This window comes from Antechinus flavipes, chromosome 1, assembly GCF_016432865.1.
Source record: "Antechinus flavipes isolate AdamAnt ecotype Samford, QLD, Australia chromosome 1, AdamAnt_v2, whole genome shotgun sequence".
Classification (NCBI taxonomy): domain Eukaryota; kingdom Metazoa; phylum Chordata; class Mammalia; order Dasyuromorphia; family Dasyuridae; genus Antechinus; species Antechinus flavipes.
The window spans coordinates 129,287,458-129,575,815 of record NC_067398.1 but is presented as its reverse complement, the minus strand read 5'-3'; the positions used below and the strand labels follow the sequence as shown (position 1 = coordinate 129,575,815).

Sequence of the window (288,358 nt, the reverse complement as noted above, 5' to 3'; positions counted from 1 at the left end):
ATGGGGTGTGAGATGTATTTCTATGCCAAATTTCTGATATTATTTTCCAGGTTTTCCAAAATTTTGTCAAATAGCAAGGTCTTACCCCAGAAGCTGAAATTTGAGGGTTTATCAAATATTAGATTACTATAGGCCTTGATTATTGTGTCATGTGTATCTAATCTATTCCATTGATATGCCACTCTATTTTTTAACCAGTACCAAATGGTATTGATGACTGCTACTTTATAATATAGTTTAAGATTTGGAACTACTAAGCCTCCATCCTTTGTATTTTTTTTCATTAATTCCCTTGATATTCTTGACCTTTTGTTCTTCCAGATGAATACTGCTATTATTTTTTCAGTTCCATAAAATAATTTTTGACAGTTTATTGGTATAGCACTGAACAAGAAGACCAATTTAGGCAGAATTGTCATTTTTAATATATGAGCTCAGCTTACCCATGAGCAATTGATATTTTTCCACTTGTTTAGATCTGACTTTATTTATATGATAATTGTTTTACAATTGTATTTATATAGTTCTTGAATTTGTTTTATCATTTAGACCCCTAAATATTTTATTTTATCTATAGTAATTTTACATGGAATTTGTCTTTCTATCTCTTATTGATGAACTCCATTGATAATATATAGAAATGTTGATGATTTGTGTGAGTTTATTTTATATTCTGCAACTTTGCTAAAGCTGTGAATTGTTTCCAGTAAATTTTTGTATGATTTTCTAGGATTCTCTAACTATATATCATATCATCTACAAAGAGTGACAAGATATTTCTTTATCATCTATTCTAATTCCTTTAATTTCTTTTTCTTTTCTTATTGCTAAAGTCAACATTTGTAGTAGAGTGCTGAATAATAGTAGCGATAATGAACATCCTTGTTTCACTCCTGATCTTATTGGGAATGTATCCACCTTCTCTCCATTACAAACAATACTTGCAGTTCATTTTAGACAGATATTTTAAGGAAAGCTTCCTTTATTCCTATTTTTTCTACTTTTTTCTAATAGGAATGGTAACTATATTTTGTGAAAAGCTTTTTCTACATCTTTTGAGATTATCATATGATTTCTGTTGGTTTTATTATCTATATGGTCGATGATGGTAATAGTTTTCTTGATATTGCACCAGCTCTGCATTTCTGGTATAAATCTCACTTGCTCATAGTGTTTTATCATGCTGATTATTCACTGTAATTTCTTTGTTAATATTTTATTTTAAATTTTTGCATCAATATTCATCAGAGAAATTGGTACGTAATTTTCTTTGTCTGTTTTGGCTCTTTCTGATTTAGGTAGTACTATATTTGTGCAATAGAAAGAATTGGTAGTACTCCTTCTTTACTTATTTTTCCAAATAGTTTACATAGTATTGGAATTATTTGTTCTTTAAATGTTTGGTAAAATTCACTTGTAAATCCACCTGACCCCAGGGATTTTTTTCTTAAGGAGTTAATTAATGGCTTGTTCAGTTTATTTTTTCCTCTAAAATGGGACTATTTAAATAATTTGTTTCCTCTTCTGTTAATCTGGGCATTTCATATTTTTGTAAATATTCATCTATTTAAGTTTTATCGTCTGACTTACTGTCATGCAGTTGGGCAAAATAACTCCTAATTATTGCTTTAATTTTTTTTGTCATTGGTGGTAAGTTCACCCTTTTCTCTCAGTGCTGGAAATTTGGTTTTGTTCTTTCCTTTTTCTAATCAAATTAAGCAACCATTTATTTTATTGTTTTTTTTTTTATAAAATCAATTGATTTTATTTACAAGTTCGATAGTTTTCTTCATTACATTTTTATTAATTTCCCCTTTGAGTTTCAGAATTTCAAATTTGGTATTTAATTGGGGGGGTTAATTTGGTCTTTTTCTAGCTTTTTTAGGTGCATGCCCAATTCATTCATCTCCTCATTCTCCATTTTATTCATGTAGCCATTTAGAAATATGAAATTTTTCCTGAGAATTGTTTTGGCTGCATCATACAGGTTTTAGTATGTTGTCTCATTATTGTTATTCTTTTGGATAGAATTATGAATTGTTTCTGTGATTTGATCCACTCATTTTTCTTAAAATGGATTATTTAATTTCCAATTGGTTTTTAGTCTATTTTTTCCTGCCCCTTTATTGAATATAATTTTTATTGCATTGTGGTCTGATAAGAAAGCATTTACTATTTCTGCCTTTCTTTATTTGATTGTGAGTTTTTATGCCCTAATACATGGTCAATTTTTTTGTATAAATATGAATGATTTATCTTAAAAAGATAAATCTTTGGGGCAGCTAGGTGATGCAGTGGAGAGAGCACCAGCCCTGAAGTCAGGAGGACCTGAGTTTAAATCTGACCTCAGACACTTAACACTTCCTAGACTCTGGGCAAGTCATTTGATCCCAATTGCCTCAGGAAAAAAAAAACATAAATCTTTTCATTCAACATTTCCACTGGTCTTGTAGCACACTAGATGATTTCTGCTTCATGCCTATTTTAAAAAAAATATTTTATGCTAATTCAAACTTTTGCTTTTCATACAATTTCATATCTATAAGTATATTTTCTAAGTTCACCTATCTTGAACTATTGAGAGTAGAGCCATGATAACAATGTAAAGGAAGTGCTCAGCCAAACCTTCCCAAAATTCCCCACCAAACAACTTTAAAATAATGTCTTAGATACAAATCTGGAATGGCAGAGTCATCAGAAGTCACAGTAAGACATTTTCCCTGCCCAATTCATCTTAGAAGGTTGGAAGGAGAGATGTGTGACATAGAAGTAGATATTGGCTTAAAACCTATGTGAGTGCTACAATAGTGATAGGACTAGCTGAAGGCAAAGGAAGTAGCAGCAGCTTCAGGAGCTCTCACATAGAGATAGAAAGTGAATCTGGTAACTAGTCAGAAGCAGATTAATGGGATTGATGTACTAGCACTAAATGTTGGATTAGTATATCCACTTGTGAGTCCAGTTCAAAAACAGAGAGAAGTACTTTCAGTCAAGAAGGAATAGGGGTTCTGAGAATTTTGTTTTTAGGGACCTTGAGTAACATTATCACATCGGGTATTAAGAGGTTAGTGACATTGATATGCAGTATCTATTGCAATCCCAAGAAATAATGGGCATTTCCTGGGGAAGGACTAGGACTCAGTCTAGGAGAGCAGAAACTACATGTTTTTTTTGTTTTTTTTTAAGAACATACCACATCAAAAATACCAAAACTTATAGACCTCTAGAACTTGCTATGAAAACAACAGTGAAAAAAGCCTGAAGCTTGTTAGAAAGGCCACATGTCCATGCCAGGAACAGAGCTCCTCTTTAACAATTGGGATAGAAAAAATAATCAAACAAGAAAAAAAAAAAGAACCTGATAACAAAAATCTACTATATTGGCAGGAAGATTAAAATACAGATTTCGAAGAAGACAGTAGAGTCAAAACATCTACAAGGAAAGCTTCAAGAAAAACTATGAAATTAGAAAATGTTTGCACAAACAAAACTAATGTAGCTGTAATTAAAATAAAAACAAGAGACTGGGGGAAAGCATTTTTTCAAGTTTCTCTGAAAAAGATTTTATTTCTGAAATATGTAGGGAACTGAGCCAAATTTATAACTCTGAAATACCACTCACACCTAATTGCTTATATGACATACTAGTAAATTGTGGTGAGCTTTTTCTTCTCAAAACGCAGCCAGGTGATAAAAGTTCAGATCTTTTATTATCTCCAATATAGCCCGGTTAGCTTAGAGGCCTATCTCTCTGCTTGGTTCCAAGAGCTCTCTCTGAATGTCACCAAATCCAAAGGTCTGGTCCTTCAGCCTCTGTCTCTGCTTTCTTCTGCCGCCAGCCAGCTCCACTCTTCAATGTCATTCCGATGAAATCTCAACTTGTAGCTTCTTCCTCTGAAGAACTTCGTCCGCCACCAGCCAGCCAAGTGGAAAAAATGTATTCTGCCATAGATCCCTCATCACTGGCCTTTTATCTGCCTCTTCTGAGAGAATGGGATTATGGGTTTTCTCCCATAGTGCTCTCTGGCCCAATGAGCTTTAAGGGAGGTGTGGACTCCCTGAAAGTAGAAAGTCTACTTTGTGAAGCTAGCATACTTGTGGACTCCAATGAGTAAAGGTGGGAACACAAGCCTTGTCTTGATTAGTTCTACTTAGTACCTTGTTTCAGGTTCTGGCCAAAACATCTTCTTGTAAGATTAGATCAACTCTAATTAGTTAGCAGTTAGTAAGGATTCCAACAGTAAATGACAAGTGCTGGAGAGTATTTAGGGGGAAAAATTGGCGCACTAATGCACTGTACCCAGTCTGATACAGTATGATTCTCTCCCATTTCAAGAAGCAAAAAATGATGGAGACATCCTATCAAATTTTTTATCATCTTTTGCTCTATTTGTTTTTGTTAACTGTAAGATTAACAATTAAATTTTTAATGTAACAGACATCATACAACCAGCAAATATTACAGTTAAACCTTAAGTATTCTCTATTTCTTATCATGGTTGGAGTTAATGCCTCTTTACACAGAATGTTCCCTGTCTGATTTGCATGATTGTTGCCAGCTTTTCCTCTTTGTGTCAATAAAATGAATACTAATCACATTCAGATTTTTAGGAAATTCTGTGCAATATAATTATACACTCCCAATCCCTGACATAAAAAGAATAGTCTTTCATTTGGGCTGAGTAGTGTTTTCAGCAACATCACAGGCCCATCTCAGAATTACATCTATATGACTCTTATTTACAAAAAACAGAATGGGTTCTGAAATGAAATAATAGATTCTAGTAATTTAATACTAGTCAATATTGTGACATCATCTCTAAAAGGGAGTTAATTTCCACTTGCAGGAAGGTGATGGCTCTGGTTGTTTATGGCTTGGAGCATGTTCTGTGCTAGGCTAGTTTCTCAGCCTCAGAAGAAAAATTCCTTATTGATTTAAATGCTCTGTTCCTTCCCATACTTGGGACTAGTATTATATTTTTCTTTTCTATGAACAACAATTAGTTTAAAATATTCTTGTTTTATCCCTAGTTTTTCATGTATGAATGTCTTATTATTTGAGGATTATAATCTCCTGATATTCCCTTAATGGAGGCAGTCAGGTAGAACACTGGAGTACTAGACCTGGAATGAAGAAAATCTGAGTATGAAGTTGGCTTCAGATAACTGGTAACTTTGTCACCCTTGGCAAACCATTTAACTCCCCCTCTACTTCAGTTTCCTCATCTGTGAATGGGGGAAATAATAACAGTAGCTATCTGCCAGTCATCATGAGAATAAAAATGAGATAATGTTTATAAAGTATTTTGCAACCTTCAAATCAATATAAATATTGTTCTTATTAAGTTTTGGAACTTTAGTTAAAAATTCCCACAAAGGCTATCCCATATTATATTTTTTCTACTTTATAATTATTGACAAACTGATTCACTTGGGAGGACAGAATAAACTTACTTTACTCCTCCTCTGCATATATGCTTCCCCTGTTGTCATGGTCTAAGTTTGCCAAGGCATTGATTCTTTAAGATCCTGGAAGAGTGGGCAGCTACTCCACCATTACAATGGATCCAAAGGTCTCTGCTCACACATATGATTTCCAATAGCCTCCTTTCTACTGCTATGATCATGCTTTCTGCTAATATAAAGTTAGCTCAGGTCTTTGCATAAGATGATTCATGGGAAATATTTCTCAAGAATCAATGGAGCAAATTGTGGAATACTAATCAATTTTCAATCAATTACCTTCTTATAACCACATTCTTTAAGCACATTTATCACATATGTAGTTTTATGCTCAAAAACACATTAGATTAAGATTCTATTCAGCATTAGCTCAACCAACTAGTCCATTACTTCCCTATGGTTACATAAGCTAAGTTCCCTATTTCTAGTAAAAGCCTCTGACAAGTTTAGTTCCCCATTTCTACTAAAACAAAAGCTGCAGCTTAAAGGTCATAGTAACCTCTAGATTACCCAGGATGGGAAAATTTCCATCCTCTGAGTATTGTTTCTCATTCCTGTGAAAGTTCCAGGTTCTTGACATGACAGCTTTCCATAACAACAATGGAAAGATCCAAAACACTCCAATCAGAAATTGTCAATATTCATGAAAAATCATGTTCCTTAATTTAGGATCAATGCTCCTCACTTCTTGTTTATATTCCTCATTCTAATGTTCATCACTTATATTTATAAAAATGCTCTGAAAATTCAGTTCAGGGTCTTTTTACCAACTGAGTTGGTCTTGGAGTTTTTTTTTTTAATAACTGCTAGCCAGTAATAATAAACTGATTGTTCTTGAAACATTTTGCTGCAGTTTCCCTTATTTGTGGATTTCACTTGCAGTAGGATTTTATGATGTATATTCTATATGAAAAATGAAATATCCTTTACAAAAATATGCCTCTTTGTCTTATGCTTTGTTCACAAAGAAAGATTGTATTAGTTTTGTCATTCACCAAATTATTGTAAAGTTGTTTTTTAATTCCAGTACTTCTGTTGTACTCTTATAGTTGTACTTCTATAAGAAACTCTTGTAGTACTCATCTTCTCTTTTCTTTTCCCATAAAATTTGGCAAATTAATTTATCTTCTAAACAAGAATTTCCTTATCTCTCTAGCTGAAAAGGATTGTCAAGTGATTGCTCATTAATAATATTTCTAGGCTCATTTAATGTCATAATTGTGACAATTACTTTTCACCAATTATCATTGCTTAGGAAATAGTGATAAGCTTTGTCAATATCTGTTCCTTTTTCTATTTTTTTTTTGGACATTGGACATTTTGAACATGGATTATTTAAAAAGTCAGATGGATGAACCTCAGCTGAGTGATATAATATTTATTTTAATTTCATGTTAATTTTGATAAGTTTTTTTAACCTAAAGATCTGAATATCTAGACAGATGATTCAGAAATGGCATGAAGAATCCATCCTAAAAGGCCAATGTATAAAAGAAATTTATTTATGAATAGTTTCAGAGCTTCTTTGTTGCAAAAAAATTGAACCATGACTAAAAAATTGTCTCCTTCACAATTGTCTCATCTTTATGGTTTCTGTTAAAGTATTTGAACAAGCTATGGCATTATTCAAATTAATAATCCAATTATTCATGATAAAATCTCAACTCTTCCATTTATTATCTATGTGACTTTGGGCAAATCATTTAGCCTTCCAAAAACTCACATTTCATCATTTATAAAATTATTTCTTTATAAATTTTTATATTTCTATTTATTTGTAAAATAAATGGGTTGGCTGAAGTAGGCAACTTGTAAGGTGCTTTCCCACTCTACATTTATGATCCTATTCTTTTATAAACTTGATTATTTCCAAACAATGCCTCCTCAAAAACCAAAGATTTGTTCTCAAATCTTGAGATTTTTACAAAAGGTAAAGCAGTCAAGACTCCCTGTATATTTAAATTCTAGTGTGTTTGTCAAAAATAAAATCTCACAAAACTTTATAGTTATATTCCTTGTAATCTTATATATATATGTGCATATATATATATACATATATACATATATATATATATATATATAACAGTTTTGTCCAAGGTCTTAATTAAAATATATGTGTGTGCGTGTATATGTGTACATATACATATGGGTATGAATGTCTAAAAGAACAGATTTTGCTATGAAATAAAGATTTAACTGAAAGGGGACTTTGTGCTAATAATATGACTTTATCTAATATCATCATAAGAAAGAATCTTAGAAATCACCTAGCCCAACTTCCTTATTTATTGTACAACAGAAAACAGATTAAAATGTAATTAAGAAATATTTAATATAGATAATATGCTAAAGTGTTTTAAAGTCAATATGTGGTTTTCAACAAGTCTTATAAATGGCTTAATGGCCCACGTTTTATATGAATTTATGTGATTTTCATCACTATTATTTTATAGCACTTACTAATCAAAGGAGTAAAATTTCAAGACTTGACTTAATGTCTTCTATCTAGACATAGGTGTAGATATATAAGAAAAACAAGAAAGCATTTTCCATTTTCTTGTATATATATCTTCTCTTGTCTCTTAAGAGTTAGTCTTTGCTAGGAGTCATAGAATCTAGATCAGGTTAAATTCTAGACTGTAAGTGACATAAGGTCTATGTCATTTGAGGTCATAGTTAGAGAACATAAAACAATGGAAAATCATGTTGATTATTTATGAAAGGGTGGCTTGGCAACATTGAAACAATTAAAAATTTCCTTCTGGCATTGATAATTTTGGCTATGGCCCATTTGGAATTACCATAGCTACAAGATGAAGGAAACATTCTTCTTTTGTCACTACTACTAATGAATCTGAGTCATCTCATGTCATCTACTATAATATCACTGTCAACCTTTTAAAATCAAGTACTTTGTGTAGGTTTTAAAAATAAAGTTGTATACTCATTGATACCTCCTTAGTCTATAAAAATCCATATTCAAAAAAATCCTGTTATAATTAGTAGACATTGTGCTTTGAAGTAGAGTGCTTGAAATATATAGGGTTAAAATGCCATTGTGAGGATGCTTTGACCCCCCGCACCATTCCTAATGGCCAGCAGAGAGCAGTAATGCCCTAGCCAACCCACAGCAATATCAAGCTGGCTTAGATGCTGATGGGAGAAGGCCACTTACAGCTGGAGAATATTGGTTTAAGAGCATAGGAACAGGAGTTCATAAAGATATGTTTTACTAAAGAGACTGATGGAAATGGGGGTGTGGTGCAAATGAGTCTCCATTCCAGAAAGGCAGGCGGGAATGTCTTCAGAAGTCATGATATCAAGGAAGAGATCAAGAGCCAAGGCAAACATCATGAGCAAGGATGTGGTCCAGAAGTCAAAAGGTCCATGCAAAAAGACATTACAAGAGGAAAGATAGACAACTTAGAGCAACAGCAATGACTGAAACAAATTTTCCCCTCACATAGCTTCTGTGTGAACAGAGACCTTTGGATCCATTGTAATGGTGGAGTAGTTGTACACCCTTCAGGATCTTAAAGAACCAGTGCCTTGGCAAACTTAGACCATGACAACAGGGGAAGCATATATGAAGAGGAGGAGCAAAGCAAGTACATTCTGTCCTTCCAAGTGAATCAGTTTGTCAATAATTGTAAAGTAGAAAATAAATAATATGGGATAGCCTTTGTGGGAATTTTTAACTAAAGCTCCAAAACATAAGTAATAAGAAGAATAATATTTATATTAAATTGAAGGTTGCAAAGTACTTTATAAACACTATCTCATTTTTATTCTCACAATGACTCTGGCAGATAGCTTCTATTATTATTTCCCCTCTTCACAGATGAGGAAACTGAAGTAGAGGGGGAATTAAATGGTTTGCCAAAGGTGACACAACTACCAGTTATCTGATGCCAACTTCATACTCAGATTTTCTTCATTCCAGGTTCAGTATTCCAGTGTGCTACCTGACTGCCTCCATTAAGGGAATGTCAGGAGATTATAATCCTCAAATAATAAGACATTCATACATGACAAACTAGGGATAAAACAAGAATATTTTAAATTAATTGTTGTTCATAGAAAAGAAAAAGTGCTGAAAGTCAGCAGTAAATCAACCGTAATCCTTATCTGAGTTTTTTATATGACTTTGGGGATTTTCTCCTTTGAATTCATATGTGTCAACACTTGAATGTACTTGTAATATTTTGTTTAAACTAAGATAATTTGTTTATAAGTCAGAGGGGAGAAAATCATTCCTTAGTCAAATATATGAGGTACCTTTCCCTAGACCTGATATAGATATTGATCTAAGAAGCACCTAAAGGAAGAAGGAACATCAAAGTCTTGAGTGTTATATAAATTCATAAAACTTTTTTCTCCAAGGTAATTCATAGATCCCTTTGCTCCCCTATAGTTTGAGTGGACAACACTCACTCTGGTTCAAAAATATATTCTAATATACCCTTAAGGTATATGAAAAAATCTACCTAACAGCAAAGGTCCTTGTTGTTCTACATGCTATGATGATTACTTGGTTGCCATTAACAAAAATTAAAAGTTTCAAAGGCTCTATAATACACCAAAGGCCTTTTTTGTTGTCCACTGCATCACAAATGATGAAACAGATTATGCAAAGTAAGAAAAATGTTTGTGGACACAAGGAATCTCCCAAATGAAAATGTGTGAAGCAAGATGCCATATTAATAGTTCCTCAAATGCTTTCATCATAGGGAGAAAATCCATCTATATTCATTTAGAAACTGGCAAGAGCATAGATTTCATCAAATATGAGAGTGGTAACCTGTGTATGATGACTGGTATTATCAACAACAAGAACAAAATTTTCCTTTCTTTTGCAATCCTTGTGAAGAACACCAGGGACAAAAGCTTTGCCATTAACTTTTTGAATCAGCAAGGCTTGAATTGTTTGCTCTGAGGAAAGAGTATACATTTTCTATTGCTGAAAAAAAAACTATCAGTTGACAGAGAAGTGGAGAAATGATTGTAGATCAGAACAACATTTCTATGTTCAAATTAAAATGTCACAGTCATGTTATAGCTTTTCTAAGAAGCCCTGAAAAAGTGACTTTTTTCTGCAAACTATTTTCTTCAATCATGTAGAAATAATATCACAATCTATATTTCTACCTCCTCTCAATAGTTCTTTCAAATAATGATTTTAAAGCATGACCCATTCCCAGATAAGAATAGCATTAAAAAGGAAGGGAATAGTTCTAGAATCTTATATACCTCCTATCACTTTGAAAGCAAAACTAGTGAATAATAAAAAGTAAAGCACACATTTCATAATGTATTTTCATGACTATTCTGAGGATTTGTTGCAGTTATCAATATTTCCAAAAGGTACAGTAATGTGTTTTTTTCTCTCCATAAAATGATTCCTCATGTTCCAATTTCAATAGACAGTTAGGTCTGGATTGTTATTAATATCTTTTTTGAGAAAGTCATAATGGTTATGGGGTTGACTTTAAATCAACTTTTTGAGGGTTCGATTCCTTCCTTTCTTGTTTTAAGATTTAATGAATATGGGTTGTTCAAATATATTCAGCAACGAAAATCACATGTATAATTTATTGTATTTAAATGTTTTCATTTTTAAATATATTTAAACTATTGCTGTTAACATGTAACTTTTTAAAAGAAAATAAGTTCCAAAGTACTTCCTCTTCCATTATCACCTTACTTTGGATCAATACATAAATATTTTAACTGATTGTGATTCATGAGTTGTTTTTCTTTTATAGTATCTCCTTACATAGATAAACTTTCTACCTGTTCCCAGGATACCAGAGACAGATGCATAGCCATTAACAAAGTAATGCTGAAAAGATACACTATTCTGGATTTAACATTTATTTCCTGAGAAGAATTATTCATAAGTTTCAGGGTGGGACTATCAGTTCAAATAGATTGGTGTTATTTAGATAAAGGCTGCCATATATATTATGTAATTTCTCTTTAAAGTCTAAAGAATCAGATTAAAATATATTATTTTAACCTATCAACATTCTGAACATCCCAAATCACAAGGCAAACACTTAAAAAAGAAAAACATGCAGTTTCTTTCCAACTCAAAATAAGAAAAACACAATAATACATAATGAAACTACTTCATTTCCAAATTTTATAACTACATAAATAATATTTGCATAAATAAAATCATATCTGGAGATTAGGATTTAGATTTCTGGGCCCTGGATTAAAATATATAACTGATATATGTATGTGTATATATGCATATACATATATTAAGAATATATTTGCACATAGTTTTGCAAATATAAACAAAAGGGCTTTTAGATAAAAAAGAAGCAGTGGGACAAAATTGACAATGTATATTCACTAAGTCTGTAATCATAAAGAGAAGCTACAATATAAGAAGAATATCACTTAAAATACCTAGAAGTAAATGGGAGGCTAAATCTAAGACATGAAATGGAAATAAAACTTAAGACTCAGATATCTGAGGCCACAATAGTCAAGTTTGCAAAGTTTGGCTGAGAAAAGGAAGATGAATGGAAGATCTTAATAAAAGAAGAGGAGAAAGGGACATGATATCAATGAGACCATAAATTGAATATTTCTGGAGAAGGTTAAAATTTATTTAAAAGGAGTAGGGAGATGATAAAAAAGCAATATAGTTGAGTGAAGAAATTTGAGGACCAGATAGGGAAAACAAGGTAGAAATCATTTGTTAAAGATTAATGGAGGTTAAAGTGGGGTAACTCATATTTATAAGATACGTGTCTCTTGCAACTACAAAACTTTATCATCATTTGACACAATAATTCTTAATTGTGAATATATAGAATAATACCTGAGTCAATCGTGAACTTTAGAAGATAATAATGATACTTTACATTTGCAAGCTTCACGATGCCAAAAGGTCTTTTATATGTCAATTAGTAAGACATATAGTAAATGTGTAGAATTCCAAACTTGGAGTCAGGAAGACTGAATTCAAGAATCACCTTTGAGACATGCTGGCTTTTTGTTTTATTTTGCCTACCAATTGATGTAATTATAAGCTGAGCTACAGACACTAGACTGAGAAATTAAACCAGTATGATATTTTAAAAAGTTTCTCTCATAATTCCCAGAAAGAATTACTTAATAAGCTGCTTTCATACAAAGGACTAGCATCTCCTACAGGTCACTTGTCTCTATATTTCCTTAGCCATGATATGAAACCTATAGCTCTTATACTTTCAAATATTAGAAAGTGGTTTTGGCCTTTCGTTGGACATGCTTCCTGGTGACTGAACATCAGTACCATACAAGAAAACTATGATGGTTAACAGCAGGGCCACAACTTAATGTCTAACCCAATGTACAGTACCTCCAATTGTTGGTGATAGCCAAATGCTGTTCATTATAAAATAGTGTCAAGGATGTGTAAGAGTCACTGAGCAAAGAGTTGATTATAATACCAGTAAAAGACAAAAGATGGCAGCTGAACTTTGGATTTGTCAAACAACTCAAACTATTTTTCAAACCTTTTGGACTCAGTCAAACAAAAAAATTCATTTTGCAAAGCACTTTTTTCCCCTTTAATTTCTAAACCCATGTGTATTTTAAGAGAAATTTCATCCATATGTTTCTGATTCATTTACACTTAAATCATCAAAATGTTGTTTTGTAAGAGCTATTTGATGTCCAAGGTTTTTGGAGCCTTTGTAAACCTCTTTTCTTAGAAACAGAATGTCATGTTTTGCCAAGAGTAAATAACAAACACCAAAAGGTTTGAGTCCACTATAAAATGCCAAACCCATGAGATTTTATTGAATTCCAGTTTGATACAGGAACCTTCACCTTCTCATCATACCAACAGAACCCCAAATGTTTTGGTGACTCAATTCCCATTTTATTATTAAATTTATTTTAAATGCAGCTTTCTCTGTGAGAGCTTTCTGATTCCTATTTGAGCTTGAGTTTCCTTTTTTCATTTTTTTCTTCATACAAAGTCTCTGGAACTATGGGGGTTGCTCACTTAAAGCTTTTTAATTACAATGCAAAGCCAAAAAAAAGCACTTTTATGAAATTCAATACACACAAAGAGGCAATTTATATTCAAGAAAGCAGTGCATTTCTTAAAAAAAACTTTTGTAATTTTCCATTTTTTTCCATTTTAATTCATGGATAAGGAGTATAGAAAATAAAGGGTTAGCCTTGGAATAGGGGAACCTGAGTGCTATACCTACTCTAATGAATATTGACTGCATACTATGAGCAAGTCACTTAACCTCTTTGTGCCTACAGCAGCTGTCTATGACTAAGACTAAGCTACAAATGATATAGATGAGTTTCAGGAAAGATACTGAAATTGTAAATGGAGGACAAAATATTTTTTTTTAATTTGCAATAACAGAAGCATCACTAATTTTAAGAGTGATACAATTTTTTTTTTATTTTTCCTTTTGTTTTCCTCTTCTAGAAATGATGAGAAAAATTTTTACCTGAAGAATGCTATGGATCCTTTACTAACAATAGATACAACTAACTTATATGTCTAAAAGATCATTGTTATCTTGCAATAGTGTGTCAAATAGAAAACTGAGTAAAGAATTGAGTGATTGGGGTAGATATACATTGTTTAATATATTTAGAAGATATATAATTTTTTAAAAAATTATAATTTATTCATTCCAAGAATACTTCTTTTGGTTAAAGAACATTAAAAGATACATGAATACAACTGGATAAATACATCTTAAAACAGTTAAGAAATAGAATTTTTTACTAGATGTTATACCAATAATTAGCAAAATGTTTATAAATGTTACCATAATATGTTACCCAGTTTTCAGACGTTTGTGTTTATAGAACATCCTGCTTCTTCATTTTGATATATTTAAAACCCAAGGTCACTTAATTGGCAGCTTGAAAACCTGTAGGTTTTAGATTTTCCCTTCTAGTTGGCTGAACTTCATAGTAAAACTGAGACATTTTTGGATTGTGAAACCTGCATGGGTTTTATTCCTGCCTCTTATATTTTAATTATGTTTCTATCCTTGACCTTGAAGTTGCTCCATAGCCAGATTCAGATTTTTCAAATGATTTTAATAAGTGCTTGATTTTATGATTTGTATTTAATTGCTTATGTAAACTGAACCCTTTAACTGTTGTCTAAAAGTTTTACTAATGACATAATACTTGCTACTTTGACAAATATAAACCAGGTTATTATTCTGTCCTGAATTATGTTTAAAATTGAAATGTTGATTATCTCTCACTGGATGAATTTAATAAAAAAAAATCCTAAGTGTTTGTTTTCATCATTTCTAAGATATATTTCTTAAAAGAAGCATCCAAACATAAAGCTTTCTTTGGGGTTTCTCTCTGTTTGTCTTTTGAACTTTTGTTTGTTGCTTGATTTAACTCAATATGCTTTCCTTCATGGAGAAACTTAATCTAAGAGATTAGGTCCAAGGAGTGCATTATAACAAGGTTCATAACAATGGAATTAGCTTGGAGGTTCCATTCTAGACAACATTCTATGAAGACTTCAAATAATCCCAAAGGTTTTTTCCTTAACCTATCCAAATAACAGAATTACATTCTGATAATCAGGATAATTGTAATTCTACCTCTTATTATATGTATGTTGAACACCCAGATATGTTATTCTTAATAGGGAAGAATGACTACATATAAAATATTTATATGTATGTATATACATATGTGTAAGTGCATATATGTATATATAATGTATATGTATGCAAATACACACAAATATAAATACACACTCATGTGTATATCCACATACACACAGAGACAGAGACAAAACTGTTCAGACTGATTTTCTTGGGTAGGCCCTATTAGTCAATTGGCTAATCATCAATTCTACATTTATTAAGCACTTAATAGATGCTTAAGCATTATACTAAAGTATCTGTAAGTAATGTCAGAAGAAGAGTTCTAAAAATGGATTGAACAATGAAAGCATTATTATCATTATAACTGCAACTCCCAGAGTTGAAGAGGACTTCTGACATCATCTAGGTGAAAATTTACCTGAAATATGAATTCTACAATATTCCTGACAAGTTGCTATTTAGTATCTGAGAATTCTGTATTTTTATAGCTATTGTTACCCAAATCAATATCAGGATTTCTGTCTCTATGCTGAAAGATCTGCGTTCTCCATGTCATCTTCCTTAAAGCCTTCTGGTAAAAATGGTCCTTCTTTCCAAGAATTTATGAGGTTGCTTTTTGACCTTTGCTATGTAATCATATTCCAATGTCTTTGTAGTTATTTATGCATACAAATACCGCACTGGAAGATCCAGAGGAGAGAAACTGTGTTACTTTTCATCCTTGAATTTTCAGTGCCTTGTGAAAATTTTTTCAAAAAAATTTCAAAAAATTGAAATGTATCATCTTTGCTTAAACGTACCTAACTAGGTCTTAATGTTATTTTTTTTTTCTGTACCATCGTAATTGTTAAGAAACTTTTCTTGATATTGAGCCAAAATCTGCCTACTACTTGTTTCAAATCTCAAGTCCCAGAGGAAAAAATCTAATCCCATCATTATTTTAAAATAAATATTTTCCAATTTTTATTTATTTTACTATCTGAAAGATAATACTCATATCTCTTGACATTGAAGAGATATTAATGAATAACAAAGGCTATACATAAGTTATACCTCACTGCCTCTACATGACTGATTCACTTTCTTGTCCTTCATAGTAGATTTTATAACTATTGCATAGCTCTTCACTGATAATATGTTGAATCTTACTCTCATCCGCTGTTGCTTTCTTCTTTTCTTCTTGGATGACCTGCAACTTTAGTTCATTAGAAATTGTGGTATGATATGCTTTGAAATGGCACAGACTTATAGCAAAAATATTGTTATTACAAATATATGCTTTTCTCAAAAATGGGGGAGATACTAAAGGAGTTTTGTAACTTTTGTTTAATTTTGACCCAAGTAATTGTCACTTTGTGCTGTCTGTTCTAGACAGTATCATGAACAAATTCTTCTATTTGTCCATCTTAGTACATATAAATTGGGCAATAAAAATATTTCAACCACTTAGATTCTCCCATGTAGATGCTTAGAACAAACTTTTTAAAGCTATTAGGTTCATGAAAATTTACATCTATTGACATATACTTTAAAACTATTATCATCAGTCACCCCTAGCTTTATCATCACCAATCATACCAATCTTGTGATATTATCTATAGGTTTAGGGGTGACCAAAAACAAAAAGTGATTACAGAAAGCTACAGATTTTCCCAAACAAGTTCAGGTGTATATGAAAAAGCAATGCAGTATATTACATTATTCTCTGTGTTATAACTGTTAAGAATTTCTTCTATCATATGATCATCTGATATATGATTCATTTATTTTATCTTTCACCTTCTAATCTCAGGTTAATCTGAGTTTTAAAAAAAAAAACTATCTCATGTCTAAGCAATATACAGAATTATTATAGAGCCAGATATTCCCCAAAATCCAGACTTGAAGAATAGAGTAACTCTACAATACCTTAAAGAAGAGATTCAAAGAGGAGAAAATGTATTTCCAAAAGGATTATATGAATACCTAGAGGAAATGAAGCAAAAGATTTAAAAAATAATGCAAAATTCAAGATGAAAGACTTGGAAGGAGGAAAAAAAAACTTATATAGAAAACTTTACTCAAGTAATGAACACCCTAAAAATGAGACTAAGTTAATGACCTTGTGGGGGAAAATCAGGAAAAAACCAAAAGATTGAACTATAGAAGAAAATATAAGTTTTCTGTTATCAAAAAAAGCTGACCTAAAACAAGATCAGAGATACCAGTTAGCAAACATTAGACTTTTTGAAAACTATGACTAAAAATGTTTAGACATTTTTTCTTTTTTCTTTTTAATGTATTTTGTTTTTATATTATGAACTTTCATAGACTTTTATCTCTTGATAATAATACAGTGACCTTCTCTAAAAATAAATGCAATAATTCACATCTATAATATTCTCACTTCTTTTAAATAATATATTTATTTTCACACCACCTCATTAAAAACAAAAACAAATTTCTTGTAACATATTCATAATAAAGCAAAACAAATTCCTTCAGAGATAGATACAAATGAATATATATACATGCCTTTATTTCTGTGTATGTATTCATTCTACACGCTAAAATATATAAGGGATATAGTATATATGTGTATATATATATATATATATATATATATATATATATATATATATATATATATTTGGATAATATATTTTCTATAAGGGATATATATTTTTCTATAAAGGATAATATAATCTCATGATCAGTCCTTTGGAAACATGAATGATCAAGAAACATTGGTCATAGTTCATATAGCTTTTACTATTGATTAGTTTTACAGTAATATTACATAAATTGTTTTCTAGGTTTTCCTGATTTCCTTTATCAGAATTATTCATTTTTACAATATTCATATTGTCATACAAATTTCTCTGATGTTGCTTACTTTATTCTGGATTAATTAATTTAAGTCCATGTTAAAATCATTTATTGAGCAATGACTGAATAAATTGAGCACTATATTTGAAGAAATCACAAATTAAAACTCCTGAATCTATAAGAACAAGAGAACAAAGAGAAAATACAAAGACTCTACCAATATCTGGAGAATGCAAGACTGAAAAGATGGCAGGAAAAAAAAAAACTCAATTACCTAGGAAAATATATTTAGGATCCTATAAGATCTGGCAGTTTCTATAATAAATGATAGTAGATTTTGGAATAAAATTGAAATGTATTCTCTTGATTTATTTGTTCTTCAGTATTATTTTTCCTCTTAACCTACCCCCTAACTTGTTTGTTTCTCTTTTGAATGTTATATATTACTAAACTAATTCTCTCCATCTTTCTCTCCCTCCCTCTCTCCTTTCTTGCTTATCTTCCTCTCTCTCTCTACCCTCCCTTATACACACAGGCAGGAAAAAAAAAAAAAACTCAATTACCTAGGAAAATATATTTAGGATCCTATAAGATCTGGCAGTTTCTATAATAAATGATAGTAGATTTTGGAATAAAATTGAAATGCATTCTCTTGATTTATTTGTTCTTCAGTATTATTTTTCCTCTTAACTTCTCTCTCTCTCTCTCTCACACACACACACACACACACACACACACACTCACATACACACACAGACATACACACACAGAGGAGGGGAAGGGATGGAGGAAGGGAAGGAAGGAGAAGAGAGACACACAGATAGAAACAGAAACAGAGGAAAAATAATGCTGGAGAAGAAATAAATGAAAAGTAACAAATTTCAACTTTAGGTGTAAAACTTGAAGGGAGATTTAAAAAAATAAAAATAAAAAGCAAACAATTGAATAATAATTAAGGACCCATCAATATGTCCTGGAATGTTATTGTAATATTAAAAAACTTAAATGATAGATGATTTCAGTGAACTCAGTGAAAACATATATGACTTGATAGGAGTAAATGAGCAAAATTAGTATAACAAAAATGTAAAGAAAATCATCTTTGAGAAAATAAAGTTTGTCTGATCAAAACAATGATTACTCATGACTCTAAGTGACTTATTATAAAGCATGTTACCCATCTCCTGATAGAGTTGGTAGACACAAATGAAAAAAGTACATTTTCAGACATGGCCAATATGTGGATTTGTTTTCCCTGGCTATGCATATTTATTACAATGTGCTTTTTTCCTCTTTAAAACGGGGGTAGCAATAGTAATAAAAAGGGACAAGGGAGAGAGAGAATCCTTAATTTTTTTTTAAATGCACACACAAAAACCAAAGCAGATTTATAAGGAAGCATTACAAGTAGTACAGCTTAGAAATTTGTTAAAAACTTTTTTTTTTTATAAAACAAGTTGTATGGGGGACTTCCGGTCAAGATGGCGGAGAGGAGGCACACAGCTGTGTAGCTCTGCATTTTACTCTCACTATCCATTTCATTACAAGCCTCTGAATTGATGCTTGACTGAAAAAAACCCCACAAATAGTTACCAAGAGAAGCCATCCTTGAGATTTGCCAAGAAAGTCTGTCTTTGACTCTTTGACATAATGAGCAAAAAACTGAAGAGGACTTTAACCCTTGACAGCTTCTATACAGAAAGAGACCAGACTCCAAATCCTGAGGAGACTAAAAACAGACAGTCCCCAGGTGAATTCCCAAAGGAGGAGATCATCTGTTCCTCAGCACAGATGAACCTCATAGAAGTAATTAAAAAGGCTCTCACAAGGGAGCTAGAAGAAAAATGGGAAAAGGAGAGGGAGGCTTGGCAAGAGAGTCTGGAAGTCATCCCACTCAGTTAAAGAGAGACTGGATAAAGAAATAAAATCCTTGAAAAATAGGATTAGTGAACTGGAAACAGAAAACAGCTCTCTAAAAAACAAAATTGGTGAAATGGAAAAAAATTCCACAGAACAAAAGAACTCAATGGGACAATTAGAAAAAGATTTTAAAAGAGTGAGTGAAGAAAACACTTCATTAAAAATCAGAATCAAACAATTGGAATTGAATGACTCAAGGAGACAAGAAGAATCAGTCAAGCAAATCCAAAAAAATCAAACAATGGAAAAGAATGTGAAATACCTTCTGGGAAGACAACAGACCTGGAAAACAGATCCAGGAGAGACAATATGAAAATCATTGGACTTCCAGAAAAGCATGATGAAAAAAAGAGCCTGGACACTATTTTCCAGGAAATTATCAAAGAGAACTGCTCAGAAGTCATAGGAACAGAGGATAAAATAGACATTGAAAGAATTCATCGATCACCTACTGAAAGAGATCCTAAAATCAAAACACCAAGGAATATAGTGGCCAAATGCCAGAACCCTCAGATGAAGGAAAAAATATTGCGAGCGGCTAGAAAAACCCAGTTCAAGTATCGAGGAGCCACAATAAGGATCACCCAGGATCTAGCAGCATCCACATTAAAGGATCGAAGGGCCTGGAATATGATATTCCAAAAGGCTAAAGAACTTGGTATGCAATCAAAAATAACTTACCCAGCTAGAATGAGCATCTTTTTCCAGGGAAGAAGATGGACATTCAACAAAGTAAGCGAATTTCACCTATTTTTGATGAAAAAGCCAGAACTTAACAAAAAGTTTGATCTACAAATATAGAACTCAAGAGAAATCTAAAAAGGTAAAGATTAATCTTGGGAACTATATTTCTGATATAAAGAGGTATAAAGAATACATGTATAACTTGTTCTAGAAAGTAGATGTGGAAAGGACATTGTACCAGAAAAAGGGTAAAGTGGGAGTACTACATCTCATGAAGAGGCAAAGGAAACCTATTATATCTGAGAGAAAGAATGGAGGGGGATGAATATAGTGGGTATTTTACTGCCTTCAGAATTGGCTTTAAGTGAAAAATCTTAGACATATTCAATCTATGGTGAAACTTCTCCCACCTCATTGAGAAGTGAGAAGGGAAAAGTGAAAAGGGAAGGAATAAGCTAAGCAGAAGGGAATATGGAAACAGGGAGGGAAAGAGGTAAGATAGGGGAAGGAAATCTAAGGTGGGGGGGGGAGAGATACTAAAAAAGGAGGGGTATGAGAAGCAAGTGGGGCTCACAAGCTTAATACTGGGAAGGGGGGTAAGGGAGTAAGAAGGGAGAAAAGCATAAACAGGGGTTAACAAGATGGTGAGTAATACAGAATTGGTCATTTTAACCATAAATGTGAACGGGGTAAACTCCCCCATAAAGAGGAAGCGGTTAGCAGAATGAATTAAAAGCCAGAATCCTACAATATGTTGTTTACAGGAAACACACCTGAAGCAGGGAGATACATGCAGGTTAAAGGTAAAAGGTTGGAGCAAAATCTACTATGCTTCAGGTGAAGTCAAAAAAACAGGTATAGCCATACTGATCTCAGATCAAGGTAAAGCAAAAATTGATCTAATTAAAAGAGATAAGGAAGGGCACTATATCTTGCTAAAGGGTAGCATGTATAATGAAGCAATATCACTATTAAACATATATGCACCAAGTGGTGTAGCATCTAATTTCTTAAAAGAAAAATTAAGAGAGCTGCAAGAAGAAATAGACAGCAAAACTATAATAGTGGGAGATCTCAACCTTGCACTCTCAGAATTAGATAAATCAAACCACAAAATAAATAAGAAAGAAGTCAAAGAGGTAAATAGAATACTAGAAAAGTTAGATATGATAGATCTCTGGAGAAAATGTAATGGAGACAGAAAGGAGTACACTTTCTTTTCAGCAGTTCATGGAACCTATACAAAAATTGACCATATCTTAGGACATAAAAACCTCAAACTCAAATGCAGTAAGGCAGAAATAGTAAATGCATCCTTTTCAGACCACAATGCAATGAAAATTACATTCAACAAAAAGTCAGGGGAAAGTAGACCAAAAAATAATTGGAAACTAAATAATCTCATACTAAAGAATGATTGGGTGAAACAGCAAATCATAGACATAATTAATAACTTCACCCAAGAAAATGATAATAATGAGATGTCCTACCAAAATGTATGGGATGCAGCCAAAGCGGTATTAAGGGGTAATTTCATATCTCTAGAGGCTTATTTGCATAAAATAGAGACAGGGAAGGTCAATGAATTGGGCTTGCAACTAAAAATGCTAGAAAAGGAACAAATTAAAAACCCCCAGTCAAATATTAAACTTGAAATTCTAAAAATAAAAGGAGAGATCAATAAAATTGAAAGTAAAAAAACTACTGAATTAATTAATAAAACTAAGAGTTGGTTCTATGAAAAAATCAACAAAATAAACAAACCCTTAGTAAATCTTTTTTAAAAAAGGAAAGAGGAAAATCAAATTGTTAGTCTTAAAAATAAAAAGGAAGAACTCGCCACTAACGAAGAGGAAATTAGAGCAATAATTAGGAGTTACTTTGCCCAACTTTATGCCAATAAATTTGACAACTTAAATGAAATAGAAGAATACCTCCAAAAATATAGCTTGCCCAAACTAACAGAGGAAGAAGTAAATATCCTAAACAAGTCCCATCTCAGAAAAAGAAATAGAACAAACTATCAATCAACTCCCTAAGAAAAAATCCCCAGGACCAGATGGATTTACATGTGAATTCTACCAAACATTTAAAGAACAATTAACTCCGATGCTAAATAAACTATTTGAAAAAATAGGGATTGAAGGAGTCCTACCAAACTCCTTTTATGACACAGACATGGTACTGATACCTAAACCAGGTAGGTTGAAAACAGAGAAAGAAAATTATAGACCAATCTCCCTAATGAATATTGATGCTAAAATCTTAAATAAAATATTAGCAAAAAGATTACAGAAAATCATCCCCAGGATAATACATTATGACCAAGTAGGATTTGTACCAGGAATGCAGGGCTGGTTCAATATTAGGAAAACTATTAGCATAATTGACTATGTCAATAACCAGACAAAAACCATATGATCATCTCAATAGATGCAGAAAAAGCAATTGATAAAATTCAACATCCATTCCTAATAAAAACACTTGAGAGCATAGGAATAAATGGACTTTTCCTTAAAATAGTCAGGAGCATAGATTTAAAACCATCAGTAAGCATCATCTGCAATGGGGAAAAACTGGAATCCTTCACAGTAAGATCTGGAGTGAAGCAAGGTTGCCCACTATCACCATTATTATTCAATATCGTATTAGAAACACTAGCCCCTGCAATAAGAGTTGAGAAAGATATTAAAGGAATTAGAGTAGGCAATGAGGAAACCAAACTATCACTCTTTGCAGATGATATGATGGTATACCTAGAGAACCCCAGAGATTCTACTAAAAAGCTATTAGAAATAATTCACAATTTTAGCAAAGTAGCTGGATACAAAATAAATCCCCATAAATCCTCAACATTTTTATACATCACCAACAAAATCCAACAGCAAGAGATACAAAGAGAAATTCCATTCAGAATAACTGTTGATAGCATAAAATATTTGGGAATCTATCTACCAAAGGAAAGTCAGGAATTATATGAGCAAAATTACAAAAAAAGTTTCCACACAAATAAAGTCAGACTTAAATAATTGGAAAAATATTAAGTGCTCTTGGATAGGCCGAGCGAATATAATAAAGATGACAATACTCCCTAAACTAATCTATTTATTTAGTGCTATACCAATCAGACTTCCAAGAAAATATTTTAATGATCTAGAAAAAATAACAACAAAATTCATATGGAACAATAAAAAGTCGAGACTCTCAAGGGAATTAATGAAAAAAAAATCAAATGAAGGTGGCCTAGCTGTACCTGATCTAAAATTATATTATAAAGCAGCAGTCATCAAAACCATTTGGTATTGGCTAAGAAATAGATTAGTTGATCAGTGGAAAAGGTTAAGTTCACAAGACAGAATAGTCAACTATAGCTATCTAGTATTTGACAAACCCAAAGATCCTAACTTTTGGGATAAGAATTCATTATTCGATAAAAACTGCTGGGATAACTGGAAATTAATATGGCAGAAATTAGGCATGGACCCACACTTAACACTGTATACCAAGATAAGAACAAAATGGGTCCATGACTTAGGCATAAAGAACGAGATTATAAATAAATTGGAGGAACATAGGATAGTTTATCTCTCAGACTTGTGGAGGAGAAAGAAATTTGTGACCAAAGATGAACTAGAGACTATTACTGATCACAAAATAGAAAATTTTGATTATATCAAATTAAAAAGCCTTTGTACAAACAAAACTAATGCAAACAAGATTAGAAGGGAAGCAACAAACTGGGAAAACATCTTCACAGTTAAAGGTTCTGATAAAGGCCTCATTTCCAAAATATATAGAGAACTGACTCAAATTTATAAGAAATCAAGCCATTCTCCAATTGATGAATGGTCGAAGGATATGAACAGACAATTTTCAGAGGATGAAATTGAAACTATTACCATTCATATGAAAGAGTGTTCCAAATCATTATTGATCAGAGAAATGCAAATTAAGACAACTGAGATACCACTACACACCTGTCAGATTGGCTAAGATGACAGGAAAAAATAATGATGAATGTTGGAGGGGATGCAAGAAAACTGGGACACTGATGCATTGTTGGTGGAACTGTGAACGAATCCAACCATTCTGGAGAGCAATCTGGAATTATGCCCAAAAAGTTACCAAATTGTGCATACCCTTTGATCCAGCAGTATTTCTATTGGGCTTATATCCCAAAGAAATACTAAAGGAGGGAAAGGGACCTATATATGCTAACATGTTTGTGGCAGCCCTGTTTGTAGTGGCTAGAAACTGGAAATTGAATGGATGCCCATCAATTGGAGAATGGCTGGGTAAATTGTGGTATATGAATGTTATGGAATATTATTGCTCTGTAAGGAATGACCAGCAGGATGAATACAGAGAGGCTTGGAGAGACTTACATGAACTGATGCTAAGTGAAATGAGCAGAACCAGGAGATCATTATACACTTCAACAACGATATTATATGAGGATGTTTTCTGATGGAAGTGTATTTCTTTGACAAAGACTCAATTTCAATTGATAAATGATGAACAGAAGCAGCTACACCCAAAGAAAGAACGCTGGGAAATGAATGTGAACTATTTGCATTTTTGTTTTTCTTTCTGAGTTGTTTTTTACCTTCTGAATCCAATTCTCCCTGTGCAACAAGAGAATGGCTCGGTTCTGCACACATATATTGTATCTAGGATATACTGCAACATATTTAACATATATAGGATTGCTTGCCAACTAGGGGAGGGGGTGGAGGGAGGGAGGGGAAAAATCGAAACAGAAGCGAGTGCAAGGGATAATGTTGTAAAAAAAAAAATTACCCGGGCATGGATTCTCTCAATATAAAGTTATTATAAAATAAAATAAAATATTAAAAAAAATAAATAAATAAAACAAGTTGTATTTAAAAAATGTTGTTTCACACATATTATTTTTATTTTTATTTCCTAAATTTATTTTTAATACACAATGCTTAATGAATCATGTTGGGAGAGAAAAATCAGAACAAGAGGGAAAAACCATGAGAATTTTTTTTAAAAGAAAAAAAAAAGAAGTAATCATAGTACTTTTTCTGGATGAAGATGGCATTTTCTGTTCAAAATCTATTGGAATTGCTTTGGATCACTGAACTACAGAGAATAGCCAAAGTCTTTCATAGTTGGTCATTGCACATTCTTGCTGTTATTGTTTATAATGTATTCCTGGTTCTGCTTGTTTTGCTCAGCATCAGTTCGTGTGAATCTTTCCAGCCCTTTCTATAATCAGTTTTTTCATCATTTTTTATAGAACAACATATTCCATTATCTTTATATACCACAACTTGTTTACCCAATTCCCCAATGGGCATCTACTCATTTTCTAATTATTTGTTTTCACATAGAAGAGCTGCTACAAATATTTTTTGCAAATATGGGTCCTTTCCCTTCTTTTATGATTTCTTTGGGATACAGACTCAGTAATGGGTCAAAGGGTAGGAACAGTTTTATAGCCCTTTGAGCATAATTCCAAATTGCTGCCCCGAACCATTTCACAGTTCCACCAATAATGCATCAGTGTCCCAGTTTTCCCACATTCCCTCAAACATTTATCATTATCTTTTCCTATAGTCTTAGCCAAAATGAAAGATGTGAGGTGATACCTCAGAGTTGCTTCAATTTGCATTTCTCTACTCAATACTGATTTATAGCATTTTTTCATTATAATTATAAATTGTTTTAATTTCATCATCTGGAAATTCTCTTTTCATATCCTTTGACCATTTGTAAATTGGAGAATGACTTTTAGTCTTATAAATTTGATATAATTCTTTATATATTTTAGAAATATTTCCTTTATCAGAAACACTGGCCATAAAGATTTTCCCCTAGCTTTGTACCTCCCTTTTAATTTTGGTTCTGTTGGCTTTGTTTGTACAAAAATTTTAATTTAATATGATCAAAATTGTCCATTTTGCTTTTGATAATGTTCTCTAATTTTACTTTGGTTATAAATTATTCCCTTTTCCAAATATCTGATAGTTGATTTATCACTTGCTCTCCTCAGTTGTTTAATGGTATCACCTTTTATGGACAAATTCCCATTTTCATGTTATTTTGGTAAGAGTTGTGAGATGTAGGTCTATGCCAAGTTTCTGACATATTGTTTTCTAGGTTTCTCAGCAATTTTTTGTCATATGGTGAGTGAGTTCTTATTCCAGAAGATGAAATTTGGGCATTTATCAAATACTAGATTACTATAGGCCTTGATTATTATGTCATTTGTATCTATTCTATTCCACTGATCCATTACTCTATTTCTTAGCCAGTACCAAATGGTTTTAATGACTACTCTTTATAAAATAGTTTTAGATTTGGAACTGCCAAGCCACCATCCTTTGGATTTTTTTTTATTAATTCCCTTGATATCCTTGACCTTTTGTTCTTCCAGATGAATATTGTCATTATTTTTTAGTTCTATAAAATAATTTTTTGGCATTTTGATTGGTAAAGCACTGAACAGGTAAACCAATTTAGGCAGAATTGTCATTTTTTATTAGCTTGACTACCTATGAACAATTGATATTTTACCATTTGTTTAGCTTTGATTTTATTTGTGTAAGAAGTGTTTTGTGATTATGCTCATATAGTTCTTGGGTTTATCTTGGCAGGTAGACCCCCCCCCCCCACACGTATTTTATTTTATGTACAGTAATTTTAAATTGAATTTATGTATTTCTGATGGACTTTGTCAGTAAGTAATATCTAGAAATATTAACGATTTTGTGGGTTTATTTATATCCTGTGACTTTGCTAAAGCTATTAATTATTTTCAGTAGGTTTTTGATTTTCTAGGATTTTCTAAATATATCATCATATCATCTGCAAAGAGTTACAGTTTTATTTCCTCATTATCTATTCTAAATCCTTTAATTTCTTTTTCATTTCTTATTGTTAAAGTGAACATTTCTAGTACAATACTGAATAATAGTGGTGATAATGGGCATCCTTGTTCACCCCTTATCTTATTGGGGATGTATCCAACTTCTCACCATTACAAATAATGCTAGCTGTTCATTTTAGATAGATACTGCTAATTTTTTAAAGAAAAGCTCCCTTTATCCCTGTGTTGGGTATTATCTTGCTGATAAGTTGCTGTAATCTCTTTGCTAACATTTTATTTAAATTTTGTGCATCAATATTCTCTAGTGAGATTGCTCTGTAATTTTCTTCCTCTGTTTTAAATCTTCCTGGTTTAGGTATCAGTAACATATTTATGTCATAAAAGGAATTTGGCAATACTTCTTTATTTTTCCAAATAATCTACATAGTATTAAAATTAATTGTTATTTAAATGTTTGGTAGAATTCACTTGTGAATCCATTTGTGTTATAGGAGCCACTTGCTAGTGGCTGCTGGGGATTTAATTCTGACCAGTAGAAGGGATCCCTTCATGTTACAGGATGATAATGATACAAGGAGACTGAGAGGCAGTTTCATTCTCTGACCTCTCTCCTCTTCCCTCTTGCCCCCAATTTATTTCATTCCAAATTCACAAGCAACATTTGAGTCAGTGAAGTCTGCTTTGCAAGTCTTTCAAGTGTGTTATGATTCATAGCTGGGGGACTTTCAGAGAACTGACCTGCCCCTTCAAATTTCAGCATGGTCCTTAACAATTGTCAATTTTTTTTGTTTTATGGAAATGCGATTATTTTCCCCCCACAGCATTGTCAATAAGTGTATGCATTGGCTATTATCTAAGTCCACATGTTAAGGTATTTGAGTCTGCATGCTAGGGAATGCAAATAGCACTATCAAAGTTTTTTCTCTCCTGGGAGGAGCCTACTCATGAACAACTCTCAAGCACTGCTGCCTCTTTATTTCTTGTATTTCTTGTGTCCATGTTCAGATGCCATTTGTTATGGGAGCCACCTGCTAGTAGTTGTTGGGGATCTACTTCTGACCAGTAGAATGGATCCCTTCATGTTAGAGATGATAATGACACAAGGAGAGTAAGAGGCACTTGCATTCCCTGACCCTTCTCCTCTTCCCTCCAATTTATTTTATTCCCAATTCACAAGCAACATCTGAATCAGTAAAGGCTGCTTTGCAATTCTTTCAAGTGTGTTATGATTCACAGCTGTGGGGACTTTTGGGGAAATGACCTACCCCTTCACCCTTCAGCATGGTCCTTAACATATCTGGTCCTAGATATGTTTTTCTTGGGGAATTTATTAATGGTTTGTTTAATTTCTTTTTCTAAAATGGGACTTTTAAACTAATTTATTTCCTCTTCTTTTAAACTGGACAATTTATGTTTTTTATAAATATTCATTCATTTAGGTTAGATTGTCAGACTTGCTGGCATACAGTTGGACAAAATCACACCTAATTATTGTTTTAATGTCTTTGTCATAGTAAATTCACTCTTTTGTTTTTTTTAGTGCTGGTGATTTGGTTTTTCTTTCCTTTTCCTATTTAAATTAAACAAAAGTTTATCTATTTTGTTGCTTTTTTCATAAAACCAATTCTTAATTTGATTGATCAGTTCAATATTTTTATTAGTTCCAATTTTATTAATCTCTCCTTTAAGTTTCAGAATTTATTTGTTATTTAATTGGGAGGTTTTAATTTGTTCTTTTTCTAGATTTTTTAATTGCAAGCCTAATTAATTGATCATCTCTTTCTTTATAATATTCATGTAACTATTTAGAAATATAAACTTTCACCTAAGAACTGCTTTGTATCACAAAGGTTTGGGTATGTTGTCTCATTATTGTCATTCTCTTGGATGAAATTATGGATTGTTTGTGTGACCTGTTGTTTAACTCACTCATTTTTAAAAATTAGATTATTCAATTTACAATAGATTTTTAGTTTATCATTCCCTGGTCCTTTATTGAATATAATTCTTATTGCATTGTGGTCATAAAAGGAAGCAATTACTATTTATGCTTTTCTGCATTTGATTGTGAGGTTTTTATGCCCTAATACATAGTACATTTTTGTGTAGGTGCCATGTACTGCCAAGAAAAGGGTGCAGTCCTTTTTGTCCTTATTCAATTTTCTCCAGAGGTCTATGATATCTAGGTTTTCTAGGATTCTATTAACCTCCATAGTTTCTTTTTTGTGTATTTTGTGATTATATTTGTCTATTTATGAGAGGGGAAGATTGAGATCCCCTACTAGTATACTTTTGCTGTCTATTTCTTCCTATAAAAGGCTTATAGTCAGTAGCAAGTTGGATGTTCTACCACCTGTGCAAACACATTTAGTATTTTCACTACTTCATTGTTTGTGTTACCCTTTGTTAAGATTTATTTTCTTTTCTTATCTCTTTTAATTAGATCTATTTTTACTTTTGGTTTATCTGAGATCAGAATTGCTATCCCTGCTTTTTTTTTACTTCAGTTGAAGCACAATAAATTATATTCTAGTCTTTTACCTTTACTCTGCATGTATCTCTTGTTTGTCAAATGTGTTTCGTATAAATAATAAATTGTAGAATTCTGTTTTTAATCCACTCTGCTATTCTCTTCAATTTTATGGAAGAGTTCATCCCATTCACATTCACAGTTATGATTACCAGCCCAGTATTTCCCTCCATCCTATTTTCTACCCTGTATATGCTTTTTTCTCTCTTTTCATCCTGTCCTTAGTAGTGTTTTTCACCCATTACCTTATCTTCTATCACCCCTTCCCTCCTTCTCTTACCTTTTTTCTCCAGTATTTCTGCCCTCCTTTCTATACTGCCCCTCACTTTTTCTCCCATTCTTCTCCTACTTCCTTATAAGGTTAGATAAATTTCTATACCCAACTGAATGATTGTTATTTCCATTTTGAGCCCATCTGATGAAATTAAGCTTCAGACAATGCTCATTCCCTTCCTTTTTTCCCCTCTATTGAAACAGGTGATTTGTTCCTCTTTTGTCCTCTAATTGCCCCATTATACTTCTTCTTTCCTCATTTCCCAGTACAGATCTTTCCCTAAAATATTTAATGTAGTTTTCTTTGGTATCACATCAGAGTCATTCATAACCACACCCTCTGTCTGGCTATGTGATACCCTACTCTGTATGCCCCTATGACAAATAGTTCTCAAAAGCTACAGATATCATTTTCTCATCTAGGAATATAAACAGTTTAACCTTTAAATAATATAGCTTTTCCCCTGTTTACCTTTCTATGGTCCTTTTGAGTCCTATGTTTTTACATTAAATTTTCAGTTTAGATCTGTTTTTTTTTCAAGAGGAATGATTGAAAGTCTCTTACTTCATTGAAGATTTCTCCTGAAAGATTATGCTCACTTTTGCTGGGTAATTAATTCTTGGTTGAAACCTCAAATCCTTTGCCTTCCAGAATATTTTATTCCAGGTCCTCTGATTCTTTACTGCAGAAGCTGCCAGATACTGGGTAATCCTGATTGTTGCTCCTTCATATTTGGATTACTTTCATCTGGCAGCTTGCAGGAATTTTTTTCTTGAGACTGTAGTTGTGGAGTTTTGCAACAATGTTTCTTTGGGTTTCCCTTGTAGGATATCTTTCCAGAGATGAGTGATGGCTTCATTAAATAACTACTCCCTCCTCTGTTTCTAGAATATCAGGGCAATTTTCCTTGATGAGCTATTGACAAATGCTATCCAAGTTCTTCTTTTGGTCATGGATTTCAGGTAGGCCAGTAATTTTTAAGTTATCTCTTCTAGATAAAAAAATATGAAATACCTCATTGGAAAAATAGCTGACCTGGAGTTTGCCTTCTGAGCTAGGACTGGAAGCTGCCCCACTAATTTGCTCCTCTACTGAGCCAGGACTAAAGATATTAGTTCATGACTTGTTGTGATTAAGATCCCTCTCAGTGCTTTTCCCAGAGTCTATATCAACTTAGCTAAACACCTTTCAAAGTTTTTCCAGTCTATCTTGAGTTGGAGAGTGGTTTCATTTTGTCACTCTTTTCAGAGGCTTGGTTTCTTGCGGTTTTTGAGGGAAATTGGGAGAATTCAAGCAACTGCCAGGATTTACTCTGCTATTTCTGACTCTACCCCCAGAAGTCTGAGATCTAGAGTTTTCATATCTATGGAAATTTTCATCTGTGGCATTTGTTATCAATAATTTGTTATGGCTTCTAGTGTCATGGTAAAAATATAGATGCTAAAATTTTGAAATTATTTATCATTCCAAAGGAGAGACACTAGAACTTATCAATTACATAGCAAGATTTTTTTTTTCATGTTAAACATTTTTTTTAAATAGCTTTTTATTTACAAGATATATGAATGGGTAATTTTTCAGCACTGACAATTGCAAAACCTTTTATTCCAATTTTTCCCCTCCTTCCCCTTCTCCCCTCCCCCAGATGGCAGGTAGACCAATACATGTTAAATATGTTAAAGTATATGTTAAATACAATATATGTATACATATCTATATAGCTATTTTGCTGCACAAGAAGAATTGGACTTTGAAATAATATACAATTAACCTATGAAGGAAATCAAAAATGCAGGCAGACAAAAATAGAGGAATTGGGAATTCTATGTAGTGGTTCACACTTGTTTCCCAGAGTTCTTTCTCTGGGTGTAGCTGGTTCAATTCATTACTGTTAATTAGCCAGGAAGCAACCTGATAGGAGAAAGGGATTACAATTGGAGAAAATAGAATTGTATGCAGCTGGGACTACTGAGATACCCCCTGGAGAAGTGAAATCTGTTTCCAGTCTATGGATGCCTTGCCTCCAGGTACAATAGGAGGGACCATTTCAACTCTTGAGAGTACTTACAAAATAGTGTTCATCCATACACTGATGTGGGAAACTGGGGAATGTGTAGATAACATCCCAATCACTAAAACAGGTAGACAATGTGTGACATATCAACCAGGAGAAGGAGTAGCATCAGTAAACCTGATAATAAGCAATCTGGTGATAGTTGCTCAGATTCTGATTCCAAGCAACAAAATCCAGGAATATTCTGGAAAGCAGCTGTAACAGATAACTGTCCTATGTTCATTATCTACACAAATGGCATACCATTAGAAGGATTGGTAGACACAGGTGCAGATTGTACAGTCATTAAAGGTGCCAACTGGCCCAGTCACTGGCCAAAGATTAAGGCAGAAATCTACATGTCAGGCATAAGAGGATCAATAGCAGCTAAAGTTAGTGCTACCCCTTTGAGATGGACTTTTGAAGGCAAAACAAGGATTTTTATTCCTTTTATAGTTGAAAAAATCCCCATCAATTTGTGGGGAAGAGACATTTTACAACAATTAGGATTACAAATGAGTAGTTTGTTTTTTTAGGCAGAGCTACTGTTGAAGGCCTGCAAGAACTCTCACCGTGCCCATTCAATGGAAAACTGATACATCAGTGTGGATAGAACAGTGGCCCTTAGCCAAAGATAAAATTCAGGCCTTAATAGATAAAGTACAGGAGCAACTTGAGCAAGGACACTTACAACCTTCTCTAAGTCCTTTGAATTCCCCAGTATTTGTTGTAAGAAAGAAATCTGGAAAATGGAAGTTGTTGACTGACTTAAGAAAAGCAAAGGAACAGATGGAAACTATGGGAACTCTTCAGCCTGGACTTCCATCTCCTACTCAATTGCCTAGAGAATGGCCTCTTTGGGTTATTGACATTAAGGATTGTTTCTATTCTATCCCTTTAGATAAGGAGGATATGAAAAAATTTGCCTTTTCAGTGCCCAGTGTTAACTTGGCTGAGCCTTATAAAAGATACGAATGGACAGTTTTGCCACAGGGAATGAAAAACAGCCCTACTGTGTGCCAAATGTATGTTGCTGCTGCTCTCACTCCAGTAAGAAAAGCATTTCCAAAACTAATGTTATTACATTACATGGATGATATATTGGGATGTGCACCTGAGGAACAAATGTTAGAAGCATGTCTACAAAAGACCATAGAAACACTAAGATACTACAAATTGCACATAGCTCCAGAAAAAATTCAAAGACATGCTTCTTTTCAATATTTAGGATATGAAGTATGTCCTAAGGTGCTTACAATACAAAAACTTTCCTTAAGAACAGAGAAGCTAAACACCTTAAATGACTTTCAGAAATTGATAGGAGATACCCAATGGGTGTATACAGTGTTAGTCTTGACTACCTATCAATTGCAACCATTATATGACATTTTAAGGAGAGACAGTGCTTTAAATTCACCACTCCAGCTTACAAAAGAAGCTCAAGAAGCTTTGAGAAAAGTTGAACTGGCTTTATCCAATGTGGTTGAAAGGGTCAAAAACCCTTGGAAATATCAGTTTTTGCTACAAAAGAGGGACCCATAGCAGTCCTTCATCAAGGAGACAGTGTGATAGAGTGGGTGAACTTCCCAGCACAACCAGAACAAAGTCTTACTCTTTACACAGTGCTTGTGGCTAGAATTTTATTAAAGGACATTAAGCGAGCAGTACAATTATCTGGGACAAAACCTAACAAGATATACACTTTTTATACTAATGCACAAATTAATGTATGCTGTGAAACCATCCCAAAGTGGCAAATTTTATTGACCATGGCTCCAAATTTTACACACGTGTCCATTAAAGATAACCAGAATATTATATAATTGGTGATGGATTCCTGAAGGAAAGGTTTCTAAAATTCCTCTTAAAGCAACTATCTTTACAGATGCATCAAAACATAATATTTGTGCTGTATACTCTTGTGACTTAACTATAAAGAGAGGAGTCAGAACTCCTTTTCAGTCCACTCAACAGAATGAATTGTATGCAATCATTCTAGTTCTTACTTATTATTCAGGAGATATAAATATAATATCTGATTCAGCCTATTCAGTAAGTATGGTACAAAGAATTGCCACAACCCAAATAAAATTTGTAGCTTCCAATATATATCATCTCTTTAAGGAACTTCAAGAGCAAGTGAGAAAGCATCCAGATAAAATTTATATCTTACATGTCCACTCTCATAGTATACTTCCAGGTCTTATTTTTGATGGTAATTCAAAGGCAGATAGTCTTCTAACTATGTTGGCCAATATTCCTTTATTTCAGGAAGCCCAAGAATTTCATTCTAAATATCATCAGGCTGCTCGAGCTTTACGTTTACAATTTGGAACAACAAGAGAGGAAGCTAGGAGCATAGTAAAAGCCTGTATAGCTTGTCTTCCTTTCCACTTCTTTTCCTATGCTCTCTCCAGAGAAGAACCCTCATGGTTTGAGACCCAGTGAAATTTGGCAAATGGATGTGATCCATTATAAATCTTTTGGTCATTTGTCTTTTATCCATGTTGTAGTAGACACCTTTTCAGGATTCACTTTTGCAATCCCAGCAGCAAAAGAGATAGCCCGAATGGTCACTGAATTCCTTATACAAGGATTTGTAATTATGTGTGTGCCACAAACAATAAAAACAGATAATGGGCCTGCATATACTTCTAAACATTTTGCACACTTTTGTGCACAGTATAAGATTTTACACACCACTGGCATACCCTTTAATCCTCAAGGTCAGGCAATAGTAGAGAGGAGAAACAGACATTAAACTCCTACAAAAACAGAAGAAAGGGGGAGCCACAGGTAACCCTAGAAAACTTCTAAATTTAGCTCTTTATACTATAAACTTCTTGATTTTTGACAAAGATGCACTGGCTCCAGCAGACAGGTTTTACAACCCATTTGAAGGGCAGTGTCCAATGCGAGCAGCTCCACTATCTTTAGATGATTGCCAGGTGATGTGGAGAGATCCAGAAAGTGGTGAATGGAAGGGACGAGATAGGTTAAGTGCTTGGGGGAGAGGATTTGTATCTCTACAGATGGAGAAGGAATTAGATGGGTGCCAATGAGCTGTATTTGCCTTGTCCATTAGAAAGAGACAGAGCAGACCCTTGAAATGAATGAGAAGACCCAAGAAACATTGGTTGGTTCTATCGCTGATGGTCCCCACCATTGAAAGAGCATGGCAGTTATGGCAATTGACTCATGAACATCAAAAATTGTTAATGAGACTGATGCAGGACTTCAAAACTCTCAGGAATCATTGGATTCTCTGAGACATGATAAAACTGTTGCAAGACATCAAAATCTGCAGGAGTCATTGGATTCCCTAACACATAAAAAGACTGTTGTAGGACTTCAAAAACTTGCGGGGATGATTGGATTCCCTGATACATGAAGTAATGAACATTAGATTGGTTTTGGACTATCTCTTGGCTGTTAAAGGAGGTGCATGTGTGATTGTTATTTATATATATCCTCCTTCTAGGACTTCTGGAAATCTTTTACAATACCATGTTGATTCATATTCTTGGTTATATTACTATTTGCTTGTACAATTCATTGCATCAGCTGTGGGGAGAGTCATCACTGCTAGCTTGTGCTTTATTGCTATGAGCTTGTGTATCCCATGCTGATGCGTTTGTGCATACCTGTTTCTATTAAGATCCTGCTAACAATATTTGGCTTGACTTCCTACTTCCCTTTGGTGTTTTTCATCTTTCTTCCTGAGAAGTCAGGGGGGCGTGATCACCGCCTTTTGGGGTTCTCACCTCACTGAGAAATCAGGGATGTTGTGACCACCTGTGTTCTAAAACAAAAGAAAGTGGGAGATGTAAAGGGCTGAAACTCTTACAAGGTGCACTTGAAGCAGACAACTGGAGCACTTAAGACTATTTACTTATTGGACAATGTTTGGAATTGCTCACAGTTAATGCTGGCTCAGTGTTTGTGGTTAACAGAATTGTAGGCAAGAATTAGAGGGTGGGGTGAAAGAAGCCAGACCTCACTTTTCAGCAGAAGTAGGAGGAGAGAGGTTGGTGGCAAACTTGTGGCAGTTTGTCTTTCTTCTTCACTTCTCCCTCTAAAGACCAAGGACTTTTACTTATCCTGACTCCGGCTGTTCCTGAGGCCTCCAGGGAGTTAGTCTGGACCTTACAAAAGGTAATGCCTGTAGGGATATATGTTCTATTTATTCACATTTTATGTACAATAATTGAAATTATATGAATGATTAAGATTACAATGGAAAACATAGAAAATGGAGAGCAAAAGATCAAGATTTGAACTGTGAGGAAAAACTGTCATGTAGTGTGGCTATTCTTTCTGTTTTGTATCAATTGAAAATTTAATCACTATGCCTTTTATGTTTTTATCCAAGATAATGATTAGATCAGGATCAAAAACAACAACTTGGGCAGTCCACTAGAGATTTTTTTCATTGATATTGAATGATTAATAATTTTGTTCTTTTTGTGTGACCAGTAATCAAATTTATTATTAGAAGTTATTTAGTCCAACCCCATTATTTTATAGCTGAGGAAATTGAGGCACAGTAAGCTAGTTAAGTGACTTGTTGGTGATCACTTAGGTAAGACATAGCAGAGCAAGGATTTTCAAGCCAGCACTTCTGACTCCAAAGTAAGCATTTTTCCCTTTACAAATATACCACTCAGTAGTTTAGAGGAGGAATAACACAATATTAGGGAAAGCCTAATGAGGGAAGTAGAATTTGAGCCGTGTCAGTAAGGATTTTTATTTCATACCCAGTGAGATAGGAGAGAAACTGTGGTCATAGTCACCATAGGACTAATTGATAAATAAGGACTCATGTAGCAGCCACTTTAGGTTTAATATTATACTCCTTTAGCCTAGAAGTTTTTAATCTCAGGTCCCTAAGACTGCTTAAATTAAATAGACTTCAGATGATCCATGAACTTGTTTGAGAGAAAGATTATATTTTTATTTCTAACAGAAATTTACCCTTTCCTACAATTATTTGAAAACATGACTAAGGAGTCCATAGTCTTCACCAGACTGTCAAAAAGTTCCATGATAACACTGATACATTGTTGGTGGAATTGTGAACACATCCAGTTATTCTGGAGAGCGATTTGGAACTATGCTCAAAAAGTTATCAAACTGTGCATAGCCTTTGAGCCAACAGTGTTACTACTAGGCTTATATCCCAAAGAGATCTTAAAGAAGAGAAAGGGACCTATATGTGTAAGAATGTTTGTGGCAGCCCTCTTTGTAGAGGCCAGAAACTGGAAACTGAGTGAATGTCCCTCAATTGGATAATGGCTGAATAAATTGTGGTATATGAATATTATGAAATATTATTGTTCTGTAAGAAACCAGCAGGATGATTTCAGAAAGGCCTGGAGAGATGTACATGAACTGATGTTTAGTGAAATGAGCAGGACCAAGAGATCATTATATACTTCAACAATAATACTATATGATGACGTGGCCCTCTTCAACAATGAGATGAAACAAATCACTTCCAATAGAACAGTAGTGAATTGAACCAGCTACACCCAATGAAAGAATTCAGGGAAATGAATGTGAACCACTACATAGAATTCCCAATCCCTCTATTTTTGTCTGCCTGCATTTTTTTATTTCCTTCACAGGTTAATTGTACACTATTTGAAAGTTCAATTCTTCTTGTGCAGCAAAATAATCATATGGACATGTATATATATATTGTATTTAATATATACTTTAACATATTTAACATATGTCTACCTGCCATCAGGGAGAGGGGTAGGGGGAAGGAGGGAGAAAGGGGGAACAAAAGGTTTTGCAGTGCTGAAAAATTACCCATGCATATATCTTGTAAATAAAAAAGCTATAATAAAAAAAAAAGAAAAAGGAAAAAAAGAAAAAAAAACTCTATAATGATTTTGTTACTGTCTTGCTTGAATAATATAACTTTATACATACTTGACTGCTTTCATAATAAAATCCAAAATTTTCAAATAAAAAAAAAAAGGTTTGGAACCATTGGCTTAGCATCAATGTCCTTTTTGTCCTTAGCATCAATTTCTCTTCCATTATAAATGGCCCAACTACACTCCTCCATGGAAGTTCCAGTAACTTTATATTCATTGCTTCCATAATGAAATGAAATGAAGAGGTTGTTTCACTCAGTGTTAAAATGCAGATAGTTCTGAAATGAAATGCAACATCCACACAGTGGCTTGCACAACATTTTCAAAAAAAAAAAAAGTTAAGACTAGGTGAAGTTTCAAAGAAAAGTTCATTCATTATAATGTAATGACTTGATCTTATGGCAAGCTAAGATCATCTCACTGACTTGACAGCTCTTTCAGCAAGTAGTACTTATAATATATAATTAATAATAAAAATTGATATGGATGCTTCTGCTAATAGTTGGTGAAAAGAGCACTGGTAAGTTACAAATACATTTGTCTTGGATTGCTATATTCTCAGGTGGAAGACAGGAAATTCAAAACATTGACTTTGTCATTTATGTGAACTAAAAAAAAAAGAAGGAAGAAGGGAAAGAAGGAAGGAAAAAAGAAAAATGGAAGAAAGGGAGGGAATGAAGGAGAAAGGAAAGAGAAAAGCACTTAAGTAATTACTATTAAGCAGGTCCTGTGGTAAGTGCTTTAAAAATCATTTGACTTTTTAATGGCGTCAATAATATAAAACATTATTGTTTTAATCATATGAGCTTTGTTTTCTGCCTCATTACAAAATAATTGTTTCTTTTTCATAGAATACCAAATCCTGAGACAAGGTTCCAACCCATTCCTCTTTTGTTGCACATGAAAAAGCTAAGGCCTAGAGAGGTGGTGATTTGCCCAACATAGCACAAATATGAAGAGATCCAACTGATATTCAAATTCAGGTTCTGCTATATTATGCTGTACTATGATTCTTCATATTTAGTGTTCCATTAGCATATAATACAGCCATGACACTACAAGAAAAAACTTTTATTAAAAAAAGCTTCCTCCTATAAGAAGGAAATAAAAGACTAACCAGTAGCTAAAAGGAACATGATTTTCTTAAGAACTTTTTATACCCCATACCATTTCCCCCATCCCTATTTCTTTGCCAGTATCATATGTTTCTCCAAAGTATAAACTATCTAAACTCAAAACTTCTACGATTGTATAGAACAAAAATTGTCCAAAATGCAGAGATAATTCAGAGGATAGTGAACTCTATACCTCTATGTCTTGTCTGCACATGTACATGATGCTTTCTGTGATTTTATATGAAATGATTTTACATTCTTATGACTTTTTTCAATTACAAAAACAGTTTAATCCATCTGTGATGTATTTCATATAACATTAATTATAAAAGCAGGACTATAGCTCTCCCACCCTCCCCTCCATAAAAGAGCCCATTCTTTCAGCTGAACTGATCAATTCTCTATGGCTTGACTATTCCTTGTGAATTACTCCTTTACACCTTTACTCATAGTGTTCTACCTCCTTGTAATGCCTTCTTCTTTAGTTATCTGAATCCAATCTTCACAGTTCAGTTCATCATCCTTAAAGATTTGTAGCATAAGAGAATATGGTTTTAAAGGCCCTTGTTACTTTTCCAAGTTCAGTGTGGCTACATTGAAGTAATAAAGTATTCTTTGCCTGATTCAGCACAACTTATTATCATTAAAGCACAAAAGAGATATGTATGTAGCAACTTCTGACAACAGTTTATCTGGCCCGAAACCAAAAACAAATAGCCTGGCATTTATAGCAGTTTCCATTTGAGAAGATGGTTAATGCAAGATCAGTCCTCAAAGAAGAGAAAAGAGGTTTTCATGGAAAAACTACCGCAGGCGACTTTAGGGGAAGAACATGTAGTGAAGGGAGAGGTGGTAACTGTCCAATGGAGGTAATACAACCATGATAGCAACCTTTTTTGTACTACATGTATGTAGTTCCCCTCTTTAAGACCATGAGAGATGCCATATAAATGTACAAATGTACAAAGTCAGGAAGTATATCACTATACCTCATCATCCATAACCCCAAATTCCTAGGAGTTTATTTCAGTAGCAGAAGCTAAATGAGTCATTCTTTATAAATCTGTTGGTGTTACACATAAATCCAATAAAAACAAAAAAAGATTTAATTATAATATGAAGGAAATGTAGGTAAACAAGACAGAAGTAGAGACATTCTTTGCCCCACATATAAATGGGTACAATCTCTTGATACATGCCCAAACTGAAAGAATAGGATAGAAAATCCCTTGAGAAAATGTATGAGGTAGTGAAGAAATTATCCTTCTGTGTATGGGCAGATGGGGTAAGGAAATTCTTCATTAGTCCTCAGTTTCTTTTTAGCATACCCTCAGTATTCAACACAGAAATTAGCTAATTTTCAGTCTTCTAAGTTTTGTGAACAGCTTATTTCTACCTATTTTCTTATCCCAGAACCAAGATTTAGAAAAATTTCCACAAGAGTTCAAGTTTAGTGTCTTTCTTCAACAGTCTTCTCTTATCAACTGGAGGAAGGTATAGGAAAGAAGAAAATGGTGATTCTATTCATTTCACTTAGCATCAATTCATCTAAGTCTTTCCAAGCATCTCTGAAATCACCCTGCTGATCATTTCTTGTAGAACAACAGTTTTGATGACTGCTGCTTTGTAATATAGTTTTAGATCAGGCACAGGTAGGCCACCTTCATTTGCATTTTTTTTTCACTAATTCCCTTGAAATTCTTTACTTTTGTTCTTCCAGAGGAACTTTGTTGGGAATGTTGTTATTATTTTTCTAGATCTGTAAATTAATTCCTTGGAAGTCTGGTTGCTATGGCTCTAAATAAGTTGGTTAATTTAGGTAATTAATTAATTGTGCTGAATCATAATTATTTTATTTGCTTGGCCTACACATGAACACATGATATTTTATTAGATATGACTTTATTTGTATGGAAAGTGTTTTGTAGTTGTGTTCATATAGTTCCTGACTTTGTCTTGACAGGGAGATTCCTAAATATTTTATATTACTGACAGTTATTTTAAATGGAATTTAATTTGTATCTTTTGCTATTGGACTTTGTTGGTTCTTTAAGTGTTTGGTAGAAATCAATATAAATTCATCTGGTCCTAAAGATTTTTTTTTTCTTAGGGAGTTGATTAATAGCTCATTCCATTTTTTTTTCTAAATTTTTGCTACGGGAGCCACCTGCCAGGGGCTGCTATAGGTCTTACTCACTGTAGAATGAAACTCTTCCTGTGAGAGGATAATGATTAGACAAGGAGACTGAGAGGCAGTTGAGTTGTCTGACCACTCTCCTCTTCCCTCGACCTCCAATTTATTTTATTCCCAGTCCAAAAGCAACACGTGTGCCAGTAAAGGCTGCCTTGCAACTCCCTCGAGTGTCACAATACACAGCTGTGGAGTCTCTCAGAGAATTGACCTGCCCTTTCACCCAAGTATGGTCCTTAACATAAAACAAATTCTTAGTTTTATTTATTAATTCAATAGTTTTATTACTTTCAATTTAATTTTTTTTATTTTTCAGAATTTCAAATTTACTATTTAATTGGGGTTCTTTAATTTGTTCTTTTTCTAGCTTTTTTAGTTGTAAGCCCAACTCATTTAGCTTCTCTTTATTTTATGCAAGTAAGCATCTAGAGATGTAAAATTTCCTCTAATAAGTGCTTTGGCTGCATCCCACAAATTTTGGTATGTTGTCTCAATATTGTCATTCTGTTGGATAAAGTTATCGATTGTGTCTATGATTTGTTTCTTCACTCACTCATTCTTTAGGATTAGATTATTTAGTTTCCAATTATTTTTTGGTCTATTTTTTCTTTTTATTATTTGTCCTTTTATTGCATGTAATTTTTATTGCATCATGATCTGACAAAAATGTTTTTATTATATCTTCCTTTCTGCATTTAATTTTGAGGTTTTAATGCCCTAATACATAGTCAATTTTTGTATATGTTCAATTTATCTAGTTCTGAGAGAGCAAAGTTGAGATCCCTCAGTAGTATAGTTTTGTTTTCTAATTCTTCTTGCAACTCTCTTAACTTCTCTAGGAATCTGGATGCTATATCAAGAGGTGTATTTGTATTTAGTGTTGATATTTATTCATTATCTATGGACCTTTAAGTAGCATAGAATTTCCTTCCTTTTCTCTTCTAATTAAGTCTATATTTGTTTTCATTCGATCTGTGATCAGGATTGCTATCCCTGTTTGTTTTTTTTTTTTTTTTTTTACTTCAGATGAAGCATAATAGATTTTTGCACCAGCCTTTTACCTTTACTCTAAATTTATTACTTTGCTTTAAATGAGTTTCTTGTAAACAAAAAATTGTAGGATTCTGGATTTTGATCCAGTCTACTATTTTCTTCTGTTTTATGGGAGAGTTCATCCTATTCACATTCAAAGATAAATTAATATCTCTGTATTTCCTACCATCTTGTTTACCCCCAGTTATATTTTGCTCCTCCCTTTCCCCCCTTCCTTCCTCCCAATTAGGTTGTCACTGATGACGTCCTCCTTTTGCAGCTTTACCTTTTTTAAATCTTTCTCCTTTCTATTAGCCATTCCCCTTCCTTTCCCCCTTCCCCTCCTACTTCCCTATATGGTAAAACAAGCTTCTCTGTGAAGCTAAATGTGTTTGATATTCTATCTTTGAGTAAAATCTGATGAGAGTAAGATTCAAACTATGCTCTTTCCCCTCCCCTCTCTCCCTCAATTGCAACAGGTTTTTTTTTTTTTTTGCCTTCTCATGAAATGTAATTTTCACCATTTAATCTCCATTTTCTTCTCCTTCCAGTACACTAGCTATTCCTTCTCTAATTTCTTTTTTTAATCATCATAATAAAATCAAATTATACATATACCCCTAACAAAGATACAGATCCCAAGAATTAAATATATCATCTTTTCATATAGGGATGTAAGCTTTTAAACTTTTTTTTTTTAAAAAAAGCCATTTTTTCTTTCCTTTTTTACCATTTTATGCTTCTCTTGAGTTCTCTTGAGTTTGGAGATCAAGTTTTCTATTCAGCTCTGGTCTTTTCATCAGAAATAGATGAAATTCACCTGTTTCATTGAATGTCCATCGTTTACCATGAAAGATCATGTTCAATTTTGCTGGATAACTGATTCTTGGCTGCAATACAAATTCTTTTGCCTTTCAAAATATCAGATTCCATGCCCTTTGATCTTTTAAAATGGAAGCTGCTAAGTTTTGAGTAATCCTGATTATGCTCCTTAATATTTGAATTGTTTCCCTCTGGTCACTTACAATATTTTTTCCTTGACTTGATAATTCTGAAATAAACATCTATGATGTTCCTTAAAGTTTTCATTTTGGGGTCTCTTTCAGGAGGTATTTGAATTCTTTCAATGGCTATGTTATCCTCTGGTTCTAGGACATCCAGGCAGTTTTCCTTTGATGATTTTCTGAAAGATGATGGCTCTTTTTCATCATGGTTGACAGGAAGTCCAGTAATTCTTAGATTGCTTCTCCTAGATCTATTTTCCACGTCAGTGGTTTTTCCAGTGAGGTATTTTACATTTTCTTCATTTTTTTTTTCATTTTGGGGTTTTGTTTGACTGATTCTTGAAGTCTTGTTGATTCATTCACTCCCATTTCTTCAATTCTAATTTTTAGTGAATTATTTCCTTTAGTGAACTTTTTAATCTTCTTTTGCATTTGACCAATTGAATTTTATATGAAGTGTTTTGTCCATTGATTTTCTTTCCATTTCATAGATTTTGTTTTTTAATGAATTGATTTCTTTTTCATATCTATTTTGTAAGGAGTTATATGCTTTTTCTTCGAGTATATTTTTAAGGAGTTCAGCTAATTTCTGGTTTTCTTTTTCCATACCCTCTTGCAAAGATCTCATTTCCTTTCCCCATTTTTCTTCTAACTCTCTTTTAAGATCTTTTTTTGAATTCTTCCAAGAGAGCTTTGTGAAATGGGGACTAATTCATATCACCCTTTGGGGCTTCATGTTGATTTGCCTTCAGGATCCTCAGGGTTTGAGGTCTATTCTCTTTCTCCACAAAAACTGTCTATGATCAGAATTATCTTTCCTTTTTTACTCATTTTTTTTTTAAAGTTTGAGGTCTGCTCTTAAGGCAAAGTAGTGACACCCATTGTAGTTTGTCCTGGGGCATTCTGTTGATTTATTTCCAGGTTTGGGTAAGAGTGGTCAAGTCTTGCATTCTTCCAAGGCTCAGTAGCTCACAATTTCCCTTTTGCATTTGCTTTGGGGTGTCTTAAAGCAAATCTGCTTTACCACCAGCCTGTAACCATGACAGAGTAACCCAAAAGCCTCCCTGTAGATTTCTGGATGGGCAGACACAGCAAAGCCCTCACTCTTTACTCTGGGCTCCCTGGGCTGCAGTTTAGGCTCAGCGGCCTCTCTCCCAATTGAAGCAGACCTTTTCTGAAGTTCTTCCAAAGTATTTTCTTCTGGAAATTTGTTGTATTCCAAATATTTGTGAGTTTTGCCATTCCAAAAGCAGTTCAGAGCTTAATATGCTGTTAATTTGAGGGAAACTCAGAGGAGGTCACACAGATACTTCTCTGTTCTACAACATCTTGTGTTTTTTTTTTTTTTGAGATTTTTCTTGCAAAGATTTCAGAGTCATCTTCTTTTACATTTCTGTCTTTAGCATTCTTGATACTATAATAGTCTTTTTATAATGGATTTTTTTTTGTTTGGTTGATTGTTTATTCATTCTTTCTACCTTACTTCCTGAATAGGAATTTTGGGTCAGATCTAGGCTCTGTGCATTTCTGGAGGGAAAGTCTGGGCCTTTCTTGGTCCTGATTCTTGTCTTCTTGGGTTCTATTTCTGCTTTCCCTGATTACTGAGTGCTATGTTCTTAAGGATCTTGGGGAAGCCCAGGAATGCCCAAGTGGTCTGATCTAGGGCAAAGTCTGATTGCTGAACTCCTGTTTTAAGCCTCATAAGTTTAGACCAAGAGAACACAGATATTGGCTTGCCTCTATTTAAAGCACCCCAAGACTACTCTCAGATGTCAACTGAAAGGTCTGAGATCTCTGCCCTGATTTTTTTGTTGCAGGTCTCAGAATGGACTGAAGCTTGAATTCAAGATTCTGCTGTATTGTAAGAGTTACACAGCTATTACTAGTAATTAACTTAATATTTCTAAAGTTTTTAACTCAATATCTTACACATAGTAAGCACTATAGAAATGCAGCTATTATTACTTTTATTATTTATTACTAAACTTTACATTTTGTTCAATTCACCTATGAAAAATATCACATTCATTTTTCCTTTCCCAGTACAGATTTAGTAACTTAAGGACAGGGATTGTGTCATTTTTTCATATCCATATCTGTAATGGGCTGAGGCTCGAGTTGATGCACTGAGGTCCCAAGCACATGAGGCTAAGAAAAAATAAAATCTCTAAGAACAGCCAAATGCAGAAGTCTGAGATAAAGGAGAAAGATAATGAACAGATCAATGACCTTATCCCCACAGGGCATGGAGACTTAAGGGAGGCACAAGGGTGGGGTGAATCTGAGGTAGCTTCAGCCCCACCTAAGGAGCAGGTAATTGACTCTCCTCCATCAACTCCACCCTCCGGGATGGAGGGAGGAGGAGTAGTGGGGGGAGATGGAAGGTAGTGACAGCATCAGCACCTCCCCACCAGCATCCAGCCACTCTTATGACTAGATTGCAAAAGGGACTAATTAAGGCCAAAGCAGAAGGGAGAAATGTATTGGAATTTCAACACCACATTTTTCCTGTAATTCAACAGTTTAATTCTTCAGGTCAAGAAAGTAGAAAATATGCTCCTTTTGATATAGAAATCCTCAAAGACCTGAAAAAGGCTTGCATTCTTTATGGGGCTACATCAGCTTATGTTAAGGTGTTACTACAGAATTTGGTTTTTGAAATTTTGACCCCCAATGACTGGAAATCTATAGCAAAGGTATGCCTAGAACCTGGACAAAACTACTTGTGGCTTTCTGAATATAGTGAGCTTTGTAGGATACAAGCCCAGCAAAACAGTCAAAGTGGAGTTCATGCTGCAATCACCTATGACCTACTAACAGGTGTAGGTTCCTATGCAGACATTGCAGTACAGATTAATTATTCCATAGCAGCATATGAGCAAATTGCTGCTAATGCTATCAAAGCATGGGCTTCTTTCCACAATAAAGACAAGTGTGAGGCATTCAAAAAAATAACACAAGGGCCAAATGAACCCTTTGCTGACTTTGTGGGATGTTTGCAGACAGCTATCACAAGAACTAATGGAGAAAATGCAGTAACAGACATTTTGATAAGGCAACTTGCTAAGGAAAATGCTATGAGGTTTGCAGAAGAATTATACTAGGACTTCACAAGGATGCTCCTTTAGAGGAGCTCATAAGACGCTGTGCCACAGTGGGCACAAATGCCTTTTATAGCCAGGCTATGATGCAGTCTTCCCAAGATCCCAACATAGGAAGACAGGGTCCTTCTTGGCAAAGGAATTCTAGAGAAACTCGTAGATGCTTTCAGTGTGGAAAAGTTGGACATTTGAGAGCTCATTGTAGATATGGAGATAGAATGAGAAAACAGGGTTGGAGAACAAGACCAATACCCCACGTCCAAAATGCAACAGAGGCTTCCATTGGGCCTCAGAATGTAGATAGATTCAGGGAAATGGGATGAGGGGCCCAGCCCCAGGGCTCAAAGCAAAAAAAAAACTTGGCGTGATGGCAGCCAATGGTATACCCAGAGAGTGCCTACAAGTCCAGTACCCAGACTTGACCAATCAGCCAGAAAGCCATATGATAGGAGAAGGGGATTACACAATCAACCAGCCAGGAAGCAACCTGATGGGAGAAAGGAATTACAATTGAGGCGAATAGAGCTGTATGCAGCTGGGACAAATGAGATACCCCCCAGAGAGGTGAAATCTGTTCCTTTCCAGCCTATGGATCCCTTTCCTCCAGGCACAGTAGGCTTGACCATTTCACCTCCTTTTTGTACGTACAAAACAGTGTCCATCCACACACTGATGTGGGAAACTGGGGAATGTGTAGATAATATCCCAGTCACTAATACAGGTAGACAATGTGTGACTTATCACCCACGAGAAGTAGTAGCATCAGGTTTACTCATACAGAATCCTAATAAGCAACCTGGTGATAGTCATCCAGATTCTGACTCCAGACCACAAAATCCAGGAATATACTGGACAGCAGCTGTAACAGCTGACTGACCTATGCTCACGATCTATATAAATGGCCTATCATTAGAAGGATTGGTAGACACAGGTGCAGATTATACAGTCATTAGAGGTGCCAATTGGCCCAGTCACTGGCCAAAGATTAAAGCAGACACCTACATGTCTAGCGTAGGAGGATCAATAGCAGCTGAAGTTAGTGCTGCCCCTATGAGATGGATTTTTGAAGGCAAAACAAGAGTTTTTACTCCTTTTATAGTTGAAAAATACCCATCAATCTGTGGGGAAAAGACATTTTACAGCAATTAGGGTTAAAAATGAGTACTTCAGTTTTTTTAAGCAGGGTTGCTGTTGAAGGCCTGCCAACACTTTCACCTGTTCCTATCCAATGGAAAACTGATACACCAGTGTGGATAGAATAGTGGCCCTTAGGTAACGATAAAATTCAGGCCTTATTAAATATAGTATAGGAGCAGCTTGAACGAGGGCACTTACAACCTTCTCTAAGTCCTTGGAATTCCCCAGGGTTCTTTGTAAAAAAGAAATCTGGAAAATGGAGGTTGCTGACTGACTTAAGAAAAGCAAAGGAACAGATGGAAACTATGGGAACTCTTCAGCTTGGACTTCCATCTCCTACTCAATTGCCTAGAGAATGGCCTCTTTGGGTTATAGACATTAAGGATTGTTTCTATTCTATCCCTCTGGATAATGAGGATATGAAAAGATTTGCCTTTTCAGTGCCCAGCATTAACTTAGCTGAGCCTTATAAAAGATATGAATGGACAGTTTTATCACAGGGAATGAAAAACAGTCCCACTATGTGTCAAATGTATGTTGCTGCTACTGTTGCTCCAGTAGGAAAAATATTTCCAAAAGTTATGCTATTATATTATACGGATGATATATTGGGATGTGCACCTGAGGAACAAATGTTAGAAGCATGTCTACAAAAGACACTAAGAAACACTAAGGAATTATAAATTGTACATAGCTGAAGAAAAAATTCAAAGACATGTTCCTTTTTAATATTTAGGATATGAAGTATACCCTTAGGTGCTTACAGTACAAAAACTTTCCTTAAGAACAGAGAAGCTAAACACCTTAAATGATTTTCAGAAATTGATAGATATCCAATAGATGCTTCCAGTGTTAGGCTTGATTGCCTATCAGTTACAACCATTATATGACATTTTAAGAGGAGACAGTACTTTAAATTCACCACATCAGCTTACAAAAGAAGCTCAAGAGGATTTGAGAAAAGTTGAACTGGCTTGATCCAATGTGGTTGAAAGAGTCACTCAAAAACCCTTGGGAATATCAGTTTTTGCCACACAAGAGGCACCCACAACAGTCCTTCATCAAAGAGACAGTCTGATAGGGTGGGTGAACCTCCCAGTGCAACCAGAACAAAGCCTTACTCCTTACCCAGTGCTTGTGGCTAGAATTTTATTAAAGGCCATTAAGTGAGCAGTATAATTATCTGGGACAAGACCTGACAAGATATATACCTTTTACACCAATACACAAATTAATGTGTGCTGTGAGACCATCCCAGAGTAGCAAATTTTATTAGCCATGGCTCCAAATTTTACACATGGTTCTCCATTAAAGATAACCAGACTTTTACATAATTGGCGATGGATTCTTGAAGAAAAAGTTTCTAAAATTCCTCTTAAAGGACCAACTATCTTTACAGATGCATCAAAACATAATATTTGTGCTGTATACTCTCATGACTTAACTATAAAGAAAGTAATCAGAAATTCTTTTCAATCCACTCAGTAGAATGAATTGTATGCGATGATTCTAGCTCTTACTTATTATCCAGGAGACATAAATATAATATCAGATTTGGCCTATTCAGTAGGTGTGATACAAAGAATTGCCACAGCCCAAATAAAATTCGCATCCTCTAATATATATCAGCTCTTTAAGAAACTTCAAGAGCAAGTGAGAAAGCATCCAGGTAAAATTTATATTTTGCATATCCACTCTCATAGTGGACTTCCAGGTCCCATTTTTGATGGTAATTCAAAGGCAGATAGCCTTCTAACTATGTTGGTCAATACTCCTTTATTCCAAGAAGCCCAGGCATCTCATTATAAATATCATCAGGCTGCTCGAGCTTTATGTTTACAATTTGGAATAACAAGAGAGGAAGCTAGGAGCACAGTAAAAGCCTGTATGGCTTGCCTTCCTTTCCACACTCCTACACTGCCTCAGGGAAGAACCCTCGTGGTTTGAGACCCAGTGAAATCTGGCAAATGGATGTGATCCATTATAAATCTTTTGGTCATCTTTCTTTTATCCACGTTGTGGTAGACATCTTTTCAGGATTCACTTTTGCAATAACAGCAGCAAAAAAGACAGCCTGAGTGGTCACTGAATTCCTCACACAAGCATTTGCCATTATGGGTATGCCACAAGCCATAAAAACAGACAATGGTCCTGCATATACTTCTAAACATTTTGCACACTTTTGTGCACAGTATAAGATTTTACACACCACTGGCATACCTTTTAATCTTCAAGGACAGGCAATAGTAGAGAGGAGAAACAGAGACATTAAGACGCTGCTCTAAAAACAAAAGAAAGGGGGAGCCACAGGTAATCCTAGAGAACTTCTAAATCTACTATGAACTTCTTGATTTTTGACAAAGATGCACTGGCTCTGGCAGACAGGTTTTATAACCCACCAGAAGGGCAGTGTCCAGTGCGAGCAGCACCACTATCTTTAGATAATCGCCAGATGATGTGGAGAGACCCAGAAAGTGGTGAATGGAAGGGACCAGATAGGCTAACTGCTTGGGGGAGAGGTTTGCTTGTATCTCTACAGATGGAGAAGGAATCAGATGGGTGCCAACGAGCCATATTCGCCTTGTCCATTGCAAAGAGATGGACCAGATCCTTGAAACGAAGAAGACCCAAGAAATACCACGTGGTTCTGTTGCTGATTGTGCTCACCATTGAAAGAGTGTGGCAGTTATGGCGTTTGACTCATGGACATAGAAAATTGTTGGACTTCAAAACCCTCAGGAATCATTGGATTCTCTGAGACATGATGATTGTTGTAGAACTTGAAAACCCTCAGGAAGCTTTAGACTCTCTGAGACATAAGATTGTTGTAGGACTTGAAAACCCTCAGGAATCATTGGATTCTTTGAGACATAAGACTTGAAAGCCTCAGGAATCATTGGATTTTCTGAGAAATGATAACACTGTTATAGGACTTCAAAATCTGCTGGAATCATTGGATTCCCTAACACATAAAAGGACTTTTGCAGGACTTCAAAAACTTGGGGGGATCATTGGATTCCCTGACATGTGAAGCAATAGACAATAGATTGGTTTTGGACTATCTCTTGGCTGCTGAAGAAGGCGTATGTATGACTATTGTTTACCTACCCTCCTTCCAGGACTTCTGGCAATCTTTTACAACACCATGTTGATTTATATTGTTTGTTATACCATTACTTATGTGTACAATTCATGTTTGTTACATCACATCAAGCCTGCACTGACTATGGGGAGCGTCATCACTAATAGCCTCTGCATTATTGCTATGTGCTTGTGTAATACTTCCCATGCTTATGGGTTTGTGCATAATACCCTTCAGCCCAGAAACATGCTAGCAACCCCCACTTCCCTTTGGTGCTTTTCATCTCCCTTCCTGAGATGTCAGGGAGGGCGTGATTATCTCCTTTTTAGTGCTTTCACCTCCTTTGCTGAGAAGTCTGGGAGGGTGTGATCACCTCCCCTTGGGGGCTCTGACCTCCCTGAGGAGTCAGGGATGGCATGACCTCCTGTGTTCTAAAAGACATATCTCCAATATAAATCATGGGTTGTTTGCATATGCAATAGTAGGTGCCTAATAATTTTTGTTTAACTACATAAATTACATCTTCAAATTTTATATGGGTAATCAGTCAACTAGCATTTATTTAGCATCTACTGTGTGCTAAGCACTGTGCTTAGTGCTGAGAATAAACAGAAAGACCAAAAAAAAGTCCCTATTTCCTGTTCTCAAAGAACTATCGTTTAATAGAGAGAACATTCAAACAACTATTCATACATAAGATATATACATGACAGATTGTATGTAATCTTTGTAGGAATGCACTAAAATTAGTAAAGATTGGGAAGATTTCCTGACATTGGTAGGGAAGTTTGGAAGATGTAAATGTTTGGGGGAAAATGATAAATATGCAGCTAGTACAAGAAGAAAAGCTTTCAACTGGCATAATATCTCTAATTTCAACTGTCAGATATCTCTAATAAAATTATGATAGTCAAAGATATATAGTAAATTACTACAACTATATTTTAATAACTATTCCCCAAATGGATAAGTAATTAAATGACATAAAAAGATACTTCACAAAAGAAAACTTGCAAACTATTAAACTATATGAAAGTTCCATCTCTCTTCTATCTATGAAGATAAAATTTGAGTTCTCAGAATTTTGCAAGTGAAAGCATTATTCTTCTTCCCCCTAAAGGATGCAAATGAATTAATATTCCTTGCTAAAGAAAATATATATGTTCACATATATAGATAGATAGATAGATATAGATATAAATATAGATATATATATATATATACAGAAATACCTGCATACATAACTATATTAATACATAATCTTTGTATATTTGAATTTTATTTCTGCCCTATATTCAATTATACTATATGAATGAAATCTTAGCATTTCACAGATAGAATCCAAAAGACAGTACAACATTTCAAAAAATAATATAAATATCTGTATGAGACCTTATATTTCCCACTTCAGGAACCACCCATTGTCATTCTTCTGACACTAGGCAGATAGTTGGATTATATCCCAATAAATACTGTCCCTTGCTTTTTAGCTTTAGTTTTTAAAAAGGCAGGGATAGAACCCTCCATTGATAAGATTTTCTCTCCCTTTAATTGCTTCAAAGATAAAGTAGTCATCTATTTAGAGGCAAACTAAAAACATCTGACATCATAGATAATACTTTCTCTATGCCTCTTCTCAGTAAATCTTCAATACACATTGCACTAATTCTCATTTGCCTCAAGCAGTTACTAAATTCAGTGATCCCAAAGCATACATCTGGAAGGAGAATATCATATGCTATAATAATAATAGTCTACCAATTATGATCACTTTCCCCCAAAAAAGAGGGAACATCTTTAATATATCAGAGATGAGGATTCTAATAGAAAAAGGGAAAGCTACAAAATCATCTTCAAAATTGACAAATTACAATAATCTGGGAAAACATCATACTACTGCACTAATATGAATTTAGTTTTCTGTGGCCAACAGCATCCCACAGTTATCCCTGGCCAACTCTAAGGAATATTTTTTTTATTAATCTCCTTTGGATATGTGTCTTATATATGGGTTTCCTTTTACCTTTCCAAGTCTGGTTGAAAAGTTATCACAAAACTATCAATTCGGAGAGACTTTTGATGTTAAACTAATTCATTGATATGGGGAGGAGAAATGAATGAAATCTTCTCTTTGTTTTAAAATTCCTCTATTATTCCAATTATTCATGTCCTTATTCTACTTACTACAGTAAGAAACACTCTATAACTATTAACTACAATTCAAAGGCATTTGTGGAATGTCATGCTAAGTGCTGAAGGTACAAAGACAAAAAAATAAAAACAGCCTCTGACATCAAGAAGATAACTTTTTTTTTCTTTTTTTATATATATATTTTATTTTATTTTATAATAACTTTATATTGACAGAATCCATGCCAGGGTAATTTTTTTTACAACATTATCCCTTGCACTCTCTTCTGTTCTAATTTTTCCCCTCCCTCCCTCCACCCCCTCCCCTAGATGGCAAGCAGTCCTATATATGTTAGATATGTTGCAGTATATCCTAGATACAATATATGTTTGCAGAACCGAACAGTTCTCTTGTTGCACAGGGAGAATTGGATTCAAAAGGTAAAAATAATATGGGAAGAAAAACAAAAATGTAAATAGTTCACATTCATTTCCCCGTGTTCTTTCTTTGGATGTAGCTGCTTCTGTCCATCATTTATCAATTGAAACTGAATTAGGTCTCTTTGTCAAAGAAATCCACTTCCATCAGAAAACATCCTCATACAATATCGTTGTTGAAGTATATAATGATCTCCTGGTTCTGCTCATTTCACTTAGCATCAGTTCATGTAAGTCTCTCCAAGCCTCTCTGTATTCATCCTGCTGGTCATTTCTTACAGAACAATAATATTCCATAACATTCATATACCACAACTTACCCAGCCATTCTCCAATTGATGGGCATCCATTCAATTTCCAGTTTCTAGCCACTACAAACAAGGCTGCCACAAACATGTTAGCACATACAGGTCCCTTTCCCTTCTTTAGTATTTCTTGGGGATATAAGCCCAATAGAAACACTGCTGGATCAAAGGGTATGCACAATTTGGTAACTTTTTGGGCATAATTCCAGATTGCTCTCCAGAATGGTTGGATTTGTTCACAGTTCCACCAACAATGCATCAGTGTCCCAGTTTTCTTGCATCCCCTCCAACATTCATCATTATTTTTTCCTGTCATTTTAGCCAATCTGACAGGTGTGTAGTGGTATCTCAGAGTTGTCTTAATTTGCATTTCTCTGATCAATAATGATTTGGAACACTCTTTCATATGAGTGGTAATAGTTTCAATTTCATCATCTGAAAATTGTCTGTTCATATCCTTTGACCATTTATCAATTGGAGAATGGCTTGATTTCTTATAAATTTGAGTCAGTTCTCTATATATTTTGGAAATGAGGCCTTTATCAGCACCTTTAACTGTAAAGATGTTTTCCCAGTTTGTTGCTTCCCTTCTAATCTTGTTTGCATTAGTTTTGTTTGTACAAAGGCTTTTTAATTTGATATAATCAAAATTTTCTATTTTGTGATCAGTAATGGTCTCTAGTTCATCTTTGGTCACAAATTTCTTTCTCCTCCACAAGTCTGAAAGATAAACTATCCTATGTTCCTCTAATTTATTTATAATCTCATTCTTTATGCCTAGGTCATGGACCCATTTTGATCTTATCTTGGTATACGGTGTTAAGTGTGGGTCCATGCCTAATTTCTGCCATATTAATTTCCAGTTATCCCAGCAGTTTTTATCAAATAATGAATTCTTATCCCAAAAGTTAGGATCTTTGGGTTTGTCAGACACTAGATTGCTATAGTTGACTATTCTGTCTTGTGAACCTAACCTTTTCCACTGATCAACTAATCTATTTCTTAGCCAATACCAAATGATTTTGGGGAATGTTGCTTTATAATATAATTTTAGATTAGGTACATTTGATTTTTTTTTCATTAATTCCCTTGAGATTCTCAACTTTTTATTGTTCCATATGAATTTTGTTGTTATTTTTTCTAGATCATTAAAATATTTTCTTAGAAATCTGATTGGTACAGCACTAAATAAATAGATTAGTTTATGGGGTATTGTCATCTTTATTATATTCGCTCGGCTTATCCAAGAGGCCTTATTATTTTTCCAATTATTTAAGTCTGACTTAATTTGTGTGGAAAGTTTTTTTGTAATTTTGCTCATATAATTCCTGACTTTCCTTTGTAGATAGATTCCCAAATATTTTATGCTATCAACACTTATTTTGAATGGAATTTCTCTTTGTATCTCTTGCTGTTGGATTTTGTTGGTGATGTATAAAAATGCTGAGGATTTATGGGGATTTATTTTGTATTCTGCTACTTTGCTAAAATTATGAATTATTTCTAATAGCTTTTTAGTAAAATCTCTGGGGTTATCTAGGTATACCATCATATCATCTGCAAAGAATGATAGTTTGGTTTCCTCATTGCCTACTATAATTCCTTTAATCTCTTTCTCAACTCTTATTGCAGAGGCTAATGTTTTTAATACGATATTGAATAATAATGGTGATAGTGGGCAACCTTGCTTCACTCCAGATCTTACTGGGAAAGGTTCCAGTTTTTCCCCATTGCATATGATGCTTACTGACAGTTTTAAATATATGTTCCTGACTATTTTAAGGAAAAGTCCATTTATTCCTATGCTCTCAAGTGTTTTTATTAGGAATGGATGTTGGATTTTATCAAATGCTTTTTCTGCATCTATTGAGATGATCATATGGTTTTTTTTTCTGGTTATTGACATAGTCAATTATGCTAATAGTTTTCCTAATATTGAATCAGTCCTGCATTCCTGGTATAAATCCTACTTGGTCATAGTGTATTATCCTGGGGATGATTTTCTGTAATCTTTTTGCTAATATTTTATTTAAGATTTTAGCACCAATATTCATTAGAGAGATTGGTCTAAAATTTTCTTTCTCTGTTTTCAACCTACCTGGTTTAGGTATCAGTACCATGTCTGTGTCATAAAAGGAGTTTGGTAGGATTCCTTCAAACCCTATTTTTTCAAATAGTTTATTTAGCATTGGAGTTAATTGTTCTTTAAATGTTTGGTAGAATTCACATGTAAATCCATCTGGTCCTGGGGATTTTTTCTTAGGGAGTTGATTGATAGTTTGTTCTATTTCTTTTTCTGAGATGGGACTTGTTTAGGATATTTACTTCTTCCTCTGTTAGTTTGGGCAAGCTATATTTTTGGAGGTATTCTTCTATTTCATTTAAGTTGTTGAATTTATTGGCATAAAGTTGGGCAAAGTAACTCCTAATTATTGCTCTAATTTCCTCTTCATTAGTGGCGAGTTCTCCCTTTTCAATTTTAAGACTAACAATTTGATTTTCCTCTTTCCTTTTTTAAAAAAGATTTACTAAGGGTTTGTCTATTTTGTTGATTTTTTCATAGAACCAACTCTTAGTTTTATTAATTAATTCAGTAGTTTTTTTTTTTTTTTACTTTCAATTTTATTGATCTCTCCTTTTATTTTTTGAATTTCAAGTTTAGTATTTGACTGGGGGTTTTTAATTTGTTCCTTTTCTAGCATTTTTAGTTGCAAGCCCAATTCATTGACCTTCTCTGTCTCTATTTTATGCAAATAGGCCTCTAGAGATATGAAATTTCCCCTTATTACCACTTTGGCTGCATCCCATACATTTTGGTAGGACATCTCATTATTATAATTTTCTTGGGTGAAGTTATTGATTATGTCTGTGATTTGCTGTTTCACCCAATCATTCTTTAGTATGAGATTATTTAGTTTCCAATTATTTTTTGGTCTGCTTTCCCCTGGCTTTTTGTTGAATGTAATTTTCATTGCATCGTGGTCTGAAAAGGATGCATTTACTATTTCTGCCTTACTGCATTTGAGTTTGAGGTTTTTATGTCCTAAGATATGGTCAATTATTGTATAGGTTCCATGAACTGCTGAGAAGAAAGTATACTCCATTCTGTCTCCATTACATTTTCTCCAGAGATCTATCATATTTAATTTTTCTAGTATTCTATTTACCTCTTTGACTTCTTTCTTATTTATTTTGTGGTTTGATTTATCTTATTCTGAGAGTGCAAGGTTGAGATCTTCTACTATTATAGTTTTGCTGTCTATTTCTTCTTGCAGCTCTCTTAATTTCTCTTTTAAGAATTTAGATGCTACACCACTTGGTGCATATATGTTTAATATTGATATTGCTTCATTATCCATGCTACCCTTTAGCAAGATATAGTGCCCTTCCTTATCTCTTTTAATTAGATCAATTTTTGCTTTAGCTTGATCTGAGATCGGGATGGCTACTCCTGCTTTTTTGACTTCACCTGAAGCATAGTTGATTTTGCTCCAACCTTTTACCTTTAACCTGCATGTATCTCCCTGCTTCAGATATGTTTCCTGTAAACAACATATTGTAGGATTCTGGCTTTTAATCCATTCTGCTAACCGCTTCCTCTTTATGGGGGAGTTTACCCCGTTCACATTTATGGTTAATATGACCAATTCTGTATTACTTGCCATCTTGTTAACCCCTGTTTATGCTTTTCTCTCTTCTTACCCCCTTCCCCCCCTTCCCAGTATTGAGCTTGTGAGCACCACTTACTTCTCACAGTCCTCCCTTTTTAGTATCTCTCCCCCCCCGCCTTAGATTTCCTCCCCCCATCTTACTCCTTTCCCTCCCTGTTTCCATATTCCCTTCCGCTTAGCTTATTCCTTCCCTTTTCACTTTTCCCTTCTCACTTTTCAATGAGGTGGGAGAAGTTTCACAATAAATTGAAATGTCTAAAATTTTTCTCTTAAAGCCAATTCTGAAGGCAGTAAGATACCCACTATATTTCTTCCATTCTTTCTCTCAGATATAATAAGTTTCCTTTGCCTCTTCATGAGATGTAGTAACCCTACTTTACCCTTTTTCTGGTACAATGTCTTTTCCACATCTAGTTTCTATAACAAGGTATACATGTATTCTTAATACCTCTTTATATCAGAAATATAGTTCCCAAGATTAATCTTTAACTTTTTAGATTTCTCTTGAGTTCTATATTTGTAGATCAAACTTTTTGTTAAGTTCTGGCTTTTTCATCAAAAATAGGTGAAATTTGCTTACTTCGTTGAATGTCCATCTTCTTCCCTGGAAAAAGATGCTCATTCTAGCTGGGTAAGTTATTTTTGGTTGCATACCAAGTTCCTTAGCCTTTCGGAATATCATGTTCCAGGTCCTTCGATCCTTTAATGTGGATGCTGCCAGATCCTGGGTGATCCTTATTGTGGCTCCTTGATACTTGAATTGGGTTTTTCTAGCCTCTCGCAATATTTTTTCCTTCATCTGAGGGTTCTGGCATTTGGCCACTATATTTCTTAGTGTTTTGATTTTAGTATCCCTTTCAGTAGGTGATCGATGAATTCTTTCAATGTCTATTTTACTGTCTGTTTCTATGACTTCTGGGCAGTTCTCTTTGATAATTTCCTGGAAAATAGTGTCCAGGCTCTTTTTTTCATCATACTTTTCTGGGAGTCCAATGATTTTCAGATTGTCTCTCCTGGATCTGTTTTCCAGGTCTGTTGTTTTCCCAAGAAGGTATTTCACATTCTTTTCCATTGTTTGATTTTTTTGGATTTGCTTGACTGATTCTTCTTGTCCCCTCGAGTCATTCAATTCCATTTGTTCGACCCTGATTTTCAGTCAAGTATTTTCTTCACTCACTTTTGAAAAATCTTTTTCTAATTGTCCAATTGAGTTTTTTTGTTCTATGGAATTTTTTTCTATTTCACCAATTTTGTTTTTTAGAGTGCTATTTTCTGTTTCCAGTTCACTAATCCTATTTTTCTAGGATTTTATTTCTTTATCCATTCTGTCTTTAAATGAGTGGGATGACTTCTCCAGACTCTCTTGCTAAGCCTCCCTCTCCTTTTCCCATTTTTCTTCTAGCTCCCTTGTGAGAGCCTTTTTAATTGCTTCTATGAGGTTCATCTGTGCTGAGGAACAAATGATCTCTTTTGGGGATTCACCTGGAGACAGTCTGTTTTTAGTCTCCTCAGGGTTTAGAGTCTGCTCTCTATCCGTATAGAAGCTGTCAAGGGTTAAGGTCCTTTTTAATTTTTTGTTCATTTTGTCAGAGAAGAATCAAAGACAAACTAACAAAAAGAAGAAAAATAAAAAACCCCTAACTGGAGTCTGCTTTTTTGGGGGGAAGGGCTGGGTGGTATTACGGAGCTTCCTCTACAGACTGCGGGGGCAGCAGCGAGGCACTAACAGGCCTGTGCTGCGCCTGTGCTCTGAGACTCTGAGAGCATGCTAAGACACTGTGGGGGAGGGGTGGCCCGTCCCAAGAGACTCCAGCTGTTCGGGGTTATATTCTTCACCCCCGGTGTTTTTAGCTTCTCTACTGGGCTGCTGACTTGCTGCCAGGGCAAAGTATCCAATCCTGTAGCAAAGCTCTGCCCGCAGAGACTACTGAGATCACACCCACCCCCACTCCGGTCTGCTCGGCTGTGAGCTGCTCCCGTGCTCTCGCTGCCACTGCCTGCCTTCAGCCTGTGCCCATTCTAAAACCGTCCCCACCTTCGAGCAAAAACAGACCTTTCCTGGCGAATTTCAAGGATGTCTTCTCTTGGTAACTATTTGTGGGTTTTTTTTTTCAGTCAAGCATTAATTCTAAGGCTTGTAATGAAATGGATTTTGAGAGAAAACGCAGAGCTTACACAGTTGTGTGCCTCCTCTCCGCCATCTAGAAGCTAACTTTTAAAATATAGATTTGGCTTTTGCTGGTTAGTAGAAAGAGAGCTTAAAGAAGGCTATTTAATCCAACTAAGATTAGTTGTGATAATTAAAGTACAACCCATGATTCAGAGTCACAATGTCTTACTTACATAGACTGTATTAAAACATGGGGGGACTTTCCCAAAATTTATTTCCCTTTGAATCATTTTGTGCTCATACAAGTTTCCCTGGAAACTTCATAGTTTAATTTATGTTTAGGTTTTCATTGATTTGGATGAACAAGTTCTTTTCCTGGTGAAAACATTCAAGGTAATAATCATCAGATTATTATCAGATATTGGCATACTTCCCAGATTATAATATAAAGTCATCTATATGTGCATTGCTGCCTTTTTACTGCTCCATTTTGGGAAAATGATGTGAGGACAAATTCCCACTGCCCTCCAGCACAAATTTGTCGGGAACTCTCAGCTAATGTAATGGTCAAGCCAGAAAAACGATAAGAATATTAACATTTGCTTAAGTCAATGGTGCCCAAGTCAAATAGAAATTGAAGCCACTTATCCACCCATAAAGTCCTATATGGGTCACATAATAGAATTACTTTAAAATGATCTACCAGCTATTTCTCTTTTATTGCATTTTTATTTATTTTGTTGAATATTTTCCAATTACATTTGAACTTCATTCAGACCACTGCATGTGGCCTTCCTGTTGACATCTTTTTCTTAAGTCACTGAGTTAACTTTATTATTTTCACATAGAAAATACTGTACAATAGTGAGCTAAATTCAGTAATTAGAAGAAATATGCATATAGAATCCACATTGCTTCAAAATACTTTTTATCTTTGTGTATCATAATCATATTTGCTACCTATCTAACTCTGGGAACATTAGAGAAATTACTAGAGAAATTCTAAAACTCTGGGATTAAGGATTCTGTCAGCAGTCTGAAGAAATTTATGGAGTATTCAGAGGAATGTTTTTAATTCACAAAATAAAATACAAAGCATAATGAATGAGGCCAATTACATTTAAATATCTTTCTACATATAGATACATAATATACATATATATATAATACATATATACATGATGTAATTATGAATATATGTATATGTATATATAATATAATATTCATTATGAACACATATGTATGTATACATATACACACATTTCCTATCTAACTTTACAGATACTAGGAAATTATCCATACATTCCCTGTTGATCCATGGACTCAAGATTAAGAATCCTTGGCCTAATATATTAGTGGCTAGTAAAAGTTTCTCATGTGGAAAGAATGTCATTGTTAATGATACCACGTTGTGGAATAATCTTGTGAAAAGAAAGTCAAGGGAAATTTTAAGGAGACTTCTATACTTGAAAAATGTTTACTTAAAATTACAAATAATTTTCTCAATATAAGAACTGTGATTAGCAAAAGCTTTGAGGAAACATTTATATTTCGTTGAGTTTCTCTTTGGAAATATGTGCTTAGTTATTTTTTTCTCTTGGTTTCTTTTGTATGGGATTGTTTTGTTTTGTTTTTCCTGCTTCAGAACAGAATTGTGGTTTGATATATTTTAGTCATTTCCTGGTATAGAAAATCCCTCTGCTGATGCTCTCTGCCAATTTGTCTATAATGTATAATCTTAAAGAAATGCTTGAAGACAAGGAGAAGGTTAAGAGACTTCTACATTGTCTCATAGATATAATGTGTGAGACATTTAAATCTGTTTTCTTAATTGTGGTTTGCAACCCCATAATGGGTCTCATAACTAAATGTGGGGATCATGAAATTATGATTTATTATCAGTGTTTGATTCATATAGCTTTTTTATATTTCTATACACCCAGTGTCATAGAACAATTTTGTTGGCAAAAAGGAGTTGCGAATAGAAAATATTTAAGAAGCCCTGCATTATAATATAAGGCCTCTCAAAAAACAAAACAAAAACAAAAGTAAAAACAAACACATTTGCTAATAAGAGAGCCCTATTGGTTGCACAGGGGAGTTAAGTAGGGAAGTTAATAAAGTGTGAGATCTAAAGTTAAGAAGTCTCATCTTCCTGAGTTCAAATCTGATCTCATGCATTAGTTGTGTGATCCTGGGCAACTACTTTAACTCTATTAGCCTCAATTTCCTCATCTGTAAAATTAGCTGGGGAAAGAAAAACTTCAGTATTTTTGTCATCAAAAAAAAAAAAAAAACCCTCACCAAATGGAGTCACAAAGAGCTAGAGACAATTGAAAAGTGATTGAATTGATTACATATCAGAATAATACAGTAGAATATTCATAGGCTTCCATGAACATTCTTTAGGAGTCCTTTAGCTAATTATCTCTATCATCTGCTCATTGCTTACAGTTAAGTAAACCTCTGTGATGGCATAATGTTCCTTGAGTAGTCTATTCCCTGAGTACTCTAAGGACCACTGAAAATATTAGCCTGGAGTAGTAGAAAGAATATAAGACATGAGCTCAAAAGATCAATTTCTAAATCCTAGTTTTCTACCACTTAAAAGTTACATAATATTGTATGGTTACATAAAACTGTATAATATATACAAAATACATAGCGAATCAATTTATCTTTCTAAGTAAAATGGAGATGATCTTTGCATGTCCTTTATAATAGGGCTGTTGTGAGAATCAAATGAGAAACTAAAAAGAAAAAAAAGTAAAAAAGAACTTTATCAAGTGTAAATTATGATGATAATGACAACAATGACAAGGACAGGGATGGTGATGGCTATACAAAGGAGACAAGAAAAACACAAAAGTGGTTATTACAAGAAGATTGTGTGTGTGTGTGTGTTAGTTTTTAACTAATTTTTTTTTTTTACTATTTTTGTTACATTATAAGTTCTGATCTTTCTCCTTCATTCCTTAACCTGTACTAGATAAAATTACCAGTTAACACAGATATACTCACATATGTAAAACCATACTATGTAGATTTCTATTAATTCTTTATCTGGAGATTTATAACATCTTCAAGAAAGTCATGTATGCTGGCTTATGTCATACAGTTAGTGACAATTGTAGAAAGCTCATTTGCTCTTGGGTCAGAGGACCTGGGTTTAAATCTCACCTCTGATATTTTTATATACATGTGACCTTGAGCAAGTCAGTTAACTTTTTTTTGCAGTAGTCTCTTCTTCAGCAAAATGAGAAGTTCTATACTAAGTGATCTCTAAAATCCTTTCACCTCTAAATATATGGTAATATGATATTGAGATGATATCTTCTAATTATAAACACTGTGGGAGTTCATAGGAGAAAAGGGTAGATCATTAAGAGCTGGCATAGGCAAAGAGAACTCATGTAGTTGGGATTGTAATGGATCCCTTGAAAGATGGATAGAATTTAGATAGCCATAACCAACAAGAAGGTTATTCTATTCCTACATAACATTCCATCATTTCCTAGCTACTCTCCACTTTCCTCTCTGCCAAAGCAATTTTTCTTTCCATAGAACTTAACTCCTTCTATAGTTTCACCAAACTTCATCCTTCTGGTCTCTATTTTTACTACTCATTCCCATGTCATTTATGATTAGACATCAATACGTACTACCATTAGCTGTTCATTTTTCTGCCATTTTTGATTTCATAAATTTATCATTTTAATCCTGTCATCCCTTTACAATACTCAACAAATTATGTTTAGGATGTTGATACATTCTATGCATTTAGTTTAAAATTTTCCCCAAAAAGGGTTATGAGAGAGCTCCTAGGCAAAAAAAAAAAAAAAAAAAAAGGTTAGGAAAATGAAAAGTAGTACAATTCATTGTTTTGTATATTTGGTTTTGAAATAGAAATGTAATTTCCAAACTGGAAAGCAAAATATTGTAATTGAAAAATCACTGACTTTGACATCAGAAGAGACTTAGGTTTAAATCCTGCCTCTGACATTTATGAAATGTATGATCATGACTAAATCAACTTAATCTATTTTGTTTTGCCTTAGTTTACTCATCATCATTTGGATGATTGTCACAATTTCCTAGTTGCTTTAATTGCCTGCCATTCTCTCTCTCTCTCTCTCTCTCTCTCTCTCTCTCTCTCTCTCTCTCTCTCTCACACACACACACACACACACACATACACACAATCTATCTTTCCCACTACTGCCAAACTGACACTCTTAAGACGCAAAGCTGATTATATCATACCCTTCCACAAAAACCATTAATTTTTGAAGTAGCATCCTCTCATCTATGTAAAAATACAAAATATGATGACAAGTAAGGCTTCCAACTATCTTTCCAATTTTTAAAAACATTATTTTACTTTTTCGCTTTGTGCAAATTTTTCTATTCTCCCAACTACCCCCATCCTATCAAAAGGGCAAGAAAAACAAAATCATTTTAACAATATTTATAGTTAAAACAAGTTCCTCCATCGACTCTATCTTTCAAGTTTCTTTTAAAATCCCTTACTTACCCTATCTCTTCATTTCACTTAAACTGCTCTGCTAAGCTGCTTTCTGACATTCTGTCTCCTATCTCTGTGACTTTACACAACTGATCCTCCTGTTCTGGAAATTATCCCTTCTTTACTTCTCCACTTTCATTGCCAGTTATTTCTTGTCTTTCCTGATGCTTATTGGCCTTCTTTCCTAGTTGAAATTATTTTGTATTTACTGCCTATGTACACATTTATATCATTTATGCCTCTATAGTGCAATGCTAATTCTTTGAGGCCAAAGCATATTTGATTTTTGTTTCCCCATTGTCACATTACGTTACACATGTCAGCTTAATAATTGTTGATTCTTGACCAAGAGATTCCATTTCAAGGTGTATACTTCAAGGAGGTCATTAAGAGATTTTCTTATATACCAAAATATTTAAAGTAGAATTTTTTATGATGGTAAAGAACTGAAAACAAATTAGATATTCATCAACTGGAGAATAAACAAATCATGGCATATGAATATAATATAATATTACTGTACTCTAAGAAAAAGCAAATATAAGAAATATAAGAAATCATGGAAAATCTTATTTGAATAGATGTGAAGTAAATTACACAAAAAGAAAACAATAAACTGCATTGACTGTAACAATGTAATCAAAAAGAACAATCAATAAAATATAAGTAAAATAAATAAATTACACAATCACTTTTGGATTAAGGATAAAAAAAAAAAAAGTGGCATAGCAAAACTGAAAAAAAGGAGATAAAGCCTGATCTTAATTCTTCCCACTAAACAGTTGTGTGACCCTATCCAATTTAAGCAATTGAATTCATTATTTTCATCTATAAATCTTGAATTTGGTTTTTTTTTTTTTTTGTTTGGGTGAGTCTTACCAAGTTTTTCATAGAAGAATATTTCTGCCTCTTCATGTTCTACAATATATGTTGCAATTATTATCATTTTTTGCATTTTGCTTTTCATAAGTATAATCCCTGTCCCAACGCTCATTGGTAAAAAACTCTTTCCCCCTTTTTGTGAAAAGGAATGACCTGCCCCACATAAGAAGCAGGGCAGAGATGGCAAGAGTAGAGAAGATCTTCAGTGCTTAGCCAGTTCCCTTTGGGATTATTCCAGTGCTAATTCTTTTCAGATTTGTTTAAGTTTAAGTCTTTGAAATTTGAATGTTTTTGGGTGCTTCTTACTTCCAACTTTGAGAGGAAAGATGGAAGAAATCAACTTCATTTCAAGTTGCTGAAAGAAAAGGGAAGAAATAAGAAAAGCTGGCAATCTCCATCATGCCCTTATCCCTGGTAGTAACAGTAGAGATTTCTTGTTCACCTTGTTCTTGCTCACTTACCTTGTTCACAGATACAAAACATTCTCTTCTGGTTGAGCTGAATTATCTAGATCCCAATTAGAGAGCATCTTCACTCTGTATTGTCTGCTACATATTTATTGTCCCATGTATATCTTCACTTATTTCTGTTTTGCTATTATTTGAATAAATGGATTTCTTCGCTATTCTCTATGTATTATTATAGAACTTATATTTGTTAGGAAAAGAATCAAACCTTAGATATAGAGCTTGGAGTATTCATTTTTCCTTCCCCATGATAACACCATGACCAGAAGTAGATTGAACTCAATTATGTTTGCTACACTAACAATATTTAAGGGAGCAAATAGATATAATTCTATAGTACTTTCTCTCTGAGGAGAACAAACAGCCTCCAATACAAATTTCTTATTTCCCTTCCTGGAAGAAATGAAGGACTCCTTGAAGAAGGGGGTGAGGAATAAGAGGATAGAGATGTGTATTCTTACTCCCTTCAAGCCACAAAATGATAGCTACTTCAACATAGGAGGACCCCTTTTTACCCTTAAGATTTCTACTACATAAGACTATATTCAAAGTTCTTCTTCATAAGGGTGCTAAAGTTTCCCTTCTTCTTCTCTCTAGCCCTTCTCTACCACACACACACACACACACACACACACACACACACACACACACACACACACACACTGCATATTCTTCAGTTTTTTTCCAAGATCTAAAGACTACTTTTGGCAAAATTCTGTATAAAGCTTTTTATTAGATATCTCTTTTTTTCCTGAAATCATTGAAGGAAACACATATTATAAAGGTGAAAAAGTCACCTGGGGTACTAATTCATTACAGCCTACTCAAAAACATTATTGAAACATGATTCCATTAGTGCATGGACAGATATAGAAAACCCCTTAATAATGCTATCAATTTTGAAGTTTATTTGTGTGCAGTCTCTAAGAAGGGCCTGAAGAACTGAAAGATTAAAAGATTTATCCAAGATCACAATGATAGTACATGTCAGAGTCTAAAACCATCTTCACAAATCAATTGACTTCTAAGATTTGATCCATCTCTCAAATTCTTGAATTATATTTTAAAGACTTATCTAGAAAAACACATATTTTAGCCAATTTTAAAACCAGTTATTAGTTGTTTTATTTTTTGTTAGGGGTCACGGCCCCAACTCCCGAGTGGAGCAGGTCTTATGTGACCAGCACTGCTTGTCCACCTGAAATGGCAAAGACTGTGAGTAATGAGGGGCCAGAACCAGGGTGGTGTGAGACTCCATTTATTACAAAGACTGCAGGTCCTTTTATCATGTTGGTGCTTGTTTCTAGTTACTATTTCATACATAATTACATTCTAGCCTATAGTAGATACATGATTCTCTACAGGAAGCTACACATAGATATGATGTGTGCATTTCTTTCCTAATAAGGATATTCAAGGTACTTCCCTCTAAGGTCTGGCATGCCTGTTCTGGGAACTGCCACGTTGCTCCTTTGTGTGGGACCCCCTTCCTCCCAGCGCCATCTTATTCATCCTTACAAGGCTACCCTCAGATTACCTGAGCCATGCCCTGTGTGATGTCCAAGGCTGGTGGGGGGTTGGCAGGCCCTCTTATAATTTTTACTAATAAATAAAAACTGTCCTCTATATATGCATCTGAATAATGCCTATCAGTGTCCCTTTGACAACATATGATGAGACTGATCATTTTCATTTTATTGATGAGAAAATATTGCTCAAAACTGAATAACTCAGTAACATTAAATCATGGAAATGATAACTCCTTCAATGTTGTCACAACCTCAAAGCAAACAAAATACTGTAAAAATGTAGACTCAAATATTAGCCATCATTTATGCTCAGTGAGCTTACCAAACAGAGAAAAGGATAGAATTTCCTATGACTCACAAGTTTAACTCTCTATTCCTTACAAAGCTAATTTTAAGAACATAAATTGACTACATACATAGTCTCTCTTCATGAAATATCACCCAGGTTAAGTGAAATGTAAACAAATATGAACGTGTAATTCTATGATGCATAGTTCCCTACATGTAAAAAAAATTGTATTAAAAGCCAATGAAGAGTCTTCAGAAGAAGCATTCAGTATACATATATGTATATATACACTTATATGTACACATGCAAATATCTTTATAAATATATATATATATATACATATATATAATTTGAATAAATAATGAATGAATGAATTATCAAAATAGCTATACACAGCATCATTATCCCCATAGTCATTTTCCCCATTTTATACCTGAAGAGACAGGAGCTTTGTCATATTCTAAGTCATAAAGAAATAAAACTCTATACCTTTGATTCTCCGTCTCTATACTTGTTTATTATTTTGAAATGACTTAAGAACATTTTCCTAGTATTTGCAAATCTCTTACTTTAAGAGTAATTGGAAAGAGCAGAATAATTACCTTTCCTTTAATATGGTGTGAGAGACAGCATGAAGTGGTACAAAGAACAATGGAACTGGGTTCAAGTATTTGAGTCCTAAATCTTCCATTAATTGACCATGTGATCATAAGTAAGTCACTTCAACTATCTCCATCTCATCTGTGAAATGAAGACAAATTTACACAAGCTACTTGACAGGTCTCTTATAAATAAATTGCTTTGTAAATACCAAATAATTTATGTTGTTTTATCTATCTAGACATGACTGGAAGCAGGAAATGAAAATTCAGAAAAAAAAACATCTATTCCAAAATAATTTTCTCTTTAACCTGGATATTAGGGGTAAACATAAATATAATATGATGCCATTTATTTTTTCCACTCATTTATGATCATTTAAAAAAAATCGGTTGAAATTTATTGTTCCATAATAAGTCTTTGTACAAGTTAAGAATAAACAAGAATGTTGGAGGAAGGAGTGCCTTATTGGTTTATATAGAGGAAAGAAACAGCCTGCTTTGGAAGTATTATCAAGCCTTTTGAAACACTGACATAGAAATAATTAATATGCCATTGACATAGAAATAATTAATATGCTAAAGATGCCACCATTTTTGTTACATTCTGTTTTAGTAGACTTCACAGGATTCATAGTAGCCATCCCACCTGGTTAATGGTGACTGTTGACGTACAATAGTCACAAGGTGGGGCGTATCATAGAAGGAAATATTCATTCAGGACTTAAACTAAAAGGTAGAGTTTTTTCACCTGGTTCTAGTAGTGATGTGTATTTTGAAGTAATAAAAGTATGTGTCTCCAAAAACATTTTCACAAAATTCACTGATTCAGAATGGCCTCTTTTCCAATTAGTACAAGAGGCTGCACTTGTATTCTGCTAGCTGATTGATGGGAATTAAGCTAGTAATCAGTCTAAAGAGCCTCGTTAGTTGAAAACTCCAGAGGCTGGACTATCATTATTTCTTTTAAAGCAAAGATTTCTTCCCTGAACTCTGCTTAATAGAAATAAAAAAGGTTTGCCACAACTAAAGCAGAGAGGGTATCTAGAACACTAATTACTGGATTTTTCTGCTTTGTAAAATTTTTAATTTATATATTTTTTTTTTGTTTTGTGCTCTGAAAAGATAATCTATTTCCAGCAATAATAGAATTATGAATTATGACAAATACACCCCCCTCTCTATTCAATGAACTATATCTTACTTGGACTTAACTAAAATATATACATAGATAGAGTGGGGATGATGTTGAGCTTTTTTAGTTCAATAAATAATTTTTGCTATTTAGGGAAGGAAAAAAATACTTTTCAGCATGAAAAAATATTTTGCCTGTTTTGTTTTGTGAGTAATTTTTACAATGCAGCTATTAGGTATGCATCCATGATCCTGTTTTTTTTTTTAAGCATCCCCAAAATATCTGTGCTTCTGTTTTTGTCAATATCAAATTTACTTAGGTTTCTTACATAAGAAACAAAATGAGAGTGGTTTGTCAGGACGATATAATTCAATTATATCTGAAAGCCTGCTTTGAGTGTCTGGACAAGTTACTCATGCTCTTTGATAGGTAACTCTCTTAGATGATCACAGATCTACAGAGTGTCATCTTCCTATGAAACCATAGATTAAAAAAAAATTCTAGAAAATCCTATCCAGTTCATTTTTATATTGTACCTTAAAGATCTAGCGATTAACAAAATATCTCTTGCATTTTTTTTCTGATGTGTCCTTTTCACTTGAAATATAAGGAGGCGGACTAGGTTACAAAAGCAGTACTCAATATGGTTCAGATAACAAATAAGATTCCAGAGAAAAAGGATAGTAAAAAAGCTCATCCGAGCTGCTCTTCAGGTTCCGTTTTATTTAGGGTCTCTTTGGGAAGGCAGGTTATGAGCGAGAGGAGGGGCTCCCAAATGATATTCTTTACCCTTTGAGTTCCCTTGCAGACATCAAACAGCTGCATGGAATTGTGGTCCTAACACGATCCCATTTGTCCCACTCTTCTGCGGGTGGAGACATTTTTTCCCCTTCCATTAACCCCCAGGGGTTTATTTAGCTGCAGAAAGTTTGGTGAACTTCAGTTCATTTTAAGGCCTGTTAACAGCAGGAAGAGTCCAGCTTACTGCCACAGAGGATTCAGTGCAACTTGGTGACATTAATGAGATCCAGATCCCCAGGCGAGACAACTGTGATCTTCTTTAACCTCAGTCCCACAGGGTGAGTATGCTAAAGCTTTTCATCCCCTAGCAGGGGCCTTCCCCTCCCCCACACCAGGCTCACAACAAGGGAAAAGGGTGGGGGAGGGGAAAGAATTGTAGAAGCTGGCAAAATTACTGTTCTAATTTAGCATTAGCAAGAATTTGTAAACCACCACTGAGCAGATAAAGCTAAGAGCTACTAACTGCAAACATAACCAAACAATAACCCCAGTGACTGTTTAATGGATACCGTGATTAGAAACACAGAAGCCAGAAGCTGGAGCAGGGAGTAATAATGTGTTCAGAGAAAGCTTGACAGGATTCTTACAAAATAATCACCCAGGGAAGAAAAAGAGGGAAGCGGTGTAAAGGAAGGAAGCCCGAATGTAGATTATCTTCCCCTGTCTAGAATATGTTGAAAACTGAACTGCATTTCTTATATTAACAAATCAGGACAACAGAAATAAGAATTGGAACTTAAAGAAAAATATCCCATGTTTTCTATTTCTGTTCAGCTGCACCCAAAATTAAGGAGAGATCAGTTTTTCAAATGACACTTTTCATGTATTACTGACTCATCTTGCTATGTTACATTTCCTGTAGTAGATTCTACTTGCTATTGTCTACTTGCATAATCCATCAAATGTTTGTATTTCCCTGTGGACACTGTCATCACCTGAGATATCCTGCCATGAAAATTTCCAAAAACAAGTTAAACTGCACCTGCTAAAAACTATAGAGAAAAAAAAAAAATCCTCACAAGCACAGTTAGTATCTACTGCCTTTTTTTTTTTTTTTTAAGGAATTAATCCATAATGGATGGCTAAAAATACTCATTTTCTCTTAAGATGCTCAGGGGGTAGTAGTAGTCTTCTTTACTAATAAAACTTTTTAAGAGAATAATATTGTTGCTTTTGGTTTTGTTTTGTTTATAAATGCCAGGATTGAACAAATAAGGAAATTAAAAGTAGGTACGATATTATATTAATAAAATTCAAATAAACTAAATATTCCTGACTATGTGATATCAAAAAGACAGAACATTCAGCTCTATATATTCAAAGAAAACAATTACTGGGTTCAATATGCAACTACAAATTAAAATCAACCTGTGGAACCAATTTCAGATAGATAGGAAAAAACAAACAAATACTTTCAGCTCTTTAATTCACTATTTTCAGAAAATTTCAATCCATGTCTAGTGTAATAAATGTATTCCTCATATTAAAATGGTTTCTTTTTAATCCATTTATTATCTTACTTTTCTGTTTAATTTTAGATCAATATGTAATTAGGACAACATTTTGAGTAATCTCTTCATGTAAAAATGTAATTTAGTAAAAGTGTGAAATTACATTTAAAATTGCAGCATATTTCAAAACAGAAGTACCCCCTCCCAACTTAGTAAATGTAATGTTTTCAAAACAAACAGGAGATTAAATAAAAGTAGTTTGAAATATTCAGTAGGCATGATTTCAAATAGAAACAGCTGTTTTTCATCACGTGGTTGCTATTTGGTTAAAACCTTATTGGAAAGCTAAATATTTACAAAATAATTGGTTAGGGTATTTTAATGTCATTTACGTTTCTTAAATGTTGGTACTAAATTAGGATCAAGTGTTCTTAAAATATTGATTCTTATAATAGCATTTTTCTTAGCGGTAATACTAATGGCTAAAAATTGACCAAATAATAGATTGATTTCTAAGAATCAAGAGCCTTTCTAGTGAGCAGTGTGCCTGTGTTGATAAGTCGGCCTGGTTCTCTGTGGCAGTATGCCAGCTGGGCACAAAGTAGGATTTGTCAGCAATTCTGTTTGTCATTAAAATCTGGATATAGTAAGGAAATATATATTATTATAGTATTCTCAAACACTTTTCAAAGTAAATAACTTTACTTTAAACATTTATGTTAAGGTATCAGATAAAACTTAGTCTAAATGTATGAAAAGTTCATTTGATTCCTGTAATTTAACACCTTTGTAGTGTTGCAATATATGGAACAGATAGTTTAGTGATTTCAGATGTTAGCTTTTAATGAGCCAGGATGGTTTCCTTTATAATGACATCAGTTTACCTAATTTACCAGCTTTGTACTTCATTGTTTTGTAACTAATGAAAGAGGTATCTTGATTTTTTTCCCTTCCTTTTTTTTTTTTGACCTTATTGGTCTTCTTTTAGGGAAGATAGGCCCCTCCAGTTGTACATTACATACACACACACACACACACACACACACACACACACTGCCCTACTTTCTGTGATACAATCTATGTAAAATGGATTTTTTAATGAAGTTATAAGAATTAGCCTCATGTTTTGTAAGCATCTGTCAAAGTGCATTAGAAAGCTCTGAGATAGTTAAAAGAACCAGTGAATGCTTTATAGTATTCAAATAATGAAAATAGCTAAGAAAAGTACACTATTGAATTCAAATGACCATATCAGGAAACTAGATCATCTTTTATAATATGAATTTTCACTGATCATTTAAACGAATAACATTCCCAAAAATTGTGAACTGAGTGTACTTTGTGGTACAGTTGCATTTTAAAAATACAGAGTATTTTTTTCTGGATTCTGATCATTAAGATCAAGTCACTGAATGAATTACCATTCTCATTGATTATACATTTACTTAAGTCAAGCTGAAGAAAATTTCTTAGAAACTAAGAAGTAAAGTAAAATCCTAGTATAAGAGCTGAATGAGAGTTTGGACACTAAAATGGGACTATAATTAAAGTCCAAATCTTTCTAGATAGTGGTATAGTAGATGGAGTACTGATGTTGGATTCTGGAAAACCTGAATTAGAATTCTGCCTCAAATACTTGGTAGAACTGTTACACTTAAATATTTTTAACCTCAATTTCCTCATCTATAAAAATGTGTCAGAATCAAATGAGATATTTCTAAAATATTTTGCAAACTTTAAAGTGCCATTTGTGTGATAGCTATTATTATTTGCTTGTTTTATTGATTTTTTCTTCTTTTTTTGTCACATTTACTTCCAAATATATCTTTTGCCTCTCCTCTATTGAATAAATCTTCCTTTTAAACAAACATTATAAAAATAAAGATGCATAACAAAGCCAAAGTATCTATCACATCTGACAGCATATGGAACATTCCATACCTATAAATCCTCCACTTTACATATATTGTAAAATCAGAGAGTTTGAGAGCTGGCCCTTATCTAGTCCAATATACAAAAATTTCACTCTACCCTAGGCTCCACTTTCTGTGATGCAATCTGTGTGAAATGAACTTATTTGATATTCCTGGTTTTTACTTACTTAACTTAATATCAGTTCACTTCACTTTTCTCATACTTTTATGAATTATATATATATATATGTAAATATATATATATACTGCATAATATACAGTAATACTCTTCTCAGTTTACATCCATTTTATTTCCAGTTCTGTATTGCTATGAATATTTCAGAATGTATTTGATCCTTATTTCTTTCTTTGACTTCCTTTGTATCTCTGGATCAATAGGGTTTGAACACATTAAACATTTGTAAAATTAATTACAACTTGATTTCCATAATGGTTGAACCAATCTTCAACTTGAATAACCTTATGGTATCATGGCATTCTTTCCACATTTCTGCTAATATCAACTTTTTTTCCTCTTCTTTCTTCTATCATCCTTGCCAATTTAGTGAACTTGAAGTGAAACCTCAGAGTTGTTTTGGGTTTTGTTTCTCTTATTGATTTAGTGCAAGATTTCATTTGGCTATTGATAGTTTACAATTATTTTAAAAGCTGTTTGCTTATGTCCTTTGATCATATCTATTGGGAAACAAAACCTCCTTATTTTAAAGAAACTATTTCTATTATTCAGTTGTTTCAGTTATATCCAACTCTTTGTGACTCCATCTGGATTTTTCTTTGAAAAGATATTGGAATGATTTGTTATTTCCTTCTACAGCTCATTTTACAGATGAAGAAATGAAGGCAAACAAGGTTAAGTTCCCTAAGTTACACAGTTAGTAAGTGTTTGAGGTCAAATTTGAACTTGGATCATCCTGACTCCAGACCCAGTACTCTCTATTCACTGTATCACCTAGCTGCCCTTAAAGAAACTGAGGCCCAAATGATTTTTTTTTTGAAGCAATGAAAATAATATTGAATTCAAAATCAGAAGATTTGGATTCTAATCCAAGTTTCACCACAAATTTTTTATAAATGCAAATTAACTTATTTCTCTGGGCCTGTTTCCTCATCTATAATATGAGAGGGATTGGACTATATGACCTTCAAGGTCCTTTCCTACTCTAACACCATGATTTTTTTTATTCCATAACTAATAGAATGCTAATTTTATGGACTAATTCACAGACTGATTTTCCCTTTTGAGTTAAGAAAGACATTTTGGCAGATATAAAACTTAACGGTGGCACCCACTAATACTTCAGAGAAATTACAGTTTTCTTTTCTGCATGTTTTCTCATTTCCTTTTAATTACATTAGTTATAGGAATTACTGTATAACAAAGTCTAGCTCTGCCTACGGTCCTAACAATTTTACATGATAAGCATCTATAATCAAAATGACCATCTCATAATAGAAGTTGCATGAAAAAATGTGAACTCCCACTAGTGAGTCTTAAACCGCATCTGGACAACTGAATTATTGTTGTTTTCTTAACCCCCAGCTGTCTTTGGCAACATTATCCACTTAGTTATTTTTTGCCTGCAGTAAATGTCCTCTAGATCAGAACATAAAGAACACAGGGAAAGCCCAGTGATCAACACAGCTTAGTACAACAGTTGTGTGTAGGATCACAGAATTTCAGAATTAAAAGGGATTTTAGAAGTCATCCAGTACAACTGGTACCTGACCAAGAAGTTCTCCAAAATTTCCTACTTGTGGTCAATCATCTAGTCTTTACTTGAATACCAATAAGTCGTTATAAGCCTCCTAATTTGTAACTCTTTCCTCTGCTGGATAGCTCTCATTGTTAGGCAGTTTGCCCATCTATCAAATCAAAATCTGCCTCTCCTTGGAGTCTATCAATTTATTCTAGCTATACTTTTGAGACTAAGCAGACCAAATCTCATTTTACTTTCATATGAGCTGTTTTATCAACAGAACTTGGAGTATCTACTTTTACTACTTTTATGAGCATAACAAATATCATGTATATTTGTGATTTGTAATCTATGTAAATATTATCATGATTATTGGAAGTAATTTGGATGGTGCATATAGTGCTGGTCTTGAAGTCAGGAAGATTTGGGTTCTTATCCTGTCTCTGATCTATATAAGCTGGGTAACCTTGGATGAGCCATTTGTCTTCATGTACTTGAGGCAACTCTCCAGGATTTATCTGCTAAATTATAAGTGGATTGCTCCACTGGTGGAACTTGTTTCATTATACAAATTCTTCAGAACTCACTTGTCACTCCCTTTATTCCTCAGTATATAACTTTTTTTTTTTTGTTATTGTGACTTGCAGTCCTTTGCCACAGTGGGAGAGTGGAGCAGAAAGTGATTTTGTAGTCCTCTTGGGTTTTTCACCCCAATAAAATGGTTGAACTCTTCACCTTGACACACCTTACAAAACAGTAAGGATGTTAGATAAAAATAATTCTCACACTTTCATAATGAGTTTGAGATCTGGTTCAAAAAGACACACACACACACATACACACACATACACACACACACACACACACACACACACATACACACACACACTGAGCTGAGCATTAAATATTGTCAGACTTCTGCAGTTTTATAGTAACAACAGAAACCGAATTCCTGCAGGAGTTGTTCTCATGGCTTTCATTATCATGTAGAGATAATCAAAAACATTGCTACTTCAGGCAACTAGCACTCAGAGATGAAAGTATTAAAGAGGGATAAAGCATTTGATTTGCTTGGATACAAGTTAACTTAAAGAAAGCTCACACAATTAAAACAAAATTAACAAATTTGACTCCAAAATGCTTTTTTCATAATATAAAGCTACATACAATTAGCACCAACTTGACCAATCTATCACCTTTGCTTGTGTTAACGTAAGTTTTACATTTTTTAGAGTTCATTGTGGGGACGGAGAAAACTTTCAGACTCAGGGGATCTGGATTCAAGTACTAGCTTTACAGCTATCAAGCTTTGTGACCTTGGACAAGTCAAAATGCTTCCTGATCCTCAATATTCCTATCTGTAAATATAGCAAATATGACTCAACTTGAAATAAAGATATTGGTTCAAATCATGGGTGCTTTTTTGTCATGGACTCCTTTGACATTCTGGTACAGTCTAATACTATTATGGTGCTGCCTATATTCATAACTGCAGGAAATGCTCAATTTCAGATGGTGGTTAGTGAAAGTAAATGTGATTTTTTTCAACATTCAAGTTCATGGACCCCCTGAAATCCAGTCATAGTCCCCTTGGGAGTCCATGGCCTCAGCTTAAAAACCTTTAGTCTTGATAATTGCTGAGCTCTCTTTTGATTCTCAAAGCAAAATGGAAACTCAGCTCCAGATCATTTAATATGTACTCCATTTGGTATAGCATGAAATAACATGTTGGGATGCCATACTGGTCTTATTAAAAATGGCAAGTGCTGAAATCCTTTGAATATACAAGATCTCTATGACAGTCCAAAGACATAGGACAGAAGAAAATTCTTTTGAGCTTTATTTGCTACTCCTTAGTATGCCTTTGCCTTTGAAAGCAGCACTGGCCTGGATTTGAATACAGGAGAATGAGGCCAGCTGAAGAACATAATCTGCTCTGGAATTGTGCTATTGTGTTGCAGAAATTCTTTAGTCCCCATGTCCCTGATTAAGTGACCTAGGCAATTTAAGAGTCATTCTGTTGCAATAATTAATAATATATAGACCACTTTAACACCATTTTATTTGCTCAGCTTTCCATCACATTCAAACCTATATATATGCATTATTCACATATGCCACATACTTCCCTGGTATCTAAATTATGCAGAATAAGGAAGGACTGAGAAATAGAACTCACAAAAGTCCCAGACATTTATTCTAGGAAGGATTATTTCATTTGTTGACTGGCCACTTAATGATCCACAGTAAAATTCATGCATATAGGATCCAGTACAGGCCAATATCACAGCAAAGGAAATGTAATTGAGTTAATGAAAACAACATTAGACATCTGTCTAAGCCAAATCACATTTTAATCAAATAAACCCAGACCTTATTATTAAAGACAAGTACCTTCAATTAGAGAATTTTTTTTTTTAAGTAACCTAATTGTATACGGAAAATGTGGTTTGAAAATATAAACACAATTAAGACAATTTGCTTTAGCCTTTTTAGCCAGCCTAGTTAGAAGGATCAAAGCCTCCCCGTGTATTTTAGATTAGATATTAACTTGAGTTTCTTTGTCACAATATTCCATTATACTGGGCTAGAATGTTCTTAACAACAAGCATTTCTGTCTTTCTAGTCTTTACAAAGTTTTATTTATGTCCCCTAAGGATGCTTATGGAAGATACTAGAATCTCCAGTAGCCGTGAGGTAGTTAGCCCAGTATTCACCTCAGGAAAGCAGCACAGAAGACTTCCGGGACATTCCTCTTGTGAACAAATACATTTGCAATAAACTCCTAATAGGAAACAGCAGGAATTCATTCTTTAGTTGCAAAACATTTATCATTTGCATCCCCTCCAACAAAAATCTGAAAGTCTAAATGAGACTTCAGTTATTAATTGGACAAAAACAGTCAAGCAAGGGCCAAGTCTCAGTGTCATGACTGGGCCATGAAAGATGCTGGACTGTTTGGACTAGCAAGTTTCTCTTGAGGGGTTTTTGTCCATCGTGGTCAGGTGACTTGAGGGAATACTCCTAATGGCCAGCCATCTCTGTTTGGGTTTTTTGATCATTGAGGCACACACAGCCCCTGAATTGAGTGGAAAATCCTAAACTAAGCCATTCTTCAGAGTGAAATTCTAATCCCATTTTATTATGCTGTCAATGAGCTGCTGAGAGTCTCCTTTGCTTGTTAACATGATAGCAGACAGAGGAGAAGAAATAAAAAGTACTGGCCTGTAAAAGGCAAATCAAAGAGAGAGATTGAAGGGGATTCTCGAGTTACTCAGGTGAGTATTGACTGCCTAGCCAGTGACCCAGCCAGTGGTCAGAATGTTGAAGGTTCCATTTGGATGATCGGAACCTTAGGGCAGGGTATCCAAATGTCCACACAAAAAGGCTGAGAATTTGCAGTTTCTTTGTGAGCTTACTGCACAATAAACAAAAGAGGGGTATTTGATACTAACTAAACATGAGAAGGAACAGACAATAACATTGTATAAACTTATTCAAGACACAAATCTTTATGCAACATAGGAAGGACTGCAGGTTCCTAAGTTTCTTTGAGTGCAGGTTTTTAATCGCCCTTGGGGTGTAAAGCTATTGCTTTTTAACAAAAACCATACCCATTTACTCAGGTCTAAGAGGAGGCCAACATAAATTACCTGAAAACAGGATGCTGTTTTGATTCAGCAAAATTCCAATAAAATAAGAGGAAGTTGAGGTTTTATCTCAAGGGCTAAAGGATTCAGGGGAAAGCAAGAGTGAAAGATATTCCCCATGTACCTTTTATGGAAAACTGTGTGCTTCAGGGAAAATAAATGCCGCGTGTTTTATAGGGTGACATCGATTCTTACAAACTGAATTTAGGTACCTCTTGATTTTCTTCCCATCTTTTCTCCTTAAAGCAAAAAACCAAAAATTAATATACTCTCAGATCAATTTATTTTAAGTCTCAGAATGATTTGCCTGAAAAACGTTCCTTTGGTCCTGCCTAAGCCCCAGTACTGCTTTAAAGTTTGCTTCTTTTAAAGGACTTCTACTTGAGTCACCTTTTTAAGCCCCTCCACTCACTCAAATGCATCTAATTTTTAGATTAAATCATATCTTACATGCCCTTTCATAGCTTGTAGAATTACTTTTATGAAAGCCAGCTGTACTAGACAAAGCCTTGACAAGCAGTGCCATCTAGCATCTCAAAGAAAAAGTTGTGCAAGGTCTTTAGAGAATAGTTTAGGAAAATTATCAGATAATGAACTTGATTTCTCACCAAGGAAATCCATTCATTGTTGAGAAATAAGAGGCTTAATTTATAGGAGACAATCACTTCTTAGAAATGAGCTAAGAATGTAATGATTCTATATGTCTTTCAGATGATGAACTGTGGGTTTCGTATTGTGTCATAGGGAATTGCTTATTTAGTGAAGTTATGATGATATCAAGAGGAGAAAAACAAATAATAACATCTTTGTCTCAATAAATTTTGTGTCTTGGCTTGTAAGAGATATGTAACCACACCAAGTGTGTAACAAAAGGGCAGTGTTTCAAATTTGTAATTGTAAACATCTGGTTTAATGATTTTAATGACAACTCTTCCAATTATTGAGTACATGACACAGATAGCGTCAGAATCACCAGGGACATACTATATGATTTGTCATTTTGATAAAATTTTCAGCTTGTTTGGATTGCCAAATCTGTTCTCTTCCCACCCAAAACTAAATAAATTCTTATTTATCCTCTCAGATAAATAATGTATCATTAGGTCTATTTTACAAATGAAGAAATAATCTGAGTGGCTGTCATCATGGAGCTATTATATGCTAAAACTTTTCAAAAGGAAGTCTCTCTTCATATCTTACTGCCTCTCTCATTTTAAAAAAAAAAGTATTTAAATGCATGGGGGAAAAAGGGCTTTTCTAATTGTGAATAATAAAGTTCATAATCCATTATAATCCTCTTTCCTGTGCTTAGTACTTTGAAATTCTCATTTGTTTATGCTTAATTTCACAATTAAAAAATCTATTTTTAAAAAGTGTTTTTACTAGAACATGCTAATGACTAATCTGCTATAGTTGCCTTAGTAAATTAAGGAACTCTGGGTGCTAATGAAGATGAGGTCACTCTTTTGATAACAAATGTTGATCAGCGAAAAAAATTAATTCCATGCTTATGGGTTTTTCCCTAATTTCATCCAGCTGTCCAGCAGATGTGCAATGCTGATCACAATGACACCTGGAGAAAGAGTGACTGTCTGGAGATGAATTCATTAGCACTAACCAATCAAAACTAACTTCCTACAAAAACCATCTCAGTAACTTCATCTTTATATATGGAAGATTGTTTGTTGATAAGAAGCATTATATATACATATATATATAACATACACACACATATATATATTTATATACACATATATGATAGGAATAGGCTTTTACCTAAAATATGGAATTCTGCTAAAATAAATTTGTATAATCTCTTTAGGGACAGGTATGCAAATTACACCTGTAAACAGCTTTCCATTATTTTCTGTTACCAGCATTTGTCATTTCTGTCATCCTGAGAGTTATAAGGTCAAACACATCATCAAATCTGGAATGATTTTTTAAGAAAAAGAACAAATTTATATTTATATTGCGTTTCACATATCACAAAAAATTTCCTTACAATAATTACTTTTCAATTCTTTCAATCTCTAGTTGGGGGAATAATAATCATATTAATTTCCATATGATAGTCACCATCACCATCCCTTAACTTTTTCAGTCTCAAATATTCATCTGCCTAATAGTCTTTTACATGTATTCTCTTCTCTTGTAAAGATATAAACTTCCTGATGGCAGGGGCTGTCTTTATTTTGTGCCCTCAGCCTCAGTATTCAGCACAGTTGGTAGATGTAAAAACTTAATAAATCCTTCTATCATTCATTCAACAAAACTCCATATTAATGAAGGATTTAATAGAATGTAATAGTGCACTTGATTAGATCTCTTATTTGTTAATAGAACAATTTGAAGAAGAGAATAATATTTTCATTCAGGACATCAGGGAAAGCTCCATAAAGGAAAATTCACCTGAGTAGATACAGCATTGTAGGAAGATAAGTATTTTGAAAGGTGGGAATGGAATAAGATACAGTTCTGGTTTTGTTCGAATTTTTAATCTTCTACGATTAAAGGTGAAATATGCAGCCTGGGCCTTAGCAAAAAGTCATTTTTCCTTGATATCTACCTTGTACCAATTCAGGAGATTCATGGCTTTTGACTCTTTACATTTCACTACTTTTTAAATTCTTGATCCCCCAACCTGAAGCATGAGCTTCCTGAACTTTCAGTAAGTTGGCTCCATGAGTTCAGAGATCTACCGTACCTGACACTCTTTTTCCCCCATTGTCTCTCAGACACCCTTGGTCTTACATTTTGCTTACTCTTTTACTCCTTGTCTCTGTGGATTCTAAACAATCAATATATTTCGTCATTTCATGTATAACAAAAAAAGAAAATTACAAATTTAGAAATAGATAAAGAAAAAATAATTAGAAACAGATATAAAAGAAATGCACTCAATTCTGGACTGAATTATATCTAAGTTTTCTGACACAAATTTTAATCACAATTAGTGTGGAGTCATATCTTCTCCTTAGAGTTCCAGATTAAAATGACAGCTTCTCTTTGGAATACTCAGAGGTCCATTTTGGAACTTGCCCCCTTGAACTTTCCAGATTGAGCTCATTGGTCCATTATTTTAATGTGCTTATTGTTAGCCATTCAGGAAGCAATCATTTTACTGTACTTATTCTTCACTGCAGTATTTTCTTAATTGACTCTTGCCCCTTCAATATTGGATGCCATTGTTCTCTCTAAGGGTGCAGGTCACAAACCAGAACCAGCTATGCCTGTTCATCCTATGTAGATCTTATCCAGGGCCTCCAATGGACACAATAGGTGTTCCATATAATTTTTCATGGTTATTTGATTTCTTCTGACATAAGTAGGTAGCACTGGACCACATAGGCTATCAAATGGGTATCCTTTGCTCTTAAAATATCATCAGCTTAATTTGTCAATCATTCATTCCTTTAACATCCTCTTCTTTAATTCTTTTTCAAAGTTCCTTATTTGTTGTATGATAGACCTTACTTATGCCCACCATATAACTCTTCATTGGCTTTTATTTGCCATTCATTTTTAAGTTTTCAAAATCTATAGTATTCTATGGCTTGTGTCAATACAACAACACCAATATAATATTGGTATTTTAAATGAGCCTTGTTTTGCAGACCTTTGGAATCCTTAAAATTGCTTTATAATTTTCCAAATGCTATACAGCAAGCTCTCCTTTTGCTCAATCAGATTTTCATTGTATCCTTATTTATTTTGATGTACATTTATAAATGCATTGTTTCAAAGGTATTTTTTTTAATTGTTCTCTACTGCCTTCCCATTTTACCAAACTACATTCTGTTGCATCAAATTAAACAACTAGGGAGGCAAAACCAAGGCAATTCAAAACAATATGGTATTAGCTATCACTTCAAGAAGATTAAAGTTTAGCCTAAAATATAGGGCATCCCCAAAATTCACTAAGTCTAAGCTTCTCATTTTCTATATGTAAGTACATTTATATATATACACACACATACACATACATACATACATACACACATATACATATATCAATTTATATATGGATACTGATATGTATATGAGGTGTATGTATTATATACACACATGTATATATGCATGTAAATATGTGTGTGCAAATACACATATATACATATATTGAAACTAAGATTCTGAAAAGTAAAATGACTAGCCCAAGATAACACAGCTAGAAATTAGTAGTGAATACAACTCCCCAGGCTTGATGCATTGAGTAAGTGGTGGTGGTGGTAAGGAGTATTCAGCATCTACTATGGGCCAGATACCATGCTAAGTGCTTTACAAATATTGTCCTCACAACAACCCTGGGAAGAAGGTGCTATTATTGTCTCCATTTACAGATAAGGTACCTAAATTACCTTATCTAAGGCAACCAGCAATTAAGTGACTTGCCCAGGGTCATATAGTTGATAAAAGTATGAGGCAGGATTTGCATTCAGATCTTCTTGTTTACAGTATTACCACTGAGGCAGAACAAGTACATAGAAGTTCAAGCCCACTGGATAAATGATTCAAGAAGAGAGATTATATTCAGTCTGTCTTAATTTTGAATAGAATTCCATTTATAGGAGTTCTGTGAAAAATTGCTCGTACATGATTGTTTCACTTTTGTTTTTATTTCTCCAGTGTCTAGAACAAAGAGAGTGCTTAAAACATATTTGTTGACTGTCTGATTAATCAGAGAAAATCTGATGGAAGAGGTAAAGCAAAGCCTTGAAGAAAGAAAATGAATTCAATCAGCAGGTTTGTGGGGAGGAATCTATTTCCTCTCTTCTCACCTTTTCAAGAAATCCAACAGATCTATAATTATGTGAAAAAATAACTATTACAAGTCAAACTTGCTTTGGTATATTGAACATTTCCCCAGTTCTGATTTCCAGAGAATACAACTAGAAATTTTGAAAATTATGGGTGATTTTTAACTGCATTTTCAGTCTTAGCCAGGAGAATGCAGAGAAAAGAGAAGGCATAAACATACATAGAACCTTGAGGAAAACAGAGTGCAGACTTTAAAAACTCTTACTAAGAAGGGAAATCCTTTCCCCAACTTTGTCCTCTTTTACAGTCCTCCTTTTTTGGATATAATTAGCAGCATGGGATATTCATTTTACCTTATCTAAAGGAACTCAACTTGAAAATGTAATTGTTTATGCTCATTTTTCAAAAAGTCAAATGTATGCAATCCATTATATAACAGTTAATTAATAAAATTTTATTAAGCACCTACTCTGTGCCAGGCACTTGACATACACCATCTCAGTTGCTACTTATAATAGTCTTGTGAGTAAGTAGGGAAAATATTATCCACATTTTACACTCAAGCAAAGTGAGACTCAGAGAGCTTAAGTGATTTATATTGGTCACAGAATTTGAAAGGGCAGAGGAAGATTCAAACCCAGGTACACTTATTCCAATTGTGGTGTACTTTCAGTTGTCTTTCTCAATTTATTAGTCTTAACTTTTCAAAAAATGTCTATGTTATCCACTGAGATAGTATATGTATACCTGAATAGAGTTATTGAATCTCTCCCTTAATCTTTTCTTTTCCAAGCTAAATAATCAACATTCCATTAACCTTTCCTCCTAGATTCCATTTTCTAGTCCTTTAATCATCTTTGCAGTTTTCCTCTGAGCCCTCTCCAATTTCTCCATGTTCCTCTCAAGATTTGGAGCCTAAGATTCAACATCTTACTCTATTTAGGCTCTGACTAGTGCTGGATTACCTCATGGTTCACTGTTACTGTTTTCTAAAAGGAAAAAAGAATGCTATAGATGTTGACATAGTTTTCTGTGCCCTACACACTATTAAGGCTGCACATATAGACATAAAAAAGTCTAGCAATGGATTCAATTAAGGTTCCCATAGTATCAGTAATTTACCCATTCTGTACATAATTGCTCAATTCTTCCAGTAAATACTATGCATTTGCCTCATCAGATATAGCTTCCTTGAAAACTAGTGGGACCCACATGTGAATTGGGGAAATACTATAGTAATTAAATCCATGATGTTTTATAACTCCATAGGCCTCATCACCTCTATACTTCACACTGTTTTGGTAGTGGTGGATAATGGTGTTGATTACCTTTAAAAAAATAAAAGAAATGATAACTTTAAACTGTCCTTACTATAAAAGCAAAGAGCTCACTTGTTTCACTTAAGGAACTAAAATAATGGAAAACCAGAGACATATCAACAACAACAAAAAAAAATACAGTTTTCTATTCATCTTCATTAGCATCTGGGCAGGGAAGAAGGGACACCTTGAAAAAGTGGCACCTGAGCTGAGTTTTGAAGGAAGCCAAGGATTCTAAAGAATTATGGTCAGGAGGAAGAGCATTCTGAGGAATAAGGTAATGCCAGTATAAAGGCAAGGAAATAAGCTCCTGCAGCTGCATTGTAAAGGAATGGGAATGATGTGTTAGAAAGCAAGAAAGATAAAGGGACCAGAATTTAAAGAACTTTAAATGACAGAGGACTTTATATTTTATTCTAGCAATAATAGCAAGTCATTGAAGTTTTTGAGTGAAAGGTATGACATTACAGGTCTAGTTAATAAAAAAAAATCATTAAGGTAGCTCGGAAATTTTGGGGGGCAGTTCTGTGAAGAATGAAATGAAGTGAGAAGAGACTTGAAAAAAGGAAACCAATTAGGTTATCGCAATAGTTCAGGTGAGAGTAATGAGACCTTGAATAAAAGTGGTAGCCATATTAATGCAGAAATGGGGACTTTTAGGAGACATAAGATAGGAGTAGAAATGACATGACTTGTCAAGTAACCAGATATGATAGCTGAGTGAGACTGAGGAATTAATAATACTATTGAGCTTATGAGCCTGCATAACTGGGAATATGGTGGGAATATGGGAATACTCCTAAGTAATAGGATTAATTTACTTGCCAAAGATCACATGGTTAATAAATGGCAGGGCCAGGTCTCAAATTCTGGTTCTAATGATTCTATCTCACTTGACAGGAGACTTGTGGTGGGTTGCTTCAGGAATCTGTGATTGGCCTTATGCTATTCATCATTTTTACCAGTGATTTGGATAAAGACATACATGGCATGCTTATCAGATTTGGAGATGACACAAAGCTGACAGAGACAGCACATTGGATGATAGAATTTGGATTCAGTAAGTCTTTGACAAGCTAAAGCAATGAGTTCCAAAATTTATTATCAATCCCTTCAGTAAAAATTATTGAATCCAGATATGCAATATGGAAATGGTAACTTATTTGTAAAGTATATGAATGTATGACTGTAATGATAATTGTATAACTTTTAAAATTTAAACAAAAAATTCATTTAAAAAAGAGAAAATAAAAACGACATAATATTTGATTTTAGAGTTCCTAGTAAACCCCTGGAGTTTAATATGAAGAATGACAAGGATAGACCTGCACTTTAGGAAAATCATTTTGGCAATTGTGTGGAAGGATGAATTGGAGAGGAGAGAGACTAAAGACAAGAGGTAAGCCCAAGTTTGAACTGAAGCTGAGAGGCGAAGATGGTTATATGAATAGACAAAAAAGGACCTAGGGGAGAGACCTAAAGGTAGAAACAACAACATTTAGCAACTTGATTCATTAGTGAGGGAGAAAGTAAGGGTTTCCTGGATTGTAATAGAAAAATTTTAAAGAGGATTTTTGTTTTTGAAGAAAGATAATGTAATGAAATCTGTGAATTGTTGCAACCCACTCGTTGCACTCAGTATCCAGTAGGATTTATGCTTTCTAACCAATATGAAAAAGAGAGGGTCAAGGCTCTTATTCTGTGGTCACTGCCCCAGAGTAGAGGATCAGCTTTGTAGCCACAAGATGACTAGGGGCAGGTAGGATGAGGTAAGATGGAGAATTTTCTGAATGTCATATATACCACTGTGCTGTAAGTGCTTGGCAATGACTAGGTGAGAACTGCATGAGGATGCCAGTATCTGGTTAAAAAAGCCAGAAGCTGGTAGTTTGGATAGGGGACAATGGAGGGCAGATTGAATTTTATGGAATAAGATAGGTGTGATTCTCTTGGAGGTAGTCCTTGTGATTTCCTATCATGGAGATGGGGGAAATGTAATCCATCTTCCCAATATTTGATTGGTTGATCATATATCCCTTAAAATTAGACCTGAGATGGGTTACTAGAATACAAATGAATCCAATAATTTGAAATTCATTATGCAATGTATGAATTGTATATTAAGTATATATTATATAAATTGCTGAATCATTAAATCTCCATTAATATGTGATTAATATTATTAGTGTATATTAAAATGGTACTTTTAAAAAAAGATGAATTTTGGTTGAGACAAATGTAAAGTTTTATATCTGTGGAGTTTTTTTTTTTTTTAATCTCAGCTACAATATGAGGCAGACTTGATTAGATAGCAGTTTACCTAAAAATGATATGATAGTATTTTACTACTTAATATGAACTAGCCTTGTGATGGGATAACTTAGAGTCATATTCAAATTTTCTAACTCTCTCTTTCTTTTCATAGATTTTCTGATAATTATTTGATTAGATTATAACTGTATTTCTGATACATCTTGTAGATTCTCTCATAATCCTTATTCTATTGCAAAGGCTCTTTAGGCCATTAATGATAGACACAGATGGTGTCCATCTGGCATACATCTTTAACTCTAAAAATGTAGGCATAAGGATCCTGAGAAACTTGAAACTTTCAAAATCAGATGTGATCTAGCAACTCAAGAAAGCAGTTATTTGATCCATCACTATTTTTTCCATAGATTTTATCTTATGTTACTAACAACATCAATGGTTCATTTAAAAAATCATCCTGTACTATTTGAATACTTTTAATGCAATTTGCCTAAGTAAACAAACAGCAAAGGCATTATATCTATATATTTCAAAATTCTACCTCTCACTACAGGGCTTATCTACATATTCCTCCAAATTTCTCTGTAACTATCTCTTAAAAGGTTTGTAGAATCTGAGAATTTAAGAAGTGAGAAGGATCTTAGAAAGAGGCAATATAGTAAGGTAGAGTGCTGGGCTTTACATCAGGAAAACCTAAATTCACCTGCTGTTTTTGATATTTACTCCTTATTTGACCCTAGGCAATTCAGTTAATTTCTATGTTCTCAGACAATTCCCAATCACAGATGGGTCACAGTCTACCCCCCGAGAAATAGTGCCCCACATAGATACAACTACCAAACCTATGTATAGTTGTATATGATACTTCAGAAATTATATATTTATATCTAGGACTTTTCTTTTTTGCTTTATATACCACTTAAGCAGTCTGAGGAAATCTATAGATATACTAGTCAGAATGATTTTTAAAATTTTTTTCTATTTATTTAAAAGAAACAGAAAAAAGAAATCAACGGAAAACAAAATAGAATAGAATGTTGTCATGTGTCCAGCAGAACATCAGGGAGGATTCAAAATATTTTTCTTGAAGTATTTTTTTAAATAATCATAACTATTTATTGACAGAGCTCATGCCTGGGTAATTTTTTACAACATTATCCCTTGCACTCACTTCTGTTCCAACTTTTCCTCTCCCTCCCTTCACCCCCTCCCCTAGATGGCAAGCAGTCCTATACATGTTAAATACATACAATATATGTGTGCAGAACCAAACAGTTCTCTTGTTGTACAGGAAGAGTTGGATTCAGAAGATAAAAATAACCGGGGAAGAAAAACAAACATGCAAACAGTTTACATTCATTTCCCAGTGTTCTTTCTTTGGGTGTAGCTGTTTCTGTCCATCATTGATCAATTGAAACTGAGTTAGATCTTCTCTTTGTCGAAGAGATCCACTTCCATCAGAATACATTCTCATACAGTATTGTTGTTGAAGCATATAATGATCTCCTGGTTCTGCTCATTTCACTCAGCTTCAGTTCATGTATGTCTTTCCCAGCCTCTCTGTATTCATCCTGCTAGTCATTTATTACAGAACAATAATATTCTATAACATTCATATACCACAATTTACCTAACCATTCTACAATTGATGGGCATCCATTCATTTTCCAGTTTTTAGCCACTACAAACAGGGCTGCCACAAACATTTTGGCACATACAGGTCCCTTTCCCTTCTTTAGTATCTCTTTAGGGTATAAGGCCAGTAGTAGTAGCACTTCTAGATCAAAGGGAATGCACAGTTTGATAACTTTTTGGGTTTAATTCCAGATTGTTTTCCAGAATGGTTGGATTCATTTACAGCGAGGATTCAAAATATATAAAAATAAAATTTCAGTTCAAGTATAGTGGTAGAAGAAATTATATTCATGAGTATCTATCTTTCCTTTGCTTCCTTGTAGGTTGTCCTTGTTCTCTGCTAAGCACTTTTTTACTTTATTCTTTTATCCCCCCCCCACCTCACCCAAGCAGGTTATAGCTAAGCACAGATATATTTAATAGATATACACATATACATACATACAAACACACACAGAGATACCCACCCCCCATACATACACAGAGACACCTGCTCATACTCACACCCACACCCACACACATATGCAATAATACCCATCTCAGACTTACACATATATAGAACAACATGCATTATCTACGTGCATTCAGGACACACACACATATCTATCTATCTATCTATCTATCTATCTATCTATCTATACACACACACATCTGTCCATATGTAAACATGCACCAAATATTAGTATGGTTGACATATAGATTCCTTTCTTGATTTTGTCTAAGATCAATGATTATTACTAGCCCATATTTTTTTCTAATAAATTTGACTCTTGATCCTTGTTGTAGTATTTGTGTAAAGCTTTTCTTTCCTATCCCTGATAACTCTTCTACTTTAATTCTTCTCCTTAACTTGCTTACCATTGCTTAACCTCCCATGGATCTCTCTCTTTTCTTCTTCACTCATCCTTTGCTTTCTTTTCTATCCCTCCTCCCTCTTTATTTTTTTATAGTTTTTGGCGAGTGCTATGCCCCTCATGATATATATGTAGTGTTGCCTATTTAACCCATTCTTGATGTGAGTAGGTTTTCAGAACTATGAGCCCCTCCTCTCCCTCCAATGCCTCTGGAAATATTCTTCTTCTGTATCTTATTTGTATAAATCTTTTTTTTGAGCTAGTCAGTTAACTGATGTCAATATTAAACATATGGTATACATTGCCACATAAAAAACACGAACAATTTGTTCATGTTAAGTTCCTTGAAATTAATCTTGGATATTCGTTCTTATATGTTAAATTTTCTATTTAGTTTGGGTTTAATTGAAAGTCCTGAAAATCTACAAGTTCATTGAATGTCATTTTTTCATTTAATATTATGGATAATTTTGCTGCATGTGATATTTTTGGGCACAGATCTAGTTCTTTTGATTGCTGATATATATGATTCCAGGACCTATAGTCTTTTATTGTGGCTACTGATAAGTCCTGTACAATTCTAATTGTAACTCTAGCATATTTGAGTTGTTTTTTTCTTGTTTCTTTCCTAGACAATATGTGGAGTCAGGGATCAGAATCTGGGAAGACTGAGGGAACCTCAGCTGATTAGGAACACTAGGTCCAGTTGTCGGAAAGAAGGACCTAGTGCATCCAGTGAGTACAGAAGCTCTGAAGCAGGAACATAGCTGGCTGCCAGCACTTGCTAGGGAGTTTTGAAATTTGGCAATAATATTCCTATGTGTTTTCCACAAAGGATTCCATTCAGGTGGTGATCAATGACTTTTTTGTATTTCTACATTCCCCTCATGTTCTGTCATCCCAGAACAATTTTTTTGGATTATTTATTGCATTATTATGTCAAGTTTCTTTTATTTTGGTCACAGCTTTCAGGTATTCCAATCATTCTTATATTTTCTCTTCTTGATATGTTCTGCACATCTGTTGTTTCTGTGTTCCTGCTGAGGCTCCAGTCAAACCCAACTAGCCCCAGGGCTCTCCACTTGGTGTTTACAGGGTGCAAGGCTAGAGATGTTTGCACTTCACACTGGTTAATCTCTGCTCTGGAGTCTTTCTTTTTATCTTCTTAGGCTGTAGGAAGTGAATCCTGTTCTTTCCAAGTCTTCTTGATTTTTCACCAGTCTATGTTCATTCTGAGGTGCAATTTTCTTCTATTTGTGGGGGAAATCTGGAGAGCTTGAAATTTATTGACTTGTTCTGCCATCTTCTCAGAATCCTACCTCAGAATGTTTTTAAATGCATAAAATAAAATGCACAGGGTTATAATGGAATAAACAAACATATAATGAATTTTTTTCTTTTAAGTTCATAGTTTCTATGTTAAGAACCACTGATCTATTTCAAACACTGGGATCTAGAGAAGTTCTGTGACTTTCCTAGATAAAGTGTGTTAGAACTAAATCTACAACTCAGGTGCTATGTTTCAAAATCCAGTGTTCTTGACACTGATATTTCACTAGCTATTAGTACATCAAAGAAACTTGAGGTATGTCTGATGAAAAATGAAAACCGTTGTTGCAGTAGTTATAATCTTGACATGGCAATGAACGTATTGATTTTCTTTCAGAACTGAAGGGAAAACCATAAGAAAACTACAACAACCCCCTCCAAAGTGAAAATTCAATATTTTGATTTGAAATTTATTGTTTATTTTTCTCCTTTATTTTATTAATTATTTTTTAATTCTCCTTTATTTTTATTAAAAATAACAATGTTGAAACAAATTCACACAAAAGTTTGAAACAAAATCAAAAAGTAAGCAATTTTTTTTAAATCATTTATTCTACCACCCAAATGCATCTACTTCTAATGGATTTGATTTTCTTTAGATAGTGACCTCATGTAATCTTGATTCCAAGTCCACTAAATTCTCCAACAAGTAAATCACCATTCTAAGGAAAACTCCAGGACAAATACAGTAACTTTGAAACTGAAGCCTAAGAATTTAATGAGAATTTAAAGGAACTTATTTACTGTACCCTAGGAAATTCATGCTAAGATAGAAACAAACTCAAGCTAAAGATAGTTTTGACTTGGAGTATTCTTGTCCTGCTGGCTACATGTAGCTATGTATAAGATTAAAACAACAACAACAAAAAGAAATAGTCCTAAAGCTATGAAGTATCTCACAAAAAGAACTCGGGCAACTCCCCTGAAGTGATGAGGTCAAGCTGCTACTATTTAATGGGAAAATAGCAAATAAGGATATACCAGAGAAAACAGACCAACTGATGACACTAGCATGCCAACAAAATAATAGCAACAAGCAATGGCTTAAGAGACAGAGTGGTCCAGTTGAAATTTAACAATAGAATTATGAATATGTGTCTTCTTCCAATAGTAATATAAGAATTTGTGACATAGTTTGCTCTTTTGAGAATGGATTTAGAAGGTCTTGTTATTAATTCAGATGCCATTCTGTTTAATTTGATACACTTGTTCTGAGCTAACTTGCTCTCTGTCTCGTTTAAAAAATAATCAAGCATTGTGTGGTTAATTATGGGTTAAGGTTTTGAATAGAGGTGATCTAAACAAAATCCTTAAAGTTGAGTGTAGCTTTAGGGGGCAACATTAAATGGGGGGTCAGGAAAGGCTACTTTATAAGGGTTAAAAGTTCAGAAAATTTAAAATATAATGAAGCTTAAATAGTTTTTAATAGTAGGGAATTTCTTTTGGGGGTATAATTAAATTGGATGATTACTGAGATTGTCCAATGGCTATTCTAGTTCATTCTGTTACAAGACAGGTGACTGAAATGTGAAATATTTAGGGTTGTTGAAACTCATAAGAACCAGTGAGGTAATGAAAATGTTATGATTTCTACCAAAAAATAATCCCACCAATCAATTAAATTTAACATATTTTTATTAAGGACAATAGAATGCAAGGGCAAGAAAGATGGCTTTGAAGTTCAAAAAACTGGGCTCAAATCTTCTCTCTAATGTTTATTATCTATGTATCTTTAGACAGATTACATTGCTGAACTTCAGTTTCCTTATCTGTAAAATTAATAGATTGATCTAGATAGCCTCTGAGATATCTTTTAGGTCTTAATACCTGATCTTATGACCAACTATAAATGAGAGGTGGTGTTAAGAGTTGAGAATACAAAGATACAGTTTTCTCAGGAAGCTTAGAATCTAACAGAAGACAAATTATACCAAAAAAAAAATCAATACAAAAGAGAGTAATCTTTTGAAGACTCAACATATATATATATATATATGTGTGTGTGTGTGTGTGTGTGTGTGTGTGTGTAAGATAGAACAAAGGTTCCAATATCACTCAGGATTCTCTATGGACAAATCATCATTTTTTAAAAAAAATTTGCATCTGAGAGAATGTTATGTTGAAACAAATTCTTATCCATACTATCTCTCAATCATATTTCTATTTAAGAATAGTAAGAATATTTAAGAATAGAAAATTTTCCTGAGAAAATTTACCTCAGTCAGAGGGTAATATAAATTCTAAAATAAATAATTGGTCCAAAGTTAAGTGATTGTTAAACTGAGGGATTCAATAGAGATGTTTCCCAGGAACCTGAGATGGAATAGATGAATGTTATTCCTGAGGTCTGACTCTCAAAAAAGATCAGCTTCTCTTTTTAGCTAATTGTCTCAAACCCAGAGTTTAATTCAGAGAAATCATTAACATAAGCACAACTTATAGGTTTCTGAAAATATGAATTAAAAGAGTCCCTAGCTCTCTACAAACATTCAAGTTAATAATTGAAATGTGGGTTGTATGAGCTTTTAATACATTCCCCCTGAAAATATAGAAGAGATGAAGGTATTATATGAACCAATTACAGAAATCACATTAAGTACTCATATAGCCCAGGAACTTTTCTACCCTCAAAAGGAAATGAAATTTTATGACTCATGATTATGTATACCCCTTTCCAACCTGACTGACCCTGTCCAATCATTGAATATAGGAATTGCAAGACCCAGATCCATTGATGTCTTAGATTTGCTTTTCAGTTGCAAAAGGCATGTGGATAGTTTTCCCCTTTACCTGAGAAGCAATATTTTTATGGAGATTCACTTATTTTTCTGGTTAGATATTGTTGAGGAAATTTTCTTTCACTGGGGCAGAAATGTGAACCAGAAGGCAAACAGGTTACAACACTTATAAACCACATTAAAATGTGATTGGGAAATATTTAACAAAATACAATAAAACATAAATGACATTACACTTTAAAACTAAGTTAATGTGTGGCCCACAGGAATCAGTATGTAGGGATTAGTGGCTCTGTTTTATTTGAATTTAACAAAACTGCCCAAAAAAGTCAAACCCAGAGTAATGATATGATACCTAAGGGTTGTGCTCCCCAAGACATATCCTTTCTTTTGCAGGGAGATTGATTCTGGAATCATGCTAAGGATATCTAAGTTCCTTTCTTCTATACAGGAAGTTGGTGTTCAGGAGAATTTTTGATTCATTTGTCTTTCAGGATGAAGAGGAACACACACTTCTTCTTTTACCATGTGCTTTTAAAGGAAATCTATTGGTACTCCAGCTGCTTTCTATGCTTGAAATGAAAAAAAAGTCCTCTTAAGAACTTGAATCTCTGGACCTATACTCAGAAAGCCAAGAATGAGCACCTGCCTCAATGCAGCTATTACTGGCTCCTGAGGGAAAGAGACTGCTTCCTCTAGCATGAAGACCCTTCTGGTACACACTGATCTATCTTCTGATCAAGGAAAGGGCAAAAAGAGCTGAAGCTATTTATCATATTGCTTTTGTTTAACATGAAGGTTCCACCAAGAGTGGCCTCCAACATCGAGAAATAGCCAATTATCTTGAAAGTAGCCTAAGTAATTGGAAACCAGAAAGGACATAAAAGAGAATATAAGGGCAAGCCTGAAGAAAACACTGATAAGCAGAATAATTTTGGAAATTAAATTATGAATTTATTATATATCTTAAAGAAAAGTCAGACTGATAATAAATTAAAAGCTTCATGTATAAGTCTTCTCTATTCTACTTTATCATTTAAAATTATCATTTTGTTTGTTGTTTCTTAAATTTAGGCTAAAAATAAACTTTAAAAAAACAGGAACCATATTCATCTTTTAAATAAATTTTTATATAAAGTTCTAATGTTGCAGTCCCTATTTTATATGTAGAGTTGCTTCTTGCCACAGCCAAAAGTTTAATCTCTGTAAGTTCACCCTTGTTAAGGGTTGTTAAGACAATATTTTTTAAATAGCTGTTGAAGTTTTAGACTACATTGTCCTGTTAACATAGTATCCAATATCAGATTCATTCTCATTGGTTCTAGAACACTGTAGACAATTTTAATGGTCACATTTTCAGTGGGACATAAAAAGCAAGATAGTCAGGATATTGATACATTATATTTATGTTATTATCATTTAGTAGCCTATGACAGGATGAGATTAAAAAGTAGAAAGGCTAGAAACTTCAGTATTAAAAAATTTTGAGAAACTGTGACAGAAGTATAACACATAGATTCTGCTCTCCAAACCCATCCTCAGATGAATCGATTGAATCCCTAGAGAATGGCCAACTATATCTACTTCCAGGATTTTTTGGAAATGGAAATGGATGGAAATTCCAGCAGTGTGTTCCTCCTCAATATCAATTGCCAGTTAATGTCACTTCAATATCATATAGTGAATTAAAATTAATTACTTTTTACAAAGGACTATTTGCTGAGAAGATACAGCAAAGACTAATATATCAATGCATTCCCCCCTCTGAACAAGAAGCACACTCTCCCTTCTACACACCATCTTGGGCCTGGGAGAGTGGACTTAATATGATGACTACCTATATTTTCCCCAATTAATTTTATTTTTCTGGGGGATGCATCATTCTCTTGCTTATGGAATATGGTTTTATGGCTATTCAGTTAATTCACTCCTGGATTGGATCAAGAAATTCACTTCTCAGAATTGGTTTCTCAGAAACATCAGCTCTAATAATTGATCAAGCTATGGGCAAACTACATTGTGGGCTATATTACTTGACTACTAGTATCTCTTCTAACCTTTTGAATATCCCAAGATTATAACCTGGTCCTTCCATCTTTGATATTTATTCACCTAAAACAAGATCATCTATTGCTACAGAGGTAATAGGAAATAGCAGGCAACATGTTCATTTACAAATGATAAGGAGATAATCTCTTTGTAAGCTACCAGGAGGGCTGCCTTTTTTCCCCACCTGGACATTTACAATTCTTTTCTTAGCCATCCACAGGTTACAAGAAAAGGAATTCATCTCTTTGAGCCTTCTTTTGCAGGGATACTAAGAAACCAATTAAAGTTTTCAGTTACTACACAGTAATGCTGTAACCTGACAGGATACAATTATTAAATATCTATGCATTCTGCCAATCAGGGAGAGAAAGACTCCTCCATCAGATATTTCTGGAAACATTTTACCAAGCGTCCTTGTGGATAAGCCTATGCAGAGAGTATTATCCATTTTGGAAGAACTGGAGTCCTCCCTCATTTGTGGCTATATTCTTACATAAATCTTCAAATATTTAAATAACTATAATGAAAAATAAAATTAGCTCCATTCTGAGTAACTAGCAGGCAAAACTAAGACCAATGGTTGAAATTTTCAAGAGAGTAGATTTTGTTCAACATATGGAAAAACTTCCAAACTAGAATAGCCCACCAATGAAACAGATCATTAAATGAAATAATGAGCTCCATGCTACAGAAGTATTAGAGAAGAAGTTGGATGACTCTTTCCAAGCCATTGTAGATGGGGACTTACTTGGAAAGGGACTTTGTATTTTATTTAATTCAATCTCCCATTCAATGACCATTACTCCCCAAAGAAAACAAGAAAAAGAAACTAGATATTGTCATTGTAATGACCAAGCTTGTCCTCCAAGTAAAGATATGAGAATAGACCCCACACACACACTTTCACCTTCGTGGGTGGAGGACCCATGGTGTGGAACAATACATGTAGTGTGTAACATGGTGTTGGTTAGGTTTGCTGAGATGTGCTTTTTATTCCCTGTTAAGCTTTATTATAAGAAATAGTGTTCACGGTAGGGAAGGAGAAGGAAAATATTGTGAAATAGTCATCTAAAACCAAAAATAATCAACATTATTTTTTGAAAAGTGATGGCCATTTCAGATTTTGATTCTAAGATTCCCACAGAAATTTGCAATAATTAGAAGTGAACTGAACTGAAGTTAACTTGTATGGGGAGGAAGCAGAGAAAGAACTGCTTGGCCAATTTACTTTGTAAACAAGATTGAAAGAAACTTGTATAATCATTTAAGAGAACAAACTGTTTTTAAGGCCTTTGGACAAGAGACACAGAGGAGTAGTATTCAATTTAATTTAACAACTTAACAAGCATCTATTAAGCATCTACAGAAAGAAAGCCCAACTCAAATGCCAGTGTAAAGAATGTTGATCTTGAACTAAAAGACAAGAGAAAAGGTGGGGAAGGGGAAATACAAAGAGAAAGGAAAGTTACTAATCTGTTTAATATTTATGGAGTTCATCTTTTAGGCTTGTGCTTTATGTGTACTATTCCAGAACACCAATTTACCCAGTTGTCACCTGACTAATATATTAAGGTTGCTTCATGTAAATTGAGCACTCCTCTACAAAGAGAAGGGAAGGGAAAGAGCATATAATATATCCTGAGTTCATAGATTCATAGAAGAATGGAAGTATCAATGCATTTTTGTATGCAAATGAATTGCATGAATCTTCTGTTCACTAGGACTGCAAATTAATAGATAGAGCACTGGGCCTGGAGTTAGGAGGATACATTTTACTGACATATTAGCTGTGTGACACTGACCAGGTCATTTAATCCTATTTGCTTTAGTTTCCTCATCTGTAAAATGAGCTGGAAAAGGAATGGCAAACCACTTTAATATCTTTGTCAAGAAAACACAAATGGGGTCACAAAGTTAGACATAATTGAAAATGTCTAAACAACAAAAACATTGATTCACTAATAAGAAAATTGTTAATTTTAAGGTACTTTGTCAGTCTGAGGATTCTTCATTTAAAAGCAAATTAAATAATCAAAAATTGTATTATTAAAAATTGTAATCCTCACTAATTTAGATTACTTGTCTTGCTTATCAGTTGAAATGAGTAAATTTGTGCTATAGATGCAAGCTTCTCTGATAAATATATAGATTTGCTGACATCCAATCTAATCTTAAAATTGTGCAGAGTATATTATTTGAGTTGTTTCCACCTGCCTTCTTATTCCTGTGTGAAGGATAGCAAGTTCTCATTCTCAATACAGAAAAATGACAATATTTATGCCATAACTTAAAATAGATAAGTCCATGTTGAAGGAGTTTAAACAAATGATGATCTTTCTCCTGGATCCCTTTTCACACACTTTCCTTTTGGCCCACCACTTTAATGAAGAAAAAATTTGAGATTAAAAAGGGAAAGTGGGGAAAATATTTTTAATTATTCTTTTCTAAAGTAAATCTAACAAACAGGAGATTTGCCTATCACTCAAAGTCTATAGTAGATATGTAATAAATGCATGAATGAATAGCAAGTCATTTACACACACAAACACATACACACATATATATATATAATTTAGATTGGAGACAAAAAGAGATAGAGAGAGAATGAATATTCTAGTGAGAAAAGGATTTCAGACAAGAAAATGAAACCCAAAGAAAGGAAGTAAATTACCTAGTCACAGAGGGATGGCCTTAATTCCTAAATTTTCTGTTCTCCAAAGCTGAAATCTACCTCTACAACTCCTATCCATTAGTTATAGTTCTTCCATTTGGAGCCAAGCAAGACAAATATAATTTCTTATTCATATAACTTCAAACATTTGAAGATGTAAAACATATTTCAATTGTCTTCCCTTTTTCAGGTTAGACATTTCCAATTGCTTTTATAGATCTTTATATAACAAGATTTCTTATTTTCTTATCATCTGGTCAATAATTTGTAGAGACATAATAGTTTTTCAATGTCCTTTGTAAAATATACTGATCAAAGATAAACACAATACTCTACATATAGGCTAATGAATAGAACAGAGTACAGAGGGAATAGCACATCCTTAGCCATAGAGACTATCCCTCTCTCAATGCATACTGAAAAAATATTTATCATTGTGGCTTCTAGATCATACTGTTTATACACCTTGATTCAAAGTCCACTTTAAATCCTTAAGTTCATTTCTCATAAGCTATTTTCTAATCATACTTTCAAGATTTTGTTCTTTTACAGTTGAATGCTTTTATATCCCAAATGTAGGTTCTGTAATCCTATTAATTTGCATGTTATCAAATTCATTCTAGCATTTCAATTTGAGATCTTATTTGGCCCCTAACGCTATAAACCAATGTATTCTATAGCTCTTGTTTCCTATAAATAGTCATCTAAGTCATTTACAAAATTTTCAATAGAATAAGGCTAAAGAATAGAGTCATATGCTACCAACTAGAGACCTTTTGCCTTAGAATAGAACAATTAATAAACACTCAGGATCTGGTCATTCAGCAAGTCCAAAATTTGCCTAATTCTACTATTATCCAGTCCACATTTTTCCATTTTGTCCACAGAGATGTTATGATAAACTTTGCAAGATGCTATGCTAAAATCTGGTATGCAACCTATAACCTATGCCATTGCTTTGCTTCAATAATAACAAAAGATGACATTTATGCAAACATTATAAGGTTTTCAAAGCACTTCACACACATATATTCTCTGATATGCACAAAATTGCTTTAGTAACAGGTATTTTTATTCATATTTTAAAAATAAGAAAACTAAGAATCTAAATGTCTTGCCCTCAGTAGAATATATTCTAAGTGTCTGAGGTTAAGTATAAATGCAGGCCTTGCTCACTTTAAACAATGTTCTTTTTGCTATACTATCTAGCTTCTCCCATTTTGCCTAATAACTCTCTGCAGAGGAAATAAAATCAGTCTGGGTCCATCACGATTATCTATAAATACATTACCAATGATCTATACAGATAATATGTATAGGAGATATTGCTTCTAGGTGGGATGATCTAGAAAAAGCTAGTTCTGAAAGTGAAGTTTTAAGTAGGTTTTATAAATGATTGAGATGAGGTGTGATCAGATTTGTTTGGATAAGCAAAAGACCGAAATTAGGAAGGATATTTCCTATATGAAAATGCAATGGAGAAATATATAGAGTGAATGTGGGAATTTTGAGGTGTGTTTACAGTATGACAAATCATGAATGGATGAGTTGGAAGATTTGTTAAAAATAAAAATGAAAAAAGAAGTCGGGCATCAGCAATTGCATGTTGTCCACCTGGCATGTGGACAAACTGAATTTGGACTCAAAAAGACCTGGATTTCAACCCTCTGCACATTTTCTAGTTGTTTAACCTGTGGCAAATCATTAAATTTCTGAGTCTTTGTTTGCTTGTCTTTAACATAGAAATAATAATAGTATTCAAATCACAGAGTAGTTGTGAGGATGAAATGAAATAATGTAAAATCTCCAAGTACAATATAAATGCAGAAACTTATTATAAATTCTCTAGCTATCAGATAGAAATAGACCAGAGAAATGAAACATAGCCATGAAACAGAGGGAAATGTCCTTTATTCAGTTGTATCATGGATAGTTCTACTGTGTTCAGTCAACCCTCAATCCATATGCAGAATTTCCATTGATGTCCATGGGAGTTCTGTGTGAGGTTTAAGTACAGAACACGCAATTGCAATCTGCCCTCTGGACAAAAAGAATAAAAACTTGTTATGCAGACAGCAGAAGGGAAAAATTGTTGGCCATCCTACTTGAGACTGAGCCCACATGCTTAAAACATTATAAGCTCTTTGGGTGATCAAAAAGTGTCACACTAATAAGTCAGTCAGGGTAGTCTTCAACATGAAAGCACTTCAGTTTTAAAAGCTTTCTTATGTTCATTAAAAAATTCAGACAAATACTCATTATGAACTAATTGGTTACAAATGTTAATTTTAAAAACCAAAGCTGGCTTTGGGTTGTCCTGGTATAGTTTTGATCCTTAAAGGTTTGAAAACCTAAGACACTGCATGAGCATTTCTCTCCCATCCTCCTCTCTCTTCCTCTCCTTTTCCCTCTCCTTCTTTCCTTCTCTCTCTCTCTCTCCCTCTCTGTCTGTCTATCTGTCTCTCTCTCACCTTCCCTCTTTCACAGGTGTTAGTTCTCCTCAAGTGTGAACAAATAAGGAGGATCCTCCAATCTCAGAGTTCCAGAATTAGATAAATCATTCTGACTTCTATGTGATTTCAAAGATAAATCTCTTTTGATGTATCTTTCATATTTCACTATTTTCATCATCAATTATATTAGAAGAATTTCATTAAAATTTAGACTTCATAGGGTTTAGGAGCTGGTATTTTTCATGGAATTTTTTTTCTATTTGTAATTTTTTCTTTCCTTTTCTTATTCCATTTCATACATAATTTATTCCATAATGGAATGGAATAAATCCTGCCCTTGAGTAATTCCTTGTTCTATCCTAAATCACCATATTCTCTATTCTGTATAAATTTTTGAGTTATTATCTAAAATTTTTGTAGCAGAACTGGGATACTAACTTTTCTTTAGTCTACACTGTTGCAAATAGAACTACTGACTGTTCCTTTAATTCTTTGTCTCATGTACTATCTCAGTGCCTAAACACAAACTGTGCAACATAGTTGGAAGTAACTTCTACCTCCCTTATGCCCTTTAGAATTCCTCTCTTTCTAAACTCAGTTGCATCATCTACAGCTTTCTCCCAATGCTGCCTCCTATCCAGTTGTCCTTATCCTCTCTTCCTTCAAAAAATACCTTGTATTTATTTCTCCTTCTTTCTCCCTTTGCTCATCCCTATATATATATATCTATATACATATATTTATGTGGTATATATGTATGTGTGTGTATATATGTGTATAAAATTGCTCCCTTCCCTCACAGTAGAATGTATTTTCTAGGAGTATAGAAGCTATTTTGTTTTTGTCTTTTTATCCTCCCCTGATGCCACTCCACTGCCTTATACACAGTGGATTCAACATGTTTATTGAATTGAAATGAATTTTTAAAAAAATGTAAATGCTATATGTGACCAAAGGATATTTTAATATATTAAAGAAATATGGTTTAGATTTTTCTATCTTGCTTTTATTAACAAATTATCATCTAATTCATTTCATTAACACATTTGTAGAATATATGCTTTTATTAAAGTGATTATAATACACAGATGTTTATCCTAAGAGGGTATGAAGCATTAAAAATCTATCAGTATGTACAAACCATCTAAATTTTTCCAGTTTCCTTTCCTTGGTATCATAGTTGAATTTCATCTGCTTTTTGATCAATTACCATTTTAAAATTTCCCTTTAGCATTTCTTTTAATTTTTGTTAATTAATGTGTCACTAACAAATCCTACTCCTTTACTATTTATTTGGTTTTTTCTTATTAGTAGTACATTGGATTTTTCAGCTTTTTATTATCCCACCCAAGTATAATCATATTAGCCTTTTTCCCACTTGAAAACAGCCATTTTCACCCTTCACCTTCTATTTCATAAATAGAAAAAAAAATCTGATACAATTTTTATTCCTTGTCCTTGTGGCTACCAACCACTATTTTTAAAAACTTAAGGAAACTTAATAAAACCCCTTTTGAAAGTCCATTAAATTATACTCAAATCTTCAAAAACTAAGATTTTTTTTAACTTTTATGGAAAATTCTAGTAGTTTACCTTATAGAAAGATCTCATGAGGTCAGCTTGTTTGTTTCTGTGACTCTAGGTAAGACTCTAATTATCATAAAGAAAAGATTTCAATGATGAACAGGTGGATTTCACAGAAACCTTATAAGACTTGTATGAACTGATGCAAAGTGAAATGAACAGAATAAGGAAAGCATCATGCAGAGTACCAGCAACATTATGTGATGACCAGCTGGGACTGACTCAGCTCTTCTCAGCAACACACTGATCCAAAACAAGAACAATGAACTTGTGAGGGAAAATGCTATCCAGAACCACATAAAGAATTGATGGATTCTGGATGCAGATCAAAGAATTTTTCTGTACTTATTTTATCTTCATCATTTTTTTTTCTTTTGATCTTTTTCTTCTTTCACAATTGTGACTAATATGAAAATATGTTTTACATGATAGCACATGTATAAGCTATATCAAACTGCCTACCCTCTTTGGAAGAGGGAAGATAAGGGAGGGAGGGAGAGGGAAAAAAATGAAACTTAAAATCTTGTGAAAATGAATGCTAAAATTTGTATTGACATGTAACTAGGGGAAAAATAAAATACTATTTTAATTTTTAAAAAAAGGTTTCAATTCTCTCCTTAAGAGTAGATAAGAAAGACTCCAATATGTAAATAATTTTCTTACCTATCTGTGTCCTAGTACTACAATCTCTGCTATGATACTAAATCATAATAATATTTCATTATAAAGTTCATTTTATACCAAATTCTGTATAGGATGGGCAAAAGTTCTAATCATGCAAAGTTATTATTAATATCATATCTTTTATCTAATTTCAAAAATCACTTCTACTTCATTTAATTACTTTAAAAGCATATACAGATAAACTTTTTAGACAGTTTAATGGTAACTATTCTGGGAACTCACTTATTTCCTTCAGTCAATTAGCCACAAAATATTAAGCATCACCATGTATTCAACATTATTATATGCTGTGTCTAAGCTAAAGAATGAACTTTCCTTTGAGTTGCTTTTATTCTAATTGAGGAGAATGCATATGAAACTATTTTGTGGACAACACATATGTGTATATTTATGTATATAATATAATATAATATGATATGATATGGTATGATTCGATATGATATGATGCGATGTGATACAATGCAATGTGATGTGATAGGATATGATATAATATAATGTAACATAATTAATATAATATGATATAATACAATACAATGTAATGTAATATAATATACATGTATATATTAGTTAAGAGTTATAATGCCAGGGCTATAAGTGCTATAAGAGGTCTAAGAAGAGAGAGAAATAAATAAGGCCTAAAAGATTCACAGGAGAAGTGGGATTTAAACTGAACCTGAAAATGGGTAGTATTTTGAGATAATAAAATGAGAGACCAGATATTCCAAACCAAGAGAACAAATATGAATGAAAGTCCAAAGTTGGAAGCAAGCAGTGTTTTCTACTGTATTTTCCATCATTAAGTAAAGATGATTTGGTTCTATCAATTTATATAAATTCTTTTAGTAGCTCCATAATTTTTCTTCTATTTTGTGCCTTAAGATCATCTCATCCATGACAGAGTAGAGAAAGTATAGAGCTCATCTCTTCCCCATCTTAAAAAGATGTTCCTTTTGTACATGTAGACATTTGGGATGTTCTGCTTTTATATCTTTCTTACTCTGTAAAATGAATGTTCCATTTTCTCTTAGGTAAGGCTAGATTTTTCTATGGATTCTTCCTTAATGTTTATACTTCTGATCTAAAGAACTCACTGTTTTATTATTAGCTTGTTGTTCAATTTTACCAGAAGGCATACTTCCTTCATTATTAAGACAACACGGAAATTTACTTAGTAAAGAAAGAATCCAGAACATAAAATGTTCTCTGAGCCAAGACTTAAAATTTTGAACATTAAATGGTGAAAATCATTAAATAAGGGAAAAGATGGGAAATAGTTATAGTTATACCATATCAGATGTCCTTCCAGCTCAGATTGATTTGTACCTAATGGCCGAGTGAACTCTCCAATAGTTGCCAATATTTAGAGTTTTCAATGAAATTTAAGTTATCCACAATGTCCCTGATTAGTAGTGCTCAGCTCAATAAGATAATGAATAAATAATGTTCATTTTTTGATTCCTTTGCTTTGTTCTGTCAATGTTCCAAAGATAAATACATCTCAAGTGTTATTTATTTTGTCATGCAATGTATATATCCAACATGCTAACTGTCCTGCTAAATAACCTCATCAATATTTCCAAAGATGTTACACTTAAAGAAGGAATAATTTCTTCAAATAATATTTACTTGAAGCCCATAATGTAGATTCTAGCATTACTTCTTTCTCTAATTAGTTATCTGACAATGAGTGAATCAGTCCAGAATGGCCCCCGCCCACTCTTTGTGCAAGCCCTGATGTGTTGTATAGGAAATGATGATTCTGGTGGGTGGAGGCAAGGGAGGGGAAAGGGAAGAGGAAAAAGAGGTTGCTGGCTGGCATCTTGTCACAGCTGCTCGCATTGCTATTGTGACTGCCCTTTACCTCCGATCCCCCCCTGCTAGCTGACTTCCTGTCACAGCTGCCTGTATTGCTATCACAATCCTTCTTCACTGACCATATTGCTATCGCAATCCTTCTTCACCTCTACTGAGAATAAAGATTGAAGATTTTTCCCTTTACCTGAATTCCTGACTCTGGTTGATTGTAAATACGTGGTCATCACATTTGTCGCCCAAGTGTGGGAACCAAGGACCTTACTTTCCCTGAAGAAGTCTCCAGTGACCAAGAATTTAGGTGAATATTATAGACAAACAGGGAACTTATTTTCTTAAAGACTAAACTAGTAACATTTTTTGACTGAAATGGGACAGATGCTAGCTAAAGATTCTCCATTCCCCACCCCAACCCTTCCACTCCCACCCCCACCCAGGAGTGGTGCTATAGAAAGCATGCTTAAGCTGATAAAAGATCAGGGTCTACTTATAACTTGGGAACAGACAGCTAGACTTCTTGGTACATTAAAACGCACCTCCCCTTGGTTCTTAGAGGAAGAGCAAATCTTTCCAGATAATTGGACATTAATTGGTCAACAACTCTCTGCATATTACAACAAAAACACCCTCATTCAATTTCCATAGAGGCATTCTATTTATGCAATATAATACAGCTGGCCTTAAGAAACTGTATAAGTTATAGAAAAAAAGGAAAAATCTCTAGGAATAGCCAAATGGGGAAGCCTGAAATAAAGGAGGAAGACAAAGAACAGATTAATGAACATATCCCCACAGGGCATGGAGACTTAAGTGAGGTTCAAGGGTAGGGTGAATCTGAGGCAGCTTCAGCCCCACCTAAGGAGCAGGTAATTGACTCCCCTCCATCAACTCCACCCTCTGGGATGGAAGGAGGAGGGGTAGTGGGGGGGGAGGGGTAGTGACAGCATCAGCACCTCCCCACCATCATCCAGCCACTCCTATGACTAGATTGCAAAAGGGACTAATTAAGGTCAAAGCAGAAGGGAGAAATGTATTGGAATTTCAACACCACATTTTTCCTGTAATTCAACAGTTTAATTCTTCAGGTCAAGAAAGTAGAAAATATACTCTTTTTGATATAGAAATCCTCAAAGACCTGAAAAAGACTTGTACTCTTTATGGGATTACATCAGCTTATATTAAGATGTCATTACAGAATTTGGCTTTTGAAATCTTGACCCCTAATGACTGGAAATCTATGGCAAGGATATGCCTAGAACTTGGACAAAACTACTTGTGGCTTTCTGAATATAGTGAGCTCTGTAGGATACAAGCCCAACAAAATAGTCAAAGTGGAGTTCATGCTGCAATCACCTATGACCTACTAACAAGTGTAGGTTCCTATGCAGATGTCGCAGTGCAAATTAATGATTCTATTGCTTCATATGAGCAAATTGCTGCTAATACTATCAAAGCATGGGCTTCTCTCCACAATAAAGATGACAAGGGTGGGGCCTTCACAAAAATAACACAAGGGCCAAATGAACCCTTTGCTGACTTTGTGGGATGTTTGCAGACAGCTATCACAAGAACGAATGGGGAAAATGCAGTAACAGACATTTTGATAAGGCAACTTGCTAAGGAAAATGCTAATGAGATTTGCAGAAGAATTATACTAGGACTGCACAAGGATGCTCCTTTAGAGGAGCTTATAAGACGCTGTGCCACAGTGGGTACAAATGCCTTCTATAGCCAGGCTATAATGCAGACTTCCCAAGATCCCAACATGGGAAGACAGGATCCTTCTTGGCAAAGAAATTCTAGAGAAACTCATAGATGCTTTCAGTGTGGAAAAGTTGGACATTTGAGAGCTCACTGTAGATATGGAAATAGAATGAGAAGACAGTGTGAGAGAATAAAACCCAAAACCCCATGTCTGAAATGCAAGCAAGGCTTTCACTGGGCCTCTGAATGTAGATTGACCCAGAGAAATGGAGGCAGGGCCCAGCTCCAAGGTATCAATCAAAAAATAGGTGGGGCATGATAGCAACTGAAGTTACACTCAGAGAGTCTTTAGAAATTCAGGAATCTGATGTCATCAACCAACAGAAAAGCAATCAGGATTACAGTTGGGGAGGTTACAGGCCTTTTAACACAATAGGGCAATGTTTAGTGCAAACAGCTCCACTATCTTTAGATAATCACCAGGTGATGTGAAGAGATCCAGAAAGTGGTAAATAGAAGGGAATTAGATAGGTTAACTGCTTGGGGAAGAGGGTTTGCTTGTATTTTTACAGGAGGAGAAGGAATCGGATGGCTGCCAACGAGCCATATTTGCCTTGTCCATCACAGAAAGATGGAGCAGACCCTCAAAATGAAGGAAAAGACCCAAAAAATATCAGGTGGTTCTGTTGCTGATTGTACTCACCATTGAAAGAGCAAGGCAGTTATGGCATTTGACTCATGGACATAGAAAATTGTTGGACTTCAAAACCCTCAGGAATCATTGGATTCTCTGAGACATGATAAGATTGTTGTAGGACTTGAAAACCCTCGGGAATCATTGGATTTTCTGAAACATAAGATTGTTGTAGGGCTTGAAAACCCTCAGGAATCATTGGATTCTCTGAGACATAAGATTGTTGTAGGACTTGAAAACCTTCAGGAATCATTGGATTCTTTGAGACATAAGACTTGAAAGCCCTCAGGAATCATTGGATTTTCTGAGAAATGATAAGACTGTTATAGGACTTCAAAATCTGCTGGAATCATTGCATTTCCTAAAACAATATAAGACTTTTGCAGGACTTCAAAAACTTGGGGGGATCATTGGATTCCCTGATATGTGAAGCAATGGACAATAGATTGGTTTTGGACTATCTCTTGGCTGCTGAAGAAGGCATATGTGTGATTGCTGTTTACATACTCTCCTTCTAGGACTTCTGGCAATCTTTTACAACACCATGTCGATTTATATTGTTTGTTATACCATTACTTGTGTGTATAATTTATGTTTGTTACACTACATCAAGCCTGTATTGACTGTGAGGCTTCTGCGTTATTGCTGTGTGCTTGTGTAATACCTCCCATGCTGATGGGTTTGTGCATACCTGTTTCTAATAAGACCCTTCAGCCCAGAGACCCGCTAGCAACCCCAACTTCCTTTTGGTGCTTTTCATCTCCCTTCCTGAGATGTCAGGGAGGGTGTGAATATCTCCTTTTTAGTGCTTTCACCTCCCTTCCTGAGAAGTCAGGGGGGTCGTGATCACCTCCTTTTTGGTGCTTTCACCTCCTTTTCTGAGAAGTCAGGGAGGGTGTGATCACCTCCCGTTGGGAGCTCTGACCTCCCTAAGGAGTTAGGGATGGTACGACCACCTGTGTTCTAAAATAAAAGAAAGCAGGAGATGTAATGGGCTGAGGCTCGAATTGATGCACTGAGGTCCCAAGCACATGAGGCTAAATAGTAATTGGACCATACTCTATTAATATATAAGCTTGGAGAAAGAATGGCCCCTGCCCACTCTTTGTGCAAGTCCTGATGTGTTGTATAGGAAATGACGATTCTGGTGGGTGGAGGCAAGAGAGGGGAAAGGGAAGTGGAAAGAGAAACTGCTGGCTGGCATCTTGTCACAGCTGCTCGCATTGCTATTGCAACCGCCCTTCACCTCTAATCCTCCTCTGCTAGCTGGCTTTCTGTCGCAGCTGCCCATATTACTATCACAATCCTTCTTCACCGCTACTGAGAATAAAGATTGAAGATTTTTCCCTTTACCTGAATTTCTGACTCCGGCTGATTTTAAATACATGGTCATCACAGTAATTGACAGAAAATTAGTGAAAGGATCTTAGAGTTTTGATCAATCTTTTTTTTAAAAAGTATCTGACATTCTGCTTAGTATTATACTACACATCTGGGAGTCTATGAGATCCAAATGAATTACCTGAGCAAAAATTATATGGTAGCAAAATCTGGAAACAAAGTGAATCCTATCACTTGGAGAATAGACTATGGAAGGAATATAATAAAATAATATTGCAGTGTAAGAATTATGAATGCGCTTCTGTCTGAGATGACAACCTAAATGGAACAGACTACCCAGGTTTCAAATATATACTCCTGCAAAAATCTGAAATGTGTACCAGACCAAATAATGATCAAAAAATGTAATGAAATGCTATATAATTAATGAGTTCTTCCATTTCAGAACTGTATTACAAAAAAAAAAGGAAGTTAGCCAGAAGCCTCTACGTAATAGAAAAGTGGATTGTCAACAAAACCCAATATAAGTATAGACAAACAATCCCAGATTCACTACTCAACAAATCAAATACTCATGTAATTTGCAAGATTTAGTATCTAGAGTGAACAAGAATAGAGTCCCCTGGGAAAGACCAAGGGACATCTGAGACCTCTATGGTAGCTAAAAAAAAAAAAAAAAAAAAAAAAAAAAAAGCCCTAGGCTTAAAATAGGACAACTCAGGGAATTCCAAAGAACTTTCCATTTCTCTGAAAATAAGCACCAAAGTACCATAGACCTAAAAATTCCATAAAGATAGGAGGTGAATGTCAGTGGTTGAATGTCAGGAGCTACCAGGATAAAACCAAACAGGACCAATCACATCACCCAAAAGTTCAAGAAAGGGCAGAGCCTGGCCCTGGCACAAAACCCCAATCTAAGAACTATAGTTGAAGAGATGAGTAAACCAAAGAAAACATCAGAGGTTTTAAAAAACAGTATAGCTCTAAAGAATTCCAAAAAGGAATATATTATAAGCAATGATTCAAAGGAGAGGGGAAAGTGTGTATACATACACACACACACATATGTATATATACATGTAAATACACATATGCATACACATTCTTTTCCCCATAAGAATTACAAGGACTATAAGTATAACAAGAAATTTTTAAAAGAATAAAACCTCGGGAAGAAAGTATTGATGGTGATCCATCTATCTTTCAACTATCCTATCCTATCTCCATCAGTGATACTTCATAGAGAATTTGGCATTTGAACAAGAACATTTGAAGATCATTCCACAGGGTAACCAGTGGCCCACAGCTGAATAAGGTGATGAAACTGAGATGTGATGTTTACAGAGACCTCTGTGACTCTAGAAACAAATTACTTTCATGTTAAAAAGAACTACACAATAGGATATGTGGGACATAGCCTGACTCCTCAACAATTTTCTGATAGACATGTTCTTTTGGTCACAAAGATATGTGACAAAGGAATATAATTAGTGGTATGAGGAAGCCTCAGAATAGGTCATCAACTGATGGTTGTCAAGTGATTTTGTCTTTAAATACAGAAAAAACTCCATATGATATCACTCTTGTTTTCATTATGATTATGATTGTGATTGTTATTATTATTATATAATTTCTTCAAGGTACTTTGGCAAGAATGTTATATTACGTAGGATAAAAAATAATGCACAAAGGAACTTCAGGAGAACTTGGACCCTCATTCACCAAATGAAAACCCAATGCTTAGTTATATGCTACTTGATAGCTTGTGAACTTGATTAACTCAAAATCTTTCTGGATCTCAATTGTTCATCTGTAAATGAAGAATGAATGATCTAAATGAAATTTAGGCTAAAATCCTTTTGAGTTTTTAATGTTATAATTATCCCACTAGTTCCTCAGAACTCACATTTTTTTTTTGCCCAGATGAACTGTGTCCACCATATTGTTGTTCTCAAAATTTTGCTCTAATCTCTGAGCCCACAGTTAATTATTTTGGTATTAATCTCAAATGTAAAAGATTAGACCAGGGTGCAAAGGCTCCTTCAAAATGGACACATTCAATTCATCAGAACAAAAAGGGATTTTATGCTCTTTTATCATTTTAAGCACACAATGTTCTATTTCATATCCTGATATGATAGGACTAGGATTAGTGTAATTGTATTCTGCTGGAACAATTTGCTTCATAGCTGAGAAATACGGGAGCTATACTCCTGGCTTCATTCTAATGTACTATTTATTCTGCTGTGAATATTATATTCTATGAGAGACATTTTCTAAGAACAAAATATATTCAAAATGTAGAAAATCATATAGACGTGTACATTTGTTTAAGTGTTTACCAGTAAATATTTAATGACAAGTTCTCAAAAAAATGACACACTCTTAAATTTAATCTGCATTATCATTTTCCATCATTTCCTTATTTATACAATCAACAGAGAAATAAATCAAGCTCTGCTTTGTAGTATTCCCTTATTTCTAAGGTGCAAATGTATATATTGAAATTTTAATAATAAGTTCTCACCAGTTAAAACTGGTTTTATTATGCAACTTCATTTATTTACCACAATATTGAACCAAACTATATTGAATATAAAAATTTAGGGACTGGGTTAATATGTGTTTCACCCCTTTTAAACTCAGTGAATAAAATGGGATACTTCTCTGTGTGTTTTAGAATCTAAGAATTAGAAGAAATCTCAGAGGCTGTTTACTCCAATGCATTCCTGTGCTGCAACCTACCCAACACATGGTCATCTGACTTTTTTAAAAGATCTCTAGCAAGGGAGAGAGCAGTCCTTCCTGAGGGAACTCATTTTGGTTTGGGAAATTTTTCCTTATATCAGAATGAAATTGGCCCTTGTGAATCTTCATTACTCCTGGTTTTACCTCTAGACTCAAACAGAACCCTCATCTACAGGAAGACCTGACTTCAAATGTGACTCCAGATGCTTACTAGCTGTGTAAGTAAGCATTTACCTAAGCAGGTCACCTAAACTATGTTTGCCTCAAACTATAAAATAAAAATAATAATAGTACCTACCTCCCAAGGTTGTTGAAAGGATAAGTGAGATTATATTTGTTTAAAGAAAAGAAAAGAAAACATAGCACATATACTTTCTCTTAAAGCTAAACACCTTAAATTTCTATAACTAAGGAGGCAACTTGATAAAATGGAAAGAACTCTGCCCTTCTAACTTATTGCATGACCTAAAATGTCACTTAACCTCTGAATTTTGTTTCTTCATCTATAAAATAAAGGTATTGACCATCATTAGATGTTCTATAGGGTCTTTTCTAGTTCTAAATCTAATTCTAAGACCATACGGGCTGTTCAAATTGTATGACCACAAGATTTTAATTATCTTGGTTGCACTGCTCTGGTTCTGTTTTCCACCCTAAACTACATCGTCAAGAATTGGACACAATACTTCATATATGGTCAAGTCAGGGGAGTTCCAGTGGAATTCTCAGCATACTTCTTGGTTCTGTATATTTATTCTTTCTTCAGGAAGCCATATTGTACTATTGGCATACTATTGAGTCTTAATCAAAAGAACTACTTTCTAGCCATGCCTCTTTTACCTGGTCCTTGCTAAATTGAATTTTTGAGATTAAGAATAAGACTTTCCATTTATAGCTGCATCTTCTTCAATTCAGATCAACATTTTAGTCTATCCAGAAAAGATTCAGAATTTTTTAAAATTCATTTTGAATTTAAGCATAATTGTACAACTTGAATCTTAATTTAATTTTGCCTTAAAAAAAAAAAAGATGCCACACTTCTGTGAATAGTTATTCTCCTTTCTTTACCAATCTCAATTATTTAGACAATTAGGTCGCTTAGTATGACTAGAATAATGACCTTGGAGTATAGAATCAATTAGTATATCAATAAACATTCATTAATCCTTTGTACTGATACTTTGCTAAGCAGTAGGGATACTGCCCCCCCCCAAAAAAAAAGGCCTGAAAGTTTTGAATTTATACCCTATCTGACACTTATTTTGCATCCTTAAGCAAATGACTCAATCTTGTCTCAACCTCAGTCTCCATATCAGCAAAATACAGATAACAACAGCAAGTATCACACAAGGTTGCTGTGAGGATCAAGTTAGATAAGATATGTAAAATATTTTATAAAACTTGTGTTTAACAATCTCTGAACTAATATATATCAGTCTTAAAAGATTCTGATTTAAGTGATATTCTTCCTTTCATATCCACAAACCACAATCCTTATATAACTTAGTTTATTTATGTCCTCACAAGGATGTCTCTTTTCATCTTGTAAGAAATGTATTTCATTTAAAATAAAAGATTTGGTTTGTGGCAGCCCTTTTTGTAGTGGCAAGAAACTTTTTATAAGAACAAAGGTCATACATGTATGTTTCTACTGACAGTAAGCAGAAAATGTGATAAAAAAATGATGCCTAATATTAACAAAATAATAATACTAATAACTAATCCTGAAAAAAATACCAACTATCAGAGGGGCTACTGACAAGTGAAGATATTTAATTTATTTCTTTTCAGTATATATAGATTTTTTTGAGATTGGAAGAAAAAGAGGACCAGTAAGAGAGACAATAGCTAACTGTTGCTATAAAGATTTGTCATAGACAATACAAAGAGTACTATAGTACCACAATTTGGGCAAATATAATTTTGTTATAATATAAGTAATCATAACAAAATTACATATGTCATTAAACAGTTTAAAGATGTAAAAAAGTTATGAGGAATATACTTGTACCAATATTTACACATACACACACATATATGTGTGTGTGTGTGTGTGTGTATGTGTGTGTGTATAGCATCTACACACACACACAGTTTTTTCATAGTTAATTTCTATGCCAGTGTAGAAGGTGGGTTTTAAGATCAATTTGAAAGAAAATAGGGATTCTAAGACATGAAAATAAGAAAGGAATCCCTTCTAAGAATATGGGGCAGCCAATTCAAAGGAAAAGGGATAGAAGAAAGAGTCTCATGTATGAAAATCATTAAGCTATTTGGCTGTACAAATGAAAGAGAGTAATTTATAATAATATTGGAAAAGTAGAACAAAATTAGCTTGTGAATGGCTTTAACTATCTAAAATAAAAGTTTGTATTTAATCATTAAAGCAATCAGGAGCCACTAGGAAACAGATATTTTAGGAAAATCACTTTGGTGAGGAGAGACTAAGCCAGGGAGAATAACTGGAAATCTGTTGCTCTGATAAAGATGAGAGATGATAAGACATTCTGTTTGGGTTGAAGCTGTGTGATCTAGTAACATATGGAAGAGAAAGTAATACATAATTTCTACATATTTCAGATACATAATAAATATATGTGCATATAGGTATAAATTACAGGATTTTGCAACTAGTGCAAATATTGAGTCAATGAGAGAAGGAAAGATGACACTTTTTTGGTGAAACTGACATCTGGAAGGACAGTGGCATCCTTTATAAAATAGTCTGTTTTATTCCTGAATGTTCATCTTTGGTCTAAAAGCTTGTAATTTTTAATGACACTCCTCTGTCCCCTTTTCTGCTCATTCTGTCACTATCCTTACAGTAAACATCACAAGACTAACAACCATTTTGGATTTTTTCGTGATAACCTATGAAACCAAACATCAATGACAAAGTGATCAGCCCACAAGGAATGATTCTCTCTGTTTACCTATTCTTATCTTTGGAATAGAATCACAGTCTGCTATTAGAGTCACACTCAAAGACATCACAACCTGTGAGAGCCTTTATGAATTTGCATTCTGCTGGTATAACCTTTGGGAATTCACTTCTTCCCAGAATCCTACTTTAATATCTAGAACTTGTTCTGGGTTTGCAAACACATTCTTTTCCAGTTCTTTTTTCTAGTATTAATATTTCACTTATAAAATCTTTTTAAATTCTTTAAAAAATTCTTGGTTCATCTCCTAAGAACTTAAATTAATTTGTTTCTAAACTGTGTTTTTCTTTGATGTTTTGCTTCAGAAGTTTTGAAGTCATTCTCTTTTTTTTACACTTGCATCTTTGGCATTTGTATTACAATAATACCTCTTTAAAGTGAGAATATTGTTTTTTTTTTTTTTTAACTCATTCTTCTTTACATCCTGAATAGGAATTTTATATTAGAGTTAGGCTTTTTGCACTTTAAAAGGAATTTATTTGAGCCTTGTTTGATCATGTTTTGTAGTTTCAAGTGTTATTGCTTCCTTCTTTGCATACTAAGTGCTGGATGCTTCAGAAATCTCAAGAGAAGTTCAGACATGCCCAAAATAGTCTGATTTAGAGCAAATTCTGATTGTTGCTTCTTGATCAAAACTTCTCAAACTCATCAGATTGACAACTGTTTAGGATTACCCTTGGTTGGAGCTCTAGTTAGTACCTTGCTGTGGTCTTCAGACTTGTTTTAGCTAGCTGGAAGGGTTTGTATTCTCTGCTCTGAGTTCTCAGTTGAAAGTGTTAGACTAGAACAAGGGCTAAATTCTAGACCCTCATCTTTGGTCTGAGTTTTTCAGCTACATTTCTCTTCTGTTCCTTATCCTTGCCCAGTTACATTTTATATCTTAGTCTATTATCTATAAGATTAGAGGATCTCCTCAGTCTGAACTGGGTCTTATGACCTAACTCTAGAGTATAAGAGATAAATCTTCCAGATGACTCCACTTCCTATTAAACAGTTTCAAGACTATGCTGGGAACTCTTCTTGTCATAGTAGATAACCACCAGATCTGAAAGGTGGCCTCCTTGATAAACCCTATTGTCAGTGTCTGCATACCTCTATCCATTTCCCCATGTTAATCTGGGCTAGAAATTTTAATTTTGATTTCTCAATCATAATTTAGTCTAGCATTAGAATAGGCTCATTTTTTTTCTATTAGAACAAAAAAGAAATCCTGGTAATGTAACATAATGTAATAAAATGTAATATAATATAATAAATAATATAATAAAACCTTCATTTAGTAAATCACATTAGAATAACTTTCTAATTTCATAACTAAATCTTGATTTAAGTAAAAATCATTGTTAGAAAAGAGGTGAACCCACTATCTCCTGAGGGAAATCATTCTATTTCAATAGCTCTAATTGTTCCAAAGTTTTTTCTTACATCAAGCCTAGATCTAAATACTCCTCTACAATTTCCATATCTTGTTTCTAGCTCTGCCCTCTAGAGCCTATCAGAATAAGTCTATTTTCCACTTGACATACTTCATATACTTGAAGACATCTATCACGGACCCCTTAATCTTTCTTTCCTCCTGGTTAAATAACCCCAATACCTTCCATCAATTTTTATATAGTGTGAGGTTCTTGAGACCCCTCATCACCTTGGTCATCCAGCTCTGGACTTTGTTCAAAGTTTATCAATATACTTCCAAAATGTATTACCCAGATAGGGTTGTTAGGTAACATTAGGTTAGTAAAGAAACTTCCTGATCTAAATAAGTTTGTTTGTTCTTTTGGAAAGGATACAACAACAATTGATTGCATCAGAGTTTACACTTTTAAAAGTATTTTTTCAATCAACAATCAACAATTTTTCAATCAACAAAAATCTTTCTTTTCTCACTTCCCTTTAAAAAAAAAAGAAAAAGAAAATTTATTTTTGTAATTTTTATTTTGTAAATATGTATAGTTAAGCAAAATAGTTCTCCATTGAGGAATATATTTAATATTCTGTAGCCTATTACACATGTAACTAAAATAACTATTTTTGGTAATTGAATATAAGTATTGGAATAGAGATAATCTTCTGCAGATTCACTGAAATCTTAAGATCAAATGCATAGGATATAAAAACACAGGATGATTCTGTTCCTATATTATTTCAATTTCTTACTCCAGGTTTCATATTCTGAATTGTTTTTGTTTCATGTAGCTGAAAGATTATGAATACTTGGTATGACAACATGTCTTAAATATACCATTCTTAAATTTTTATAAATTAGTATTTTGTAGATTAAGAGCAAAAGTTCTATCTGTAATAATTATCTGGTTCTTCTGCAGTTTCTTTATCGGTTTTAAAGTTTATTTTGAGGTATTTTTGTCGGATAGAGATTTGCTGTCTATTTGAACTCTTTGCTTTGAATAGATAATTAAATTTAATTATATGGAAATTTATTATACTTCTATTTTCTAGGTGCTTCTTTGTTGTTCTTGTTGACTCTAATTGGATAATTTGACATTCACATTTTCTCTTGTGTTTGCAATTTAATGTAATCTTCTTATCCTTCTCAACAGCTTTCTCAAATCACTTCTATTATGTGTTTTCTTTAATAGCTTCAACATTCCTCATATGATTCTTTTTTCCTTTTTTTTATTTTTTAAATTTTTATTTATTTTAAAGTTAGATGCAAAATTAGGAGAAAAAAAAACATTCCCACATACACAAGTGAACATGAGAGGATTCAATAAAAAATAATAAATTTCCATATCAAAAAAGTGTATAATAAATATTACATGTCAATTGCAAAGCTAGTCAGCTTTTCTTATATGTTTTCTTTTGTTCTCTGCTGGGTTCTTTTTATTTTTGCCCTTCCCCCCTAAAGAAGGCTACAATTAAATAATTATAGATATCTCTGTGTGTGCATGTACATATACACATATAAGTATATACACATATACACTCATATACATATATGTAAGGCCATACTACGCATATTTCCTCTTGACATCTTTTTTTTGGAGGTAGGTATTATTTTCCTTCATTGACCCAACCTTTCCATGTTTTTCTAAATCAACCAGCTCATTATTTCCTATATCACAGCAGTATTCCATCACATTTTGTCTGAGGGATTGCCCAAGAAAGTTTTTTTCCCCAAATTTTCTGCATTCCTTCTATTCTTGGCTACCTTGGTTTTTTTTTTTTCTGCAAAATTTTTCAATTTGAAATAATCAAAATTGTCCATATTTCACTTTAATAATATTTTTGTCTTGTATCTTCTACTATTCTTAATATGTAGTAGCCACCACACATAATGCTACATTTAAGTCAAAGAGTATTTTTATACTTTTTGTCAAATATTGTGAGAAAATACAATTTTAGAAAATCTTTATAGCAAATGTCAAATTTTTTAATTACTCTGTTTTGTTATCTTTGTTTTAGGAGGTATATTTGTGTTGGAATCCTTACAAAGTATTAACTCATTAGAGTTGATAGACAATAATTATCTAATTTAGCATGGTCCAGTATGATTGATCTGATTTTACAAGGAGATGTCATGGGCCAGAACTTGAAACAAGGTACTAAGTGGAACAGATAGAAACAATGCTTGTGTTCATACCTTTAGAGAGCACATATAAGCAAGAAGCTCCTAGGACCAAAGAGCACTCTGGGACAGACACAGAGCACTCTGGGAGGAAGCTCACAAGCCCACTCTTGGAGGTGGAGTTAGATTCATTCCAATTTCACCTTGGTGCTGGATGTAGATATTTGGAAGAAAAGAAGCCGAAGCTGGCAGAGGCAAAAGATCAGCAATGAGAGCTCTCGGAACCAAGGAACGAGATAAGAAATAAACGTTTGGATTTTATCAGTTGGCTCTATTTGGAGTGATTATTACTCTGAACTGAAACTAAGGCTGCCTCCAGAAAACATCCCAAAGAAACCTGCTCCCAGAGAGAACCATCTTATGTTATATAAAGAAGAACACCATATATTTTAATATCAAACTCAAAAAAAGAGTCTTAGAATTCCAGTCTAACTATGCCCATCTTTTTATAATCATTTTGATATATCCATTCTGTTTTTTTATAATTTTTTTTATTAAATGGAATTTCTGAAATTTGAGTTAAGGAAAGATATCCCATGATCTCAGGTTATTAACATTTCCCCCTTCAAATTTCATTAACTGCTTAATTTCATCTTTTACTGCATCTAATTTGGGTTTAGGTACAAAGTTATTTCTTTTCAGAATGAATTTTATTCATATCTTTTGTTATATCACTTAAGTTACAACTTGCATAATTCTTCCTTCTCTTTCTCAGAGAGCCATACCAGCTTAAAGAAGAATTTTTCAAAAAAATAGAGAGAAAAGAGAAAACAAAACATTAAAAAGTAAAAGCATCCCTATTATTCTATTATTCAGCCTATTTTGTACACATTTAAGATTGACTTGAGCCACTCACCCTGAAGCATTTCTGATCTGGTACTTCTTATGGTATTAGAGTACAAAGGAACACAGCTTCTCTGTGGCAAACTACTCATCATGATGGTTTTTAGGTAGATCACTATGTAATTCTCTGCCACTCTATTTTTTTGATCTTGTGAATAGTGGCATCTATACAATGAATAAAGTGTTCAATTATTCACTGATATTGTCAGTAGAGTTACATATTAGAATAAATGTTTCACCTATTCTGGGAAACAAGTTTGTAATCATATGAGAAAAATTATTATATCTATATCTTTCATATATATATATATCTTCTCAGAGATCCTATTGTTGGTCTTATACTATGGAGAAGTTAAAGACAGAAAGTAAATTTCTATATTTAGTATATATATATTGTATGCGTATGTGTGTGTGTGTGTGTGTGTGTGTATACATATGTATAAAGATGTTCATAAGAGGAAACCAAGATGGTGGAGAGGACACACATGTCTTTCTGAGCTCTCCTTTACCCTCAAAATATTTTACGAAACTCAGCTTCTGAATTAGTGCTTGGCTGTCAGAACCCATGAATATTAGGAGTACAGCACATTACCATAGAAGATAATCTTGAAATTCACTAGAAAAGATCTATTTTCATTAACTGTATGGGGACTGAATGGGGCTAGGCCAAGCTCAGACTCAGGCAGATAGGCAGTGAGAGCATGGAGAACAGCTCACACTGAGAGACCAGAGGGAGGTGGGAGGTGAGTCTCACCAGCAGAAAATCTGCAGGGAAAATTGTACCACAGTGTTGGCTACTCTGCCCGGCAGCAATCAGGTAGATTAGCAGAGAACCATAAACACAGAGGGTAAAAGACTATAACCCCAAAATGCTAGAGTCTCTCAGGACCTGACCACACTCACCCAGCACTGAGAGGAACTCAGCACAATCTCAGAACTCAACCACTAATCCCAGCACCACCACTGCTGCTTCACTCCCACTTCCTGTTGTGTATAAAGGCAGCTTAGAAATACCCCACTGCCCCATAAGCAGAACAAAGCATTGTTTTTTTGTTTGTTTGTTTGTTTTTGTTTTAATAAGTAAAAAGACAAAGCAGACTCTAACTATAGATAGCTTCTATACTGAAAGAGAGCAGATTTCAAACCCTGAAGACACTAAAAACAGTTTGTCTCTAGATGAAAACCCACAGATGCATATGATCTGATCCCCACCACATAAGACTCTCATAGAAGAAATTAAAAAGGATCTTAAAAGAGACCTAGAAGAAAAATGGGGAAAGGAAAGGAAAGGTTTGCAAGATGGTCTTGAAAAGGCATATAACTAATTAAAAGATAGAATGGAAAAAGAAAACAACCCCTGAAAAACAGAATTTGTGAATTGGATAAAGAAAATAACTCCTTAAAAATAAAAATGGCAAAATGGAAAAAAATTCCATAGAAAAAATAACTCGTTTAAAAATTCAATTGTACAAATATAAAAAAATAAAAAAGGAAATGAAGGAAATAATTTATTAAAAATCAGAATTGAGCAAATGGAAATGAATGACTCAAGGAGACATTAAGAATCAGTCAAGCAAAACCAAAAAATGAAAAAAACAGAAAAAAACTGTTAAATACCTACTTGGGAAAATAACAGACCTGGAAAATAGATCTAGGAGAGAGAATCTAAGGATTATTGGACTCCCAAAAATCATGATAAAGAAAGACTCTAGACACTATTTTTCAGGAAATTATCAAAGAGAACTGCCCAGAGGTCATAGAATCAGAAGGTAAAAAATAACCATTGAAAGAATTCATTAATCACCTACTAAAAGAGGTCCCAAAATTAGAACTCCAAGAAATATTGTGGCTAAATTCCAGAACTATCAGACCAAGGAAAAAAATTCAAATACTGAGGAGCCACAATAAGGATTACTCAGGATCTATCAGTGTCCACATTAAAGGATCGAAGGGCCTGGAATCTGATATTCCAAAAGGCAAAGGAACTTGGTATGCAGCCAAGAATAATTTACCTAGCCAAAGTGAGCGTTTTCTTCCAGGGAAGAAGATGGACATTCAATGAAATAGATGAATTCCATTTATTTCTGATAAAATAAACAGAGCTAAACAACAACAACAACAAAATTTGACCTCCAAATATAGGACTCAAGAGAAGCATAAAAAGGTAAAAAGAATTCTTGAGAACTGTATTTCTGTTATGGGTATACACAAAAAAACACATGTATAACCTGGTTTTGCAGTTATAATATAAAAAAAGAAACTAGAGGTGAAAAGGAAATTGTACCAGAAAAAGGGTAAAGTGAGGATACTACATCTCATGAAGAGGCAAAAGAAACCTATTATATCTGAGGGAAAGAAGAGAGGGGGATGAATATAGTGTGAATCTTACTCTCATCAGAATTGGCTCAAAGAGAAAATATTAGACATATTTCATTTACAGAGAAACTTCTCCCACTTCATTGGAAAGTAGGAGGGGAAAAGTGAAAAGGAAAGTAATAAGATAAATAGAAGGGAATACAGAAAATAATAAAAGAAACATTTAAGAAAAGGGGAGGGATTTTAAGGGGGAGGGAGGGACTCTAAAGAGAGAGGGCTGCATGAGGCAAGTGGTGCTCATAAATTAAATACTGGAGAGGGGTTAAGGGGGAAAGGAAAAAAGAAAAGCATAATCTAGGGATAATAAGATAGCAGGAAATATTTTAACAGTAAATGTGAATGGGGTAAACTCTCCCATAAAGCAGAGGCAGATAGCAAACTAGATTAAAAGCCAGAATCCTACAATATATTGTTTACAGGAAACACACTTGAAACAGGACGATATATACAGAGCAAAAGGTAAAAAGGCTGGAGCAGAATCTGCTATGCTTCAGGTGAAGTCAAAAAAAGCAGGGCTAGCCATCTTGATCTCAGATCAAGCAAAAGCAAAAATTGATCTAATTAAAAGAGATAAAGAAGGACACACTATATTCACACTATATCTTGTTAAAGGGTAGCATAGATAATGAAGCAATATCAATCCTAAACATTTATGCACCAAGTGGTATAGTATCTAAATTCCTAAAGGAGAAGTTAAGAAAGCTGCAAGAAGCAACAGACAGCAAAACACTAATAGTGGGAGATCACAACATTGCACTCTCAAAACTATATAAATCAAACCACAAAATAAATAAGACAGAAGTTAAAGAGGTAAATAGAACACTAGAAAAGTTAGGTATGATAGATCTTTGGAGAAAACGAAATGGAGACAGAAAGGAGTACACTTTCTTCTTAACAGTTCATGGAACCTATACAAAAACTGGCCATATATTAGGAAATAAAGACCTCAAATTCAAATGCAGAAAGGCAGAAATAGTAAATCCATCCTTTTCAGATCACGATGCAATAAAAATTACATTCAATAAAAAGCCAGGGGAAAATAGACCAAAAAATAATTGGAAAATAAATAATCTCATCCTAAAGAATGAATGAGTAAAACAGCAAATTATAGACACAATTAAATATTTCACCCAATAGAATGACAATAATGAGACAACATACCAAAGTGTGTGAGATGTAGCCAAAGCAATAATAAGGGGAAATTTTATATCTCTAAAGGCTTACTTGAATAAAACAGAGAAAGAGAAAATCAATGAAGTAGGCTTGCAACTAAAAAAGCTAGAAAAAGAGCAAATTTAAAACTCCCAATCAAATACTAAACTTAAAAATTCTAAAAATAAAAGATGAGATTAATAAAATTGAAAGTAAAAAAAAAACTATTGAATTAATACAGAAAACTAAGAGTTGGTTCTATGAAAAAAGCTAACAAAATAGATAAACCTTTGGTAAATTTGATTAGAAAAAGGAAAGAGGAAAATCAAATTGTTAGTCTTAAAAAAGAAAAGGGAGAACATTCCACTAATGAAAAGGAAATTAGGAGTTACTTTGCCCAATTTCTTGCCAATAAATTTGATAACTTAAATGAAATGGATGAATAATGTCAAAAATATAGGTCACCCAGATTAACAGAGGAAGAACTAAATTGATTAAATAGTCCTATTTTAGAAAAAGAAATAGAACAAGCTATTAATTAAGTCCTTAAGAACAAATTCCCAGGACAAAATGGATTTACATGTGAATTCTACCAAACATTTAAAGAACAATTAACCCCAATAATATAAAATATTACAAAAAATAGTGCATGAAGGAGTTCTACCAAATTCCTTTAATGACAAAGACATGTTACTGGTACCTACACCAGGTAGGACAAAAACAGAGAAAGAAATTTATACACCAATCTCCCTAATGAATATTGATAATTTTCTTAAATAAAATATTAGCAAAGAGATTACAGAAAAGCATCCCCAGGATAATACATCATGACCAAGTAGGATTTATACCAGGAATGCAGGGCTGGTTCAATATTAGGAAAACTATTAGCATAATTAACTATATTAATAACCAAATTAACAAAAACTTTATGATCATCTCAATATGTGCAGAAAAAGCATTTGATAAAATCCAACACCCATTCCTATTAAAAACACTAGAGAGTATAGGAATAAATGGACATTTCCTTAAAGTAGTCAGTGGCATATATTTAAAACCATCAATTAGCATCATATGTAATGGGGATAAACTGGAACCATTCCCAATAAGATCAGGAATGAAACAAGGTTGCCCACTATCACCATTGCTATTCAATATTATATTAGAAATGCTAGCTTTGGCAATAAGAGATGAAAAAGAGATTAAAGGAATTAGAGTCTACCTTTGGCAATAAGAGATGAAAAAGAGATTAAAGGAATTAGAGTAGGTAATGAGGAAACCAAATTCTCACTCTTTGCAGATGATATGATAGTACACTTAGAGAACCAAAAAAATCTACTTAAAAACTATTAGAAATAATCCACAACTTTAGAAATGTTGCAGTATACAAAATAAGTCCACATAAATCATCAGCATTTTTATACATCATCAACAAAATCCAACAGCAAGAGATACAAAGAGAAATTCTATTTAAAATAACTGTTGATAGTATAAAATATTTGGGACTCTCTCTGCCTAGGGAAAGTCAGGAACTATATGAGTTTTGCTATATGAGCAAAATTACAAAAAAAACTTTCCACACAAATAAAGTCAAATCTAAACAATTGGAAAAATCTTAAGTGCTCTTGGCTATCCAAGTGAATATAATGTATATATTATAATATAATATATGTCAAGTGAATATAATAAAGATGACGATGCTACCTAAACTAATCTGTTTATTTAGTGCTATACCAATCAGAATCCCAAGAAACTATTTTAATGACCTAGAAAAAATGACAACAAAATTCATTTGAAAGAACAAAAGTTAAGAATTTCAAGAGAACTAATGAAAAAAAATCTAATGAAGGTGGCCTAGCTGTACCTGATCTAACACTATATTACAAAACAGTAGTCACCAAAACCATTTGGTATTGGCTAAGAAGTAGATTATTGGAATAGGTTAGGTTCACAGGATAAAATAGTCAATAACTATGGCAATCTATTGTAAAAACCCCAACTTTTGGGATAAGAATTCACTATTTGACAAAAACTGCTGGGAAAATTGGAAATTAGTATGGCAGAAACTAGGAATGGACCCACATTTAACACTGTACACCAAGATAAGATCAAAATGAGTTCATGATCTAGGCATAAAGAACGAGATTATAAATAAATTAGAAGAACATAGGATTGTTTATCTCTCAGCCCTATGAAGGAGGAAGGAATTTGTTACCAAAGAAGAACTAGAGAATATTATGATCCCAAAATAGGAAAATTTTGATTATATCAAGATCAAAAGCTTCTGTACAAACAAAACTAATGCAGACAAGATTAGAAGGGAAGCAATACACTGGGAAAACATTTTTACAGTTAAATGTTCTGATAAAGGTCTCATTTCCAAAATATATAGAGAATTGACTCTAATTTATAAGAAATCAAGCCATGCTCCAATTGATTGTCAAAAGATATGAACAGACAATTTTCAGATGAAGAAAATGAAACTCTTTCTAGTCACAAGAAAAGGTGCTCCAAATCACTATAAATCAGAGAAATGCAAATTAAGACAACTCTGAGATACCACTCCATACCTCTCATATTGGCTAAGATGACAAGAAAAGATAATGATGAATATTGGAGGGGATGTAGGAAAACTGGGACCCTGGTGCATTCTTGGTGGAGTTGTAAATAGATCCAAACATTCTAGAGAGCAATTTGGAACTATTCTAAAAAAGTTATCAAATTGTCAATACCCTTTGATCCAGCAGTGTTACTACTGGTCACGTATCCCAAAGAGATAATAAAGAAGGAAAAGGGACCTTCAGGTGCAAAAATGTTTGTGACAGCCCTTTTCATATTGGCTAGAAACTAGAAATTGAATGGATGCCCATCAATTGGAGAATGGCTGAGTAAATTATGGTATACAAATGTTATGGAATATTATTGTTTTGCAAGAAATGACCAGCAGGACAAATACAGCGAGGCTTGGAGAGACTTACATGGACTGATGTTAAATAAAATGAACAGAACCAGGAGATCATTACACACTGAAGCAACAATACTATAAGAGGATCAATTCTGATGGAAGTGCTTCTCTTCAACAATGTGAGGATCCAAATCAGTTCCAGTTGATCAGTAATGAACAGAACCAGCTACACCCAGTGAAAAAACACTGAGAAATGACTGTGGACCACAACATAGCATTTTCACTCTTTCTGTTATTATTTGCTTGCATTCTTCTCAGGTTATTTTTACTTTCTTTCTAAATCTGATTTTTCTTGTACAGCAAGATAACGGTAGAAATATGTATACATATATTGTATTTAACATATACTTTAACATATTTAACATGTATTGGATTACCTGTCATCTAGGGAAGGGGGTGGAGGGAAGGAGAGGAAAAATTGGAACAGAAATTTTTGCAAGATGTCAATGTTGAGAAATTGCTCATGCATATGTTCTATCAATAAAAAGCTTTAAAAAAAGATGTTTATAAGAGCACTTTTGCAATAGTAAATAACTGGAAACAAAGTGCATACTCCTCAACTGTGAAATGGCTAAATAAATTGTAGTATATGAATATCATGGAATTTTATTGAGTTGTAAAAAATTACAAATAAATGAATTCAGAATTTGATGGGAATATATATTCCACCCCCCAACCCCAGTCTACTTACTTCAACTCTTTATAAGTTCACAGAAGTTTCCCATCAAATTCTGTGTACACACATACACACACACACACACAGGGAGAATATTCACATAGGAAGAAGAAGTGTGTAACAGAGACAATCTCAAAGCCAGAAAGATCTAGGTTCAAGCTCAACTTCTGATACATAGTGATTGCATGAACCTGAACCATACAATTCTCCATGTCCTAAGCAACTGTCTAAAATATAAATTGGAGAGAATGTATAATGCTACATTCTGCTTTGGTAGAGAAATTTCTCACTTGCAAGGTCCATATGTCAGTAACTTCTTGTTTCCCATTCCCCATTCATATATCCATATTAATGTATGGATAGAGTGAAATGGGGACAGGTGTATTTGCATGATTGCCAGTAGTACTGTGTTTCCCCGATAATAAGCCCTCCCCTTACTGTGTAAGATTCCTCTAAAATAAGCCCTCCCCCGAAAATAAGCCCTATTGAGATTGCTACTATAGTGAAGGTGATCCCCCACACTACACGCTACATTACGGTACCCTCTGTATGCACCACCCCCTCCCACCCCCACCCCCCAATGTGAAGTCATGGGATAAAATTACTGATAGCTGTGTAGCCAAGCCATTATGAGCAGGTTACCTGGACAAGACATGTTCATTTAAAGAGAGCTATATTGCTGGACATGACAGATTGGGTCCACTTCTTCTGAAGGAAATAGAGGCGCAAGACATCCAGGACGGAATTCAGGGTATGGACACTTATGACAATGTTGGTGAAGAAGATGACATGATCATTATTGAATAAAGGTACTTTTTTTCACATTTACCTGTTTATTAAAATTGCTATCAATGTTCATTAAAATAAGCCCTCCCCTGAAAATAAGCCCTCTGGTGTTTTTCTGTCCAAAAAAATTAATAAGACAGTGTCTTATTATCGGGGAAACATGGTAGCTACCAGTTCTTCTCTTCCCCTCATAGCATGAGGCACACCTGGTTTAATCTAGACCTTGAAGGAAGTAGAATAGAATAGGAATAAAATAAAGAGGTAAAAAGGTAAACATACTTTGCAATTCACTGATACTATGACCCATATGAACTGTGTGTCTCTAGGGATGAAGGGAATTGATTCTCTAGAGAGACAACTTGAATTATTTCCCTTCTTGAAGCTTTAACCTTTGGATGATGCTATTGGTCCCTGAAATTGGTACTCATCATTATGGAGAGGAGAGGGGGGTATTATTTGGTCCCTTAGTAACCCAAGTTATTTTCCAATCATTGTAAAACTGTCTGTGGCAGTGTTACACGTGTGGAACTATATAGATTTCTGGAGTATCAAAGAAGATGATATTATTAATATCTTTTCTGCATTCTGCTTGCCCTATGTTTTATGATGATACTTATATGAGAGTTATAAATTTGTCTGGTTTGCATGCTTCCAGAGCGGAGGCCTTCTGGGTAGGAATATGAATCATATAGAATATTAATATCTGGTGTTTGCTTTGGCCCCACATATACTAAAATTGGAACAATTCAGAGAAAATTAGCATGGCTCCTGAATAAGGATGATATGCACATTTGTGAATAATTCTTTTTTTTAATTGAAAGCCATTTAAGGTGGAATCTGCATCTAAGTGAGTCTAAAACTGTGGGCATATGTTATATTTATGCCTTTAATTGAAATTACATTTGCATCAGATTCATTGATGTGTATAAGGAAGAAAAAAAGAATTCACATTGATGTAAATTAGAGCCATGAAGTTTCCATGAGAATTGGTTACCATTATTGTTAGTGAATATGTGTATACCAGTATAATTCTGATTGAGTGATATCTCAACATATCACTAATAGTCTCATGTTGTGCCTCTCACTTTGCTATATTTTAAAAATATCTCTTAAAAGTATCCACAGATAGGGTCCTAGGGTCAGATTCACCTCAGACACTCAATTCTTCCTAGCTGTGTGATCCTGGCAAAGTCACTTAACCCCAATTGCCTTGTCAGAAAATAGGAATCCTGAAAGCCAATGGTGACTACAGTGAGAATACTAGATTTGAGGTGGCATATAGCTTATTTTCAGTAATTTCTTTTGTGATATTTAATCTTCTATTCCTGTACATAAACCTCAAATTCTTTTTGAATAATTGGGAACACCTTTTCCTTAGAGGGTTGCAGTTCCAAAACAGGAATAACTGAAGTTAGAAATTTGTCCATGGTACCATTTACTATTTAACAAATACTTCTAAAAAAACATTACAGGCAATTTAGTCACAAAAATTGTACAAAAAAAAATCTTTCACTAAGTCTGATAGAAACAGAATTAGGCTTATATTTAATTAATAGAAATTATGTGTAACTTGAAAAAAAATATGGATTCATTTGAATTTGTGGGGGGTTTTTTCCTATGTTTTTGTTTGTTTTGTTGAGGCAATTGGGGTTAAGTGACTTGCCCAGGGTCACACAGGTAGGCAGTGTTAAAAATGTTTGAGATCAGATTTGAATTCAGGTCCTCCTGACTTCAGGGCTGGAATTCTATCTACTGTACCACCTAGATGCCCCAAAGAAAAATAGAATGGATGAACAGACTTCAGAGACTATTCCTAAATTTATTTCCTCATTCCAAATAATATTAGAAAATAGATGCCATATCAATGCTCCAATATCCATTTTAATCTTAATAAAAATTCTGAGAATTTGTTAATAAACATGGATCATGATTAAACAAAACATTTGTCTTTAGTGCATTTAGTTGGCTTCCTAGAAAGAATTCAACAAAATCTCAGAAGAAAGATTAAAAAAAAAAAGGAATAAAAGAAAACCTTCATATATACCATTGTGTTCATAAACAAAAAATGGCATAATCTCTGAGGTACATAATATATGCTAACACTTGAATTTTACAGTGAAATCTTAAAATGTAAGATTTTCCATTTTCTTCTTTAAATTAAAAAAAAAAACTCAAAAGTAATTCAAAGGGCAATATCCTTGGATTACTCACAACCTTTGTTTTCAAAATGCCACTACAATATACAAGCTATAAAAATAATTTAAAATAATCCTGGACTTCATGTCAGTCTTCAATTTGGGCAGAGTCCATTGTGCTTTGATGTGAAGGAGTGGTTATTACAGTGCCTGGCATAATATACATACTAAATAAATACTTTTTGACTGACTATTATTGGCTGACTGGCACTAAAAATGATAATGATTTGATGGGTGTGATAAAGGAAAGGTATAAGGAAAAATTTCAAGAATTTTTTACTTGCCACCACTTGTAAGCAAAATCTTCAGCACTTTGTAAGCAATTTTGGCTTCCCTGAATTCATCAATATTCTAAGACAAATCTTGTTAGAGTTGCTGTTCTTAAAGTATATAAATGTTTTCTCAGATCCATTACCCATACTAAGAGTGACTGGAGTGGGATCTAGTGTTATTCAACTTATTATATGTAATAAAGAGACTTAGAATCTAATGTCCAGAAATGTTTCTAATATCTTAGGAATTCTCTTACCTATCCTTAAAGTCCTTGGAGCTGTCATCTAGAAAATAACTCACTGACAACAGTATTTGAATCTTATATGTAATTATTAATGATTCGATATGGAAATTTTCCCCAGAGTTAGGGATTGATGATTAGCCTAGAGATACTTAAGATTAACTACACGTTAAAGCCAAGAACACTTTACATACAACAGAACATTTTCATGAGCTAGAAATTATCACTAACTTCTTTTTCTTAGGCAGCACATTGTCCATTGACTTGTATTGAAAGATAGCTTAGAAGATGAAATCCAGAAGGTCATCTCTCCCTTTGGGAAGGTTGTAAGTGTAGTTTGGTGCACATTTGACAACAAGTTTAAAAGAAAAGTGAAGATCTCTCAAGAAGTGGTGCTCTTCAACTTCTTGAGCAGAAAAATCTAGACCTACCCTATTCATTAAACAGCTGCCTCCTTGGATTGTTTTGTTAATATGGCAAGATAACCAAGCCCTACAGCCAAGGTCACAAAAACTGGAATGGAGTCAGTTTGACAGCATTAATGTTGTCCTTGTTGCAACATAATTCCATGGAATAGCTATGTGTAAAAAAACAAATGATGGTGAATATCCAAGCATTATGGTGTAGTTTTGGTACATGTGCATATTTAGAGTTTGTCATGTTTCTACCATCAATGGTATTGTGCCCATACTTGGAACTTAAATGTTGTGAGTTGTATAGTATCATCTTTACTATACCATGTTATCTTAAAATAATATTACTAGAGAATGAAAATTAACATGTCTTTGTAACAAAATAAAATATACATTTATTAAGTACCTTTGATATATATGGCTATATTTATTAAGAAACAGAATGATCCTCAATCTTTGCCTACAAGAAGCTTATATCCTACTAAGGAAAAAAACCTGTAAAATATAAGTATGTGCAAGATCATTTGAGAGGAAGAGAGCACTAGCAACTAGGGGGATTAGGAAAGGCAAAGATCTCTACTCTCCAGGATCTACTCTTCTGGCTAATGATTATTAACTTTATGAGAAATATATATTCTACTTAGTTTAAAAAAATTAAAAAGGAAAGGAATCCCTCTCCTGCATTTAAGTGGTAAGAAGAGAGTAAATGAGAAACAAATGAAAAGTAGCCCATTTACTAAATTTTATAATCCATATTGACTATTCTCAGAAGTACAGATGTGGAAATCCCACCTGCAGCTGGGCCACATTCAGGCCAAATATATGAGTCCAACAGTTATGCAATGTAACATGAACCACTCATAAAGGACTTGATTTTGTAATCCTCACTCAGGGAGTTCTTGCTTTGAAGTCAGTGGACTGAAATCAGGAGTGGGCTATGCCTCTTTTACATTCATGTTTTCCCAACAAAAGCAGCATTTCACTCTAGATGCTGAAAGGCATGTATGAAATATTATTGAAAACATAATTTTGCCACTCACATAGCAATTTGAAGATTGCCCAATTAACAAACTCTTATCTGAGGGATTCTGGACAAGGGTATCACTGTATGCCAGCAAGGAAACAATTTGTATGTGAAAAAAACTAAACTTCACAAAAATAACCTCTTTTCAAATTTGGAAGATTTCAGGTCAAGGTGATAGGAGAAGAAAGGATGAAGAAAAAAGAAAAAGGAAGGAATAAGAGGTAAAAAAATAAAGAAATTGAGAAAATAAAAAGTATTTTTTTTTATTTTGAAGAGGAAAAGTATCCTTCAGAGTAACACAATGAAGAAATAAATGTATCAGGAATCAGAATAGGTCGTTGTGAATTAGAGTCTGGTACATGCTACTTGCTCATTTTGAGATAATTCACTTAATGTAAATGAGCATCATTTTACTTATCTGTAAAATAAAGACTTGACTGAATGAATTTTAATACTCCTTTCAACTCTAAATCTGAGATCTTTAGTACTAAGTTGTTGCTAATACATACTCACTACAATTAATTATTATTTTCCCTTTCTCCCTGCTCTCTTTATCTTGATAGATAAGTAATATCTCTTATTTTTTTCAAGCTGTTTCTCAAAATATAATCAATTCTAGAAAGCCTTCACAGAATTAAGGAGTTGGAAACAATTTCAGTGGTAATTCAACCCATAAACATACAAGAATATCTTATATACTACAAAAGTGGCTATTCTTTGCTTGAAACTCTTTAGTTAGGAGGAACCATATAGCTTCTGAACCAGACTTGTAAATAGCTCTAAATTTAGAAGTCTATTGAAGGTAGATCAAATAGCTTGGGAGAACCAGCTGTTAAATTTTCAGTATGAATATTTACACTTAAAAAATTTACAAAGCTAAAAATCAGGACATGACTTATTGTTTTGTTGATTATTTACTTTAGAAAGTAATAGAGAACATGTTAAAAATAACAGATTAAACTTGAAAGTGTGTCACATGTACATTATCTTCCCAGAGACCCAGATGTTAAATGTTTACTGGCTCCAACTGGTAAAACTTTTATCTTTACGTCAAACCTAAATTTGTTCTTTTCAGCTATAACCCCTTGCTCCTCCTTATACCCTCTGGAACCAAGTAGAACAAAAATCCCTTTTCCATATTTGAGCCTTTCTAATTTTTGAAAAAAATATTCTCAAAGTATTTTATTCTCTAAGCCAAACATCTCCCAGCTCCTTCAGTAGATTTTTCTATGTTTTAAACTCCAGAGTCTCCATCATGCTAATTGACCTCTTAACAAATTGCAATCTCCAGTTTACTAAAGTCAAAGTATTTCTGACTCTTCAGCTATTACCCATTGTTTAAAGCTATCCCTCTCAGGTTTTTCTCACCTACAAATCTGATGATTATTTCATTAATATCTTCATTCAAGTCATTAACCAAAAACATTAAATAACACAGGAGCAATGATAGATCACTGATAATTTTTTCCACTGTAGTTCACTGTTCTTGGGCTGAGTGTTAGTATAAAGGATAGATTAGGATGAAATAAAAATAAATTAGTATTTTAATAATCCAAGAATGAATTGATGAGGATGATGATACCAGACACTAGGATGTCATTGACAAAACTGCATAGAGCCAAGAGAAATCTTGAAAGAAGAAATAGTGACTTAGTGATAACTTGGATGAGGAGTAAAGATTATGACTCCATGGAAGGGATCTATAAAATAAGCTTCATAAGGTGATTACCTGAATACTCTTGATATTCTAGTTTCATCTCATACAGGGAATAACTCTATAAAAGCATAGAAAGAAAAATATATAGAACTAACACTTTCTCCTGGCTCCCCCAACTAAAAAACTTGATTGTAAGTTGTTTACATTGTAGGAGGGGCAAAGAATTGAACTTTTGTTCTGACTTCCAAGTAGTAATTGCTCTTCAATGTCTTGCTCTCACTACCTACAAATCACTTTAAATATTCCATTCATTTAAAGAAAACATATTTAAATTCCCAAACCACCCACCAAAAAAAAATGCTACCAAAAGAGATTCTGACAATAGGAGGTTCATGGCATTCCTCTTGAGATTAAAGAATGTGGCTATTCTGCTACAGAGAGAGTGAATGCTGGTTACTTTTTAATATCCCTGTTTTGCAGCATAATGAAATAATTTGATATTTCATCAGAACAGTAGATTCAATTGTAAGAGTGACTCCATTGATGAATTTTCAAACTGTACTATATTTTTTAGCTTCAAAAATTCCTCTACTCCCTATACCTTAGAGATTTGCTTCATAGGATTTTAATACTGAGGGCCAGTGAGAAACTTTGGCCATCAATTAGAAATGCTTAACTGTGAATCTAAGAATGACTTCTTAATAGAAAGTAGCATTTAGAGATCTTTGTAATTAATTCTCTCTTCTTAAAACAGATGATGGGGCAGCTAGGTGGCACAGTAGATAGAGCACCACACCTGAACTCAGGAGGAACTGAGTTCAAATTTGACCTCAGACACTTAACAAGTCCTAGCTATGTGATCCTGGGTTAAGTCACTTAACCCCTACTGCCTCAGCAAAAAAAAAAAAAAAGTATGAGAAAGTTAAGAAGAAGTTATAATGCAATTTATCCAACATCGCTAAGGTTATTATATATAGAAAGATATAACTATATATGTACTAAGGTTATTAGTAGTAGAACTGGAGTTTGAACTGAGGTTCTGTCTTTCCAATTATAGTGTCCTTTCTACTATAGACCAGAGCCATTTTGGAGATCTATGATAAACTTTAAATCTGGAGGACACCTTCAACTTAAGAAAAACAAAATATTTTGTAAGGGGAGAAAGGGTCTACTTCAAAATATTCCCAAATGCCATTCCCAAATGCATGCACCAGTTATTTTTTTTTTGCCAAACATATATGTGTTATGCTATCATATAGATTAAGTTTTAGTATAGATTAGCTTAAGAGGACCACTAGAAACTCATCTCAACCAGTAAAGCTATTCCTTACTGGGAAGATGGCAGAATAGGTCAATAAATTTCAAGCTCTCCAGTTTCGCCCACAAATGAACAATTTTGCAGCTCAGGATGAACACAGACCAGTAAGAAAAACAAAGAAGACTTAGAACAGAATTGGAGTCTTCCTGGGACAACCAAAGAAGGCAGTAAGAAAAATCTTAAACTGGGGATTAATTAGTGTGAAGTACAAACACCTTCCAGGCTAGTTCCAGACAAACACCAAGTAGAGAACCCTAAGGTTAACTGGATGTGGCTAGAGTCTCTGCAGGAACCACCAGAACATTTACCTCCCAGACTCTATGGAGTCAGGGGTCTGAGTTGGAAAGGCTGAGTAAACCTGGGCTGATTAGGAACACCAGGCTCAGCTATGCTTCAGAGACAGGTCCTGGCTGAGGAGTCAAAACATGGTGTGTTCAGAAGCAGTAGGACAGGAACTCTGTTGACTGCCAGCACTTGCAGGAGCCGGAAGCTCTTGGTTTAGGGTTTCAGGACAGAGGGGAAAGCAGAAGTGATGCTAGAGACATTACCCTCCTGTCCCGGGCTTAAATATGCTTACACTAATGCTTCTCATTTTTTTTAAAATTTAATTTAATTTAATAATAACTTTGTATTGACAGAATCCATGCCAGGGTAATTTTTTACAACATTATCCCTTGCACTCGCTTATGTTTCATTTTTTCCCCTCCCTCCCTCCACCCCCCCCCAGATGGCAAGCAGTCCTATATATGTTAAATATGTTGCAGTATATCCTAGATACAATACGTATTTGCAGAACTGAACAGTTCTCCTGTTGCACAGGGAGAATTGGATTCAGAAGGTAAAAATAACTCGGGAAGAAAATCAAAAATGCAAATAGTTCATATTCGTTTCCCAGTGTTCCTTCACTGGGTGTAGCTGTCTCTGTCCATCATTTATCCATTGAAACTCAGTTAGGTCTCTTTGTCATAGAAATCCACTTCCATCAAAATACATCCTCATACAATATCATTGTCGAAGTGTATAATGATCTCCTGGTTCTCCTCATCTCACTTAGTAATGCTTCTCATTTAAAAAAAAAAATTAATTGACAAAGGAGAAAGAACCCAACCACATAATATTTACCATCAAATTAGGGAAGAATGGGCTTCATCTTCAGGGGAAGACAGTGAAATAAAAAAAGTCTCTTTTACCCCAAAGAGTAACACTAAATGGCTCTCTGGACAGAAAGAATTTATAGAAGAACTCCAAAAAGAACTTAAAAATCAAATGACAGATATTGAGGTAAAACTAAAAATATTAAAGATAAAAACCATCCAAGAAAAGCAAGATTATTTTTTAAAAGTTAAGCTACTAGAAAAGGAGATATTCTTTTTTTCTTTTTCTTTTTCTTTTCTTTTCTTTCTTTTTTTAAAAAATAATTATAGCTTTTTATTGACAGAACCCAAGCCTGGGTAATTTTTTACAACATTATCCCTTGAACTCGCTTCTGCTCCTATTTTCCCCTCTCTTCCTCCACCCCCTCCCCCAGATGGCAAGCAGTCCTATACATGTTAAATATGTCACAGTATTTCCTAGATACAACATATGTGTGCAGAACCGAACAGTTCTTTTGTTGTACAGGAAGAATTGGATTCAGAAGGTAAAAATAACTGGGGAAGAAAAACAAAAATGCAAACAGTTTACATTCATTTCCCAATGTTCTTTCTTTGGGTGTAGCTGCTTCTGTCCATCATTGATCAATTGGAACTGAGTTAGATCTTCTCTTTGTCAAAGAAATCCACTTCCATCAGAATACATCCTCATACAGTATCATTGTTGAAGTATATAATGATCTCTTGGTTCTGCTCATTTCACTTAGCATCAGTTCATGTAAGTCTCTCCAAGCTTCTCTGTATTCATCCTGCTGGTCATTTCTTACAGAACAATAATATTCCATAACATTCATATACCACAATTTACCCAACCATTCTCCAATTGATGGGCATCCATTCATTTTCCACTTTCTAGCCACTACAAACAGGGCTGCCACAAACATTTTGGCACATACAGGTCCCTTCTTTAGTATCTCTTTGGGGTATAAGTCCAGTAGTAGCACTGCTGGATCAAAGGGTATGCACAGTTTGATAACTTTGGGGGCATAATTCCAGATTGTTCTCCAGAATGGTTGGATTTGTTCACAACTCCATCAACAATGCATCAGTGTCCCAGTTTTCTTGCATCCCCTCCAACATTTACCATTATTTTTTTCCTGTCATCTTAGCCAATCTGACAGCTGTGTATAATATCTCAGAGTTGTCTTAATTTGCATTTCTCTGATCAATAGTGATTTGGAACACTCTTTCATATGAGTGGTAATAGTTTCATTTTCATCATCTGAAAATTGTCTGTTCATATCCTTTGACCATTTATCAATTGGAGAATGGCTTGATTTCTTATAAATTGGAGTTAATTCTCTCTATATTTTGGAAATGAGGCCTTTATCAGAACCTTTGACTGTGAAGATGCTTTCCCAGTTTGTTGCTTTCCTTCTAATCTTGTTTGCCTTAGTTTTGTTTGTACAAAGGCCTTTTAATTTGATGTAATCAAAATTTTCAATTTTGTGATCAATAATGGTCTCTAGTTCATCTTTGGTCACAAATTTCTTCTTCCTCAACAAGTCTGAGAGATAAACCATCTTATGTTCTTCTAATTTATTTATAATCTCGTTCTTTATGCCTAGGTCATGGACCCATTTTGATCTTATCTTGATAGAAGGTGGTAAGTATGGGTCCATGCATAATTTCTGCCATACTAATTTCCAGTTATCCCAGCAGTTTTTGTCAAATAATGAATTCTTATCCCAAAAGTTAGGATCTTTGGGTTTGTCAAACACTAGATTGCTATAGTTGACTATTTTGTCTTGTAAACTTAACCTGTTCCACTGATCAACTAATTTATTTCTTAGCCAATACCAAATGGTTTTGGTGACTGCTGCTTTATGATATAGTTTTAGATCAGGTACAGCTAGGCCACCTTCATTTGATTTTTTTTTCATTAATTCCCTTAAGATTCTCGATCTTTTGTTCTTCCATATGAATTTTGTTGTTATTTTTTCTAGATCATTAAAATATTTTCTTAGAAGACTGATTGGTATAGGACTAAATAAATAGATTAGTTGAGGGAGTGTTGTCATCTTTATTATATTCGCTCAGCCTATCCAAGAGCACTTAATATTTTTCCAATTATTTAAATCTGACTTTATTTGTGTGGAAAGTTTTTTGTAATTTTGCTCATATAATTTCTGATTTCCTGTGCTAGGTAGCTTCCCAAATATTTTATGCTGTTGACAGTTATTTTGAATGGAATTTCTCTTTGTATCTCTTGCTGCTGGATTTTGTTGGTGATGTATAAAATGCTGAGGATTTATGGGGATTTATTTTGTATCCTTCAATTTTGCTAAAGTTATAAATTATTTCTAAAAACTTTTTAGTAGAATCTCTGGGGTTCTCTAAGTATATATCATCTGCAAAGAGTGATAGTTTGGTTTCCTCACTGTCTACTCTAATTCCTTTAATCTCTTTTTCAACTCTTATTGCCAAGGCTAGCATTTCTAATACAATATTGAATAATAATGGTGATAGTGGGCAACCTTGCTTCACTCCAGATCTTACTGGGAAAGATTCCAGTTTTTCCCCATTGCATATGATGCTTACTGATGGTTTTAAATATATGCTCCTGTCTATTTTAAGGAAAAGTCCATTTATTCCTATTCAAGGAGATAGATTCTTAAAGAAAAATAAAATAATTATACCCAGAAGAGCAGGTGTTAATGGTTCTGTTATCTTGGAAGGAGTTCTCCAGTAGAGTCTTGCAGAAACTATGTTTCATTGTATGCCATTTAGCATTTTTATCAATGAGTTGGATACAGGCATTATACATAAATGACATTTATCAAGTTTTCATGTGGCACAAAACTGGGAGAATGATTTAACATATGAATGAAAGTAAGGATCTCTAAAATTCTTAATGGACTAAAATGTGGGGATATCTCCAATGAGGTAAAATTTAATAAGAATAAGTTGGATGGCTTGGATTCAAAAACTTAACTTCAAAAATATAAAATGAGGAAAGTATGGCTAGAATAGCAGTTTATCCAAAAGAGATCTGAGGGTTAAGATAGAAAGCTTATTGACAATCAAATGTGTGACATAATAAAAGAAAGCAAAAAGCTAATGTAATTTGGGGCTATATTAGAGGTGATAGAGGCAAAAAACATGAAAGATTAGAGAAGCAGTCTATCTACTGTATTGTTCCACAATCAAATCCCATCTAGAAAATCTCAGTTCTGAGTGACACTTTTAGGAATAGCAGTATCCTGTAAAGGAATACCAGGATGTTAAAAGATTGAAAGAGAATTAGTATCTAAAAGGAATGACTTTTTTTTTTCATCTTTTTTTCAAAATAAACTGGCAGAGTTCACTTCTAGGGATTCAAAATTTCATGTCATCTTGTTTACAATAGCGACTAAATAAATGAATTAGTGTGTATTTAACAGTGAAAAATTGTATAGTTGTTCAAAACTATTTTTTTTTTGGTCTATTTGAAGTCCTATAAAATAACATGCAAGAGGATACTGGATGTGGAAAGTTGTCCGCAGTTGTCATTTAAAATGTAAAAAAAAATTTGGAAGTAGGATAGAGGAATAGAAAGAGGACTAAACTCCAGGACAGAGAATTTAAGAGTTATGTCTAGATATTAGCCAGGGACCCAGATGTCAAGGGTCCTTAACTTGAGGGCCTGGATTCAGGATGTAGGGATAAATTGCAAAGAGTCCATGAACTTGAATTTTCCAAAAAAAAAAATCACTAATCTTTATTTTCCTTTGTTATCCTATCTATTTTATTATGTTTTGTGCATTTAAAAACATAATTTTGAGAAAAGATCCATAGATTTCATCAGACTACCAAATGGGTCCATGGTAGGAAAAAAGTTAAGAAATCTGGAATTTAGGCAAATTACTTAATCTTTCTGGATTTTAGTTCTTTACCTACAGAATAGGAACTATGAGTCTGGAAATATTTGGAAAGGGTCATGGTGAGGAAACTGTTCTGTAAATATTAAAGTACAATGTATACTGTTATATGCTATGTCTAGATGTCCCTGAACAACTACAGTAAAAATCCAGAAGGCAGAGTCATGTAACTCCTATCTTCAGGCTGTATGAACTTCACACACACACACACACACAAAGACTTATCAGTCTTTGATAAAATTTTAGTAGTTAGTTAAATACAATTGTTTCCTTTTCTTCTTCACATATTAGGCAACATGATATTTCCAAATCTTACCCTGATACAATTACTTTATGCTATCCTGTGGACTCTTTGAAAGATGTAAAGTCATAGAAAAATGATAGAAGGATGATAATATATTTATTATTTGCATTGAATTGTATTGATATTTCCAGAGGCCCAAAGAAATAAATTTCAAATGATAAACTTGGAAAAGCCACTAAGCACTCTACTATTGAAACAGAAATGATGCAACTTTGAGACCACATGATGAGAATAGAATGGACTTTAGATACTGTGGAAAATCTGCTCAGAGGAGATATTCTCTCCTCCATAACCAGCGAAACAAGGATAATATTTCAATAGCTCAGTGGAACCAGTGGCAGACACTGATCCTGGCAATTGGTTATTAGACAATTAGAAGAAATTCAATATGGAAACTATGACATTTTTCAAAAAGATACCAGAGAGTTTGAGGATGTGATTTAGTGATAGAGCATGTGTAATATCTGTAAGATCCGAATTCTATTCCTGATATCTTTATCTACTTTGGAAAATTTACTTATTTACTTTGGAAAATAGTAAGGTACAATGGAAAGGAAAGAAGACTGGATTTCAATTCAGGGAACCTAGGTTTAAATGTTAATTTAGCTACTTCCTTTATGTGACCTTAGGCAAGCTATTTAACTTCTCTGGAGTTCAATGTCTGCATCTATAAATAAGAGATTGGATTAGATGAATTGCAAGGTATTTTCCAGTTCTAAGTCTGTGATTCCAGGAAAAGAATTCTTTGAGTCAGAGCCAAGGCATGCCACAAAGGTGATATATTACTGGCAGGGAACTGAAGCAGAAAATAATAGAAAAGTTTTGGAGGGTCACAAGGGACCTGCCCTTAACTTAAATTTCTTGAAGACCTTTGTGATCAAGACTCAAATTTTTGCAAGATCTTCAAAAGTCAGTACAGTATTTCTGACATCACCTATCTATGTAAAATTCCTCCACACTGCAGGAACTAGCAAACATATTTTTAGACAAAGCAATAGCAAAAATACACAATTTAAAAAAAAAAAAAGATAAACAGGAAATTACCTTTGGCATAAAGACATCATAGACAATGAATTAACATCAATATTTAACACATCCACCAAATGGCATAGCAGTTATATACTTAAAGAAAAGTTAAGTGAACCACAGGGAAAAATAGATAGCAAACTATATTTGCTGCAGAAAATAATTTACCCCTTTTAGACCCAGAAAATTTAATTAAATAAGAAAAAATAAAACCCTTAATAAAAGTTTACAAAAGTTAGATATGATAGATTTTACTCAGTGGGAACATAGAGGAGTATATATGGCATCCCTACAAAAATTGACTGTGAATTAGGGAATAAATATACACAAATATCACACACAAATGTATGCATTATAAATGTATAGAAAAATAGAATGATTAGTTAATTTGATTCTTTAAGAGAGTTACCATAGAATTTAAGAGAGAGTTAAGAAAAAGGGGAAAGGTTAATTCACAGTAATTGAAGGAATAAAGGAAGTTATTTGAAATGATTTTGTTCAAATGTATGCTACCAAGTTGGCAATTTGAAATGTATTGAATATATATGTTAACATATATATAATATATATGTATGTATGTATCTATCTATATATGTGTGTTTGTGTTAACACACACACACATACACACACACACATATACATAAAATGACCAAAATAACCAAATACGAAATAAAGCATTTGACTTAATTTCAGGGAAAAAAAGAAATTGTGAACATAAATGAACCTCCAAAGGGGGGAAAAACAGGACACATATACACACACATATACAAAATATATGTGTATGTATATGTATACATATATATTGATAGACCAATTCTAGATCTTATTTTCATTTATATAGTAAACTATCAGATTAAGAATTTTTTTCCAGAAATACAGATTAGTATTTTGTATGAATTGTTCATGAAATACATATATTTACATATGTAATTACATTAAAGATAAAATTAATTGGGATAATCATAGTCTGCTTTTAATGTATAATGTATAATGTATAATTTTAATGTATAATGTATAATTTTAATGTATAATTTAATGTAAAGCAATTATTTGATTGCTTGAAGTCTATATGGTCCCATAGTCAGCATAGGTCAGAAGTAAGTCTTGAACCCATGGTTTTATATATAAACACATACACACACACACACACACACACACACACACACACACACACACACACACACCACTCTAAATTCAATTTAACTCAATTTGTAACAGTCCAGTAGAGGGGCAGCTAGATGATACAGTGGATACAGTACCAGCACTAAAGTTAAAAGACTTGATTTCAAATCTAACCTCACTTAACCCTTCCTGTCTGTGTGACTTAACCCCAGTTGCCTCACCAAAATAAAAAAAATAAAAAATGTCCAGCAGACCACACAAGGCACATGCATATTTAAAATGAAAGCATTGAATTAAGAGGATAGATAAATAAACAGATAAAGATAGACAAACAAACATGTATTGGTAAATGAAAATTGTATAGCATCTGACCTCTGGCACCACTTATTTTATAAATAAGGAATTTGAGTTTCAGAGAAATGAACTAATTTTTCCAGTGTCACACACATAATGTATGTATGTGTATGTCCTATATTTAAAAAAAAAAACTGATTTTCTACAGGTAGGTAGATAGTATGTAAAATGATATATGAATAGTAAAACTCTTACAAATCATGTGGTTCCACATAGTCATAGACAAGAGTAACCATACCAATCTGATTACTCTTATTTATAAAGAATTCATTCTCTGTTTGAATGGAGGTATTTAACTAGGTTAGCTAAACTGCTAACTGTATGTAAGTATACCATGCATCATGCCTTTTAGCAATCTGAAAGTACTAAAATTATTATTATTGTAAGGAGTTTTTTTTTAATACTTGACTGAGAAACATACATTATGAAAACTACTTCAACTTTATTGTCTTCTTTCTTCAAGTATGGTATCTAGAGAGCTAATCTCAGGACCAAGAAGGCCTTATTTTCTCTTTTCCCAGTTCTAAAACAAGGAAATGTTTTAAAAAATATGAACCCAAGTAATTTTCCAGGATACATCGAATACGTTATTTGGGAGTTTGAGTCAAAGAGGCTACTAAGGGATTAGCTTGACTTTAGAAGAGGCACAAAAGGATTTTAAAAGTAAGAAGGGCAGAGTTATGAAAGAACACCTTCAGGGGACCTGTGCCAGGGCAAATCAGACTAGTTTTTTAAACATCCCCTTGACATAGGTTTCTCAGCAGCAGTGGGAAAAGATATGGTGCTACAATTCAGTTTGAAGGTAAAATCCCACCCAGATGTGATTTTTAGTTCCACATCCACCAGAATATCTCCCCACCTGCTGGCCAATACCCGACATTCCTTTAATAGGAGATAAAGTCTTTCATTCCACAATTAGAGATAAAAGACTAAAAATGCAAATGTTGGTTCAGATAACACATTAAACTCATTCATACTCAAGTACAATCAGTCTGATTGTACAATCAGATAAGTGTAATCCCCTGCTATCAAATCCTTTTGGTTTGGTGGGGGAGGAGTAAAGAGAAGTGAGAAGCTTTGGGTACCTGAAGTAAGGGGAATGACCAAGGAGAAAAGGCCCAAAAATCAGAGACCAGAAACAGAGAAAATAACCTAAAGTCATAGGTTTAGAATGGAATTTACCCAAAAGATTACTTATATTTTACAGATAACTAAACAGAGACCCAGAAAAGTTAAGTGATACATAGAAATGAAATTAGAAAACTGATTCAAAATCACTGCTTGTTCCACCATGATATGCCACTTCACTATGGATTTAACTTTGCCAAGGCTGACCTTATTTATATTGGGAAGGGACAAATAGAAACCCTATGAGATAAGATAGAGATGGATAGATAGAAAGATATCTACATATATATTGACAGCATGCACTTGTGTTTCTCTAATAATTTATAAAGATTTTTCTTTTTTCTTTTTTGTTGTTTTAACTATAGAGATTAGGCTTTTGATTTTTGTGTGTGCCATGGATCCTTTTGAAAATTTGGTGAAAACTATGGAACCCTTCACAGAATAATGTTTTTTAAATGTATTAAATATATAACATTACAAAGAAAATCAATTTTATTGAGTTTTATTTTGTTGAAGTTCACAGAGTTCGAGTTAAGAATATAACAAGAAATACTGTGTTAGAAAAAATTTATCAATGTATTAGAAAATTAAGAATTTCTTGTGCAAAAAGGGATTTTTTTTTAACTTTCCTCCCTTTACTTTCAAGGTCAGAAAACAGTATTAGTTCCAAAGATGAAAAGCATTCAGGATGCTACAAAGTTAAACTTAATTTTAGACTTTGCAAAAACCTTTGCTTAACTATTTAGCATAGTAGTTATTCTCTGATGAACTCTGGAGCTTTATGCAAATATGTTATTAGATGCTCAGAAAGTGTTAATTTGAAATCTGACTATCTAAAATGGCAAACCTCTGATAAACAAGAATCTCATATTCTTAAGACAAACTTATGAAAGTCCTACTCATATCTTGTATATTATCTCTATCCGTGTTTGTGGTGTGGATCTTTGTAGAAATTTCCTCTTCATAACATATAGTTCAATAATTAAACACTGAACTATTTTATTAGTTCTCTTCGCTAATGTGTTGTAGTAATGATGCCTAAACTTTTAATTGAAGGCAAGATAATTAACTTTCAAGAAATTCAAGGATCTATCCTTAAATGTAAAAGTAGATATAGAGGTTGGGAAAGAAAAAAAAAGAGGGGGATAAAGAAGAAGATAGAGGAGAATTCAAAGAGACATACTTTTCTTCTTTTGGCTGATCATAGTTATTACCTTGACACCTTAGGAAGGAGATTAGGAATGAGAAGGAAAGGAGAGCAATAGAGAGTTTTACTAGAATAAATCAAAGTAACTAGGAAACCTAGATTCTTTCAAATGTTACTTCTGCTACTGAATTCTTGTATGATTCTAGATAATCTATTTAACTTTTCAGTCTCAGTTTCTTCAACAGTAAAGTGATAGATTTGAATTAAGATTATTTCTAAGGTTCCATCCTCCTACAAAAGATTATACTGCTAAAAATAGTATCTCAACGTACTTTGGGGATACTAAAATACTAAAAGTAATAAAATCCAACATGTATAATCCAACATTGCTGCAGATTATAGCAGATAGGATGTTGGACTTATTATCAGGAGGGCCTGGTTTCAAATTCTGTATCAGACATTTGGTAGTTGTATAACTCTGGACAAATAACTTCAGTTTGCTTATTTGTAAAAAGTGAGGTATGTTAACAAGTACAAGAATTGATACCTCAATAACAGGAGTTCAACTCAATGCCCTCTGCAGTCCCTTTCTTGTCTTAAATCTAGAGTCTTAAGATCTCCTTCCACCTCAAGATTTGAACAACAAACAACTGCAATAACCACATCATTCCCATAAAATGTTCATATTTATAAAAAGGAATACCTCTTACCCAAGACTGCAACATGAGTAAATGATAAATCTTTAGGCTTTCAAAGAGCATTCAGCTTCAAAATAAGCAATTACTTTATTTTGGTACTTGTATTCTCTAGGATTGTACCATTGGTTTAAAAATAAGGACTGCAGACATCTACAGAGAAGAGCTTGTCTAACTTTCAAGCTGAGTTATTTGTAGCAGTTTACTGACATGGTAAGTAACATCATAGTTTAATAAAACATACACAAACACACACACACATCCTTTAATTGACCCACTGATAGTTCTATACAGCTAAAATCATCTAGGAATGACAAATCTGAAATGTCTACTTAATAAGCAGAAAAGCTACAGAAACACCTAGTAGTATAAAAACATTGCTTTTCAGTTCTTCATTATATACATATTAAGGGATATTTATTGGCTGCAAAAAAACTTCATTGAATACATTCTAACTTCTTAAAATACAACTTTGCAAAAAGATAGGTTTATTCTTTAGGATAATGGTTGGACCCAATGCTATTGAATAGTGCAAGGTCCAAGGATGATGCATGTATAAATCTTCCTGGTTTAGAAAAGGGAGAGGGGGAGAAAACCAACTATTTTAGAGCAAACTAGTAGGTACCCTTCTAATTGAGAGCTTATTCTGTCTTTTTCAGACTTAGCAGAGAAACAATTAATAAAGGAACCCATTAAGGCCTGATTATTGCTGCTAAAAAGGGAGGTTGAATTTCAGTCCTTTGAAGTAACTGAGAATGATTCAGGCCTCATTACAGAGATATAATCTACATTCATACATTTATGTTAGTGATTCAAATCTATTGGGAGAGATTGAATTCCGTTAAATAGTGCATCTTTCCTGTGGAACTTTTCTCAGGCTTTCTCAGGCTAACCTAAGAGGTGACCCAACAATACAAAGTAGTGGGGTATTTAGGGATTCTACTGTGCTATAAAAGAAAGGCTATACAGAAAAGAGAAAAAAGAATGAGATATAATCTAAAAAGCTATGTCAGCTTTTCATTTCAGCTGTTTTGTAAATGCCCTTCCTGTCATCACACAGCAGAGAAAAGGCTCTAAGGGCATTTCACAGAATGAAGTTGGAAGGGGCCTTGGAGATCACCTCTTACAATCCCCTCATCTCATCCAATCCTTTTACAGGTAAGGAAACTGAGGCCCAGGGAAGTGACTTGATTAAGATCACACAATAAATCAGGGGCAGAGATAATTTTTGAGCTTAAAAAAAAATCTTCTGAGTTGTTTTTCATTTGTTTTTATTCTAAGTTGCCATCCTATTAAACACTGCATCTGGAATAACCTGATTTTAATATTTACTTTTTGAAAATGTTTTTTGGACGCAACCACTAACATTTAACTAATTGGATACGTTAGGTTGTACTTTGGGAACATAGAACTCCTACACATGTTGGAGGTGAAAGAGTTCCCCATGGAAGGAGAGGATGGGAGATGAGATTATCTTGCCTTAAGGAGGAAAAAAAAATTAAGTTTTCAAGTAAATGACCACAAAACTTCAACAATATTCTTGGTTCCCAGCGCAAAGAAACACTAAAACAATAATTTCCCATGTTTTGCAACTTTTGACAGCAAGGATCATTATTTTATGGTTTCATCAAACAGAACATTTTAAAAACACGTAGTTTTGATTACTGTTGATTCAAACATTTGGATTCAACTGTGCTCCTGGGCTGAAACTCAAGTCCCTTAGAAACTCTACACTCTGTTTCAGGCATTTGTCAATCTAGGTATAAAATAGTGAACTAGGAGACTGAAATTAGTATTCTGGGTCATTTTAAAGTCACCACGCTTTAATTAAAGAGCAATATTTGGTTGACGCATGTTTTTTATTTTCTTCACTTTCCAATTATTAAACTACAAAAATCAAGTCTAATTAAATTAAAAACAACAATCTTCTATGGTTGTTACCACACTATTGAAATCTTATGAATAAGTATTGGGAGGGCCATAAACAATGCAATTAAAAATACCAATTCCAGCATTAAACTGTTTCAACTCCAGCCCTCTTAAATGCCACCCTGAAACATAATAAGCATGTAAACTAAACTTAAAACTATTTTTCCAGTCAGTAAACAATAGAATTGAAAATTATTTCAAATTTCCTCTTGTGAAGTTAATATCATTTAAATTCTATCTTAAGAACTAGATTACCATTTATTTCTTTAGGTATATTATGTTGTTTATAATAAAAATGCTATTCCCAAGTCTCAGTAGGTACAAGCTAGTTTTGTTTTTTAATTGCATAAACCATACCGATTTTTCCTTCCTAAACTTCAACTGTCCCCAAACAGCAGTCTTTTGACACAAGGTTGACTTTTATTTAACGAATTGCTCATGGTTAGTTAGTTAGGCTATCTAAATGATAAACATTCAGTAGAAATCTTGGTACTTCTGGGCAAGCTTAGACTATTACGAACATAACATTTACCACGATGGCATTTCATTCTGAATACAGATCAATTTCTGGCAAAAAAAAAAAAATAATTCCCAGCCTGGGACTGCATTCTTCTTTACCTAACATGTATGTATGGTAGTGAATACCTACCTTGAAAGAACTTGGGGAGGAATGGGACAGGCAGAAAAGGAAAGGGGGGGTGAGGCGGGGAAGGAAGGGGCGACTCCTTTTAATGATAGAGTTTGTTTTAGTTTGTTTATTGTAAAACAGGGTTCCTTAAACATTAAATTTGAAGATGGGAAAAAAAGCGCCCCTTTATGGCAAAGTGCAAAGGAAATTGCATAGAAAACAGACAGCAAGGCATTCAGACAGATTTTATGGTAAAATCTTTGCAATCCCAGTAAAGTGCCATTTGCTTTGAAGTGCACGCGTGATTCAGTAAATGACTCATGTTAGCAATTAGAAATTGGTCATTTGGGTCCCTGATTTCATTTGAGGCAAGAGAGGGGCGACTTTAAGGAGGTCGATAAATCTCTTTGGGGCTTAAAAGGCAGAGCTAGGCTAAAGTGTGAACTTTTTATTTCAGCAACGGAAGCGAGAAATCAGTGATTCATTAAAGCAAAGACCTCCTTGGAAGCTGGCAGAAGAGGAGGAAAGGAAACTAATTATGTCCTTGGTGTCCTCTCCCCCCCCACCCTTCTTTTCCATGCTTGCTCTGATCAGCGTAAAATCTGCTTTTGAGGGTTTGTCGGAAACATTTTCCCCATCTCTCCCTCACTCCTTTCTCAAAGCGAGAACGAAAAAAAAGTAAGCAACAAACTCCAGGTGGCTCTCAAGCACTTCTCTGCCAAAAAAAGAAAAAAAAAAAAAAAGAGAGAGAAAAGAAAAGAAAAAAGAAAGTCTTACGCTAGAAAGCAAGTCAGAAAGGGACTCCCCAGAGGGGATTGGTTCAGGCTGGAAGACAGCAAAATTAGGAAAGCATGAGTATACAACGCACGCTGGTGGTCAGCGTGCAGAAGAACGTTTTAGGAGCAATTAGGAAGAGTCAAAGGAGGCTGCGGCTGGTGCCTTTTCAGAGGCGAGGAAGAATAGGGGGTACGCAACTCCTGCTTGTAGTTCGGCTGCAAAAGCACTACTCTTTGCTTGATACTCTGAATCTCCCTAGTTCTCCGCGTCTCTATTGCCTACCCCACCCCCTACCCCTTCTTTCCCTTCCCTCCATCTCTCCCTTCCCTCTCTCTCCCGCTAGAGTTCTCCCGTCTTCGCGTTCCCTACTGCAGAGAGTTTCAGATGTCCCACCGCTGCTTGACCCCCCCCCCCTTCCCCCTATCTCCCCATCCTGGCAAATAAGGTTTGACCACCAGAGGCATATCCCACCTCTGGCTTGTAATCACTGACATTTGGGCTACAGTCTTCAACCTGTTTACAAGTGGTCTGGAGAGGGGGGGAAACCACTCCAAAACACCAATCACCACCACTCGAAACAAGAAGTTACTTTCTGGAGGCTTCAAATCAACAACTACCTCCACCACTAAAAAGAGAGAGAGAGAGAAAGAGAGAGAGGGGGGAAAGCAACCACCGGTATCAAACTGCTGCCTTCAGAGCCCACAACTCCGAAGCAACGGGCTTCTTTCTGTCTACAGCTGGCTAACTGGTTATGGGGCTCAGGATAGAGAGAACGAACAGAAGGTGCTAATCTCCAGAGGGGCTCAGGCATCCCCCTCCCCAGTCCCCACCCCCATTCTCTTTGGTTTTTGTTCACTGTGCTGTCATCTGTTTTTTTTTTTCCTTTCCAGACTTTTTCTCCCCATCTAACATGGTGAAGAAAGGAGTGAAGAAGAGAACAAAGTAGCTACTGGAAAATCTTGTGTGAAGGAAGGAAGATTGCCGGCCACCAGCAGCAGCTACCACTGCCACCCAAGTGACACCGCTTCCTGGGAAACTACATAGGCAGACCACAGAAGATTAGAGAAAGAGAGAGAGAGAGAGAGAGAGAGAGAGAGAAAGAAAGAGAGAGAGAGAGAGAGAGAGAGAGAGAGAGAAAGAAAGAGACAGAGAGAGACAGAGAGAGAGAGAGAGAAGGAAGCAGCCGGCCGTTCATTTGTGCCCCTGAGTTATGGATGTTGATGCGTTCACTTCAGGCCAGATCAGAGCTCTGAGGAAGATAGCCAGCAGCATCCAACAGCAGCTTTCTACTCATCTTTTACCGGGTTTTACCCTTCCAGTATGTTTCTTCTGATGAGACATTTTCTAACGCCGAGAGTTTCAGTACAATGTGGAAATGGATACTGACACATGGTGCCTCAGCCTTTCCCCACCTGCCCTGCTGCTGCTGCTGCTTCTTGCTGCTCTTCTTGGTGTCTTCTGTGTCTGTCACCTGCCACGACATGGGCCAGGACATGCTGTCACTGGAGGCCACCAACTCTTCTTCTTCCTCTTCCTCCTCCTCTTCCTCCTCCTCCTCCTTCTCTTCTCCTTCCAGTGCGGGGAGACATGTGCGGAGCTACAATCACCTCCAAGGAGATGTTCGCTGGAGAAAGCTGTTCTCTTTCACCAAGTACTTTCTCAAGATTGAAAAGAATGGAAAGGTCAGCGGGACCAAGAATGAGAACTGCCCATACAGTAAGTACCGAATACAATTTTGTTCTCCCCCCCACCCACTTTGAAATTATTCACCCCTCCAGCCTCCACGGGGGAAAAATCTGTTCCAGATGTGACCCGCTAAATATCGGTGTTCCCAACCCCCTGTAAAATGATTAGGTAAAATAGTTTCACTCTGGAGACCCCCGCATATATTACATCAAACTGAGACACCCGCTCCCTTCTTTTTCTTCACTCTCCCCACTCCATCTTCCTCAACTGGCTTGTTCGGGAAACCTCTACTACCAGAAGGAGGAGGCTCTTGTGCCTGCAGTTATCTGTATGCGTGCTTTCTCTGCATGCATCCACCCTCCACCACCATCCTGGTTGCAGATAGATCTCTTCTTTCTCCCCTGTAAATGCTCTAGAAAACAAATTTTGTTTCTGTTAGCTGGCAATCTTGCTAAGAGTTTTGGGCAGAGCTATTTCAATCTGAAAATAATTACCCATTGTCAATTATACTGGTTTTATGGGAAATTTTATTACACAGAGAGTGAAGTTTGATTCCACTCTTGTCGTTTCTTCCCCACCCCTAGCCCTACACAGTCTGCTCCACTAACCCATAGAACAGAAAAACATTTTTTTCCTGGTTTTGATTTTTCTGTGTCCCTCGTGTTGGTTTGAGTGATTGCAGTCCATGAAGTTAACTTTTAAGGCACCACTGCCGCTATTTGTCTTCTGCTTGCCTTCTTTCATGGTAACATGATGCTCTTGTCTGCATTGTCAATAGCATATGGGCGGCTTTGTGGTGTCCTATCCTACTCTTTTCTTCAGAAACCTCTCATATTGCACAGCTATACTACAGCAGCATTGTAAACATCTGGGACTGTCTTCTCAAAGACCTCACACACATTTCATTGTCATTCTTTATTTTCAAAGTAAAAGGCACAAAAGTCTTTTTCCATGAATATAGTTTACCCCATAGAGTGAACTTTTCTTCTCAGAACAAATTATGAAATGGGATTTTGGTGAGGTGTTTTTAATCTCCTTATTAGAGAGGGAAGGAATTAACATGTGTGCTTCCTTCAGTCATTCTGGAAATGCCATTATTATTGAATTCACTGCTTTTCCTGGCCACCTTCAAATGATGATGTTTAGTAATTACTAATTGTTATTTGAATGTTTCCCAAGTATAAGATATGATACATTGAAAACATTCAATAAATTATGAGATCTAAATAATTTTACTAGTCATATTAGGGTAGGGGACAATGAATTGCAGATAGAGACTTTTATTCTTGTCTTTTGGTAATTCCAACTGTGATGTTTTTCCAAGATAAATATCCAGGGTAGACAGTGGTAGTGATGGTTGAAGGTGGAGTGGGATTGATAGCTTGCCACACTAAGTAAGAACTTATATTAAAAATGTAGGTGGAAAATGTTTTTTGAACTTGGTTTTTCCATAATATGTGTGTGCCAATGAAAACATGAATAAATATGTTTTCTTATAAACTATCCCAATTGCACATTTCCTCCTGTAACTTCTCTTCCTCCTTTTCCCAAATCTAGCAGTTTTTCATGTTATGCAAATTATTTGCACTTTTGAAAATTTTGACTTATGGCTATTATATCAGAAGTGTCAAATATTTCACTTTGATGTGTTTTTTTCCTACCCTTCTGCTTCATAGAAAGTGGTTTCAGGTGATGTAATGTCATAGTAAAGTTGTTTGCAGTAGAAAGTCATTTGTCACCATAATTCTTGAGATGATGTTTATAGTTTTCTGTTTTTAACCAAAAATTTTGACAACACCAATGTGTGCTTGAAAGATAAAATAGTTGTGGTTTTGTTTATTCAAAACTCTGGGGGAAAGCTGTTCAAGCATTTATTGACAACTGAGCATGGACTCCTCCCCTGTCTATCCTCTTGCCCTATGTAGTACTTTTCCAAGTTTTTATCTCACAAAGAAAATTAAAGAGTGAGTGTTTTTATCTTGAGTGAACTCATTATATTAAGGCACACTTTCTTTATCACCAACTTCAGGCATGCCAACTCCAAGTGTTTTTATGATGAGATATAAGAAGATCCTAGGAAAGGTGATTTAAATTTAAAATTCTGTGCATGTGCTAAAATCAGTCTTTTCTAAAAGAATGATTTGTGTTATTAACCATTTAATGGGATGAGTCATGCAGTTCTAAACAACTCTATTTTGTGCTGAACTATTTCCATGTAAGGAGAAGAATAAAATTTGATTGGCTTTTAAGGGGAAAAAAGGGGGTAGTATTAGTATATAAAGTCATTGAAACTACCCAAAGGGTAGCCATGTGTTCTGTGATTGATAAAATTGAACAAGTTACAGGATGTATGTTATCAACTTAAGCATTCTTTAAATAATAAGTTCTATTTTATTCTTAGTGGTACACATGAAGGGAGAGGGAATAAAGTTGAAAGGAGATTAGTTTGTTAAATACTGTTTAGTCTTTCCAAGAACATCTGTATCAAAACATCACAAGTGAAAAGCAGAGGTTGTACAAGTCTTAATTTTACATGTGCCTGGGTAATCAGAATGTTGCTACAATTTCCAGCTGGCCTGATTCAGCTGAAGTGCATGGTGTCATTAAGATATTGTCTAAATGTTGTGTAATTACATGTGAAGAACTAACTTGTGCCATGCCTACAGGCGAGTCAGCCAGCCCACCAAATGGTAGCCTGTTAAATATTAGGGTATCTAACCTCTGAAGTAGTGTGTCAGTTCCTTGTCCAAAACCACATTTCAGTAACATTTTCCTAAACAAGTTATTAATTACTCTTCATACACAAAGCTGATCTTTTAAGATTTGTTTATTTGAAGCTTAATTTTCGTTGTTACTTTTGACCCTAGTGATATGACTGCTAAAATACAGTCACAGCTTATCTTGGAGGTTACATGCCTGTGATATACTGGATAATTAAACAACTGTTTAAATGGCTCTTTGCCAGCAAAATACTAGCAAACAAAAAGCAAGTAAGAAATCACCCACAAATATCGCAAAAGCATGTTTAAGTTTTCTATCTTCAAAGCTGATTCCCAGTGCCTGAATCATGCTAAAAATACTTCATGGGCTAAATAAAGACTTACTCTAACATTTACCATCTTGATGATTGAAGAGTTTTAGCTTTTTCACCTTGTGTCTCTTCATGCTTATAGAATAAGAAAATGGAGATGAATTATGTCTCTTCTGACAGAAGTCTGGGAAAGCTTGAATAATTTAGAGTAGCTGTACTGTGTCTGTCACTAGATATGTGCTGGCTACTTTAGGGTTTGGTTTATCATTCTTTACATCTAGAGCTTTGCCCTTGAAACACAACCACTCAGCACTAGCTCTTACCTCAGAGAAAGCCTGGATACAGCTGCTCACCCCTCTTGCCCCAATGTTGGCCCGAAAGGTTTATTTCCAGGAGGGAGTAAAACAGCTGAGGACTTCTCCTGAGACAATTACTTAGAGAAAGGGATGAACTCTCATATGAATCTTAATAAACCTATTGGCCTCTTGGAATTTCCTATAGAGGTTTCTGAATAACTGAATGTTATTGATTGTCCATAGTCAGTTAAGAAGTATTGTTGGTTTCTTTCCCCTTTCTCAAAAGAACTGACTATATCCAAGAATAGAATTTCTTTTTCGTTTGAATACAAATGAAAGGCAACCTGGCAGGATGTATAGAAAAACTGAGCCAGACACATGCTAACTGTATTACTATGGGCTAGTCACCTAACTTCTCAGTGTTCCTTGGCCAAGCTACTCTCCAAGAAAGTTACAGAGTTGTTGCTAATTTGTATTAATGAAGAAATTCTCAACATGAATGACAGCAAGTCCTAGCTCTGCCTGTCTCCCCATCTTTCAATTGTTCACCCTGAATCTCTCTCTCCTTCTAAAACAATTCACTCACTCATTCTCTTTCTATCATCTGTCAATCTTTGACTCAATCTCTCTCTCAATGTGTCTCAGTATGTCACTGTAGCAGAAATGGTATCTCATTCTTCTATAGATGCTTTCTCCTTACTTGTCAAGGCATAAAATTCAAGGCACAGTTTTCTAGAGTTGGGCAAAATTACTCTGGTTTTCTGGTGATATTTTTCACTTCCATGATAAAATAGTTGGGGGATATAATTGGTCCTGGATGCACAAACAATATGTCCACAGATCAATCTCACTTATGTTAACTGAGGTCATTAGAAATACATGGATACTTAAGGAAAAGCCACTAATTTCATTGTCTATAGTAATTGTTTACAGCTGACAGCCAAATGTTTAATTGTTCCCAGGTGTAATAAAATAATTTAATTCTGAATGCCATTGAGAAGTCAAGTTGTTCTAAGAATGTCTGCTGTCCCTCCCTGTGTGTTATTGCATAAAAAGCTGAGCTGAGATTATAAATCTGGATTTTAATTCTTTCAAAACAATTTTCTCAGTTAAAAAGTATAGACAATTTTCCAGGATGGAAGCAAAGCTTCCATTATTTTTAAATTAGGACAGACACTGATTGTTGGAAGTTTACTTAATAAATAAGAGGGGTGGCGATGAGTTCTAAAGAAAATAGGAAATTATTAATGCTTCCTAACAAGGATTTTTGGATTTTCTGGACAAAAGGAAACTTTACACATCTTTATGACTTTAATTGATCTCTCATTTAAGTCCTAGTGGTTTCTAGAGTTCACTTACATGATTTATAATCAGCAGTGTTCAGTCATGAGCATGGACGATTTATGAATGTTAAAGGCACTGTATTATTTAATGTTTACATGACACTGTCCTGTTACCTTTACTGCATTCCCACCATATAGACCCTCCACATTGATAACATTATCATAAATCTATTAAAAATGTACAATTGGAAAGAGCCTCCTCTTCATAAACCTGATTTATCATTGCCTGCTAAAAGAAGTCTAAGAAAACATTTGGTAAGGATGACAGTACTGACATAAAAAGAGTACAAAAAGAGCTCGTGAGAATTATTTCAAGACTGTCTCAGATGTTTTCCTAGGGAAATTGCCTGTGGTTTTGAAAGCAGGTGTTTTTAAAGAGATGGGTCATAGAACATGAAATTAACAAAGTATATCAGACATCAGATGTATTTCTATTTGTATACTGAACTGCCACCAACTTTAGATTAAAAAAAATGCAAAGCCATATTGCCTAGGAAATACTGTTAAGCTTCCCATGGATTATGTTGAACATATTTTACTTTAGAGGAAGAGTTATGTCTGTCTGTGAATTTTTTTAAAAGTGCTGGGAAAGGTATGCTAGTTTATTTTAAATAAATCTCATGTTCCTTAAATTAATAAACTTCTGTTGAATAAAATCCAACTCTCATGTGCCTTAAATGTCAACACACTCATACAAAAATGACACTAATGATAGCCTCTATTTTTTTTATAATGGAAGTATAAATCTATAATAGTTTAAGGTAATTTGAATCAATGTAAAATAAATTCTAGAAGGTGTGTTTTGGTTTTTTTTGAAGTGGAGGAAGTGTGTAGGGAAGAATTAAAGTACTATCTCCTACACTTACTAGTTAAAAGGCACATCTTCTCTGGGCCTCAGTTTCTTCAGTAAAGTGGTTGAATTTGACCTCTAATTTTTTTTTTTAGCTCTAGATCCATAATCTTAAAATGACCTACTTAATTTAAATTTCATTTAAAAATATTATTAGCTGACATTAGGATATTAGGGCTAAATGTGGGGGAGACTGATATCTTTCATACAGAAAAGGAAAAAGTAATACTCTCACTAAAAATGGTGATTTTTTTAAAGGGAGATACTAGTTCTATTTTTTCATATTTGAGCAATGATTCAATCAATCTTCTTTGATTATAGCATAACTTGTAAATGGATTTGTCTTCATTTTTTGACAAATCCATACTCTGTCCCAATGGATATTAATCTTATCTATAATACCATTTTAAGTCTCATAGATCATATCAGATTTAGAGCTAGGCCCCATTTATTTCTTTAGAGCTAAGATTCAATTTATTTATACCCCCTCATTTTACAAATGCTTTACATTTTCCATGTGAACATTCTTATTTGTTCTCTAGGATTATTTCTTTTTTACCTGGGGTGCCTACCTCTCTTGCTGCTGAAAGTTAGAAAAATGTCTCAAAATGTTTTATAATAGATGACAACAACAATAAAAATAAAACAAGATAGAAAAAATGATTGAAAAGAAATCAATCTGGATCACGGGAAACCAGCATTGACTATAGACCATCTAATTAATCATGAATAAAAAATGCTGGTACATTAAAGGAAAAAAGTAATTTAAAAGGATCTTTAATTTGTATCCATTTTAGACAAATAGAAAATTTCAAGACATTTCAATGGGAGACAGGTCATATACTAAATAATAGCTCTAAAGGTTCCCCTGCTTTTAAATCAGGTCCCTTGTGTTCTTCTTTGAACACTGTGTTCTAATTGGAACAATAAATCAAAGAAGACACGCCAAGTAGATTCCCATGTAAGGTGGACAACTGGACAGTGCTTTTCTACTGCTGCTAACACGTGCATCCAATTACTGTTTGATAGATTCATAGTGCTGGCTGTAAAGTATTGCCTTATTTTATAGTTCACCTAATAATTCTTTAGCCAAAATCTGTCCACATTTACCTATAGCTAATCTCTTCCTCCCTCCCTTCATATCTCTCTCTCTCTCTCTCTCTCTCTCTCTCTCACATCATTAATGAGAAATTTTCAAACATCTGACATGTTTTTCCTGCAAATGAATGATGGCATGGGCTAATCTTCTGTTCATAATATAAGAATGAAAACAACTCCCAAATCTGAGCTTCAAATAGTTGCCTCTATGTCCCCAGGTATAGCCTAACTCTGATGATTAGAACTTTACTGCAAGAGTAAAGAGTAACTTTAAATTACCATGTAATTACTTTTTCTAATATTACTTTCCTCCAAGGTCAACATGTTTGATTAACACAGGTATTAAATTAGTTTATTCTTAAAATTCTCTCGGATGTATTCCCTTTGAGTAAAAGGTCAGAGTAAATGATCTTCAATGTCCCCTACCCATTCTAAAATTTAGCTCTATGATCTAAGATGACTTGACACTTTTATAGAGGCTTTAAAATTAAAGAGTCATCAACCTACTCTCTAATAGTCCTGTCTTCAAGTGCCTTGACATTAAAATCAGGAATCAGCATCCTGTGGCACTTGTATCTCTGAGTAACTGATGCAAATATTACTTAGAATGTTTCCTCACCCTTCCTATCTCCCTCCCACTGTGGGATCATTGATTTGGAGCTAGAAATGACCTTAGAGGTCATCTAGGCAAACCCTCTCATTTAATGGATGAGGAAACACAAACTATATCTTTTCTCTGTTCTTTCTTCAAATTCAAAGACGAATTTTCCTTTTCTGTCCTCTTCATATTCTGCACCTGTGAATAAAACTACAGTCCTAAATTGATCCAAATAGTTGCTTTGAGTACTGAACAGATTATAGAAATTTAATCAGATCATATGGACAGCTTGTGGGGTAGTGAATAGAGATACAGGCCTAAAGTCAGGAAAACTCATCTTTCTTAGTTCAAATCTGGCCTCATAAACTTACTAGCTTTGTGGGCCTATACACATCATTTAACTCTGACTCAGTTTCCTCATTTGTAAAATAAACTAGAAAAGACAGTGTCAAACCACTCCAGTGTCTCTGACAAGAAAGCCTCAAATGGAGTCAACAAGAGTTAGTCACAACAGAAAATGCTGAACAACCACTTATATTACAGACCCTTAATTTGGAGTACCTAGGACTTGACTATAAATTCCTTGAAGATGGAACTGTCCTTTTTCATCTTTGTTTTCCTGGAATCTAACACACACCTAAATGACAATGAATTGTAATTTTTCATTTCTAGTATGATAGCTCCCTCCAACTAATCAGATGACAAACTGTCTATGACTTAGTAGATATGTCCTCATATCTACTAAGGTAGCTACCAGAGATTAAGTGTCTTTTCTTGGATTTGCCCAAAACATAAGTTTCAGAAACAAGATTTAAACTCATCTGATTCCAAGCCCAGAATTCTATTTAATTTGCCACACTGATCCTAACTAGTATATAACAGGAAATTTACAACTAGTGTTTGAAGTATCTGTTGGAGTGAATTAAAGTATTTTCTGTTCTTATTAAAAATCTCTAACTAGAATTTCAGTAGCCTCCATCAGTGGCCTGCTTCTGTTTAATCTCTACCTCATGGAAGTTTAGCCCAGTTCCTTTAGGAATCGAGGTTAAATTTGTAACTTTACTGTTATATGGAACTCCCATATGAAGAAATTCCCTCTATCATTACAAGCAGGCACCTTCTCTGTTATATATAGCCTTAGAGATTTTCCTGAAGCACTGAGCAGTTAAGTAAATTGCCCAAGGTCACACAAGCAATAAGTGTGGATGTTGAAACTTGAATCTAAGTTTTCCTGGCTTTGAGGTCAGCTCTCTATTCACTACAGTCATTCCCTCTTTAGTTAATAACAATAACATATTTTATGGTACTTTACTTTCTCCAAAATCTACCTATTGAGATTGTGGTATGACTTACTGCCATCACTTTTACAGATGGGAGTGAAAGTTCAGAGAGGGAAGAGGTCAAAGATTAGGAAAACATCTTCTGTATATAATTTTGGTCAATCTTAGAATTCTCTTTTCCAGTCTACATTCAATTCTATTCAGTATAACAAATATTTAAGTGATGGCTATGTGCAAGGCATTGTGCTAGGTTCTTTCTTGTTCCTTGTAATTTCCCTCAGGGACTCCATTTTCTTTTTCTTTCTTTTTTTTTTTTAATAACTTTTTATTGACAGAAACCATGCCAGGGTAATTTTTTACAATATTATCCCTTGCACTCTCTTCTGTTCCGATTTTTCCCCTCCCTCCTTCCATCCCCTCCCCCAGATGGCAAGCAGTCCTTTACATGTTAAATAGGTTACAATATATCCTAGATACAATATATGTGTGCAGAACCGAACAGTTCTCTTGTTGCACAGGGAGAATTTGATTCAGAAGGTATAAATAACCCAGGAAGAAAAACAAAAATGCAAGCAGTTTATATTCATTTCCCAGTGTTCTTTCTTTGGGTGTAGCTGCTTCTGTCCATCCTTGATCAATTAAAACTGAATTAGCTCTCTTTATCGAAGAGATCCACTTCCATCAGAATACATCCTCAAACAGTATCATTGTTGAGGTATATAATGATCTCCTGGTTCTGCTCATTTCACTTAGCATCAGTTCATGTAAGTCTCACCAGTCCTCTCTGTATTCATCCTGCTGGTCATTCCTTACAGAACAATAATATTCCATAATGTTCATATACCACAATTTACTCAACCATTCTCCAATTGATGGGCATCCATTCATTTTCCAGCTTCTGGCCACTACAAACAGGGCTGCCACAAACATTTTGGCATATACAGGAGCAACTCCATTTTCAATCCCTTTAAACCTTATGTCATTTTCTATCATACATAGATATTGATATTTTGCCAATGGCATTTCTGGTGATGGAAATAAATACAAATACAATTAAAGAAGTCAAATAAATTTTTCTTACCATTTTATATGTAGTCAATAAGCATATATCAGACAATAAATGGCATTTATAAAACTAATTTTTAGCTCATAATTTATAAATTGCCAAATTTGTTTTTGTTTTATGCAACACTTCTTTGAGTGTCACTAGTTTGAGTTCTGTGCAGTGTATATTTAGTAGGAGAGGTGGAGAATGAAATCTCACTGTAAACTAATTTATGAGCACCTTTGCAAAGTAGAAATAGTGCCTGTATTGGAGTCTAGAGAGATTTTTGGATATAATGCTAGCACTGACACTTAGTTACTAGCCAGCTGTGTAAACAATCTGAGCCTCAATTTCCTCTTTTATAACATTGCTTTAATACTTGTAGTATCTACTCTGTAGTATCATGTATTAATATGCATGAAGTGTTTGGCAAATTTTGCAACATCAAGTAAAATGTCAGTTATTATTATTGTAGAGGGTTAGACATGAAGTGTGATATGAGTATGAATTCCATCTTATAATTACATGTTATGTGATGAAATGTTCAAGGATCATAGAAATCTTTGATTGATAAAAGGAATCTCAGAAACCAGTTAGTCCAATGCCTTTATATTAAAGATGAAGAAGCTTTAGCTTAATTCAGGATTTTAAAATCTGGAATCTACAGCCTTTCCTGTGGCTGTGGGAGGAGAGTGAACTCAGAATTTTTAATATTTTGATAACTATAGATAAAGTGATAGACTTGTATTTACAGAAAACAAGTTTAAATCTTGTCTCAAACAGTTATTAGCTGTCTAATTATGTAAGTCATTTAACCTTTGATACTTTCAGTTTCTTCATCTAAAAATGGGGATATTAATAATTAACCTTTAAATGATATAATATGTAAAGTATCTTGTGAAGATTGAAATGCTAAATAAATATTTATCAGTAGTAGTGGAAGGTGAAGAAGGAGGAGACAGTAGTAAGTATTAATAGAAGGAAGAGGTAAATTAGGAATAGGAATAGTAAAGCTTGAGAAATATACCAGGAATGCAGAGAAAGATTTGATTACTGAGAGCTAGGATATTCTTGGATGAGGGAGATGATACCACCAAATATTTGTAATGTTATTTTGGCATTGAAGGATGAGGATGCAATAGATGAATGGAGGAATGGGGTGTGCTAGGTGGTTGGACCAATTTGAACAAAGCATGTGAGTATGTATTTGATGGTGAGGTGATATGAATATGCTCTTGGTCAGATTAAAAGATTTCAGTTCTAATGTGCAACACATAGCAAGATGTGCTACCTTACAAAGAAAACAAAAACAAAATGTACTATAACTTATATGTCAAAGTTGAGTTATGATGGTAAGAGCTTTAATTTTAGAATTTCCTGATATTTCAGACCTTAAGATTTCAGTTGGAATGTTGCATTAAATGATACTTGCATCCAACTCTCTTTTCTTTCTGGGGGGAAAAAGAAAGAAAAAGAGAACATCAGCATTTTTTTGAAATAAAAACTATTAGCTTTGGGGATATTGAAATACCCAAAGTACATGAACTTTGTAAGAGTTCAAGTTTGGTCATTTTAAGAACTTCGTACTTGGGGCTGGGGGCAGAAGGGGAAGGAAAACACTCATGGAAAGAAACATTTGGAAAATTGGCTTCAATTTTCATTCCAAAGACATTATGTCCAAGAGCTCTTGGGTGTCAGTTCACCATTGAATCAAGAGGAACCATACTACCTACTGTGTCATCAATCCAAATGTCTTTAGTTTAGCAGCTCAGCTTTCTCCATTGACCCATCTTTGTTTTACTTAATTTTGGTAATCTAAAGAGAGGAGCCCAAGGTAGTAGAACTACAATTTTTTTTTATGTTGAAGTTAAAGTCTGAAACATTTTTAAAATAGTCTGTTGATGTGAGTAAAAAAGAGTATTTATACAACTGGAGTTATTCTTTATAATAATTAACTTGATTGTAAAGGAAATCTTTTTAAATCTCTTAAAATTTATTACTTATTACTACATTTCTTTCTATGTACAGGGAGGCATGGTAGAGGCAGTGGTTAAAGTTCTCACTATAAAGTAATGAAAGTCTGGGTTCTAGCTTTGCCCCTGACTATCTGTGAGATCTGGGGCAAGTTACCTTAGCTATTGCTTTTTGTTCTTTATACATTCAGTTATGTTTGATTTTTCATGACCCCATTGTCAATCATGTTAACTGGGTTTTATTGGCAAAGATACTGGAATAGTTTGCCATTTTTGTTAATTGAGGCAAAAATGTTAATAACTTGTCTGGGATCATACAGCTAAAACATGTTTGAAGCAATATTTGAACTCAGGTCTTCCTGACTACTAGCCCAGAGTTTTATCCTCTGAACCATCTCATAACTTAATTATATAGTATAGACAAATTGTTTATCAGCATTAATAGGGGGAGCCTGCCACCAGAATTTTGTCAGACTGAAATTACAAGTCTGGTCAAAAGAAATGTTTCAAAAAGTCTTAGAATAATAGAAGGAGAGAGAGAGAGAGAGAGAGAGAGAATGGAAGAAAAGGAAGGAAGGAAGGAAGGAAGGAAGGAAGGAAGGAAGGAAGGAAGGAAGGAAGGAAGGAAGGAAGGAAGGAAGGAAGGAAGGAAGGAAGGAAGGAAGGAAGGAAGGAAGGAAGAGGAAGAAAAACAAAGAAAGAAAAATTAATTGTCTTATGTTTGCATGATACTTTGTGGGTTTACAAAACTTTCACATATGTTATTACTTTTGATTCTTACAACAATAGAGGGAGATTGACAAAGTAGGAGTTATTCCCAGTTTGTAGATGAAGTATATGAAACCTAGAAAGGGTAAGTAATATGCTGGGAATCCCTAGCAGTCTAGAAATAATAGGGCTGAAAATTGGGCAAAGAATTTCTTGATTCCCGGTTTAGTGTTCTTTCCACAATACTATGCTGCCTCTGGAGGAAAATGTTGAATATTTTCCGAGATCTAGGGGACATAGATTAGCACAAAAGAGAAAGTACTGAAGTAAAATCTAGAGATCCTCATTTGATATCTAGTCCAATTCCTACCACTTTATACCTATCTTACCTTAAGCAATTTATCTAATTTTAGCTTGATTTAGATGTCTAATTTGTAAAAATTGTGCTTATATTTATAGAAATGGGTTTCATATCTTACATATTTGAAGGCAAGATGATTTCTTGAGGTCCCATCTACATTTTATGAATCTAAAGACTTCTAAAATCTGTGGTAATTATCACCTGTTCTTCCCTCAGTCATATCCAGTTGAATCTGATGCATTGCCCTAATTATGGCCTCATTCAGTCCTATGCCTCAGTGTTTATGGAGTTGGGAAGACTGGAAATCTTTCTAGTATCAGAATCAGTTTGGAGACAGAAAAATCAGAATGTATTCAAAGAATCTATTTTCTCAAGTAATGAGCAACTCTGTTCATTGGGCGTTAGGTTCAAACTGTTCTTGTGTATTATTATTTACACAAACATTGATTTAGTGCTATCATGCTAACAGTTCTTGGGATTCTGTATAAAGAAATACCTAGATATTAAAAACACCCCTTTATCCAGCACTCTACAAATCATACAACCCTTACAACAATTCAATAAAGATACTGTCATCCTCATTTTACAGATGAGGAAATTGAGATGCTCTGATGGAGAAATTTGGTCAAAATCACACAGCTAGTGAGTGTCAGAGCTATAATCATAGTCTTTTATGGCATGAATAGACCCAAATGAGGGTGGACTAGATGGGCTTCTTGTCTCTACCACATGGGATGTGGCATTTGATTTACAATAATGCTCCACACCGGAGTTCCTTGATTTCATTTTTAAGATGGACCTCTTTGGCAGTCTGGTGAGGGCTGCCAAGTCATTTTCAGAATGGTTTTAAATACTCAAAATAATATGTATGACATACGAAATTATATTAAAATGCAAATATACATAGGTATGAAATTATTATTGTAACTTATTCACTAACTCCAAGTTAAGAATCCCTGGTTAGAGGATAACCTACAAATGGCTCCTTCACTGAGTATGTCCATAATAGATTATCATAATGATTTCTTATTCCAGGATCAAGAGCTTTCTTTAGTGAAAGAAAAAGAAACAAGTATTCATTTTCCTATTGTAAATCCTTCAGCTTCATGGGCTGGTATGAACAAGGTCCCTATGATGAAGTCCAAGGCTGTGCTGAACAATAGAGACACTTGGTTGTCTTGATGTTACAAAAAAGGTTCAGCCCTGGTGCTGGTGCTTACTATCTTTGTGACTGTGGGCCAATACCTTGATCTCCCTATAGTTTGGATTCTTCAACTATAAAATGGGGATAATAATATTTGCTCAGGGATATTGTAAAGAAAGTGTTTCATAAGACAATGTCATCATGAATTCCCTAATTATTATACAGACACCAGAGAACATTCAACATTTTAAATGAGACATAGTTGGAAGATGCAGACAAATTCTCCACAAAGGCTTTATTACAGGAGAACCAAGTACCATCAAATAGTAGAGGTGGTTCAAAAATTAAAACTGCAAAGTGGGGAGAGGACAGAAGAAGAAAAACAGACTACCTCAGCCCAAGACACTCCAAGTAGCTTGTTACAATCTTTTCCTAAGTAGAACCCAGAGACTACTTTATTCATGAATGTGCTCCTTGCTTTCCTGCCTCAGACTATAGCAGCATGTATTCTTGGACTGGGGGTGGGGAAGGGAAGTGGGGAAAAGAACACTTCATAAAAAGAGAATTTTTTTCTTTTTTTCTTAGTTTTTTTAATAGCATTTTTTTCCAATTATACATCGAGACAATTTTTAGCATTCATTTTTACAAGATTTTGAGTTCAAATTTTTCTCTCTCCCTCCCTTCTCCTCCTTCTTCCTAAAATGGTAGGCAATTTAATATAGGTTACACATGTGCTTTCATGTAAAACATATTTCCATATTAGTCACAGTTGTAAAAGGAGAAATACGGCAGAAGGAAAAAATGTGAAAAAGAATAAAATACATGGTAAAAAAGCATGCTTCAATCTACATTCAGAGTCCATCAGTTCTTTATCTAGATGTTTGATAGCATTCTTCTTTGTGAGTACTTTCTACTCGTCTTAAATCATTGCTTTGATGAGAAAAGCTGAGTCATTCACAGTTGATCACACAAGTTGTTGATATTATGTATAATGTTTTTGTATTTCTGCTCATTTCATTTTGCATCAGTTCATTTAAGGTTTTCCAGGTTTTTCTGAAATCTTCCTGTTCATAATTTCTTATTGCACAATAACATTCCATTATATTCATATATCACAGTTTGTTCAACTATTCCCTAATTCATGGGCATCCCGCAATTTCCAATATTTTGCCACAACAGAAAGGTTCCTACAAATATTTTTGCCCATGTAGGTAATTTTAAGCCTTTTTATGGTTTCTCTGGGATACAAAACTAGTATTGGAATTACTGGATCAAAGGATGTACACAGTTTGGTTATCCTTTGAATACAGTTTCAAATTGCTCTCCAGAATGATTGGATCAGTTCACAACTCCACCAACAGTGTATTAGTGTCTTAATTTTCCCACATCTTCTCCAATATTTATCATTTTCCATTTTTCTTGACACATTAGCCAATCTTATAAGTTAGAGGGGTAACTCACACTTGTTTTAATTTGCATTTCTCTAAGCAAAAGTGAATTAGAGCAAGGATCCTTAAACTTTTTCCATGCACAACCTCTTTTTGCCCAAGAATTTTTATATGACCTCAGGTATACAAATCAAATATTTACTGAGAATAAATCATAATTTTATGATTCTCACATTCAGTTACATGATCCCATATGGGGTCATATCCCACAGTTTAAGAAGCTTTGACTTAGAGCACTTCTTCATATGCCTATACATATATTTGATTTGGAATTTGAAAATTACCTGTTCATATTCTTTGATCATTTACCAGTTAGGGAATTGTAATATTTTTCAATCGCGATATCCCCAAATCCTGAAGTGCTTCTCAAAAGGTATGTCACTAATGGAACTAATAAATATCAAAGTGGAGGAATAGTTGACCATCAAAGAATGAGCCAGGGATTTTGGGGAAATTTGGGAATTTATTTTCCTAGACTATACTTATTTATTATGAGATTTTACTTTTTCTCTTTTTATTATTTTATTTGTGGGAGGAGTTGATAGGAAGAAGAAAAATAAATGTTTGATAATTTAAAAAATAAATTTTAAAAAGGAAAACCCTTTTTCCATTGGATTTCTTAGCAGCAGACACATATATAGTGGCTTTCCTGCAGAGAAGACAAAAATAGAGAAATAAGTGGATACTTGTCCCAGTTCTTATTGGATATACCTCATATGAGACAATCTAGCCAATTTTTGAAAGAGAGAGAGAAAGCACACTGAGTCTTAGTAGTTTTTGTTGTTATTGTTGTTATTTATTTTATTTTGTTCTTTTTACCTACCTAAGAAATAGAGAAGCCCCATAGTCTCTTGGAGCAGAGGGGTGCACATATCTGCTTTTCTCTCTGTTTTTCTTCTTTCTAGATAAAAGAAAAGGCCTTCCCTGTTCTTCTTATTTAATTAGACTATGTATAATAACCTTCCTTCTTGCCAGATCCATTCTAGGTTCTCTTGGAGGTTTATGATTTAACTCTATCTTTTACATTGTTTTACTTTAAGGGTCTGTCCTTGCAGAACTGAGATTGGTTAACAAAAACTCCATATATCAAATTGGAGGGTCATGGAAAGAGGGTTGGGTTGCAAGTTTGGAACCAAGAAGCTTGATTAGCAGAAAATTATTTTTTTATTGCAGCCTTGTGACCTATTACTGATAACTTCCCCCTTAATGAAAGCTATTGCATTGCTTGGACTGAAATAATGGGTATACAACAATGTTAACATTCATGAAGGTATTGAATATAGATTTATAGAAGCTTGGAGTTGAAAGGGATCTAAGATATCATTTAATTCAACCAATGTTCGAATCTCTACCATACTCTTCATTAACAGATAGCTATGACTATGGTGAATGGGAGCCCACTATTTCTTGGCCCTTGCCTTTGGAGATAATTCTAATTGCTTGGCAATTTTTCTTTAAGCCTAAATATGTCACATTTTATTTCTCCTGACTTAGGCTGGTTTTATCCTCCAGAGCTAAGCAGAGCTAGTTGAATTCTTGTTAATAATGCCTTTGAAGACAACAATGGTATATGTGATGAATCCTCACTTTTCCAAATCACACATACCCAATTCTTCTATTCATCTTCATATGAGATGGATGTGAGTCCTATCAACAAGCAGCTAAGTGGTGTAATAGACAGAGTACTGGATTGGAGTCAGGAAGACCAAAGTTGAAATTGTGCCTCAGTTATTTATTATCCATTTGACCTTCAACAAAAGATCTGCCTCATTTTCTTCAATGTAAAATGGGAATATAATAGCATTTCTCTTTTAGGGTTGTGAAATTTAAATGTATGATATTTTTAAATCACTTAATACAATGTTTGGCATATTATAGAAAGCTTGCTTTCTTTCTTCCTTTAATTATCTTGATCAGGACTTACTCTGATCTATTTTTGTAAATAATATAATATATAATTAAGTGCTGAATATGAAATTCTAAGTAGGCTCTAAAAAGAGTGTCATAGAACTATTATTTGAACATTAATTGACCGGCCCCAAAAATCTGATGTCAGTTTTAAACTCTCATAGCTTTAAATTCCAATAGCTTAATAGAGCTTAATAACTTAGAATTCCAACTTCCCTGAGAATTTTGGAAAATCCTGTATATGCTCCTTTGTGTAGCTTAAATTCATCTAAGCACTGCTGCTACAATGTTACACTGATGATTCATAATAAATCTGAAGTGCACTAAAATCCCTAAATAATTTTCACATTGGTAATAGAATGCTACATTTATAAAGAAATTTAAAGTTTTCTAAATGCTTTTCTCCAAAAACTCTGTAAGACAAGTATAACCATTTTGGAATTGTTTAGCCAGGTTCTGTGATCTTATATTTATATGGTTAATTTTATTTTTCATAAAACTTTACATTAATTACATGCTAAGAAAATGGATCTCCCCCTCCCCCTAAAAAAATCACATTAAAAATTCCATTTGCAATCTACTATACAGTCACATACAGTCAGAACAGTAGAGACTGAATTTCATGGCTAGAGAGAAATGGTGAAACCATTCTCTCATTGCCTCTGGAAGCAGAATAATGGGGATCCTATTACAACTGAAATATTGAACACTTTATTCTATGCATAGTTTCTATCAGACAATCTTTCAGGTCTAACCCAATTTCTGGGAAAGCTCTCATGTTGTGTGTCTTCTATTTTAGGGGAGGTGAGAGGCCCATTTCAGTGTCAGGTAGGAACAATTAGGCATACATTTTTTTTTTGATGAAACCAGTCTTTATTAAGAAATAATCTTTATTTATTAAGAAATAATAAAGACTGGGTTCTGTATAAAGTTTGATACAAAAGATAAATGGATGAGATATTTTAAAAGAAATCTTAGGAATAAGAGATTTAAAATATAATATCTAGATCTACCTCAGAAAAAAATTATCATTCATGGACTTTTAATATTTTATCTTTCCTCATCATTCTTTTACCTCTAAAGGAAAGAAAAAATATGTATATTGAAGACTACCTCATCTATCACATTTGGGAGGGAAATCAATTTGTGAAAGAATTAAGTTCTCCTCTAAAAATATTATAGGGTAGTGTTTGTTATCCAAAGAAGCTACTTTCTGATAACTTGAAGAATTATATTATGTTAAATTTGAAAGTTTCTTCAGAAGACCACTATCTGTTTGAATGAGAATTTCTCCTATAATATTGCTGACAATACAATTGTTGACATGTGGAGTAAGCCTCCACTTAAAAACTTCCATTAAGATAGCACCACTTCTGGAGATAAGTATGGAGCCTGAAGGAGCTTTTGATTGAGCTGAGTAGTTTTGGTTAGGTTTGTGCTCTTCTTTTAAATTTTGGATTTAGAAACACGGATTAGAAAACATGGAATCTTGGTATTTTGTTCAAATACAGGTTTGTTAAGTGAAAATGAATAGAAATGGGAATCTGGGACACAGAATACTCAGCTTCTCTCTTCCTGTCCAATGGGAGTGGACGATATATAGGTTTTTGGTCTATAGCAAACTATTATAGATAGTAATATATATATATACATATATATGCATACATATACACACACATATATGTATACAGTAAACTGTGGTGAGGGCTCACTTTCATCAAGGGCAATAACTGCATAAGAAGCTAGAGCCTCAAAGAAAAAGTAAATTTTAATGTCCAGTCACCACTCCTTTATGACAATTGTCAAGTTGCATTTTGATTAAAATCTTAAACAAGGATCTCTTAGCCTTAACCAACTGTTCACTTAGCTAGTGTAATAATTAATACAATAGTTCCTGTAAATCTAGGCTTTGGACTATTCCTTGACATTGACTTTAATAGAATTTGCTATCTCTCTATTAAGGAAATAGGATAGAATCTTAACTTTAGAAAGCGGATCCAGGCAATTACGATTACATTCTTGGAAAACTTTCTATCCATTTCTTTCATTTTCCCATGCCCGGAAGAAGAATTTTCATTAGAGAAATTTAGCTACTTAAAAAATCCCAGGAGCAGCTAGATGGCACAGTAGCACCAGCCCTGAATTCAGGAGTTCCTGAGTTCAAATCTGTCTCAGACACTTAACACTTCCTATCTGTGTGACCCTGGGCAAGTCTCTTAATTGCTTCAGCAAAAAAAAAAAAAAATCCCTTCTACATAATACAGGATGATTATATATACACACATATTTATGCACAGACACACACACACACACACACACACACACACACACACACATATATATATATATATGGATATATCTATATATATTATCATGCCAATCATCCTTTTTAAAAAGATGTTTCCTATATTGTGTTATTTAAACTTTTAAAAAGATTTTCCTTAATATTTTTAAATACATGTGATTCCTTCAATGTGAGTATTTCTTAATCTAATAGTTCATAATCGCGCTCTTATTTAGTCTTCATGAGTTGCTGTATCTGAAAAAAAGTATCATCACCTAAAATTAGATTTGTACATATTAGTAGTGGTGGTGATGGCAATGAGTGAAAGAGAGGAAAACATTTTCTGTAAAATAAATAAATAAATAAAATATGTAGAAAAATGTCTTACCTTACTGAGTATCATGTCATGGTGAACAAACTAATATGCTTGATCATCTGAAAAAAACTGTATCCTTCCTCTAATAATGCCTCACTTCATGATGCTGGAAAAGTCAATTAACTTCTCTGTACCTCAGTGTCCTTCTTTGTAAAATGGTAAGATCAATAATTATGTCTTCCTCACAGGGATGTTTTGAGACTTAAATGACCTATTACATACTTACACACACACACATACACACATATGTGTGTGTGGGTGTATTTTTTGTATATGTATCTGTGTGTGTCTGTATCTTGTGTGCACATACATAAACACACATATAGTGTTTTATAACTTTAAGCACTATATAGAAGTGAGCAATTACTATGATTGTAGAATACTAGCTTTGGAGTTAGGAGGCATAAGTGCGAACCTCACCTCAGACAATTATTTTATGATCAAAGGATCATGGGGTCATGGTAAAGGTGTTAGAATCTTTTGAATTGATTTGGTTCAATCCCCCTATTTTAAAGTTGAAGAGATAGAGGGCCGCAGAGCTTCATTTTAACTCATTAGGGATACATATGTATTGGGGAGCTATTATTCAAGTTTAAAATTGCACAAAGACTTTTGGACATTGTATTTATAGCTGTGAATTATTATTTTGTCCATATGTTATTAATATACATACTTCTGAATGATATTTTCATAACTTTCATTAACATGCCCTCTGAAATTCACTGGTCTCTCTATATTTTCCAATTTATCATTCTATATAAGGTTAATTTTATTTTTATCAGAGTTTCTTAACCTAAAGCCTGTGAATGTTTAAAACACTTTGATAGCATTTTACTATAATTGGTTTCCTTTGTAATCTTATATATTTAAAAATATTCTGCAAAGGATTCATCTCTTAACTAAAGTGGTTCATTACACAGACCCCAAAGGTTAAAACCATTGGTTTTAATATATAAGATAGAGACTGAGTTAGTAATTCCTTTTTCAAATTCATACTGGATTCTTAGGTAAATGGGATTTGTCTAACAACTATGTCTTTGTTCCTAAATATACTTATCAGTTATTACTTCCTGAGAAAGGGGTAGCTAAATGGTACATCTGGGAAAAACACTGGGGTTGGAATCAGGAAGACTCATCTTCCTGAGGTAAAATCTGGCCTCAGATACTTTTCAACTGTGTGACTCTGGAGAAGTCACTTAACCCTGTTTGCCTCAGTTTCCTCATCTGTAAAATGAAGAAAAAACATGTAGAAGAATCTGTAAAATGGATAAAATAGAAAATATCTTTGACAAGAAAACACAAAATGGGGTCACCAAGAGCTGGAGACAACTGAACAACAACCCTTATTGTTGTATTGGAGAGTTTGGATCAAATGAGGGATCTAGGCCTTTTGCCTATCATATAGTTAACTAGCAATATGATCTTATACCTCAATTCTGTCATCTCTAAAATGAAAGGATTGGTTGACCTCTAAGATCCTGCCCAACTCTAAAATTATAAACTTCCTAGGAGGGAAATTATTTTAAAACTATAGCCTAAGGTAATCTTACAAATGTAGTGCCAAACTCTCTAATTAGGACTAATTGGAAGGAAGATAGTCTGAATTAATTAAAAACTAGTTAAAATTTAGTCTAATTTTAGAGACTTACTTAATTTAAAGGATGTTCAATAATGAAAAGCAGTCTAACCAAAGCAGAATAGTGCAACAAAAAGAAGCCTTGGATTAGTATAAAAGGATCTGGATTTTAATCCTCACTCTACCACTTACTATGTGACTTCTACTGGGTCTTTGGACCTCTTTGGATCTCAGATTCCTCATCTGTAACATGACAGATTTGGGCTCAATATTTTACAGAGCTTTCACTTTGTGATCCTAAGGAAAGGAATTTAAATCCTAAGGAAAGGAATTATCAGTTTTTGAATCCTAGTTTTAATACAACCTTTGTAATATTGACCAAGTTACTTATCTCAAATTTCTTGACTATAAATTAAAGAGAGGAAACAATTCATATGGTCCTCTCAACATGGCTCCAAATCATGTGAGCCTAAGAATTCATTCTAATAAATATTTATTAATACTTATGTTTATTCCTGATGCTACAAAGAAAAAAAAAACCACCCCTGCTCTCAATGTGCTTATGTTCTACTATATATTGATTGCTTTTATGTAAATCAATATTTTTCTAGATATTTTTAAAGTAGTTGAAAACATTTAGTCTGGAAGATTTTAAGCATTCCTCCATTCTATTCCCATCTCTCTTTCCTACCCTTATATCCCTTCCTTTCATCTTCTCTTTTACTTTTTGTTGTCACCTATAAGAATGTAGGTTCTTTGAAGTTAGGGACTTTAGCTTTTTTTGTGTGTTTGTATTTTTATCACTTACCACTATTGTTGAGTTGTTGACATTTGATCTTGGTGAAATACTGATTTGCATCAACTATAAAGAAAGAATTACTTTACAGAGAGATAATTTGATTGGGTCATATAATAAATTTCAAATAAGTGAATTCTGAATTATTAATGCTTCATTTAAATTCAGATAATTTACTCTAGTATACCATAATATCAAAAACTAGCCCAAATTCTGCTATCTGTGCAAAAGTAGTCCATAAGATGACTGTATACTGGCATGATATATTTTGTTTTTTATAGTACATTAAAAAAATTAAATACCCATGAATGAAATAAAATAAATCCAGGTGTTAATATTGTTGTGTTTTATTTTAAAGCGCTTTGATTAATTGAATTTTTATTATTTGTTCATGAATAACCCCAAACAACATGATTTTATAATTTGTAAAGCTATTTACTGTACATATGTGTCAGTTATTAAATTTGTTGTAAATTTTAACAAACTAGTCAATAGAAACACATACATTTGTGCTTCCGGATATATCACTTGCAATTTTAAAGTTTTGCCATATACTGTTCTTGTATAATCTTAATTCCTATGTATATATGCAATTTACCTGCAAATCAAATACAAATATTTAAAAAATAACAAAGAGAAAAGAAACAACTTCAGCAAAGCCAACCAGCACATCAGAGGAGTCTTACTCTCAATGCAGTGTTCCACACCCATATCATCTTACTTATTCAAAAAAAGATGACAGGAACATTTTCTCACCTTTTTTCTGGGAATACAGCCAATTTAAAATATGAGTATATAAATTACTAACTAATCTCAAAAGTAACTATTGAATTAGTCTGTGGTATCACAGATGTATAATACACTGGATAATGTCCATGTGATTCAGAAAGCAAAGAAAATTATCTTTTTCTCTTGGTTGATTCCCATACCAGACTGATGTTGCATCACCTGGGACTAAAGAGCAGTCCTACAACAAAAGTAGTAGGTCATTATCAAGAATATTCTAGAGATCATCACTTCCTTCACACTGTTCTTGCAAACTGGGTGGTACAAGCAAGACAAATAGGATCTAGGCTATGATTATTAACATTTTTCACCCTTTTTTGTATACCATGTTTGTCAGGCTGATAAAACTTTTATCAGAAAAAAAAGTATTTGAATGTATAAAAACAAAATGTTTTGGATTGCAAAAGAAACCAATTTCATTGGAATGTACTTTACATATATATATATATATATATAATATATATATATATATATATATATATATATATATATAATATATATATATATGGATACACATACACACACATAGATAGATAGATATAGATACAGATATATGTAAAGTTCAAGGACCCCGAAGTAGGAACCTATTAGTTAAGAATATATGGGGTTCATATTGGGAGGTGGAGTTAAAGAACTGGAAACTGAAAGGGGAACAAGGTATATGAAGAGTAGATGGTATGGTATTAGGATAGACTCCTGCTGAGGATTTCCTCTGTCAAAATGGACATGGTGTCCGTCAACCTTGGAATGGATTTATAGATTCATGCTTCTGCTTATTGAAATGGGACAATTTAGCATATACCTAGCCAGGGTTGTTATTTTGAGGTTGGGCTGTATTACTACTAAATTTAGATGGAGATAGTATTAGCTCTACTTAAGATGAATATCATTTTCTTGCTCTATCTGAAAATAAGATTTCTAAACAAAAAGTCCCTATTGATAAAGTGGAATTCCCATGAAAGACAAGATTAGGCAAAGCAGATGAAGAGAGCAGAAGGTCCTGAATCTGAGAGGAGATGAACCTGAGTAGACTTCTAAAAGAACTAAATCAAAATGCTATGAGTCAGAAGTAGGAAGTGATTGGGTACTGACTCAGTTTGAATAGTTGAGAAAGTTGTGGTACTGCACTCCAGCAAACCCAAAAAATATCCATACTTTTTACAGAGAGGAAATCTAGTCTAAGAGTAAGTTAAAACATATGCTAATGTTTACACCCCGGTTAGTGGTAGAGGTTTGCAAATGAAGCTGAAATCAATTCAATTTTTAAGTAGATGGTGAATGGGTTTTATAAGAAGAAAAAATACCTGTTTGAGCTTTCCTTCTCCCCCCTATAATATCTTTATTTCTCATCCCCTTGTTTACTAGGAAAAGCCCTGGATGCTTCACCCAGTGATTCTTGCATAAACAAACTTTTAGTGAGTCAGGGCTCCTCCCTCATTTCCTTTTTTTCCCTTTTTCTTTAAACCACAGGAATTTGTACATGAGCTCCCTGCCTCCCATGAGTATTGGCAAGAACTCATCCCTCCAAGTGGTCACTTGAGTTCACAATTAAGGCTTCCAAAACTGGGAACAAGGAGAATTATTAACAAGGTCCGAATGTCTTTTCTTTAAAAGTGTGTGTGTGTGTATGTGTGTGTGTGTGTGTGTGTGTGTGTTTATGTATATACAAAACCTCCCCAATAGATAGGTACTCATTCATGCTTTGTGGGAAGTGAATTCTTTGCTCAATGGATGTGTGTTAAACTTTCTCATTCACTTCAGGTTGGGGCTGCCATCACTATGTGAAAGGATCTGGGATCCATCTTGTGTGTTCATATGTATGCAAATGAGGGCATTTCTTCTGGTGATACTGTCAGCTTTTTCCATAGTCATATGATGTAGTAGGTGAAAACCTACATTCCCTATAATTCTGAAATTTTTTCTGCAAAATGAGTATCTGGTATTATTAACAATGAATTAGCAAATGTAGCACATCCTGTAGCACTTCTGTGAGACCCTACACATTTTTTACTTTTATAATATTTTTCTTTGTACTCAAGACCTCACAGCCATTTAACATGATTAAGGGAATATGCACAGCTGAATTTGGCAGAATCTAACAATTGACATTAACCACAATCTGCAGCTTATTAGTCTGTAACTGCCATTGTGCTGATCAACATAAAGAAATTAGATTGGGTTTTTCAAAATCTGAAATGACTTTATAGAGTTTGAAATAATTTGTTATATCCTGCTGGGTTATGTCTCCTGAGGCAATTGGCACAATGCCTTTTTACTCTTCCATTCTGTACTGAGGTATTCCCTGATTTTAACTGTTAAAATGCTAGAAAAAAAAAATTCCCTATCTTGACATTATTTACAAGGGAAAACTCATTGTGGAAGACTTTCTTTGGAATTGGTTAAAGCATGCTATACTAATTATGTCTTAACTCTACTTACCTTTTAAATTTCAAGCGGTAAGTAGAAGAGTTGCCTCAGTCTGGGATCAAGATGAAAAATTAATGTTCAGAATAAATGAATTGTTCATTAGTTTGCACAAGTCTATATTAAAAGTGAGTAAAACTTGCATCAATGACATCCTCTTTGTCCCTAAGACTTATATAAGCATATCCAGATATCTTTCTGTCATGGTTCCTTTTGTCCAATAAGCCTATTGATACCTTATCAGAATGATGTTTTAAATGCATATAAAAAATTCATGGGATTAAAAAGGAAAGAAATTATATTGTAATCCAAGTTTACTTGGTCTTTGTTTTGGCTCACATTACCTCAGAGTGAATGTAACTAGCAATTGTGGCTATCTTGGCCAGCAACCCAAAAAATCTTCCCCTCCAAGATTTATTCCTTTATTTTATTTATTTTGATTAGGTAAAAATGCCATTCTTTGCCTTAATCAGTGAATGGGAAGATGCCTCAGTTGAACTGAGGCTTGTTAAAGACCTCAGCTTAAAAAAGCCAAGGTCCCCCATTGCATCTAAGGACATTTCTCGTCATCCCAATTTATATCTGGCCATTGAACCCAGATGGCTCTGGAGGAGAAAGTGAAAATTGTAACCTTGCATATCCTTCACTTATTCAAATCCAGTTCACTTGCACGTATTGTCATCACTTCCTTGATGTCAACATTATCTTCCAGAACAAAAGACAAAGAACAATAGCAATCAAAATATAAACAACAAAAACAAAACTTAAGTTAGGAGATTCTGTCCCAAATCACATGGTTATGCAATGAAACCCCAAGTGTGTGTGTGTGTGTGTGTGTGTGTGTGTGTGTGTGCACTGGCGCTTTATCTCTTTGGGTTTTGGCAGACAGTGCTGAGCATATTAAGATAGCTGGCTGAGAGTTGGAAAGGGCATCAATATCTTAGAATCTAGTGTAACCCACTCCTCTAATAGTAATAACTCATATTTATATAATGTTTTAAAAGTAGGAGTCTAATTTAGATCTTCTTGCTTATTCCTTGCAAATTTTACACTTACATTATCCTTTCAAGTATCCATTCTACATAAAAAGGTAGTCCAACTTTTGCATGAAGATATTTATTGTTGAAGAATTTTCTGCCTCTTGAAGCAAACTGTTTTGTTTTAAGTTAGTACAGAAGGGTAGATTTTCTTTACATGAATGTAAATGTGCTGCTTTGCAACTTCATAGACTCAGATCTAGGCCAGAAGGGATATCAGAAACCATTTATGTCAGCCTATAACTGACAATCAAGAATCCCCAACACATAGTCATCCAGAAGCCACTTAAAGGTCTTTCATGAATGAAAACCTACTAATTACCTTAACAATTCACTCTATTATTATTAGAAAACTTTTCCTTATTTGATCTAAAATCTGCCCATTGAAAAATGTCCACCCATTGCTACTAGAAAAACAAGTTGAATCCCTCTTCCACATGGTTGCTCTTCATATGCTAAAATATATTTTATTAGGCAGGGGTCATAAAGGGAGCCAGATTTCATAGGAAGGGGCCCCAAAAAGTACAGGACAACTGATTCAAAATTTCCAATTCCATTATATCAGAGTTCTGTGTGTTCTGTTCTTGGGGACTAGAAAAGATCAGTTTATCTTTCTGATAAACTTAAAATTCCCCTCCAAAAAAAAATTCCTATGTATACAGTATAATATAAAAACAATATTCAGTATAAAACCATGAATTTATATTTTACAATTTTTTGGAGAAAAAAGTGATAAACACTACACATTATTTTATTTTCACAGCTACCTTGCTTTTCTGTGTTTCTAAGTTTTTTTTTGTTTGTTATTGTCTGCTGTGTGTTCTTTTTCTCTCTCTCTCCCCACTCCATGCTAGCGAAGGCCACCATTACAAATAAATATGTGTGTGTGTGTGTATACACATACATACATACATACCATACTACACATTTGTTTTATTTATCATTTTTTTCTCTGGACAACATATTTCTTCATAGATTCTTTGTAGCTGATTTGAATACTTATAACATTCACAAAACTTAGAAATTCAAAGTTGTTCTTAAATTTATTACTGCATATAACATTGTCTTGATTCTGCTCTTTTCATTGTTCATTATTTCATGTAAATCTTTCCACGTTTTTCTAAAATCGACCAGCTTATCATTTCTTATAGCACATTAGTATTCCAAGGATTGATTTTTGATTGTAGTTGTTGTGTTGCTTTACAAACAACATTTTTTTCTCTAAAAGGCAGTATGGAGAAAGATCTTACCAGCAGTCAGTTGTCCTAGGGCCAATTCTTGGCTCTGCCCCTCATTTTGTGACCATGAGTAAATCATTCAACTTCTTTTTGTTTTAGTTTCCTCATCTGTAAACTGAGAGGATTGGGCTACATATTTTCTAAGATTTTATGAGTCTCTGCATATCTGAAAGACACAGATGTAAGTTGTTTACATTCCTCCTAACACAGCAAATGGGCATTTCTCATTTTATGGAATAAATACATGTCAGCAAATTAGTTTATAAAATGATTTTCTGTCAAAAGAATCTTATTTTTCCATTTAAGTTAATGCATCAGTTTTTATGAAAAAAAAAAACTTCCAGAAACAAATTTGAAAGCTTGGTAAGGAAGGAATTAATAATAGCTAATACCTTACACCACAATGGGTATTGTAGTGTTTTAATGGATTTTTCCTTCTGGGAATTGTAGTCTTTATGCTTGTGATGTTCTTTTCTTTTGAGGTACTTTTTTCTTTCATTTTTTAAAATTTGGGTTTTGCAGTTGCCCAACTATGACTTTGGCCACAGGAATTTTTTTCCACCTCAGGGGATCTTTGTACACGTGTAGTTTCCAAAACTTTAGTCCTTTTCTTTCTCATGTTTGGTGTTTCTGTCAACTAGGCTATAATAACTTTCTTCCACAGGGAACTTTACCAGCAAAAAAATCAATCAATCAATGAAAAATCATTTATTGAGTGCTTACTACATGCCAAGTACTGTTAAATAGTAGAAATGTATATAAAGATAAAACTACATAATTCCTTCCTTCAAGGAGTTCATGTTTTAATAAGGGAGACAACAAGAAAAATAACTAAATTAAACTTAACTAAACACTAGACAGCTTAAATTATATTTACAGATTAGAAAGGAGATAATCTCAGAAGGGAAGGAACTAAGAGATCTAAATGCCTTGGAAAGGTCTGCTGTAGAAAGAGGGATTTATATTGAAACTTGAAGAAAAACAGGGTAAATGTGGAGGGAAAGTATTCCAAAAACAAAAATTAAGTTTCAAGGATACTTTCTGTTTTTAAATCATTGCTTTCAGCTATGATATTTCTACCAATTTTCCCCCACTGCTAATTGGTCCATCCATTGTTACAAGGAAAAACATTAAATATCTGGGTTCCATATAGACCTCATTCTGTTTCCTCAACCTCCCCTCCAATATACACACTTGACTTTACTGAAAAGGAGAAGTGTTTCATCATCCCTTCCCCAGGGCCACTATTAATCATTAAAAGCTTTGATTTACTGTTCTTTTCATATATATTATTGGAATAATTGTTTATATTATTCTAATTTTACTTCACTCCCCATCAATTCTTTTAAGTTTTCTTATGTTTTTCTGAATCCCTCACTGTTTCTTAAAGCACAATAATAATCCATTATTCAGATAACATTAAATTGTTCAGCCAATGGGCAACCACTTTGTTTCCAGTTTTGTTTTTGTCTCTTTTTTTTTTTTTTTTACTACTGAATATAAGAACACACAGTATTAGAAATGTTTGCCTAATGCTGTTAGAGACTTTACAGCCTTTCCCTTAAAAAGCACTTTCAAATAGAAATTGATACTGTAAATCTAGTGATTCTTACTGTGATTTGATCCAAGGATTTAATCTTTTTGAGTTCCTTAAGGTTTAACATAGCTCATTATACTCTGAAGAGTACTTTATAAATATTGTCTAATTTGATCTTTACTATAATCTTGTAAGAGGAGTTGTTATTGTCCTTTACAAAAGAGGAAATTGAGGTTAAATCACTTGTCCTGGGTTAACACAGCTAACAAAAGTATGAGATAGGATTTGAAGCTACTTTTTTTTCCTGCTTATAAGTCCATTGATATTTCAAAGGTATAGCTTGATTATATTTTCCCATTTACCAAAGACATTTCAAAGATTATAGCATAACCACATAAGAATTATTTTAAAAAATGATCCATGTTGGCTTTTTATTGTCTTTGCCAATAAATTTTAACCCATCCTTTTGTATATCAGATTTTAGCATGTCTCATTCTAATAGAGTTTACTTCTTTTGAATGAGAGTTGATCTTCACAAATCATGTGTCACAAGCTACTAAAAGTGTCAGAATCCCACAGCAGGTCCTTGGTGGCTTGTTAATCTCTCCTGTTTAAAGGAAACAGGCTAATTCACTTAAATATAATGAAAGCCATACCTGCCTTGTTCCTCACAGGGTGTCAGTTCATGCAAATCCTGCCTTCTTCACTTCCTTCTTTTCTAGATCTGACAATAAAACTTGAAACTAAGAAACAATGATTTCCTTAATGTTTCCATGCCTTAGTTTTTTCAGATGTCATATATGTGGAAAATGTAGACTGAAGGGTTTTGCATTGGACAAATATATATATATATAAAAAAAAAGCTCTATTCTTTTCCCCCAAGCCTTCTCAACAAATTATAAAGATAAAGCTGGTTCTTACTTGGGTAGACCAGATGTATGCATAACCTTTTGCCCTCATTATTCTAATTGGTTTCCATTAAAGGATTGGTGTTGAGGGGAGGAAATTAAAATAGTAAGAAAGGAGATAGTGACTTAACCTGTGATTTCATTTTTTATGGAGAACTCCCATGTGGGAAAACTTCCTCTATCAGTCTTCTTTTCAAATTATAGTCTTAAAGAGTTTCCTAGAGCCATGAGAGGTCAAATTATTTGCTAAGGATCACAGATCTACTATGAGTCAGTGATAGTAAGACTTAAATCCATATCTCCCGGAGTCACAGCTAAAGTAAGTGCAATACTAAACAAAAATAAACTGGCAACTGATAAAATGTTGAATTTTTTAACTTCGTTCTATCATTTTAACTTCAACTATCAGACTGTCCTTGAAACAGTTTGTGAATAATTATCTCAGCTGGATCAGGTGCTATTTCTACTTTTCTCATCCCCTTTAACAACATCATCAATAATAGCTAACATTTATGCATCACACATTGTATTTCAGGTACTGTGCTAAGCATTTAGAATTGTCTCATTTTGATCTGGACCATTTCTACTTGAGAAACTCATATTTATGTAACAGGTTATGCCTAATCAAGAATATGACTCAATATTGAAAAGAGAATTTTTTTTTGTCCTAACCCATACATCCAGAAGCATGTTTATGAAATCTCTCACTTCATAAATTGTAATGTTAATACTGAACATTCACATTCTAATCAAGTGCTCTACTGAATGAAACTGGCTTACTTGGAGCTTTGTTGTCTCTCCTACTGACCTCTTTTTGGCAGCTTTAATTGTGGATCTAGTATGATTCTGACTGGTTCTGTGCTCTGAAGCATCTTAGAATCAATGTTATTCTGACTGTTCACCTTCATACATGATTCAAGAGTACAAAACAGCTTATAATGTGGGTCCAGGAAAAATCTACCTTATGACTAAAAGTGGAGAAAAACTGAGAATGAGGTGAAAACCTATCATGGAACAAGCAGAATTTTATTTTAAACATGTGTATTAATCATAACTCAGAATCATGAGGGGAAACACTGGAATTAGGAGAGAGAAAGGGAAAACAACATTTTCTGAAACATACATGTTCATCATGATTCAGAGTGAAGAAATTTGATAGAAGAGGAGGGAGAATATAAGAAGAAAAGGTTTTGAGTTTCTTTTTGTGTATTTCAATATTTCTTAAATAGTGAAGAAAAGATTTAAAAGAGGAAGAAAAAGATAACTAAAAGAAGCAATCTTGACAGCACAATTGAGATGAGTACCTTTAGGGCTAGATGATAATGAGGCATGATTTTGTAAAGGTGGCATCCCAAATATAACCCAAATATAACTATTTGGCATGACCTAACAAAAATCTTCCACCTGATTTCATAGAGTCAAAGGTGTGATTCTTAAAGGGACCTTGAGAATTATTTTATTCATGACCACTCAAGATCATGATTAAAATATTTGAATTGTCTCATATAAAGAAAAATCTGTCCTGTTTGCAAAGGGGTGGCATGTTACCCTTGAAGGTAGGAAAACAGGAGTTGAAACTGAGCCTCAAATACTTCTTAGCAAGTCACCTAACTTCTGGTCTGTCTCATTTTTCTTATCTGCAAAAATGAAAAAAAAAATGACTGCCTATTTTCCAGAAAAAAATGAGATGATATTTTTTAAATGTTTTGCAAATCTTAAGGCACTATATAATTTCTAGAAAAAAATTGTAATATAGTATACTTCTATAATAACCTCTTTGGGAGTTTACCTTGTTAGGATCTCCATTCTCATATCTACCTGATGTCATTCCTGTTGTTTAAATTTCTTTTTATTTCTGTAATCAAAGCTGATTTGATACTGAACTTACATATTCAAGAACCATAAGGTTGAATTTAATAAATAAAATCCCTGGAGGTTGTGGTTCAGAATTTCTATGTGATTCCTTTTGGATAAATAGGATGAGAGTACTGGCTGAATTCACCAGAAATAAAAGCTTTTATTCAGGCAGTTGGGATTGGGGATGGTAACAGAGCCAGGTTTTTCAATGATTCTACACTCTTCTACTTTATTCCCTCAGGATTGTATCTAGTAGACCCTCTACAGTTGCACACAAGCTCTTATCAGATTCTACAAAAACGGAAAGATCTTAAAGATCTTCCTTGCTTTTACTTTTTTTGTCCTTCCCTTCCTTCTTTTTTGTTTTGTCCTTTTTTCTTTCCTTTCCTTTCTTTTCTTTTTTCTCAAATCCCTACTACTTATCAATAAATTTTCAAAGCCCTTTAATTTCTTATTAAACTTCAAATACACTGAAATGAATTTCTTTGGGGGGAAAAATCAACAGCTATGCCATTTTGAAAGACCTATAGAATCACGGTATGAAATTATATATACCTTTTAGTATATTCTTTCACTATGAAAATAAATCCTTAGGGCTAGTATTTGCCTGCTCAGTTGTGACAATAAAAATAGTGTATATTGAGTCACATGGAAATGAATTTCTTAGTAGCTTAGATCAAACCATTGGACAATTTAGAATCTACTTTCTTTGTATTGAAAAGAGAATGCTATTATGCTGATGAAAAATGTTATTAATAACTAATGTCATGTTCACCAAGCTGTTCGTTTCTCATGTTCCTTTTTAATTTGAAATGAACCGGCCAAGTTTAAAGTGGCCAAATCCTTCCTGCTACATTTTCAGTTTTCACCAAATATCTTTTCTATACTACCAGGGGATTGTGCAAAACATTCATTGTGAAACCCCAAATTCTGTGAAACTTTTTTGGCCCCTGATTCTCACAGAAAAGTCAAGGCATCCAGGTTTTGTTGAAATAGTTTTTAAACCTTCAAAATTTGTTTGTCAAAATTGCTCATTATTTTGTTCATCTGGTAAGATGTGAATGTTTTATGGGTTCATTCCAAGTTCTATTTAACTTTATTAAGAAAGGTCAAATCTCATCTCCTGGCTTGCTAATTGCTTGACTTTACCACATGGAAGTAGAATGGATTCCACTGGTGACCTTGCAACCTGTTATAAAATGTATTTTTTTTAGCAGATTGATCATTTGTTTGTTTTCTGTTATAAAATAAATCTAAATATGTTTACTCCTGCTGTTGAAAAGAACAAAGAAAATGGAAGATGATCATTCTGTATTCAACTACAAGAATTTAGAAAAAAAGTTATACTCAAGAAAAAATTTTTAGAAGATTTAGGATTTTCTGTGCTAATAGTACTTTTTTTCCCTGAGTCAATTGGGGTTAAGTGACTTGCCCAGAGTCACACAGCTAGGAAGTGTTAAGTATCTGATACCAAATTTGAACTCAGGTCCTCCTGACTTCAGGGCTGGTGCTCTATCTACTGCACCACCTAGCTGCTCCAACTAATAGTACTTTGAATTGAAATGAAATTCTATTTTTTTAAAGGTTGTTGGCATAAAATCTCTCATAGGCATTATAAGAATGCAGTACTAGAGACTAAGAATGTAGCTCTCTTAGAAACAGAGAGTAGCATAGAACAATACTTTCTCTTAGTAGACCAATCACCAAGCATTTATTAAGTACCTACTAAGTTTTGAATAACTGTGCAAGGTACCAGGAAAGCAGAATCTGCCTTCTGTCTAAAATTTGAGCTTTATAGGAAGAAAGAGGGAGAAAAAGAAGAAAAAGCATTCCAGGCAGTAGGAGTAGTCTCTATAAAGGTACCAAGAAGAGTTGAGGTTGTCAAAGATTCGTACTCTCTGAAGATAGGAGTGTAAGTTGACAAAGAGAACAGTAAAGAGCGCAGGGAATAGACTCAACCTGAATGAAAAATATTTGAATTTGGTTCAAGTCCCACTTCTGACATATGCTATATATGTGCCCCTGGGCAAATTATTTAATTTCTCCATGTCTCAAGGAAGACTGAGTTGTAGATCAGCCTCTGATCTTCACTGATATGCAGAGTTTCTAAACACCAGTGACACCAGCTAAAATAAAGTTTATCAAACATACAAAATTAAAATCTATATTGTTTTTGAAATTTAATTTTAATACATATTTAATTATTAATACACATTTATTGTTCTGAGAGAGAAAAAACAGAATAAAAGGTAAAAACCATGGGAGAGAAAAAAACATAAAAAAGAAGTGAATGTACCATGTGTTGATTTACATTCAATCTCCATAGTTTGGTTGTAGATAACATTTTCTATGCAAAGTTTATTAGGACTGCCTTGGACTACTGAACCACTGAGAAGAACTAAGTTTTTCAAAGTTGATCTTTACACATTCTTGCTGTTACTGTATATAATGTGTTCTCCATTTTGCTTTATTGTTCAGCATCAGTTTATGTAAATCTTTTCAGGTCTTTTTAAAATCAGTTTGTTCTTCATTTTTTTTTTATAGAACAATAATATTGCATTACCTTTCTATATCACAACTTATTCAACTATTTCCCAAATGATGGGAATTTACTCATTTTCCAGTTATTTGCTGCCACAAAAAGAGCTGCTGCAAACATTTTTTGCACATGTGGATCCCTCCTTTATGATTTCCTTGGGCTACAGACCAGTAGTGGTACTGCTGGGTCAAAGAGTATGCACAATTTTATAGTCATTTGGGCATAGTTCCTAAGTACTCTCTACTATGGTTGTTTTTTGAGCTAAAGTTCCACTAGAAATATAAAATATGCATTGGCAACTAATAATGCTAAATTAGATGGAACATATATAATTAGTGTGATGATTTAACTTAAATCATATCACATTAATTCATACATATCATGAGATAATGTCCACACAGAAAGAAGATCAAAATTATGAAATAAGATGGTTACAGATGCCCTATAAATTCTCTTACAGCTCTCAATCTATAATTCTAACCACTTAAAAATGATTCTTGATGTCAAGTAGGTAAAGATAAGTCTTTTTTTAAGAAGAAAAATAAGACAGTATTAAGAAAAATCCTTGCATAACCTTTTTGAAAGTATTTTGCTTAACATTCTCACTGCTCCTAGATATTCAGCTGGGATGGGACCCTTGAGCTTATTATTATAACAATAACGTGCCTGCCTTGACCATTTTCAAAAGCAATATGCTGTATCTGTTATCTTATTTTGTTCAAACCTCTCCTATTTACTTAATTTTAAAATTGCAATTTTCATTCTATTTTATTTTTAATGCAATTTAACAGGAATTTGTTTTCTATTTCTCTCCATTCCCTCACTAACTGAAGGGAAAAGAAAACTTTTTAAATATAATCAAGCAAAATAAATTCCCATACATGCTAACCATGTTAAAAAAAAGTATGACTCATTGTGAATCTTGAATCCATCTACTCTCTCCAAGAGATGTGTAGCATGGTTTGTCATTGGAATCCTGCTTTATCACTTCATTGAACAGAGCTTTCAAATCTTTCAATGTTGTTTGTCTTTACTTATAGCTATTTTCAAGCCATGGTTTTCTTCTGTGTTTGTGTCTTGCTCTTCCCTGTGACCACAGTAACTCTTTATGGTAAAACTCTTTTCTTCTTTGTTCATTTTTCTAGCCTATTTCTTGACTTTGGAATCTGTATTAATATTGGACTCTACTTATATTTAAGGAATATAAGTGGCCTGAATTTCTGATCTTTTTTGTCCTCCTGATATTTTCATACTTAGCTTTGGGGACCTAAAATTGTTTAGTTTTCCTTAAGTGATGTTATCTGGGGAAAAGTCTCTTTATTGCCCTTTTGGTTTGTGCTCTACAAGTTCCTGATCCTGTTTTCAATCTCTTAGGAGTGCTAAATTCAGTCATTGCATCCAAGTTCAGCAGGTTCTGGGAAGTTTTGCAGGTTCAGAAAATTGAATTGCTGGTTCCCTTTTGGCCTTCTTTCTTGCTCTGGTTATTCTACTGCAGGTCTCTGGGCTGATCTAAAGGCTAGAACTGAGACACTGCTTTGTTCTTAGGGATTGATTTGAAGAACTTATTCTTTACTCAGTCCTCAGTAAGTCTTTACTTGCTAGTGAATACTCTGGTCTTGTGGAGCTGGGTAATGAGCAATAGACATGTCAGAGGATACATATTTCTGTTCACAGAAATAGTGTAGAGATTGCTTGAGATTTCTTTCTATCCCAAGCTTCCAGGCTTGGTTTTCTATTTCAGCTCCTGTTCCATTCTTGTTTTCCAGCAGCAGCTGCTATCATGTTGCACTCTTGGCTGGTTTCTACCACTGTGTACATAGACCTCTCTGTCTTTTTAAGCTACCCTAGGCTGAAAAAATGATTCACTGTGACTTTTTTTCTTGGCTCTTCTGGTCAGAATTCAATCTGGCAGGTTTTCTTGGCTGCTTTGAAGAAGATATGCTGGTAAACTAGGTAAAAATGCTTTCTCATTCTGACATCTTGACTCTACGTTGGCTTATTTGTCTTACTCTGCATCAGTTCATACAAATCTTGCCAGGTTTCTCTGAAATTATACTTCTTTTGTTATTTCTTAAGGCTTATTAATATTGTAATACATTAAGATGCCATTCTTATCTACTTCAAGTGTAATGCTTGACAGATAAGGGATCACTGTGGGCACTCCCTACACCAAGGAAATTCTTCCACTAGATCTCTATCTGCTGCAAGGACTTTCTTCTTTTCTCATTTTGTACTATTTCATTCAGTGATCTCCACAGCTCTAATGACTTCAATTGCTGCCACAACTCTGATGCCTCTGGGACATCCACTAATCATATTTTAGAAGATGCCCTTCCAAACAACAGCCACAACAATAACAGCAAAAATCTTCCTTGATATAGTCATCCCTATTAGTTATGATATTCCTGTCTTTCCTTCAAATCTCAGTTAATATCCTTACGAAAACTACTTTTATTAGATACTTCTATTTGTTTCCTCTTGCTAGACTTTAGATCCTTCCTAATAAGACTTCTAGTTTCATCATTCAACACAGATTAATATCTCCAGAGTTATCAGTGATCACTTTATTGCCAAATCTAAAATCCCATTTTAATTCTCATCCTTCTTATTCTCTTTTCAATTTGTAATACTATTGATCCACTCTCCCTCTTGAATAGTTTTTTCTATTACAACGGGATAGCATATTTTGTTAGTTTTTTGGTGACATTTTATCTTGATTAATCTTCTACTGTTTGCTCTTTCTCAATTTCTTTTGCTAAATTTTTATCAAGCTTCTATTAATCTATGAATGCCCCCCTAAGTGTCTGCCTTAGGCCCACTTATATTCTCCTTCTGTACTAACTCATTTGACTTAGTGATCTCAGCTCTTATGAATTCAATTATCGTTTTTTTTGTACAAAATGCTCAGATCTATGTATTGTATCCAATGAAGTCTCTTTATTGAAATCCAGTTCCTTTTGAATATCTTTATTTAGATGTGCCAGAGACATCAGAATAGAGGCAGCAACTGAATTCATTAGAGCTGTGAAGATCATTGAATGAAACAGTATAAAATGAGAAAAGAAGAAGGTTCTTGTAGCAGATAGAGACCTAATGGAAGGAGTATGTGAAGTCAAGGAAAATTCTAGGCCATAGAATCCCACTACTGGTTTCTCTTTTCTTGCTGCTGTGATTAAAATATTGTATGGTTCTGTTACAACTAGGGTGATTAATGCCCATTCAAATGTAATACACTTTCTAGTGTTTTTTTTTTTTTTTTTAACCTAAGTTATTACCTTCTACTAGCCTAAAACAAAGCACCTCTTTGGCCTCAGGAATTGTCTCCTTGACCCAGAATTGAATGAATCTATAATTTTTATCTTAGACTAACTCTATCTCCATTCGCACATTTACACTTCCACTCACATACACCTTGTCCCCATACAAACACACATTTCTAGCATTCCCTAAATGATCACATAGCTCAGGTTAGTGGCCAAGAATAATTTTATGCACCAAAGAGGATGTATTGGAATAAATAAGGAGTGGGGCTGGAAGTAGAAGTTTATTAGGAAAGTGAAAGTGAGGCAGTTAAAGATAAATTGGAGTGCTGTAAACAGGAAGAGCTTCCTATGTACAACACTGAAAAGGAACCCCATTTGGAGTTTTCTTGCCAAAGATAATGATTTATTTTGCCATTTCCTTCCGTAGCTCAGTTTACATATGAAGAACATGCAGGAAACAGGTTTAAGTGACTTGCCCAGGATCACACAACTAATAACTATCCACTTAATAGATATATATTAAGTTGAATGAATCTAGCTAGTAGAAGTAGTAAATAATGACTTCATGAAATTAAGGTAAATGAGAAGATAAAAATATAAGAGACAGAAGAAACGAATTTATGCAATATGGGATTATATGAATGGTGAACATATAAGCTTAAATAAATGAAAATATTTAATTAGATTTTCAAAAAGCTAAGTTATAGATTTATTCAGTAAAATGCAAAAAACAAAAGTTTGTGTAAAGAATGAAGTCTCAATGTTTTGCCATCATAAAAGACATCTCTTTCATCTCTGGCTAAACTTCCAAACAAAACTGTTACCTAGGGAAGTATTTCAAGAGGAAGTGATCTCTTCCAAATCATTTTTCATGATCAGTCATCTGAAGAAATACCCTTACTTCTCATAAATCACTACCCTTCTAATTAATATCTTCCTAAGTACCAAGTAGTTATGAGAGGGTATCAGACTTTCAAATCTGATATTAACTTTGGTAAGGAGAGGGGACAATGGTTGGATCCTTGAGTAGCCATCAAATGCCTGAATGTTATTAAGGATCTCTCTTGTGAGTGAATGAAAGTCCTTACCTGCTTACATTCCAACTCCTTTAAAGGTTTTGAATCCTGAAAGCAATAAATTACAAACTACAAAAACTCAGGATTGCTTCTGTGGGTCAGCAGAACTACTTTAAACTGAACTAGCAAACTTCTTAATTGTCATCCCTCCAAGAAACATGATTTCAACACAAGGACATTAATCATGTAACTGAGTTGCATCTAAAAAGTAGTGAAGAATATAAATAAGAGTAAAATTAGAAGATTCTGATTATTAATAACATAGTTCTTAACATTAATATATTTTAGTAAATTCTCTGTATTGGTTTGGTGAGTTGTATGGATATGCTTACTAATTTTTTTAAGTTAAAAACTGGGCTTAGGGGTTTTAAAGAATTTGTTCTGATAAAATTTGTCCAAAGAAAAGTTATTTGAATTTAAATCCACAAATATTTATTATGCATATATAAAAGCACAATCCTATCTTATGTACTAATTATAATTTTTTTTTAATGACATAATATCTGTTCTCAAGAAGTTCATAGAATACTGGTGATATTGGTAGAGGAGGATACAGTGTAGTCATGATTATGCAAATAAGAATGATACAAGGAAGAATATAAGGGGGAAATAGGGATTGGTACAAAACAAATGAAAACTTGTGGAGAGAGAGAATACTTTTAACTGAAGATTTCAACAGGTGAAGATGAGAAGGAAGTACGGTCCTGACATGCAGATTATTCTTTGATAATCATTACATAGTAATTCAAAATAGATAATAGTCATAAATCCTGATTATTGAAAATGAAGTAAGCATAAATGGGAATAATATTAAATAATGCTGAAGTTGATAGGTTGGAACGATAGTCTCACAAATCTTTATTTTATCCTATAATCAATAAGGAGCTACAGGAAGTAGGGGAGTGACTTTTATCAGATGTGTACATGACAAAGATTATTTTGGTAGTTATGATGAAATTGGGTGAAAGGAAACCAGTTTTGAATTTGGAGAGAGATAAATTACCATAGTGGTTGTGTGAGTGGAGAGGAAGAGATGGAATCCAAAGGATATGGCAGGAATATGGATTTGGGAGGAAAAAGGGATAGTCAAAGATGGTTTCAAAATTTTGAAAACTATTTTAAGAATCTAGAACTATTAGTCAACTAAAGAGGAAGCTGAGGCAGACAGCAGCTTCGTGAATTGCCAAGGATTAGAAAGCTAGTGAATGTTTGAGACACTTGAGGCTGGGTAGCAGTGATACTATCAATTGAAATAGAAAATTGGGAGGAGGAGGAACAGATTTAGCTAATAAGCTGTTTAATTTTGGACATAAGATGACTATGGGACACACAAATAAATATGTCGAGAAATGTGAGACTAGATCTTGGGGGAAAGATTGGGTCTGGTTATATTATTGTTGAAGTTATATAAGTAGAGTCAATTGACAGTATGGGAGGAGATAAGATTGACAAAGGAGAGTAGAGAGAGAGAGAGGAACATCTAGAGCTAAGAACAGAACCTTGGGACACATCCATAGTTAGACAACAGGAAGAGCTAAGAAATTTAGGGTTTTTTTAATTTTAAAAAAGCAATTTTTTTTTGCTTTTTTACAAAAGCAAATTATTTGCTAGATATCTATGTCATTAATTATATTTTTAAGAAAAGGTTATTTATGATGTTCAATTCTGATGGACATGGCTCTTTTTTAACAGTGAGGTGAATCAAGGTAGTTCCAATGATTTTGTGACAGCTATCTGCACACAGAGAGAGGACTGTGGGGACTGAGTGTGTGTTACAACATAATATTTTTACTTTTTGTTGTTATTTGTTTACATTTTGTTTTCGTTCTTGTTTTTTTTTTTTTTTTTTTTTTTTTTTTACTTTTAGATCTGATTTTTCTTGTGCAGCATGATAATTGTGGAAATATGCATAGAAGAACTGCACATGTTTAGCATATATTGGATTGCTTGCCATCTGGGTAAGGTGTGGAAAAAGGGAAGGAGAAGAAAATCTGGAACATGGGGTTTTGTGGGAGTGAATATTGAAAACTATACATGTGTTTTGAAAATACAAAGCTTTTTTTTAAAGAAAGGAAGCATTTAGGAAAAGTGTTTGTTAATTTTGATTAAGACACTTGAGCAAACACATAGAACACACTACAATCCTCTTGCTCAAGATACTTGAGCAAACACATAGAACACACTATGTCCCATTGCCTTAAATTGCTTAGGCTTAACCTTTTTTTAGCTTTTTATTTTCAAAATATATACACAGACAGTTTTTACCATTCATCCCTGCAATACCACATGTTCCAAATTTTTTCTCCCTTCCTACCACTCTCTCCCCTAGACAGCAAGTAATCCAATATATGTTAAACATGTGCAATTCTTCTATATATTTCCACAATTATCATGCTGCACAAGAAAAATCAGACCAAAAAGGGAAAAATGGAAAGGAAAACAAAAAGCAAGCAAAAATAACGAAAAAATGAAAATACTATGTTGTGACCCACATTTAGTCCCACAGTCTTCTTTCTGGATGTAAATAGTTCTCTTCATCACAAGTCTATTGAAATTGGCCTGAATTACGCCCATTGTTGAAAAAAAGCCCTTCTATCAAAACTGATTGACACAATTTTGTTATTTTTGTGTATGATGCTCTCCTAGTTCTACTCACTTCACTTAGTATTCGTTTGTGTAAATCTCTCCAATTTTTCTGAAATCATCCTACTGATTGTTTCTTATAGAATAATATTTCATAATATTTATATACCATAACTTATTCAGTCATTCTCCAATTGATGGGCATCCGCTCAGCTTCCATTTTCTTGTTAGGCTTAACTTTTAACTGCAGAAAGGAAGTATCCTCTTTTCCTTTCCATCTTTTTGCTGTATTTAAGAAGTTGTAAGAGAAAAGGTGAAAAGGGCAAAGTAGTTTTGTCAATTTACTTTTATAGTATATCACAAAGGGGTAGTTACTCCAATAATAACTGATCTTCTTGAGTCCTAGACAACTTAGATTGTCTTAGGATCAACTCCAGTTATTGAAACCACTGAGGAATTGTCGTTGTCCTGTTAACAAGGGACATGTATTTTCTTTCTATAGGAGGTGCATTTCTGATTCCAAACAAAAAAATTACCTTGTAAGATCATTACATTCATCACAGACCTTCCTTAATCAATCTCTCTTAAATATTTTTGGAATCTCACTTAATTTGGTAACTATCATATTCTCCACTGAGAAGATAGGATAGATTTATTATCATAAGACGGAAGAAGATAATGGTTTCTAAGATTGGATACTTTCTACAGGACATGTTGCTTTATACTATGGGCACAAAAAGGCATGTCATGATATTTATGTATATAGAGTTTGCAACATTGTCTAGACAGAGCATAAATAATAATAGCAACAATAGAGTGCTAAGTGTAGATTGTGGGGTACAGGTGAGATATCTCAAACTCTAGACCTTAGTTTTAGTTACAACCCTTTATTTCCTTATTCACTCCAATACTGTAATAACCAATTATCTAACAAAGGGCCCAAGAATAATATCATTAGATTATTGATGTGAAATTATGACAAATATGCAAGTTGACACTAGTGCCCATTGTGTCATAAAAGTTCAGTTCAGTATCAGTAAGGAGCTCAAGACATGGAGAATCAAAGGATCATGCATTTTAAAGTGGAAGAGATCTCAAAGGCTGGCTATTCAAAATATCTCATTTTACAAATTTTACAAATGAGGAAACAAATAGGCAGCAAATAGCAGAGCTACATTAGGACCCTGATGACCTGAGTTGAAATACAACAATATTACCACTACACCATTATGGCAAATTTCTTACTTGAAGGATTTAAATGGAGGATTCAAGTAGGAAAAATTTTGTGAGAAAAAGGAGAAGTCATATTTAGGGAGCAATTAAATTCAATAAGCATTTAATAAGTAGTTTGGCTAGCTAGAATAACTTTTTGTTGTTTTTATTTTTCTCCCATGTGAAGAAATAAAAAGTATCTATTTAGGATCTTGAAAGACAGGCTTCAGTTAATAGGTTCTCAAGATATTACATTTCAACTCTTATATTCTGGAATCATTTAAAACAATTGAATGGAACCTGTTTTAATTTATGATTTTAGAGTGATCAGGCACATAATAGGTATTTTGTTACCTTGATAAAGGTGCCATCATTCTCTGCAGCACTCAACCTTGTATTTAAAATACAATAGATTATCTTAACAAAAGGTAGAGGGGTCTTGGATTCCTTGTTGTCCTAGAATATTATAATACGAACCATTTTTTCCATGTGGTAGCATAGTTTATATGCTGCATTTTATATTTCCCACATGTCCATGACTTTGTTATTTGTTTTCTTGAGTGTTATGCATTTTTGCATCAAATCTACCTTGCACAAAGGTATAGAAACATATAGTTATAGTAAGAGAAATTAACTTTTCTCAAATAGCCTGTACTCTAAATTTTAAAAATTGTATTTTAAAAAAAACAAATTGATATTTTAGTGAGCATCTACCAAATTTTCATTACTAATCTAGGCCCTAGGGGATATACAACAAGAATAACACAAAGCCTGTCTGCAAAAGAAGGTTTTTGGTCTTATTGGAAAACTAAATTTAACACATAGGAAATCATTATAAACAAGGCAAAATTCTGTGAAGGAAATTTGCAATGCTAATGCCATATAGTCTAAATGTCCACATTTTTTGGAGCCCAGCATTGTTAATTACATAACTAGTTTTAACCTTGACTTTGAAAAGGAGGATAACGATTTGAGATATTGTTGCATTGTATTGGCTTTTAGAGTTGTCAGGGGCAGAGCATTTGTCATTAACTGGATATGTGCAGATAATGCACACCACATGGTTTCTTACTGTCTATATGTCTGGCTTTAATCATCAGCTTCTTCATGAAATGTTGCAATTCCTTCCTGAGAGTGCTGTAAGATTGTTCTGTGGTATGGAGTGTGGATTATAGGTGAAATTGCACTAAGAGGCTACTAAGGTTAATTATGCCTGCAAGTTTCCAGCACAATCCACTTTCAGTTGACACTCTCTAAAAAGAATATAAACTATCTAAAGGGAAGCCCTAATTAAGAGAGTGAGAGAACCATTAGCTATCCAGAACCTAGAATGTTAAAGCTCCTATCTCATGATTATTATCTTTTTTATATTTTTATTTATATTTATCTCATCTAGACTTGATTCTTGTTTTAGAAATTTTTGTTGGTACAGATTGACAGTTTGTCTTATAGATAGTTTCTTAAAGGTACAAAGAAGTTAATGATTTGCTTGTGGTCAGTTTAAGTGTATATGACAAAGGAAATACTTGAATATAGGAAAGCATGTTTACATGCCAATTGGTAATATTTTTAAGTGACCATTATTAGTACCCTGGGGAACAAAATGTAACCTGCTTAGTTTTGATTTCAAAACATTCTCACTACTTTGTGTACCATACTGCGTTTTGTCACTTTATTTAGTCTCTTATTAATCAAATGTGTGCTAAAACATTAATAAACAAAATGGTTTAAAATATTTGACTCCCCAAATTGAATTTGAAAAGACAAAATCACAGAACTTAGAAATAGAAGAAGCCTAAGAGATTTTCTAGTCCAAATCCCTTATTATACAAAGGATAAAACTGAAGTGCCCTCAGAGAGTGCTTCCTCAGGGTCACACCCATAGCAGAAATAGGTTTTCTCATTCCCATTCCACTATATTTTGCACTATCCCAAGATATTTCTGTGTGTAATGATTCTTGAAGATGGAGAATGTTTCATTGTCTTTTTTTGACCAGCATCTAGTAAAGTGCTGGTCACACAATAGACACATAATGAATGCTTTCTGATGCTTAGATTTTTTTTAATTATTATTATTTTAGTTTGTATTTAAGTCTCAAAGTCCCTGAAACTCTACTGGGCTATGCAAAAGTCATGTTTATATTTTTAGTATGATTTTTAAGTGATCATTTTTAGTACCCTGGATAACAAAATATAACATTTATAGTTTATATTCATACAACAGTACATACAAATTTAGCAGAAGAATTTACTCATGGATAATGATTTACAAGTTCTGTTTTCACAAGAGTATGGTTCCTGTCATCCAGAAGGAAGTTTTTGAGACTGAGGTCCAATGAGAGGTACTCAGTGGTCCTCACCTGGCACTTTCACTGACACTTTATAAAGAATAAAGATTGAGAAAAAATGTTTTAGCCTAAAAAAATCAGTCCCATATAAAAATACCTCAATCTTACAGTAAGTTGGAGGAATTCTTTGTCTAAAGAGGAATTCTTAACCTTTTTTGCATGTCATAAATCCTTTGGGAACTATGGGAAACCTATAGACCCCCTTTATGTACATAATATAAAATATATAGGATCACAAAGGGAACTAAAGGGTTAGTGAAAATAGATGTATTATTTTTTCAAGTTCAAGGACTCCAGGTTAAGAGTCCCTATTCAAATGTAATTCACTACAGTAGATAAGCTTAACTTTCTAGATGCAGATTTGTAATTGGAAAAAGAGATGAGAAATAGGAGAAAAAAATGAAGAAATAACACATGTGCCCTATATAATACTCATTACATTCAAATAAAGGCAATAATGTCTGTAGTACTTATGTTCTAAGTCCATTTTGAAGCTTATTCTACATTTCTTGATCTCTCCCATTATTATAGCCTCATTCTCAGAGTTATTTTGTATTTATTTGTATTACATTTTGTCTATATTTGTTAATACACATTTTATTTCTTCTGATAGAATGTAAGCTTCTTAAAGGCAGGGGGTATTTCATTTTTATCTTTATGTTCCTGAGCACAATTCTCAATATTTAGTAAGCAGTTATTTAATTGGCTGTTTGAATAAATTAATGCATGTAAAACACACATTATGAGTACACATGTGTATACACACATGTACATAACATATGAATAAATTAATATATGCAAAGCATACACTTTATATACATGTGTGTGTACATATACACATACATGTGTGTGTACATACATACATAATATAATGTTCAGCTGTTTTATTAATAGTCATTAATAGTATTAATAGTAAAAAAAGAAATAAAACTTCAATATATTCTTTTTAACATCCTTCCAAACAAATATATCCCCTCCTCCCCCGTTCATACTGATCACAATTTCCTATGGTTTGGGGAGATGGAAGGAGGAAGTGAAGTCCTCTATTTTAAGAGCAGAGTAAGTTGGAAGCAAGGGGTTGCAAGGTCACTGAGTTAGTCTTTAAGTGTGGCAATTCTCTTTTTTCTCACCTCATTCTTGCTTCTTCAGAGTAGAAGAAGCAATTCCAAATCTGTTTGAGAAGGTTCACATGCCCTTCATAAACACTAAAACCATCTTGGACACCTTTTCATGGTGACTCCCTTCTTACTCACCCCTTCTTACACAAGATCAAAACGGGAAAAGTGTCACAGACATTTCAAGTTCCTTTACCAAATTAAATATAGTGTGTGTGTGTGTGTGTGTGTGTGTGTGTGTGTGTGTAAGAGAGAGAAAGAGAGAGAGATGAAAAAATTGAAATTTTTCTGGGAAATATTTTATTGAGAATATGAAAGAAACTAAGTGAAAAATAAATTTAAAATATAGTTTGTGACATATTTTTACTGAATTAAGACATGGGATATTTCTTTTACCTATAAAAATGTACTTTATAAACATATGTGTGGAATGTCAAGAAAGGAGCAGACATCAGTTCCATAGCTTGTCAGTGCCAGTAAATGGCTCATTTTGTTTACAAGTTGTTACTGTCCAAAAGAGACAAGATGAGATTGTCATTATCCAAATGCTGCCTAGTGTTGTCCAACTCAGTTCCTGAATTAAAGTCAGGGTTTGCCAGAAATCATGTTTATAACATTTAGTGTATTGTGTAATCATGTGTTAGGTAGTTCAGCTAATGAAATTACTTGTTTTAAATTTAGGTTTAAGTCAAACGCATGTTTAATTCTGTTTCCCAACTAAAACATTGAGTTTATCTTTTGATGAACTAAAACTGATCCAGGCTTTGTTGATATTAGAAGACCTTATCCCTACTTTAGATATTTCTCCAGGGAAACTCTACCCTTTTAATAGAAATTAACCAATTTAGAATTCAAACTTCTATGTTTCTAATTAATTTTGGTAGTTAATTCATTAAAGTACAATTAATAACAAATATGGATTTTGTCCTTATTGGATAACTTATTGGCTGAAAATGGGTGGAATTGATAAAATTTGGGAGAAACAATTAAAGTATTAGATTTTATTCTATAATTCTTGGCATAAGATTTGGCACTATAGACTATTAGAACTGGAAAAAATCTTATAGCATCTAGTCCAATTTTCCCTCATGTTAAAAAATGAGAAATTTCATCCTTAAAAACTACAATAATTTGTACAAGGTTACAAGGAGTTATCTATTATACAATATTGCTTGTAAATGCACACTGGGAAGCAGATAGTTCTCATGAAAAATCCCCTATCAAACATATTTTAAATTTTCTAGCTTAGAATACAGACTGATTAGAATCCATTAGGGGTCATTAGTATAGTTTTAATTAGAATGTCTTATTATTCTAGCATGAAGAATGATATAGCTATCTTATATTATCTTCATATCTGATATTTGCATAGCTTTCTTTCCAAGATATTTTATAGAGTAAAGTCTATGAAATTCCCTCTTTTATGATGTTTGATAATCACAGGAGTTTTTTTTTTTTTAAGTAGTTATGTTTGAAGAAGGGAAACTGGGTAGTGAAGTAGATAGAAAATTTGGCCTTGGTTCAGAAAGACTTGAGTTCACATGAGACTTTAGCTACTCAGTAACTGTGTGACCCTGGTCAAGTCACTTACCACTACTTATCTCAGTTTGCTCATATGTAAAGTGAGCCAGAGAAAGAAATGGTAAACCACAACAATATCTTTGCTAAGAAAACCCCAAAATGGATTCATGCAGAGTTGTACACAACTGAAATGACTGAACAACAATGAAACTCTTGAAGAAAGTAATGAGAAGCTTTGCTCCTTGTTCTGACACCTTTCTGGACATAAATATTACTGTTTGGGCTTGATAATTTAACAGATCTTACTCTTTTCTCTGCTTTCTTACCAAATGAAGCCATTTCCTGTGGAATAAAGAAGCAACATAGAACATAGCCATTTTAAAAAGGCTTCAGCTTTTTGCTTATTTCTAACTGTCTCAAGACATAGTCTTCCTGGATATTCCTGAAATCCTATCTCAAACACTTTTAGCTGTATGACTTCATGCAAGTTGCTTAACTGTTATGACTTTCAATTTCCACAGTTATAAAACAGATAATTATAGCAGCTATCTCACCAGGCAGGAAGAAATGACAAGTAAAACTGTTCACAAATCTTAAGGTTCTACATAAATAAATTATGGTTTATTATTTCAAAATGGTCAGAAAGAATGGCTTCTGACTTTTCTCTATTTAGGGAAATAAGTTGAACCCAAGATCATAGTGTGTTTATTGTTAATTATATTTTATTCATTAGAAAAGAAAAGAAACCACAAGAAAGTACAGCATTTCTCAAGTGAGCATTTTGATATAAGAAAGGGGACTTGGTTTAGCAGTCAAATATTCAGTGTTTTAATTCTAGTTCTACTATGACTCATACTACTTCACAGAATTACCTTTAAGAATGAATGGTTCCAACTTCATAGAATAATCAGAATAAAGGATCTTGAATGCTCCTAAAATTACTGATTTGTTTTAAAAATCTCTTATAATTTGCTTCTCAACCTTTTTTAAACTTAGATTTGAATGAAACAATCTCCTGCAAGTTCCATTTTATTAGAGTTTTTTACCATGAATATATGTATGTGTATGTGTATGTGTGTGTGTATATATATATATATAACAATGGAAGCTTCTGATAATTTACAGAGAGGCTGGTCACATGAAATAGGACAAAGAATTGCTTAATGAAGACTGACTTTATTCAAGTGCTGGCCTAGCTAGTGTTGCATCTAATGAATAGCAATGAAGAACAGTATTACAAAGTTCAGTGAATCATCAAAGGTAATAAAAATGAGATCAGACCAAAGCAGCATCTGGGAGTGAAGTTTTAAGTAGTAGACAGGAATGTGTACTAATTATTGGACTGTTAATATGTTACATGTGTTGTGGAGAGGGTATGGTGTGACTAAGGGCAGGCAGTAGCTGAGCCAGTAGCCCTGGGTTTTATCCATCACAGATTTGGTATTAAAACCCCAGCTGCTTTATAATGTTTCTAATGCAAGAAAATCCTTTGCAAGGCTTGTTACTACAACCAAATGTGACACCACTTACAGATGTCTTCCTATTTATATGTAAGACCTAGGACCATTTGGATCCCTAATGAGCCAGTTGGAAAGCTTAGATAGATTCCTTTTAATGCTTTACTGTTGTGATTGTGAAGAGGACAGAATTTGTGGGGTTTAAAATTCATTAGATGTGGTTAGATTGAAAAGAAGTTGTTAGTTTACCTTGAAACATCCAGAAAGTGAGCTGGCCCATAATAGATGATCTAATTCAGGTGGTTTGATTAGGCATTGTAGAATTCCTGGGTATTTTAGACAAGCATCAAATCAAAAGCAAGAAAAGTAGTAGTTTGAAAAGAATAGCTTATGATGAAATATAACTTATTCAGTGTTCAAAATGCTGCTTAGTAGAGATTAAGTCACAGGAACATGTTAGCACAATGATACTGAGTATCAATGATACAGGCAAATGCAATTCTCCACAGAGAAAGGTTAATGATAAAAATCCCTGAAATGCCTTTTACTGTTTTTCTTTCCCAAATACTTCTCAAGTCCTCACTAAAATAATAATAGCTCACATTTATTAGTACCTCGTGATTAATCACAAATAGTATAGCAATCAGCAAACATTTGTTGAACATTTACTCATTGTCAAGTAATATGCTACATATTGGAAGTGTAGTAACAAAAATGAAACAGATTCTGGCATAAAAAGATTACATTTTATGAGGAAAAAGGAAAAATATGTGTGTGTGTGTGTGTGTGTGTGTGTATTATATGTGTATGTGTGTATGTGTGTAATATATATATAAAGAAAAAACATTCATGGGAAGGGGGAGGGAAGCATTAACAGCTAGATGGATCAGGTGACACTGGAGTTGAAAGCTAAGGCTGGTAGCAATTCAAAGAGGAAGAGTCAAGGAAACAGTGTGTTCCATTCATGGCAGACAGTCTGTGAAAAGGTAATGGAAATATCTTTTTAAAGGAATAGTGAGAGCACCAATTTCATTGGCTCTTAGAGCACATAAGGGGAGTAATTAGAAGAGACTGTCTATATCCATAAATATGGACACATTTATAATGAATTTATGACTCAGAACAGGCTGATTTTTATTGGTGGGATGGAATTAGATTGTGAAAACCTTTAAATGTCAGCCATATAAGTTTGTATTTCATCCTAGAGGCAATAGGAAGTCACTTTCCTCAAAACAGTAGTTTGAGATAGGTAAGGTCAGAATTAATCCCTTTTTTATATCTTTTTCCCCTACCATGGAATTTCTCTGAATCCTCCACTATGTCCCTAGAAAGCTCATTGTTGGGAAAACCTCATCACTCTTGCAAGTTTCTGTCATTCTCTACCTTATCACTGTTCTCTGTTCATCAAATTGAAAGATGGATTTGTGAACTCCCAAACCTCTTTTTAATGAGGGACCTCAACTTAGAACATCTCCTTATTCTTACCAGGGTGCACTTGTCTGGGGTTTTTCTGACTTTGTTCAATACTTCTGTACCCCACTCCCACCCCAACTTTCCATCTTCCTTTTATGCATTGTCTTCCACTATTGAGCAGTTTGGTAGTACAGTGGATAGAATGCAGTCCTGGAGTCAGGAAGACTCATCTTTGTGAGCTCAAATCTGGCCTCAGAGATTTACTAGTTGTATGACTCTGGGCAAGTCACTTAATCCTATTTACCTGTTTTTTCATCATAAAATGAATTGGAGAAGGCAAACCATTCCAGTATTTATCCCTGCCAAGAAAATCCCAAATGAGGTCATGAAGAATTGGACACTAGTGAGCAACAATTTCCCTCATTAGATTGTAAGTTCCTTATATACAGGACTTTCTTTTTTTTTTCCTTTTTTTTTTTTTTTGATTTAGTGCTTGAAGAGAGCATAGAATTGTTTGTAGCCACAGAACTGAAAAGGATGTCAGATGCAAAAACTAATTCCCATAGAAGTTAAATAACTTATTCAAGATTATACAGGTAAATAACCTGTATATTATTCCTGGACTCCTTCCATTTATGCAAATAATAAACTTCCAAAGCATCTATGATTTAATAAATCATCCTGAGAGTTGCCTGAGGTATGGAGAAGTTAAAGTATTGTTTAAGTTCAGACAGTCATTGTTAGAAGTAGGAATTAAGCCCAAGTTTTTATGATTACAAGTCTAGCACTCAGTCTTTTAAACTAGACTGCCTTTATAAATTTTTAAAACAACAACAATAATAAAAACTATGCATATATTAGGACTTAAAGCAAACCAAAACATTTAATATAAATAAAATGAACAACAGCAAGAGCAGGAAAAGGGGGAGATGTCTTTAAAAGCCAATTTATATAGATTGGCTTTATACCATGATCAGAAAAGAGATTCTCTTTCTAGAAAAAGAAAAGAACTACAGAGTCTGAGAGTTTTCTTGCTTTTAACTTCCTAAAGGAGAAAGTAATGCTGAATTATATTTTTAAAAAAGGATCACTTGTCTTCATCTGAGCTGTTTTTCTTTAAATATTTTTTGAGCCCTGGAAGATTACTTTGGTTTTTTTATCTTAAAAATACATATAAAATAATACTTGCAAAAATAATATGTGGGATGGACTCAAAGGGCATAAGACAGAAAAAATGGCCTGCATTCTATCAAGAGGGTGACTTCTTAACCCAGCTCCTTTATCAGCCATAAGAAATGGAGAATACATTTCTGACTTTTTTCTCCTTTATTGGTAAGAGATCAAGTTAATACCTTATAGGAGAAATTGACAGAAAGCATCATATCCTCAAGGACTATTTTGCCATTTCTAATTAGAGTACTTTAAGAGAAGAGAAGCAGTTTATTTTAGAGATTGTATTGCATGCCCCATAGCCATCTGCTTTCTAAAGTACAAAGAAAAAATCTTCATGGTCCATATGGATTTTTGTTCTTACAAAGGCTGTTTTTGATTACCTTATTTGTTTGGGACTGTGAAGACAGAATTCTTCCTCTTCCCCTTTTTTGAATTCATTCAAGAATTTTGTAGATACATTAAGTTAATCTTTCAACCAAAAGTAATTTGAGAAAATCAGTACAGAAGAACTCCCTTGTCCCCAATTTTATGCAAGTCATATATAAACTCATAACCCAAAGATTGTTCTAAATAATCTGTTGAGGTAGATAAATAAGATTTGGTGCTTGAAAAGCTGATCAAAGTTATATAATATCATAAGCTTTACAAGAAAGAAGGACATTAAAGATCTAATATTCCAAATCCACTCTTTTGAAAATGAAGAAATTGTGACCTAAGGAAGTTAAATAAACTAAAATCACACAGGTATGAGTCAGTTAAAAAACCACTTATTAAATGCTTAATTAATATCTTTGTTTACAATGTGCTAATCACTGGAGATAAAAAGAAAGACAAAAACACTGTCCTTAAATTTATAAGGAGATATATATATATATAATTGGTATGTAAAAGGTAAATATTGAATGGGTTGAAGGTAACCCTGAAGGTTCTTGTAGCTCAGAATACCAGAGGAAGTCTTGTCCTTTATATGGCATTTGAGCTGAGTCTTGAAGAAAGCCAGGGAAGCCATGAAATAGAAATGTAGGAGGCAGAATATTTTAGGTATAGGCAACAACCAATGAGTAGTCATGGAGTCCAGAAATGGTGTGTTATGTGAAGGACAACAAGAAGTTCCACAACAATAGATCCCAGGGGCAGCTAGATGGTTCAGTGGATAGAGCGCTGGCCATGAGAGTCAGGTAGATATGAGTTCAAATCTCGACTGAGAAACAATATTTCCTAGCTGGGTGATGATGGGCAAGTCACTTAGCCCCAATTGCCCTCCACCCCCACCCCCACCCCCACATACACATACATCAGATTCCCAATGTGTAAAGGAAAATAACTAATGTGTAAGAAGAAAGATATGAAAGACAAAATGAGCTTAAAATGGAATTTATGCTTTATTTATATTAGAGGTTTTCCATTTGATCATGAAAATATTAGGGTTCCACTAGAATTTATTGAGTGGAGGGACTTCTAAGACTACTAAACAAGGGAAAAAAAACTGAAATTTGAAACTATTGCCTGAACTAGACTATTGTTTCCGGCCACATTGGACCATTCAATGTTGCCCAAACTCTAGATTTCATTTTTTTTTTTTTTACTCTTCTGTATCTTTCCACAGGCTATTCCTGGAATGCACTACCATCACATCTTCATAGTCTTTATTTTGGGTTTCTTTATAGGCAAGCCTATTCATTTTCAACTGTAATTAGGTTGTACTTAATTCTCTTACTTATTTTCTCTTTTAAGACAGGACTGTTCTGTCCTTGTGCCCCAATGCCCAGCACCCTGAATGACTCATAATAAATGCTTATTGATTGATTATATGTAGTAAATGTCCAGTAAATGTTTGTTGAATTGGTATGAACCTATACTAATATGTCAAAATATAGTTCACAAAGTGATCAAAGAATATTAGTGGTAGAAGGGGATCTTAGAGATTATTTAGTTCAAATTCTTAATTTTTATCTTACCCTACTTCAAGAAGAAAATGAGACCCAGAAAATTTAAATGGATAACTTGTCTAGGTTCCCTGAACTTATATCAGAGTCAAGACTAACCTCAAGGTCTCTTGAAACTTTTTCCACTACTACTGATTTTGTTGTTATTTAAAGTATAGTCAAACATTATGCTTTTTCATTATCATGTTTGACTATTAAAAACGCTGCTAAGGATGTGGAACAAAATTCATGTATTATTACATTAGGGATCATTCTAATATCTCACTACTAGCTCACTCATAAATCACAACAATTCAGCAAGTTTAAAATTTCTCCAAGAAGAACCCACAACACACTGCTTTTGCCTTTAACTCAGCAGACATATCTAAGATGTATTCATTATCACTAAATCATAATATAGTTGCAGGGCAGGTGAAATCTCTAGATAAAATTGTCATCTTTAACCATGCTAGACTATATTCCAATAAACATTTATTTAAGATAATCTTAAGGCAAATAATAAATTGCTTTGATCGCTGTGTCGAAGGTTCAAAAATTATCTCCTAAATATATTAAAATGTTTGAACACAGGAATTCTAATTAGTAGGAATTAGACCTCATATTTGATTATTATCAAGCATCACTAAGAAGATCATCTTCGAAAAGAATAATTGATGCTTCCATCATTTTTGAATAATTTTATATAACTTTTATTATGGAATATATCTTTCTTTCCTAAACTAGCAAGCTATCCCTTACAATTGATTTTTTAAAGTAGGGATTAGGGAATCAGCTGAACAAAACTAACATAATTATTAGCTAAGCCTTACAATATAAGATACAAAAGTCTACACCCATAGTCCCTCATGTCTACAAAGAAGGGAGAGGTGCATTTCCTCAACTTCTTTAAAACTTAGAATTGCAATTGCACACTTCATGAAAAACCCAGGCCATCTTTATTTCACTCCTGACTCCATTCTATATTCTCTTTCTTTCCATTAGTCTTGCCACTTGCTGGTTTAATCTATTCCTTTTCTATCTTTCCTTGATATATGACTTTCCTCAATAGAAGTAATTGAATTTTAAGAACTGCCTTTTTTGCTTGTATTTATATTTCCAGTACCTAGTACAGTTCCTAAAATATGGTAAACAGCTAACAAATGCTACATTTCTCTATGTCTATATATGTTTATCAGCTGTGTGTAATATACATTTATATGTATGAATAGTTATGTGTATGAACATATACATACAAATATGTGTGTATACAAGCATGTGTACATATATTTGCCAGGATAAATTTAGGTAACTATAGAGAAGTTTTCATAGCAGGCTGGCTACTTAATGAATTCTTTAAATACTGTAATCCACAAAGCTTGGGCATTGTCCCAATTTCATAACTCAATTTGCAACTTAATTCTTTTATAAATTGACAATTGGGAAATGAATTTCTTTTTATTTTGCTTTATTTATTCATATATGGTTCTATCATACCATAGGTAGAAACATAAGCATTACAAATGTAATTTTTCTAGATTTTTTTTTTTAGAAATAGAATTTTGATCTTGTTTTTTATCTGTCCAGGTTTCCTCTATCCAGGTATAGTCACATATTGCTTCCTTCTTTTGATCCAAGTCTGGCTTAGCAAATTAAAAGCTTCTAGCCAGAGCAGGAATTTAATGTAATCTCAAGATTTCCATGGTGCTAGTTCCCTGAAGGTGTGTTATCTTGATCTTAACATAGCTAATATCTTCATTTCCCATGGAGGCATGATTGCTTTCCCATGATTATCAACCACATTGTCTTGCTTTTTGATTACTATGCTCTCGTGTGTATCTGCCTGAGTGTTTGACCCTACTGCTTATGCTCACATAGAACATCCATGTGAGCCTAGATACCTAAAAAAAGAAGCTATTTTTTAAAATTACATATTGCCACTAATTTTATATTCATAAAATTCTGAAATGAGTCAGTTTCAAGTAAGTATTTAAGCATCATCATTTAAAAAAATCTCTAAATCTTCTTTCTTATATTCTTCTATTCCATAATCATATCTATGGTTTGAAGTGATTTTTTAGCTATTTCTTTTTTTGTTGATTTGTTATTGAAACGTTTATTCTGGTAACCATAAGCAAATACTAATATAAAATATGAGCGAAGAATTACTTGAAATATCCTTTTGCTAGATATAAAAGTATATTATAAATACATTTTTTAACTTGGATTCTAGGAACTTGTATTTTTAATATTTTGGTAACTGTATTTCAATATTAGTTTCCTCTGTAATCTTATGTATTTGATTTTATAGATTTAAAAACATTATTCTGAGAAGGGGTCCATAGACTTCACTAGATTGTCACAAAAAGAGTTTAAAAAAAAAAAAAACCTCTTGTCTACAATTTTGCTATTATTGTTCATAGGATAATTGGCTGTTGTTAAAAAATATATATTTCTTCCCATTGTTGCTATTTGGAGTATATAGATTTAGATTATATCAACCTTAGAAGTTTCCTTATTTGTAAAATGAATATGATGAGACAGTTATTATAAGGATCACATGAGATAATGTATCCAGTACTATATAAACCTTATAATCCTACAAGAATCATTGTTATTAGTAATTTATCTTCTTTTTTGCTTAGTTTATATCCTCTCATGCATATGTGCTTCTTGAAAAGGAGGATCATATATAATTTATACTTCATGGTATATTAGTCATCCTCTTGTAAAGTTAATGCTCAGATCATTTTTGACAAATGAGTAAGGGAATAAATGTAGATTGAGAATTTTTTCTTATTATTAAAAGTCACTTTTCAGTGACTTTCTGATCAGTTACTTAATTGATGGATAATATTGCAAATTCTTCATTTGTAAGTGACATTATCCATTCCTTTTTAGTATAACTTCATTAATGTGGCTTCATTAGTGTAACTTTCTTCTTCTCAACAAATATAAAAACTCCTCCCACCAGAATCAATTACCATCACCTTTTTAACTTAGTCTTAGAGGCATCTGGTATATATCAAAGGAAGAACCTGAATCTTACCCCAAAACACTCTAGCCACCACACCACTATACTTCTTTGTTAAAAATATATGATAACAATTTAAATTTATCCAGCATTTGGAGCCTTCTGAAGTGTTTTACTCACAGTAATACTCTGAAAAAATTTTTACCCCATTTTAGAAATGAGGAAATTGATGTAGATCATGCAGATAATTATCAGAAATGAATATTATTACTTGTTCTCTATAATGGAACAAGAATCATAATAATAACATTTTATATCTAAAAAACATCTCAGAGATTGGTTAGAGATTGAAGCATAAGACCAGAGATTTAGAACTAAAGGATCTAAGAGGTCTCTTTCTTTCTTTCTTTTTAGCTTTTTTTTTAATTTTGAAAAATATTTCTTTACAACATTAACCCTTGCACTCACTTCTGTTCTGACTTTTTCCCTTCCTTCCCTCCACCCCTCCCCCAGATGGCAAGCAGTCCTATACATGTTAAATATGTTACAGTATATCCTAGATACAATATATGTGTGCAGAACCGAACAGTTCTCTTGTTGCACAGGAAGAATTGGATTCAGAAAGTAAAAATAACCCGGGAAGAAAAACAAAAATGCAAACAGTTTACATTCATTTCCTAGTGTTCTTTCTTTGGATGTAGCTGCTTCTGTCTATCACTGATCAATTGAAACTGAGTTAGATCTTCTCTTTGTCAAAGAAATCCACTTCTGTCAGAATACATCAAGAGGTCTCTTTCTTACCAATCCTTTTTTATAGAGGAGGCGACCAAAACCTGAAAAAGTAAGGAAATTGTCCAAGGTCACATAGTGGCAAGCACTGGGGTTAGAAACCAAGTTTCCTGTCTTTCTTGTGCATATTCCTCCCCTAGGAGCCTGTTATTATTCATTCTTAGGCAGTGTGTTCCATGATTGAGCTTTTACAAAGCTTCTCTTATCACTTGATTGGTCTTTAATGGATTAGAAACAAAATAAAGTTAGTTTATTTATTGTTCTTCCACAGATCAAATAGATTCCTTATATGAAGACTATTTTTTTTTCCAAGTAGAATTAGTGAACATTTTGTTTGCAACACCTGTTAACTACTTCTAACTATAATGAGTGTTTTCAAAAGAAATACACAATGCATAGTTATGGTTATAATCTTCATCCATGCATGTGTATGCATGCATGTACATACCCGCATATATAAACTTGTGTTTACATATGCACACACATGCCTATCTTCACATATGCATGCATGTATACACATACCTACACACACATATATGCAGAGGACATATGCACATATACATGTGTATGTCACCATCCTTACTTGTTTCTTTCTACCCTTTCCACACACAATATATGCCCCTTCCTTTTGAATTCATGGGAGACAAAGATAGTTCTCTGTCTATTCTTTTTTCTTAGTTTATTTCCCCTCATGAACAGTGTGCTTCTTGGGGAAAAAGAGGGATTGTATTTAATTTATACTTCATTATATATTAGTCACTCTCATGTGCAATTAGTGCTCAGAGGATTTTTGTCAAATGAGTGAGGGAATTAATGTATATTGAGAATTCTTTTTTTCCCCTCATTATTAAAAGTCACTTTTCAAGCAGGCTTTTGATCAGTTACTTAATTGATGTTCTGGTGGTGATGCTTTGGGTAATATTGCACGTTCATCATTTTCAAGTGACATTGCCCACGTCCTTTTTGATTCGGAGCTCTGAATTCATTAGTGTGATTTACATATGCATTCTCCCCTTTTTCTAGGCAAATTGCCTCCTCTGATGTCCATTTCTCCTATTCAGAAGCTAATTCCTTGTTTTATCTTCCTTTTCTGTTTCTAGGAATATCCTATTGCTTGTGACTCTAGAAACTGGAATGGGTAGAAAGAGAGGATGTAGAAACAACTTGAAAGTCTTCCTCTCCAACTTCCTTATGATTTCTAACTCTAAGGCAAAAAATTCAAGTTAGCCAGCATTCAAATAAGAATATACACTGGCAGAAAAGTCAGGAGAGCAATTTTTGGGAAACATACAAGAAAAAAATTTTAGAACATCAAGAAATCTCTCTTATTTACTTACTCTAAGCCAGGTATAAGCATCTGTTGTTTTAACTGCTTAACATGCCACATGATGTAGTAAAGACCGCACTGGATTTGGAGTCAGAAGACACAGATTTGAGTTTCAGTTTTATCACTTTACAAAGTGTGTCCTTGACACATACACTTAAACTTTCCTCATCTCCAAAACAAACAAACAAACAAAAAAGTTGGAGTAGATCTTTAAAAAGCCCTTTCAAATCTTAAGATCTTATATTTTCATTTAGTAAGCTGTTTGTAATGAACTACATTGTGTACTTTCTTTTGATGTTGGTCCTATAATGCATTTTTTTTTATTATTAATAACTAATCTAAGTTACAAAGAGAGAAAATCATGATTTGGGCAAATACATGGACATAAAAATCAAGAATTTATGGCTCATAATCCAGATCTTTCTCTTAAATAATGTTTAAGGAAGGAGGAAGAAGAGAGCACAGAAAGAATATTATTCTAACACTTTAAACCATTTTATTTAACTTCCAAATCTGAGGAGAAGCAGGTCCCTTTTATTCTCTTTCATTCCTCCTCTTCCTTATTTCTCACTTTTCCTTTCCACAACCTCAAGAAGTCAGTGATTCTGGGGTTGCTGGAGAAAAAATTGATTAGGATTGGAATAAAGAGAAGTATATTACTGAACAGTATTTAACCTTTGTTAGGTCCTTTGATGTTTCTCTTCTTCTCCCCACCCCACTTGTTAAACTTCAGGAACTAAAGGCGCTTCTATTTTTTTCCTACTTTACTAGCTATAGAGTAAAAGAAGAAATTAAATGTGGGGAAACTTAATAAGACTTGACTGTGCTTTAGAAGATATGTGTGAAGCTCTTGTCATAAGTCTTTAGAAACAAGAGAAGAGTGCTGATAGGAACATAAAAAGAATCAAGATATCTCTGAAATGCTAGTACTTTATTTCAAGTGATAAGGAAACTAGTTAGAAGGTCAGAAGTCTTTTGCAGGCTGGAGAAGAAAGTGAGGAGCATCCTAAAGGCCGGATGCTAAAAAGGGGAAATGAACAAATGCATGGAAAAAAACCTTTGTGATAAAGCATTTGCTTGTAATGAATTCTGAAGGGGAAGGGGGGAGATGACAAATCATCAAATCTTAACATCACTTCTTTGACTTCATATTTTCTTATACTGAATATTGGTAGTAAGTTAAGAGTAAATTTCAGATAGTGACAATCTGAAAATCCATATTTTTGTTAGAATTCAGCAAAAATTAATATTAAAAGCTTAATATGCCATGAATTGGAAAATATTTTGATTATACCTGTCCTTCCTTTACACATACAATGCAAAAACATTTTTAAAGGAATAAAACAATTTTCCTTAAACTTTACAATTAAGAGATTTATACTACAAACAGATATTTCATTGTTTTTCCTGCTATATATATGCAAGTCTATACCTAGTGTTTATGATAATCTTTTCTTCCATTTAGCTTATTTTTTTTAATACACATTGCTTTATGAATGTTGGGAGAGAAACATCAGAACAAAAAAAAAAACTATAGGAGAGGATAAAAGCAGCAAAAAGAAGTGAACATAGCATGTATTGATTTATATTCAATCTCCATAGTACTTTTTTCTGGCTGCAGATGGCATTTTCTGTCTAAATTCTATTGGGATTGCTTTGGATATGATAATTTTTAGTCTTTGTTCTCCCCATTCAAATATTTAAAAATCATGGTGCACAGGTTTTTTGTTGTTTTTTTTTTCAAAACGTCAAATAAAATAATAATATTTATTTTGTTATATAAAATAGGCTATTAATCCTGAAATTTGCAAATTTTTCATTGTAGAAATTTTCAGATGTTTTAGGTTTCTCAAAAAATGTTCTTTATCACCTTGGGGAAAAAAAAATAAAGTTCTGGAAACTCACAGATATGAGATTAAAGGAATAGGTAATATGATGAAATCATCCATAAACTAAATTTATTGATTCCCTTTCCAGGGGTTACCATTTGCATCTGACAATCCAATCAAAGTTCCTAATCTCTTTTACTTCATTTTAATTAGGTGATTAGATACTCTCAACCTATATATATCTCCAATTTATACCTTAAATTTCAGTGTTATCTTTTTACCTCCTTTTCTTCCCAGCTACAACAATAAAATAACCCTTTTATTTTGTCCATGGCACATGAAACGGAACTTAGTAATTACAAAACCACTAAGGACAATTAAAAGCATACTTCAACTCAGTCATTTAAGTATTTCTGATAAACAATGTTATAGTGAAGCTTAATGTTGCAGTTCAAAGCTTTAGGGGAAGCTTTTGTTACAATTTAGTCCTTCATAATAAATGTCTCTTTGAACTTGTGTTGCTGTGAGGAAAGGCAAGGGGAAAGCCTTGCTGATCTTTTAAGCACATCAAAGCCTTAAGAAACTAAACATGCTGGACAGATGCTTTTGTCAACCTGAATGGTATCTGCTTCTTCATCTTTAGCAGAAGATAGAACAATTTAGCTAAAGGGTAGGGAAAGATTCATGTGCCACAGAAATTCTACCAAGTCTCCCTAGATTTTAATGAAATTTTATTGCCCCCATCTTTTGCAAATGATTGAAGGATCATATAGAGAGAGTTGAAAGGGATCTTAGAAGTCATTTTGTGCAACATTCTGATTTTATAGAAAAAGAAACAGATACGGGAAAAATTAATAATTTCCTCTGAAGATCATTTAGTGTCAAAGTTGGGATACAAACCCAATTTTTTTTGACTGAATCTGATCCTTTCAAATTTTTTTTTTGAAACAACAGAAATAAACTCTTTGGTAATACGATTTCTCTCTTCTCTCTTCCTCAGTTGATCAACAAGCATTTATTAAGTGACTGTTTTGCAGCAAGAAATACAGTAGCAATTGAGAATACAAATACAAAAGGGCAACAATCTCTCCCCTCAAAAAGGTTATATCCTATCTAGGGAAGACAATGTGCTCACAGTAAGTAGAGAATAAATACAAGATATACACAAAGTATTTGGGAGGTAAGGTTCACTCTACTGGGGAACTCTAAAAGGTCTTGAAAGAGGTCATAATAGAGTTAAGGCATGAGTAGAACTAAGTCCAAAGTGAGAAAGAAAAAAATTCTAGTTATGGGTAACAGCTTGTGACAAGGAACAAAATTGGAAAAGGGGATGTTATGTAGAGGAAACAAGAATTAGGCCAGTTTTGCCATGGCATAAAGTTTGAGTAAGGAAGGGTATAATTAAACTATTAAAAAGGCTGGAGCCAAAAGAGATTTGGTGATGCTTCTTGATCAGAGGAGTGATAAAGTCAGTCCTTCATTATAATACCATCATGTATAGTAGTGGGTTGAAGGGGAAGGAATCTGTATCAAATGAGACAAATTTCTATGGTCCAGGGAAAGAAGACAAGGTCTGGATGGTGTTTGTGGTCTGAGTAGAGAAACAAAAGAGATTGATATGACAGATGTTGAGAAGAGTGAATTGACAAGACTTGGCACCTGATCTGATAAAGCAGGTGGTGAGATAGTAAATGTCAAGGATGGCTCTAAGTTATAGACCAGTTGCTAATCTTTTTCACTAGGTTGAATTTTATATTTTTCCATTTTCATTCTTCTAATAAAATGTTATTTGTTACATGTTTTTCTTTTGTAATTAACTACATCTCTAGACTGAAATATACTTAAAAGAAATTCCAGAAGCTTATTTCTGTATCTTTGCTTTTCAAATACCACCCTATCCCCGTGCATACAGTTTTCTGGGTTTTGTTTTAATTGTTGTTGTTTAGAGTGGAATACTTATATTAGGTTGCATTAGAATGGAATATTTATATTTATTACATAGCTATAGAGAGTTAAAAATGCAAAGACATCTAGGATAGTAAACTTTACTTGGTCATTTATGCTAAAGCATTAATGTAACATTCAGAAGGAGGTTTTGATTCCAGCAAAGAAGACCCTGGGCACGTGAAATCAAAATGGAAGAGTCAATCTAAGAGGAAGAAAGAAACCTCACTATTGTGACAACTATGTACTTTATCTCTGTGTGGGATACAGGGAATAAAGAAGGATAGATTTTTTATGGAGTAACCAAAAGAAATGTTTTAAAAGAGCTGAAATATATTTATTTATCTGGTATTATTCTTATAGCTAGTCTCTAATATCACTTAGTATTTTCATCTTATCTTAGCTAATATTATTCTTTTTCTCTGTGATTATCTTTTCTCCTATCATCTTCATTACTTTTTAGTTCTTGGCCTAGTTAAGTTATGGATTGACTTAAAATCTGATTATTTCTTAAAAAGAAAAATGTTACTCTTTAGAATTGTCCTGTCATATTTCCCTCTTCTTGGAGGAAGATGATGGGAAAAATAGGAAATGAAAAGCTTAAAAAGTTTGAGGATCATTGATTCAGAACATGGGGTATTGTCTATGTGGTGGAGACTAGTCATCTTCCCACTAGTGCTCCAATAGGAAGAAGAAAGGAAGGAACAAGGATGAAAGTAAAGTTTCATTTTCCTTTAGGCAAAAATTTAACATTACATTAAACATTATTCTCTCACCTACTTTTCAGTAAGTTAAAAGTAAAACTAATTTTAAAAAATAAGTTAATTCTTTTGCTTTTGGACTTATTAAATGTATTAAAATAGAATTTAAAATATTAAAAGTCATGTATGGTTCAACTTAGAAAAGGAACTTTAGGAAAAGAATAAAATATCTTCTCTGAAGTTGTATATGTTAGAGAATTTCTTCTCTATCTTCTACCAATAATCTAAGTGACTCTATAGAATGTATTCACTTTCTTTTTCCTATTGGCCTAAGCCCATCAGGGATGGCCTTATCTGGTTTTTATAACATTTAGTTCATCCCCAAAGAAATGAGTTTATTGCTGTACAAATGGGACCAAAAGTTATAAATAAGAGAGAATTTTTGTTTACATATAACTGCCGTGGTGACTTAGGAAGTAGGTACTTGTGATTTCATTAATGATGCACAGATAAAGCTTCCAGTTTTTATAAGTTTGTAAAAAAGTATTACTCTTTAATTTTTCACATCTATTTGCTATTGATGTCAAATATGGTATGGGGTCAAAACTATAAGGTTTTTCCTTGGTTCTTTTTAGATCTGGATTGATGTCATGGTTAAACAGTGTTTCCTAAACACATCATGACATAGCCTTAAAAAAAAAGTTTTATTGATGGTTCTTGCTGTTTATGTTTCAACCATTTGACACTCTCCACCTCCACTTCCATAGCACCTCCCTGTTAAGCAAAACTTATCAACAAAATTGTGTTGAATTTCCAGCCCTGTTGCTAACTAGATATGTGTATCTGGATTAATAATTTTATGTCTCTGGACATTAAGGTACTTATTTATAAACTAAGGGAATTAGACTAGGGTCTTTAAGGTCTCTTCTATCTGGACCATTCTTTGATAGAAATGAAATTACAAATATGTCTCATCCTACCATGTTACATGTTGCATTGTGTGCTTGACAGTGCAAAGATCACTTCGACTATCTTCTTGAGAATCCTACATTATAAGAAATATTGAAGAGTTCATTGTGAATTTTAGGTCAAATTTATTTTAATTATTCTGAATTCCTTCTCTCTCCTCCCCCTGTTATCCAAATTGCTTGTGATTATTTGGAAACATGTCAAACGCAACACTTCACTCATCCTCTTAATGGGGAAGAAAGTAAAAAAAAAAAAAAAACTTTATAAAATCATTATTTCAACACTTAAGTAATGATGATAAAGAACATAACAATTATATGATATCATGTCTACAATCCTTTTTAGGGTATGCCTTATAATATTGTGAAATAATTTGCCATAATTAGAACATTGCATTAAAGTCATGATATAATATCATTGTCAACATCTAATAAAATTTATTCTTATTAGTAAAGTACTTCCCTACATCCTCCTACCTTTAAAAGTTTTTTTATAGGTTAAAGCAGATTACATATAATTTAGCCACTATTTTACATACAAGTAAGAGGAAATTATAATCCATATTTAGTTGTTAGTATTCTGAGATATGAAATAAGTGTGCCAATCTCTAATCTGTCAGAGTTTTGCCAAAATCTAGGAAAGTCTTATCTTATTGACAGGATTTCAAAAGATCTTTGAAGAAAGAATGGGAATATGAGTCCTGAAAGATGGCACATTGGATAAAAGCACTGGACCTGGAGATGGTCAATTAATTTTTTAAAATATCTACCTGTGCTAGACACTCTGCTAAGCCCTGGAGATACAAAAGAGGCAAAACCATTCTCTTCCTTCAAGGAGCTTATCATCTACTGAGGGAGAAAACATGCAAATAAATATATACAAAGTAACTTTTATAGGAGAAATACAAAATTATTAAAAGAGGAAAGAAACCAGATTAAGAGAGATTGGGGAAGACATCCTTTAAAATGTGGAATTTTAGCTGGAATTTAAAGCAAGCCAGGAAAGTCAGGAGAGAAAGTGAAAAGTATTTTGTTTGTGAAACAGCCAGGAGACCAGTATCACTAGGATGAAAAATTAAAGTGTAAGAAGACTGGAAAGGCAAAAAGGGATTAAGATATGAAAGTCTTTGACTAGAAAAGAGAGGGTTTTCTATTGATCCTGGAGGTGACAGGGAGTTACTGGTATTCATTGAGTCTGGTAGTTGTGAGGTAGTATGACCTGAACTTTGGAACAATCACTTTGAAAGCTGCTTAGGTGATGAATTAGAGTGGAGAAGAATTTGAGGCAGGCAACCTGCTAGTAGGTTATTGTAATAGTTTGGATATGAAGTGATGAGGACCTGTGTTAGCAGTCATTATCAGAGAAGAAAAGGGTACATATCTGTGAGATATTGAAGAGGTAAAATCAACAGGCTTTGGCAACAGTTTGGAAATGGGAGATTAGACAATGATGAGTTGAAGATAACAAAGGTTACAAATTGAGACATTAGGAGCATAGCATTACTCCCTGTAGTAATAGGGAATATAGAAGGCAGTCAGGAGGAGAGACTATTAGTTCAGTTTTGGATATATTGAGATTAAAATGTCTGCTGTAAGGAATTATGAATTCATTGATTTTAGAAATAAATGCAAATACTTTCATGAAATAATGAATGAAATGAGCAGAACCAAGAGAACATTGTATATAGTAACAGCAATGATGTTTTAAGAATGACTTTGTTGCCTGTGCTATATGACTCTTGCCTGTGTCTTCCCCTCAGTTTACTTCAGAACCCAACCAATGCATGAGAGTAAGAAATGCCTCAAATGGGCCTAACATTGGGTTATTCCCAGGCTCTCTCTTATTCTGGCCACAAAGGCCATCTTTTTCTTATCATACATTGTTTATGAAATATTATTGCAACTTTAAAAAAAAGAAAATGATAGTAATTTGTAAATTACCATCACAAATAAGACTTTTTTTCTGTATTTGGATGTATTTGTTGGTATTGTTTTGGATCAGTGAATCACTGAGAAGAAGCAAGTTCATCATAGTTGATCATCACATACAATCTTGCTATTTCTGTGTACAATGTTTTCCTAGTTTTATTTGTTTCACTCAGCAATAGTTCATGTAAGTGTTTCCAGGCCTTTCTAAAGTCAGCCTGTTCATCATTTTTTATAGTATAATAATATTCAAACTTTCTTATTACTTCTTTCTTATACCATAACTTATTCAGCCATCCCTCAATTGATGGGCATCTGCTCATTTTCCAATTCTTTGCCACCACAAAAAGAGCTGCTACAGATATTTTTGCACAAGTGGGTCCCTTTCTCTCCACACATAAGATTTGTCTGAAGTAAGAAGCCTGGGAGCTATTTGGACAAATTATTTTGAACAGAATATAGTAAGGTATATCCAGTTCTCCATGGTTGAGTTCAACCTACATGCAATTTGATGTTTTGCACTACAAGGATGAAAACTATGGCAAGGTTAGAATCTATGGAAGAGAACAGAAGAAAGGCTTAGTCATTTTTTGACAGCTGTAGAGGAATAGAGTGGGATAGTGAGCCTAGCAGCTTACCTTCTATTATACCTAAACCATCCAAGCTGAACTCTAATGAGCATTATTGTTACTAACAGTTTCCAAACTCTGATTTGATACTTTTTCTTTTAGTGATAAATGAAATACTATTTCTATGTTTGTGGGAAATGTTACATCTGCCACCAGTAGCAGTAGAACATAATAGTAAGTGATGAATCATATTTCTTATTAACATGCACATAAATGTATATGATTTAAGGATACCTGTTTGTTATTTTGAATTTATTTAAAAGATGATAAGTAATATAAAGCTTTGGGGGATCATTTTCCTTCATCATAATTTGTATATACATATTATATATATATGCACATATGCACACATACATACACATACACACACATATATGTCTTTTCAGGTACAACCTAGAATTATCTTTCCATAAGAAAGTGATGGTCTAGGGAAGATTATGGTGACCAGCACATGTTCCTCTGCCTCATGGCAGCTTGTAGAACTTTAAGATACAAATATTATGGTTAATTAAATGATTATATTCCCCTATCCTTCATTTTCTGTGGAAGCTAAAATTTTATTAACCAATGGATTTTTCCTGTTTACAATTTGGGTGACTGAATCTAGAAATTGACTCCATTCTGATGGAAAGTTTTTGCTTTGGATATGAAGATGAAAATGTTTGAAATGTTATGGTATCCTAAATGGCTAGTTATATTTTAATTTTTATTATATCTTCATATTTGGGAGGGGAGACAATAGTCCAGGATAATAATAGCTAATCAAAGTTGAGAGGTTTAGCAAAATAGTAATAATTGTGTTACTGGAAAATTCACTTTACCTTATTAAGCTACAATTTTTTCATCTTTAAAATGAATCCTTGGATTATATAGTTTATGAGGTCCCTTGCAGCTCTTGATTTAGGTTCCCATGACCCTTTCAGTCTTGATGCTTCAAATTCATCTCCTCCCTCCTGAAGTCTCTCAGATACAGGTTATCAAGACACATCCAGGTATTTAAAAGAAAATATGTCCTATTTCTGCATACATAGATTTCAAATGTTTGAACTAAAGGAAGCTCTTTAAAATGAAAGGTTTTATAATTAAATGTTGTGGGCCAAGTAGGGAAGATTTAGTTATACCCACTAGAGGGCAGCAACCTACATATGCCACTAGGCACAGTATTATACTTTCTAAATTTGGGCAAAAAATCTTTTGCTAAACTGTAGCATATTCAAAATAATTCAACATTTATTAAGAATCTATTATGTGTGAGGCTTTGTGCTAGGTTCTTAGAATTTAAAGACAAAATGAAAAATTAGACTTATAAGATTAATGAAATAGCTGGTATAAAGGCAAGTATGTAGGGCAAAAACAGCAAAGTCCAGATTTTACTTCCTGTCTCTAATTGTCACATATGAAAGAGCCACTTAACATTACCTGAGTATTTCTCTATTGGTAAGATGAAGATCATCTTCCTAAATACTATCTATGATTTATTTTTAACTAAAGACTAAATTACTTTAAAGGATTGAAAATGTTCAAGATATGTTAGAGTGATCGGCAGTCCCCTCCTAGAGAGGCCTCTAATGTGTTTCTGTTGAATTGTTTTCAGTCAACAGCACTAGTTTCAAATCAGAGAGAGCCAAAGTATCCCCATATCAAGAAGAAAGTCAATCTAAATGTGAATCATACAATTTTATTAACAATTAATGGAGGACTACAAGGTTCACAGCATTGTTCCACATTCCTTTTTGCTCAGTGCTAATATGATTGCTGGTCTCCTAGTTGTTTTTGTGCTTTGCTTAAATTTGCCTAGCAAGTGATTTCCATCTTTGATCCCATGCCCACATGTTTCTTGTATGCAACAATGGATTCAAAAAACCTGGAAGATATACTCAAGGATATAGTAAGTAGGATGATAAAAATTAAACCACTCGATCATAATTCTTCTGAGAAACTGGCAAGATCTTTTTGTGGAAAGAACACTAATTGCACTCAACCACTCTCAGTACAACTTGCTCACACTTCTGCAAAGTGATCTCTTAAAAATACTTTAAATGTCAATGTGTTTTTAGGTGACATTGATTCACACATGTAAACCTCATGAGAAAAAAACTGTTCTGACCTTGCAATTAAAAAGGACAACAACTTAGACTTTTGTAGTTTCTTTTTCCTTTTCAACTGCACCCACTTAGAGGTACAATTAGTTGACCAGAGCCAAAACTCCCAGTCAATTATTTGCATCAGTGGTTGGCCACCTTTTAGGGAGACTATCAACCAGAGGAAATGTTTCAGGAGAAATGCAAGGTGACATGGATTGTTGGTTTTATTGCTAATAAAACATGGCCTGAAGATGTGACTGCCAAGCAAAAAAAAAATTAGAAGCAAACAAATCATGTGACAATTATTTCTGCTCTGAAGTATTGATCATTAAATTTAGAAATGCCATAAGTGGTAGCAAAAGTTTGAATTCTGAGTCTCCATTTAAAATTTTGCATGTGGGGACCTATAAAATATTCCCCCTTACATGTGTCACTTTCCCTTACCATACTACTATGCCAGTGGATATGTAGTACATTTTATACATGAATATGACATTGTTGAACTTCCATGTAACTTAAATATTTAGAACTGGTTACGCTGAACCAATCCTGTTGTTAATGGCCAAGAGTATGCAAGACAGTTAGCCAAGATTATAGTTTGTCTCTGTGGCAGAAAATAGAATTTTTATTTATTTTGAGATAGTTAACTTAGCATGGTTGGCCTTTATATTACAGTACTCAAATCATCCAAGTTAAAGTCCCATGAGCATTATTATTACTAAAAGTTCCTAAAGTCTCTTTTAAATCACTCTTTTAGTGATAACAGAAATACTTTTCATATATTTACAGGAAATGTTTCTTCTAATCTTAGTAACGTTGTAGATTCTAGTAGTAAATAATGAATCATCTACTATTAGCATGCACATAAAATGTATAAAAATTATTTCTTTTTTTAGAAAAGTGATATGCCCAATGAGACTAACATAAACTTGTTTTAGCTAGCAATATTTGATTTCTTTTCTTGTTGTTTCAATTACAATAAAACTAATAGCCCTTAATCATTCCCAGTATTATTAGTGGTACAATAATGTTTACATTTCAAATATGCTTTTAATTTTCCTAGTCAGAGGCAAATTGTTGGTGATATCTTAATGTTTTAAGGTAGTTAATGCCAAAGTACTTGGGTCTGATCTTGAACTGAATATTTCCCAGATGTGTAGTAAGGTGAAAGGTGGAACAGTTAACAGAAACCAACTTCCTATCTGTGTAAGACTAACTTAGGAGAATTTTAAGTCAAGTTTAATTAGACAATGAGACCCCATAAGCTTTCACCTTCACAGCTCCTAGAGATAAAAACTGAAGGCTTTTGTCATTGTAACACAATCCATATGTTGGGAAGGGAAGAAGGATCAGCTCTCATTGTCACCTTGCATGTGGTTTATGATGTCCCTGTTCACTACTTTCTTGTCAAAAAACTTGTCTTGAAAACAGTAAAAAGTTTCTGAACTAAAGTATTGAAAGATTTATAGGCTTTGGATAAGGGTCAAATACTGAAATAATTAAGTCTTATACATATGCTAATATATGCATGTATGTGTGCGTGTGTGTATACACAAACATGTTTATATATTCAAATGATATAAATAAATGTGGTTTGAAATCCAAGCATGATTTCATGTGATATAATGGGGTCTTGGCAAACATTTGGGGACACCAAGACTGAAGATTTTAAACCTCAGTGGAAAGTAAGCTCTGCTGCCATTGTTAGGTGGAGGAATTTGGAGCAAACATAGACTATTTGATCAAAGACAACAAGGTTTAAGGATGAACTGGGGCAATTTTCTGATAATTGTACAATCAATATTAAGAGTTGGGTATTCTAGCATGATACAATTGTGTCCCCTGAAACAGCTGTTTTGTGTTGGAAATTATGGGGCAGAATGTCAGGACTATTTAGGAAGATCACATTAGTAGAAAAGTTAGAGCAAATGTTTGTGACTGTTGATGATGCAATTAGCGCTCATTGTCTTCATGTTGACTATTGTAAATGATAAGGCTTACTTCAATTGCTTACTAAGGATTTTCTATTGGTGATGGTAATAATGGGCTCAGATAGAATCGTATTCACTGAAATAGTTTTAAATGGAAAGAGGTCAGCTAAAGGGAGATGGAAGGAATCTGTGTAAATCAAAACTTCATTCACAAGATACCAAATCTAGAGAAAGAAGGAATATCAGACACCAATTAGTCAGCTCCTCATTCTATACTTGAGGGAACTAAGCTCTTAAGGAAGCCAAGTAACTTGCTCAAGTTACCTCCCCCTCCCCCCAGATTATAAATCTCAGATCTAGTTTCTCTGTCTCTGGAGCTCACATTCTTTTCTCAAATCACCTAATACTTCAATAAATCTGTAGTATCATCAATGTTAGTTATTCTTTTAATGATACAGCTTGTATCCCTTAAATGTCTGCTCATCCTATGTGATTCTTGATTGTAAGTTTGCCATAGAAGATCTTCCCGGAGTACTAGAGGCCTTCCTCAAATTTTCATTTTATGGTAAAATTGGAGTTATAATGAAAGTTGAAAATAGTCATAATGGAGATACAGACTTTGTTTACAGGAAAAGTAACACTCATCACTGAGTGACATCACCTCTTCCAATTGAATTTCAGTATAAAGCCAAGTATATCCCAGTCCAGGGATTCTTAGTTGAAGGCTGGAATACAATCAAATATTTTTTGCTTCCCTATTTTCTTAGATCATGATTGCTTTCCTTTATTAAGCCATTTAGTGGGATTTTTAGGTAAAATTGGATAAAGTTGTAAAGTTATGGAAAAGGGCAAAAGGAGGGTTATAGAGCACACATGCTTAAGGGAATGTCAATCTCAAAGAGAACAATTGCATGTAGCCTATTCCCTACGCAGCATTCAAAACACTGACTGTTGCCTTCATTTCCAGGAATCTTTGTTCCTTTGTCCCATCTATCCCTTTGCAAAAAGTCAGGTTATCAGTATTTTTAATCACTTATAAAATAATAACAGCCTCAGATTCTCCCTCAAGGATTAATTTACAGCACAAAACAAACAAACAAAAAATGACAGCTGAAAAAATGATCTAATTCCAATCAATAGCCTGTTCCACCCTGTATGTGAAACTCAGTATGTTGATGATGTTAGTGAAGGTGTGAGAAAAAATAAATCTTTGATTATGTGTGTGTGCAGGAACATTCTTTTAACTTTGAGTACAGAAGGTAGTGTGGAAAAAATCTCTGGCAATCATCCTGTGGAAACAGTCTGTGTAACTGAACTGGACATATGGCTCGGACTCCATAATTGGATCATGCAGTCCAGTACACCAAGTGTAATTATGAGTTGTTTTCTTTGTCAGGAGGCAAATTGGGAAAAACAATAAAAAGAAAAGTTGAAAATAGTGAGAGTAGAAGGGTGTGAATTGATTGTGTTCTAATCTTTAAAGTCTCTGAGAATGAAGAGTTTGTCATACAGTTTGAATATGGAAGCATTAAATGACTGAGATAGTTCTATTGCTGTTCATTAGATTTGAGCTGGGTTTTGGGGGCAGGGGACAGGGAAGGGTGAAGGATGGAAAGGGTGGGAAGGAAGGGGAGTGAGAAATAAAGTATGTACTTCAAGGTGGAACATAGCACCTCTGATCATGTTAGGAAGCAGTAAAGTACTAAAGATAAAAACACAAGATGAGTTACAGGAAGAAAGCTATTATTTACATTTGAACTCTTGAAACATGTCCTGTTACTTGCTTAACATTGTCACATTGTTGTTGAACAAGGTTGTCAAGAAGTTTGTTTGATGTGTGAGGTGAGATACAAGACTGTGATTAGGGGATTGACATATTTCAGAGAGTTTGGGAAGGTCTTATAACCCTCCAATTCAAAAACAAAATTTTGAAGTAATAAGAAAGATGAGAAGTCTCCTTGGCTTTTGTTCTTTTTTAACCAAGTGAAGTTCAATTAACCAATCAATAAATATTTAATAAGCACCTACTATTTCCCAAGCACTGTGCTAAGAGAGTAAAACTATAGAATTCTGGGCTAAAGTGAATGGAAACTAGTTTTTAATCTTTCTGTTTTGAATATGTGTCATGCAGTGACTTCACATAGTATGTACAAAATAAATCTTTGAATGACTTAACACATTATATTTTTATGTAGAAGGAGAAAAAAAGGAAAAAGGAAAAACCTTTTATTAAGCACCTAGTATGTTACCAGCACTATGCTAAATGGGTAAAACTATAGAATTCAAGGTTAAAGGGGATGAAAACTAGTTTCTAATCTTTCTGTGACCACTAAGTGGTATGCTGTTACTTCATACAGTACATATAAAATAAATCTTTGAGTGATTTCACAGATTATATTTTTTACTTTTTATTTATTTATTGAACTAAATCTAAAATGAAACAAAACAGAATAGGGAAAAAACCAGAAAAGAAAAGTAAAAACAAAACAAAACATTTTTATGTACCCAACAGAACATTAGGTAGGATTTAAAATATATAACAATAAATTTCCATTTAAATAAAGCATTATATAATAATAGAAGAAATTATATCCATGAGTATCTATTTTTTTCTTTGTTTCCTTATAGGTTATCCTTTTGTCCTCTGCTGATAACTTTTTACTTTATTCTTTTTTCATATATATTTGACTTCTACTCCACCTCTCCCAAAACAAATAGATTTTTATATATATATACATATATATATAGATATAGATATATTACACAGATTATATCTATCTTATATATATATATTACTGAGGTAATTTGGGTTAAGTGATTTGCCCAGAGTCACATAGCTAGGAAGTATTGAGTGTCTGAGATCAGATTTGAACTTGGGTACTCCTGATTTCAGGGCTAGTGTTCTATCTACTGAGCTACCTACAGATTATATATTAAATAAGAGAAACAAGCATTTATTAAGTATCTACTATATGCCAGCACTATGCTAAATACTCACACTCATTAGCACAGTATAATGAAAAAAAAGTCAATATCTGGGTTCAGTTTCTTGCTCTGTCGCTCATACTTATGTGAAACTAGACAAATCACTTTTTATTTCTGGACCTCAATTTTCTCATCCCTATTTTAGGGGGTTAGATTAAATTTATAAAGCTATAATTAATTCTATGATCCAAGCTCAAATCCTTTGTAAAATATTAGACAAGTTACTATAGCTTTCTGAGTTTTAATTTCCTCATCTATAAAACAAAAGAGTTGGGCCAAATGATCTCTAAGTGTTTTTGACTCTATATCCTTTGGTCTTCTACTTTGAAAAGTTTTGAGAAAAAGTTGACCACATTGTGAGAGAAATAAAAGGAGTTATTCTATGATATTGTCCTCCTTAGAGAAAGAAGCAGTAAGTGAATAGTAAAAGTGTCCTAAATTTCTCTCCCCTTGACTCCAAGAAATGTAAAATTCATTAGGATTAGTAGATTTTTGTCTTTCACAAGCTGCATTTCGGAACATTGATGGGCCAGATAAATCATTCTCTGTACTTAGCTTCTGTTTTACCACATTTTTCTATTTCTCTGCATCTAGCTTCTGTTTTACCATGTTTCTCATTTCTAGAGATAAGATCTGATTTAGTTGACTATGGTATTCCTGGATTATCAATTTCTTTCACTTACCTTCTTCCTAACTATCTTGTAAAGCATGTATTCTCTTTCTAAAATTTCTGTACCATTCTGCATCTGTTGAAATGCAGAATATTTGGAGGGGGGGGGGGTTATTCTAGTCTGAATAGATGTAACTCACCTGACAAGTTTTACATAATATAAATTTTATAAATTCTATTATTTACATGAAAGATTTCTGTTTTTAAAGAACTGTATTATTACTTTGATAAAATTTATAATATATAAAATATATTTATCAATTTCATAAATTCTGGATTTCAGAATCTATAGTTTCTTAAGAAGAATTATATTCTATATATTATTTCTCTTGAATTTTCTTCAATTTTCTATTTATATAAATGACTGTTTAACTATGACTTGGATGTGTTTCTACACCAAAAGTTCTCTCTTTATCTCTCTATTTTCTCTCCCTCATTCCCTCCCTTCCTCACTTTTTCCCTCTCCCTCTCTCCTCCTTTTGTTGGACCCTTTCCATTCCTCTCTTTCTCACTCTCTCACTCTTTCATTCTTGTTCTCACTCTCTTTCTCTCTCTGTGATATTTGATATTTGAGCAGTATTCATGTATATTTTTAAAAATAAAGTGTGCAAAATTATTTTTTAATATGTAATCATGGTTTTCAAGAAATTGGCTGACTTATATTACCTCTCCTTGTCATGTTTCTCAGTTTAGGTACTTTTATAAAATATAAAAGACCTTATATTTTCCTTTTCTTTTTTAAATATTTTAATTTTTGTTCTAATATTTATTCCTCATTCATTAGCCATTGAGTTTTTCTTTAGTTTATTCCAGTGTTTAGTAAGTCTGTTATGTGGTTAAGGTTCAATATTTTTCTCTTCTTATCTATTCACTCTCCTTCCAATTCTTCTAGAATTTTTATTTTATTTTCAATTTTTTGGTTCATTTCATATCAATGAATACATATATCTATTTTGTGGGGAAATCTTTTTTTTCTTTTTTCATTGTTTAAATTTATGGAGTGATTTTCTTCTTCTCTTAAGATATTTCTGGATTTATAATTTTTTAATATTGATGGGTCTTTTCTCTGACTTACTAATATTTTCTTTTTTGGTTCCTAGATTGAGAGATAATTGATGGCTAAGCTCTATACTTTGCTTTGCTTTGAGGTGGGATGTTTCTTGGATTTCTAATTTCAATCATTAAAGATTAGAGCCTCTTGCATTTTCAAAACCTCCTCTGGCATCTCAGAGTACTAGAGACTTTGGAGATCAAGATTCCTATGGTAGCCTGCTCTGGTCCTGGGCCTTTCTAAACAACCTGGGACTTTCTGACTTCCTCTAGTCTTTCTCAGAGGGCTTTTCATTTTTGCTATTTGTCTTTCGACTCAGAGCTCTGAGGGTACATGTGTCTCAAGTTTGTTGAACTGGGAGGTTAAGCTTCCATGCCTACACAGGAGCTGGGTCTCAGATTCCTTTTATCTTGCTTTTGAACTTTTGGCTAACTTTTTATACTGTTCTTAGATGAAAATAGTCACTATAGTTTCTCACAGGATTTTTTTTTATATCATTATTTAGTCTGATAAATATTTCTGTATTTTTCTAAAGTTGGTATTTTACTAAAGTATGGTAAAGGGTGATCTGCCTCCTCTTGTTCGGGTAGCTATCTCGACTAGAAGCCAGATCACCACACCAAATAAAAAAGCATTATACAAACTCAAATCAAATGGTTAAAAAAAATACATGCATGCACTTTAAGTGCCTACCACATGCAGAACACTTTGCTAGACCTAGAGAGATATACATAATTTAGAAGAGACAGTTCCATCCTTTAGGTATCTTATGGTCCAGAAAAAGGAGAGGGTAAACTATTATGTAAATACTTTGGAGAGTTTTAATAAAACTCTATTGATTCAGTAGAATTTATGTCATCTATCTTGAATATGTTTCTGGATTCCTAATTTGACTAATAATTAATGATGATATTGCAATCATTCCTCAAGCTTGCAAACAACCAGATTATGATTATAAATATATAATTTGCTTATTTGAAAGTCTTTGTAAGAACTGAAATTTTTAACTGGGAAATAAATAGAAGTGGCTTTTTAAAAATGGGATCAAAGAATGAGCCACATTGATATAAAGTTAAGGCTGAAATGATTGTTGTCCCCTGTAGTATTTTCTTATATCCCAAGTAATGCAGCTTTTGTCCCTTATCTTCTGGGATTGGCACTAATAGGATGTATCAGCACAAATGGGATTAGTGGCACCTAATTAATCTGAGTTCTGCTATAAATATATTTCCCACAGATTGAGCAGGTTAATTCTGGAAAATAATTACTTAATCTAGCTCATTATAAAATTAACCAAAGTGCCTCAATGTACTATTTTAGCAAATTTTAGGAATAATTTAATTCAGTTTTCCTCAGGATGAATTGTAATATATTTCCCAGTTTGGGGGGGATTATAATTTTCATACTGGCATCAATTGTTAGAGGCAACATGTGGTAGGGTACACAAGTTGGAAGACTTTAGTTCAAATCCTTCCCTTTGAACAAAATGCTTAAATTTTCAGAACTATAGACAATTTTCTAAGATTTATAAGTTAGAGAGAAGTACTAACATGCATTAGCAGAAGGGGTTCTCAATAGGAGCTTCTTAGGCCAATGAAATCACAAATCCAATACTCATGTCTCCATTTGTTATCATAAATTGAATATTTTGTTCAAAGCATCTGGAGATTTCTGGAGGTTGACATAGTATATATTAAGGATTAGAAAATCCATTTGTAGGCACTTAAAATTAATTCATTCATAGTAAATCATGCTCCCAAACACTTCATTAAAAAAAAAAAAACATTGTCAACACTTACAAATTTCAGCAAAGAATAAAAATGAAAATAGAGATATTCCTCCAAATATAATACAATGTTTTCCATTCCAGTTGAACTTAGGAAATGCTGTCAAGCTTTTAAGAAAGACTGTTTTCAAAAAGACTATAGTTTCCAGATCAAAAAAAAAAAATAGTTGTATTGAGTTGGATAAACATTGAATGTGAAATAATTTCTATTTATTGACCTATTTTAATATAATGAGTTTGTTCCTCTTCCCCCTTACCCCAGATTTAAGACAAAATCAAGCCAGTTAAAAGAATTTAATTTTACTTTTCTGTTTTCTTCAGTTTTAACCTTCAAATTTGGACTTTCCAATATCATTGAATATTACCTCAAATTCTGATTGCTTAAAGATCCTAAAAATATAACCAAATGAAAAAGAATTCTGAAGGAGATTAAAAGTATGACTTTCTTTCATAGCAAAAGGATAAATCAAAATATGCTGGATAAAGCAAAATATCAAAAAATCACACACAACATAGTGTGAGATAAAACACACATCCATAAATATATATTCTGCAGCATACAAGGCTGATCTACCATGAGTATAGCATGCCTTTATTGAGACTTTTCCTTGTGGTGAGAATAGGTTAGGATCACAAAGTTGAAATAGATTTTAGAAATTATCTACTACAACTCCTCATTGGCTTGGGCAGTCATACAATTAAGTAGCATAGTAGACATGAAATTTGAAACTAGCTTCCCTGATTCCAAATAGGAGGCTTTCTTTACCATCTCTTTATCCAGTTATTTTATGACCAATGACACACATTTTTAAAAACTGATAAAAGTTTGGAGCAGTTAGGAGGTAGAGTGAATTAGGTGCCATCCCCAAAGTTAGAAGAACCTTAGTTCAAATTTAGCCTCAGAAACTTATTAGCTGTGTGATGCTAACTAAAGAAGTGACTTCACACTGTTTATCTCAGTTTTCTTATCCATAAAATGAGTTGGAGAAGAAAATAGCAAACCACTCCAGTGTCTTTGGCAGATAACCCCAGATGGGGTTGTAAAGAATCACATTCATCTATTCAACTAAATAACAACAACAGAATAATCATAATATAAAACAAATATTACTAGTCCACAATAAGATTAAATTTCTGATCTTTCTTTTATTAGCATTTTGTCCCAATCATTGTACACATAGATTTTCTCTATGGTGTCTAGAACGAGAAGAAATCCTAGAGGGCATCTTGTCCAGTTTCTTTATCATACAGAGAAGATTGAGGCCAGTGAAATAACTTGTGTATCACAGTGAATAAGTTGCATAAATAATGTTTAAACAATGGATTGAAATATCATATCTCATCAATGCATTATGCATGGGAAATTACTACTATTAAACAGAGTACTTTCAATTAGCATGCTTATTCTGTTAATACACCTGGATGGTTTGAAATTTCTATATCTTAGATATTTCCAGTCTCTTTGTTTCATCCAAATATTTTGATGAAAATAGGATTAGTTACTACCATGTGAGTAACATTGACTGGGCTCTGACCCTGGAGTGAAGAACTAGGCTTCCATTGGTTATGGTTACTAGAAATTAATGTACTTTTTAGCTCAATAATCTTTCATGTTTGGCTACTACTGCTGGTGGGTGTTGTTAAAACATTAAAGAGTAAATAGTAAAAAAAAAGTAAATAGTCATGGGGAAAATCATCAAAACACAAAAAAAATTTGTACTAATTTTTTGTTTATGATTTTTTCTTTTCATCTTGATCTCATTGTCTCCTTTCTACATCTTCTCACCCAAATAGCTTAATGAAACATTTTTCTAACTCATCATACATATCCTATATGTATCCTATATCCTATATATATGTATGACTATATCTTATAGTCATACAACGTTAGAGTTTAAAGGATCCTATGAAATTCTCCATCCTTAACTCAGGCCCCTTCTTGGATGGTTCTGGAATATCATGTCAGGATGATATCAAAGTTCCTCCAATAATATCTTCACTTTTTTGGCTATTATAATTTTTTTCTACTTTAGTCAAAAAGAAACTACATTCCTTCAAGGTCTGTAGAAGAAAATAAAGAGATGGCTTTATGTTCTTTCTGTCTCTGTGGGCAAAAACAAAAAGAAATAAATCACTCTCATATAGAACAACTTTGTATATATCAGAATGAAACAGAAATTTTGATTATCTCTTTAGCTTTGCCATTTAGATATCTTCACCCATTTGTTAAATATGCACCTTAAATTTCTGTAGTGATTTGTGCTTTGCAAAGTGCTTCTCTCACAACAACCCAGTGAAATAGTGAATGCAAGTTTTATTATCCTCATTTTATTGATGAAGTAACGGAGACTGACTTGCTCATGATCACACCACTGGCAAGTTTCTAGGACAGAATCCAATTCTATCATCCTTACAAAACTGTGTTTGGAATCTAATATGCTAGGTTGTCTAAGTGGCCCCATCAACCATACAATGCACAAATTTGTTAGCTTTAAAGGAAAAACTTTCATTTTTTTTTCTTTGTGGCCTCATAAAATTGCCAGAAACATAGAAGGAACTTAATTCTTTTTGAACTGAACTGATTTGGAAATTTAGTTTAGCTACAAATTTTCCCCCCTTAAATGGACGTGTCCTTTTATGTGGAATATACTTCAAAATATAATGAGCATAATAAATAATATACTTTTCCAAAGCCAGAGATGAATTAAAGTTTCAGGTTAATGAACATTATATGTATAAGACAGAAACTGAATAACATATACTACAACCCCCAGCATGCTCTTGTAACTAGTAGGGCTTTCTCCTCTTCTGTCCATGTTGTGACTCTAGCCTTAGTCAATTCACAGACCCTTCAATCTTTCCCACTCCTTCAACTCCTAACAAAATAGACCATGACCCAGGCTATGGATCTCTGCTTATGGGTTTGTCAATTTATTTCAAGTATATGGTAGCCATATTAGTTTGGAAAGAAATTTAGTGAAATATGTGAGGAAACCATCACAGAAATTGGCAATGATGTATCTAATATCAAGGACCCAGTCTCCCAGCTCCCTTTCATCAACTAGATGAAATCTCTGGTTCCCCATTAGCTCTAGAATTCTACAACTATTCAAGTCATGAAAAAAGACCATTATGTTCTAAGTACCTCAGTATATAGGGGAAAATAATATATCTTGTTTTCTATTATATTGTGCTTTGACTAGGAACCTACACAGAAGCACTCTTGGAAAGAAGCACTGTCCTGACAATCATTTCAAAATTTACTCCTATTTTACATCAATGTGTGAAAATGAGCAAATCATTTCCTTCCTGGGACCTCATTAATAAAATAAGGGAACTCAACTAGATGAAATTTCTGGTTCCCCATTAGTTCTAGAATTTTACAACTATTCAAGTCATGAAAAGAGATCATTATGTTCTGAATACCTCAGTATATAGGGGAAAATAATATATCTTGTTTTCTATTATATTGTGCTTTGACTATCCCAGTATATAAAAAGAAAGTATATCTTCTTTTCTTTTCTATAACTTCATTAGTTTTTGAAGCACTAATGGAGATAGTATCTGACACTTCACTGAGTGAGCTAAACTGAAGATACAATATAGTATTGTATCATTTTCTACGGGAAGGAACTTTAAGAGTGTGGGGGAGAGCTGAAGGAAGATAGTTATTTCACTGCACTTTAATTCTAAAGCTTTATAGATATTCATATAGATATGCTAATACTGAACCAATAGGTACTTTCTTTCCTTTTCATATTTTATTTCATATTTCATATTCATATTTGTGATCTCTTTGACATGGAGATGATTTTTACTATTATAGATAGGAACTCCTCTATGCCTTCTCACACTGTATGCATTTCTTACTCTAAAGCTCTAAAGCAGATCTACCCAGCATGTTGGGAGGATATTCAGAGGAATAATTTTTGGTCTTTCTAAGGTTTCATGGATACCAGGGTAGCACTTGACTGTTGTACTTCATTCTTGTGATGACTTTAACAGAGTAGGAATTTGTGAGAAAGTGTATAGGATCAGTTTTCAGACTAAATATTCATGTAACTATCAGTTCTTGGGTCAGGAAGATGATAGATTTAATATTGATAACCTTTAAGAAAGAACTGAAAATTGTTTTCTTATTTGTGCCAGTTCACTCATCATCACACACTTAAAATTATCTTCTATGATTCATTCAATTGATCAATCATATGCACAATTCCAGTAGATCAAGTAAATGTCTCATTCCTCAAGCTTTTGAGATTGATTCTCAGAAAGGTTTCTCTCTCTCTCTCTTTCTCCCTTTTGCTCCTTCTCTCTCTCTTTCTCTCTCTCTCTCTCCCCTTCCTCACTCTTTCCCCTCACCCCCTTTCCAAACATTCCAAATACCTGAAATAGGTCATCAAAAACAAATTATTTTGTTGTGTCAGGAACTTCTCTGAGTCCTCAGAATACAAAGAAAGGTGAACACTAGTCCTCCTCTCAAGGAACTTTCATTTTGAAGAGGAAGACAGCATATAAATAATTAAGTACATAGGAGGCATACAAAAAATAAATGTGAGGTGATCTCAAAGGAGAAAGCTCTAACAACTTTAGGGACTAGGAACGATCTGCAGAGGAGACAATTTCATTTGAGAAGAATCCATAGGGCTCAATGGGTAGAGAATCAATATTTGAATCAGAAAGCAAACCTGTCACATAGACCTGGCTGCTTTCAAAGTAGAACTTACAGAGAAGTTGCTAATGTGCACCAGTAGACAGAGTTTCCATACTGGGATGACACCTCCCATTTGGACAGAGTTTAAAAAGGAAATTCTTGGAACTATTTAGTAATATTTGGTAAGTATTTCATTGCTGTATCTTTAGGGGAAACATCTGCACTGGCTTATTTGAATAGTGCCTTGAATTAATTCTACTTCTTCAAGATGACCCTATTCCTTATCAGTAAGATGGAATGTACTAGCTTAAACAGAGCAAACTCCTCTCTGGCATACAAGTTAAATATATTTCAGAAATAAATGTTCCAGAGATTGTAAAATTCAATCTCCCAACCTACACAGAAGCACTCTTAGAAAGAAGCACTGTCCTGACAATCATTTCAAAATTTACTCCTATTTTACATCAATGTGTGAAAATGAGCAAATCGTTTCCTTCCTGCGACCTCATTAATAAAATAAGGGAACTCAACTAGATGAAATCTCTGGTTCCCCATTAGCTCTAGAATTCTACAACTATTCAAGTCATGAAAAAAGATCATTATGTTCTGAGTACCTCAGTATATAGGGGAAAATAATATATCTTGTTTTCTATTATATTGTGCTTTGACTATCCCAGTATATAAAAAAGAAAGTATATCTTCTTTTCTTTTCTATAACTTCATTAGTTTTTGAAGCACTAATGGAGATGGTATCTGACACTTCACTGAGTGAGCTAAACTGAAGATATGATTGAATGGTGACTTTCTCCATTGACACACTGCACTATGCAGAATATAGTTGAGTCAGCCAGAAAGAAATCTTACCAAGCATGTTTGACCAAAACTCTGTTGTAGCAGCTTTCATTTGGGATGTTGCTTGGTTTTACTAGTTCATAACTCATTCCTAATGTTGTTTTGCCTTCTCTGTAGATTTTTCCAATAATAACATAGCTTGCATTGATGTTCTCATAGTTTTGTGCTGCTGGTATTTGGAATTTGTACATAGACAATAAGTGGACTCTCCCTTCCTCCTGGCGGGAAATGAGAAGTTATTTAGCCACCAGGGGAATGCCCTTAGACATCTGGGCATGGAACATTTCCTTCCTATAAATGAATGAAGGACAACTAATCTGAATATGACTCAGAATTTAGGCTAGGAGAAGAGACATGGATGCCTAGTGAAGAATTGGAGAAGACTTTTTTTTCCATGATGCTTTTAGGGATCACTCTCTGATTTTCCCTCAGTCTGACTTTTGAATGGTGTCATGAAAATATCCTTTTCCTAGACTGAAAATATAAGAAGGGGACCATGACTTTAGAAGTTGTATTTGGAAGTAATATTTACTATGGAGAAAGTTACAGTGAATTCTCAATAATAATCAGCATAATCATCATAATAACAGTATTGAGACAGTGTGCTTTAAAATTTCAGAGTACATTACAAATATTATTTATCTGATCCTCACAACAGTCATGGGAGATAGGTGCTATTATTACCCTTTTTTGTAGTTAAGGAAACTGAGTCAGGAAGAGATTGTGATTTGGCCAGGTAAGTGTCTGAGACAGTAGCTAAACTCAAGTTTTCTTGACTCCAGATCCAGTACTCTATTCATTATACTATCTAGTTACCAAGCCAGAATATGATTAGCAACTACTAAAAGGAAGAATGGAGGAAAGAATCAAACTCAAGAGGTATATGTTTTAAAATAAATAAATTAAAATCCGTATGATTAAAAATTCCATCTAAAAATCTTTGCATAGTATATCTTAGAAAAAATAATATATTATCTGTGTATATTTATTGTTTTACCTAAAATTATTTGGTCACTTCCTTCTAAAATGACAGAGTTAGAGTAGATGACTTCTAAAGTCTCTTATTTCTTCTTCCCTCCTTTTCTCCTTTCCTCTTTTTCTCACCTTCTCTCTCTCCTTCCCTTTTTCTTTCTCTCCCTTCCTTCCTCTTTCCTTCTTCCTTCTCCTTTATCCTTCCCTATCTCTCTCCCTTGGAATCCCCTCCCACTCTTTCTCTCTGTCTCTCTGTGTCTGTCTCTGTCTCTCTCTTATTTCTCTCTGTCTATACATCAATATTTTGAGTCTGTACTTTTTTTCTGCACTTACATACCTTCCAATTTTGTAGGCTCTCATATTGTACTTTTGATGCTCACTAATTATATAATTTACTTTGAGTCATTTAAACTCCATGAACCTCAGTTTTCTTACCTGTAAAATAAAGAGTTTAGACAAAATGATCTTTGAGGTCCTTTCCTGTTCTTAATTCTGTTTTTGTCTACTGCAGAGGCTGTTTCAATACCTTCTTTATTGTTCTCTCTTCCTCAAGTCTCCAGTCTCTAAATATTTCTTTATACAGCAATGATACTACTACAGCAGGAGTCAGACTATGATGGTATCGTTTATCAGTAAACTTCAAGCAGCTTCCTATTATTTCTAGGATCACTCCAGATTATTTTGTTTGACATGTAAAGCCTTTAAAAACTTTATTCCAACCACCTTTTCATGTTTACTACACATTACTCTCCTTATGGTCTGGTCCAGCCAAACTATCCTTTTTGTACTTCCTCACAAATAATATACTAGACTATCTCCATCCCTGGAATGTTTTTCCTCTTCACCTCTGCCTCTTAGAATCCTTAGTCTCCTTCAAAACTTAATGCAAACTATCTCTTGTGGGATTTTACTGATCTCCCCAACTTCTATAAATATCTCTATCTCCTTAAAATATGAAATATATTTATAGAAGTATATAATATTTCATCAGTTCCTTGAGGTCAGGGAACCTTGAATTTTTGTCTTTGTATAATCAGCACACTATATGGTATCTGATATTACTCAAAGTTCCTATGGTTGTGATTTAAAGAGCCAACAAGGTGTATGTGTAAAGGATTCTAATTTTGTATGAGACATCTTCTTTGCTTGTGATCTACTGTTTTGTATGACCACTCTCCCTGATACTGGTTTTGCCCTATACCTTTTAAAAAATAAAGACTTTTTAAAACCACATATAGCAAGAAGTTTTGCTGCCCTCATTTTTCTTTTGATCATAAATATGTTCCATATCATTTTAAATTTAATCTAATAATATTTCTTTGATTTGTTCTGTGTGTGGTTCTTCCACATCAACTCAAAAAACAGTATTAGCTTATCTGCTAGAGGGGGTTATGATTGTTCCAGAAAGATTACTCAGAAAAAATACATTAGAATTTAAACTGATTACATTTTGAATACTATGGTAGGATTGTTTTATTCTTAGTACTTGTACCCTATGAGCCCAGCACAGTGTTTTCCACCTTTTAGGTTTTAAAAAAATACTTGCTAATTGATTAATTTTTGTTTCTTAATTAACTAGGATTCAAGAGCTTATTGTTGACTTTGACATGCATCTTACTTTTAATGTTAGATAGACTTTTAATGTTAGATACTTTAATGTATAGATAGACATTTAAACATTCTTCTGCTCTTTATTCTTCATTGGCGTCCAGAGCTTAGCATCATTATCCAAATATCATTTCAGGTTCACTATTAGCCTTCTAAATTCATAGGATCACAAAATCATAGATAAAGAATTTGGAAAAATTAGACCCAGATTAAAATTTAATTGGGAAATATTTAAGAAAATAAAAATAAGACATGAATAATATTACATTTTAAAACTAAGTCACTATGTGATATACAGGGATCTTTATGTGTGGTTCCTGTTTTAACATTGATACCACTGATGTAGTCAAACATCTCAGGCACAGCTAGTTAAATAGCTTATATGAGGTCAAAGAGGCAGTAAGTTATAGATCCAGAATGAATGGGTGGAGACACTATGTAATGGAACCTTTTTCTGAGGAAATTCTCAAAAAATAGGCCACCTCTGCTCATCAGGAATTCTATTTAAGATCTATATTACATATACCAAAGTTTTAGTATTAATAATTCTGATTACAATGAGTCAAAAATAATTTAGACAATATAAAACTACCATTTGTTTGCTTACATATAATATAGTTGGTATAGTTATTATTGTTATTCAGTTATAGTCCATATAACAAAAAAAAATTAGAATATCTGTTGAAAACTATAAAATTATTGTGTGTTAATTCAAATTATAAAATTACAAATTATCTACTATATGAAATAACTGCTGTTATTTTTCCATGCCAGTTATGCATAATATATTACAGTATGTTGGGTTGAAGTTATCTAATCTTAAATTATCAAATTGACACTGAAATAAGTAAAATATTAGAATGTATTAAATTAATAACACCCTTACTTATCACATTCCTAATAGTAGTTTAATTATCTATATCATTTTCAACCCATTATAATCTGAATTATATATGTCAGAAATTTAGAGTATAAACTGGCATCTTCATCAATTGATACTATCACCAATTTAGAAGGAAAAAATAGAAAATAGAAGTCTACAAAATGAATAGAAACAAATCGTATATTCTACTCTTATGGCAATTTTTCAGGAAATAAGTCAGAACCTATTTGTTCTTATTTTACATATTATTTCTAATGAGCTTGGTGATCTGATTTTCCAGCCAACTTAACATAGAGGAAAATAGCTCTAGTCTATCATATCTAGATATCATAACTAAGGTCAATGTCATAATTACATTTATAACAATGACCTTTAGGTATTATAAAAAAAAATTACACTTTGTACCATGTACTTTGTATAAAAGGAGAAGGAAAATGGATGATACATTTTGGAAGTATTTCAACCAAAAATATTTTCCTCTTTCATGAGGTAAATTTTAGTAATTTAGAAAATTATCTTTCTTGAAAGATCTAATCCCCCAACTTCAAATAAATGAGATTTATGCAGACCTATTTTTATTATTTAATAGTTGTTTGTATTTGTTCAAAGATAGTTAACAAATGCTTAAAATTAGAAAAGAATTATCTCACCAAATCACCTTATCTATTTTGTGGTAATTAATTGCTTTAAATTTGGTATAAATTTAACAGATTTTCTATTTCAGATTAACGTTGTATTCTATATTTTTGTCCCATGCATGGCTCTATGTTTTAATGCTCACTTATTCTCATAATAGAATAGAATAATAGAATAGAAACTCACATAGAATAGAATAGAAATAGAATAATAGAAACAATAGAATAGAATAGAAACTCACAATGAAAAGCAGTTTGTGTACAGTTATAGAACTTTATATTCATGTTTATGAAAACTCAAAATAGTGAAAAGTATCAATCTCAGTATGAAATATATGTGATCTTCCCTAGGGTTCATCTATGCTCATCTGAATAAAATGTTTTGTACCTTCTGGATTACTTTATTTTTTTCTCCATTACCTGTTAGTATTGAAGCATCAAATTAATCTTAATAATTTGCATTTCCAAGGAAGAGAAGTCCCATTTTTCCATTTTGATTTGGCTGGTGATTAAACCAAACGGTTGTAGGACATATATTTAGTATTTACTTAACATAATCAAAAGCTGTCTTTTTATGGTTTGCAGTACCTCTTATAAGGAGTTGAGACTGATAATAATGCCAAACCACATTTAGAGTCAGCCCCATACTCTTATTTGGGATGGTCACACATAATTCCTGTGGTGTAATAGTGAAAATGTGATAACAACCTAAGGAGTTCCCTTGGTTTCATGAAATTTAGATATAAAAGATTGTTTTGGGATTCTGACAACTTTCATACACACCAAAACAAAAAGCACATAATTTGTGACTTGTATTATTTGAACTATGTAATACTTTGCCATGCCTCCTAAAGTTATCAACATATATAACACTACAATATGTTTAATGAGAATACTGAATGAAAAGGACCCAAGTGACTAAATCTAACTTTTAAAATTTTGTCATTACATATTAGATGCTTTCATATTTCATATGAAAATTATTGGAAAATTATAGGAAAATCCCAGTTAGTAAATGAATGATTCCTGAATTTTAGCCTTGATGAACACCAGATAATGTAATTTAACTTTATTACAATGAAACTTTATGTGTCTACATTCTAGTCTTCTAAAAGATAATAATATTCAATTTTTACAAATCATTTTTCATTTCCATAATTTCATCTTCTCCACTCTCTACCAAGTGTATCAGTATTGTCGAAAACATACTCTTGACTAGATCTCTCCTATCACAAATAAGAAAAATTACATGAAATAACCTTATGTTTTCATGATTTAAAATATTTTACACACAAACCTAATGAAAGCCACAAAACCATTCAACTTTTCATCATGGAGTCAACCTCTCCACATGAAAGTGATTCTAGGTATAGTTACTATTTCCTGGATGAAGGGGATTCTAACTATTCAATATTTTAAAAGTATTTCTATGTGATTCACTTTGAAATAGAAAAAAAAAGAGTTAGTGTCATCAGACTTAAAAATGACCATTCAAGAAATTCTGACCATCATTGGGTAAAGCATGTTATAATTAATACTCCAGGTTCAAGATAAAAAAAATTGGGGACCTTCATGGAAGGCATTATAAATACCATATGTACAAAGATTTGATCTCTATACTTTCCAAGGGAACAATGACTGAAAAATCCTGTTATAATTGTTTCAAAAGTATGCTTCATTTTTTTAAAAAGTATTTTTTTGTGTAATAATCCAGATATATTATATCATGGCACATAAGAATTTCTTTTGGGGACTTATCAAATGATAAAATCAATTCCACTTACATATTCCATTTCTATTAAATATTAAGAAAACTTTAACTGAAGAAAAGGAGTATTTGTGTCAATTGGCTTTACCTGATTTTTTTTTCCTTTGTGGGGGAAGATCATTTTAAGTTTCTCAAAATTTTTAAAAAATATGATTTTTATTGGTCACCTTCGGTTTTGAATATATCCTTTTTCCTCTTCAATGATCCATTCTTTCTCCCAAATCTTTTTTAATAATTAAAAAAGTTAACTAAAACCAATCAATATACCAATATATCAATATATATCTGATAGTACATGCAGAGTTTTATACCCAGAGACCAAATGAAAAATGATTTGCAAAAATTGAATATTATTATCTTTTAGAAGACTAGAATGTAGACACATAAAGTTTCATTGTAATAAAATCAAAGAGGAATGTACATTTTCCTGCATTTTTCCAGGATCCGTCTTGTTATCCTAGTGACAAAAAATAATTTTGTTTCAGTTTTATCTTTCTGTCTCTTTCTCTGTCTTTGTCTTCGTCTCCTTGTGTGTCTGTTTCTCTCTCTCTCTTTCTGTCTCTCTTCTCTGTGTGTGTGTGTGTGTGTGTGTGTACACATAGACATAAGCATGCAATTGGAGCCAGTGCATAAAGTATTTTTCCAGTGTGTGTATCGAGCTAGGGGATTTTCAGCCTAAAACCTACCATAGTTTGTGTTTTACTTGCTTAGCTTTCAAGAACCCAGTATCATCTCCACAAAATAATGAGGTATCACTGTAAGTGTGTACAACATTGCAAGTTTGAAACTTGAAATAAAATTAGCTCATTTATTGCTCTATTTAATGGACTTCTGGCATTATAGATCACTTTACTTGTGAGTGAGGAAAGCTCAAGGTCAAATTCTACCTCATATACTTATTAGTTGTATGATATTGAGCAAGTCTCTTAACCTCTGTTTGCCTCAATTTCCCCATTATAAAATGAGAATAATAAGAACATGTACCTCCTAGGTTTGTTGTGAAAATCAAATAAGAAAAAATATGTAAAGTATTTTATATCTTAAAAATATGCTGTATAGATGGTAGTTATTATTTTTATTACTATACCTTTGGAATGATTGATTCTGCAAGTTTTAAAGCAATTAAAGTTTTCTGTTTTCCCAACAGAACAAACAAATAAACCTGACTTATATTATGGTGGGTGACTAAAAAAAGTGCTTCTGGTTGTTAACTGTAGTAAATCTGTGGCTGTTGGCTCCAGTACATTTTTGTGGCCAAGGCTGACATTTCAACCTAGAAACAATGTATTCAGCCACTCCATAGCTACAGGGCACAATTGAAAGACAGGAGAAAACTTCTTTAGTAGATGTCAAAAGAGCAAATGATTTTTTCCCTTTTTGGTGGGAAGGACAGAATCGTGGTGTAGACAAGTGGTATCACAGTTCATTTAAGAATCATTGCCACACTTCAATACTGAAAAGAAAAGAAAAAAAATCCAGCATATTCTTTTATAATCATCTTTGGGCTATAGCTGTAGGACTTTTAAAATATACTCTATTTTACATTTGCTCAGAAGATTCATACCCCATATGCTCAGGTACCATTCTGAGAAAATTTCCAAAGCTCATTTGAGAAAATGCTGTGTCCCAATCCAGAAATTTAAGCTTCCAAATGGATAGATGTTAAGCTATCATCCTAGACAGTTATACACATTTCTAACAAAAGGCACAAAACCTTTCTACTTTCCATCATAGGGTCAACCCTCCTAAGTATTGGGGTCCCTCGTGTGTGTTTGCCTAAGAAGGTAAATGGATGGAAGTGGATAAGGACACATTTCCAAAAATAGTTGTACCAGAATTTCCAATTTATTTCACTTATTTCAAATAATCAATTGTAAAACTACTGAATTTTCTGCCTTCTGGTTTTGTCAATTCTATCCTTATAAAATATGAATAACAATTTGTACTCTCTACTAATACTATAACTTTTATATTTGCCAAAATACTTTTTCTTTTCTTGGAAGAAAATATTGCCTCTCTCTCCCACTGCCATGCAGATTGGCTTTTTGACATTGCAAAGACAAGGTTAAAGATATAGGAGATAGTCTTTCTATATTCCAAAATGTCAACACCCTTGCCAAAAATGAATTTACCAGCTAAATATAGCCAAGAGATTTAGTTTATCTAAAATGTTCTACAAGGAAGAAATAATTTACCACTATTTTTGCAGATTGAGGTAAGTCTGACATATTATTGACATATGTTATAGATTTAATTTAATGCGGTAATTCAGATGTATGTTCTGATAAATTTTAGTGAAATCTAGACTAAGATGAGTAGAGTTGTTTTAATATTTATGGAGTTGAAAATGCAGAGTTAGCAAAGGAAGCATTTTAATTAAAACAATATTTCTCTATCAATGCTTATAAGAGAATGGAGATGAATGCTTTACTAGTACTCACTAGTCATTTGTATTTTTACTTGATTTTTTTCCCTTCATTTTGAAGGTGTTTATATTCTCAGGTCTCAGCAGAAAATACACATTCTCTCCTTAACTAACAAAAATTATGATACTGGATTCCTTCAGGATTTCTTCTTTTTTTAATGGGCTTTTGGAAACTCTTAAATATTGACCATTTCCCATATCTATTTTTCTGAAATTTTAGGTATCCTGGAGATAACATCAGTGGAAATAGGAGTGGTAGCAGTGAAAGCCATTAACAGCAATTATTATTTAGCCATGAATAAGAAAGGAAAACTCTATGGTTCAGTAAGTATACTTTTTATTTTCAAAATTGACTTTAGTAAGTCATTATCATCATTTCAGGATTTTGACCCAATGCCACAATAGTTCTGTTATTATTAGATTTCTTGAAAATAAAACTGCATAGGCAATAATTCTCCAAATTTCAAGTGCTGACCTTACAGCTTTTTTGACCAGACAAAGCTCTTGCTGTTTATCTGTTTGCTGCTACTAATCATCAGTAAATATCTTGACCTGGTAACTGGTAAGAACTCTCACAGAAATTTCTGGTTAAGTTGGTATAAGAACTATCCTTAAGTTGCAAGAGAATCATTACTTTACAAAGGCATTTTATTTTAGTCAATTTAAAAAACAATACACACATATTAGTGTCATAGCTATTAATGGAATCTAGCTATAGATTCCCAGCATCCTCTGAATACTGCAAATATCCTTCTTTACTTTTAGTGAGGAAAATAATTAGCATGTTCATTATTTGTATATTTATTATATTTCATTTTTGTTCTAATCAAATATCCCATTGATTGTCTTAGGCCCTTAAAAACAATCATTGATGAATGATCATGTGTTGGAATTTCATATATATATATGCTACCTTGTAACAGTGACTCTAAAAAGTCTTTTTAAAAAGTCTTATTTAAATTGCTGAATGAATATTCATTATAAGTGAAGTGTGACCTAACATCATAAATGATCCAAATTTTTAATTATCCTCTAAAAGTGTCTTTGAAATATGTGCGTGTATGTATATGCATATAGAGATAGTGAATATATGAATTTAAATGACAGCTTTCATACATATATGTATATTTTATATATGTGTGACACTATGTATACCAACAAATATATATTGACCACCTACTATATGCCAGTTAATCTAGAAGATAAATAATAATATCAGTTTGAAAGACTTTATATAGCATATTAATATTTACAAAGAACTCTACTTTGATTTCATTTGATCTTGACAATAGTTTGGAGAAATAGATCATCTATTATTATTTTCATTTTATACATGGGGAAACTGAGACTTAGAGAGGTTAAATGAATTATTTGTTTTCACTTAGCTAGTGAATGAAAGTTTTGAAATTTGGAGCCATATTTTTCAATTCAACATTTTTTCCCCCAATGTCCTGTTTTTCCCCAAAAATGTACATGGAATTTAGTTTCCAAGTAAAAAGAAAAAAGTATTTTACATGAAATAATTGTTTTAATTATAACTGTAGATGCAATTGTAATTCACTCTATACTGTAATAATTAAAAGGGCTTCAAGGAAGAGATAGAACTAAATGTAGGTAATAAAAGATGGATAAAATTTAGAAAGGGACTATGGTAAGCAATTAAGAAAAAAAAGAATGGAGAGGAAAGGAAAAGCATAAGTATCCAGAGAAATAATAAACAGAGTATACAGGAGAGAATATCCAAAGAGAGGCTCCTATAGGGAAGCAGTGATACACCAGTTTGTCAGTTTGCTCATCTTTAAAATAAAGATACCCGTACATCTTATATCCCATGAATGTGGTGATGATCAATTGAGGTTATACATATTAAGTGATTTCTAGAACCTTAAGCTTTATGTATGTCATTATTTTTTAATTATAATAAACCAGAGAATAACTTGATCTTTATCCTTCAGATGAAGGAAAATATACTATTCAATTGTTGTTGAAGATAAGAAATAGGTTAAATTACCAGTCAAATGCTAATAGTTGCCATTAGAAAAATGAATAACCAGAGTTTCAGATTGAGGGTAATTGGGTGGGGTTACATTCCATTGTACTGGTTCCAAAGCTAAAGTAGGAAATACTTAGTTGGATTTGAAGACGTTCAAAAGAGTAAGGTAATTGTAGCCTATAAAGTCCTAAATATAAGGAATAGGTAAAAGGCAAATCTAAATTTGAACTCATATATAAGCTGCAATATATTCTTACTATAGACTATGCTTATAGCTTGAAATAAAAGTAGATACTCTGTAGGATGAAACCTGAACACTTTAAAATATAAATATGCATAATATAAACATATATAATATGCACGTAAGCATATGTGTATTATATAAATAATCAAATATATTTAATATACCTATGTATATATACACAGTTGTATTTAGGTTGTTTCCATTTTATCCAACTCTTCAGGCAAAGATACTGGAATGGTTTATCATTTCCCGCCATATATGTGTGTCTGTGTGTGTGTGTGTCTGTGTGTGTGCACATTATATATTTTTACATATATAATATATCTTTATATACAAAGGTAATTAAGATTGAATTCAATTTTATATCTTGCAGAGACAATATAAATTCTTTTCTAAAAGAATCTTAATTCAATTTGTAGTTCAAAGTGAGAATGAATTCCTATAACTGAGTCAATATAGGAGAACTGTGTTATCTAGTGGAATAATATACCCAAGAAGTAGAAGTCAAAATTTGAAGTCAGGCATTTTTTGGATTTGTGATAGTAACAAATATAAATACTATGTGAGTGGAAGAAAGATTTTGCTGCCTTAAACAATACTTTCTTCTTCCCAGTTTTCTTCCACTTCCACAAATAAATTTAGATCAATTAATGACTTGTAATTTCAAGTTAAAATGTGATCTTAACTTAGGCAAAACACCACAGTGGTGGATTTAACAGAAGTTACACTTTATTTTTGTCATATTTTAACAAAATTTGAATTGAAAAGGAACCTCTGAAGCCAGTTAGTCCAATAGCTACCTAAATAGTATCTTTTCAGTACCATATATAACATACAAGTTCGTCTAGCTTTAGCTGGTTTTAACTGTAAAAACCCACTGTCTGAGGGAATGCAAGTTTTTTTTTTTCCTTATGTTAAGTAAGAATTTGCCTCTTGGAAATTTCTATTATTCCCATTCTGCTTTTTTTGGATCAAACAAAATAAGTTTAGTTCTTTTATAATATTACTACTCTTAAAATGTTTGAAGGTAGTTACTATAACTGTCTAAGTCTTCATTTCTCCAGATTAAATGGAGAATTTGTTCTTTCATCTGAGCCACATGTAGCATGGATTCTTTTATTATTCAGGTTAACTTATGCATATATCATTGTTATTGTCACTTATGAGGAGATTATTTTGTTTTGAGGCTGAATCTCTTCCTATCTTTCCCAGATTGGAAGTAATAGTGGCCACTCATAAACACCATCTGATTTATTACAGAAACTCTGACTTTCTCTTTTTTTGACCTGGGTCAATTTATCCCTTCTTAAGACAGCCTGGTGGCACACTGCTCTAATGGACTTCCAACATATTCTATGCCAAGAATGAGGACACTCAATTGGCTTAGACCTATTGCAGCTCAGAATTCCTAAATTTAAATAGTTCATAGACTTGGTCTCCCCAGTAGCAAGGATTATATAACTGTATCCTTTTTAGCTTATTAATAACCTTATTAAAATGTGGTGTCTAAATTTTTAGGGCAAAATATGGAAGAAATATTACCTCTCTGGTCCTAAATACTGCCTTTCTTAATGTAACATAAGGTCAAAATGCTTAACTGCCGCAGCAATTTATCAACTCATATTAAGATTATATTTCCCTAATGCCTTCAGTTTTATAGTTATTTTTAGATATGGTGATATCTAGCAATGTCTCCTATATCTCTTTACTTTTTTTTAATCTTCTTATTTTTGAAGTTTTTTTTTAAATAACTGAAATATAAGACTACTCCATCAGTTCTCAATTTTTTCTGTCTCAGTTCCCCTTTTGGAACTTAAAAATTATTAAGAATCCCCAAATATCTTTCATTTATGTGACTTATATAGATAGATAATTTACTATATTAGAAATTAAGATGTTTTGTTTTTCTCATGAAAATAGTTTTGATCTCTTTGATTGCTTGAAAGAATTTCTGGGGACTCCAAGGGTACCCTGATCATATTTTAAGAATTATGGCAATCTCTTTCAATTTTACCTTATTGGATTTGATCCAATCTTCTTGCTTTCTAAGATATTGTAGATCTTAACTTGATTTCTATCTAATATTACGTTTATCACTCCTCATCTTATATCATCCACAAAATTGATAAATGATACATCATTTATTTCAGTATTTATTGAAAAAAATGTCAGACAAATTCTCAATGAAGAAATTAAAATTATATATAGCATATGAAAATATGCTCCAAATCATTATTAAGAGAAATGCAAATTAAGACAAACTCTGAAATACCACTACACAGATTAGCTGTCAGATTAGCTAGAATGACAGGGAAAGATAATGTGGAATGTTGGAGGGGATGTGGGAAAACAGGGAACTGATACATTGTTGGTGGAATTGTGAACACATCCAGCCCTTCTGGGGAGCAATTTGGAACTATGCTCAAAAAGTTATCAAACTGTGCATACTCTTTGATCTAGCAGTATTTCTACGGGGCTTATACCCCAAAGAGATACTAAAGAAGGGAAAGGGACCTGTATGTGCCAAAATGTTTGTGGCAGCCCTGTTTGTAGTGGCTAGAAGCTGGAAAAATGAACGGATGCCCATTAATTGGAGAATGGTTGAGTAAATTGTGGTATATAACGTTATGGAATATTATTGTTCTATAAGAAATGACCAGCAGGATGAATACAGAGAGGACTGGTGAGACTTACATGAACTGATGCTAAGTGAAATGAGCAGAACCAGGAGATCATTATATACCTCAACAATGATACTATATGAAGATGTATTCTTACAGAAGTGGATCTCTTCGATAAAGAGATCTAATTCAGTTTCAATTGATCAAGGATGGACAGAAGCAGCTAAACCCAAAGAAAGAACATTGGGAAATTAATATAAACTGCTTGTATTTTTGTTTATACCTTCTGAATCCAATTCTCCCTGTGCAACAAGAGAACTGTTTGGTTCTGCACACATATATTGTATCTAGGATATATTGTAAACTATTTAACATGTATAGGACTGCTTGCCATCTGGGGGAGGGGGTGGAGGGAGGGAGGGGAAAAATCGGAACAGAAGTGAGTGCAAGGGATAATGCTGTAAAAAATTACCCTGGCATGCGTTCTGTCAATAAAAAGTTATTAAAAAAAAGAAAAGAAAAGAAAGAAAAAATGTCAGACAATACACACAGACAAATATAGATTAATCCTTTATGCATTTACTAGAGACAACCTTTCAGGTGACAGTAAAGGACTAATGACTACTCTTTGGATCTAACAGTTCAAATGATTCTCCAAAAATTCGCTAAAATATAGAAACAGATACTTAAATGGACAGAGGTTTGAACTGTGGTAATAGAATTGTACTTTCTGGCAAAATCATTTTAACTTTATTACCATCTGTGTCCTAGAAAATAATAAATAGCAAATATTTCCCCAGGTTATTATGAGGATCAAAGGAGATAACATATCTAAAGCACATTGAAAATCTTTCAATGCTACAAGATATCTTTTCTTATTATCATTATTATTATTTATTATTTAATCATTAGCAATTATAAGAATAAGAGAGAGGGAGGAAGAATATTGCTGAGATGAGAGACAGCTGGAACAAAGGCATGGAGACAAGCAATAGAATATTGTCTATGACAAGTGAGCTAGTATGGCTGGGTCAGAAAGATATAGAGGCAGATAATGTGTTATAAAACTGGAAAGATAGGAAAGGGCCATTTAAAAAACATTTTAAATGCAAAAAGGGGGATTTCAACTCTATTATCACTCAATTTTATTAAACAATAGAAGGAAATGTTGAGTTTGGCTCTTCAGGAAAATCATTTTCACAAGTAAATGGTGAGTAGATTGGGAAGATTTGGGGCTTGACATGGACTAAAAAGCTGTTTATTGTAATAGTTTGAGATTGAGATAATAAGATCCTGCCTCAGGATAGTAGCAACAGCAGAGGAAGAGAAAAGATACATACAAAAGATGTTGTAGAGAATGAAATACCAAGAGATTGGAGTAATAGTGAAAATCAAATATGGCAATAAAGTTGTATACCTGGGTGACTAGAAAAAAATATAACTTTGGTAATATGTAATTTCAGAAAAGGCAAATGCAGGAAAGATGATGATTTTTGGTTTGGGACATTTTAAGTTTGAAATGCCTATGTACTGTACAGTTAAAATATCTAAAAAGGCAGATGTTAATCTAAGATAGGAGACTGAAGCTAGATATATGATCTGCAAATCATCTGCATACAGATGATAAACAGATTCATAGGAAGAGTTGAGATAACCAAACAAGAGAGAAAAAAGAAAAGGACCTAAGATAGAGCTTGGAAAATGTATCCACATTAAGAAAATGTGATGTAGATAAAACTTTAAAAAAAGGAGACTGAGGAAGGATCATTTAGAAAGGTATGAGAAAAAACAAAGCAGAAGAATGTCATGAAAACCCAAAAGAAGAGAGAATAATGTTCATAATGTTCAAAAAAGTAATCAAAGAATTGAGAGGATGTAAGGATGAGACTTCATTAATTGCCATAAAATTAAGAGATCATTAATAATGGAGAGAACAATTCATTATATGATGGGATCCGAAACCAGATTGGAAAGGGTTTAGAAGAAAGTGAAAGAAAAGAATGTGAAAGTTTGGAATGTAGAGAGATTATTTTTAGTAATAATTATCTGAGAAAGGGAAGAGAGAGATAATATTGATAGCTAAGGGGATAGTAGGATCTAATGAAGATTTTTTTGAATATAAGATAGAACTAGGCATGTTTCTAGATAGCAGGGAAGAAATCAATAAATAGAGGAAGCTAAAGATTGCCAGTGAGGGAATCTGCCAAAGAAGAGAGAAGAGAAAGAGGGATATGGTATGTGTGTGTGTGTGTGTGTAGGCTGACTTTCACAAGAAGAAGGGTGACCTCTTCATCAAAGTGAGAAAAGTCATAGTGGGGAGTCATGTTAGTCATGTTAGGAGGATGTGAGATGAAAAAAGGAATAGTTGAGGATAGAGCATGGCATGACATTCTCACTTGTGGTGATGTGATTGAACATAGAAGGTTTGGAATAGCCCTTATGATAATGTGAAGACTGGTACACTCTGATGTACTGTTCTCTATTTACCTGCTTTAATAAAATGAATGTCCATATGGTTATCTTAAGAAGCTCTCCAGAGCTCTTAAATTTACAGAAAAGAAATTAAAAAAAAAAGACTAAATCATACCATTTGAACAGATTACACATATACCAGGACAGATTTACTCAGTCTAATTCATGGGAAGAGTTGTACTTTATAACAAATCTTCAAAAGCTCCTTTAGGGGAGATTGATGCTGATAGAGTCACAAATACCATAACACCAGTCTTTTTTCTCATCAGGATTGTTGTCTGTTTACTCTCTATTCATCTATATTTTCAAAATTTGCTGTGACCTTGCAAACAAGGTTTAAATATTTTCCCATTCAAGGCTTTTTTATGCTCAGCTCCCTATTCCCCTGAGACACATGGCTCATATTGTGAGAGGAAGATGAAAATGGCATTCTTTATTTTTGACCCACCACAAAAAAGTGGCATTTATGAACAATTTAGACACTTAAAGTACTTTGCATTCTAAACACATTGAATAAAAGGGAGAGCCCCAATTTGTGGTAAATTGTATCTTATACTTTGAATTTTGGATGTTGCTTTTTATGAGGTTTGCTGTATATTTTGGTTAATATTTGTTATATGTACAACTGGCATAAAAACGGCAACAACAAAAAGCCTCTGAATCAGAATTATCTTGACAATACTGACATTTTGATGGAAAAATTAAAATTCTATTTAAAGATCACATCTTGCTTTTCTTTTGCAGAGAGAATTCAACAATGATTGCAAGCTGAAAGAAAGGATAGAAGAAAATGGATACAATACCTATGCATCCTTTAACTGGCAGCACAATGGGAGACAGATGTATGTGGCATTGAATGGGAAAGGAGCTCCAAGGAGAGGACAGAAAACAAGAAGGAAAAACACTTCTGCTCATTTTCTTCCCATGGTAGTACATTCATAGATGAAGCATTTCTTGATACAAATGAAATCAAAAGGTCTCTTGTTGAGAAAATCTGGTAATTCTCGAGAAGAGTAGTCTGGAAAAGCAAAGACATTACTTGTTTGAGAGAAGAAGCTTTTGAACGTTTTTGTACTCACTGCTGGCAAGAGAAATCATTTAAATTAGTTCTGTGTCATATCTTAAAATGAAGATATAGACTGGATCAGATGGGATGGATGCTCTTTCCAGAGTGAACAACTTGGCTATTTTTTGTTTTGTTTTGTTTTGTTTTTTATTTCTGTGATAGAACTTGGAGGATGTGAGACAATCGGATGAATGATCTTCGGGGAAAGTTATTTATGGAATACTAACTCATATCAAAGACTTTCAATGCTCATTCAAGCCTGATGATCCAATGAGCAGTTAGACACGCAAGCCTTTACTGGAAGCACTTGGGTCATAATGCACAACCAAAGGAGTTTTTGGTGTGGCAACGTGAAAGAAAGGATAGGATTAAGAAATATAAACACATTAGTGCAAAACTGTTCTAACAAAACGAATAATATGGTATGCTTATGCATTCTACCTTCATCCTTTCTATTTCTTTCTAAGTTATTTATTTAATAGGATGTTAAATATCTTTGGGGTTTGAAATATTTTCTTCAGCAGCTGCCTCTGTCTTTTCTTTCAGTATATCATATTCATGTTCATGTAGTAATATTTTTAATATTTGGCCAACACTTGGAGAATGGGAAATGAATGTGGCTGTTAGACCATCCTGGGAAAGCAGATTTTGTTTCTAATCTGCTGTCCTTTGCTGACATTGCACTTATGTAATAAGCCCCCCAAAACAGTGAATCTGAGAAGGGCTGAGATATGTGGTCAGTGTGAGGTGTCTGCCAGCCCCTGAATGCATTGACCCTAATATATCATATCCATGATGAAATGAGCACAAATGGCCAGATTCTGTTCTTGGTAAGGCATTCCTGACTCCTAATGCATCAGCTTGGTGGTCTATATATATATATAGACCACCAAGCTGATATATATATATATTCAAAGAAGTTAAATCTAATTGTAAAAAAAACAAAAAACAAAATAAAACAAAACAAAAAAAAAAAAGAACCAACACAAAATTCCTTGGCCCCACATGCTTATTAGTGATTCATTGACACATATCACAGCAGCAAATGATGAAAAGCCTGTCTGGTTGTATAAGAACCATTTGTAACTTTATCAGCATCAATCTCCTCTAAAGGAGCTTTTGAGGCATTTGTTATAAAGTACAACTCTTTCCATGAATTAGACTGAATAAATCTGTCCTGGTATATGTGTAATCATATACTGAAATATGTTCAAACTGTATGATCTAATCTTTTTTTAATCTTCTGTCCTGTAAATTTAAGAGCTCTGGAGAGCTCTTTAATATAACCATATGGACATTCATTTTGTTAGAGCAGGTAAACAGAAAAGAGTACATCAGAGTGTACCAGTCTTCACATTGTATTCCACTAAATAAATACATAAGCCTTCTTTGCAGTGTCTGTAGTGAAAGAAAATGTAGTATAATATTATTTGATCTAAATACTTTAAGTAATAACTGAGAGTATATTGATGCTGCAGTTTTATTTCCATATTTCTTGTTGTGAAAAAGTCTGTTTATTTTTATTGTTTGGAAACTGTATTTTGGTATAAAGGAGAGACTCAGTAAATGTGGCTTTTTTCTAAGGTTTAATCTTTCAGAAAGGCTGGCATTTTGTCATCTTCTTATAACTTATTTGAGTCAATGTTTAACCAGCACTTCCAGTGTTAATCTGTTACTTAAATATTAGCTGTATAAAGCTTTCCATAAAGTACTGAGTGGTCAGACTTTTATCCTTCTTTAAGTCAAGTTGGATGTTTTTCTAAAAAAGAAATTCATTGGAAGCATATAATATTTTGGTTTATAGATAAAGTTGCATTTCATGGTAATTAGATTTCAACATGTTTGTTGACAAATGGGATTTTTAAAAATCCATATTCTTGAATACCTATGGTTGAAATTCTGATATTAAAAGTTAACTTGGTAGTAGAACTCAAAGCTAAAATGTATTCACCTTTATCAGGGTCAGATATTCTTGGTTACATATTTTAAAATAATAATTGACTATGGCAAGTCAACATGGACCACCCACAACCACAATGCACCATTTGGTTAGACAAATACCGTATTAGATGACCACTCCAACAGCATCTAGGGCATAAACTGGGTTCTCATTTCATGTAATCGTTTAGATTACTGAAGAGCCTACACATAAACATTCATAATTATAGAATTCAAAACACTAAAATAGCTTCTAGCTAAATGTATCAGTGCTTGCAGAGGCCAAGAATAGAAAATATCCAAATATCCTTCTTCCTTCTCGCTCTCCCCTCCTTCCTCCCCCACAAAGTGAACGGGGATAAAGACAGGAATTATTTCCTAAGAAGTGAGAAAAAAGTCCTGATTTTAAAATTGTGATTCTTTGTCAGACCCTAGTCTTCATTGTAGCTGAACTGCTACTGAAGATAAGAAGGGTCTAATCCTGAACCCTTCACTTTAACAACTTCCTGGAAGTTTGGGGAGCTCTTCCCATGTGGAAGATGTAGACTGGGATATGACAGTGCTTCAACCACAAGCATGTATCAATGTGAATGTTGGTAATTGAGGGGATGCCCCAAAAAGATAAAAGAATTGCTCCTCCTTCCTACCTCTCCCCAAAACGGAACCATGTACAGTATGTTACCTTTAAATAAAAACAATAAAATGCTGGGAATAGAAAATACCAAAAAAATCGTTTTTGTTTGTTTTATTAGCCTAAAATTATACAGAGTAATAAAAGAAAGAATAAGTCTGATGGCCATGTGCACTGCAGGATGTGGTTAAGGGCTGCATAGCCTCAAACAACAACAACAACAAATCCCTCGAACGTTTGTAAGGTTTCTTTAATGTTTTGCATGTGTGAGTCAGCTATCCTTCCTCTAATAACAACCAAATGCTTTAGATTCTTCCTGTTAAGTATCCAAGTCCACCTAGTTTATATAAGGGATAAAGAGGAATGAACTGAAAACAAGCTTGCTTTATGAAAGCAGGAAAAGCTTTAGGAAGTGAGTTTTAGAAGGCTCTCTAAAAGGGGCCCAAAACAATGGAGAATACCTTCTAAGGCACTGTGTGAAAGAATCTTCATGATTCTGTCATAGTCACAGAAAATGGTCAGTCTGGGTCATGGAGGCATTAGGGTTCGGGGTCAGTATGATAAGGGAAGTTATTACATTCTGGTTAAAAGAGATGATAATAATACCTCACTAATTTGGACTCTATTAAATCAAAGTTTATGAAAATTCAGGAAAGGGATAAAACAGATATTTTCTTTTGAACTTTGTAGAAAGAGAATGAAGAAGGGATATGAAAGTCACATCTGTTCTAAAGATTTCAGAGGTTCCAAGAAATCCGGTAAAGAGAAAACAAATTCCCTGTGGCTTTCATAACCCAAAAATTACTTATCAAAAAGTGGTATAACACTCATTAGTTTTTGTTCCCCTGGATAATAGCCTAATCCCTTTTGGGATTTGGTTGGTTATTTTATTATTTATTAGTCTGACAGTTTCTTCTGTATAATGTAAGTCACCAAGTCAGCATAAAATCTTAAAGGCTAGTCTGGTGACATTGCACATGGCCATACCATGAGTTGGATAAATCTTGATCCCAAGCCCCAGATCTTCCAGACTGCAGGCTGATGCTCCATTCAATATACCATAACACTTCTGTTATCTGCTTATCTAGTTCCAGTTACTTTGTTCTGTTCTATACCTAGAACTGTACTAGGTTCTAAGTGATAAAACTGTGCTACTTTAAAGTATGCATTTTTTAAAGTATATGCATGGATATATGCCCATTTTTCCCCAGACTAATAGTTTCCAATTAGTTCATCCTAGAAAAGATTTCCTGTAATTAGAGACAGAGAGAGGTGTGAATACTTGCCCCCAAAGCTGGGTACTTTAAAATAGTTAAGCATAATATACTCAGCATTAAACTACTTCTAGATGAAAATGTTGCCATTTATATAGCTCTATAGTGCTTACAAAGCATCTTATACTGTCTTAGATGATTTTCATCTTTTTAACTATCCTGTGAAATAAGAACTGTTGGGATTAGACTCAGAGGTCAGGCTCTGACCTAGCTCACACTTGCTCCAAATCTTGCATTCTTTCTACTATAATAACAAGTGAGAAGAAATGTATCTTTTGGTTATTTAATGATCTAGTATTCCTAGTTATAAAAGCTTCCTAAGTATAAAAATTTTCTACCTTACAAACATGTCATCATGAACTTTTTTTGTTCCTAAATGTACTGCTAAAGGAACCATCCCAAGAATGTCTAAAACAAATGGGGCACAAATAATTTCATCATGTCTAAGGAGTGAAGATCTTAGAAATCACTGATATACAAATCCCACCATTAAGGAGTGGCCTCTAAGAAAAGGTCCTGACTTAATAATCAGTACTATATTGTGGATATATTCGTGAGGTAAGAAAAGAAAAAAGAAATGTTTCCTTTGAAACTGTGTCTATAAAGCAAGTTATGAGATAAATTAAGTGCCTAAGTATTAACACTTTTTGGAGATACTGCCCTTGGATTTTAAAAGGAATGTTTTGTAATAAATGGAGTGGTTACAATTCATGTTTCATCATTCACTGGTTACTAATGACAGAGACACATCATAGTGTTTTCATCATCTGAGGGCAGCACTTCCCCACACAATGGCAAATACCATGTGCCTAGCATGCAGGCATATGAAGTGGATTATATTAGCCAAGATGTGACCAAAAACATAAAGAGCTTATATTCACATTGAAGTCCAGGTTTGCACATCCTGTGGAGATGAGCACTGCAAATGAAGAAGCAAAACCTTCTATGTTCCTTATTAGGATCACAAATTGAACATATGCATTTGTACAACATAGCCACTGACCCCAGCTATAGAACAACTATCTATATTATAATCTTAAGCCTCGTAGGGTATGGTTTTAATTACCTTTTACACATCTTAAATGCCTAAATCATCTTATGATTTTCTAAATTATTTAGTTATCATTCTGTGGTCAATTTAAATTGCTGACAATGCAAATGATGGGAGAGATCTTACAAGGGGGCTTAAATTAGAACCATTTTTGTTAGGTATTAAAATTGGGAAAACACTGCCATTTCTGGTTACAAGACCCCAGTCTTCATACACTTCTTGTGAGGAATGTTTTATTAAATATTTATTGCAGTGAAAACACCTGAATACTCAGTGAGTAATTCCTGTTTCCTTGAAACAATTAGAATTGTGCTTCATCCAGTATCTGCAGAGGTGATCAAATAGCAAAATGGTTCTGAAAGTCTCTAAATCAGGAAGATCAACTATGGAAACACTGAGATGGTTTTAAATATTTGATCTAGGTGCCACCATATCCCTCCCCATTTCCCTACATGTACATTTTCGAGGGCACAAGTATTTATATATTTTTACCAATTGGTCAATGCCTGAAGAATAATATAAACATCATAACCATCCTAACTTGGTATGATGGGAAACTTTCTAACAAACAGTAATAGGAAATAACAGTCTTGTCCTTAAATAATATTGTAAGCTTGAATGAGATGTTCTTAACCTTTTTTGTTTGTCCTGCTTTTGGCAGTCTGTCCAAACTGAAATATAGGTAGCAAAATATTTTTTAAAAGACCAAGGTCATAGACCACAAGTTAAGAATACTGGATTAAATCAGACAAACATTTCAATAGACAAAGAACAAGAAAAGAAACTATATAAGAAATTGAACTTCTATTACATATAGTCTTTTAAAGGACACATATAAGTAAAATTTAACAAGGCAGTAATGATCTTTTAAAAGTTTTCTTTTTGAAAAATCATGTAGTTAAATATAAAAATTTCAAAATACAAAAAGTATTGAATTAAACTACATTGATTAAGTCTAATACTTTAGCAACAGAATGCTTGAATTATTTGTGTCCCTTCTCCTTCTGTACTCTTCCAAGTGTTTTAAAATATTTAAATGATTCCCTACCTTTTTTTGTATCACTCTCATTATCTATCAACTCCACCCCCAAAGCTCTCCTTTGTAACAAATACATATATAATTAAGTAAAATAAAATGTCTATATCTCATTCTATGCCTCTAGTCCATCCATCACCTCTTTGCCAAAATGTCCTGTTCTTTTTCTGATGCTTTAACACTATTGGTGACATTATTAATGTTTCTATAGTTCAGAGACTTTACCTACCAGGAAAGAAGGAGGAGGATCTTGTTTAAATGAGAATCTGCTTTATAACATTTCCCCTCACTCCTATGCTGATATGAGTCAATTCAAGATTTACTTCAAGGACTTCAGGCTTTATTCAGTGTGATTCCTCTTTCCTTCAATGTGAATACATTTTAAATAATGTAGTTAGTTGTCTTTTAACGTTAAATTGAAATGTTCATCAGCCTTTAATCTAGAGCTAAGTTCATAGTCTGTCCCTTCTCATAGCTTAAAAACTATTCTAACTTGGTAGACACAGTAGCAATCCATGTTCTGTTGGCAGAAACTCAGAAAATCCAGCTTTTGCTCTATGCCACAATGAGGTGGGTAGCAAGTAGGAATTTTGTAGATATTAATCTGTATTGGCCTTACTGAAAATTTGCCTAACTGAATGAGGTAAAAGTATTTCACAGTGTGAGAAGAGTTTGTATAGTCTGGAAATGATTCCTGACATATCTGGGATTCTTAATGACAATTTCAGGAAGTCCCTTAGCTTCTACAATGCATAAGAAATTAGAGATCTTTATAACTTCTGTGAGCCAGATGAACTTAAGAAATTCCACTTTCTAAGGAACTTTCAAGTGTCAGTAGAGCTAAAAAAAAAAAAGTGCATTGTTTATATCTTGTCTCAGATAAATACATACCTACATTCCCTTCTTGGATTATGAAGAAAGTTTCCCTTTACATTTACCCACAGAGGACTAAAATTCCTCCTTCTCTCTCTTTTCCAGCAGCCTGATTTATCTCTGTTTTCATTTTGCTGTTCCACTGATTCTTTTTCCCTTCTCCAGTGTAACTGAGCTGATAGGAAGATGTGGATTTACTTTTACTTTAAAAGACAATTGTTGTCATTTCAAATCCTATTTGTTTAATTTATAAAGTTAAATCTCCTATAGTTTTTTTTTATAATTGTGTATATATATGTACACACACATATATAGAGAGAATATGTTCAATGTGTATATGCATATATATATATACATGTAGTATATATAATATGAATATTTTAATCAATTAAAAAGCTTAAATTGGTTGTTCCAAGATGGAATTCATTCTTGTATTCCTTAAATATATATATATATATATATAGTGTATTCTTAGGTATCTATGTATTGCTGCTCAATAAATATTTGTTGATTGCTGTATTAATTGTACTTGTACTCTTAAGTGACTATGTCACCAAAAAAAGCCCAGTTTCATTTCTGTATCATATGAGGAAGAGCTGGACAAATAGTCCTCAGGGACTAAGCTCCCACTTTGCAGAGCTTTTCTATTTCTCCACTGGCTCCTCTCCCTCAGCTTCCAAACATGAACAAATGTTTCTTGGCTTTGCCATTTCTAAGCAGCCACACCCTCCCAATTCCTTGCCCTTCAAGCAATGAACATAGTGTATCTTTTTTCTTCATTGTATTTCCAATTTGTCGGCAAACAGATTTAATGAAATACAGCTAGCAGCACCAGTTGAAAGACATTTAATTGCATCATTATTCTTCATTTTCTTACACCTAAATTGACTTCTATCCCATTTGAAAGTTTCTTTACACAAAATGTTGAAAGGAGAATTTTAGATGATTTCTCACTGCACAGCAAATTCTGAAGGAAATTAGGATGCATTCTTCAAATAATAGCTAATTCTTCATTCATTTTTACAAATGCTTGGGCATTAGATGATGGAAAAGATGACTTACTAAGTTGTATTCTGGTTAGTTCTGTGATTTTGTTTTTCCCATTCTCTAGAGAGCCTGGGATTATAGATTTATCCATACTTGGTTTAGATACATTTTAAATGCTCCACAGTTTTTGTTTGGTGTTGAGTGTTTTTTCCTCCACTTATTTACTCAAAGAAGAGAAAATTGGAAACATTACAATTTTCTCAGTGGTTTGTATTTCAGAATGTGATTACCAAGACCCTGGGTACATTTAAGTGGAGAGCACAAGGGAAGCTGGATTATAAAGGTTTCTTATTGCTTCATAATTGTAGGTTTATTTTTTGACTTCATCAAAACCTCCCTTTTTCTTAATTGATTAAAAATAATGTTACATAGTAGTTACATACAAAGAGATGACTCTTTAGTAGCTACCTTTTCCATTCAACATTAAGAAAGATGGGCCCAAGGGAAAATCAGAAACTTTATGAGCAAAACTACAAAACACTTTCCACACAAATTAAGTCTGATCTAACCAACTGGAAAAATATTAAATGCTCTTGGATTGGGCAAGAAAATATAATAAAGATGACAATACTACCTAAATTAATCTATTTATTTAGCACTATACCAATCAGACTCCCAAAAAACTACTTTGATGAACTAGAAAAAATAACAACAAAGTTCATATGTAAAAACAAAAGATCAAGAATTTCAAGGGAATTAATGAAAAAAAAAATCAAATGAAGGTGACCCAGCTGTACCAGATCTAAAATTATATTATAAAGCAGCAGTTACTAAAACCATCTGGTATTGGCTAAGAAATAGACTAGTTGATCAAAGGAATAGGTTAGGTTCAAAGGACAAAACAGCCAATAACTTTAATAATATAGTGTTTGACAAACCCAAAGATCCTAGTTTCTGGGATAAGAATGCACTATTTGACAAAAATTGCTGGGAAAATTGGAGATTAGTATGGCAGAAACTAGGCATTGACCCACACTTAACACCGTACACCAAGATAAGGTCAAAATGGGTTCATGACCTAGGCATAAAGAATGAGATTATAAATAAATTGGAAGAGCATAGGATAGTTTACCTGTCAGACCTGTGGAAGAGGGAGGAATTTATGACCAAAGAAGAACTAGAGATCACTATTGACCACAAAACAGAAAATTTTGATTATATCAAATGGAAAAGTTTTTGTACAAACAAAACAAATGCAGACAAGATTAGAAGGGAAACAATAAACTGGGAAAACATTTTTACAATCAAAGGTTCTGATAAAGGCCTCATTTCCAAAATATATAGAGAATTGACTCTAATATGTATAAGAAATCAAACCATTCTCCAATTGACAAATGATCAAAGGATATGAACAGACAATTCTCAGATGAAGAAATTGAAACTATTTATAGACATATGAAAATATGCTCCAAATTATTATTAATCAGAGAAATGCAAATTTAGACAACTCTAAGATACTACTACACACCTGTCAGATTGGCTAAAGTGACATGGAAAGATAATGTGGAATGTTGGAGGGGATGTGGAAAAATAGGGACACTGATACATTGTTGGTGGAATTGTGAACACATCCAGCCATTCTGGAGAGCAATTTGGAACTATGCTCAAAAAGTTATCAAACTGTGCATACCCTTTGATCCAGCAGTGTTTCTACTGGGCTTATACCCCCAAGAGATACTAAAGAAGGGAAAGGGACCTGTATGTGCCAAAATGTTTGTGGCCTGTTTGTAGTGACTAGAAGCTGGAAAATGAAAGGATGCCCATCAACTGGAGAATGGTTGAGTAAATTATGGTATATGAACATTATGGAATATTATTGTTCTGTAAGGAATGACCAGCAGGATGAATACAGAGAGGACTGGTGAGACTTATGAACTGATGCTAACTGAAATGAGCAGAACCAGGAGATCATTATATACCTCAACAATGATACTATTTGAGGATGTATTCTGATGGAAGTGGATCTCTTCGAGAAAGAGAGCTAATTCAGTTTCAATTGATCAAAAATGGGCAGAAGCAGCTACACCCAAAGAAAGAACACTGGGAGATGAATATAAACTGCTTGCATTTTTGTTTTTCTTCCCGGATTATTTATACCTTCTGAATTCAATTCTCCCTGTGCAACAAGAAAACTGTTCAGTTCTGCACACGTATATTGTATCCAGGATATACTGTAACCTATTCAACATGCAAAGGATTGCTTGCCATCTGGGGGAGGAGGTAGAGGGAGGGAGGGGGGAAATTGGAACAGAAGTGAATGCAAGGGATAATGTTGTAAAAAATTACCCTGGCATGAATTCTATCAATAAAAAGTTATTTAAAAAAAAAAAAGAAAGATGGGCTCTTCTGACATTCTAGAAATACTGACTATTGGACAATGACCAGAGGGGCTTGTGACCTGGAGGACTTTTATCTATTAAGGAAAAGTAGAAAAATCCTTCCTTTTTATTAATCTTTCTTTCTTTAATTGGGAAAGAACTCATCCTAGATCTGAAGGAAACACCCACAGTTAAAAAATTCTGAATATCTCAGAAAGGAAAAAAATACAAAATAATAATATGTCCTTTGAAAGTCAATCTGGAGTTAATCACATTTAAAATCAGATGAAATGAGCAACTATGGGATGGCACAAATGAATATCATTCAGTTAAAAAAATAGAAAAGCTCAACATGAAGATCTCCAAGAGAATGGGAACAATATGCATCCCTAACATTTAGTAGAATGTCTTAGAGAGGCCTATCATATAGGATGCATTTATATTTATATCTTTTGGTTTTACATTAACTTTATTTCTAAAGAGATCTTTTTTCTTTCCCTAACAAAAGAATCATCTTCTACAAAAAAAAAGAAAGGGAAAAAAGGTAATTCAATTAAATCAACTAATAAATAGAATAAAAATGAGAGACTAAGAAAAATTCCTTCATTACATATTAGGTGAATTCCCAAAACCTCAGATTTGGAATTATGCTATCAGACAAAATAAAAAAAAAAGCATAAAAAGGGATAAATAATGAAAATATATTGTGTTGAAATATAGACAGTTAATTAACTATATGCTCCAAATACCTTAGCATATTAGGAAAAATTAACTGAACTATGTGACAACATAGTAACACAATGGTGACAATGATTTCAATGGCTTCCTCTCCATTTTGAAAAAGTGAAACGGGAAGAGAAACAAATGACAAAATACAGAATTGAACAAATTGCAGAAGAAACTAAAGATTCATAACATCTAAACAAGAATGCTAAAGACTCTACATTTCTCAGAATCCTATGCCACTTTTATAAAAATAAAATACCATTGGGACATAGAGCTATTGTAAACAAATGTAAATAGTATGAAGAGATAATAAAAATACTCTCTGCAAATCATAATATAATAAAAATAGTAATTAGTTTTTGGAGCATAAAGACACAGACCCAAATGGACAGTTAAGAATGAAATTCTAAATAAAGTTTGGTTTTTTATAATAATCATAATAAAACAATATAACAAAATTTCTGCAAAAGCAATTTCTAAAGGAAAAAATATATTATGACAAACCTGCTTTCAATGAAATAGAAAGTGAGGATCAGTGAAGTGAATATACATTTAAATATATATAGAGAGAAGAAAAGATATTAAAATTAAGGGGGAAATAGATAAATTGGAAATAAAAAGAGAAAAAAAAGTATTAAAAAGCTGAAGCCTAACAAATTGATGTGTTAATCCATCTGATTAAAAAGAAGAAAGCATAAAAAATAATCACAAATAAGCAAGGAGAAATCATAATGAAACCAGGAGAAATAAAGAAATAACTAGAGCTTATTATACACAGTTACATGCTAACAAAATTGAGAACACAAAAGTAATAAATACTTAAAAATATAAAAATATAAAATAAGCATACTTTCTGAAGACCATCTAGAGATTTTAAATCATCCTATCTCAGAAAGAGAAACAGAACCAGTTATAAAAGAAGTACCAAAGCAGGAGATGGAGATTCCTGGTAATCATAGGAAAATTCCATCAAAATTTAAAGAACAATTAGTATCTATAACATACAATTATTTTCAAAAATTGAGATGTAAAGTAATCTGCCAAAATTCTTTTATGAGACAAACAGTCCTCATACTTAAATTAGGCAAGGATAAAACACAGAAGGAAAATTGAATGTCAATAACAATCATGAATATTAATTTAAGATTATTAAATCTTGTCAAATGTACTATAGTGAAAGAATCGAGAATTCATTCATTATGAACTAAGGATGCAAGCAGGATTGATCATCAGAGAAATAAACAACATAATTAATTGTATTAAATTCTATTAAAACCAAAAAATCCGAAAACACATGATTGTTTTGATAAATTGGAAGAAAACCTTTGAAAAAATGCAACACTTACTTATTTTAAATTCATAAAAAGCATGTATCTATCTACTTTAATGGGGATACACTAGAACCTTTCCCCACAAATAAGGGAATCATGCAAGAAAATCTACTTTCCTCACAATTATTTGATATAATTATAAGAATTCTAGTAATAGAAGTAAGAAAAGAAAAATAAATTTTAGAATATAATATACAATAATATTAAATAAGATGTATAATACATAATGTGTGGGTATATTATATATCACACAAAATAAATTAAATTCAAATAAATTGAAAATGATATAAAATGACTCTAATTTGCTAATGATATTATAGTTAATTTATCCAATCCTAGGAAATTAGCAAAGGTACTGTTCTGGAAAATTAATGACTTCAGCAAAATTCCAAGTTTCACAATAAACTTTCAAAAATCCATAGCATCTTTAATGCAATAACAAAATTCAAAAAGAAATGAAATAGAAATAAATCTTATTGTTTAAAAGAAAGGAAAAAATGCACAAATGTGTGTAGACAACTCTATCAACGTAAAAAAATAATTACAAAAAAAAAATCTCCTAAATGAAATAAAACTAACTGAACAAGTTAAAGGAATATTCAGTGCACATGGCTAAACCATGCCAATTTAATAAAAATGACAATGCAGTCAAAATTCTAAAATATCAGGGAAACATAATGAATATTATGAATGAAGGGAAATAATTTTTCTAGACCTCAATTTATATTATGAAGCTGCAATTATCAAAACCATCAGGTATGTGTTTTGTTTTGTTTTTAATAGAGATGGTAAATCAATACAACACACAAGACAAGGGAGATTAAAAAACAATGGGGATCTCACTAACACAGTGTTTGATAAACTAAAAAACACAAATTACTTAGAAGGAAATGGGGAAAACTGGAAAGCAGTCTGTCAGAAATTAGGTTTAGCTCAATACCATACATAATATTCCACAACATTCTAAATGATAAATAACCATAATGTTAAAGCTGATACTATTTAAAAAAAAAAAGAAACTTTGCCTGAACTAATTCAGAGTAAAGCAAACAGATCCAAGGAAACAATAAATTTATATATTGATCACAAAAATGTAAATAGAAGGAATAATTTTACACATTATAAAAATCAAAACTGAATGTTGCAAGAATATGAAGAACAAGCATGGATTGAAAGAAGAGTTATGAGAAAACATTCCTATCCCACCCCTTTGTAGTGATGGAAAGTCCACAAGCATGCGCTTATTTTTTCAATTAATTGATCAGTTATGCGGGGGGAAGAGGGAAAGGTGAGTTCTTCCTCCTCTTTTTCATTTTTTGTTTCTAAAATACTGTTTTAAAATTTTTATCTACTTACTAAAATACCTCTCTAAGAGAAGTAAGAAAAAGATATTGGTAGAATTATAATGATATTTTTAAAAGATATCAATAAAAACCTTTTTTTTAAAAAAAAAAAGAAGAAAAGATGTTATCCATCTTCAGAAAGGGTAAACAAGCGTATTATAGTCTTACATAGATGCATATGAATGCAGATGGATACACATATATATGTATGATTACAGCAATATATGTATTATTACATATATGTATGTATATATGTGTCTATGCATGAATATGTGTGTTGGTGTATATATGTATATGTAGATGAAAGAAAAATACATACAAAAGATAGAAATATAAATATAACCATGTTTAAATATAGCTTCCTAAGTACAGAGAAGGGAGGAAAGTGTGGGGGTGGGGGAAGAATGAAGTAAAAAGTGCATAGAAGAAAATAAAAGAACACCTACAAGGAAACAACAACAACAACAACAAGATTGATAGATATGAACACAATGTGTAGTATTTATTTTACAGGCTTTCTTGAGATAGAAATTTATTGCTTTATATATTATTTTCCATACTTCAATGAATTTATGATCTCAATTATTTGAGTGTTTCCTCTATTGAGAAAATTACTCTTTGTTCTATGTGGTTTTGTCCATGATCATCCATAGATATGCCATAAAATGATTTATATTCAGAGTGTGATCCAGAGAATCCTGAATGTCTCTGAAGCCCTCTCAGAGGAATTACAATTTTTTTTTAATTTCTAATATGGCAAATGACCTCAAATATAACCTACGATGATCACAAATACAATCCATAAATATAACAAATACAAAAATTCTTTAAGCAGATCCTCAATACTTTTTAATAATATAAAGATATTGACAATTAAAGTTGAAGAACTGCTGATCTATAGATACTTTCCTACAAGTCTTTTTGTAATTTTTGGATACCAGTGGAACATTTGGAATATTTATTTATTGCTCCTTACCTTGGCAAAAAAAAAAAAAAGTAAAATAAAATAAACAAAGACCCCCATTTCCTTTTCTAATCATACATATACTGTCATAAAATCTAGAATTGGGATTATAAGGACCATCTTCAATATTTTTTTTTTTACAGGAGCCTAAGAATAGAAAGAGAAAATAAAAGTTGCCTAAAGTAATATGAGCGTAAGCAAGCAGCAAAGCCAGGGTTGCAACCTTAATTTTCCAACTCAAAATAGAGGACTCTTTCCACTAGAGCATGCTTCAGAGATATCTCTAACATGAATTCTGAAAAGTATATCATCACTGGAAATACACAATCTGCCTTCACTCTTCCATGAGTCTTTTCATTGTTTTTTGAATCACTTGCAACTCTGCTCAGAGATTGTGGTATTCCAGAGAACATAGCTAAGAGATTTTTGTAACTCCAAAAGTAGATTCCCCTAGGACTCAAGATAATGGCTACCCTTTGAGGGAAATCCAACCTACCGGGGTAAGCCAAGAACAATGGCCTAGTGCAGGTTTTACACATATAATTTTATTGTATGTTTAAGATTTGTATGTTATAAACAATAGTTAACAAATTCTTAATTTTATTTGGATAAAATAATAAACTAAGATATTTATTTTAAAATATTTTTTTAATCAGGAGTTTTACACTATTAAAAGATTGCCACAATTTCTTAAATGAAATATAATCTACTCTTCTAATTCTTCTATGGATCGCAAGTCCATAGGGCTAGAAGGAAGATTCTATCTTCCATATGAAAACAAAAGCATTAGACTTGCTCTTTTTCTTGAGTCCATTGAGCAAGTGGGTAAGTAAGCATCTGATTTCAAGGGTTTATTTATGGGAATTGGGAGATAGTTTAGCTAGTGTTCAATCAATCTTAACCCTTTAACACCTATTGAGGAGGCCAGGAAAAGGAGGCATCAGCTTATAGGTAAAAAGAAAGCTAAAGAAATTTTATCTGCAAAGAAAGTCTTAAATCCTTCCTTATCTTAAGAAAACCATGGTGACTCCTAAAGGCAGCTTAATTCTGTTATTGCATTTGAGAATTGGTCAGTTATTCATCCTAAATACATACACATTATAATGAGCTCATAAATACTTCAGTATTGCATTATAATATAAAGCATGATTCAAATAGAAAACCATTAGGTGGTTTTCAGAAATTATATTGGAAACTTAAACTGCCAGGAGACAATTTATGAATACTTTACTCAAAATCTCATATTCATCATTATGGGGGGGAAATCATCTCAACTTTTAAAATAACTTTTCAAAAAATTCTAGAGAATATGTAGTTTGTTTTCCTGTAGCTTATTTGTTCCCGTTCCTTATGTATAATTTTGCCTCTGTTAGGGAAGTGAATTTTAATTAACTCTTGTTTTATTACCTTGTATATCTTTTGCATAAATGTGAAAGCAAGAATAGCATGTTCTATATAGTTGGTGCTTGACAAATGCAAAGACTGTTTCATTTGTATCTTTGTATTTCTAGCACCCAGTATGGGCCCTAAAACATAGGAATTATATTAAATTCTTACATGCTTATTAAAATAGTTGGGAAAAGAAGTAAAGTAATAACCCAAAAGAAGGGACATGTCTCCCTTAGGCCTTCATTTATAATGAGGATATGACAAAGTATTGTTGAGAACATGCCATAACTTGGTGGAGTTTTTCTTTTCTTTTCCAGCATACCACTTCATACCACTTACTGTCCCCTGAATGGCTCATTTATTAATTGAGTAAGGAATATGGCCAACCATAAGATCATCTTTCTGACTTCTGTGGCCAGAAGTGAAAGCAACATTTGAGGAACACCATGGAAAGATTTTTTTCAAGTGAACAATTATTCTTAACAATAACTGTGGTGAACTAACTTTCTTCTTTTGGTTATTGAATGACTGCTAAAATTTAACTCATAACATGTGTGTTCAATAAGTCTTTTGGAAATATCTGAAGAGTCACACCAGCATCCCCGAGAATGAACTGAAGTTTGAGGGAACCACTTTCATGATTGATTTTGAGATAGATAACAGTGGAAGCATATGGCTATGCCTAGTGTCTCCAACATATGTTTATAAACTCCAGCACAAGCCCAATAATCGCATTGTCAAGATCAGTCTGGCTGGGAATGAATCTTACCTTATTGGATTTTAGCAAATAAGCATTCTTCCTTTTTTTGAAAAAAAAATCTTATTTGTATTGATAACGTTTATCTTTTCATAACTTTTATTTCCAAATGTATATCTCTCCCCTCACCATCCCTACTCAGAAGACCATCCCTTTTTACAACAATTAATAGAAAGAGAAAATATAATTTTAGCAAAATTAACCAATGTGTCAACTAACAGTGTATACAATGCTCTACACCCACAATTTCCAGCTCTTCAAAGAAAGGGTGAAGAAAACTTTTCACCGTTCTTCTCTGAGCTCAAGCTTGGAATTAGAGAGGTAAATTATAATTTCTTAGTTCAGTCTTTTTTCATTCCAAGCAGATGCAAATAGAAAACTTATTATGCCTACTATAAAAAACCTTGACTATAATAACATTCTGTGGAGTTATTTTCAAGGTAAAAAAAAGTCACTAAAATGTACTTCCACAGGGAAAGGATATAGTTAAAAAGAAAAAAGGAAAACATATAGATAAAACTCTGAGTTTTCAAGAAGGAAAGCTAAAGAATAGGAGAAATTTTTTTCAGATCTAAGAAAAGCAAGAGAAATGGCCTCTCTGAATAGTTTTTGGCACCTACCTATGTATTTTTTAAATCATCAATTGCTATTCACTATTATTTTTTTTTCCAATGTGTTATGTTGAAATTGCTTTACTGGGAAGTTCAAACATCATTATCCAACACAATCCTCTATTATTATGTTTGAAATGGAACTTAATTTTAGGTTTCCAACTCCAAGTCCCAAAAGGGAACTAAATGTCACAGAACGAAAAGTCACGCAATGAGATAGAATGTTAAAAAATGTGATGGGCCACCAGATGTTGCCCAAATAATTACCACATAGCAAAAACCAGTCAAAGACATGATGTGCAGCACTTCTCTGGAGTCAGAGGTCACCTCATTCTATTGTTTAGAATTTGTGAATGCTTAGCATTTGCCAGTTGCTTTTAGCCCTGGCTTAGTAATTCCAAAGCTGCCCAGAGTATTTTGGAAGAAAGATATTGTCAAAATGCAAAGCAGCCCTAGTTAACAAATTGGATGGAATTTCATAGGGTTGCCCAAGGCTATAAGCATGATCATTAAGATTGAGGTAAGGCAAAAAGGAATTCAAATGGTTCCCCTATCCCCCAAAAGAATCCTATATAGTCTCTTTTAAACTCTGAAAATGCCTATGCTCGACAGTTGCTTTAGGAATGGTGGGACAGGGAAAAGGAAGAAAGAAAAAAAAAAAGAAGTAGGGAGGGATATTTGGCCTAAACTTGGGAGCTGAACAATTAAAGTTGACCAAAAGAGACTCAAGGCACCATTTTATAAGGAACACAGATTCTATCCTAGATGCCTTGAGTCTGCCTGATAGGAGGGGCAGTTGGTAAAAGTTCTAAAGAGAACAATCTGGGTTCAATATCAATAAAAAACGTTAAATAGAATTATCTAGAAGGAGAATCTGCCTACCACAGGATGGGTTCCCTCATTTTGGAAGTCTTTAAACAGAAGATAGACAATCCCTTGCCAGATTTATTATAGTGGGAATTTCTTTGCAGATGATTTGACCTAGATGATTACTGAGCTCTCTACCGACTCAATTTTGTGATTCTGATTTTGTGAGTGCTGTCCTGAGAAAAGTTCTTAACTTATCAGCTGGAGCCTACCATTTAATAGAGATTACATATGATCCATTGATTTTATTACCATAATGCCATTTTGATTGTTGACTTGGAACATAGAAACCAAGAGTTGAAAGGTTTTTTGAATCTTAAAGTACCTAGGATACTTGACCAACTCTTAAGAAATAAACGTGATAGGAGAAACTATTTAGCAAACAGTGAGAACCTATGAGAAGGATAAGGATAGAATTCCTTGGACTAATGATTTGTCTGTTACAAATCTGGTGAGGAAACTCTCCTACCAAGATAGGTCAGTACCTTCTCTGCAATTTTATAAGTGTTAGAGAGTTACCTATAGTATGAGCGTTTGAAGGTCTTGACTGTGGTAACAGAGTCGGTATTACAGAGCAGGATTTAAACCTCGACTATCCTATCCCAATGGCTGCTTTTCTATTCACTATGCCTATGTTACCTGTTGAATAGCACCTATGAACATATTTATTTAAAACAGAATTATTGTAAATTCATGAATTAATACCATTCTTAAGTTATAATGAAATAAAGAGTAAAATATGACTTTAAATAATTATTGCATGACTTTCCTGGAGTGGAGAATTTCTTGAACAAATAAAAAATATTATAGATTGAAGTCATCTTATGAACACTGTATTCACTTGGGGAATGATAGTCAAGTATAAAATATATATTGAGATAAATTTTTTTGTCTACAATTATGATTTCATTAATATAAAGAACTCCCTAGTAGAAAAGTTCTTTTTTTACTATAATTAGAAATTAGAAATATATCTATAACATATAGTCATAGTTTTCTAAGGGCATTGTGATTTGCCAGAATGTCTCAGCAAGTAGGTTTCAGAGATTGAACGGGAACCTGTTTCTTTCTTACAGTTTTTTTTGCAAGGCAATTGGGGTTAACTGACTTTCCCAGGGTCACACAGCTAGGAAGTATTAAGTTTCCCAGACTGGATTTGATTTCAGATCCTCCTAACTCCAGGACTGTTATTCTATTCACTTCCTTTCTTAATCCAGGGTCATTACTCTGTCAATTCTGATATACTGCATATTGTTAATAAATAAGAACAAACATTTCCTGTCATATTCATGAGTCTGATTTATGAAGTAACACCTCCAAATCTTCTAAAGTATTTGTCACACTCTTGAAAAATTGCCTTAATGTTATCCTCAGAAGATATCCTTTTCTATTATAGATGTCACTGAATAGAAGAGGGAATTTCCTCAAAATAGGAGGGTAAGAAATGACACAGGAATGTAGTTCATGGGATTTTGTTTTGTTCTATTACCTGAAATTCAGCAATGGCAGAATTTCTAGTGTTCTCGTTTCATTTAAAAAAAAGTAACACTTTTAATTGGTGTTATCTTTATCTGCTTTCTCCAAATGCTAAAAAGTCTATAATATAGGAAAGTCAGAATGAGCTTCCTACTTCCTAAAGATAAAGATCAGGGTCTGCAAGTGCCAGTATAGGTGGTTTTAGTGGAAGAGCTGCAACCTTTTATAATAAACAGTAAGTCAGGAAGATTATGGCACAAAACTATGCTCCCAGTCCATGGTTGTCAGAAAAATATTTGCTAGAGACAAATAAGTGTGAATAGACTCCAAGAATCTGTATGCATTATAGCTTCCATTTCTAACATTACCATAAGCCTTCCAGGAAATCAGCTTACTTTGAGAATATTCTGGCTCTGATCTGGTTGCTGGTGACAACTTAATAGGCTTTGCATGTGCTGTATTTTTTTTTTTTTACTTTATTTTTCCCCTTGTTGTAATAGAAATGAGTGTCTATGAAAGGTCACCTATGCTGTCCATGAGGCAGCACAGTTTTTGATTCCCATAACAGCTGTGCATCTCACTTCTCACAGGAAAAGATCTTGAGGGTGAATGGTCAAGACAGGTCATTAACCAGTCATGTGCATTTCCTTGAATTTAACCTTAATCTTCTGATGATCAATTTAAAGTGACCTTCCTTGTTTAGACACTTATCCACACCTAAAATAAAACAAGCCATCGAGAAGGCATTACAATGCATGAATTTTTGATACTCATTTGAAATAAATTATTCCCTCTGCTATTATTTATTTTCCTGATTAAGAGTTCATGAGTAAGAGTAAATTCTATCATTGCATTCACGTCCAAACAAGTACTTCACTTGGATATTGTAGAAAATATAATAGAATTTCTGCCAATAAGCATTGTAAACTTTTTTTTTATCTGAGAAAGCAAACAAAGCATTCTGTTAGATTCTGTGATATATTTTAACATTCAGGATTACTACAAGTCTATGAAATTGCAACACTTACAAAAGAAAGATAGAAGTGACTCATGCTACTAACAATCCATAATTTCAGCCTTCCAAATATAATATGTGTGTGTGGGGAGGAGGAAATGTCCTTTTGTGGGTGTTGACATAACAAAAAAATGGAACATATTCAGGGGGAAAGTAGCTTCAAGGAGTATGACCCCTGGCATTAGAGAAGAGAACCAATTAAGAATTCAGGGGAGAACTAATGCTGTAAGAGAGGCAGATAAAAATTACAGACAGGATTAAGTGCAGGGTATCCAGATAGGCAACCTGGTTAGAATTTCTGAAAGGATTTTGTTAGAGTTTGCTTTTCCTTGTTCACTCCAACTAGGATATAAAAATGCAAAACCACAGTAGTGAAAGAATCACTACCTTTCTACTCAATCTCAAGGCAGCCAAGTTATATAGCACCAATTCTTTTCCTAATCCATAGGTGTCTCTGCCACATGTATTTCCTAAACTTCTCATTTACTACCAGGGTATTCCAAATTAGCTTTTTCCTTGAAGTATCACTGTGTATTTGTGGGGGCATGAAACCCAGCAATGTTGTGAAGATATTGCTTTAGCTATGCCATCTTATTAAATGCCTTTGCTTTGAGTTAATTTTGTTTCTTGGCTGCCTATGAAAGGTTCGTATGTTGCCTACACTCTACCAATTCATCATTCTCTTGCCAGAACCTTTGTTTTTATCTTTCTCTAACTCCTCCATAATGGATCTCCATAATGCATTGGAGTTTATGTTACACTTATTAAATAATTATTTGAGTCTTTTGGAATCATGATTGTATTTATGAAAAAAGACACTATGAACCCTGGATATTCATATATTATTCCAAACTATCCATATGAAAATGTACTGGCTCTTGATTTTCAGATAAAGAAACTGAGTCAGAATTTTTTTTTAGATTTTCTAAAATCTAAAATTATTGTAATCTCAATTTACCAAAGTTCTACTAGAAAAAGAATGGCAGAACAGAACATCCACATATCTGGAGTTAATAGTGTGTTCATTTCTAAGTGTTACATGATAGTTACTTTTTCCTTTTTTTTGCATATTTATCTGAACTTTATTCTAATTATCATAAATTCTTGCATCTATGAAGCAGAGCTGGAAACTTTCCAAGAAAGAGGTTCTTTTTTGTTTTTCTTTCTTCTTTTTTCTGGTTTTAAACATGAAATTTATAGCAATTCCTGCCTCTTGCAGTCAGACCCCAATTACCACAAGAATAGCCTTCCCCATAGTATTTTGGCATTTCCCCTTCTGGCCATTGCCAGATCCCAGAAGCATGAAGTTTCTCAAAAAAAAAAAAAAAAAAAAAAAAAGTAAAGAGGAAGAAAAATTAACCAAACTGTTGGACACCAGGAAATGATTGGTTTCAAATTTCATTTGCATTTTGCCCAGTATGAGAAATTAGAGGTGAAAGGAGAGGGCTATTACTTTATTCTAATCCAAACATCCAGATCTAAAAAGTTAGTCTTTTGTTTTCATATTGTGGTTCTCTTTATTTCAATTCTGTCAGCTTCTTCTCATTGTTAACAACTTTCTTTTAATGTAGTTTGGTTTCATGTAAATTTAAAGAGGTTTTTTATTTTCCTACAGCAAATTTAACATAATCAAGATAGTACTAATTAAATGGGGGACAGATGGTAATCTTCTGTCACATGTGGAAATCTTATGATTTTTTTTTATAAATTTAGCATGAAAACAGATTTCTTGTCACCTAGATAGAATTGACTGATACCAAAAGAAAATAGGGGAGGGAGAAAATCTATAACTTTTTGAGGGATATAATAGTGGAAAAGTGAAGAACATCTTACTTTTACTAATTTCAAAAGTTGACCTAGGACATTTTTTTTCCTAAAAAAGAAAGATTTGGACATGAGAAACTTTAAGAAGGTATCTTCCTTTTATTTCAGCTATATTCATGGAACACAAATCCCTGCTGCATCATTATGAAAATGAGACACACCTTTGCCCTTCCAAAGAAAAATAGGTGGATTAAGATCTAATCCACAGGAAGGTTGTATAAGGTCCATCCTCATCAAATCTCTGATTCCTCATTCATCATCAGTAATCTGTATTGAAGACTTGAAGAATTCTGTTTTCATATCTGGATCAAGAGAAAACTTGATTCTGAACTATTTTCTTTTCCCAAATTAAATGATCTATTTTTTGGTTTTGTTTTCTCTTTCTTATTACATTTTCTTTTTTAAAGAGTATTTTATTTTTCTCCAGTTATATGTCAAGAAAATGTTTAGCATTCATTTTCACAAGATCTTGAATTTTAAAATTTTCTCCTTCCCTCCTTCATCTCTTGTCTAACAAAGACTGTGGCAGATTGACATAGCTTATACCTGTGTTATCATGTTAAACATATTTCCATATTAGTCACAGTTGTGAAAGAAACAGATAAAAAAAAACACAAGGAAGAATTAAGTGAAAAAATACTTTTTTCTGCATTCAGAGTTCATCGGGTTTTTATCTGATTATAGATAGCATTTTCTTTCATCATTCTTTGTTCTTATCTTGAATTATTGTGTCACAGAGAACAACTAAGTCAATCATAGTAAATCATCACACAGTATTGTTTATGTTATTGTCTATTCGTCATTTTTGATTGCACAATGGAATTCTGTATATTCATATACCACAGCTTTTTCAGTTATTCCCCAATTGATACATATCTCTTCAATTTCCATTGTGTAGGTATCAAAAAAGGTGTACTATGAATATTTTTGCACATATAGGTCCTTTTCCTTTTTTTATGATCTCTGAGAGATATTGATATAGTAGTGGTATTGTGGGTTAAAAGGTATGCACAATTTGGGTACCTTTTGGGTGTAGTTCCAAATTGCTCTTCAGAATAGATTAGTTCACAACAGTGTATTAATGTCTCAATTTTCCCACATCCTCTACAACATTTAGCACTTTCTTTTTTTTTTTTTTGTCAAATTGGTCAATCTGATAGGTGTAAGATAATATCTCAAAGTTGTTTTAATTTGTATTTTGCTAATCAACAGTGATTTAGAGGATTTCTTCATATGCTTATAGATAGCTTTGATTCTTCATCTGAAAACTTCCTGTTCATATCCTTGGACTATGTATCAATGGAAAATGGCTTATTTTCTTATAAGTTTGACTCATACATATTTCTTTACATATTTGAAAAATGAGGCTTTTTGTCAGATACATTTGCTATAAAAATTGTTTCCCAACTTTCTGCTTTCCATCTAATCTTGGTTGCAATGATTTTGTTTATACAAAACAAAATTTTAATTTACTATAATTTAAATTACTTGTTTTGCATTTCTTAATATTTTTTCTCTTCTTTGGTCATGAATTTTTTCCCTTTCCATAGATCAAAGAGGCAGATTTATTTCTTATTCTTTTAATTTATCTAGTGTTTCACTTTTATGCCTAATCATACATCCATTTTGTCATTACCTCATTACACATTGTGAGATGACTTATATCTAGTTTGTGTTCTCTTCTTTTCCAGGTTAATCAGAAGCTTTTGTCAAATAATGAATTTTTACCCTAAAAACACTAGGTTGCTATAGTCATTGACTACTGTGTCTTGAGCACCTAGTCTATTCCATTGAGCCACCACTCTATTTCTTTTTTTTAAATAACTTTTTATTGATAGAACCCATGCCAGGGTAATTTTTTACAGCATTATCCCTTGCATTCACTTCTGTTCCGATTTTTCTCCTCCCTCCTTCCCCTCCCTCCCCCAGATGACAAGCAGTCCTTTACATGTAGAATAGGTAACAGTATATCCTAGATACAATATATGTGTGCAGAACCAAACAGTTTTCTTGTTGCACAGGGAGAATTGAATTCAGAAGGTATAAATAACCCGGGAAGAAAAACAAAAATGCAAGCAGTTTATATTCATTTCCCAGTGTTCTTTCTTTGGGTGTAGCTGCTTCTGTCCATCTTTGATCAATTGAAACTGAATTAGCTCTTTTTATCGAAGAGATCCACTTCCATCAGAATACATCCTCAAACAATGTCTTTGTTGGGGTATATAATGATCTCCTGGTTCTGCTCGTTTCACTTAGCATCAATTCATGTAAGTCTCACCAGTCCTCTCTGTATTCATCCTGCTGGTTATTCCTTACAGAACAATAATATTCCATATCATTCATATACCACAATTTACTCAACCATTCTCCAATTGATGGGCATCCTTTCATTTTCCAGCTTCTAGCCACTACAAACAGGGCTGCCACAAACATTTTGGCACATACAGATCCCTTTCCCTTCTTTAGTATCTCTTTGGGGTATAAGCCCAGTAGAAACACTGCTGGATCAAAGGGTATGTACAGTTTGATAGCTTTTTGAGCATAGTTCCAAATTGCTCTCCAGAATGGCTGGATGTGTTCACAATTCCACCAACAATGTAACAGTGTCCCTGTTTTCCCACATCCCCTCCAACATTCCACATTATCTTTCCCTGTCATTCCAGCCAATATGACAGGTGTGTAGTGGTATCTCAGAGTTGTCTTAATTTGCATTTCTCTGATCAATAATGATTTGGAACACTCTTTCATATGAGTGGTAATAGTTTCAATTTCTTCATCTGAGAATTGTCTGTTCATATCCTTTGACCATTTATCAATTGAAATTGAGTCTTTGTCAAAGAAATCCACTTCCATCAGAATACATCCTCATACAATATCATTGTCAAAGTGTAAAGTGATCTCCTGGTTCTACTCATTTCACGTAGCATCAGTTCATGTAAGTCTCTCCAAGCCTCTCTGTATTCATCCTGCTGGTCATTTCTTACAGAACAATAATATTCCATATCATTCATATACCACAATTTACTCAACCATTCTCCAATTGATGGGCATCCTTTCATTTTCCAGCTTCTAGCCACTACAAACAGGGCTGCCACAAACATGTTAGCACATACAGGTCCCTTTCCCTTCTTTAGTATCTCTTTGGGGTATAAGCCCAGTAGAAACACTGCTGGATCAAAGGGTATGTACAGTTTGATAGCTTTTTGAGCATAGTTCCAAATTGCTCTCCAGAATGGCTGGATGTGTTCACAATTCCACCAACAATGTAACAGTGTCCCTGTTTTCCCACATCCCCTCCAACATTCCACATTATCTTTCCCTGTCATTCCAGCCAATATGACAGGTGTGTAGTGGTATCTCAGAGTTGTCTTAATTTGCATTTCTCTGATTAATAATGATTTGGAGCATATTTTCATATGTCTATAAATAGTTTCAATTTCATCATCTGAAAATTGTCTGTTCATATCCTTTGACCATTTATCAATTGAAATTGAGTCTTTGTCAAAGAAATCCACTTCCATCAGAATACATCCTCATACAATATCATTGTCAAAGTGTAAAGTGATCTCCTGGTTCTGCTCGTTTCACTTAGCATCAATTCATGTAAGTCTCACCAGTCCTCTCTGTATTCATCCTGCTGGTCATTTCTTACAGAAAATAATATTCCATATCATTCATATACCACAATTTACCCAGCCATTCTCCAGTTGATGGGCATCCATTCATTTTCCAGTTTCTAGCCACTACAAACAGGGCTGCCACAAACATTTTGGCACATACAGATCCCTTTCCCTTCTTTAGTATCTCTTTGGGGTATAAGCCCAGTAGAAACACTGCTGGATCAAAGGGTATGTACAGTTTGATAGCTTTTTGAGCATAGTTCCAAATTGCTCTCCAGAATGGCTGGATGTGTTCACAATTCCACCAACAATGTAACAGTGTCCCTGTTTTCCCACATCCCCTCCAACATTCACCATTATTTTTTCCTGTCATCTTAGCCAATCTGACAGGTGTGTAGTGGTATCTCAGAGTTGTCTTAATTTGCATTTCTCTGATCAATAATGATTTGGAACACTCTTTCATATGAGTGGTAATAGTTTCAATTTCATCATCTGAAAATTGTCTGTTCATATCCTTTGACCATTTATCAATTGAAATTGAGTCTTTGTCAAAGAAATCCACTTCCATCAGAATACATCCTCAAACAATGTCTTTGTTGGGGTATATAATGATCTCCTGGTTCTGCTCATTTCACTTAGCATCAATTCATGTAAGTCTCTCCAAGCCTCTCTGTATTCATCCTGCTGGTCATTTCTTACAGAACAATAATATTCCATAACATTCATATACCACAATTTACCCAGCCATTCTCCAGTTGATGGGCATCCATTCAATTTCCAGTTTCTAGCCACTACAAACAGGGCTGCCACAAACATTTTGGCACATACAGATCCCTTTCCCTTCTTTAGTATTTCTTTGGGATATAAGCCCAATAGAAACAGTGCTGGATCAAAGGGTATGTACAGTTTGATAGCTTTTTGAGCATAGTTCCAAATTGCTCTCCAGAATGGCTGGATGTGTTCACAATTCCACCAACAATGTAACAGTGTCCCTGTTTTCCCACATCCCCTCCAACATTCCACATTATCTTTCCCTGTCATTCCAGCCAATATGACAGGTGTGTAGTGGTATCTCAGAGTTGTCTTAATTTGCATTTCTCTGATCAATAATGATTTGGAGCATATTTTCATATGTCTATAAATAGTTTCAATTTCATCATCTGAAAATTGTCTGTTCATATCCTTTGACCATTTATCAATTGAAATTGAGTCTTTGTCAAAGAAATCCACTTCCATCAGAATACATCCTCAAACAATGTCTTTGTTGGGGTATATAATGATCTCCTGGTTCTACTCATTTCACGTAGCATCAGTTCATGTAAGTCTCTCCAAGCCTCTCTGTATTCATCCTGCTGGTTATTCCTTACAGAACAATAATATTCCATAACATTCATATACCACAATTTACTCAACCATTCTCCAATTGATAAATGATGGACAAAAGCAGCTACACCCAAAGAAAGAACACTGGGAAACGAATGTGAACTATCTGCATTTTTGTTTTTCTTCCCGGATTATTTATACCTTCTGAATCCAATTCTCCCTACGCAACAAGAGAACTGTTCGGTTCTGCAAACATATATTGTATCTAGGATATACTGCAACATATCCAACATATAAAGGACTGCTTGCCATCTAGGGGAGGGGGTGGAGGGAGGGAGGGGAAAAAAAATCGGAACAGAAATGAGTGTCAATATAATGTAATTATTAAATAAAAAATTTAAAAAAAAAAAAAAAAAAAATAATATTTTATTTTATTTTATAATATTTTATAATTTATTTAACTTTTTATTGACAGAATCCATGCCAGGGTAATTTTTTTTACAACATTATTCCTTGCACTCACTTCTGTTCCGATTTTTCCCCTCCCTCCCTCCACCCAGTCCCCTAGATGGCAAGCAATCCTATATATGTTAAATATGTTGCAGTATATCCTAGATACAATATATGTGTGCAGAACCAAGCAGTTCTCTTGTTGCACAGGGAGAATTGGATTCAGAAGGTAAAAAACAACTCGGAAAGAAAAACAAAAATGCAAATAATTCACATTCATTTCCCAGTGTTCTTTCTTTGGGTGTAGCTGCTTCTGTCCATCATTTATCAATTGAAATTGAGTCTTTGTCAAAGAAATCCACTTCCATCAGAATACATCCTCATACAATATCATTGTCAAAGTGTAAAGTGATCTCCTGGTTCTACTCATTTCACGTAGCATCAGTTCATGTAAGTCTCTCCAAGCCTCTCTGTATTCATCCTGCTGGTCATTTCTTACAGAACAATAATATTCCATAACATTCATATACCACAATTTACCCAGCCATTCTCCAGTTGATGGGCATCCATTCAATTTCCAGTTTCTAGCCACTACAAACAGGGCTGCCACAAACATGTTAGCACATACAGGTCCCTTTCCCTTCTTTAGTATTTCTTTGGGATATAAGCCCAATAGAAACAGTGCTGGATCAAAGGGTATGCACAATTTGGTAACTTTTTGGGCATAATTCCAGATTGCTCTCCAGAATGGTTGGATTTGTTCACAGTTCCACCAGCAATGCATCAGTGTCCCAGTTTTCCCGCATCCCCTCCAACATTCACCATTATTTTTTCCTGTCATCTTAGCCAATCTGACAGGTGTGTAGTGGTATCTCAGAGTTGTCTTAATTTGCATTTCTCTGATCAATAATGATTTGGAACACTCTTTCATATGAGTGGTAATAGTTTCAATTTCATCCTCTGAAAATTGTCTGTTCATATCCTTTGACCATTTATCAATTGGAGAATGGCTTGATTTCTTATAAATTTGAGTCAGTTCTCTATATATTTTGGAAATGAGGCCTTTATCAGAACCTTTAACTGTGAAGATGTTTTCCCAGTTTGTTGCTTCCCTTCTAATCTTGTTTGCATTAGTTTTGTTTGTACAAAGGCTTTTTAATTTGATATAATCAAAATTTTCTATTTTGTGATCGGTAATAGTCTCTAGTTCATCTTTGGTCACAAATTTCTTTCTCCTCCACAAGTCTGAGAGATAAACTATCCTATGTTCCCCCAATTTATTTATAATCTCATTATTTATGCCTAGGTCATGGACCCATTTTGATCTTATCTTGGTATATGGTGTTAAGTGTGGGTCCATGCCCAATTTCTGCCATACTAATTTCCAGTTATCCCAGCAGTTTTTATTGAATAATGAATTCTTATCCCAAAAGTTAGGATCTTTGGGTTTGTCAAACACTAGATAGCTATAGTTGACTATTCTGTCTTGTGAACTTAACCTTTTCCACTGATCAACTAATCTATTTCTTAGCCAATACCAAATGGTTTTGGTGACTGCTGCTTTATAATATAATTTTAGATCAGGTACAGCTAGGCCATCTTCATTTGATTTTTTTTTTCATTAATTCCCTTGAGATTTTTAAGTTTTTGTTCTTCCAGATGAATTTTGTTGTTATTTTTCTGTTCTTTCAAATATCTTTTTTTTGGCAGTTTGGTTTGCAATGAATAAGTAAATTGGTCTAAGCAGAATTGTCATTTTATTATTTTGGCTCATCATACCCATAAGCAATTGATATTTTTTCAGTTGTTTAGATATAATTTTATTTGTGGAAAAAATGTTTTGTAATTGTGGTCATATAGTTCTTGCCTTTGTTTTGAAACATAAGGTCCTATGTATTTTATATTGTTTCCACTTATTTTTAATGAATTCATTTTTTTATCTCTTGCTGTTGAGCTTTGTTGATGAGAAATGTTGAATTTATCTTCTATCCTGCAAATTTGTCAGTTATTGTTTCAATTTTTTTAAATTAATGCTCTAAGTATATCATAATATCATCTACAAATATTGATAGTTTTATTTCATCATTGCCTATTTGCATTCCTTCAATTTCTTTTTCTTCTGATATTGTGAAATAGTACATTTCTAGAAGCATATTGAGTAATAATTAATGGGCATCTTTGCTTCATCTCTGATCTTATTGGAAAGATTTTCAGCTTATCCCTATTATAGATAATACTTGCTGGTGTCTTTAGATAGATATTACTTATCATTTTAAGGAACACTCCCTTTATTACTATGATCTCTAATATTTTTAATAGAAATGGGTGTTGTGTTTTGTTTAAATAAAAACTTCTTCAGCATTTATTGAGAGAATCATATGATTTCTTTTTATTACTGATATGGTCAATGTTGAAGATTTTCCTAATATTTTACCAACTCTACATTACTAGTATAAATTCTACCTGATCATAATGTATAAACCTTGTAATATTCTGCCATAATTGTTTTTTCTTGTATTTTGCTAAAAATTGGTTTATAATTTTCCTTCTGTGTTTTAACTCTTCCTGGTTTATGTATCAGTACCATATTTGTGTCATAAAAGAAGTTTGCTAGGACTCTTTCTTTGCCTGTTTTTTGAAACTGTTTATATAGTATTGGGATTGATTCTTCTGGTAGAATTCATGTGTGAACTCATTTGGACTAGGCATTTTTTCATCAGGAATTCATTAATGATTTGTTCATTTATGTCCTAAGATGATATTACTTAGGTTTTCTATTTCCTGATATTTTGATTTAGGTAACTTATATTTTCATAGATAATCATTGATTCTATCCAGATTGTCAGATTTATTGGCATATAATTGAGCAAAATAGTTCCTAATGATTGCTTTTATTTCTTTTCATTGATGGTGATTTCATCATTTTAATTTTTGATTTTGGTTTTCTCCTTTCTTTTTTAAAAATCAAATTAACCAATGACTTATTGTTACTATGGGTTTTTTTCCCACAAAACCAATTTCTAGATATATTTATTAGTTCAATAGTTAGGAATTTTGTTTGGCTTTGGTTTTTGTTATGTTTTTTTTTTCAGTCTCAATCTCTCCTTTGACTTTCAGGATTTCAATTTTGGTGCTCAAGTAGAGATTTTAATTTGTTCTTTTAAAAAAAATTTAGTTACATACCCAATTCATTGATCTTTTTTTCCCCCAATTTTTTGATGCAAGAATTTAGAGAAATAAAATTTCTAAATCCTGCTTTGATTGCATTCTATACATTTTGGTGTGTTGTCTCATGGTTGTCATTCTCTTCAATGAAACTATTATTTCTGTGATTTGTTCTTAATTATTTAGTTTCCAATTAATGTTTAATCTTTCTCCCACTCTTTGTTGAATGCATTTTTTATTATTATCATGATATAAAATGAATACATTTAATATTTATGCCTTTTTACATTTGATTTTTTGGTTTTTATCCACCATTATATGGTCTACATTTATGTAGGAAACCATGTGGTGTTGGAAAAAAAAGCATATTCTTTTCTGTTTTCATTCAGTTTTCTCCAAAGGTTTGTCATATTTAAGTTTTCTATCATTCTATTTACCTTGTTAGTTTTTTACTTGTTTATTTTTGGTTGGATTTATCAAATTCTGAGTGGGGACAATCAAAGTTCCCCATGAATAAAATTCATTTGAAGTTCAAACAGTTTTATATTTTTTTCTTCTTTAAAATTTTGGATTTTATTCCACTCGGGGCATATATATCTAGTATTGATATTGTTTCATTATATATTCAACATTTTAGTGAGATATAGTTTCTTTCTTTAACTCTTTTAATTGGGTCTATTTTTGTTTTTACTTTGAAATCAGGATTACTATCCCTCCCTTTTTTATTTCAGCTGAAGCATAATATATTCTCCTCCAGTCTTTTATCTTTACTCTTTGTTTGTCTCTCTGCTTCAAATGTGTTTCTTGTAAACAACATATTGTAGGATTCTGGTTTATTATTCACTCTACTACCTGCTTCCATTTTATGGGAGAATTCATACCATTCACAATAATCATCATAACCTGTGTATTTCCCTCAAATTTATTATTCCTTCTATTTTTCCTTTCTTTCATTTAATCTTTTTCCTCCTTACCAATGTTTGTCAGGTAGACATCCTGATCCACCCTCCTTTTTGTTAATCTCTTCCCCTTAATACACTGCAAATTTCCTGTTGAGTAAAATAGATTTCTATATTCAACAGATTGTGTGTATACTGATGAGTAAGGTTCAAGCAATGATTATCACTAACACTTCATAGTCATAGGGCTTTTGCACTTCTTCCTGTGAAAAATCTTATACCATCCTATCTCTTGCTTGCTTCTACATCGAATATACTTCTCTTTCTTATTTCTTAATTTTTTTATGTCATTCCTTCAAATTTACTTTTTACTCATACTCTCTGTTTATGTATATTTCTTCTGATATGTACTAATAGTGATATAGTTTTTAAGAATTACATATGAAATCTTCCTGTGTGTGGATATAAACAATTTAGTTCTATTGAATCCCTTATGTTTTCTTTTCCCTTTCTACCTATTTATGTTTCTCTTGGATCTTGATATTGGAAGTCAAATTTTTAGTTTAGTTCTGGTCTTATGAAAGTTTGAAATCATCCTAGTTCATTAAGTGACCATTTTTCTTTTGATGTATCATGCTTAATTTTGGTGATTCTTGGTAGTATTCCTAGTTCCTTTGCCGCTGGAATACCATGTTCCATAACCTCTGATACTTTAATGTTGCAACTGCCAAGTCCTATGTAAAACTGATTGTGATTCCCTGATATTTTAATTGTTTGTTCTGGCCACTTGTCACATTTTTTCCCATGACCTGATCATTCTGATGTTTGGCAATAATGTTTCTTAGAGTTTTTATTTAGGGATCTCTTTTCTGAGGTGATCAGTGAATTTTTTCAACAGCTATTTTGCCCTTGAAGTACAAGACGTCAGGACAGTTTTTCCTTAATAATTTCTTGAAAGACACTGTTCAAGTCTTCCTTTTGATTATGACATTCAGATAGTACAATAATTCTGATGTTGTCTCTCCTGGATCTATTTTCCAGGTTAATTGGTGGTTTTGTTTTTGTTTTTGTTTTTCTGTTCCAGGAGATATTTTACATATTCTTTTTTAAATTCTTTTTAATTTGTTTGATTTTTGATGTCTCATGGCATCATTAGCTTCAACTTGCCCAATTCTAACTTTTAAGGTATTTTGCTCAATTAAATTTTATATTTCCTTTTCCATTTGGCCAGTTGTACTTTTTAAGAACTCGTCTCCAGTGGATTTTTGTATTTTCTATTCCATTTGGCCAATTGTATTTTTAAGTAGTATTCCAAACTTTTTAAAAATAATTCTCTTGCATTGCTCTCATTTCTTTTTGCAGTTTTTCCTACCTCTCTTATTTTACTTTTAAGCTCTTATTTTACTATTCTATGAGTTCTTTCTGTACTGAAGACCACTTCCTATTTTTCTTTGTGGTTTTGCCCATAGATGTTATGACAATGTTGCCCTTTTCTGAGTTTGTTTCTTGGTCTTTGTTGTTATCACAATAACTTTCTATGGTCAGTTTCTTTTTTCTCATTTTTGCTCATTTTTGCCCTTTTTTTCTTTCTTTTAAGTTTGATCTCTGTTCTCTAGGTGAAAGGAGTATTGTCTCAGGCTTCTTGTGATAGTGACCACAGACTCTGGCTGTTTTCCTGGTGCTGCATTGGTGTTTCCCTGAGGCCCACAGGGAATCCTTATGTCTTGTGCTGCACTGAGATGTGTGGGGTGGGCAGAGGCTGGTGCTGTAGGTAACTAGGTGCTCATATGGCAGGGAGCTGAGTTCTTAGTGCTGGTGGCTGGCATGTGCTGAGGTCTGGTGAAATGTTTTTGCATTCGACCATACTAAAATAAAGCACATGTTGGTCTCACAACTGGAAGAAGCCTGCCTACCAGAGTTGTGTCAATGCACATGGTAATCTGACTTCTGGAAGAATTTCTTTCTACCCAGGGCTATGTTGAAGTACATGAATACCTGGCTCCTCTGCTGTAGCTTGCAATGGTCCAGTTTCTGGAGTATATTTAACTGACCAGGGACTTCACCAAAATGTATTGAAGATGGTATTTATGTAAATAGAACAACAAATAGGTTGCAGTACAGAGAAAACTACTAAACTAAAACCAAATCACTTCTCTGACTTGGAAATCCTTTTGAATTTGACCGATTATTTTAAACTCTGGCTGCTCCCTGAACTTAAAACTCATACCAACCTCAAACCTGGAAAGTTAATTGAATTATTTTTTATCAGTGAAAGATCTCACAACTAATCAATAAATCAACCAATCAATCAGTAATTAAGCACTTATTATGTGGCCAGGCACTGTGCTAAATAAGGAAATAAAAAACAAAGGATGAAAAAATTCCCTTTTGCAAAATTTACTTTCTAATGGGTGAATATAATGAATACATTTTGTGTGTGTGTGTGTGTGTGTGTGTGTGTGTGTGTGTGTGTGTGTGTGTACAACATCAATATAAAGTGAAAAAATGAAAATAAATACCAAGTAGTCAATAAAAGGCAGTGGGAAGGAGACAACCAGCAAAGGTGAGGAAGAAAGAGGAATCAGGAAAGGTTTCACGCACAGAATATTATCTGATGTGTTTCTTTTTTTTTTTTTTTTAAATAACTTTTTATTGATAGAACCCATGCCAGGGTAATTTTTTACAGCATTATCCCTTGCATTCACTTCTGTTCTGATTTTTCCCCTCCCTCCCTCCACCCCCTCCCCTAGATGGCAAGCAGTCCTTTACATGTTGAATAGGTTACAGTATATCCTAGATGCAATATATGTGTGCAGAACCAAACAGTTTTCTTGTTGCACAGGGAGAATTGAATTCAGAAGGTATAAATAACCCGGGAAGAAAAACAAAAATGAAGCAGTTTATATTCATTTCCCAGTGTTCTTTCTTTGGGTGTAGCTGCTTCTGTCCATCTTTGATCAATTAAAGCTCTCTTTATCAAAGAGATCCACTTCCATCAGAATACATCCTCAAACAGTATCGTTGTTGAGGTATATAATAATCTCCTGGTTCTTTTTGTTTCACTTAGCATCAGTTCATGTAAGTCTCTGATGTGTTTCTAAAGGAAAAATGGATTGTGGTAGGCAGAAGGTTTTATACACTTCTTAATTTTTATTTTGAATCTCCACAAAAACTTTTATTTTTCCTAAATAAGTAGTTCAGGATCAGCTCAGTTTATTTAATTCTTCAGTAAGCTTTTCTTCATAGATTCTGGCAAAGAATCCTTTTCTCAGTTTCTTATGGCTAAATCTTGTCTGTATGGCTGAGACATGATAAATAGTCCCCGTTTCTCCATAATATTTATATTTTAAAGTCATTAAACAGAAATTATATATAGATAAATAGATAGATACATAAATAGATTGATAGATACTAATAGGTCTCTATTATCACTATCCTTAGGGTTCATACCTTGTGATCACTTTTGGAGGGAAACTTTTTTTTTTTTGCATGATTCCATGATTCTTAAATGTAATTCAAGGTACTCGGACTAATTTTTGTTGTATCAAATATATTGTCATATCAAAGTTTTGGTATATATTTCAGATAATTCAGAATTTATCAAATACATACATATACACACATATATATGTGTGTATATATATATATATATATATATATATATATATAAACATTAAGACTTATTTCAAAAGTAGATTTCTGAATTTTAGGAGGACCAGAATTTTTGCTATGTACCCACCTCCTACTCAGGTCCCATTTTGCTTTATTGCCTATTCTCTGTTATTTTTAATGTCCAAATAATCACTCAGAAAATTGTGCGTTTAAATATACATTTTCAAATGTTTCTTCTTCTCTCTTAATGGCATTCACTGGGTCCAATAGCAGAAATGGATTTCTTTTGCCCTGATTAAAGACAGATTTAAAAATCAAATGAAAAGTTCAGTTCTCAGAATCATTACTTTTTTCTCACACATTTTCTGCTTAGGGATCAAATTGCATAATTTTGCTGCCATAAACTGTATATATATATGTGTGTGTGTGTGTGTGTGTGTGTGTGTGTATACATATATGTATATATTTGTGAGAAACATAAATATGTATTTACTATTTGAATTTTTACCAGTTGGGCTTTTCCTTGATAGTTAATATGTTTGAGTAAAGAAAGAAATGTCTTTTTGCACTGCAGTTATAATTAAAATAGAGAAAAAAAGAAACAAATAGGAAAGTATCAAAACAACAGAATTTGCTCTGGCACCAAATTAAGAATTTTTTTACAAATTCAAAGCATAACCATATCAAGCATTTTTTTTAATCTTTTTTGATTCCAAATAAATTTTCTTGAGAAATTCCCCCTCCACCTTTTGTTTTCTAATCCATAAACTACATCGTGATACACAGAGTCCAAAATGAATTCTTAAAACTTTTTGTTTGTTTTGGCTTTCATTTAGAAATAGATCATTGAATCAAACTCTCTTCCTTTTACAGATGAGAACATCGAGAGGCCTTGAAGATTAAATAACTTTCCTAAGGTCAGACAAAGAGTTCATATGATATGACTTCATAATTTATTATTTGAGCATAGAAGGAATGTTAGTCCTGTATGTCATAGTCTACCTCCATTTGATTCACTTTTACAGACACACATTGAAATGGATCAGAGAGTGGGTAATGCTGAATATGTTTTGCCAGTACCCTCCTAGAAAGATAGGCAATTTTATTTACACTTACTTCAAGTCCTTAAATACTTTAGCTTTCCCTGACACGGCTTGACTAAAGTCTATGCTGCTTCTAGTTCTTAATTTCTCACCTCTTGAATGCTCAAAAAAGCAACTCCTTTCCATATCAGATGCTCTAGGTATTCTTCTGTCAAATCCACAAAAGCTGATCAGGAGACAGAGCAGAGGTCCTTAGCCCATTTATAGGTTTAAGGATACTTTATATATAAAGTATATGTTATATATATATACTTATATATAGTTTATATACCATAGGCACTTCTGTTCCAAAAACCAATAAACAGTGTTCACTTATGTATACAGAGAAAAGTATGGTGTACAACAGAATTAAAAATTAGATAGTTTAATTTTTGATGTGGTCAAGTGATAACTTTTTCCCAAAATTACTATTCTTATATTTCTTTTTTTCAAATATAGATGCATGCAATATCTCCCTTATATATCTGTCTTACTATCTCCCTTATCTTAAGTAACCCTGAGCCAGGTTACAGAATTCTCTATCTCAGGAAAGATCTTTTCTTTTTTCCTGAACTTTTGGAAATATATTGATTTTACCTAAATTTTTTAATAATGTCAAGAAATCTAAATATGTTTATTTATTGTTTATGCTACATGCTGCAACTTCCCGGGAGTCATAGTGAGAGTTTGATGGCAGTTAAACATCTACCTAACTCAATATAACATTATACCTGAAAGATCTAGAAAAAAATTCTGACAATACAAATGCCAGTGAAAACAATATTTTTGAACTTGCTTTTTTTTGGCATAAGTAAGGTAGGAAGATTTGGAAGTGCTTTTGTCCTTTGCTGAGGTTTTCTCATTGCTTACTGATTTAACCTATTGTTTTAAAATGTGGGAAAGATACTAAAATAATTTAACTGTAACAAAACATTTAAATTACTTTATTCTATTGAAGAAAGTATCTTGATTTACCACCTGTAGCAAATTTCTTTTATTTTTTAATTATTATTAAAAGAATATTATTGTGATTGTTATTTGTTTTCAAAGAGGATACATAATCTCATGGATAACATCTTGACTCTTGGAAAAATTGTATGTAAGGAAGAATTACAAAGCTATCAGTCTCACTCTCTCTTCCAGAGTCATCAAAGTCCAGTGGCAGGACAAAAATCAAGACAAATGGCAATGGCTCATTCAGAAGATAATCTCGATATCTTCAGTGTCTGACTAAGCTCTAAGAGCTCCACAGTTACTTTTTTAGCAACTTTCATGGTCATTTGAACAAATTTTTCTCATCCACCCATTCTTCTTGGGGGCAAATCTTTACATACTTGGCCTAGATATCCCCTAACGCACAGACAGGTTTGAAGTTGATCAGTTACCCTAAACCTGATGTAATCCATTTACTTAAAGGTTTTTATCAGTGTGAGGCTGCTTTACATGCTACAGCTTCTTGGGAGTCACAGATAATAGTTGAGTGGCAGGTGAATATCTTCCTAACTCAATTATGGTTTTGAGGCCTTTTCGTTATCTTCAATATAGCACCATGCCTTTTGGAGTTAGAAGAAAGTTCTGAATAACATATCACAGTGAAAACAATATTTTTGAACTTGTTTTTCTTTGTATGAACAAGGTGAGAAGAATTGGAAGTCTTTTTGTTCTTTGCTGAGGTTTTCTCCTTCTGTAATGCTTTTGATTGTTTCAATTTACTAAATAAATCTGTTAATGATTATACTGGACTAGTCACATGCAAAAAATGATGTGTGGTTTGTAAAGTGAATTTTGAAACAAAGTAATTGTCAACTGTAACCCATTATCCATCAGGAATTTAACCCCAAATTGGCAAGTGTTAGTTCTTAGATATATCTTGGTATTTTCTATAGGCAATGACAAGCCTCCAAGGAGTTTTCTGAAAATTGTTAATAGATATTAAAATTTCCATTAAATTATTCCCTTTTACCTGGCATTTACCTGATTCAACTGAATTTTTGATAGGATAATCCTATACCTCTGTTTTTATTGGTTTAGAAGAGTTGTGGGATAGAAAAAATCCCTCTCCAATCATGGAGAAAACAATGCATCTAAAATTTAGTCTCTACAGTTGACTGTGGCACTTAGTTAGAGTACAGATTCTGCTACATCACAAACAATTAATTCTTGTTTGTAATAATTTACAAGAAAATTATCTGATAGTTATAGTAATCCAAAGGAGGAATGGGAAAAGCTGTCTGGCACAGTTAGTACAGATTCTTCTACATAGAAGATGCTTAATAAATGCCTGTTAAATTAATTTACAAGAAAATTATCTGATAGTTATAGTAATCCAAAAGTAGGTTGTGATTGCTCTAGAAAAGAATGGATTACCCAGAAAAGATATTTTTAGGCAAAAGCTGGATAAAAAAATTAGAGCAGATTCTTGTTCAAGTCTGAATTGTAATAGATAGTCTCTAAGGCTTCTGGATTTCTGTGATACAATATCGCCATAGTCTGCTTTTTTAATGAAGGCACTACTCAACTTAGTCTAAAGAGAGCTTTGCACTATGAGTGATGTTAACTTCACAGGAGATCATTCCCATAGCCTTAATGGGGCTGCCTGGAGTTCTCTGACCACACAAGTGCCTTAAGTCCTCATAAACAATTCTTGAAAATGATCTGTTTTTCATTCAAGACTACCAGGGTGGCTCAAGTCTTTAAATACAGCTTTAATAATTTGTAACAATTCCCAAATATCTTCTAATCACTGTATTTTATATGACTGGAAACAGCCATGCTGGCTAAATAAATCCTCTACTTTATATCTGAGGTAACTTGAAATCACTCAACTCTGTTCAGCATCACAAATATTAATGGAGCAAGTTTGTTCATCAACTCTTACCTCATAAAATCTATTTTCCAATGGTATCATCAACAGAAGGAGAACTAGGGTCACCACTTTTTGCTCTAGATATTTTGGTTACAATTTAGCCTTTGATTATTACTATAACATAATATAATCTACCCTTATTGAACAATGGCATCACTACTCTTTGCTGGAAAACCATAAAAATTTATTAAAGAAAACAAAAAATATGAGCTACCCAACAAAGAAAACTGTTTTTTAAAAAGTACAAGTTTCCCACAAAATGTTTCTGGGTTTTATGACCTAATTCTTTCCTT

At 33.4% G+C, this 288,358-nt stretch overlaps 1 protein-coding gene and 1 non-coding gene across 2 annotated transcripts; both read left to right on the top strand.

Moving 5' to 3' along the window:
• The first annotated feature begins 127,046 nt into the window (after positions 1-127,046).
• Positions 127,047-127,151, top strand: LOC127546011 (U6 spliceosomal RNA). The gene has a single exon (XR_007949884.1). It is a non-coding gene; the product is annotated as a U6 spliceosomal RNA (small nuclear RNA).
• A 21,573-nt stretch (positions 127,152-148,724) lies between these two features.
• Positions 148,725-251,245, top strand: FGF10 (fibroblast growth factor 10). The gene is made up of 3 exons (XM_051990568.1): positions 148,725-149,296; positions 240,402-240,505; positions 248,256-251,245. Exons 1-3 carry the CDS (start codon positions 148,948-148,950, stop codon positions 248,451-248,453), a joined length of 651 nt encoding a protein of 216 aa, XP_051846528.1. The 5' UTR covers positions 148,725-148,947; the 3' UTR covers positions 248,454-251,245.
• Positions 251,246-288,358: the final 37,113 nt, after the last annotated feature.

Coding starts and splice junctions, on each gene's coding strand:
- FGF10 (XM_051990568.1), top strand. CDS start 148,948: ATGTGGAAATGGATACTGACACATGGTGCCTCAGCCTTTCCCCACCTG. Junction 149,297..240,401: donor GAATGAGAACTGCCCATACA/GTAAGTACCGAA, acceptor CTGAAATTTTAG/GTATCCTGGAGATAACATCA. Junction 240,506..248,255: donor AAGGAAAACTCTATGGTTCA/GTAAGTATACTT, acceptor TTTCTTTTGCAG/AGAGAATTCAACAATGATTG.